Source organism: Helicoverpa zea, chromosome 29 (assembly GCF_022581195.2).
Source record: "Helicoverpa zea isolate HzStark_Cry1AcR chromosome 29, ilHelZeax1.1, whole genome shotgun sequence".
In the NCBI taxonomy this organism is placed as follows: domain Eukaryota; kingdom Metazoa; phylum Arthropoda; class Insecta; order Lepidoptera; family Noctuidae; genus Helicoverpa; species Helicoverpa zea.
The window spans coordinates 203,680-492,037 of record NC_061480.1 but is presented as its reverse complement, the minus strand read 5'-3'; the positions used below and the strand labels follow the sequence as shown (position 1 = coordinate 492,037).

General features: G+C 37.6%; 18 protein-coding genes across 38 annotated transcripts; 7 read left to right on the top strand and 11 right to left on the bottom strand.

Annotated features, from left to right (window-relative positions):
- Positions 1 to 5,620: 5,620 nt before the first annotated feature.
- Positions 5,621 to 47,128, bottom strand: LOC124644162 (zinc finger protein 260-like). 12 transcript variants are annotated; one of them, XR_006986016.1, is made up of 6 exons: positions 46,876 to 47,128; positions 44,665 to 44,809; positions 43,096 to 43,176; positions 41,844 to 41,969; positions 27,540 to 28,801; positions 27,125 to 27,482 (listed from the first exon to the last, which is right to left on the bottom strand). XR_006986016.1 is itself a non-coding variant. In XM_047183410.1 (5 exons), the coding sequence occupies exons 1-5, from the start codon at positions 47,011 to 47,013 to the stop codon at positions 5,634 to 5,636; spliced, it is 1,398 nt and encodes a 465-aa protein (XP_047039366.1). In that variant the 5' UTR covers positions 47,014 to 47,128; the 3' UTR covers positions 5,621 to 5,633. The 12 variants fall into 12 exon arrangements, 11 of the variants coding, with proteins under 11 accessions (XP_047039366.1, XP_047039363.1, XP_047039360.1 ...); XM_047183410.1 differs by lacking the exons at positions 27,125 to 27,482; positions 27,540 to 28,801 and adding an exon at positions 5,621 to 6,541; XM_047183407.1 differs by lacking the exons at positions 27,125 to 27,482; positions 27,540 to 28,801 and adding an exon at positions 11,992 to 13,811.
- Positions 47,129 to 47,222: 94 nt separating this feature from the next.
- Positions 47,223 to 55,866, top strand: LOC124644161 (zinc finger protein 615-like). Its single transcript, XM_047183397.1, has 7 exons — positions 47,223 to 47,786; positions 49,432 to 49,570; positions 50,220 to 50,288; positions 50,935 to 51,090; positions 53,199 to 53,324; positions 53,896 to 54,063; positions 54,481 to 55,866. The coding sequence occupies exons 1-7, from the start codon at positions 47,658 to 47,660 to the stop codon at positions 55,482 to 55,484; spliced, it is 1,791 nt and encodes a 596-aa protein (XP_047039353.1). The 5' UTR covers positions 47,223 to 47,657; the 3' UTR covers positions 55,485 to 55,866.
- Positions 55,867 to 59,390: 3,524 nt separating this feature from the next.
- LOC124644163 (zinc finger protein 431-like) lies at positions 59,391 to 64,779 on the bottom strand. The gene is made up of 5 exons (XM_047183411.1): positions 64,524 to 64,779; positions 63,096 to 63,231; positions 61,638 to 61,727; positions 61,022 to 61,189; positions 59,391 to 60,638 (listed from the first exon to the last, which is right to left on the bottom strand). The coding sequence occupies exons 1-5, from the start codon at positions 64,650 to 64,652 to the stop codon at positions 59,434 to 59,436; spliced, it is 1,728 nt and encodes a 575-aa protein (XP_047039367.1). The 5' UTR covers positions 64,653 to 64,779; the 3' UTR covers positions 59,391 to 59,433.
- A 6,883-nt stretch (positions 64,780 to 71,662) lies between these two features.
- LOC124644307 (zinc finger protein ZFP2-like) lies at positions 71,663 to 103,263 on the top strand. 8 transcript variants are annotated; one of them, XM_047183608.1, is made up of 5 exons: positions 71,663 to 71,938; positions 72,114 to 72,270; positions 73,159 to 73,260; positions 73,814 to 73,981; positions 102,118 to 103,263. In XM_047183608.1, the coding sequence occupies exons 1-5, from the start codon at positions 71,783 to 71,785 to the stop codon at positions 103,227 to 103,229; spliced, it is 1,695 nt and encodes a 564-aa protein (XP_047039564.1). In that variant the 5' UTR covers positions 71,663 to 71,782; the 3' UTR covers positions 103,230 to 103,263. The 8 variants fall into 8 exon arrangements, with proteins under 8 accessions (XP_047039564.1, XP_047039567.1, XP_047039563.1 ...); XM_047183611.1 differs by lacking the exon at positions 102,118 to 103,263 and adding an exon at positions 100,409 to 101,445; XM_047183607.1 differs by lacking the exon at positions 102,118 to 103,263 and adding an exon at positions 97,101 to 99,642.
- On the bottom strand, positions 87,026 to 90,752 carry LOC124644309. The gene is made up of 3 exons (XM_047183612.1): positions 89,840 to 90,752; positions 89,423 to 89,641; positions 87,026 to 89,012 (listed from the first exon to the last, which is right to left on the bottom strand). The coding sequence occupies exons 1-3, from the start codon at positions 89,993 to 89,995 to the stop codon at positions 88,047 to 88,049; spliced, it is 1,341 nt and encodes a 446-aa protein (XP_047039568.1). The 5' UTR covers positions 89,996 to 90,752; the 3' UTR covers positions 87,026 to 88,046.
- A 7,820-nt stretch (positions 103,264 to 111,083) lies between the features above and the next one.
- On the bottom strand, positions 111,084 to 114,693 carry LOC124644249 (protein TEX261). The gene is made up of 5 exons (XM_047183501.1): positions 114,539 to 114,693; positions 113,124 to 113,203; positions 112,434 to 112,655; positions 111,853 to 111,967; positions 111,084 to 111,381 (listed from the first exon to the last, which is right to left on the bottom strand). Exons 1-5 carry the CDS (start codon positions 114,606 to 114,608, stop codon positions 111,263 to 111,265), a joined length of 606 nt encoding a protein of 201 aa, XP_047039457.1. The 5' UTR covers positions 114,609 to 114,693; the 3' UTR covers positions 111,084 to 111,262.
- Positions 114,694 to 114,988: 295 nt separating this feature from the next.
- On the bottom strand, positions 114,989 to 124,232 carry LOC124644290 (hemolin-like). Its single transcript, XM_047183560.1, has 6 exons — positions 124,180 to 124,232; positions 122,940 to 122,995; positions 122,000 to 122,141; positions 117,475 to 118,077; positions 115,853 to 116,055; positions 114,989 to 115,344 (listed from the first exon to the last, which is right to left on the bottom strand). The coding sequence occupies exons 2-6, from the start codon at positions 122,986 to 122,988 to the stop codon at positions 115,079 to 115,081; spliced, it is 1,263 nt and encodes a 420-aa protein (XP_047039516.1). The 5' UTR covers positions 122,989 to 122,995; positions 124,180 to 124,232; the 3' UTR covers positions 114,989 to 115,078.
- Positions 124,233 to 133,843: 9,611 nt separating this feature from the next.
- LOC124644210 lies at positions 133,844 to 138,219 on the top strand. The gene is made up of 6 exons (XM_047183460.1): positions 133,844 to 133,919; positions 134,816 to 134,998; positions 135,434 to 135,575; positions 136,130 to 136,273; positions 136,718 to 136,931; positions 137,397 to 138,219. The coding sequence occupies exons 1-6, from the start codon at positions 133,844 to 133,846 to the stop codon at positions 138,204 to 138,206; spliced, it is 1,569 nt and encodes a 522-aa protein (XP_047039416.1). The 3' UTR covers positions 138,207 to 138,219.
- A 490-nt stretch (positions 138,220 to 138,709) lies between these two features.
- LOC124643891 lies at positions 138,710 to 143,515 on the bottom strand. Its single transcript, XM_047183017.1, has 5 exons — positions 143,504 to 143,515; positions 142,955 to 143,070; positions 141,902 to 142,083; positions 140,403 to 140,586; positions 138,710 to 138,899 (listed from the first exon to the last, which is right to left on the bottom strand). Exons 1-5 carry the CDS (start codon positions 143,513 to 143,515, stop codon positions 138,764 to 138,766), a joined length of 630 nt encoding a protein of 209 aa, XP_047038973.1. The 3' UTR covers positions 138,710 to 138,763.
- A 2,711-nt stretch (positions 143,516 to 146,226) lies between these two features.
- LOC124644232 lies at positions 146,227 to 149,839 on the bottom strand. Its single transcript, XM_047183481.1, has 5 exons — positions 149,783 to 149,839; positions 148,925 to 148,990; positions 148,455 to 148,521; positions 147,916 to 148,040; positions 146,227 to 146,813 (listed from the first exon to the last, which is right to left on the bottom strand). The coding sequence occupies exons 1-5, from the start codon at positions 149,807 to 149,809 to the stop codon at positions 146,244 to 146,246; spliced, it is 855 nt and encodes a 284-aa protein (XP_047039437.1). The 5' UTR covers positions 149,810 to 149,839; the 3' UTR covers positions 146,227 to 146,243.
- Positions 149,840 to 164,460: 14,621 nt separating this feature from the next.
- LOC124644114 (phenoloxidase-activating factor 2) lies at positions 164,461 to 187,519 on the top strand. The gene is made up of 9 exons (XM_047183335.1): positions 164,461 to 164,646; positions 172,899 to 173,103; positions 174,246 to 174,366; positions 174,887 to 174,995; positions 182,155 to 182,264; positions 184,371 to 184,600; positions 184,959 to 185,143; positions 185,881 to 186,045; positions 186,548 to 187,519. Exons 2-9 carry the CDS (start codon positions 172,899 to 172,901, stop codon positions 186,707 to 186,709), a joined length of 1,287 nt encoding a protein of 428 aa, XP_047039291.1. The 5' UTR covers positions 164,461 to 164,646; the 3' UTR covers positions 186,710 to 187,519.
- A 1,797-nt stretch (positions 187,520 to 189,316) lies between these two features.
- Positions 189,317 to 195,050, bottom strand: LOC124644027 (V-type proton ATPase subunit S1). The gene is made up of 3 exons (XM_047183202.1): positions 194,093 to 195,050; positions 191,962 to 192,119; positions 189,317 to 191,387 (listed from the first exon to the last, which is right to left on the bottom strand). The coding sequence occupies exons 1-3, from the start codon at positions 194,913 to 194,915 to the stop codon at positions 191,175 to 191,177; spliced, it is 1,194 nt and encodes a 397-aa protein (XP_047039158.1). The 5' UTR covers positions 194,916 to 195,050; the 3' UTR covers positions 189,317 to 191,174.
- A 428-nt stretch (positions 195,051 to 195,478) lies between these two features.
- Positions 195,479 to 199,308, top strand: LOC124644026. Its single transcript, XM_047183201.1, has 4 exons — positions 195,479 to 196,560; positions 197,599 to 197,760; positions 198,073 to 198,221; positions 198,611 to 199,308. Exons 1-4 carry the CDS (start codon positions 195,885 to 195,887, stop codon positions 198,839 to 198,841), a joined length of 1,218 nt encoding a protein of 405 aa, XP_047039157.1. The 5' UTR covers positions 195,479 to 195,884; the 3' UTR covers positions 198,842 to 199,308.
- A 980-nt stretch (positions 199,309 to 200,288) lies between these two features.
- Positions 200,289 to 221,588, bottom strand: LOC124644322 (heat shock 70 kDa protein cognate 5). The gene is made up of 14 exons (XM_047183623.1): positions 221,362 to 221,588; positions 221,097 to 221,152; positions 219,735 to 219,822; positions 214,869 to 215,106; positions 213,715 to 213,876; positions 213,064 to 213,154; positions 210,828 to 210,990; positions 209,415 to 209,570; positions 208,345 to 208,491; positions 206,704 to 206,944; positions 205,829 to 206,038; positions 204,785 to 204,972; positions 204,072 to 204,212; positions 200,289 to 202,665 (listed from the first exon to the last, which is right to left on the bottom strand). The coding sequence occupies exons 1-14, from the start codon at positions 221,461 to 221,463 to the stop codon at positions 202,585 to 202,587; spliced, it is 2,064 nt and encodes a 687-aa protein (XP_047039579.1). The 5' UTR covers positions 221,464 to 221,588; the 3' UTR covers positions 200,289 to 202,584.
- A 4,367-nt stretch (positions 221,589 to 225,955) lies between these two features.
- Positions 225,956 to 242,814, bottom strand: LOC124644043 (CCAAT/enhancer-binding protein delta-like). Its single transcript, XM_047183227.1, has 4 exons — positions 242,715 to 242,814; positions 230,968 to 231,066; positions 226,890 to 227,047; positions 225,956 to 226,372 (listed from the first exon to the last, which is right to left on the bottom strand). The coding sequence occupies exons 1-4, from the start codon at positions 242,812 to 242,814 to the stop codon at positions 226,220 to 226,222; spliced, it is 510 nt and encodes a 169-aa protein (XP_047039183.1). The 3' UTR covers positions 225,956 to 226,219.
- Positions 242,751 to 287,221, top strand: LOC124644041 (ATP synthase subunit beta, mitochondrial-like). Of its 3 annotated transcripts, XM_047183223.1 has the most exons (14): positions 243,686 to 246,693; positions 247,095 to 247,363; positions 248,782 to 248,947; positions 249,365 to 249,442; positions 252,430 to 252,612; positions 253,168 to 253,305; positions 257,206 to 257,303; positions 257,535 to 257,633; positions 258,265 to 258,423; positions 258,792 to 258,914; positions 259,970 to 260,182; positions 260,631 to 260,750; positions 285,975 to 286,046; positions 286,445 to 287,221. In XM_047183223.1, the coding sequence occupies exons 1-14, from the start codon at positions 246,636 to 246,638 to the stop codon at positions 286,547 to 286,549; spliced, it is 1,881 nt and encodes a 626-aa protein (XP_047039179.1). In that variant the 5' UTR covers positions 243,686 to 246,635; the 3' UTR covers positions 286,550 to 287,221. The 3 variants fall into 3 exon arrangements, with proteins under 3 accessions (XP_047039181.1, XP_047039180.1, XP_047039179.1); XM_047183225.1 differs by lacking the exons at positions 243,686 to 246,693; positions 247,095 to 247,363 and adding an exon at positions 242,751 to 242,831; XM_047183224.1 differs by lacking the exon at positions 285,975 to 286,046 and having other exon boundaries at positions 243,685 to 246,693.
- On the bottom strand, positions 276,036 to 280,047 carry LOC124644042. The gene is made up of 2 exons (XM_047183226.1): positions 279,905 to 280,047; positions 276,036 to 276,610 (listed from the first exon to the last, which is right to left on the bottom strand). Coding segments are annotated over exons 1-2 (531 nt in total). The 5' UTR covers positions 279,907 to 280,047; the 3' UTR covers positions 276,036 to 276,081.
- Positions 280,088 to 281,262, top strand: LOC124644044. Its single transcript, XM_047183229.1, has 2 exons — positions 280,088 to 280,724; positions 280,909 to 281,262. Exons 1-2 carry the CDS (start codon positions 280,719 to 280,721, stop codon positions 281,239 to 281,241), a joined length of 339 nt encoding a protein of 112 aa, XP_047039185.1. The 5' UTR covers positions 280,088 to 280,718; the 3' UTR covers positions 281,242 to 281,262.
- Positions 287,222 to 288,358: the final 1,137 nt, after the last annotated feature.

Here is a 288,358-nt window from a genome sequence, read left to right as displayed (position 1 = left end):
GGGATAACCTCTCGAGCTTGAGCGCCATCTTCTGCATCTGCCGGTTTAGCGCGGCGATCTCGGCGTGCAGACCGCTGGTGGACGACGACGGTGCAGTGGCGACGGCAGCTGTTGATGCCACCTGCGCGGGACCGGTGATGACGTGGATACGGTCCGCTAACTCGGCCAGCTCGGCCAAGTCCAGCTTGGATTGCGACGCCACTATGGTCTGCGTACCTGCTGGCAGACGGCTCGTCCACATCGTCCGCAGAAACTCCTCGGGAACACCTGGACCGGCGAGGTTGAGGAGGTGCCGGTAAAACTGCGACGGCTTCCGGTCGCCGAGCTCCTCGTGCATGAGAAGCTGCTTCACCTTCTCCTCGCGTGAAGCTGACTGCCTCTTGATGAGCTCGGCCTTGAGCTTTTCATACTTATCGCTGGCGGGCGGGTTGGCGATTATGTCTTCGACGACGTCGGCGTATTTCGGGTCGAGGTGACCCGTGACGTAGAAGTATTTCGTCTCGTCGGTTTTGATGTTCGCCAGCGCGAATTGCGCGTCCATCTGCGCGAACCAAAGCGCCGGCTTCTCAGGGTAAAACGGTGGAACTCGCACGCCCACGCGGCATGCCTCCGCAGCGTCGATGCCGACTTTGCTAGTCTCAGCACCGTCAACGTCGGCTTTGCTGATCGACATTGTTGTCGTGCTCAGACGGGGTCACCAAATGTAGGAAGAAATATAAATGGGTTTGGTATTTACATCGATATATTTACATAATATTTACAAGATAAATTGAGACAATAAAAATATACATTTTCTTCCTACCAAAGAGAAAAAAAACCGACTGCCGACTGGTTTGACAAGTCTTCATTTTTACGAACGTAGCTGCCAAACCAGCCGGCCAGTACCAATAAGTGGCGAAAGAGGTAGGTCACCACACACTCAATGAATAAATAATGTTCAAAAGTCAATAAAACATAATAATCAAAAGTCTTTAAAAAAACGCACTACTACAACGTGTCCATAAAAGTAATTACTTATTGTGACAAAAAACTATAAGTCCACAATAATAAAAATTATGTCCAAACACAATTACAACACTAAATAGTCCTGAGTCCGACGGTAATAAAAGGCACAAATAAAAGGTTTACTTCCCTTTACGGCAGCGGTGGCAGCGCGAGGTCTAAGGTGCGCGCAGTCACAATGCAGCGCAGCCGCAGCGCTCCAGCGTCGGTATCTCGACAGCAACCCAACCGCGGGCTCCGTCGATGTGGTACCGCATAACCAACACGGGTTGAACAAAGCGGCTACCACACAAGACACCAACCGAACTACTGATATGCTCACTCGTCAATAAGAGTCACGCAAATGTCACAAAACACGGGTCACAGTTATAATACGAAACACAGTCAATAGTCTATACACAAAACAATGTCTTTAATGTCCTAAACTATATTTACAATAACTTACAGTCAACAATGAACTAACGTTAAAAAGTTATAAGAATTTAAAAACACTTATTAGGTCCACACAAATGTATTTACACAGTTTACAAGACCTAAACTCAGCACTAATACTAAATAAAGTCTTACGAACAGCAACAGTCTTAGGCGTTAGGTATCCTAGGTAATACAAAACACTAGAGTGAGAATTCGGCACGCACTCTCGCGAAATAAAGCCTAATACCTACAACGGTACACTTCACTTCTAGGTTCATCTAGGTCCAACACAAATCCTAAGTACCTAATTACGTTCGGCCAGACGTTGGGCAGCCATTTTTGGCGTTATAAATAAAACTAATTGTTGATTGTAAATATAGTTAACACTGTATTTTCGTTTTAAAGCACTAAATGACAAAACTGTGACCAATTTAGGTGTTACTTTATAACAAAAGAAATATGGATGGACAAAATACAAAATTAAACGGAAAAACAACAGACTAGCGTCTGTACCGTTCGTGACTCTCTCGGTTACTCGACTAAACTTGCGCTCGCGGTCCGGCGGCGGCGGTGGCGCAGACCGAGCGGCCGCCGGCCTTGATGCGGGCGTAGAAGAGTGCGACAAGATACGTTATACATAAATGAGAGAGAGATAGGCAGATGCTACACGGAGCCGTCATGCGTAAAGCGAGCTGGCAACTTGTTTCGCGTGGTGCGATGAGGTAACCTTGACGGCGGCGGCGGCGAACCTGTACGAACCTGTTCCCGTGTTACAAGCAGATACTTTTTTGTATAGTGAACCAGCAAATAAAAGTTTTTTTTCTGGCGATATTGAGATGAGGGTCCATCCGAGAAGAAGTGTATTATCGTTGTTTGAGGGGTAATCTGCTTTATCATCTCAATAACAGGAGTCAGATGTGCCCATATCGCTGGTGGTTGATGACTTGTATTATCTGACAATGTGCAAAAAGATTGAGTGCGATCTTTCCAAAATACCATTCCGGTATGCAGGCATATTTGAAGGTTTGATGCCCCGTAATGCATAGACTGAATCTCCTCAGCAAGTTTGGTTTGGTAGTTTTCAGAGAAGTCGCATACTATCACGGCTTCGTTTTCTTTTAGCTCATTTACTGCCTTTTTATATTGTTTTTGCTGATGTGTCATGTTAAAGAAATGTTTCTTGAACATTAATAAATCATTTTCAGGTCATTGAGAGTTCCTTTTTTGTCATCCTTACTGTTCTCTTAGTTGTTATTTCCTTCATCTCTTGGTCTTCCATTTTCTAGTACGTGTGATCTTGTCTTTCCCAACGTGACCATTCTACATTTTGTTTTAATTTCTCGGCACTCATCTCTTAGTAATGTACTTGTTTGTCCTTACATTTTAGACATTTATTCCACATGCAATCATAATCATTTATGTCACATGATACTTGATTTAAAGAATCTCGTATACTGCCAGTGACCAACCCATTTATTACCATAGCCTTATGAAGAAATACAAAGTTGCTGTGCTTCACGCACAAGCATGTAGATCTTGAAGACGGGCCAGGTGATAAAACATAGAATGGTTTGTGTACATAAAATGTAGTGAAACCATAACGTCCACCTTCAGCTTTGTATTTTTTTTAAAGTATCCTGCAATTTGTCTTATAAATATCGAATTTGAACCTTTTCTTTATTTTATGTTCGAACTTCTTTTTTACCAGCAGTATTACGACTTATGTCGTCTCTTGTGTAGAATTTTGTAATTTCTGCTATGCCACTACGTCTTAATTTCTTTTTTCTTATTTCTTACTTTGCCCTTGAGTCCTAGCATTTTAGAGATAAACGATTTGTTTCCAGAATTGGTTACCAATTTTTTAAGGGTTTTCTTTTCTTTCCTATTCGAACAGCGCTGATATGTAGCTTTTAGTGTACTTTCTAAAACTTCCTCTCTTGCTTTCATTTTAATTATCGTTAAATTCAGGACTTCAATCTCTTTTTCCATTTTTTTTAACCTTTGTAAACGCTTTCTGCAACTTTCCAGATTCCTTTTAATTTTATCATTGTATCTGATGTACCGTTTACATTTATTTACAAGATTTTTTTATTTTTTCGTAGATTCTTAATTAAATTATCATAACATATATTTTCTTGTGAGTAGTTACTAGGCCCTGGCATCACATTTTCAGTTTGGGAAATAGCTAGTATTTTCTTTTTTTCTCCACTCTTCCCTCTTTTGTTTGGCTTCTTCAGCCGGTAATTCAGAAATTTTTTTCTTCTTTGCTTTAATTTTTTCCAAATTTTTTTTTCTTTGATTCTCGTATTCCTGAGGGCGTTCTAATTTGAGTTTTTCCCTATACCTTTTCGTTCTTTCGGCACCACTTAGTGGCATAGTGAGTTTTTTTTTTTAAACTGAAAATAAAATATTGCATATTGTAGGTATGTAATCCTAACTTTATGTGTCAGTTTGGTGACATTTGTAGTCAGTCCTATATGTGACGGAATACAAATGTCACCAAAGTGACGTCACATTCGCGGGTAAATATTAAAGAAAAACGTTTTCTAATCACAATTAAATATTGAGTAAGAATAAAACATGAAAAAAATATTTGTATGTTGTATCTGATTCGGTTGAAACAGTTGTAGGATGTAAAACGTTCTATATTATTATGGAAATAACATCACTAACCTGACAAAAAAACTGGAGACAGCAGCCGACACAAACAATAACACCCTTTCACTCGAGAAACTGACGCATATCTGAGGTTTAGAAATTTTGGCCGTGATCTTCTTCACTTAATGTTGCCATTTAAATTATTATGAGTTCATTTAGTAAATTGATTTTGAACAACTGGGACCGTCACTAAAGTGACATGTCCGACCGGCTTAAATTTAGAACATTTTTTGAAAACGTATTTTGGCCAGTGTTTTTAGAGTTTAAATTATATTAATATAATTTATGTGACGACATAGACATACACTTTGGATACACCAAAACTTGTAAATGTATTTGTAGTAGTATTTTAGTAATTTCGGTCAATTCAATGTTGGCAAAGGGTGGGACATGCCAAAAACAGCTACTCTGAATAATTGAAATACGCAAAAATTAATAATTTAAACGTGTTTTACATGGATTTCAGATGTATTTGTAAATTAAAATTAATAATTGACGTTTTTATTCCATAAATTAAACCATATGCCCATGATTTATCTTGTTATATAATTTTGAATAAGTGGGACATTCTCAAAACCGTGGGTACACTTAAAAGTGAAAATGCCCATCAGCGCCGCGATAACTCTTTGCCTACAGTAGAGTAAAAAGAATGTACATACTATGTTAATTATTTAATGGTGCATCATAAATTATACATTATACATACATTGTAGCAATATACATTTATTTTGTTTTAATAAATATTGTTAGACTGTACTGTGCTCTGTGTTTCATTAATTGTCACTCGTCAATACAGTCGCGGCATGTGCGGTCGGCTGTTGCAGTCGGCAGTTAGCATTCAAAACGTACTTTTACTTACCACTTTTATGTATTAAAACGCAAACTGGAGGTACTCCTGTAGTATATCCGACTTTGGTAGCGGGTCTTTATTCTTGATGCTAAAATCATCGTTGATACTATCTGCACTGGCACTGGTGTATTCTATTCTAATCATTCCATTAAAATCAAATGCAGAAAAGAGCTACCATACGAAGTAGGTATAGGTACTCTCAAGCTGCCGCCGCTGACGCCAATAAAGACTCGGTAACCTGTCTTCATATGAACTTCTTTATCCCAATATACCTACCTAATTACCTCTTCAGAATCATCCCTAGTATCTACGCTTAGAGTATATTGCACCATTTAACTGCAACGATAACCAAACCATTTTCAGTTGAAATCGCCGGTGTGACCAATGCGCGGCAAGTAAACGAGTAGTTATGTTTTAGTTGCCGTTACAATCAAATGGTACCTGGTATAATGCGAATGTAAATCAATCTTAAGGAAACGTTTTAAATCATCACCTGTCTAACTCTTTCCCGACTATGTTGGGATTGGCTTCCAGTCAACCAGATGCAGCTGAGTATTAGTGTTTTACAAGGAGTGACTGCCTATCTGACCTCCTCAACCCGGTTACCCAATAACTCCTAGGTAAGACTGCTTGTCAGACTTACTGGCTTCTGACTACCCGTAACGACTGCCAGAGATTCAATTAAAAACACGTAAATAAAAAGAAAACTTTATTTACGATTTTGTTTCTCCATCAAATGGAACGCTTTAGTATGAGCTGTCAATGACCTTTGGTTGTCAAACGTCTTGTCACAAGCTTGACATTTCAGAATTCTCGGTTTCGCGCCATGCACCGTCGTTTCATGACTGAGTTTCTTCGTGTAGTCTGCGAACTTTTCGCCACAATAAGCACATTTGTTGCGCTTCTGCATTTTTATATGCACTGCCTTCTCATGATCTCTTTTCTTAACATGGTTATCGAATTCTTTGAAGCAAAAAGAACAGTTGAATACACCCGTCTTGTGTCTATATTCGTGGTTTTGCAAGATCTTTTTGTTAACGAAACCACTGTTACAAATGCTACACACATGATTCCTGTAATGTGAATTCATGTGTTCGAGCAATACTTTGAAATTACCGTAAGAGTTGCCACAAAACAAACATTTGGGCATATCATTATCCGTGAATTTGAATGGCACAATATAGCTCTTACCTTTATGGAAAGCTTTATCGTGTTCCGTTTTCAAATGTTCAATGACATCATCAAGACTGTCTATGCTCTTTTGACAGATGTCACATTTTAAATCTGTAATATCAAGTTTGACAATGTAATTATGCATGGATTTGTCTTCCATGAATGTAGATTTATGTTCCTCGTGCTGGGATATTGTATGGAGTTTCAGTTCTGCGGGAGTTACACATTCTTGGTGGCAAAACCCGCATCCGAAACCGATCCCGCCATATTTTCCTATAGGCGTAGCGTTAGTATGATACAAAATAGTTCGGATATTCTCTTTATGTTTTACGCATTCCGTTCTCTTTTTCAACTTAATCTGTCTCTTCGGTTTGATTTCTATGATTTTCTTTTTCTTGTCGCTGGGTTTAATCTTGACAATCTTTATTTTTGGTCCGGGTTCTCCTATAACATTAAAACAGTTGTGTTAGTAGGTACATAATGGAACTTGTTAGGTATAGGTACTCAACTACATAAGTATAAGAAATTAAGATTATGACAATAACTTTACGCTGCTCAGTAGCTCTGCCATTAGGTATTCGTTCGTCGATACTCGATTTTTTTCCTATGGCAAATTTACGTACAGCGCCTCTAGCGGCAACTAGCGGTACTACAACTTATTTAACAACTGCCAACCGAAACAACTGAAATGAAATAAAATCGTAATGCTGCTATAGGAAAAATGCAGATATGTACTATACTGATATATATATTTTTTTAACGACATCAAAAGACCCCTCCCACTATGGGTTAGCAGCGATGAGGGAGTGTCAGACTCTTACTGACTAAAAACCGTCGTGTTCCGTCATAGGCCTTTTATGTACCAGGGCTGCGGTAACTCTCGCGAACAATCTCTGCAGACCTTGGCCCTGGTGGGCCCCGCTGATGTAGTATATTTTAGAAGGTAAATCAAACCAACGTTGTTTATGTTGACGACATATTTATTTCTAGTAAAATATTGGATATACATAGTTTTGTGTAGGAATGCTTATTTACACTGGTTTTTACACGTGCTAACGGTAGACAGACTGTGTCTAGGAGCACTTCCATACTAGCGAACATTTTTGCGCGATTTTATACGATTAGATATGTGTCATGTCATTGTTTGTAAAGATATTTATCAAACGTTTGATAAAGTAAGTCTGACGCCAGTCTAACCAAGGGGTATCGGGTTGCCCGGGTAACTGGGTTGAGGAGGTCAGATAGGCAATGGCTCCTTGTAAAGCACTGGTACTCAGCTGCATTTGGTTAGATTGGAAGCCGTTGGGGTCGGCATAGTTGGGAAAAGGCTCGGGAGATGATGATGATGTTGCTCGTCTACGCAAGACACCGCCCGTGCAAAACGAGCGTTGTTATTATAAGCGGATAGCAAGAGTAAAAATCCACTAGTGTTTAAGCACTCCTAGACCCAAATGCCTCGCTCAGAATAATCTACTTCAAACTACAAGATAAACATCTATCAAAATTAAGTTGAATAAGACATATTTTTCGACACAGAGCAAGTACTTGGCTGCTTGTAACTAGGTAGGTACAGGTAAAAGTGTAATTATTATTTATATTTTTCACAAAAAAAAATATCACAATTTCATACATCTGTACACAAATTCCGTAATTGGAAAAATTTCATCGTTTAATCTAAAGAAAACGATTACAAATATCACTGAATTGAGATCAAAGAGTATGAGAAAGTGTGTCCAGCGTTTTAAGTTTTTCGGCTGTGACGACATTCTACTTCTTTACTTTATAACCAAAATACTTATAACTATAAAAACTACAAAATCTAACAATGACCTTTAATTACACGAGGCGGTATACCTACTTATTATACATATTTTCGTTGCATTCCATGCAAAAATACTAAAATATCTACTGATATAATTAAGAGGAAACATTTTTTTGTACCCTAAAGGCTCCGAAACTATAGAACCGATTTGAAAAATTCTTTCACTGTTGGAAACCTACACTCTTCCCGAGCAACATAGGCTATATTTTGATGTCCTCCTAGCCGATTATCGGCTACGGCGGCTGTTCTCATGTAAGGAGATTAGCCAACTGCGCAGGACATATTATACTGCACGAGCATTTGCGCAGACACAGGTGCACTCCCTATTCCTTCACTCTCATAGCCCGATGGGACGGGAATCCGACACGACCGGAAAGAGATCAGGCGCAGGACCGACATTTACGTGCTCTCCGATGCACGGATGAATCAATCACCAACTTCCAGGCTTCGGGCTGCTTTGTGAAAGTCTTCTATATAAAACCCACAAAGCGATTTCGGCCCGACTCGGGAATCGAACCCGAGACCTCGTGCTCAGCAGCCACACTTGCGACAACAAGACCAACGAGGCAGTCGCTATATTTTATACCGGTACGGGCAGTAGTTCCCACGGGACGCGAGTGAAACCGCGGGAAAATGACTATGTACAATACTTGTAGTATCTATTCAGTAGAAGCACAATGTAACCTCTTATGAATCTTATAAGACTGTGGAGTCGTAAACATTTGACTACAAATCTGACATTTAAACTCCCTCTGAAATCCATGATCATCAAATTCATGCTCTATTAAGTTCTGAAAGTCGGTAAACTTCTGTCCACAAATAGTACAGCGGGGCCGTTTTTTCAAATACAAATGTACCATTCTTTCATGAACCTTCATCTTGATTCGCGTATCAAATACTTTAGCGCAATAACCGCAGCGAAATACTCCAATTTTGTGACGATACATATGAGCTTGGAGCATTCTTCTATTCACGAAACCGGCTTCACAAACTTCACATATATGGTTGCTGAAATGCGTATTCATGTGCTCAAGTAATATCTTGAAATTTTTGTATTGCAAAGAGCATTCTACACAATAAAGGGTTTCGGTATCGAAGCGAAACGGCACAATATGATTCCCTATATCTGTATGAAAGAATTTCTCGTGGTCTTCTGTCAAATGGTCGATGATCCCTTGTAGTTGATCAAAAGGTGTCATGCAGATCTCACAACGCAGTCCAGTGATGTCCAATTTGACGATATAATTCAGCATTGTATAGTTATTCATATAAGACGATATGTTGTTTTCATCATGCTGTTGTAGTGTATGTTTTTTCAAGTCTTTTGGCTGTAAAAAGACCTGTGGACAGTAACAGCAAGTATACCCCAGACTGGCATATCTTCCTATCGGCGTGGCGTTACTAGAAAGTAGAATGGTACGTATATTCTCTCTATGTTTGTCAACTTCGTTTAATTTGGAAGTTTCTTCGTCATCCGATAACATGAATAGTGTTGTATCAACTTCGATCTCGATCAGAACGGATTCCGGATCGGTACCTACAAAAAAATCGAGCGTTTAATTTTTAGGTTGGTCACACTACAAATGGGGTTACCCTAATTTATTCAAGCAGTGTTGCTAGTGTCAAATAATAACGTAAAGTTTATACTTATCAATTATATGTTTATTAGGTCTTTTGCGAGAATATTAGCCGGTAGGTCCACTAAGAATTTTTAAAATTGTTACTAGTGCCATAAGTTTCTGGTTTCAAATAAAAGGAACGCAGTTAAAAAGATAAATAAAACACTATTCGTATGATCATTATTTTATGAATTTATTTGATATTCCATATTAAGACTAAATTACAAATCCAACAATAATGTTGCAGTTTAATACATGTTCTTTAAGATACAAAGCCATTTATATTAGTTACAATTGCTTGAAGAATTTGCTTACCTACTTAATCTTAATTTAATGGAGTCACGACCAAATGATCGGCCACGGCAGATCGCATAAGGAGATCAGTCAGCCGCGCAGGATATATAAATAGTGCACAAGCATTTGCTTGGACACAGGTGCACTCACTATTCCTTCACTCTCATAGCGCGATGGGACGGCAATCCGACACCACCGGAGTGAGATCAAGCGCAGGACCGACATTAACGTGCTCTCTGATGCACGGGTGTATCGATCACTAACTTTTTAGACGCCGGGCTGTGTTGTTTTTTTAAAACTTCCGAATCGGCCCGTCCCAGGAATTGAACCCGAAACCCCGTGCAAACACTACTAAATTTTGGCCCAAGTTCTCCGACAACATAAAATTCAGTTTTCTTAAAACAACTGTTCTGTATAAATGTACTTTAAAAATTGAACATGAAGATTCATAGTAAACAATTGTTTTAAGAAAATTTGCACTTAATTTGGGTCCTACTAGTTTTATATCTAACCTAAGCTATTATTAATAGGAAAACGAGATTCCTGGAATTAAGAAAAGCTAAATTCCGCATTCAGTACCTAAGTAGCTAAGTATCTCATATTAGGTATTTATACTTATGTAGATGTACGTATAATACTCATCTTTTTCACTCAAAAACTTTTTAGTACCTACTAAAATGTGAGGATCCACGTAAAAAGTAACTGAATATTTAGAAACAGTGATCTTGCTATCGTATTACATATAACTACCTACTTATAAGTTATAAGCCTCCAAAGTCTACATTATGAATTTAAATTACGAGGACGTTGTTCAGAATATGACAAAAACATTTAATTTTAAGTCTAGTCACTGATACAGCAGCAATTCGAAAGAGATTTCCATACTTCAACAATAATTACAGCTTAATTATCGACTTTCAATTAACTCCATAGTTAATAACTAACCAATAATCTTATTCCAACTTAATTAATTAAAGAAATTAAACCAAATGAACTGCCTTTTTATGTTCAAGCATTTTGCTTCGAATAACGAAACCTGCATCGCAGAAACCGCAGATATAATTCCTGTAATGTTCGGACATATGGTCTTGAAAATCATTACAATCGCCTATGTCTGATGCACAGACCCCACAGAGAATCTTCCTTCCATCATATTTGAAGGGAACAATTTGGTTCTTGATTTGTTTATAAATAAGTTCATCATGTACAGATTTCAAATGATCCATTAACAAATCAAGACTGTCGATAGATTGGTCGCAAACTTTGCATTTCAAACCCGTAATATCTAAGTACACGATGTGACGAGAAAGCGATCTTGCGTTGAAAAACTCCGGCTTATCATTGGCATGAACTTGTAACGAATGGGCACGTAAATCTGTCGGGTTTTGAAACTGGTCGAGACAGTAGCTGCAAGCGAACCGAGAACCAACTCGACAGCGTACGGGAGAAGCGTTAGAACATTTTAATATTGTTTTTATGTTATCAAATTGCCAATCCAGTTCGGTTAAGCGTCGTTCTTGGGCTATTTTCTTCTGCTGATCTCGAACCCAAGGTATGGCGGTATTGCCTACGGGTCTTATAGAGACGAAAGATGTGAAGTTCAGCTTTCTGTCTAAAGTTAAGGTCTTGTCCTCGTCTTCATATGTAATTGGAGAGCTATCACGAATAGTTCTGGAACGAAGACCTGGAAATAACGAGGGTTCATGTTTTAAAGATTTTTTTGGTCACATTGTTAGTACAGTTTTGATACCTACTTGGTATTGTAAGTATTGTATAAGCAATTTTCTTCGTCTTTAATTTTAGCATGCAGCCGTATGGTAATTTCCTGTGGGGTTAAACTAGCCGTTTTCCAGTTTCACACGCGTCACGTACTACTGCCCGTACCGGGATAAAATATAGCCTATGTTATATAGTCGGGAAGAGTGTAGCTTCCAACAGTGAAAGAATTTTTCAAATCGATTCAGTAGTTTCGGAGCTCTTAGGGTACAAACAAAAAAAATATTCCTCTTCATTATATTAGTAGGAACTTATGGATTCACTTTTTTATTATAAAAAAAATATTGTAAAAAAGTCTCTATCTCTATTTGTTATTTCTAGTATTGTTTGTGTACCAATTAAAGTTGTTTCAGTAGGAACTTAAGTAAAATTAAAATAACAAATAAAATTCGAAAAACATTTTATTTAATGCAATCTACAAACAAACATTATAATATAACAATTATCTAACTTATTTCTACGCTAAGCTTATTATAAAGACGAGTTTCCACCTATCTGGAGCAATTTGTCAGTAAATAAAAGAAATGAAATAATGCGTCCATTAAACAATTTAACTTCATTATTTTATATCACTTTAAATCATCATCTGACCAGCCTTTTCGGCTTCTAAACAAACCGGATGCAGCTGAGTACCAGCATTTTACCCGGGCAACCCGATACCCCTTGGTTAGACTGGTTGTCAGACTTACTGGCTGTTGACTACCCGTAACGACTGCCAAGGACGTTCAATGACAACTGGTTCGTGGACAAATGAGCGCGAACAATTTTAGTGGATTCTCGCCATCAGAATTTTACATACATCAACTCTTAGCAAAAAACTAAATCAGCATTTTAAACATGCAAGAGACTTCGTGATTTAACATGTCTTTTATTATATTACTAGTTTCTGCCATCGATTTCACTCATGTCCTATGAGAATTGCTTCGCGTAACCGAATAAACAATAGATTATATGCCTCAATACATGGCATATTTAATTCTTTTCAAATGGGACCAACAGTTCCGGAGTTTCAAACTCTGCAGCTATCAGTATAGATAGGTACGTTCCATTCAACGCATTTTCTAATCCTGGGTTTAAAAATACGTTTACTCCCCATGCTTAGCTTTCATATGACTTTTCAACGTACATTTCTGAACGAAAGCCAACCCGCAAACGGCACAAGCAAACCTCCGATCATCCGCATGAGACCTCAAATGTTGACGTAAAGACTTTTTAGTCGCATACCTCTTAGGACATACATGACATTCGAACTTTTTAATACCAGTGTGGACTATCATATGCTCCATTAAGTGACGTTTGAGAAAGTATCTCGCATTACACTCTGTGCAGACGTGTTCTCTCTCCATTAAATGGTCCTTTTTAACGTGTCTTGTCAACGAACGGCGGTTGTTAAAAGTCCTGTCGCAGGCCGTACATTTTAGTGCTATCGGAGGAGCACCATGTTTCTGAACCATATGATTCTGCTTCGTCCAGTAATCTTCGAATTTTTCTTCGCATAATTTACATTTGTTTCTTTTTTTAATGCCTAAATGCATCCTCTGTTCGTGGTCTCTCCGTTTTTGAGCACAAAGGAATTCTTTTTCGCAATGTCCACATTTGAACTGTGATTCGCCCCCGTGTCGTCTTCTATGGCTGTCGAGCAGCCGTTTTGTGACGAACCCGGCGCTGCAAACATCACAAACATGGTTTCTGAAGTGATTATGCATATGCTCTTGCAGTATTTTAAACGTCGAGTACTCCGCTCCACATATAGAGCACAGCAGCCCTTCATTTTCGAATTTAAATGGAATAATCTCGCTTATACCCGAAGTGAGGTTTTTCTTATGTTCCTTTTTTAAATGTTCCGCTAAATCGTCTAGTTTTAGTAGGTACTTGTCACAAAGTTTGCATTTTAAGTCCGTGATGTCAGCTTTCAGTAGATGTTGCGAAGATCTTGGCATACGCAACGCTTGGACATCCGAATGTTCCTCTAAAGAATGAGCCTTTAAACTTTTGGGGTGCTCAAACTTTTTCATGCAAAAATTACAGCCGTATCCATCGCTATCTTTGTTTCTAATCAAAGTCGCGTTCGAATGAAGGAGTATCAGTTTTAAATCATTAGAACTCTTTGCTGTTTCCTGCTGTTTTTCAGCTTTCTCAACCAACGCATTAGTTTCCTGTTTTTTCGATTTATCTTCTTTTAATCGTGTGTTGCGTTGCACACCTATAACAAATAAATGTTATCAATTCTCTTTGTAGTTGTCAATTCCTCATGTCTTAAACGACAGACTACAGTTTAAAATATAGACTTCTACGGTGAGAAATCGCGTCAAAGTTGGTTCTTTCAAAAGCTTTGAGTAAACTTCAGTATGTATTTGTTTTTCAATGTAAAACTTAGTATCCGAAAGTCTCTTGCAAGTCGAAATCAAATTCTTAAAATAACAGACAAAATTAACTTCTATATCAACTAAAACAAAGTCTTAATTATATTAGAACTAACGTAGTTACACTTCTTCGCCGTGCTTAGACCGCATATGGCTCCTCCAACTACACTTCTGAACGAACGCCTGTCCGCAATGCACGCAAGCAAATCTTCTATCATTCGCGTGAATTCTCATATGCTCTCTCAACGTGGTCTTTCTCGCGTACGCCTTCAAGCAGATGTCACATCTAAACTGCCTCAACCCTGAATGCTTTGCCATGTGTTTCTTCAAACCACTCATTCCGAAGAATTTCATATCGCACTCACTGCACTTGTGTCGTCGCTCCATTAAGTGATCCTTCTTCGTATGTACGGAAAGCGACCTCTGTGTGCTAAAAGTCCGGTCACAAGCCGAGCACTTCAGTACAAGTGGAGCCACGTCATGCACTTTGACCATATGATCCATCTTCTTCCAGTAATCTTTAAATCTTTCGGAGCAGTAGGAACATTTGTTCCTCGCGCCCAAACCTTGGTGTGTCCTTTTCTTATGTTCGCGCATTCTTATTTGATTAGTAAAGGTCTTCTCACATTCGTCGCATTTATATTCGCCGCTCTCGTGGCGTCTCACATGACTGACTCTAAGCCTGTCAGTTACAAACCCTGCACCGCATAAATCGCAAAAATAATTCGCGAAATGAGAGTTCATATGTTCTTGAAGAAGTTTGAAGGAAACGAATACCTGTGAGCACATAACACATTTAAGCGAAGGCGAGTCAAATCGGAACGGCAGAATGTAGCTTTTAGCATCCAAGCAAACTGGCTTATTGTGTACATCTTTCAAATGTACCATGAACTCATCAAGTTGTTCGAAATCTTCGTCACAAAGGGCGCAGTTTAAGTAAGTAATATCTAGTTTGATAACGTATTCGAATATTTTTGCAGTCATGCGCATTATGAGTTTGTCGTTATTGTGTTCATCGAGGAAGTGTTTCTTCAATACAGTTGGGTCTTGGAATTGTTTTGGGCAGAATGAACAGCCGTATCCAAGGTCGTCTTTGCACCTTATGGGATTCGCGTTAGAATTCAGCAGTATATGCCTTAAGTTGATTCTATTCTTCACTGTTTCCGATATTGGTCCAAGAGCGAAAGTGGAGCTCTTCGTGGATAATTTCGAGTAGAACTTCAGTTCGACTGTTGATTTTGACGGCTTTTCTATTTTGATAATCCTAGATCCTCTCCCTTGACCTACAAAGAAAAATGTTATATTATTGTACAATTTTTTATGCTGGATCAGCCTTAACATGAAGTACTTTTCACTTTTTTTTTGTATTTCATGGCTGGCAGGAACTATTTTCTTAGTTTTAGTTAGATGTATCATTGTTACAACTATAACATATATATTAATGTAATTAACTACATAGATTTTAACCTAGTTTTAGGTACTTATTTCTGTATGCTTTACGAGCAGGGCATAGTGATGCTTCATATTATTAACACCTTTGTAACCTATAAACACTGAACTTTGACTTTATGTTTTTAGTAAAACTTTTTGAAAATCACAATAACACTATTTTTGTACACTAACGGCCCTTTCACACGGCAGTTCAGTTTTTTGCAGGATACCGTTTTTTGCAGGATCCCGTTTGATCGCAAAAGATATTATATGCTAGTGTTCACACGAGCAAACCGCATGCAGGATCCTGCAAAATGCTTTTCCCGTCGATTTGTGCGATTCGGTTTTGTCACTTGATACTGGATCGTTCGTCCAGTAAAAAGCGGGAATCCTGCAAAAACGGACGCTGTGTTCCCACGTAGTTCAGTTTTGCAGGATGCAGTAAAATGCCGGTCCCGCAAAACTGGACTGCCGTGTGAAAGGGCTGTTAAATTCTGTAGGTAACGCTGATCTGCATGAAGTTTGTATTTCATGAGAGTTTTTAAGTCAATAGACTAAATAGTCGTCAAATAATTTTTGGGTTATGTAAAAGGTAAAAGAAGGTCATCTAGCTTTTTTGCCAACTATGTTGGGGTCTGATTCCAATCTACAAACCGGATGCAGCTGAGTACCAGTGTTTTAGTAGGAGCGACTGCCTAACTGAGCTCCTCAACCCAGTTACCCGAGCAATCCAATACCCCTAGGTAAGACAGGCTTCTGGCTTCTAAGTAAAGACTGCCAAAGAAATTAAAATGCCAATATAGGTAAATGAAGATATTAAATAAAAATGCCAATATTATTTCCTAGTACATATATTAGGTATTTAACTACACTAAACTTTCAAATACGAACACAGCACACGTTTTGCCACTAAGAACAACAGAAAATTGACATCCAACTTTACTCTGCGCTGGACCCATGTTTCGTCTTCATATGACTCTTCATCGACCACTTTTGAGAAAACTTCTGGTCACAAATCTCACATTGAATGTGCAAATCAGTATCATGAATCTTTATATGAGCATTCAGCGTCTTCTTCCTTGCGAAAGATTTCAGACACACCGTACATTGAAAGTCCTTTGCACCCGTGTGCTTCACCGTATGATTCTTCAGCCCTGTAGTCGAAAAAAACGCCATATCGCAATCTTTACATTTATGTGGTCTATCCATTAAGTGATCCCGTTTAGTGTGAATATTTAGTCTTTTTCTACTGCTAAAGACTTTGTTGCAAGCTTGGCAAACAGTTGCACTTGATATGCCATGTACGGCTGAAACATGGGCTTCTCTTTGATGATACTCTTTAAATGTTTCTATACAATGACTGCATTTGAAAATGTAGTCAGTGTGAGCAGACCGCTCATGTAATCTTTTTCTCACTAAAGAAGGGAGGATTTTAGGACAATGATCGCACACAAAACTACCTTTTGTATGATGGACTGTATGCTGAGTTAAAGCGTTCCGGTTCACAAAACCACTGTCGCAAATTTTACAAATAAAATTCCTGAAATGTATATGCATATGATTGACGAGAGCTCTGAACTTATTGAAAGTGTTCAAGCAAATATAACATTGTAGTACATCAGTGTCGAATTTAAATGGAAATATATGACTTTTGACATCAAAATAGAATTTTCTATCGTGATCTTTATGCAGATGCTCTATAAAAAGATCGAGGGTATTTATTTCTTTATTGCAAAGTTTGCATTTAAGTCTAGTAATGTCTATCTTGACGACATATTCGGATAAGTTCATGCTTTTCATGAAATTGGCTTCTTTTACATCCTTGTGGGTATCTAGGGTATGTCTCTTTAGATCTCCTGGCTTTACATACTGGTCTTCGCAATAAGAGCAGGTGTATCCTATCCCTATATGCCGACGGATTGGTGTGGCGTTAGAGTTCATAAGAATCTCTTTTATATTGTTCCTATGTTTCGCTAAGTCTGTTCTAGATGCTGTCTTGTCCTGATCTCTTTCGATGAACATATCATTTTCAGGGATACTTTCTGAATCTGATATATTCGTATCGTTGTGTTCTGAATTCTCGAGTTTTTCATTTGGCTTACCTATAAAGAAGAAAGACGACGAATTAATCCGCGCAGTTTTTTCGACACTGAGATTGAAAGAAAGCTAAAATATTGTTTTAAAAAAATAAAATAGTTTGTTACAAATTAGTGACATATTTATGTTTGTAGGGAAAATTTTTTTTACCACATGCAAATTGTGTTTATAAATATATATTTTTTATACTAGACTAGTTAGACTGGTCGGTGTATTTGTTAAAGGTTACAGTGTAATTTACCGAATTAAAAAGCTGTAATCATTTAGCTAAACATATACATATATTCCCAAACTTAATTACATATTTATGAATATTCTATTCTTATAACATAAAACGGATAAATTTTTCATATACCTTATCTACAGGGGCCCGATTCTCCCAAGTTAATAATGTTAAAATTGAATAGAAATTGAATCGCAATAGCAGTTTTAAACCTTGGCGGGCATTCTGCCACTAATATAAGACCAATCGTATTCCAACGACATTCGATTGGTCTGCCATTTGGTCTATACGGTAGTTTAATCTACAATAATATTGCAATCGTAAATGATTTGCAGACAATATGATACATTATTGAATCAGAGAAACGGGTAAAACGTTTATTTAAAGAAAAAATATATGTGGCATACATACGCTTCAATCGTAATTGAGTCGTGATTGGATCTCAGCCGGATGTCAATCGTATGTCGCTTAAGTAAAATTAGTAGAATCGCGCCCCTGAACAAATGTACTGAGTGACATAGGTTACATTTTATTCAGGTACGGGAAGAAGTTTCCGCGGGAAACAGCTAAGTATATTAGTAGTTATAAGACTATAGTAAGTCTGGCGAATCTCTTTAGAGAGAATAGCCGCTGTGACTGACAATTGTTTTGGATACCATCATCATCATCTGCCTAGCCTTTTTCCAAGTATATAGGGGTCAGCTTAAAGTCTTATTGGAAACAGCTGAGTACCAGTGCTTCACAAGGACTGCCTATTTGACCTTCTCAACCAGTTACCCGGGCAAACCCATATCCGTAGGTAAAAGACTGGTTGTCAGATTAACAAGCTTCTGACTACCCGTAACGACTGCCAATGTTCAATGACCCAATATTTATTTATTAGGAACTAGCTTCCGCCCGCAGCTTCGCCCTCATATAGTTCGGTTATATCGCGTTTCTAAGAGAATTCTTCAAAGGTCCGGGATAAAAAACTATCCTATGTTCTTTCCCAAGGTCAACTCTATCTCTATACTAAATTTGATTGAAATCAGTTCAGTGGTTTAGACGTGAAAGCGTAACAGACAGACAGACAGAGTTACTTTCGCATTTATAATATTAGTAGGGATTTAGAGATTCTTAAGGTATTAATCACTGGGATGCTTAGACCTCATATGCCAAGTTAAACTAGGTTTCTGAACAAACGCTTGGTCACAAATTTCGCACTTAAAACGCCTATCGTTATTATGTATTCTCATATGTTGAGTCAAAGTTGACTTTTTGGCGAAACATTTTTCACAAACTTCACATTTAAAATCCCTAGCTCCAGTGTGAATTAGCAAATGTTTCTTCAAATCAGTCGCTCTGAAGAACGCTCTGTCACAGTGCGGACATTTTTTATTCTTCTCCATCATATGAAACCGTCGTATATGAACTTTGACTAAACTTGGAGAAGAAAAAGTCTTTTCGCAAGCTGAACAATTATATATCTTAGGAGTTACCCCGTGTACTTTAGTTAGATGTAACTCTTTCAGCCAGTATTCTTTAAACCCTTCATTGCAGAAATGACATATGTTAGTTTTCCCTGCATGAGTGTGCGCTCGACTTTCGTGGTTCCTTCTTTTAAAGACGTTATCAAAAACTAAGGAACAATATCGACATTTGAAATCTCCTTTCGTATGTATAACGGCATGTCTGGTCAAGCTAATGTGGTTAATAAAACCGGCATTGCAGACTTCACAGATAAAATTCCTGTAATGTTTATGCATATGTTCGTGTAGAGGTCTAAAAGTATCAAAAACGACATTATTAGGGCATATACAACAGGTGAATTGCTCAGTGTTAAATCTGAATGGAAATATTTGGTCTTTTATATCCGTATGAAACGTCTTTTCGTGTTTCTCTTTCAAATGTTCGAAAATATTTTCTAGTGTTTCCAAATCGGTGTCACATAACGTGCATTTGAGATCAGTTATGTCTAATTTCACCAAAAATCTTGAAGGTCCTAAGGTTGGTAGTTTTCCGTAAAATATCTCTTCATTGGCGTGGAATGTTAAAGTGTGTGCTTTCAACTGCGACGGTTCAGCGTATGCTGCATCACAATAACAGCAGGAAAATCCTTTGTCCCCATGTCCAAGAATCATTGTAGAATTAGTACATTCTAGAATGATCTTCAGATTATTAAGGTGCTTATAAAGGAGTCTTTTAATACGCTTTTGCGGAGCCTTATCTATGCTTATTTCTATTAAACTTTCGTTGTTAGATCTCTTGTCTTCAGTTTCCGGTTCTGTTTTGATTTTAGCTGGTGTTGCCAGTTTTTCTTCTTCATCTATAAAGAAAACGTTTAAGTTATATTCATGGTATTTGCTTATAGCATTATTTTGATGTACTTATAGACATTCATATAACATGATTCATATATATTTTGTCAAGCCCTGCCATAAGGTTAGAACATTTAAATGCCAATTTAATCTTAAAGTTATAAATAAATTCATGATTTAAGAAAACATGTCTACAACTTCTTCATGTTCCCACTTCGTAGAATACTCCCAGTTACATTTTGGCAAGAAGAACATTTCACAATTACACACTTAAATCTACGAACCCGCAACGTTCTACAATTCTACATGATTATGACCGATCGTGAAATCTCTGGCTAAAGCTATAGTAAGTATTATTAGTAGTATATATTCTTATCTTAATGTCTAATGTTCATCAAATATTTAAGAATATGAAATGTTTAAGAGTAAACCTGCATAGGCCATAGCCTAGTTTGAGGGTCGCTGCCAAAAACTGTACCTTCCTACTGTAATTCTCTTTGACAAATACCTAAATGAATTTTAATTACGTACGTAGGTACGAAATAGGTTTTGCTGCTTTAGAGATAAACGGTAAGCAAAATCGAATTTACTATAATATGAATCGAATTTATTATAGTAAGACATCTTGAATTATTTGTCAATATGGCCATGGTTAGCTTTATAAGAGGAAGTGTCTTCGGGACGCGGGTAAAACCATGTGAATCTGCTAGTGAATTAATAAGGTTTATATATTAATTGTAGACAGCGGGTGAGTTGTGTATTAGTTAATTTTGATCCTAAAAGTTATAGATCGGATCTACTAGGTATGTATTAAATATAATCTCAGCAATTGGACGAAAAAAAAATGAAAAAATAAAAAACCTTCTGAGGTCAATTTCTGCCGTATCATTAAATGAGAGTGATGCTATAAAAAAATGAACAGAAACAACGTATTTGAACACTTTAAAGTTTATTATCCATAACTAAACTAAAAACAAACATCAGAGCAGCAAAATAAGTGATTACCACAATTAAAACAAAGGAATTAATAATAACTGAATTAAAGAATTTCTCCATGCTTAGACCTCAAATGTCCTTTCAAGCTACATTTCTGAACGAACGCCATCCCACAATGTGTGCACTTGAATCTCCTATCATCGTTATGGATCCTCAAATGTTCCACAAGAGTAGACTTTCTCGCAAACGCCTTCAAGCAAACTGGACATTCAAATTCCTTTTCACCAGTATGAATGATCATATGTTTTTTGACATCATACCCGGTGAAGAAACGACTATCACAATACAGACATTTGTGTTTTCTTTCTAACAAATGGTCTCTTTTAACGTGGATCCTTAACTTTCGTTTAGAGTCAAAACCTCTGTCACAAGCATTACATTTATACTCCATTCGACTAACACCATGTACTTCGAACAAATGTTGTTCTTTTAAATGATGTTCTTTAAATCCTTCGTTGCAATAACCACATCTATTTAAGCTCTTAGAGCTGGTATGCACCCTTTCATGAACCTTTTTCTTAACATTAGTGTCGAAGACTTTGCAGCAAAAACTGCAGGGAAACACACCTTTTCTATGTATATTCGCATGGCGGGTCAAACAGCCCTTATTAATGAACCCAGCATCGCATATTTCACAAACGTAATTCCTAAAATGTTTGTGCATATGTTCTAGGAGGATTTTGAATCTGTAGAAAGGTCTAGAACATAGGCAACAGGTCAGTTCGTTGGAATCGAACTTGAAAGGCATTATATGGCTGTCTATATCCGTGTAAATTAATTCGTTATGGTCTTCTTGTAGATGTGTTGTTAAATCTTCTAGACTGTCGATCTCTGAGCCACATATGTTGCAGGTCAGATTGGTAATATCCAGTTTTATGCAGTATTCTGATATAGGAGTTGAGCGGGTGCACCCAACTGTAGAGTCCGGTTCAGAGTCATGGCAATCGAAGTAATGTTCCTTTAAGTCCTTAGGATCTGGAAATTCCTTGAAGCAGTAGCTGCACATGTACCCTACACCTCCAACACGCAGTATGGGAGTTGCATTCGAAGATTTTAATATAACTCTTAGGTTATGCTGATGTTTTTCTATGAGACCTCGAGAAACTGCCTTCGGTTTATCCGTTACCTTATTTTTGGCTGTTTTACCTTCTACGATCACTAAAACAGCCGAATCAACATTTTCCAGTTCAGTTTTCACGTGCACTTTTCCTTTGTTACCTATAAAGAAATTTTTATATGTTACTTTTACGTTCATTATTAGCTGAACAGCTGAGATGGCAGTTGTACAAACCGCGGATATATTCGATTAGGTAATTACATCATCTCGTCTGCAGAGCCTTTTCGCAACTATGTTGGGGTCGGCTTCCAGTCTAACCGGATGCAGCTGAGTACCAGTGTTTTACTAGGAGCGACTGCCTTTCTGACCTCATCAACTCAGTTAACCCGGCAATGAGTAGTGTAATAACCAACATTTTTTTATTTCGTTGCAGTGTTCAAGGAACTGCTTGACTACGGATAAATGAAGATAACAAGTTGGAGACCGGATGATATTATAAAACAAGTGAGGGTCAGGCGTTAAAAGTCATCTAGGTATAATAGGTCGTGTCAAATATTGATTTTGTACCAGCTAAGGTATCTGTATTTCTGCAGTATGGTAATGGAATTTTTAATAACTTCCCCGTCCTATGAGTCATATGTGATACACACCCATTGTGTAACTATTGTGTCTGCACCGAAAGTGAAGTAGTTAAAATATGGTACTCGAATCTCACATGTGTAATTTGGTTATGCGTTACGTATTTTTCTGATAAACCAGTAGGCATTTTAATTTGTAATGTTAATATAAATATTTCGACAAATCCGGCTTTTGGGATGGGTATCACCAAATAAGAAGTTTTAAGATTTTAAAAATTTAATAATACAAACTATTGCCGAGTTACATGGACATTTTAAGTAAAAGCCAGTACGTAGTTCTTATAATATAAATTAACAAACAAACATGTTTTATTACTAGTAGACTTGATATCTAAATGCTAGGAGTTCATGTCGAAAATGTAGTGGATGGTAGTGGAACTCTCGACGACCCGTCGATCGCAAGCCCGAGATCTTTAGAGATTAGGGTTCTTTCAAAATGAGATGTTTCGATGCGGTAACCGTGTGCCGGACGTCAGCCATACCTACACGAAACGCCCAATTTGAACGAACCCTTAGGCTTGAGGAGGTATGAGAGCAGAGAGTAAAGCTCATCATACCTCGCGGTGATGGGAGGATCCTCCGACCGGACAGGAGTTTTGTCCGGTGGGCTACTGCCCGACAGTTGTTGTCGGGGTGATCTATGTGTATTCACTGTGCGTGCGAACACTGCATGTGCGATGCAGGATAGTTGCGTCTCCGAATGTGTAGATGGCGGTGTTGTGAGTTGTAGTACCGCTACAGGCTATTGGCGGTTATATGTATCTTAATATAATACATAAACTTATTAAATAGAATAAGTAAGTTAACAGTTGAATATCTAAGATCTTCAGAACGATATAAGGCTACATCAGAACCAGTTCTCTCCGATTCGACCTGCTGTGCTTTGCAAAACTCCGGAATCAGTGGCTTTTGTATGTTGTTGATTCCTTTTTATATCCAAAGTAGCGCTTTTGTTTTCCCTGGCACACATCTTCCTGCTAATCTATTTACGCTAACTAGTTTTTTTGTTTGGTATCCATATGGCTCAAATTCATAACTTTTACCTAAGAGCCGTTGTCATGTCCTTTTTAAAAATGATCTTAGGTGTTTAAAACTAGGAGCAAAAAGTCCGATTCGATCCTGTTTTAGTTAACAATGGATCGCCTTGTTTAACATCTTTAATTTTGGAAACTTGGGCTTAGGGTTTCATTAAAAAACAAAAATGTGTCTAAATAGTCTAGTAGAAGTTGTCTATTCTTAGGTCACATTCAGCCCATGTCTATTCTTCATATGTCCTTTCCAGCTACATTTCTGCACAAATGCCTGGCCACATAATTCACATTTAAACCTCCTATCATTTAGGTGTATCCTCATATGTTCAGTCAAAGTATTTTTCCTTCCGTACGTCTTCAAGCAAATGTCACATTGGAAATTCTTTTCGCCCGTATGCTTAGTCTTATGTTTCCTTAGTTGGTGAAGACTGAAGAAGGCCATCTCGCATTCATCACATTTATTTTTCCGCTCCATCAGGTGATCTCTCCTAGTATGTATCGTTAAAGCAGGTTTACTTGAAAAAGTTTTGTCGCACGCCGTACATCTGATGGCATGAAATTTAACTTTATGCACTTTTGCTAGATGCTTGTTCTTTTTTATATTAGTTGTAAATCTTTCGTTGCAGTAACCACATGTGTGAGATGAAAAATGTTTATTATGCGCATAGTTTTCGTGTGCCTTTTTATTTCGTGCAGTATCATATACTTTGGGGCAGAAGCTACATTTAAATGTCTCCCCCTTATGTTTCGCTGAGTGGCGCACTAACCCTATTTGGGTGACATACCCTACATCGCATACGTCACAAACGAAATTCCTGTAATGTGTGTTCATATGTTCCTGTAGTCTTCGAAATTTGCCGAACACGCTCGAGCAAATGCAGCATCTGATGCTGTCAGTATCAAACTTGAAAGGCACCATTTGATCTTTGACATTTTTGTGAATGAGCTTTTTATGTTCTTCTTGGAGATGACCAAGCAACTCCTCAAGTGTATTAATGTCTTTTTTGCAAAGGTTACATTGTAACCCTGTAATGTCTAACTTTACGGTGACTGAGGGTAGGTGTTTCCTACTTCTCCGAGTGTTGCTTGCCTGCTGAGTAACCGGATTATGTTTATCGCTATGCGTTTCTATCGTATGTTTTTTTAGATCAGCAGGGTTGTGAAACCCATCTCTGCAGTAACAGCAGACATATCCCAAGTCTGACCATCTAAGTATAGGAGTGGCGTTGGAGAACTTCAACACAGTCTCTATATTACTGTACCTCTTCGATAGTTCTGTATTTACTTCCCTCTGGGCTTTAGACCATACAATTTTAATACTTTCCTTGGACACTTCAGTGTTGCCACCTACAAAGAAAACAATAATGTTATTCATTTGCCTCTGGTGAGTCACATAATCCCATGAGGACTTTCTATATTAAATTAAAATAGCTGCATACCAGGACGGTTTGCAAGTCATGGTTTGGTTATGTAAAACAATTTCAGCTTGTTTGCCTTGTCCCCTGATAGCTTTTGAAACTATGACTTTAAAAAACATGATTCCTGAACTCCTATTTAAATAAATGTTGATAACGATGAATAATAGTGGTGAAAATGATTAATTATTAGTTTGGATATCCCAAAAGGATTTTTTTTATTTCTCATCAACACTTCAATTAGAAATCAAACAACAACTTCAATAAAATCAATATAATTCATTAATTAAAAACGTCAACTACATAAATAAATAAACAGGAATGTCCAATATATTATTATTGCTTTAATATTCTGCTCAAACCAGTTCTCCGTGCCTACTCCTCATGTGGCCTTTCCAACTGCACTTTTGCACGAACGCTTGACCACAATGTTCACATTTAAAGCGCCTATCATCATTGTGAATTCTCATATGTTCTCTTAAAGTTTTATGCCGTCCATAGCTCTTGGAACAGACGGTACATTTAAACGTTCTTTCTCCCGTATGCTTCACCATATGTAGTTTCAATGCGTTAGGCAGATAGAACCCCATATCGCATTCTGTACATTTGTACTTTCTTTCCATCAAGTGATCTCTCTTCGTATGGGTACTCAGAGCACCTTTATTGTCAAAAGTCTTATCACACGCGTGACATCTTATAGTTTTCATTGTGACTCCGTGAACTTTCACTAGATGCTCATCCTTCTTCTTGTAATTTGTGAATTTCATTTGACAGTAACCGCATTTGTTGAGCAAGTTCGCGTGTATATGAACGGATTTCTCGTGACTCTTTTTCTTTCTGTGAGTATCAAAAACCTTTGGACACAGATCGCATTTAAAAGTACCAGTTTTATGTCCTTCTACATGACAAGTTAGTACGTTCTTGTTGATGAATCCAGCGTCACAAAATTCACATACAAAGTTTCTATAGTGTACATTCATATGCTGCTGCAGATTCTTAAATTTGTAGTAGACATTTTGGCAAAACATACATTTAAGTGCATCATCACCAAACTTGAAAGTCATTACATGGTTTTTGATATCAGTAAACATCTTTTTATCATGCGTTTTCATCAAATGATCACTAACAAGTTCTAGAGTATCAAACTTTCCGTTGCAAATTTTGCAAGTAAGATCAGTGATATCTAATTTGACGAGATATGAGAACATCATTTTGCCCGCCATGAATTTTAGTTTAGCTTTATCATCGTGTACTTCTAGAGTATGTTTTTTTAAATCTGCTGGGTCTGGGTACTCGTCGCCGCAAAAACTGCATGCGTACCCAATACCGCCTCGGCAACGTATGGGGGTAGCGTTGGTACATTGCAGTATAAGATGTATGTTGCTTCTATGTTTAGTTATCTCATTGACTTTGATGTCTTTAGGCTCTGCGATTCTTCTTCGAGTGCGTGTGACATTTTTGGGGTTACCCAATCGAATCGGGGCGTTCACGTTACGTGGAACACCTAAAAAGAAAAGGAAACAGTTACTGTATGTTCTGGAAGCTTCTCTTGCTTATGCTGCACTGTATGCACTATTTTCTTATATTTACATTTGAGTTTTTTCCAACCTGGTGCTGGTACTTATCACGTTTTAAATCTGAGGTCATAATATACTTTTTCTGAAGATAATCAATTTAAAATGTCGTTTAGGACTCTGAAGAGTTTAGAGATGTTAACCGGTCAAATGTTCGGTGGTTATGAAATAGCCATTAAAATGTTTAACTATGAATCATGTTTGCAGTCGCTAACGCTGACAAATGATTCGATGATATAAGTGTTCGTTAGTGTTTTCATTTATGTCAGAATATATGCAAAGCAGACATAGTAGTTAATGTAGCCGATTCTCAATTAGGGAGCAATATTTTTGGTCTAGCTAGCAGTTTGAGTTAATGCATGGAGTACTTTTTAAGGAAATGAAAAATAACCAGTAGCTAACAGACAGTTGTCAAATATTTATTCATAAAAACAAGAATACATTTGTATATAATTATTACACATATTATATTCACATAACTAACATTTGCAATATTAATTGTCAAAATTAAAATTAAATTAATTACAAATATTGAATGCCTTTATAGCAAAATAAATTCCGTCAGCGGTTTCGCTGGTGTGTCCTAAGCGAACCACTTCGTGTAATAAAAACTAGCTTGCAGCCGCCCTCGATAAACGGGCTATCTAACACTGAAGAAATTTTTCATATCGGGCCAGTAGTTCCTGAAATTATGGCGTTTAACGAAACTTCAGCTTTATAATATTAGTAAAATTTAATTGTATTGGTAAAATCTAATTGTATTAGTAAAATTTAATTGTATTGGTAAAATTTAATTGTATTGGTAAAACTTCATTATATTGGTAAAATTTCATTGTAACGACAGCTTTAATAGATAATTCTTATCAAACTATAGTCCCATGCTTCGATCTCATATGACCCCTCCAACTGCATTTTTGCACGAACGCCTGATCACAAATCTCACATTTGAACCGTTTATCATTATTATGAATCCTCATATGTTCTCTCAGGCCTTTCATTAGCGAATACGACTTACTACAAACTTTACAAGGAAACATCTTAACCCCACTATGTTTCACCATGTGGTTAGATAACAACGATTTGGTGAAAAATTCCATTTCGCATTCTGTACATTTAAATCTCCTTTCTAGTAAATGGTCTCTTCTTATATGCAACTCAAGTTTGCGTTTCGATTCGAAAATTTTGTTGCATGCTTTGCACTCTTTTGGCTTATTAAGTTCTACACCATGTACCTCAGCCATATGGGCACATTTTTGGGGATACCATAAGAACTTCTCGTCACAATACCCACACTTGTTCAAGCATAGTAAATGTACTACCTTTTCGTGGTACCTCTTCTTTTGTATCGTGTCAAATTTCTCGTCACACTTACAGCATTTGAAATGTCCTACTTTATGGGTTAGTTTGTGATTATACAACATTCTTTCGTTAACGAAACCAGTACCGCATACGTTACAAACGAAGTTGTCATAATGTGTGTACATATGTTCTTGCAGCACTTTGAATCTATCAAACGTATGAGGACAGAAGGAGCATTTAAGTTTAGCATCCTCAAACTTGAAAGGGATTATATGGCTTTTGATATCAGTAAACATTGGTTTGTCGTGTTCATTCTTTAGATGTGTTATAAGATCTTCGACAGTCAGCAAGCCCTTTTCGCATAGAGTGCATTTAAGAGCTGTTATATCAAGTTTTACTACGAAATGCTGCATGCGTTCCTTCTTCATAAATTCAGACTTCGTATTCTCATCGTGTTCCTTGATAGTATGTTCTTTTAAGTCTGCAGCTTCAGGAAAATTTTTCGTACAAAAGCAACAGACGTAGCCAATAGCATATTTACGTATAGGTGTAGCATTACTACAGAGAATAATCTCTTTAATATTATGTCTGTGTTTTTTTAATTCTTCTTCGCGTAACCTCTTCATTTTGGTATATTCGTTAACGGGCTCTGGTAGACGTTTCTTATTATTTCTGGCTAGTTGTAATTTAGTGTTTGTAACTATTTTGGCAGTAAGTTCTTCTTTGATCCCCTTCAGTATTTGGCTGGCATGATTTGTTGCATCATTTCGACCTATAAAGAAAACAGGGCTGTAGTTTCACGTATTCCTCGGTCAGTGTTAAATTACTGAAAACATGCTTACATTCATTTGTTTAGTTCGGTTGTTTAATTGGATTATGGATTTGTGCGAGTATATGTGTACTTGAATTTCGTATTGGTAGTATAATATACCCTTTGTATATCATTAATACCTTTGCCTGGATTTTGATATACATTACTGGTCTTTATTTTTTAAGATACGAGACCCAACTAAGACCCGATAACCTTAAGATATAGTCTATAGAACTGACTAGTAGCTAAGGAGACCATTGATTCAGAAAGGTCTACATATGCCATCAGACTGTGATAGACTGGTACGATTAATTGATACCTATCGCAATCGCAAATAAGCTATTTCGTAGATAGTTAATAAAACATAAGACATGTATTTAATCAGATGCTTTATTGCAGTAATATAAGTTTAGGAGCTTGATAAAGCTAAGCACCTAATATAAATAATTTACTTAATAACAATTATATTGTAACCTAGTTATATTTATTATGCATTTCTATATTAATAAAATAACAGGTTTTCTATGTATTGCTATATTTTCATAAAATTATTACTTGTAAGAGCGAAATTAACATAACTCTTCTTAGTAGTCGGGTAAGAAAAAGTTTAGTTTCATTGCCGTGGCCGGTTCTAAGGGCACTTTTCTTTTTGAGTCTTTAATATGATGCCTCTTATTGAAATTCAATGATTTAGCTTAGATTAAATCTACTTCTAGCAACTTCGCAAACGTGATTTTTCAAATATAGTATGTACGGAAGTCCGTTTTTGGCAATTTCATCCGATTTCTGCTTTCGTGATGAACCATACTGCTGCCAACATTTCATTGTCTTGTCACTCATATCTCGGTTATTTTTGCCCAACATGTTTGATTCCAAATATAATTCACCGCCGTCTTCTGGCACCAGTATTTAGCCATTTACACAGCAACATCATGTTTGGATCTCATATGATTCTTCCAGCTACACTTCTGCACGAACGCTTGCCCACATTTTTCACATTTAAATCGCCTATCATCAGCATGTATCCTCAAATGTTCTCTTAAAGTAGTCTTCCGTCCATAGGCTTTGAAACAAACATCGCACTTGTAAGGTTTAGCTCCCGTATGTTTAGCCATATGCATAACTAGCTGTTTCTTTCCGAAGAATTTCATATCACAATGCAGACACTCATGTTTGCGTTCCAATAAGTGATCTCTTTTTATATGTCTCGACAATCTATCTTTTCTACTAAAAGTTTTGTCGCAAGCCAAACATTTTAACACAAGGGGTTCAGCTCCGTGAACTTCTACCATATGCTCATTCTTCTTAGCGTAGCCTGTAAACCGTTCACCACAATGAGCACATTTGTTCCGCCTGTGATCACCGATGTGAACGAATTTCTCGTGGGTCAGTTTCTTGCCTTGAGTATCGAAGATTTTTGGACAGAAACCGCAGGAGAAATCTCCTTGCTTATGTCTGCTTAAATGACTGCGAAGGGTTCGTCTATTAACAAAAGACGAGCTACAGATATCGCAGACGAAATTCCTGTAATGCACATTCATGTGTTCTTGAAGTAGCTTGAACCGTTCATAAGATTTCGGACAAAGCACACAGTTCAACGAATCCCCATCAAACTTAAAAGGAAGAATATGATTATTGATATCCCTATGTATAACCTTCTTGTGTTCATTTTCTAAGTGGTCCATAACGGATTCTAGGCTTTCGATATGTAGTCCGCATATTTGACATTTCAAACCAGTTATATCTAGTTTGACAACATAAGTGGTGAGAGGGTAACCTTTCATGAAGTTACTTTTTGCTTTATCGTCGTGGAGTTGTAGCGTATGGGTCTTTAAATCTTCGGGTAGTGCGAAATTTTCTGAGCAAAAGCTACAAGAGTAACCTATTCCGGTATGCCTTCTAATGGGCGTTGCGTTCGAGTTTAGGAGTATAGTACTGATATTCTGCAAATGCTTGTCTATTTCTCTGTCCTCTACTTTCATAGTTAATACACGATCCTTTAGCAAAACTTCCTTATCACCAATTTTACACTTTTTCGATACGGTTACCGTCCAATCGACAGATTTGTTTTTTTCTTTTGCAGATTTCGGCTTTTTGAGTGCTTTCAACATCTTACTTACGTTAGGTTGTAATTTAATTTCTGTATGGCAGCCGAGACCTACAAAGAAAAGTTTGAGAGTTAAAATCTTCGATATTCATCTGTCTTGCTATTTGGCTAAGTAGTAAGGTACGTCAGAATTGGATGCTGTTTTGGTTTTAGAGTAACTTGAAGTTTAGAAGTTAAGATATACTATACTACAAGTATAATTCCTTTAAAAGTGTAGTAACTGTAGTTAAATCACCAATGAAGTAGCGACATCAAAAGCGTAGGTACAATTTTCTTCTGGAGTTTTTAAATATTTTTACATCCGAAAACCTCAGATCTAGAAGCTCGTTAATTACCACAAAGGTAAATTAGGACTTCTATCAGTTTAATAATTGAGACGATCAAAATAAACCATGTTTGGGAAAGCAGGAACAATAGGTCCCGGCTGGCATTTGAACATCTTTGGCAGTCGTTATGAGCAGTCAGGAGCCAGAAAGTTTAACGACCAGTCTTTAAAAGGGGTATTGGATTGCCCGGGTATTTGGTTTGAGGGGCTCAGTTAGGCAGTTGATCCTTATAAAACACTGGTACTCAGCTTCATCCAGTTAAACTGGAACTCGACCCCAATAGTTGAAAAAGGCTAGGCAGATGTTGTTTATCAAAATAAAATGTCCAGTATAAATCATCATAAATATAATAATTTAAGTCTAACATACATTGATCACCAGTACATACAATTATCACGATTAAATGCTCTACAAATACATCTTAAGCCGCTATTAAGTTTATACCTATTTGTAAAACATCCTGAGGATTTTCATAAATAGATACTTGTGATGATAACCCATGTTACAGAAAACATTTAAGGAATATACATGACGATCCTGCGCCTGATTTCTTCTGTCTTATCGACTGCCTTCATATTGGTTAATAAGAGGGTCCTTTTTAATCGGAAATTATCAAATGACCGCTCCCGCTGTGGGTGCAGCGTGAGGGAGTATCAGACTCTTCTTACTGACTAAAACTCAGCATGTTCCTTCTTAAGCCCTTCATGTACCAGGGCCGCGGTAACTCGCGCGAATAATCCCGCAGCCCAAGTGACTTCTAGTAGCGTACACAATTGTACTATTTGGCTCTATCGTCCAAATCCAAGTTTTGATTCCTTTTTTTTGTTTGCTCGCTTACAATCAATTTTTTGGCAATCAAATGCTCAAGTCAGCTTTAAAGTTCGTCTCAACACACTTGCTTTTATACTTATGAGACGAAGACAAAACATAACCCTTCGGGCAATCGAGTAAAACAGCTAATACTTTAACATCACAATCTTCTACTTTGCCATATTAGGCACCATCATATTTTTGGAGATCCCATGATTCTTCTTCATATGTTTTCTCTTACTATTCTGCGTGGCATACGCTTTACCACAAACCTCACATTTGAACTTCCTCTCATTCGTATGCGTGGCCATAAAATGACCTATCATATGCCGTTTTATGAAGAACCCCATACTACACACGGAACACTCATACGGCCGTTCTTTTAAATGTACACTCCGCATATGCAACATCAAGTTTGATTTCAAGTTAAATTTCTTATCACATAAATCGCATTTGATACCTTCGGCGTTATGCACTTGGATCATATGCCTAGTCTTTTGATAATAATTCTTGAAACGTGCTTTACAGATCTGACAAACAGAATGACCAGCTATGCCCTTATGTTCAGTATTCACGTGAGCTTTTTTCTTGGACTCAGCTGCGAAAACTTGTCCGCAATGCCTACAAGGGTAACTGGACTTTTTCTTGACATGCGTGGTTTCGTGACGGTTTAATCGAAAGGAGTTGACGAAGCCCGCACCACAGGTGGTGCAAATAAAATTCCTATAGTGCACATTCATATGCTGCATCAACAATTTCATGTTATGGAATACTTCGTTACAGAGACAACAGTTGATCTGCTGTTCATTTGTTAACTTGAAGGGTTGGAAGTAATCTGTGACTCCTAGATAGTATTTTTTATCATGTACTGTGACTAGATGCTCTGTGGCGCTTCTGATTGATTCCATATTCTGTTCACATAAAATGCATTTTAGATTTACAATGTCCAGCATTGCGACGAAGCTAGCCATTCCTGAACCAGACTTGTAAGAAGGTTTCTCTTTCGCGTGGTCGTTATGCGTGTGAGTCCTAAGTATATCGGGGTCCGGGTAAGTTTTGAAGCAGTAAGCGCATATGTAGCCTGCATCATTCCTATCTTTGAAAGGCGTAGCATTCGTGTACTTGAGCAATGTGGTAAGATTATGCCACTGTTTCTTCATTTCAGGCACTTGTTTTTCGCGAAACACTAAACGACTTAACGTCTCGTCGTCGGTTTCCTCCTTAACGGCGCGTTTGCGTAGTTTTTTTGTTGCTCCGGTATCGCCTATAAAAGAAAAATAACTCTTTCACACGCGGTTCACGTCTTCTTAGTATTAAATCTAGCAGGTATCAGGAATGGCATATATTCTTGACACTTACAGGCTATAAGGCTTAATTTTAATAACGAAGCGTAAATTATCCGCTTGACTGAACAACGTAATACTATATATTTTAACACGTCTTTTAGCCGTCCTGATGAGGCTTAGCCAACTGGTTATTTTATAAAACCTTATGATCAGGTTAGTATATAAGAGCATCTAAAACCATAGATTTGAACGTGGTCCTTCCAAATTCCAAAAATAATAAACTTAATGAATTATAAAAAGCAATTGGAGCAGTGATCACCATGCCGGTCTGCCGAAAATAATGATAGTTTTAGGTTCGATTCCCGCTACGGTAAATATTTATATGATGAGTATATTTATTGGCTATGATTTGGGTTATATATTAAGTAGTATATGAAGTTTATATCAGTTGTGTCAGCCCCCATAACACAAGCTAATCAATGCCTTCCGATGGGGCTAACCGACCATGTATGAAAGGTGTCCCTATATTAATAAAAGAAAACAATTGAAATATAATATTAGTTTATTTATAATACATCTATACCTTGCACAATGTACATGATTAGAACTTATTCATAATGTTGTTCAATAAGAACACGTGAATGCATTCTCTAAAATATACATACATATTGATAGATTGGCTCATATTTAACTCCTATTGTCATATCTCGATATTTTTTGAAGCATGTTAATAAATACTTTTCGATATTGCAGTATAAATTGCATATTAGAATTTAAGCCTTTATGTAAAACCAAAAACTGAGAACCTCCTCTTTTACGAAATCGGTTAAAAATCATATAAAGGTGATTTGTATTTTAAACAGTTTTTTTTAAGAATGTATTTTTGTTGCTATTTCCCGCAAGAATGCCTGAATAATTTCTGATGATATCCGAATAATCATCCTTTAATGCACGTGCGGTAAGTATTATGATTTAGCAAATATCGAGATAATATGACGACAGAAATTTGTCTAAAATTGTAGAAATAACAGTAAAATTAATCATCATATTAGTACTTCATTGTAAACTAAAAACAAAACAATATTTTATATAATAAAAATCAAAATCATTGGAATCGCAAATACATCTCAAATTATTTCATCTATGTGTCATTCGAATAAAATCATTCTATATTCAATAATATTTCGAAAAAAACGTGTTATATACATAATTTTTATATGTACCGTTTGTCAAGGCGCTCAGAAAAAAAAAACATATTGTGCAGTTTCTTGGTAAAACAAAACTACATATTGACAGCACATCTGCCTACCTCAATCTGTCAAATGTGTTCAATAGATGTTCAACCTTATCACAATAGTGGAAGGTAAATGTTCGATTGGTAACATTTGACAGATTCGGGTAGGTTGACCTGCTGGCGTCTGTACACTCATTTCGTGTGCAATTTTTAACATTACTACACAAAAAAGGCATTTGAATCTACTTTGTTTAAATATTAAAACCTCTTTAGAGCATTTCATGAAGTCTACTATTTGAACATTTATGGAACAATTAAACATTTAATTCGGTTTGTGAAAAAGTGGTCGCCATTTTGAAATTGACATTGACAGATATATAAAGGCGCGAAAATATTTTATTGGCTAACGCTCAAACATACTTGATCCAGCATTAGAATTCAGTGAAAAAAACATATTTATACAATGTTGTATAATCAAATTCACTTTGACTTTTAACTAATAGTTAACATAAGAACGGAAAAAAAACTGTCTTTATTACTAAGAAAAGGTCCTCGGAATGTCCTATAACCACTAATTTTATCTCTATTCAAACTCTTTCTCCTCTTTTGCCTTCTCTGCTTGCGCTTTAATCTTACTCTCTGCCGCTATCTGCTTCAAAGTGAGTTCCCTATTATCTATGAGATGCTTTACATCATCAAACTCCTTGAAAATATCCAAGTCGTCCTGGTGAAGACGCACATGACTTTTCAGGCTACATTTCTGCATGAAAGTCTTATGACAAATCTCGCATTGGAACCGTTTGTCGTCTTCATGTATCTTCATATGTTCTTTAAGAGTTCTGGCTCTTGAGAACACTTTGCCGCAGACATCACAAGAGCATGTTTCGCTTCCCGTATGCCTTGAGAGGTGGTCAGCCAAACCTCTTTTGGAAAAGAACTTGGCATTACACTTATCGCATAGGAAACTCCTTTGTTGTAAATGGTGATGTTTTATATGCCTGTTCAGCTCAAACTTCTTCTTATAGGTTTTATTGCAAGCGTTGCAGGGATAAAGTATAGGAGCTTGATTGTGAACTTTCACAAGATGCTCGCTTCTGTCATAGTAGCTGACGAAAATTTCCGGACAATGAGGACATTTGTTCCTCAACCAACCACCCGTGTGGACACCCTTTTCGTGATTCCTCTTCTTCGTTAGAGAAGTGTAGGATTTATCGCAATAGTCACAGGGGAATATGCCTTGCGCATGAGTCTTTCCGTGCTTCCTCAAAGCCGCTATGGTAATATACCCGACACCGCATTTCTTACAGCAATAATTCCTATAATGACTGCTCATATGATGGTAGAGATTCTTAAAAGATATGTGAACTACAGAACAGATGACACACGTAAAGTTGTGTCCATCTTCTAACCTGAAAGGGAGTATAATGTCTTTAATGTGCTTGTAAATAGTTTTGTTGTGAATGGCTACTAGATGATCCTTGAGATCGTTCAGGTCTCTCATGCCTAAGTTACAAACAGTGCAGTGGAGGTTGGTGATATCGACTTTAATGGGGTTGTAACTAAGTTTGTAGTCTATAATGGTGTTGATTTTGTCTTTTTCTGATTGCTGAGCCGTGTGTGCGCGGAGGGCGTGAATGTCGGGGAAGGCTTTGGCGCAATACAGGCAGGAGAAGCCGCGAATGGTTTTGTCGCGAAAGGGGCTCGCGTTGGAGTATTGCAGTATGGCAGTAAGGTTGACCCTGTGTTCTACGCGCTCAGGGGTGGCGCTTTCGTCCGATTTCTTTTTCCTTTTCCTGCGTTTGGGCCCGTCGTCGTCCGTTCCTACAACAAAGGATCACATCTCATTATCTTCGGCCATTCTATGTCTTCGCATAAAAGGGTTATCTTCTCGAGGACTTCGGGCGTTTCATATTTTGGTCACTCAATGGGTTTTCCCGTCAAAAAGTTTGGGTCATTCAGTTGGAAATTCAAGGATTTCTTATTTTTGGGTCACAAAATCGGGTTTATTTTCTTTTTTCGTATGGAATATGCATAGGTTTCGCATGGTGTACATAACTGAAGATTCTATTTTAGTAGATGTAGCTAGTGCAAATATCAGAAACCCTATTAATTCATAGCTATTTATAAAATATAACTGCAAAGGATGCAAAACGGGTGAAAAAAAATGTTCAGTGTTGAAATAAAAGAGTTCACAGAAAAAAAATCATAAGTACGTAAAGTGAGTACTTAACTTCCTCTGGACAAAAAACTTATACATTTTTCGCCCGAAAGAGTCAAAAGACGCAAAATACGTACATATAGACCAAATTAATTTCTGATATTGAGTCAATTTTAAATATACTTACACGCTAAATAGTAGAACCTAGAACTTCCAAGTCTTATTGTGACAAAAATATTTCGGTTCCTTAGTTAAGACATGCTTAAGCAACGTTTATAAGTAAGAATATTTCTTAAACAACCCTTAAGTATTATAGTAAGGCTGTAAATAAATAAATTAACTATAAGCTCCTTTTAATGTATTCATTCATCAAGCCATAGGACGTCTACTGAGCATAGGCCTCAGGCCTTACTATCGATTTCCAAAAGGACCAATTGGAAGTGGGTTGCGTCTAGCGACTAAACACGACCTTTGTCTAATTAATGGTCTGACTACCTTATTTTAACTGATCCATATTAGTGGCAAAAAGTCAATTCCGTTGAACTAGTGAGGGTAAAACAAAATCACACGCGTGCCGTCAGCGTAGCTGTGTGCGCGTTCATAAGCTGGGTACTCACTTAGAAGTGTAGCTACACTTTAACGTATCAGATACGGTATCAACCTGCAAGTGGGTACGGCTCGTCCACGGTCCTCACGAGCACACTGCGAGCCGCCTTTATGTTCGCAGTGAAACCGCCACTCGGCGGGTCACTGCGAGCTTACAGCGCTCCACGCACGAGCGGCTCGCAGCGGGGGATCGTGCCTACGTACTCACTTGATACCGTATCTGATACGTTACGTGCTACACTGCTAAGTGAGTACCCAGCTATAGACTTGCACAGATATAGCTACGTCTCAGCGACGACGGTCAGCGCTGACCGTCGGTCGAGCACTGTTTCCAGCCTAAAAAGTCCGTTTTAAAGTATGAATATCAAAATACCTTTTAAAAAATGTCCGCGTCGTAAAATATCACTTTAAAAGAATAATTATTTTATATTTTTCCACCTAATGTACATTATGGAATATCTTACGCTTTTAATAAACATAGTCTGATACAGCAAAACTGTAATTCTTATATCCTATTTATTAACTTATCGAACATATAACGAAATCTACGGTATAAGTCTTCAAATGGTTAATGTGAATAAAACGATGTTCTTACATATACATACATTAAATATTAATAAAGAAATCAATATTTGGCTATTTATATTTCAAGGTTTGTGCTTAGTGTTCACGACATTAGTTCAACAGCAGAAATAATCAGACATTTCTGATTAATTCTTACAATAACGTGTAATGTGAGATTTGACACATTTTTTATGGGAAATGATAAAAGACCCTTCCCTCTGTGGGTTAGCAGCGTGAGGGAGTGTCAGACTCTTACTGACTAAAACCCATCGTGTTCCGTCGTAGACCTTTTACATACCAGGGCCGCGGTAACTCTTTCGAACAATCCCGGAGCCCCGGCCCTGGTGGGCCCCGCTGGGCTTTGCTGACTTTAGTCGTAAATCGTCGGCTTGATTATAGTCTCATCTTCTTCTGGCGTCTTATCTTCGAATATGAGCATAACTTCATGGATGCCTTTTAATCTCGTAGTTTAGAATTCTAATTCACTCTTCTTTCATGGTTCTAAGAACGCATTCTTCATTTTTGTATCAGTCTTTGTTGCTTACTCAGCGATGTGCACCATTTGTGCTCCTTTACTTCTCATTACACGAAATGCATTACACGCACTAAGTTACTCCATCGTTATATTTTTCCCATCCCTTATATTTCTACATACTGCAGACAATTTTACTATTACGGATAATATTTACGCGAAACAGTGAAACTAGTCCTTATTCCTCTGTTGAACTAAGCCGTTTCAGACAGGTTTAATGTAAAATTCGTTAGTTATGTTTAAAGGAGTAGGTAGTATTTTGGTTAAGTAACGGCCGCATACTGAAACGATACCCAATTTTCAAAACTACTCAAAAATAATCGAATCTCTGTCACATTTATATATAAACTGCAACAGAAATACTTTTAAGTAGAACTTAATATTAAGTAACGTTTTAGTATTTTGAGATAAGTTTAAAATATGAAGTTTAAAGAGTTTACGGTGTATAATTTTTTTTAAGAGTTTCAAATATTGTAAAGAGGTCAAATATCTTAAAACTAGACATGCAGACTCAGAACAGTAGTGCAAAGTTAAAAATACTTTAATTACTTAGTTAAACTTTATAAAATCACCAACCAAACAATTTAATAGAATTTGAAAAATGTTCATATTCTTTGGTACTTACCTTTTTTCTTTACCTTTGGGTATATTTTCCTTATAACATAAATCTATTTGGAAGAAATCCTACCATATTGTCAATTTTAGACTGATTCTTTACTAGCTGTTCCACGCGGTTTCCCCCGCGTCTCGAGGACACTACTTCCCATACCCAAATAAAATATATGTATCTTACTGGCTTTCGCCGGCTGTTTCAACCTTGTAACATGAGAACTACTTCCAGCACATGGATAAAAAGTAGCCTAAAAGTTATTCTGATGTATAAGTTTTATTACTGGTTATGTTTCAAAATTCATTCACTAAGTATTTGATTTGTTCTCGCGTGAAATGGTAGCAAACATACATACATGCATCCTTAGAAACTATCATATTGATAATATGAGAAAGATTTTAAAATCACCCTATATAAGAAGAATATTTTATCAGTTTTCACCAATTTTCTGCCATATCGGTTCAGCCATCCTTGAGTTTTTAATAGTGCAACCAACAAAACTTTTTTATATGCCTTCAGAAAGAAGATTAGGACTAGGTCAGATAGGCAGTCGCTCCTTGTGGCACACTGGTACTCAACTGCATCCGGTTAGACTGGAAGCCGACCCCAACATAGTTGGGAAAAAGGCTACGCAGATGATGATTTAATAGAATATTTAAAATATCTATGTATCCGTCGTCGCAACCTGTAATATAAAACTATGAACACAAGTTTGGATGTGACAACATATTTTTAACTTTGCAACACCGTAACATTCTATAACTAGACATGGATATAAAAATGGAAGTATATTGAAAAAGCTGTAAAAATTTTACTTGACATAATAAATAATTTACTTGAAAGGATTTGTTTCTAATATCAATTAATGAAAGTTCTCGCTTAACATTTTTTCGTCAAGGAACATTGTGTGAGCCGCGGCGCAGAAACCGTTTTTAAATATCCAACAGGACAACATGTTCTGATTGTGTTCGGAATTTAGCTACGGACCGCCAATATGCTGTTTTTGGGATTGGAGTAGAACAGGCGGTCAGTTTGTTTCAGGCATTTTCTTATTTTTTCAAAGGTCTAAAAAGTAAACTAAAATTAAATCATACTAAAATACAACAAAATCAGCCATGTTTAACTAATACGTATAACGTAGATCAATTTTCAAAGTCGCGATTAAAATTCACATTCACAACAGCTTTTCCAACACATTTCATAGTGAAACAATTGATCGAGTGTGCAAACTTTTTCAATTATTAAAATAACATTACCAATTAAACATTACACTCAAAATCTGTTCTTTTGCATAATTTTCAAAGACAAAACTTCTTAATGGAATCAGAAACTCACAAGGTATAAATGTTTTATTATACTAAAGCGGTTGAACCAGACTTGTGTGTGTAAGTATTAAGGTCTCTGCACACAGCGGCGCGGCGGGACGGGACGGCGACGTGACACAATGTACTAGATCGTCGCGTCGCGTCACGTCGCGTCGAGCGGGACGGCTCTGTGTGACGTCCTCCGTAATATCTAGTACATTACAACTGCTCAGTGTCGCGTCCCGTTCCGTCCCGCCGCGCCGCGTCCGCTGTGTGCAGAGACCTTTAAGTATACATGCACAGTGTGTTTGTATGGCGCTCGCTCGCGCTCAGTAGTGGTCCAGTCGCCGAGTCACACAAACACAATGTGCATATACATTTACACACACAAGTATAGCTCACCCGCTTTCGTGAGATGGAACATTTATACTAAAGGTAATTAACTATTAATATTAAGTATGGGCACATCGGATAGCAATATTTTACTATTCTCCAGAGAAATGTGCCCATTGAAGGTGAAATTCTTATAACTGCGTGACGCTTGCGGTCGATAAACACCGATTTCCATTCTATGGTAAATAGTGACAGGAATAAATTCAAACTAAAGATTACAAGTATACTACTTGCAAGTTTTAAGGCGAGATTCTACCAGTGTGCGGTATTGTGCACACAAATGTATCTTTTGGTCTACTCGCTCTAGCAAACAGTAACACATTGCGTGCAAACATTTTTCATGTCAGCGAAATTTTAACTTTTGTGAGCGAACTTCTTTGTGGAATCTCGCCGTTATGCTTGTCAATTATGCATTTTTTTTTATACGAGCTCAAGTTGGGTATATTTTTAAGCTTCTTCTTAAAATACTTTGAGATGCCAAACCTCAAACAATGCGGTTCTTTCCGGGTTGCCTCACATGCGTCACTGATAAACATGTGAATATGTGCTTAGCGAAATATTGGGCCTCCAAAACTTAAGTCCAATTGATTCGCCAAGAAAAACTAGGTTTGAACTCCAAGCCAAGATCTTAATAATGCTTTCTTTTCTCAGACATTTCCAATCCATCTTCGTTTATTGTCGTAAAATTTTCCAATTGAGATATTAGCATCCACTTATTTTCCAATATGTAATAATTATTGATCTCCATTGTGTCTTAAAAGCCTTCAAAGGTCTTCCACATTCGTTTTTCGTTTGACTTTGAAGCTCATTTTCCAATGTCTTAATTCCTCATTGTACGTGAAGTGTATTATATACGGGACGCCATCTTTGATTACGAGTTCAAATATACTACATTGTACGCATCCATACATCGAACCTATTTTTATGTACGCAAAAACCGTTTAAGCGACATCTAAGATGATCAAAAACTCTTGTATAATAACAACACATAGAAAAAATACACAGAAAAATACCCTAAAATTCGTGTGCACACTCGACCAAAGTCACAGTACGAATTATAATTAAGAACTTACGTTTGTTAGAGGTCTCGCCGTTGTCGGTTTTGGCCTTCTTGGCGCGGGTGGTCGTGGCCGAGGCTTTGGCTCCTCGTTTCTTGGGCTTCGTCTCTTCAGTCTCCATTTTTATTGGCACTTCGAATTCTAGAAAAGAAAGGGTGTTTGGTAAAGCCATAATCAAGTATACTTATAGTTGAAATAGGTTCTGCTTTCGGTTGAGGTAAAACACTGGTAGGGTTTTAAATGGAAGCACGAAACACAGTCTCAGACAAAGTATGAATCTGGATGGAGAGGGAGAAGAAGAACGTAGGATTGCTTTTTATTTCTTGATGGGAAATCATCAAATGACCCCTCCCGCTGTGTGTGCAGCGTAAGGGAGTGTCAGACTCTTACTAACTGAAACCCATCATGTTCCTTCTGAAGCCCTTTATGTACCAGGGCCGCGGTAACTCTTTAACCATCCCGCAGCCACGGTAGGTCGGAGTATTACCCGAGATGACATGAATAAGAAGGGAGTGAATGTAAGCGTTTTTGTTAGCGACCAAAAAATGTGTGTTTCAAGCACGAACAGACCAGAAGAACATTTGTGTCAGTCAGTGCTGCACATCGGTGGAACCTCGCCTTAATAATAATTACTAGCCTTCTCCCGCGGTTTCACCCGCTTTCCGTGGAAACCTCTTCATGTACCCGGATATGATATGTCATCCCAATAGTTTCGGAGCCTTTATGGTTGTTTATTACCTATATGTTTTTTTTCATAATAATGGCGTCCAAGGCAGATTCCGGCCACGGCGGCTGTTCTCATACATTAAGGAGATCAGTCTGCCGCGCAGGACATATTATAGTGCACAAGCATTTGCTTGGACACAGGTGCACTCACTATTCCTTCACTCTCATAGCGCGATGGGACGACAATCCGACACCACCGGAGAGATGACCAAGAGATTTATTCTATATAATATTAACGCGCTTTGATTAGGTCGACCTGTGTGTAACTATGTAATGCAATCTAAGGTAACTAATTTAACACCATCTTCCAAGGATCGTAGCGACATGAAAATTGGCAGCTGTATGTAGTTCTGATGACAATACAATAATATGGTACTGTCGAACTGATCCGATGGTGGAGCCGGAAGATATGAACTGGAACATCGTATTATAGTTGTGTTTGGACTTGTACAGAAGTCTTTTAATGATTTTTTGCATGTTTTAAAAGTTTTTTTAAAACTATTAATTTATTTAATAATATAGAAAAGTAGTTATAACTTACCAGGGCCTGAGAATGCGTCGTCCCCTGAACCCAGGTCATCGGAATCTTCCCCGGCTTGCAGTTCAACTTTCACTATATTAGCTGTGTAAGCAAAAATCTATGTTATTACAGGTCATTAGATGTAAATACAAAAATTATATTTTCTAACTGTAAGCATAATTTTATAATTAGCTGTTTCCCGCGGTCGCACCCGCATCCAAAGACCACTATTTCCCACAAATTGTGGTTTTTGTGTCAACTAACATTTACTCTTCATTAAATTCTACTCTGTCAACATCTGAGCAGAGTTGAATGCTTGGTCAGCAATTCCAGAAAGCAGTCACCATGGAAAGAAGCAGAAAGAATTCCAGAGTACATATTTTTATAGTAGCAGAACTATATAAATTTACTAGTTGGTGCCCGCGACTTCGCCTGCGCAGGTTTAGTATTTCGAACAATATGTTTGCAAATTGTAGCCTATGTGTTATTCTAGTGTATAAGCTATATTATTGTAAAGTTTCATTAAAATCCATTCAGTAGTTTTTGCGTGAAAGAGTAACAAACATCCATACATCCATACATACAAACTTTCGCGTTTATAATATTATAGTTCGGCCATTCAGAGAATGCGTTCCTGACACGTCGCGATTGAACTGACGACGTAACTACATTCATTGATTATTGATATAATAATGTTGTTTTAATGCTCCTCAATTGTTAAAACGGTAAACAACCAGCAAAAATACATTATTATATCAATAATCAATGAATGTAGTTACGTCGTCAGTTCAATCGCGACGTGTCAGGAACGCATTCTCTGAATGGCCGAACTATAGTAGGATATATTTGTTAGTTTGATTCTTCATTTTGCTCCCCGCACGCTTGATGCTGAATTAATTGCTCATTTTTTACATATGAATGTGTTGGCTAATCAAGAAAGAATATTATAACAGGAGAGTTCCTTTTTATTATTTGTTAATTTATTAAATGCATCTTACATAAGCATTTTATTCTATGCTTGCCTGGCAACATGGCTCTTCCGATTAAGACTGTCAGCGTCTGTGCATATTATGCATAACGTATTGTCGGTTAGATGTGAAGGAAAATTGTGAATATGTATGGAAATACAATAATCTGCGTAATGTTCCCTCACATTTACCAGCTGACAGTCAGTTTGGTTTGAACACAGCCTAAAGGCCAGTCATGGGTTGGTCATCGTAATCAAAGGATGCAACCCACCCTTAATTCAATATTTTCAATAATAATATGATTTGACTGAAGTAGTGGTGGCCTAGTGGTTAAAGAACCAACCTCTCTAGTATGAGGGCCTGGGTTTGATTCCAGGTCAGGCGAGTACCAATGCAACTTTTCTAAGTTTGTATGGACTTTCTAAGTATATCTTGGATACCAATGGCTGATAAAAAGGTGAAGGAAAACATCTTGAGGAAACCTGGACTATATAGTCTGAAATCAGCAACCCGCATTGAGCAAGCGTGGTGATTAATGCTCAATCCTTCTCCGTGTGAGTGGAGTCCTGTGCCCAGCAGTGGGACGATAAAAAGGCTGTAACATCAAGATAATTTGACTTACGTCTAAACATAGTCTTGTTCTGCAGATGTATCTTGAACTGCTCTTCAGTGTGCAGCACCTGCTTCTTGAAGTTGATGGCGTTCCGCAGCTGCGTGATGCAAACCTCGCATATGCCTCCATCTTGGCCTTGCTCGGATACTTCTAACTGTTGATAAAAAATTTTTATCTGTAGAAATGTTTTAAAGAGAGTGTTTGGTTTGTCGGTCATGTATTATTAGGAAAATTATAAATTGTAAACTATGATTGTAATTATAAACCTCTCGAGTATGAGGGTGTGGGTTTGATTCTAGATCAAGCAAGTGCAAATGCAAAGTTTGTATGTACTTTCTAAGTATATCTTACACAACAATGACTGTGTTTCGGATGGCACGTTAAACTGTAGGTCCCAGCTGTCATTTAACATCCTTGGCATTTGTTACAGGTAGTCAGAAGCCAGTAAGTCTGACAACCTCTTAGCGAGGGGTATTGGGTTGCCCAGGCATCTGGGTTGAGGAAGTCAGATAGGCATTCGCTCCTTGTAAAGCGCTGGTACTCAGCTGCATCAATTTAGACTGGAGGCTGACAACAAAATCGTTGTGGGAAATGCTTAGGAGATGATGTCAATTTTTTTTAGAGAGAGTTGTTTTGTTGGTCTTTTTATTATAATTTAAGAAGCAGCTGTTTTTCTAGTTTTACCCATGTCCCATAGAAACTACTGCTTGTATTGGGATAAAATATAGCCTATTTTACTTCGGAAGGGTATAGCTTTCCAGCAGTGAAGGATTTTTTCAAATCAGTTAAGTAGTTTGGGAGACTTAAGAGGATAAACAAACAAAAAAATGTCCCTCTTTTTTAAATTAGTTAGTATATCGACTGCAAGCAAGAAATACCTCCTATCTGACTCCGGGTGGATTTTAAAGGGGAACAATAAAACTTAATAAAATCCTTATTCCGAGGTAGGTATAATGAGATACTGAAAATCCAAGTTTTCTTTATTTACGCATAGTATTGATTAATAAAGTTTTTTGTTTTTATTTTGAATCTTAAGCTACCTTAAACCTTTTTGGTAGATACAAGTTTTTTGAAACAAAAATGTCAGATAGGAGGTATTGTTTGCTTGCAGTCGATATGTACATTAGTAGTGTTCTTGATTCTTTGTTCAATAAGGTCAAATAAGATAGATATTAATTACATGGTGTGTTTATTACCTATTAACAGTTAAAGAGGTGGTAAACCATAAAATAAAAATTATGTACAGACAAGTCAACGAAAAATATGTACAGACTTCAATGGAAATAAGACAATAGAGACCCTTTGTTTTATTGATTTGGTCTATTTTACTAAGAATTAGGTTTCTAACTATATTAAGTCGTTGACAACATGATTTTTACGAAAGATACGCATGAAGTACTACTTATTAGTAGAGATGGGTAACTCAGGAGTGATAGATAAAAAAGATATGTATCTTTCCGTTCTTATCACTCACTCTTTGTATCAGTTCAAATCCGAATGTATTAGTGTATCTTTAACAACTCATTCAATCTGTCGTCCGTTTGTTTCTGTGTTGCACTCACACACACAGCGTTGAGCGGCTGGCGTCACGGTTTCTCATCGGAAAGTCCAGACATCTCTTTCGCACTTCCCTACTTAGAATGTTCTGTCTCACTTTCTCGATACCGAGAATAAGTGTTTGACCATTATTTTAATTTATTTATTCTATTTACACGGCTTTAACAGCCAATTACATAAATCGTAAACTTAAAATGAAAAATAGAAACTTAAAAATAAAAAAATAAACTTAAAAATATTATAAACTGATATACGAATCTATCTATCCTAAACGAATCTATCACTCTTAGTTCGTACTGATTTAGTGATACGTTGGATTGAATTGAACGAAGCGAGTCACTCTGAGCAACAGTACAATGTCACTCGCGGATTCGAAAGGATATAGAGATACAAAAGAGTGATACATATCCCAGTGATCAAAAGATACATATCAATCTTTTCTTTTCAATGATACGTTTTTCCCATGTCTACTTATTAGCCGCAAAAACCCAATTATTGGCTGCCATACTCTTTTTCTATAGCAACCGGACAAAGTAAATAAGAATCGCAGTTTATATTCTGTTATGTGATTTTAAGATGAACTTTGAATATCAGATACTGCAAAAATATGTGAGTTGAAGTGTTTGGATATCTTTTCAAAGTTTACAACGGCCTGTAACTTACGTTTATGTCGAAACAATCTCTCAACATGTCGGAATATATCTCTTCTTCGCCCATCCAATGATATGTGCTTTTAACGTCTTTGAACGCACCCTCCGAAGCACAACACCGGCACATGCCGTTATTCACTGAAGTCTCCATATTGTTTATCGTCACTTTTCTATCATTTACACATAAAAATCTTACATTTATTTGGAAAAAAGCTATAGGACGCTACGACTTCGAAGCTCCGCCATTTTCTAAAGTTTTTTGTCAATCTGATTTCGTTTGGAAATGGGTTGAAGGCAAAGGTGAAAGAAAGCAAACAGCCAAGTATGTAAAATTGTTGAGCTAATGAGCTAACAAACTATCACAAATGTCCTTATATTTTAGATGGTTAGTGTTGAAATTTTTTGTTTAAAAATACATTTATCTTAAAAAATACAAGTAATTTTAAACCAGCCATTTTTTTTACGATAAATGCCAAAAAACACGAAGGAAAAAAAAGAAAAACAATTTGACATAACAGCTGTCATTTTGCATTCCAAACATAATTTTAAGATCATGAGCCTCGCTGCTCAACAAAGACGGATACGTAAAAAAAGACGGATATTGCAATAAAGCATAGGAGTAAATAGGACAGACACAAAAATTCAAAACAAAATTACGACGCTTTACGTCTGGAACGCACTCTGTCATTAATCAACAGTCCGTTCTGTGGGTCGTACTTGTAGATAAAAATAATAATTAATTGTATTGTATATTAGTTAAAATTACGAAAAAACGTGTTAAGTGAGCCTAACGCCATGCCCTACGGTGACCTGTGCCGCTGCTGCCTGTTGCGACCTCCTGACAGAGGCTTGAAGACCCAGTATTCAATGGTGGGAAAGTCAGAAGTTTATGCTGATATGCTTAAGGAATGCTTTGAAATTCAGGTAAAAACTCCTTTAAGACCAACCTTTTTAAGTGCTGTTGATAAGCTAGAACTATTTTTATAATCTTAATCAAATACTTTTGCTTCAAAAACTATTTTAAGAATAAAAAAGCAGTCTTAACTCACTGTGTTCATAACATACAATTTCTGATGATTATGACCCCAATTTTAATAAATAAAATAGTTTAATGATTGATTTTGTCCACTCGTGACCAAAGGGCTGGCCTATACTTCGGTCAAAGGATATGCATTGCCATCCAGCGTGGCAATGCAGCCAGCCTTTTGGGCACGATCCCAGCTGACAGCGATGCGGATGAATATTTTGATACTTAGTTTCCCTATAATAAGATCATTTTGTAAAACTATTGAATAAAATAAAAACCGGTTGAAATCATTATCGTTTAATGATGTTTATTTAGTGTTCAGATTAGTAATGTTACAGTTTCTTTAATCTTGAATGTTATGCTGGTTTTTGCCTTATTCTATATTAAACTCACTACTTGTATCTACATGCAGTTAGAATTCACACTTTTTGTCCATTAATCTTGAAGGATAACTTCAACGTTTTACTTCTTCAATTTCAAAATAACACATCAAAACAATTTTTTATTTTCAAAATATAATATAATAAAGTCTAAACTAGTCTGGCTAAACTCACAGATAAGGAAAGTCTTAGAAAAGTAATTCCCCATAGATATAGTGGGTTTTTTATTTTTATTGTGATTACTAGGAGTTATTTTTTTGTGTTGTAAATATCTATGTATATAACTATGTCAATAATTAAACTGCTTGAGGCTTCTTTCTTGCTATATTTCAGAATTCAAAATAAATACAGTTAAAAATTACCCATATGACTATCTAATATATCTTTAATAATTTCAAGGCCAGAATGAATCAATTAAGTATTTGATAATCAATGTAGCAAGCAATCTGGTTATTTTAAATTTTGAAGCCATTTCCAAAAAAAGTGTTTAGATTTTTATATGTATTTTTTTTATCTGAAACCCGATAAAATAATAATAAAAACATGGATAGAGATCATATAGGTTGTACGAGATAAATATTTTTTGTATAATGTCTTTAAATATCTGACTTCATAAAGCTTGTTCACAGACGGACAAACAATACAGTATTAGTACTGGTTGTCCATTTTGTCACTTTCACAACAGTATTATAAAGTAGGAGTTTCTTGCCCGTTCTTCTCTATAGGAAGCTACTTTTGGAATGGGCAACTAGAATCAAACTTATTTATATTTTTTGATGCTCATAAGTGCTTGTAAAGGCCTAAATGAAATAAATGATTTGACTTTGACTTGAAATATTCAACAAAATACCTAAGTCTATTAAACAGCTACCGCTTTCAAAATTTAAATTTCATTTAAAAAAATATTTAATAGAAAACTGTTTTTATAATGTTAACGAATTTTTAAATAAGTAATACCAATCTAGTCTATATCTTAGTTTAATTTACTTTTCATATTTTTTAAATTATTTCATTATCTTTTATTTAACTTTTGTACGCCCTTGTGGGCAAAACATGCTAGAACTTTGATTTTTTTATGTAACACCCTGCTTTGCAAACCTGTTTGTACTGCATACTCATGTTTTGAACAAATAAACAATCTTTTATCTTTGCCTTGTTTCAGATGTCATGTACAGAAGAGAACGAGATGGGTATATGTGAGATTTGTGTCACTCGGCTGCGGGATGCCAGTGACTTCAAACTACAAGTCCAACAGTGCCAGAAACAGTTTATGACTCAATTAAAAGGTTTTACTGTTAAAGGTATGGATATTTATAAGTTTCTTACCAGTTCTCTTAGACTGTTACAGCCCTTTTTATCGTCCCACTGCTGGGCTGCGGCCTCCTCTCACACGGAGAAGGATTGCCGTCCCATCGTGCTTTGAGAGTGAAGGAATAGTGAGTGCACCTGTCCAAGCAAATGCTTGTGCACTATAATATGTCCTGTGCAGTTGGCTGATTGGGTAGGAGGACATTATCGTCGTTTGGTCCTTGAGGGCTCCGAAACTACTTTATGGATATAAAACTTTCATTGTTGGGAAGCCGCACTATCCCCTAAGACATGGATAACATTGCGTGGAACAGCTAATATTTTTAGGGTTCCGTTCCCAAAGGGTAAAACGGGACCCTATTGTTTTCGCTCCTCTGTCCGTCTGTCACCAGGCTGTATCTCATGAACCGTGATAGTTAGAGAGTTGAAATTTTCACAGATGTTTATTTCTGCCGCTATAACAACAAATACTGAAAACTAGAATATAATAAATATTTTGGGGGGCTCCCATACAACAACCGTGGTTTTTTTGCTCATATTGGCTTTGGTACGGAACCCTTCGTGCGTGAGTCCGACTCGCACTTGGCCGGTTTTTTATTATTTCGATTGAATCAAAGTAAAGCACATTATTTATTTTTTCAGATGAAACAAGTCCAAAGGTGAAGGAAGAATATTTAGATTTGGATGATGACAATGACATATATTTCTTGGGTAAGTTTTTTTTTGTCATTAAAACCTCTTTATCTATACTAATATTATAAAGAGGAAAACTTTGTTTGTTTGTTTGGTTGTAATGAATAGGCTCAAAAACTACTGGACCGTTTTTAAAAATTCTTTCACCATTCGAAAGCTACATTATCCACGAGTAACATAGGCTATATTTTGTCCCGGTGCGGGCAGTAGTTCCCACGGGACGCGGGTGTAACCAGGGGAAAACGGCTAGTAATGTATAAACATAAAAGTATAATATTTCAAATTATTTGCCTAGCCTTTTCCCAAATGTGTTGGGGTCGGCTTCCAGGCAAAAGGGATGCAGCTGACTACCAGTGTTTTATATACAGCAACTGCTTATTTGATCTCAATATCTAAGGGGTAGGACTGGTCAATAGACATTCACACGACTGCCAAGGATGTTCAATGACAGCCGGGACCTACAGTTTATCTTGCCATCCGAAACACAGTCATTGGTGTTTAAGATATACTTAGAAAGTACATACAAACTTAGAAAAGTTGCATTGGTACTTGCCTGACCTTGAATCGAACCCACGCTCTCATACTTGAGAGGTTGGCTCTTGACCCAATAGGCCACGACGACTCTTTTTAAAGAAAGTTCCATTAAAAAAAAGTCTCTCCACAGAACTTAAAGAGGAAGCCTCCGATGGTTTCGAGTTGAAGGACGACGATGACGACAAGAAGTTGGCTGAGATGTTCGGCTTCACTGACGTCACTGTGAAGAGGACCTCCGACAGGCGCCGGACTAAGAAACGACTGCTGCTTGACAACGGACGTAATGGTAAGTCATATTTGACGACCTCGATGGCGCAATGGTCACCATGCCGGACTGCCGAACCTGAGGTCCCGGGTTCGATTCCCGGCTCGGTCGTGTCCCAATACCCCTTGGTAAGACTGGTGTCAGACTTACTGGCTTCTGACTACCCGTAACGACTGCTAAGGATGTTCAATGACGGCGGCTCTTCACTCCGTAGCATAAAACGAAGTCGTTTTTTCTGTCCCTTGTATCCCCCAGTCCCTTCATCATCAGCCTATAGCAGTCCACTGCTGGACATAGGCCTCTCCAAGTGCACGCCACTAAGATCGATTTTCGGCTGCTCGCATCCAGCTCCTGCCAGCCGTCTTGCGCAAGTCATCACTCCATCGTGCCTGAGGACGTCCTACACTACGTTTGCCGAGGCGTGGTCTCCACTCTAGAACTCGTTTACCTCAACGGTTATCGGTTCTTCGGCTAATATGGCCAGCCCACTGCCACTTCAGCTTGCTGATTCGGTGGGCTATGTCGATGACTTTGGTTCTCTGACGGATTACCTCATTTCTGATGCGATCCCTCAGAGAAATGCCAAGCATAGCTCTTTCCATAGCCCGCTGAGCGTCTTTAAACTTGTGGACCAGCCGTACCGACAGTGTCCACGTTTCGGCTCCGTAAGTCATGACAGGTAGGACGCACTGATTGAAGACTTTTGTCTTTAGGCACTGTGGGATCGACGATGTTAGGACTCGACGTAGCTTCCCAAATGCAGCCCAACCCAACTGAATTCTCCTATTCACCTCGTCCTCAAAGTTGTTTCTACCTAACTGCAATGTCTGCCCGAGGTATACATATTTCCGAACAACTTCGAGAACGGCGCCGTGTATCGCAATCGGTTCCGGTAGAACATGTTCATTGAACATGACCTTGGTTTTGTCCAAGTTCATCCGTAGGCCGATGCGTAGAGAAGATTCAGCCAGGTCGTTCAGCATCTGTTGTAGGTCCTGCAGCGTTTCCGCCATGATGACGATATCGTCAGCAAATCGTAAGTGAGAGATGTGTTCGCCATTGATGTTGATGCCGCGTCCTTTCCAGTTCAGCGTCTTGAACATATCCTCCATTGCATTAGTGAACAGTTTCGGGGAAATAACATCCCCTTGTCTCACTCCTCGATGCAACGGTATGGGCCTTGTTTGCTGATTCTGTACTTGGACCGACATTGTAGTGGCTTCGTAGAGACATCTCATCACTTGGATGTATCGCCAATCTACTTGACAACGCTGCAGGGACTCCAAAACAGACCAGATTTCAACCGAGTCAAAGGCCTTCTCATAGTCCACAAATGCTAGATACAGGGGCTGATTATACTCTTCGGTCTTCTGTATAATCTGCCGCACTGTGTGGATGTGGTCTATGGTGCCGTATCCGCTCCGAAACCCAGCCTGCTCCGGTGGTTGGAATTCGTCGAGTCTCCGCGCAAGTCGGTTCGTGATCACTCTTGAGAACAGCTTATATACGTGGCTTAGGAGGGAAATGGGTCGATAGTTCTTCAGCTGGGTTTTGTCTCCCTTTTTGAAGAACAGGACGACAACACTCCTACTCCACGCCTCTAGAGTTCTCCCTTCGAAAAGAACGGCATTAAAAAGCTTCTGGAGCTCCCCCAGTACGGGCTTACCTCCCGCTTTTAATAGCTCTGTTGTAATGCCATCCTCGCCAGGGGCTTTTCCATTTTTAAGCTGTCTCAGAGCGATCTCGATTTCGCCACTGCTGACTTCTGGCAGGTCTTCGGTGAAATGGCGTGTTAATGTGGCTCTAGAATCCTCATTTCCGGGATCAGGTCGAGATGCATGCGATGCGTATAACCGGCCATAGAAATTTTCCACTTCCGAAAGGACTGCCGGTACCGAAGAAACGACTTCTCCACTTGTTGTGGTCAGCTTCGTCAAGTGGCTTCTTCCAAGAGATTGTACGAACACCTTTGACCCCCGATTCTGCTCAATTGCTCTTTCAATGAGCCCAAATCCCTTAATAATTGCCCAGTCCCTTAGTACCCTTAAATTACGCTACCGATTTTCATGATATTTTCTTCTTTTTCATTGATTTTTTACCGACTTCCAATAAAAAGTCTTTCTTCACAGAGCTGAAAGAGGAAGTCTCAGATGACTTCGGCTTTAACGATGATGATGACGACAAGAAGTTGGCGGAAATGTTCGGAATAAAGCGGAAGAATAAGAAACGGCTGCTGCTTGACAATGGACTCAATGGTAAGTTGAAAAAAAAATCTGATCGTCGATTCGTCCTCGCTTAATCTCAGTGACCGTTAGCACTATAGAGCTGAAATTAAGTACCAATGCGTATGTCAATCATGCCGAAAAAGTGCAAAAAGAAAAATTATTTATAAGGCTACGCCCCCTACATAGGGCTGCCATCTCGAATTTCACCAAACCTGGACATACGTTAAAAAACCCGAACATTTTTAACCCATTTACTATTAGCATATACTTACATTCAATGAGGTGCTTCCTTACATGAAAAGTGTTCGGGCTTTCAAATCACCGATTTGACCAATCGTTATAGTTAAATAGTGCAACTCACCTGGATGATAAAAATAATCTTCTACGAATCTAAATACTACAAACATCAAGAACATTGATGGAAGGTTCTTCTAACCTACAGACAGACATGTGTTGCTGGGGAGTTTGTTGCGCCACTTCTTCCCAGCACAAACACATAGGAAGTGGTGAAGGGGCTGTCTTTTGTATTTTTTTTGACGTTCAAAAAGTGCTGTTTTGCAGCCAAGTTTGACTAAATGATTTTTGATTTTGAACTTTCCAGACTTAAACCCGAAGTCTCGTATAAAGTTATCTCTCCATGTCGGGCAGTCGCGGTTACTAGCGAGTCCGCGACGCGACGGCGTGTCGGACGCCAAGAAGTACCGCGCTAATGTAGAAGCGCTGTTGAAGTATTCTAACTGCACGCCTTTTGGGACTAAGACTATAGCTGGTAAGAATATGTACATTATTTAATATTTTAATAGCTAAAAATAAAACGTGGTAGCCTACCTAGTGGGTAAAGAACCAATCTCTCAAGTATGAGGGCGTGGGTTCGATTCCAGGTCAGGCAAGTACGAATGCCACTTTTCTAAGTTTGTATGTACTTCCTTAGCATATTTTAGACATCAATGACTGTGTTTCGGATGGCACGTTAAATTGTTGGTCCTGGCTGTCATTGAACATCTTTGGCAGTCGTAACAGGTAGTCAGAAGCCAGAAAGTCTGACAATCAGTCTTAACAAGGGATATTGGGACCCCAACTTAGTTGAGAAAAGCTAGGCAGATGATAACTTGATAGGTTGACTTGGGCAAAAACTGTAGCTATCAAAATTTACATACCTACTTACTAAAATATATTTTCTTTCCAGGAATCCTATGTGCCTACTGCAAAACGACCTACAAAGACCTACCTCATTTACGAACACATTTACAGGAAGAGCATAAATCCGACAGCCTCATAGACAACATGAGAATGGACAAAAACAATCTATCTATCAAGATGGACATTACAGACTTAACCTGCAATCTATGCCAAGCAAATATCAACACTATAGCTAATCTAAAAGAGCATTTAATTAAAGAACATGATAAAAAATTGTATACCGATGTCAATGATTATATTTTAGAGTTTAAGCTGACAGACGGTGAGATTCTAAACTGTGCCCTCTGCAATTCAACTTATGAAACTTTCAAAATGCTGTTACAACACATGAACGGACATTACAGGAACTATATTTGTGAAATATGTGATCTAGGATTTATAAATAAACATAAATTAAAAGGTCACCAACGGACACATGAGATTGGCAATTTTAACTGTTCGTTCTGTGATAAAGTTTTTACTACTCGGGTTAGGAAGTTGTGTCATGAGAAATACACACATAATTCCGGTGCTAGGTACACTACAAACTGTCCACATTGTGATCAGTCGTTTACAAGTTACTATAGGCGAAACAGACACATGGCCGTTGAACATAACACAGCAGCCGCTACATACAAATGTAATATTTGTGTCAAATCTTTTATTTTGAAGTCTAAATTAACTTCTCATATTAAGAAAGTACATTTAATGGAGAGGAATCATATTTGTTCGGAGTGTGGTCAAGGGTTTTTTATCAAGCAATCTTTGGATGAACATATGGTCAAGCATAACGGAGAACGAGTTTTCAAATGTACCGTTTGTACTAAAGCCTACGCCAGAAAGAAAACTTTGAGGGAACATATGAGAATTCACAATAATGATAGGAGGTTCAAATGTGGGATTTGTGCGTTGGCTTTCGTTCAGAAATGTAGTCTGAAAAGTCATATGTTGTCTAATCATAGTATGACGTTAGCTGAGTATGAGAATACTAGGTCAGAAGTTAGTCCGTAGCGAAGACTAGAAAGCTCTTAATGATATATTGGTAAAAAAAAATTAAGTATAGGTACCCCATTTGAGCCCGCACTTAATTAAAGATGAACAGTCTTGAGATGAATTCTGAGTGCTGATTCCGAGTTTTGTAAGTTTACGCGCTCGATACGTAATTATAACTTGGCTGAAGTAAAGAGTTCTATACTACATCACATGATTAGAAGCACGTTCATTCATTTTTCCAGATAATGACGTTTACTATTTCGCAAGTGAGCGCGTTTATAGTACAACCAAGTACCGATGACAGCCTTTACGAAATAAACATGTCAAAAATGAATACTACGTAATTAAGTTGTATGATAATTTACGCATCGAGAAAGTTCACTTGCAAAACTCGCACTAGGTACCCTGATTAAAAACTCAGTTTAGTAAAATGCGAGAAAAAATCTATGTAAAAACGGTAATAACAATTGAATTAATATTTTTTGCAGTGGTTAATTTGTTTATATGTATTTGTGTAAAAAGTCCTTTCAAGATTGTTTACCTTTAGTTAAATACCTACTCAAATAGAGTATACATACAGACGCCAGCAGGTCAACCTACCCGAATCTGTCAAATGTTACCAATCGAACATTTACCTGCCACTATTGTGATAAGGTTGAACATCTATTGAACACATTTGACAGATTGAGGTAAGCTGATGTGCTGTCTGTATCTCTGGATAAGTTTTGCATATCATTATAGAACAAACTCCTTAGCCACGAGAAATGTCTTGTGGTGTTCCACAGGGTTCGATTTTTGGGCCACTTCTGTAGAACATCTGTATGACTGATGACTGTATTTGTGTGCCAGGACCGCAGTAACTCTTTCGAACAACCCATTAAGATAAATTTCTTCTAATTTTTCATAAATTTCGGTATGTATATGTGTTTGCAAGACTCGGCGAATCGACCACTAATGACCGCGAGCTTACCCATACAAACGCAATGTGCATGTACATTTACTCACACGAGCATGGCTCACCCGCTTTCGTGAGATAAAACATCTATGTCATATTATGTAATATACTTTTAAACATTTATACGGATGGGTAAAATAAAATGAATGCAATGAAAATTAATACATTAAACATGTAAATTATTTTACTTAGTCAATGATGTAAATATGTAAGTAATACCCATAGACATAATATTAGTAAACAGGACTGCGCATATAAACCCAAAAAACGAGCCGAGTGAAACAGTTAGTACGGAGGCTGTCTGTCCCTTTCTAATAGGGTGACTATGAGATTAAGCTAAGTGAGACAAATCCGAATTTGCTAAGATTTATTTAACGCAGATTGGTATTGAAGTTTTAACTTACACAGTTTGTGACCTTAAGATACTTATAAAGGCTTTTAATAATTAGCGGGAATTAGCAGTATAAAAGCAGGAAGATTCGAAGTGAAGACTGTTTTTTTTGTATTTCTACTTCATATATAGACTGCTGAGCCATTTATGTCGCCTTTCTTCATTGTTTGGGAAGCTATAACAATAGTACAACAGTTTTAAAATCCATCACCCATATTTTCACTCATTACAAGAATTCATGGGCACCCTAGTTGTTTGGTTTACGAAAATGTTATTATTAGCTATCCTGTGGAACGATATATTGCAACCACCATAGGATTCACTTTTACAAGTATAATCGCAACACTTTTTCACCATTTAAATAGTTTAAATTGATTTAATACAAAAAATATAAACAAAATTTTGAATGCTGATTACGCGCCAAGAATGTTCAGGGTTACCGCTAGAAAATAATAAAAAAAAAAAAACAAAATAAAAATTTATGTTGTTTATATTTTAAGAATAATAATTTATATAAATAATTTATTCGTATAATAAATTAATGCGATTTTTATTAATTTGTTGACTTACAATTGTTAAAATAAGATAAAAATATATGTGATTCAATTGATTTTTTGGGAAGACAAAACTGTTGATCACAACATTTTTTTATGCTGGCAAGGTATTAGAAAGAGACAAACGGCCTCCGTTCTAACTATCCCTCTCGGCTCGGATTTGCCTCTGTGTATTATGCAACAAATTTAGTACCTTATTGCGTTGGAATAGAGTTCAATTTCGTAAATATATATGTATTTCGAGCGTGCGCAATCTTGTTTATTATATTACATCTATGGTAATACCTAACTATTAATTAATTTCATAGTTGTTATAAGAATATGATTGTAAATTAATTTGTTCTTCCAAGAAAAAGCTTTATTGTTTAAACGGCAATAATGTGTGCAGGTTGATAATTTATTTTGTTAATTATATCTAGGAATATTGAAATGTTTTAATTAAATACTTGTCTTATTATAATAAATTGGTTTTATTTTCGCCTCAATTTTTATTATTTTGTAGATTACAGGGCAAATATCAAGGTATTAAGAACCTACCTCTCAAGTATGAGTGGGTTAGATTCCAGGTCAGACAAGTACCAATGCAACTTTTCTAAGTTTGTATGTACTTTCTAAGTATATCTTAGACACCAATGACTGTGTTTTGGATGGCACGTGAAACTGTAGGCCCTGGCTGTCATTGAACAACCTTTGCAGTCGTTAGGTACGTGTAGTCAGAAGCCAGTCTATAATGTCTTACCCAGGGGTATTGGGTAGAGGTTAGATAGGCAGTCGCTCCTTGTAAAACACTGGTAGGTTCTCAGCTGCATCCGGTTGAAATAGAAGCCGACCCCAACATAATTGGGAAAAGGCTAGACAAATGATGTTCAAACGGGACAAGTTATCAATTTTGTTTTGGACCTAAAAAAAACTTCTAAGTAAAGGTAAATAAAACTCGTATGTAATATGTTTATCAACGTGTTTATGTACAATTTACAAGAACATTTATACATAGATACAACTATAAAATAACTTTATCATAACAAATATACAGAAATAATAACTGTAAAGTGTATTTTTAACACATTTACGGTGAGTTGGAGTCCCAAATAACATAGGCTATATTTTATCCCGGACTCCCGGTACGGGCAGTAGTTGCCACGGGACGCGGGTGAAACCGCGGGAAAACAGCTGGTAACTTACAAATTGTAATGCAAACTATTTTTAATACAAATTTGAACAAAATGCAATGAAAATTAAAACAACAATAATGACAATAAACAAAGTTGTAATTGCATTTAAATAAATATCACAGTGCTTATTTAATAAAAAAAAGTATTCTTTATCTATGTACATAAAAATTAATGCCTATATTTGGTCACGCCATCACACGTGAACGGCTCGACCGATTAAGCTGAAAATTAGAGGGGAGGTAACTTGTTCTCCATGATGACAAATCATTTGAAACAGATATGTACCTACTTAAACAGATAGGTACCTACTTAAAAAAGTTAAACAACATTATTTACAGTATATATATTTTTTTCAGTAATACGACTAAAGACCGTTCCCAATATTTTATCCATCTATTGATTTTACTAGAGATAGGAATTTAATATACATACTTGTATAAGGATTATGTGTAAATTCTATCTCGGTTAGCTCTCTCTTAGCTGCCTCGTTGATCTAGCTGTTGCAAGCGCGGCTGCTGAAAATCGCTTTGTGGGTTCTAGAACCTTTCACAAAACAACCCGGAGCCTGGAAGTTGGTGATTGATACACCCGTGCATCGGAGAGCACGTAAATGTCGGTCCTGCGCCTGATCTATCTCCGGTCGTGTCGGATTGCCGTCCCATCGCGCTATGAGAGTAAAGGAATAGTGAGTGCACCTGTGTCCAAGCAAATGCTTGTGCACTATAATATATCCTGCGCAGCTGGCTGATCTCTTTATATGAGAACAGCCGCCGTTACCGATAATCAGCTAGGAGGACATCATCATCATTTCAAAATTCTATCTGTAGTAAGGAAATCAAGAGATAGATAAAATATTGGAAACGGAATTTAATTCTGATCAATATAAAAATAACAACTAAGTTTTTTGTATAATTTCAGAAGCTGCCACACTGATGCCATGATTGGACAACAAATGACTTTTCAAACTACATTTTTGTACAAAGGTCATATTACAAACTTCACACTTGAAACGTCTATCATTATTATGAATCCTCATATGTTCTCTCAAAGTATACTTCCTAGCGTAGGACTTCTGACAAACTTCGCAAGAGTATATTCTTTCACCTGTATGTTTAACCATATGTGCTTTTAAAGCCTTCTTACTGAAAAACCGATACCCACATTCCGTACACTGACAGTTCCGTTCCATCAAATGACTTTTTTTTATATGGTACATTAACAAACTCTTTAGTATATAGGCCTTATTACACACATTACACTTATACTGAGCCTCATTGTTATGCACTTTCACTAAATGCTGATTACGTTGGTAGTAACTGCGGAAGGGAACGTTGCAATACGGACAGTTTGAAATATTTCTCGCTCCTAAATGCTTCATTTTTTCATGATAATGCTTCTTTGTACGGCTCGGGAAGACTTTTTCACAATGATCACATTTAAAACTACCCTCTTCGTGGGTTGTTCTATGTGCGGTTAGTGATCGTTTTGTAGCAAACGAGGTATCACAAATAGAACAAGTATAGTTACTATAATGTTTGTTCATATGCTGTTTTAACATTTTAAACGTCTCATATGTAGACGGACACATAGCACAGTCATATACTTCACCTTTTTTCAGCTTAAACTGTAATATATGATCTTTAATATCATTGTAGATTGTTTTACTGTGTTGTTTCACTAAATGTTCCTTGAAAATGCCGACGCTGTCCATTTTTTCTTCGCACAAAGAGCAGGTTAGATCGGTAACATCAACTTTGACATTGTACTCGCTCATATCAAAATTTGCTTTAAAGTTTAATCGTTCTTTCTGATGGGATGTTTCAGTATGATGTCTGAGATCAGCCGGGTCCGGGTAGCTTAGATCACAATACCCACAGGAATAGCCTAATAAAGTTTTATTCGTAAACGGTGTAGCGTTGGAGAACTTTAGTATAGTCTGTAAGTTTTCTTTATGTTTTAGTTTTTCATGGTGAGGCTGGCCGGTCCATAGTAAGTTGATTTTAGAATCAGCTGAGGGTATGGTTAATTTTAGTCTGGTTTTCTTGGGTTTTACTTCAGTCTTCTTTGCTGGTTTTTTCATGTCTGGCATGTCACATGATTCTGAAAAAAGGAGTAAGTTTTTATATATCCATAATAACAGTATTACCAGTATTACGTAATAGTGACCTCAGGTACTACTGAGAAATTTTTAAAATATTTTACTTATAGGAAGCTTCATTAATCCTGAATTTTGAATGTAGTAAGTTATATTTTATCTCAATGGGGGAAGTAGTTTTTCCAGGATGCTGGTGGAACTTTAGGTAACAGCTAGTTTTCATATTTTTTGTATGTGTAGTTTTAATGTAGACTGATCTCTGCTGCTAAAGTTTCTAAGCGAGGTATTAAATACTGTGTACCATCTAAATTGGATCCGTAGTTTTGACAAGAAAGCATATTAACATAAGGACACTAGCATAGCATAAGGAGTAAGGTTTTCCACTTACTGATAGAAGTAGCGAGCCTAGACACAAGGGTTTTGATCTTCTCATTCTTCCACGCCTTCTCTTCTTCAGAAGATTTCTTGACTGCCTTCTGTCTAGTTCTCTTCGGTTCTGCTTTCTTCTTAACTGGCTCCTTTTCGTTTTTCACCTTTGGAGGAGTCGAATTTTGAACTGGAAAATTGAATTTTTAGCTTTTTAACAATAAGTTGTGAAGGGAGGGCGGTTTTGGGGGCTATCCTAACTAATATTATAAATGTGAAAGTAATCTGTCTGTCTTTTCTTCACGCCTAAACTACTGAACCGATTTGTGTGAAATTTGGTACAGACACAGTTTAGAACTTGAGAAAGGACATAGGATAGTTTTTATTGCAAAACCGGACATATAGCGCCATCTATTGGTCAAACCAAAAATCTGCAAGTCACTTTTCCACGCAAACGAAGTCGCGGGCAAAATCTAGTTTAAGTCCAAAAAGTGCTACATTTCAGCTTAATTTAAATAAAAGCTTATTTTTACGATAAAATGGCGTTCAGAATGTCTAAACTCTTTAAATGTATAGTTTCGGTATTGTATGTTGTAGCTGGTAAAAGACTAGAGTATTTAAAAAGAATGTTAACATACCACTTGCTGTGTCTGCCAAATAGTAATCATCAGAATCGTCTCCACTGTCCCCTCCGGGCTCTATTTTTATCTTGATCATCTTGGGGTCTTCTAAAAGCATAAATTATGTACATTTATGAAACCTGGACTAAGTTTGAAATCATATTGCTCGCAGAGCAGATGGCCGATGAGGTCGAAAAGTGCCAGTCAGTGGAGACCACGGACTAGTAAGAGCAGCGTAGGACGTCCACCAACGATGTGAACAGACGATCTTACAAAGGTCGCCGGAAGACGCTGGATGCAGGTCGCCTCCAACAGGTATCTGTGGAGATCTAAGGGGGGAGGCCTATGTTCAGCAGTGGACGTCCTATGGCTGAGATGATGATGATGATGAAAGTTTGAAATTGCCAATTGCCCTTGGGCAAGCACGATGATTGATGATTGACACTCATTCGATTTCTGCATGAGAAGAGCCAATTAATAAAGGTAGAGCATTATTTTAAATACATACTAGTTTTCATCAAAGTAGCGCCAGTTACAGAAAAGATGAGAAGTAGAAGATTGTCGTGGTATGGGCATGTAATGAGGAGGGATGATACGTATGCAACAAAGTGTGTGCTAAGTATGAATGTAGATGGATGGAGAGGAAGAGGAAGACCTAAGAAAAGATGGTTGGATTGCCTGAAGGATGACATGAATAGGAAGGGAGTAAGTGTCAGTATGACGAGTGACAGGGGAAAATGGAAGAAAATGACATATTGCGCCGACCCCAAGTGAAATTGGGAATAGGGCAGGAGAAAGAAAGAAGACTAGTTTTCATCTCAAGCAATGGAACATCTCCATGTATGTCATCAATCGGTTCAGCCGACTTATTTTGAAAACCAACCGAGTTATAACATTAGGATGCATCTACACAGTGCAAGTAGCTTGTGCATGCATTTTAAAAACGTGCGGGTCCAGCGACTCGCGCATGTACTAAAGCAAGATACCCACCCGCGTGCTCTTGTCACTTGCGCATGTTAACTTGCTCCAGCTACATGCACCATGTAGATGCACCATTATGATATTAGTAAGGAGTGTTCGTCCTCCGAGCCTTTTTCCCAACTATGTTGGGGTCAGCTTCCAGTCTAACCGAATTCAGCTGAGTACCAGTGCTTTACAAGAAGCGACTGCCTATCTGACCTCCACAACCCAGTTACCCGGGCAACCCAATACCCCTTGGTTAGACTGGACTTACTCGCTTCTGACTACCCGTAACATCTGTCAAGGATGTTAAGTGACAGCCGGGACCTACAGTTTAACGTGTCATCCGAAACACAGTCATTGATGTCTAAGATATACTTAGAAAGTACATACGAACTTTGAAAAGTTGCATTGATACTTGCCTGACCTGGAATCGAACCCGCGCCCTCATACTTGAGAGGTTGGTTCTTTACCCACTAGGCCACCACGACTTCGATTAGTAAGGAGTTATCTAACCTTTATCAACATTCTGTAATAACTTCTGGAACTCCTCGTCAGCATGGAGCACTTGCTGTTTAAATGTTACTGACGTGCGCAGAGTCTTGATGCAGTTGTCACAGATACCGGCCGCTTTGTTGCCATTTGATGTCAGCTGGAATTGATTTTATTTATTTATACTTTATGTGCAAAATAATTCTTGGTGGGCTTTCACTGGGCAAAAAATATTAGGTTCAAAAACGTTGTTAATTTCTATAGATACTTATAGTAAGTATATTATCTCTAATGTTACTTGGAAGATGAGGTAAGATATTAGGTTCCCTGTAATAATAGTTGTATTTTTTGATAAATAAATAAATATGGTTTTTTTTTTGTTTGTACTCTGGAAGCCTTTCTGAAACTACTGAGCTGATCTGAAAAATTCTTTCACTCTTGGAAAGCTCTTCCAGAGTAACATCATCGTCCTCCGAGCCTTTTCCCAATCATGTTGGGGTCGGCTTCCAGTCTAACCGGATTCAGCTGAGTACCAGTGCTTTACAAGAAGCGACTGCCTATCTGACCTCCTCAACCCAGTTGCCCGGGCAACCCGATACCCCTTGGTTAGACTGGTGTCAGACTTACTGGCTTCTGACTACCCGTAACGACTGCCAAGGATGTTCAATGACAGCCGGAACCTACAGTTTAACGTGCCATCCGAAACACAGCCAATGGTGTCTAAGATATACTTAGAAAGTACATACAAACTTAGAAAAGTTGCATTGGTACTTGCCTAATCTGGGATCGAACCCGCGCCCTCATACTTGAGAGGTTGGTCCTTTACCCACTAGGCCACCACAACTTTTCTCATTAACCACATTACTCTTCCAGAGTAACAATGGGACACAAATAAAACTGTGGGAAATGCAGATATTTAGATATAGATATACTAATATTTAGATATAGATATAATGTGGAGTAATAGTAAGTAGTATTTTTGTTCCAATATACATCTTGCAGTATGTTTTCTGATCTAATAAGAAACTTATAAGCAACATTGCAATTAAGGGCTTATTAAACTTGACTAAATTCAGTCGTTTAAATGATTCAGTTACTAAATTCAGACAAATGCAATCGCATTTAGGAAGGTAGGTTCCACTAAATTGTTTAGAAACCTAATTAGACGATTGAATTTAGTCAAGTGTAATAAGCCTTTTTGCTCTAAATGAAAATATTTACATGAATGTCCTGATATTCCAGTTTTGAATGACTATTGGGCTCTTCCTTATTAGAATAGAATGCTAAAAGGAAGTTTAAATTTATGTTGTATCAGAAAAACCCTCGGGTCTCGCGGAGACAACCGGTAATCGCTAATATTATCTTATAAATACCGGATTACTAGTTTCTGAATGTTAGTACGCTACTTAGAGGTCGTATTAACGATAAAAATGTAAAGAAATATAAACTTACAGTAATACTGAAGCATTGCTGTAACATATCAGCATAGTTTTCTTTTTTGTCCAACCAAAGATAACTGGAATGCAAGTCTTTGTTCAGCCCCTGAGCTAGGCAGCAGCGGCAGATACCGACCACTTCCATTATTTCGTCTCTTTTGACATTTAAAATAACAATTTTGGTCTAAATTATTTGTTGAAATCCGCAAAATTATGAAAACGGGATACGATACGGGAAACCTGTCTCTGACGGATTATTTTTTTTTGTCCGGAAGGGCTACCATGTATTTCTTAAAAAACACCCACAAAGAAACGTCAAGTTAGTTGCACGGTTCGTCCAAAGAGTGGGTCTCATAGAGAAGAACTGGCAAGAAACTTCACTCTTTTCTGAGTTATAATGATTTCATTTACGATTTTATCATCTTAGTAGCAACTCAATAAATTAATAAGTGAAAACCAGCAATTGTTGAAAGTGTTTTGAATTTTCTTTTTTATTAGAATGTTGATCATCTTCCATCAAAATAGGGAAGCCAATATAAATAAATGGCAACATTTTGTTTTATTTTTTAAATGTATTTGAGGAGATTGGCATTGGCACTTTTTTATGCGGATTTTATAGAATAAGTTTAGTTAATATTTTTTTCGTAAAAACAGAGCCCTTAGCCTAGTAAAAATTAATGGGCTTTTAAAGCTTCTTTATTTTCGGAATTGTTATTATTAATATTGTAGGTATTCAAACTTCTGGTATTCTTGAAAGCCTTTATTAATAGTTAAAGAAATACAATCACATTTTGTTAGGAATTATAACATTGTTCTCACTGGTTTTTACATCATGACAATTCACACCACAGTCATTCTTTTTCATAGACAAACAACCCTACATTTTTTAAATGTCATAGACTATAAATTCCTAACACCTTCTCCTATTTTTAATATATGAACATAAATTAAAAATACCTTATAATTACTTCAGAAACACATCAGTTTTCAAAACATTAACTTAAACAAGTTTTCAAAACATTAACTTAAACACTTCTAATTATAACTCTCAATTTACACAACAACTTTATCGCAATGAAATTTAAATTTTTCTTTATATAGTGGTTTCGTCAACATATCCGCTATCTGATAATTTGTAGGACAATATATAACATCTAAATATCCTTTCTTATAATTTTCGTGTATAAAATAAAATCTCACATCTATATGTTTAGATCTCTTGCTGAATGAACCTGTTTTAATCAATTGGATAGCACTCTGGTTATCAATATTCAAACTAATCTTAATACTGCTACCAATTAATTCACTTATAAAAGTCTTTAAGTATAAACACCCTTTAACGCAATCTGCTGCTGCTATATATTCCGCTTCAGTTGACGATAGACTTACTATCGGCTGTCTTTTGGAGCACCAAGCTATAGGTCCACCTGCCAATATTATTATGAACCCTGTTGTACTTCGTCTGGTCTCTGTACAACCTGCATAATCTGAGTCACAATATGCATGCAATCTTGTAATATCTTTCCCAGCATTATACAAAATCCCTTTATCTCTCGTTCCATTCAAGTACTTCAACACCTTCTTTACTGCTAATATGTCTTGCCTTGATGGATTTTCTACCTTTTTACTTGCTTCATTCACAGCTTGACTGATATCTGGTCTTGACCTGGTTGACAAATACAATAATCCACCAACTAGTTCTCTGTATGGGAAATTTGACGTAGCCACCTTAGATTCATTTTCCTTTCCCACAATGCATGGAGTATCTGCAGCTTTGGAATCATACATATTATATTTTCTAAGTAATTTTTCTGTATAATTCTGCTGATGCAACAAAATGCCTTGTTCTGATCTTTTTATTTCAAAACCTATATAGTTTTGAGGTTGTTCATATGTTTTTAAGATAAATTCTTTTTCCAATTGATGCAAGATCTGTAATAACTTTTCCTTGTCTTTTGATATGGCCAAACCGTCATCAACATATATAGCCAATATTATAGTTTTGTCTTCATTAAAAAACACACACTGATCCGACTTTGAAGCTCTCAGTCCAAGTTTCCTTAAAGTTTCTGTAAATCTTTTATTCCATGTCATTGGTGCCTGTTTTAGCCCATATAGTCCTTTCTTTAAATGACAAATTTTATTAGGCTGTCTTTCATATCCTTCAGGAATATACATAAATATGTCTTCCTTTAACTCGCCATACAAAAATGCTGTTTTCACATCAAAAGTTATCATTTCATATTCCTTTGAAGCAGCAATTGCTATTAATGATTTTATTGCTGATTGACTTACTACTGGACTATATATTTCTTGATAGTCAATGCTTTGCTGTTCGAAGCCTCTTGCTACAAGTCTTGCTTTGTAAGTACCATTTTCTTTTATACAAAATACCCATTTACTTGACAATATCTTGTGTCCTTTTGCTCTTCCTACATCAACTATTTCCCATGTATTGTTACTTTCCAATGATTCCTTCTCCGAATTTATGGCCTTCTCCCAATTATTCTTTTCAGCAGACTTCATGACTTCATCATACGTAAGTAATACATAATCTTGCAGGTAAGCTGGTTTTTTCCGTTGTCGTTTTGTATTTATAGTTTCTATAGTTTCTATCTCTGCAGTATTACTTTCTTTATTTTCATCATTTTCTACTTCATCAATAATATCTGGGATGTTATCTTCTATTACATTACTTTGTTGTTCTAACTCTTCTATTTCATAATAACTGTCATCACTTTCTTCTTCTTGATTTATTTCTTCTTCATTATTACCTGGTATTATTTCTGTTATCACCGAACTTCCTGTTTCTTCATATTTTTCTCCAATTTTCTTATTATTATTAATTATAACAATATCCCTTGCTATTTCAATTCTTCTTTCTTCTTTATTCCACAATCTATATCCATTATTAGTATATCCAATCATGATTAACTTTTTGCTTCTTGGATCTAGTTTCTTAATATTCGAATGTAATTGTTTAGCATATACTATTGAACCAAACTTGCATATATTAGATATATTAGGCCTTTTACCATGCCACATCTCATAAGGTGTCTTATTCTTCAAAGATTCACTTGGTAATCTATTTATAATATAAGTAGAACAGTATACAGCTTCACCCCACATTTCTTTATCTAACCCTGAATCAAATAGTAATGCTCTGGTTTTATCTAATAATGTTCGATTTAGTCTTTCTGCTTTACCATTTAGTTGTGGTGAGTATGGTACTGTATAATCTAGTTTTATTCCCTTTTCAGTACACCATTTTTTAAAATCATTGCTTGTGTATTCACCTCCATTATCGCATCTTATGGTAGATACCTTTTCTGTTCTCTCTCTTTCTGTTTCTTCTATATAATGTTTTAAATTTTCTTTAACTTCATTTTTATATTTAAGCAAGTATATTTTTGTAAAATGAGTATAATCATCCATGACGGTTAAAACATAACTATAGCCATCATACGTTTTGTTTTCGAACGGTCCACATACATCAGTATGTAATAATTGAAGTGGTCTACTGGCTCTGTTTCTTACTGTGTTAAATGGAAGTCTTGTTTGTTTAGCTTGTGTACAGATTTCACATTCGTCTATTTGCCTTAATCCATTTATTTTTATTCCATCTGCCACATCTGGTAATATATCTAGTATTTTCTTTCCTGGATGTCCAAGTCTTTGATGCCATTCTAAGGCAGTGCCATTTTCTTTCATTAACAGTGTTTTTTCTTGCATATTATTATCATCCAAATTAATTTTATATAAACCGTTTTCTTTTTTTCCTGTTAATATTAATTCTGACTCCTTATATATTTTTACATTATCTTTGGTAAATATAACCACTCCTTGATTGTTTGTAACTGCATTAACCGATAATAAATTTTGTGATAAGTCAGGAACAAGCAGGGTATTATTAAGAGTACATTTATTGCCAATGACTTTACCAGTCCCTTTCACCTCTATTGTTTCTTCATTTGCAGTCAAAACAGATGATGGTTTGCATTCAAAAAATTTTAGTATGTCTACATTTTTGGTCATGTGTGCAGTACACCCAGAGTCTACAACAAATTCTTTCAGTTTTGGTTCTTGAATTTCACCGTTTGTAAAAAATGCCTTTTCTATTCTTTTGTTACTTTTTTCTTCATTCTCATTCTTATTCTTATTTTTGAAAAAACAATTTTCTTCTCTGTGATTAATTTTTTTACAGATTGAGCACTGTTTATTTTTAAACTTACAGTCTTTATCTTCATGGTTGTCCCTTTTGCAGATACTACAGGCTCTACAGTCTTTCTTCATGTGCCCTGTTTTGTTACATTTGAAACATTTTATTGCATTAAACTTTTTCTTTGATGTAGATGAAGATGTAGCTTGAAATGCTAGCTGCTTGTCACTTTCTTTTGCTTTCAACATTCGATTTTCTTCAGCCAGAAGTCTGTTTGTTAAATTTTGAAGGGTTTTCTTATCGTCTGCCATGCATTCCCAAGAAGTTATAAAATAGTTTAAATTATTTGGTAAACAGCTTAGTATTTTGGATATGACCATTTCATCATCTATTTTTGTTCCTAGCTGACTTATACGAAATTGTAAATTTTCTATTTCACTTATTAATTGGGAAAGCGATTGACTCTCTTGTTTCTTATATGTGAAAAACTCTTGTAATAATGCATCTTTGTTTCTTTGCTCAGAACCTTCGAATATTTCACATAATTTTATGTACATTTCACGTGCACTGTTACAATTAATTATGTGACCTTTTAGTTTCTTATCAATACTGCTTATGATAATTCTTTGCACCTGAGCATCTTTGATACTGAAGTCACTTTTCTTGTCATCTTCTTTTATTTGTGCAATTGTTTTTGCAAGATTTGCCGCTTTTAAGTGTATATTGAATTCAAATTTCCACAATAAAAATGTTTCCGCATCTTTTAATTTTTCTATCTGTATTATCTCAGGTTTTTCCATTTTTTAGTTTTTCACCGTTTTTTATTTTCTTCCTTGTTATTACTGTTTTTTAGTTTTTTTTTCACTTGTTTTTTATGTTGGGTTTTTCCACGAAGGAGAAAAGACTAGCGGAGATGCCCTAACGCAGGTAGGTCACGCGCCTTCAGGTAGGTCAAATACGTCACGACTACGTCACGGCAGGCGTGGCTGGACACCGCCCATATACCGTCCTTTACATCAAACTGACATCTTGTCATGGTTGTATTTTTACCACAATTTCAACAGATTTTATTTGTTACTCGATTAAAACGAAGAAATGCGCTACCATTAGTTGTAGAAATTGCTCAGGATCCAAACTCAAACATACCATAGGATAACATTTCACGTGTAAGTAATATTTTAACTTTAAAACATTTTTTTGCTAGAGACATCTGTCGTCGAATAGCTGCATTTCTAGAACCTCTAAGTGAATTTGTATTATTTTCGTATCAATCTTGTATCAATGTATATTATTGGTACCAATTTTTGCCTTAAAAAGCAGCTTCATTTTTCCTTGCATCCTACAAGTTTTTTTATAGATTATTTACAAACCAAAACATATGACATATTATCATGAAAATTTAATATTATAAAAACACCATCTTTCGGTAAGTAGTCGACTTACGTATATTTGAAGTAAAATTGTGTTAATCAAGACAGAGAGACCCGTTACAAAATTAAGTGCTACCAGACATCGAAAATGCAATCACCCATTCTTAAAAAAGGTCTTATTAAAAAAGCTGCAATTATCTTAAAATTAATCATAACTCTAACTATGTAGATTTATTTATATTCATTACTAGCCGTTTTCCCGCGGTTTCACCCGCGTACCGTGGGAGCTACTGCCCGTACCGGGATAAAATATAGCCTATGTTACTTGCAGATAATATAGCTTTCTAATGGTGAAAGAATTTTTAAAATCGGTCCAGTAGTTTTTGAGTTTATCCATCACAACCAAACAAACAAACAAAGTTTTCCTCTTTATAATATTAGAATAGATCAGCAATGTTTTACATAGGTATATCTCTTGCCGTACATACTTTTTGAATGTACCTTTACTCAGAGCAACATCCGACTCACATAAAGTCTGCTACTTATTTAGTGGATGCGCCGTTATGATACAGTTGTGAAAACTCTAATTTGATAAACACTGTCCCTATAATTTTAATTCCCATTTTTCTTGGTGAATTTCGTAATGTGGCAACATCGAAAATAACAACAGTCATCGCAGCACGGTTCTAGAACAAATAGAACGAATTTTCGTGCTTGTGATGCCATAGTGGCTAGTAGACGAACTAACACAATGCCATAAGTTGATACTTAAATTACACCATGGGGGTATTTTAGACCCGTGGTGAATAAAAATGATTTTTCATCGAGTCTCCGTTTAATGGTTCCTAGATACCTATTTCATTTCTGGAGGAGTAAATAAATTGTTGTGGGGCAAGTTCTCTGCACAAAATAATACTTATATAACAATTAATTTTCTAACTTTTTTATCTCTCTCTTTTTCTTCGTTCATTTCAAATGAATGCTTCTTTAAACTTTCTAATTGAATTACTATTTTAAAAGAATTATTAATTTTGAGTATTTACTTTACTTTTGAGTATGTCACTAGTGGTCGATGTTAGTTTAGGGTTAGATTTTAATCATCCTATTCCACGCTAGATGGATTTACAAAAAATGGGTGGCTTCCCATAAAAGGCGTTTAAGGGTGTAGCACGGGTGGAGCCAGTAACGTTCCTCGTCCCCCGCTCACCCGAATTTTGGCGCGCTGCTTTGTTAGGAGATTTCTCGTTAGGGCATCTCCGCTAGTCTTTTCTCCTCCGTGGGTTTTTCATTACCCAATCCCGGTTTTTAATTTTTTCTTCTCGGGCGTTCTGGGCCCATAACCTATTGTAGGTATTCAAACTTCTGGTATTCTTGAAAGCCTTTATTAATAGTTAAAGAAATACAATCACATTTTGTTAGGAATTATAACATTGTTCTCACTGGTTTTTACATCATGACAATTCACACCACAGTCATTCTTTTTCATAGACAAACAACCCTACATTTTTTAAATGTCATAGACTATAAATTCCTAACAATTAATTGATTAGTTTTATATTTATATGTCTGTGGAATAACAAAACGCACTTTGGACAGGCAGAAAGAAATCCAAAACAATTCGAAAACAAAATGGCCGCTGGTCGTCATTGATCGTATTTCTGCTGCGGCTTTGACGCCATGTAAATTTTCACTGAAAACGTGAAAATTCAGCTCATTTAGTTTAGGATATGTCAGTGTAGTGTTACGATGATGGAGTTTGACGAGATTGTGGTGAAGGAGAGCCCCGGGCTTTGCCGGTGCTGTCTCTCCGAAGGGTGCTACAAAGACTTGGGTACTGAGTACACTTGGATGAATGAAACGGAGGTTTACGCTGATATGCTGCTAGAATGTTTCGATATTAGTGTAAGTCTATGAATAAAAATATATTACCGTGCTTCATTTACCGGTTTTAAAGCTAAAATCGGTCACAAACATCATAAAATTCCTATCGAAATATTTTGCCGGTGTCACTCATTATTGGTAGCTATAAGATCCTTTGTGCGTTCAAAACGGTTCAATAGTAATGTTTTTCAACCAGATTACTCAACACAACGATGGTCCAAATGGCCCTAACCGGCTTATTTGCGAAGTTTGCATCACCAGGCTCCGAGATGCGTGTAATTTCAAGAAACAAGTACTGGACTCGGAGAAGAAGTTCATTGATATGATGGGGAGAGGAGAATTTAGGCCTAAGAGTAAGTATTAGTACATTAAAATCCTTATCTATACCAATATAAAGAGAAAATACATTTTTTTTCATTTATTTATAATGGGTACAGTCAAAAACTACTGTGCCGATTCTAAAAATTATTTTAATGTTGGCAAGCTACTCTCTTTCCGAGTAATATATGCTACATTGTATAGCAGTAGTTCTCACGGGATACTGGTTAAACTTCGGGAAGTCGGCTAGTTAATAAATATGTGAACTACATATTTATTTCTTTATGAGTAAAGGAACACCAACAGCTTCTGTGTATAAATTAAAAAAAATAAAAGGTTAACAAGTAGGCTGGCTTACACAGTTGCCAATTATTTATTTTTATTTATTTATTTATTTATACACACAACCTTACATCTACCCTTACAGGACTTGCCTAATGCGGCAGATGGGTTCTTATTAATTTATTCAAGACTAAACTAAAAACACATACAAACAAATCAATACAATACAAATACATACATCACAAATCAATACATACAAATTTAACTAGATTCGTAGCTTACCACCCTAAAAGCGACTACAGTGAAGTCATTCAGCGAACACGTAAATAAATCCAGCCGGTTGGCTATGGCATTAAGCGTGCGAACGGCGCATTAAAAACATATTATATTACATACTGACTAGATATTATAAACAAATTATAATCCTGCTTATATTATAAATGTGTAAGTTCCTGAGAATGTATGGATGCATGTTTGTTATTCTTTCATGCTAAAACGGCTGGACTGATTTGGTTCAAATTTGATATGTAGATAGGTGATACCTTGGATTAATACATACACTACTTTTTATCAACGCACCACGCAGGCGAAGCTAGTTTGAAATACATGTTTTAAATATAACAACAATGTATCTATTGCAGTGCTAATCTACCAGGCCCAGATGAAATGTGAAGACCCAGTGGAAGCACCCATTGAGGAAGCAGACATCGAATATTTAGAAGACGACATTGATTTTACTGACGGTAAACATCATTTACTGTAAAAACTTGCAAACACTAAAAGATTGACTAAAACTACACTTGACTAAAAGATTTATTTTTTTATGTTTAATTCCTGTAAGATTCTTATAATAAAATATTAGAGATTAATTGTCCCCTAAAATTCTGACCACAGGTACATAATATGGCCTTGTGACAATAATTTTATATTGTCAACCTAATGTACATTATGGATTGCCATACACAATATGAACATGAATAAACTCGCATATCACATGCAAGTGCACTTTCCCTTGCATATCACATGCAAGTGGTGAAGGGCGGGTGTTTTGGAGCTGCCTACATCATCATCTGCCTACCCTTTTCCCAACTACATTATGTTTGGCTTCCAGTCTATCCGGATGCAGTTGAGTACCAGTGTTTTACAAGGAGCGACTGCCTATTTGACCTCCTCATTTTAGTTACCTGGGCAACCCAATACATTAGGGCTGCCAAACACATAATATAATATTTACAATACATCACATAATATTTATTTCGATTTTAGAATATTATTTAAGCCCAACATCTCTCTCAGTTCCAGAAGAATTAATCAAAGATGAAACGGAACCATCAGTGTCAGACATAACAGTCTCAACATTACCAGTGAAAGGCAAGCGGGGTCGACCCCGGAAGAACGCTGTCAAGCCGGAGAAGAGACAGAAGGTTGATGATAAGCCCAAGACTTCGAAGGCTGTTACTAAAGGTAGGTTTTAACGTGTTTTATTTTGTATGTGAAGTGTGTGTTGCGATTTTGAATTGGTTGTAAGCTGACTTAAAAAAAAGGAGGTTGTGTATTGGTCCTCGTATAGTTATATATTTTTAAATGCACTAGTAAGTAAAAATTATTTACATAGACTTTTGTTTTTATTGAGTAGTGTATTTCTTTATAATACTGGGATGTCGGCGATATTTTACGCTGGCAAAGCCGAGAAAGAAAGTTAGTAAATCTAGAAATATAAAAGTAATAATTAATTTTAAATTGATTGAAATCACAACACACATTCACTATTTCTGTTGACAACGTTTTTCATAACATTCTCAAAATTATTGATTATCTTGTTTCACACATAAACTAATCATGGTCCTCTCTCTTATGAAAAATATTGTCAAACATGTATTTTTAATATTCTGAAAGGCTAAATCATTTGGCATGCTATCATACTGTGAATTCTTTCATCAATGATAATTTAGAATGCTTACCAGTATTGTACATGCGTACTCTGTCAGTCTATCTGTCGCGTTTTTACGCTATTACTACGGAACCGATTTATATTCTTACTTTTTACCCAGTCGCGGTAAGTGGTCCTCCTTTGACGTGGGTGGAACCGCGAGAAACAGCCTGTTTAAACTATGTCGTTCTAAGATTAAATGTAATGATTTGGTCTTCCAGAAGATATGTTCGACATGGCAAGGTTTGTTATGTTATGATAATAATGTACCTCAAAATTAGAAAAAAATTGGAAACTGGTTTGCGGGGGTCAGATAGACAGTCATCATCCTCAGAGCCTTTTCCCAAACTATGTTGGGGTCGGCTTCCAGTCTAACCGGATTCAGCTGAGCACCAGAGCTTTACAAGAAGCGACTGCCTATCTGACCTCCTCAACCTAGTTACCCGGGCAACCCGATACCCCTTGGTTAGACTGGTGTCAGACTTACTGACTTCTGACTACCCGTAACGACTGCCAAGGATGTTCAATGTCAGATAGACAGTCGCTCCTTGTAAAATACTGGTACTCAGCTGCATCCGGTTAGACTGGAAGCCGATCCCAACGTAGTTAGGAAAAGGCTCGTGAGATGATCTGTCATAACAAATCTTGCCCTTTTTGCGTACAGTCACGAAAATATAGGTTGATCGTAAGTATTATCAAACATTTGTTGATAATCGATTAAAGTTCCCATAACTAATTAAAATTATTCTTACATAATCAACGTATGATTTTCGTGACAGTACATACTTTTGTAGCATATTTCTATCGTTTTAAACTTGATGGTTTCCTATGAAATTTATTCTCCGATAAACTTCAATAGCTCAAGTCTTTTTAGACTTAAAACTATAAAATATATTACTAATTACCTCTTTGGTGCATTGTACAGACGCCAGTAGGTCAACCTACCCGAATCTGTCAAATGTTACCAATCGAACATTTACCTTCCACTATTGTGATAAGGTTGAATATCTATTGAACACATTTGACAGATTGAGGTAGGTTGATGTGTCCTGTATGTAATCTGTGCAAGTACACCAATTTTTAAATTATCTTAAACTTAACAGCACTGAACATTTTTGAATAATTTACTTTTTTAACTACCATCGAATATTGATGCATATAACTTACGATTTACTGCCATTTTAACCAACAAAATAAACGGCCGATTAACTAAACCAACTATTTAATTCTCGTGAAGGTAGTGCATTGTTTCCCTATACATAAATAGTTTGTATGGGTAAGATTTCGATAGCTATATTTTTTACTTGCATAGGTACTACATTAGGACTGCTATGCTCTTTGCATTTCAAACTTCAAACTTCAAACTTCAAATATTTATTGCAATCATGAGTGTTACAAGGTGTTATAAAATGTGGAGGTACATACATGATACCCTGTTAGGGCGCAGCAATTTTAATATACAATTACTTACAAACTATTTAGTTAATCTTATATATTTAGGCACAACTTATATATTTACTTATATATATTATTATATTCGTATATACCTTTATTATTATACTATCATTATATTTATACTACCTCTATTTGCTCTAACATATTATATTTAAATTGTTTTATATTGCACACTATCTTACTGTTTAGTTCTGTCCTCGAAAAACTCTTTTAAACTGTAATAACATTTTCGGATTAAGTATTTTTTTAATTTATTCTTAAATATATTGAAACTGGAGGTTTCTTTTAATTGTTTTGGTATTTTGTTATATATCTTAATACACATTACATAGGGCCCAGAATGAAATATAGATAGATTTGATGTCGGTAGAGCAAGTGAATTTATTTTTAAATTCCTACCGAAATGACATACAGCGTTATATATTTATACACAAACCGACTAAGTTAATTTTATTAGCACTAACGGTGGGGATTTTAGGATAACCATTTTGAAAAGTGCGACAAAATAATAACTTTAAACCTAGCGGACCTCTCAAGCATCACTGCGAGCAATATCAAAAAACTAGCTAGATTTAGCCAGATACCAAAGACTTAACACTTTCATATGACCTCAACATTATCAAAATCAAGATAAACAGAATACGGACATACTCCCAAAAACTTTATTACTCGCAAAGGAGACGATTTCACGCCACAATGGACGACTCGTATCAATCAATCGATATCTGGCTTTTTCCACTAAATTTTGGACCTCTTCCATACTCCTCAACTTCTGATGGTCTTGAGTCTCCGACATTCAATGACGCTTATACTTTTCAAGAATACTCTCTCCACAAGAAGAAAAGAAGTAATATACTTGGCGCCTTTCTCATACAAAAATTTCACTTTTTAGGTAACACAGAGGCGTCGAGTAAGTCCTCAATGACGTCAACAAAACGCAACAGATTAATGAAGAGAAACGCCATTATAGTTCTAGAAACTTCCACCGTTCTACCCTTCAAATGGCATAGACAGAATTATCTTTGTTTCTATTGCCATCTCGCTTTTAAAGACACGGATATGCTCAAAGAACATACGAGAAACGAGCATAAGAATGCCAATATTAAAGCTGCCGTTTCATACTTGAGAAGGGACGAAAAAGTCAAAATTGATGTCTCGACGCTCGAGTGTAAGTCCTGCAAAAATAATTTTGATGATTTAAATGATCTTATAGAACATATAAAAGGGATACATAAGGTTAACTTCACGGAAGAATGTGGGTACGGTCTTATACCGTACTTTTTGCAGAATGAAGATTTTCACTGCGCAGTTTGTAAGCAAGAGTTCCAATACTTTATGAAATTGAACCAGCATATGAATGAACATTTCGGGAATTATATTTGTGAGTTATGCGGCAAATCTTTCTTAAGCCAAGATAGATTAAGATGCCACTCTTTAACCCACGGCTCTGGGTTCCATTGCAATCTTTGCACGGCCACCTTTGACTCGCTAACACAGAAAAATAACCACGAATCGAGAATCCATAATAAGGACAAACTTCTGAAATGCTTCTTCTGTACTGAAACTTTTCAAAATTACAATCAGAGGAAAAGACATCACAATACAGTTCACGATGTTAAATCTCCGGAGTTTAGATGTCCAGTGTGTAATAAGTCGTTTCAAATCATGAGTAAAATGAAGGTCCACTTAAAAGAAGTCCATATTCGAGAGAAGAATTTTTCCTGTTCCATGTGTGACCAAAAATTCTTCTCCAAGACTCACGTGCAAAAACATATGATTAAACATTTTGGAGAGAGGGTGCATCAATGCGAAGTCTGCAAGAAGTCGTATGCGAGGAAACAGACGTTGAGGGATCATATGAGAATACACAGTAGTGAGAAAAAGTTTGTTTGTAGCGTTTGCAGTCAAGGGTTCGTGCAGAATAATAGTTTGAGGCTGCATTTGAAAGTGCACCACCCAGAAACGGTGGCTGAGTGATGTTTAAATTTCTGGTCCTGAAAACTTTTTTTTTGTGGAAAGTTACAGAAAACATATTTGTGAGAAAATACTGATTAGATATTTCTTTAGAATTGATACACTAAATTAGAGAAGAGCTTTTGAAACTCAGTAATTCAGAGGCTTGATATTATTAACACAATAATGTCTTGAGCCCTTTTCTTAGAATAAGCAAACATTATTTAACACTTATTACTTAAGTGTATTCACTTTTTGAAAGTCAGTATTGTTAGTATATAAAAAAAACTTTTTGGTTGCAATATTGCATTTATATGTATGTATAGGTAGTTTTTCTACATTTATCTAACTTATATTCGTTAGTAAGACAAAGACTTATTAAGAAACACTGTATTTTTGTATTTCTAATGGGTATTAAAATTAAAATATGTTAATGGACAAATGATTTTCATTTATTCACAATGTGTTATCATAAAACATAATACCTCTTTTCTATGATGGATTATATTTGAAATGTACTTATAGTCTTCCTGGTTTTGAACAATATTATCTTGACATTATTCAAAGGCTGTAGAAAATGATTAGACGTTTATTAAAAAATATGTTAATTAAATTAAGCCCCTTCACGTCAAAAAAAAAACAATTGCAAATCGCCGACCTTTCTTAATTTCATGGCTGGAATGCAGAAACGCTGATGTACAAAGTTCCCAGCAATGCAGCTGTCTATTACAATTTAATTACCTACCTGGTAACAATATCTGGGTCTGTGGTAACATAACTATTTGACATTAATATTTACGCTGGTATTACAAAAAATAATTGTAAACTTCACGAACTCTGCTTTTATCTGTAAGATAATTATCTACTTTACAACTTGATTTTTTTACTATAAGTTAATCCTAAAACATAAGCTGGGTGTCTATCATTACGTTGGATAGGTCATTGATTTTGTTAGCAATCTTCAGAATCACAGGCAAAAAAAGCCTAAATTATAAGCAATTTCCCGCTCAAAAATCGCCTTGGACACAAAACAACTTTAAATGTACCCTAACTATAAATTGTAATTTCTTTTTTTATTGAATTAAGTAGAAACTTTAGAACCCGATTATTTGTTGTCACACATATGGGTACATTTATAGTGGACCAATTTCTTTACAGGTAATAAACCGAGGAAATTGACGGGATCCGAGTCTTCCTCGATGCGGAGACGTCGGAACCTCCAAATTATATTCAACAACACCTCTATAATTCCATTTAAATGGCGCGGCAAGTATCTGTGCTTTTACTGCAGCAAAGATATCGCAGAATATACAGAGTTGAGAAAACACACTAAATCTCATGGCAACTGCTCAATAAAAGACCATTCGCTAAAAGTTCTGAAAGGAGGTCAGAACATGGAGATTAAAGTCGATATCTCGAATATTTCTTGCGAGATTTGCACGGAACCTTTTCCGTCCTTCGATGAGGTTGTAACACATTTGTTCGTTAAACACAAACTTGAGTACGATAAAGGAGTAGATATGGCTATAGAAGAATATAAGCTAGTTGATCTTAGCTGTATTGGGTGTGAAGAGAAATTCACTTACTTTGGATATCTAGTCTCTCATGTTAATAATAACCATCCCAAAAACTGTCTTATATGTGACAAATGCAATCAGAAATTCAATAAAAAGAGGGACTTATTTTCTCATATGAAGAACTATCATCGAGAAGGAGGGTACCAATGCGAGTTGTGCCCTCAAACTTTCAGCTCATTGAATATACTAAGAAAACACAGAAATAACCGACATTTGACTAGATGTAACATTTGTCACTTAAAACTACCTTCAGCAGCATTGAAACAAAAGCATATCGAAATAGAACACCCAGACGACGGGTCTTTACAATGTGATACATGTTTCAAAGAATTTCACACAAAACAAGGCCTAAGGATGCACAACAGAAAGTGTAAAGGCGAAGAGATTTTCGAAATCGCAATAAAAAAAGAAGAATACGTTGCTATGGATCTCGACCAGAATTACGACGATCAAGTCAAAAGACCGAGCGTCAAGCAAATCCGAGAGAATATAGTTATAGTCATTAATATGTCTACGGCGATACCTTTTAATTTTTATAAGAATAAGTTCAATTGTTTTTATTGTTCCAAAGATTTTCCGGATTCAGATTCGATGAGGGAACATACGGTTATGGAACACCCCGTGTGTGATATCAAAGAAAAATGTATAAGAAAGTGTAGGGAGTCAGTCGCTTGCGTCAAAATCGATATTTCCTCTCTAGCTTGTAAAATCTGCTTCGAATCGATGACCGATTTGGAACACCTACTCGATCATCTAATCTCAAAACATAATGCGAATTACGATAAATCGATAACCACTTGTCTACAACCTTACAAACTTATAAAAGATCACATGGCTTGCCCACATTGTCCCGACGAAGAATTTCGATTCTTCGGAACTTTATTAAAACATATGAATAACAAGCATACGAACAATAATATAATTTGCGTGTACTGCGGTCAGACTTTCCGTAGGGACCAGAATTTGCGTGTACATATATGGCGTCACCACAGAGATGGGAGGTTTAAGTGTAATATTTGCGGCGCCGAATGCAAAATCCCTTCTCGTCTGTACATGCATATGGCTAGAGCCCACGGCGTAAAAGCCGCCAAATGCCCAAAATGTTCAGAGTCCTTCGCTACACAGTACCTAAGGCAAAAACATTTGATAGAAGCTCACGATTCGGGACATAAGTGCTCGTTTTGTGGCAAACTTTTTACTAGGAACTCCTTCATGAGAGATCATGTAAGGAGGACGCATTTGAAAGAGAAGAATGTGGAATGTTCTATCTGTAATATGAAGTTCTTCAATAATATTTTGTTAAGAAGGCATATGGTTAAACACAGCGGTGAAAAGAATTTTCACTGTGACGTTTGCGGAGAGCGATTTTTCTGGCGAAAAAGTTTGAGGACGCATATGGCTAGGCATAATAAACATTTAAATCCTGTTTAGAAAGTATTATTTTACCTTTTGAAGTTTAGGTTTTATGTCGATGACTTTATCTTAGGTGCCATAATAATTTATATTGTAAATACGTAATTATAAGTGACGTAATTGATTTTATAATGGAATTTAAGTATGGATTGAGGAGAAAAACAATTTAAAATAACAAATAAGTATAGCAACAAGATGCTTTGAATTCTGTCAAGACTCTTCTCGAATCTTCTGCTACCTTGCTTCCTCACAAGTACAGAATAGTAATTTCTTTTCAGATGTGCAATCAAGGAAGGCAAAGTACAGTGATTGTGATCAAAGGAGGAAGAATCTACAAATTTTACTCAACAATACTACGTTGATACCTTTTAAATGGCGAGGGAAATACCTGTGTTTCTATTGTGGTGACGATTTTGATAGTCAAAAAACCCTAGCGAAACATACGAAAGGTCATGGACCTTGCAATCTTAAAGACAGAGCTATAAAACTAGTAAAATCAGCAGATATAGAACTCAAAGTAGACGTTTCTGATATTTCTTGCGAAATTTGTACGGAAACCTTTAATGAAATAGACGATATTATTGAACATTTGATCTCAGCTCACAAACTGCCTTACGATAGAAGTATTGAAATCTTGATATCCGCTTACAGATTAATCGATCTCAAGTGTCGCGTTTGCGGTCAATATTTCGACTATTTGCGTAAATTGATTAGCCATATGAATAATGACCATCCGATCAATTGCTTCCCTTGTACCGATTGTACATTGAAGTTCAATAAAAAGAGAGACTTGGAGTCACATATAAGGTTCCACCACAGAGATATGCATCCTTGCACTAAATGCACGATGGAATTTTCTACGAATGCAGCTCTGCAGAAACACAGGTCTAAAGCTCACACTTCAACCTGTAATCTCTGCTTCCGTATATTCTCGTCAGACAACAAAAGACTGGCACATCTGAAGTCTGACCATGATTCCGATGAGAACCAATGTTTGTTCTGCTACGAAGTTCTGACAACGAAACAGGCTTTTATAAGGCACGCGTTAAAATGCCAACATAAGCCACAAGAAGAAATTTTAGATAATAATACGAATGATAATAAAATTACTGTTAAAGAAATAAGAACGAGTTTGGCTCGAGTTTTCAATATGACCACAGCTATGCCTTTTAAATGCTACATGAATAAGTTCAACTGTTTTTACTGCACCGAAACCTTTACTTCATGTGATGAACTTAAGGAGCATACAACAACACAACATCCCCACTGTGATATATCTTTTAAGTCTATGAAATTAAAAAACAGATATGACGGTATCAAAATCAAGGTGGATACCTATTCCTTACATTGTAAACTATGTCTTATATACTTTGAAAATCTCAATGATATCATTAACCATATAAATGCAGAACATAAAGCTAAATGTGATCCTTCTGTTGAGAGTAATTTGCAAGCTTACAAACTAGTGCAAGATAATTATTCTTGCCCCATGTGCGGGGAAGTGCATAGATATTTCTGTGTCTTGCTAAAGCATATTAGCTCTACGCATAATGATAATAACCATATATGCATGTACTGCGGCGAAGCTTTCCGTACTGACCCGAATCTTAGGGCCCATATGTCAAGGAGTCATCGACTTTCAGAAAATATTAGTTGCAATATATGCAATCGCGTTTTCGCCAACAAAGGTATGTTGAAAACCCATCTAGGCAGCGTCCACGGAACTAAGTTGTATCAATGCAAGCAGTGTACTGAAAAATTTCCTTCCCCGTACGCTATGAAACGTCATATGATCCTTTCGCACGGAACCGGACATAGATGCACTTACTGTGATAAGTTGTTCACAAAAAACTCTTTTATGGTCAACCATGTAAGAAGGTTGCATTTGAAAGAGAAAAACGTAGAATGTTCAATTTGTTACGAAAGATTTTTTGATGTCCAAAGGCTTAAAATGCATATGGTTAAGCATGTGGGCGAGAGGAATTTTCATTGTGATATATGCGGAAAAAAGTTTTTATGGAAAAAGAATTTGAGGGGCCACATGGCCTCGCATTATAAGAACGCGAACGCTAGAAATGTTACGTAATACTTTTTGATGATTTTTATATTGTATTTTTACATATTTTTGCAAGTTATATGAGTCGCGGTTTTGATTTCGCCGGTAAATGGTTTCGATTTAAAAACTGTCGGATTTGCACAAATACGCTTTCTACCTAAAATGCCGTTTAATAATGAAGATTTTCATATATAATGTGAACCTCACATTTTGACATGGTACAAGAATATTAACAGTAACATAATGCAAGCATATTAATGCAATAGGCTTTAAGAACGTGCCCCAAAGTAACAAAATACCGAAGATTGATAACAGCAGAATTATAGAGAAGAACAATTATTTTTCAGATGGTCTGTTGGGACCGTACGAGGGCTGTACCTCTGAGCGTCGAAGGAAAAACATGAAAATACTGTTCAACCACACTACAATAATACCGTTCAAATGGCGAGGCAAATATATATGCTTCTACTGCGGTAAAAACAGTACTGAGTACACAGAGTTCAGAAAACATACAAAATCACACGGACTGTGCTCAACTAAGGACTACTCCCTAAAACTTATCAAGGGCAATCATATCGAAATTAAAATCGATGTCTCTGAAATCTCTTGCGAAGTTTGCAATGAGCCCTTTAAAACATTCGATAGTATAATCGATCATTTGATCAGTAAACACAATATGGAGTATGAGAGAAATATCGATACTCCGTTCCAGGAGTATCGATTGGCAGACTGCCGATGCTTGCACTGTGAAGAACAGTTCTCGTATTTTGGATATTTAGTGAAACATGTTAACAATGTGCATCCTCAAAAATGTTTCATTTGTGATGATTGTGGACTCACTTTTAATAAAAAGAGAGATTTGGCTGTTCACCTGAGGAATTATCACAAAACGGGAGGATACCCGTGCAATCTCTGCTTGAAGACTTTCAAAAATAACCTTGTTTTGAGACGTCATCAAAATAATTCGCATTTTAGGCAGTGCATGAGCTGTGGCTTGCGTTTCGCGTCCCTTTCTCTTCTGCAAAAGCATATAGTAGTCGATCATCCACCTAATGAGGATAATATGAAATGCAGTTACTGCTCCAAGGAGTTTCACAGCTCTATAGGTTTAATGCAGCATTTGAGCAAGTGTAAGGTCAAATTATTATCTCAGGAAGACCCTAGCCCTTCTTCACTTGCGGAGGACAGTATAGAACCAAAGAAAAAGCAGAATGTACTTCAAATTAGGCAGAATATACAGTGTGTACTCAACATGTCGACAGCTGTGCCTTTCAAATTCTTTTCTAAGTTCTCTTGTTTTTACTGCTCTAAAAAGTTCGTAGAATTTGATGAATTGCGTCAACATACCGCAGTAGAACACCCTGTATGCGATCTAAAATCTAAATGCATGAAGAAATGTAAAGGCGAAAGGATTTCGGTTAAAATAGATGTTTCGGATCTAGCTTGCAAAGTATGTGGCGTACCAATGCCTAATTTAGAAGATTTGATAACCCATTTGATTGAAAGTCATAAAGCGAAGTATGATACTTCCATTACGGGCTGTTTAGAACCTTACAGGTTGATTAAAGACAACATGCCTTGTCCTATATGTCCTGACGCGGTGTTCAGATACTTTGGAATCTTACTTCGACATATGAGTTCGGTACATAGCAACAATAACCGAATCTGCGATTTCTGCGGTCGAAGTTTCCGCAACGCTGCCAATTTGAATGTCCATATAACGTACGCCCATACAGGGTCATGTGAATGCGATGTTTGCGGGGCTAAGTACAAAAACCAATGGTGCTTAGCTCGCCATAGGGCTAGAACACATAACGCGAAAGACCATAAGTGTCCAAAATGTCCAGAAAAGTTTCAATCTCAATACCACACACAGAAACACTTAATCAAAATACATAATATCGGGCATAAGTGTAGTTATTGCGGCAAAATGTTTACTAGAAACTCCTTCATGAAAGACCATGTACGCCGTACTCATTTGAAGGAGAAAAATATTCCGTGCTCCATATGTAATGAAAAGTTCTTCGATAACTACTTGTTGAAAATGCATATGGTTAAACATGAAGGTGATAGGAAGTTTACTTGTACCGTTTGTGGGAAGGCGTTCTTGAGACGAAGTAATTTGAGCTCGCACATGGAAATGCATAAAAAGTATGGTCATGTACAGATTTAGGTATATGTACAGTCAACTGCACATTAGTGGTAGCTGTCATGCACCTTAAATCAATAGTAATAAGTACGGTTTTCCTAAAAAACTGTTACCACTGACCTGAAGTTGACTGTACTAGTTTTTTTTTTTTGTACGCGGTTTCTGTAGATATATTCTGAAGTATGGATGTTCATATATTTCACTTTTTTTGATACTATATCCCTTCTTCTATGATGTCTTCCTAATTTCGTAAATGCCAATAGGACCTTTAATAATAAATGGAACAAAACTTGATGAAATTAAATCAATATTATTGGAATAAATATTCCGATTTTGATTTTGCACTTAAGGCACATACTTTCCTAGTTTAGAAATCTGATCCGACAGATAAACTGTGTATACAGTTTTGTTGGACATTTTATACTTTTTAGAATATAAAATGTACCTTCTAATAAGCAATAAATAAAATAAATAAATAATAATAATAGAAGAAAAAAAAAACACTAGGTCCACTCGAATCATCATCTTCCGAGCCTTTTTCCCAACTATGTTGGGGTCGGCTTCCAGTCTAACTGGATGTAGCTGAGTACCAGTGCTTTACAAGGAGCGACTGCCCTATCTGACCCCCTCAGCCTAGTTACCCGGGCAACACAATACTAGGTCTACTCGAATAATTCATGATTAACTTAGTTAAAAAGAATCTGACTCAAAAATTGATCTCATTAATATGGTCACTGTTTGTATTTTTTTATACTTTTCTTGCACATACATATATCGAAGTAATTCATTCTAAAGTCATTATTCACTTTCAAGAACTTGTGTAGAATGAAGTGTCACCTTAAACCTTATTGGTTCAATGTACATATATTAGATCTCACTTTACTATTGTAAATAATAGATTTTAATGTACATAATAGATTGTATTAAGATTTTATACGTCTTTGAAATTAATATTTTGTCTTATCCGCCTAAATGATGTGAATATCTATCAGTTTTAGTTTATATTTTTGTTCAATAACTATTCCTTAAAATCAACAAAAAGTAAAACTATTTAATTATATCTACCTAACTGTGAGTATCTATTTAATTATAACGATAATCAGCCGTATACTTGCCGCGCATTGCTCACATCGACGATTTGACAACTGAAAATGGTTCGGTTATCGTTATAGTTCAGTGGTTCTTAACCGGTGGTCCGCGGACCACTGGTGGTCCCTGGAGGCATTTCAAGTGGTCCGCGAAGCTTAGCTTCGCGACGTTGCTATACGTTATCTAACTTAATTATTATCGACTTATAATTGCGAGAGCGGGGGTTTTCGCATGGACGTATATCGGGTGTGTCGTACCTAGTCCCCCCCATTCATGAAAATGTATGTTTGGGTTACATTTTACGTAATTTTGGTTTTGAGTCTTAAAAAATAATTAAAATTTCGCGCTTGCTTCGCTCAGGAACTGTAAGCCCTTACTTTTGCATTTGTCAGCAAACAAAAAGTTAAGTACGTTTGGGCTAAAGGAGATTGCCCGTTTTGTAAGGGAAGTTGGGTCCCAGTGAAAAATGTTTGTGCCCTGAAGATTTTTATTTTAACTAATAGGAAAAACATTGCATTTTCATAATCAGAAACCTTTTTTCATTTATTCACCCTGGTTCAAGAGATATCATTATTTTTCTGTTTTAAGAATATAGGTTATAATTAGAAATTGACATGGACTATAGATCACTATGAGCATAGAAATATGTACTGTAAATAGCAGTACCATGGAATTATGTCTCTATTTATGCATAAAGTAATGGAATTGTTATTATGTGTTTCCCGCGGTTACACCCGCGTCCCCGGGAACACCTTTCCATACCCGGATAAATTATAGCCTACCTAATCAAATCTTTCCTCTTTATAATATTAGTATAGACTCATAATTACCGTTATTGATAGTTATTATTATTTTAGTAATAGCAAGGGAAATAAAAAAAAAAACAAAACATGAATAAACTATTTATTCTTCATAAAATATTTCGTCCAAAGATTGAGCTGGAGCACTCACATTGTTGAAGCGGCCCCAGCTTAAATACCACAATACTGTCATAGTATGAGCACAACACCCTACCGTACGGTTACCCACTAGACAGTTACAATAGTAAGCAATGATACTTTCTAAAGAATTTGCCCGATCTTCATCTCTACTTATCAACAAATAAGAGTAATATGTTTTATGGCTCACATGGCGGGACTTAATTCTAGTCCTAATTAAATAATTATTTTGACCCAATATTAAGGGCAAATCCTCTTCCAAGACATCATTGCTTACTTCAACATTATAAGTACCATTACTTCTTATGTGCTCCCCATAATAGGATCTAGCCTGTTTTAATTGGTAAGATCCCAATGCAAATCTTCTTAAATCATCTAAAGTTAATCTTGGAAAATGATCTAAATGGGGAGCATTGCTGTCTATGTTTTGGAAAACCGTACGTCTCCTATTGATGTTATCCCTTCGAATAAATTCCCCCAAATAATTACTACTGTTTAATCTCGCCTGAGCAATTTGCACATACTCTGCAGCGTCAGGTCTATCTTCAATTGTTGGGTGGAATTTATTCAAAAGGGCACAAACAATTTTAAAATCATCCATAAGGTGTGTTGATGCTCTGTTAAAATATTCTTGTCGAAACAGTTTGTAGTCTCTTTTGATGCGACCATTTACAATTTCAACTACCCATCTACACATAGTCACACACCTAGACTTGTTTGCTTGGTCAGTGGTCAATTGAAATTCACCTTCCAATAATGACTCAGGCATGTATGTTTTATAATTATAGCTTTGGAGTTCAGGGATCACGTCTCTAAATCCCCTATCCAATATAAAGACATCCCCCTGTCTAAAAAATGAGCGCATTGGACCACTTTCATTACGAAATAGATCACTCATGATTGTCGAGTCATTTTTTGTTGCTTCATATGGTCCAATGCACTCTAAAATATATCCATCACAACATGTGATTAAAAAGGGTTTAACCAAATTATTATATTTGTGTAGACTATATGTCTGCTCTGATATTTGTAGTTACTACTACTCTGTACATAAACATATGTACCATCACATATGACAATAGCAGGTTTAGAATCTGGAGCCATGCTACTGTCTCCGAATAGACCTTCAGGAATAGTCCTGTTACGTGAGGCCACATTTTGTATATTAGTGTGATTAACTCCCAAATGCATTGGTACAAAATGTTCTTTTAAACATTCCCTAACAATGTTCATTTTTTTTTCTAATGTAGATCGTGGCAATTGAAAAAGAGTTGCCAGTCTTTGGTTGCTGTCCCCTGTCCTAAGTTTAACAAGAAATGTGCTTAATGCAAGGCTAGGATTTCTAACCTTATTATGTAAAGTAGGAAGGCTATTTAATATTTCATTAAACTGCATCTCTGTAAGTCCCAGCCAATAATGGCGTAAATGTGCATCCATTGCTGCAATATTATTAAAATCTAAACTTCTTTGAGAAGCTCTTTCCAGTATGGAAAATATATCATCAACTTGAAAGCTAGTAAAGTCATTTAGGTTGGTAGTCAGTTCATCCCACTGATTGCTATATAAATGGTGATGACAGATTCTAGCATTTAAAGGTATATATATATTGTACTGCAATAACAACAGTTCCTTTATAGTCATAGGTACTAAAAGACGTTCATCATTATCACAGCCTACAAACATACAGTGACGAGAAGCTGCAGCAACTCGTTTATACTTTTGTGAGTTAATCTTAGATTGAACTCGTAATGCTTGTTGTGGTTGAGATGTTGGAGCTGGCATTGGAGGTGGTTCAGGTATCTCGGGGTCTTCTAATGAAGATAGAGCTGCATCCATGACCCTTGCAGGTCTGTTTGAATCTTGAACCTCCAAACGTCTCGTCTCCCGAGTTGCTGCTAACCAGCAAGGAATGCACACTTTTTGTAAATGTGGAACCTAAAATGAAATAGTTGGTATTAGTGAATATCAGAATAGGTACCAAACCCTATATTGTTATTGTGCAAGCATATGAATAAAAATAGCATCAATTAGAAATAAACTATGCAGCATTTTTTCTGAAACATTATTTAGAAAATGTTAAACACAATTGCAGGGTATGAGATCTCAGGTTCAGTTCCAGGATTGGGTTTCTGGGTATTTCCATTAAGATTTCATGAGTAGTAACCAGAAGAGCCTGGAATACTGGGTTTGTGCCTGGTTGATTGCATGGTCTCACCGTTATTACTTAGAACATAACTGACAAAATGTATTGTGTACTGTTAGGTACACCTCTGCCTAATCGTCGTCACGCTTGTGATTGGGGATTATAGGCGTGATGATACAGAATGTTATTAAATAATACTCACCAGATGTGCTAAAGTCCATCTTAAAATCATGCTACGTTGTGGACAGTCTAACTCAACTCTGTGGGTTCTCCGACTTGCAACAGAGATACCACATCCATAACAAACATTTAAGTGACCATATGCAGGTGATATATCCTCGTGGGATCCAGTTATATTTGACAATATCCTTTCTTGCAACAGCAAATAACATTCAATACATAGGATATCATCTGACGTTACCTGGAAAAGATTATATTCTATACTATTCTATATTTATAACTGCTTAAACTTGTAAATACATAAACTCTCATAAAGAACTAAGTTTACAGTGCTAAGTTTACTCTAATCAAATGTTATTTTGAGTTTGCATAATGCATTTAACCACTATATTTATATTGTCCACAATAATTATTATTGTTTATGCACACGATAACTTACAGGTGTAGGCGTTGTCCAAGTTCGTAGAAGAACTGTCATTTGCTCGTTCAACTCCTCAACTGTATACCGGCGTAAATTAGACGCTAGTAAAAGGGAACAGTTAATACAGCGTCGGTAAGACAGGCGGTGTGCCCGACTTCTGGCTGGGGTAGACATAGTTCTGACAAAAACAGTTCGGGAGTTCAATATCACACAAGGATTTCACTAAGAGTCAAATTGTTCTCCAAGAATAGCACTTTATCTCACAAAGAACAGCACAAACAAGAGTCAAGCACTTAGAGTCAATATCTCACAAAGAGGAGTCAATTATCTCACAAAACATAAAGTAAGTACGCGAGGAACTTATTAGCTCAACTCGGTGGTAGCAGAAAGGCACGTATCGTAAATAATAACTAAGTAAATACGGAATTCAAAACTCAACGTATTATACAAAGCAATCACGAACACACAACGAACGAACGTCAAAGTGATGTGACATGCGCAAGTAAATGTTGCCAGAGCAATTATATTTAATCATTAATAAATCGATTTAAGTTTTTAAATTACGTAAGGCTTTTATTTTAATTTAAAATCGCTCTTATCTTATCTATCTTATCTTATCTGTTCAACAATATAGACTTATCATGAATATAGTTAGAATAATAATTAAAAATAATTGTATTTTTTTATTTTTAATAACTGTTTTGTTTTGATATCGATTACTCTATTGATTAAAATACGTAATTTTCAATAGTTATTTGATATCTGGCAACTTTTTTTTGTTTACCAATCAAACGGATGTCGACGTAATGTTTAACTATTAATTAATTTTAACTTTATTCCCAGGGTGAAAGAAATTGTATAAAAAATAATTTGGAAACAAAAAAATAAACAATATTTTTAGGTTATTATTCCATTCAGGCACACGATACCACAAAAGGGACCTGCCCCGTGGCAATCTCCTTTTACGTAATTTTTGTTTTAAGTCCGATAAAAAAATCGCGCTCGCTTCGCTCGCGTATTCAGAAACTATATGCCCTTGTTTTTGCATTTGTTAACAAACAAAAAGTTAAGTACGTTTGGGCTACATTTCACGTAATATTTGGTTTAAGTCCGATAAAAATTTCGCGCTCGCTTCGCTCGCGCATTTGGAAATTGCATAAGCAAGTTTTTCTTTATTTGCATTTGCTTACCTACACAACTGCCGCCATGCGTTTAGCTTTGAGTAGAACTGACCCAAAAATTCAGATTTTTTTTTATAAATAATAAAGAAATGAGTGCTAATTTAGGTAAACCGATGAGGTGGTCCCCGGCAAGACAAACTTTAGTTAAAGTGGTCCCTTATGTCAAAAAGGTTAAGAACCACTGTTATAGTTGAATGGTGCAACTCACCTTATAAAAGGAGATAGGTAAAAAATATGTTTTTTTTTTTAATATCTTGTAACATAATCGTTGAAATTAATTATATATGGAGTGAAATAACCATGAATATAGGTGTAATATTTAGTATAATTTAATGAATTTTGGTTGTATCGTAATAAGTATGTGAATTTTGTGATATGTGTGTTTAGCTATAGGTAATGCCCGACATTTCAATTCTATAATATACTTTTAAGAATTTCAATGGCTTTGTTTTTACTTACCTCTTATTCTTCAGTAAAAAAATATAAGAAAATATGCTAGGTGATTACACTTATAAAGAAAACAGGTAAATGCAAAGTTTTTTTTTTAATTTTGTATACTTAGCAATTTTAGCATAATCTGGTCTTAAATGTCAATAAAGAATACTGTCGTAATCACAACGTGGAAACAATAGAAAAAAACCCTTGCATCATCACACAAAAAGAGCCTGAACCTGTGTCTTGTTTTCATTGGTTTAACTGTCAAAATAGTAATGTGTAGGTCATTTTGACCTATATTTAACACTGTCATGAGGATTTTTATAGAGGCAAGACAGTCGGCATACATACTATAACTATACTAAACTTTCTTAACAACGTTGATTTAATATTTGTATTTATTAAGTAACACTAACTTTTCTGTTTGCTCACTGAGACACAGCAGGTAAACCTATTTTTACCAACTTGAACTAAAAGTCTTACTTCCAACTTTGGCCACTCAACAGATGGATTCTTCCATGAACTACAACAGAACATTATAGAACCTTGAAAAGTTAAAGCTGAATTTCTTTTCAGGTTCAAAATTCAATACAGTGGAGGACAAATATAAGAAAATGGAAGTCGCACGTAAGCTATTGATAAAACGAAGGAATGTAGAATATGTGTTACAGTACAGTAATGTTACGCCCTTCATGTGGCACAAGGGAAAGTATAAATGCTTCTACTGCAACGAAACCACTAAAGACCCAGTGGTTCTCCGAGAACATACCGCAGAAGTACACCAATTCGCCAATCTAGAACTGGTTGTTTTTGATCGAACCAAAAATAATAGGAATAAAGATGCTGCCGTGAAAATTGACGTGACAGGAATAAGCTGCAAGCTTTGTCCTCAAGCTGTCACGAACTTAGAAGAATTAATCCACCATTTAATCATAGCCCATGATGCAGAATATGATGTTAGCGTCCCAAATTGTCTCCTACCCTTCAAATTGGATAAGGATCAACCGACTTGTCCCACTTGTAATACCAAATTCGTGTTCTTTGAGTACCTCTTGCGTCACGCAAACAAACACCATCTGTCTCATCACTATATCTGCGATGTTTGTGGCACCAGCTTTCAAGGCGAAAATCATTTAAAAATGCATTATAGATACTATCACAGAGAAGGCGGATATACCTGTGAATACTGTGGCATAAGTCTTGCAACCCTTTCCAAGAAGATATTACACGAAAAGAACGTGCATTTAGTCAATTTGTCGACTTGTCCTCATTGTCCGGAGACCTTCAAAAGTCCTTACTTAAAGAAGCTACATTTGGCAAATGTACACGGCGTTGAGGAACTTAAAATTAAGTGTCCGTACTGTCCGAAAGTGTATCCTCAGGAATCTATAATGTCACGGCATATGAGAAGGGTGCATTTGAGAGAGAAAAATGTCGAATGTGAAGTTTGTGGCGACAAATTCTTTGGCCCTTACGATGTTAAGTTACACATGGTCAAGCATAATGGCGAAAAGAAGTTCGTTTGTTCTGTCTGTGGGAAGAAATTTTCTAAGCGGAGTAATTTGAACTCCCATGCAGTGCTACATACTAGAGAGAAGGACTATGTATGCATGGTTTGTAACAAGGCCTTCGCACATCAAACTAATTTGTGGATGCATATCAGAAATAGACACAGTCAGATAGAAGAGCAAGAACCTATTGTGAATGAGATAGATGACAACGATATGGTGCAAATGGAGATTATTCAGGAAGAATTGGAAGGGGAAGTGACGGGACAGTATATTCAATGATATTACTATATTGTGGAGTAGATCCACAATTAAATCTTTAAACAAAAGTCCTTGAAGTTTCTGCTTTCTGAATGTCACTGTGAAGGAATAGTTTAGCTGGAAATCGGGACTCTAATGGTCTGAAACTGATCCGTCTTGAGCAAGGCTGGGCATGATATACATCGTGCATTGAGAGAAACCGTAGCTGAATAGTGTGACTGAAAAAAACGCTGATGACGCTAAAGATGATTGACAGATATTGAAAAAATATTAAGAAAGATTCATATCATCTTGCTTTAAAGGACGAATACTGTAATCCTTTTTGATGAAATTTATCTACATTGGCCTTAATGAATCAATGATTTGAAAACATTATATCGAAAGTGTATAAAAATGATGGAAATGGATTTTGGGGGATGTGAAGTGGCTCAACTTTCAGTGGCTGGACTGTGAAAGCGGGTAATATTTTTAATGGGAACTTACATAATGATATTTTATTAACTGTAAAAAACAATTGGTGCAAAAGAGTGAAAGTTACTTAAGTTGTATATAGTGGCTAAAATTGTAAGTTAGTCTGTACATAACATAGAGTAGCACAATATAACAATTGATTTGTAAACATAAAGATGTATAAAAGTGGCTAAAGTTGGGATAATATACTCAGTGGTAAAATGTTTTGTAAGACCAGGATTAAAAAAAATGTTTTAGGTATTTAAAATATATATCCATATAACAAGCACTAGTTAAACCATATATTAAATAGACCGATGGTAGTTAGGTAAACCTAACTACCATCGGTGGCTAAAGCCAGTTAGACTATTTACCATAGACCATTCAAATATTTACGTATCTTTTGGAAATATTATGATAATAATCCTACTTATGAATGTGAAAGTTTGTGAGAATGTATGGATGTATGTTTGTTATTCAATCACGCAAAAACGGCTGGACTGATTTGATTGAAAGAACAATGTCAGACGTCCATAGTAACTTAGGCTCAATAAAAATATTTCATGTACAGTGAAAATTCTTACAGTTTTTTGTGTAGTTTAATGTCAGAAGCTTTTCTATGTTTTCCACTTTTGCATTGAACTTCTCAAAACCAAATTATTCAAACGAAAAACCTGAACTTGATAAACAAAATAATTACTTATTAACATGATATTTTTTTTGGAAAAGTTCTAGATAACAATTAACTATTTTATAAGAAGTTAGTATTTTATATGTAAATTGTTGTAGTAAAGAACTTTGTGTACGTGAGAATTCAGTTTCAAAAGTTGATTGGGTGGGCCGAAACCTGACATTGTTCTTTGGTATGTAGATAGGCGGTACCCTGGATTAACACATAGGCTACTTTTTATCAACACACCACGCGGGCGAAGCCGCTGGCGGAAGCTAGTATGAAAATAACAGGAAGCTGTGCATGTAACATAATATGTATTTGGAAAGCATAAAAGTAGCTCTGATTATTAAACTTGTGTTTATAAAAACACTAGCTTTTGCCCGCAACTTCGTTCGCGTGGAATAGTGACTACCAGCAGATTTTTGATTTGACCAATAGATGGCGCTATATGTCCGGAATAATTTTATTTTTATTTTTTTTTTTTTGTAATAAAAACTATCCTATGTCCTTTCTCAAGTTTCAAACTATGTCTGTACCAAATTTCACACAAATCGGTTCAGTAGTTTAGGCGTGAAGAAAAGACAGACAGACAGACAGACAGACAGACTACTTTCACATTTATAATATTAGTTAGGATTGTAAATAGAAACCATATTATACGACATAATTATGAGCCATAGTAATTACCAAGTTTTAACTATTCTAATTATCTTAAACATATACTATATTTGAACTATTAAACCTACTTGTAAATATTATTTAACATAACCTTTTTGTAAATAAACTTTTTTTGGATTATTGCGACAGGTTTTATTTAAGACTAATTCTATGAAAAAAATAAATACTTTCCTGTAGTATAATATTCTGCAATTTACTGCCAAATATTGGAGCGAACCCAAGTGGTCTTTTAAAATCAATCTTTGGAAAAAATACCTTCTCTACTACAGTATCAACCAGGCCACAAATACTACCTACATGATATACCATAAACTATTCCATACACATTTTTTGCACTACCTTACATTGCACACCAAAACCCAAAAACGCAAAAAGGAAGCGTAAACAGTGCCTCTATTTTCAGGACCACACGAGGCACAAGATACCTACATCGGATCACTAATAAAAAAGCGAAGAAATGTTCTTCATATTCTCCAATATGGCAACGTTGTACCCTTTAACTGGCACGTCAAGGGATACCGGTGTTTCTACTGTTTAAAACCTATGAAGGATTGTGAAATATTGAAAGAACATACCTCCAAGCATTGCGTAGATTTGGCCAGTTTTATTTCGCAAAGAATCATATCTAAAGATATACCAATAAAGATTGATGTGACCAATATAGGTTGCAAAGTCTGTAAAAAACCAGTGAAAGGCTTAGAAGAACTGATTTCTCATATTACATCAGTCCATGAGCAAGATTATGATAATTCTTTGGGGGTTTGCGCATTCCCCTTCGTCCTAACCAAAGATTTAATGCAATGCGTTCTATGTGAAAATCAGTACGATAACTTTACTTCTATGATCAGCCATATGCACAAAGAACATGTGAATCATTCTTCTATCTGTCAGATTTGTGGGCTGAGTTTTATAAGCAAGATTCGGCTCAAAAGACATATTAATAACAGGCATGTGGGATATCGGTGTACCGTTTGCGGGGAAATTTTCAACGCGTCACATAGGATGGAGAAACATAAGCAAAAAATGCACGGACAAGCAAAGAATTACGAGTGTAATCTATGCAATGCAGGATTCGAAAGCCAATACCAATTGAAGGTGCACCTAGGCAAAATGCACAACGTGGAAAAATACAGGATCAAATGTGCACAGTGTCCGAAAATTTGCACGACTAAGGGTGCTATGTTGTTACATGTACAATCAAGACATTCGGAGACGAAGTTCGAGTGTGATTTATGCAATTATAAGACGGGGATCAAATGGCTGATAACTTTGCACAAGAAAAAGCATTTTGGGGACCGTGATTACGTTTGCAGTATCTGCGAAAGGTCGTTTCGGAGGTCCAGTAATTTGAGGGCTCATATGAAAGTGCATTCGGGGGTCTCTGGACGTGTGTGCAGGTTTTGCAAACGAGGTTTCGTTGATTTGGATACGTTGAACAGTCATATGGCTAAGTTGCATTATATGGAAGAGGCTTAGGTAATCACCTTTTTTTTGTGGGCACTTTCACCACTACCTATTTCATTGAGTAATGATGTGATCTGCCTAGATATAACCTATTTTCTTTTAACTTTAAAATACCCAGATTGTAGCTATCAGGAAACACAGATTCTGTCAGGGAGTTTCAATCGTTAGCTATGCTCATAATAAATGTGTACCTATCCAATTAATGGATTAACAAAATTGAATTTGGGTATAACGGTGTCAAGAGTTGATCGTAAAAATCTCAATACAACTTTGTTCGTTTCATAGATATGGTACATTTAAATGAACTCACCTACTGTTTATAAGTATATGATAATATTTTAGTAATAGGACCTTCAATAAATATAATAATTACGTTACCTGTTTGTTTTCTTATCAAACACGTAGTTATGACTTGGTTGGTTAGTTTATTCACATAAAAATCATTATGAATAAGAAAACGACTCCATGATTAACCTGATTGGACAAATTACTCCCCATTCTAAGGTATAACGCATTTTTTTCATCAATTAATATTTCACTCCAATTCTAACTACAAATTACCAATTTCATTTTCTCTCGATAAGTGCATGTCGTATTCTGGCTACCACTAAACCGTGTTTTCCTTACAGGAGAACGCAAAGGTGGCCAGGATACGACTGCTGCGCCGCTCCCCGAATCACTCGACAAAGACTATCAGACCATCACAGCTCAGTCAACTAGCAAGCCGACCCTCACAGCTAAGGATAAACGCAACATCATGAGAAACAACGTCGTCCAAGTGCTCACAAAGTCCACCGTCATGCCATTCCGATGGCTCAAAAGTTCCTACAGATGTTTCTACTGCTACGATATTTTCCAAGAAGCTTCAGAGCTTAAGAACCATCAGCAAACTCACACTGGAGATGCCATCAAAATTCAGGCTATGAAAAATTACTGGGAACCAGTTGTTTACATAGATATATCTGATTTATCCTGCAACCTTTGTCCTGATAAAATAACAGATTTATACGAGCTGGTTGATCATTTAATTCTTATTCACGGAATAGAGTATAATAAGGATGTAGGCATTTGTATGGTTGCTTTTAAGCTTGATAATTTTAATGTTAGCTGCCTTGCTTGTGGTGCCAGTTTTTACACATTTGGTCCTCTGCTCCATCATACGAACAAAGACCATAAAGGAACGTCAGCCATCCTATGTGACGTTTGCGGTCAACATTTCAAAGATGCGAACTTACTACGTCTTCACGTGAAAACGGTGCACGAAAACGCACTATACTTATGTACGGAATGTGGCGAAAAATTCGATTCAAAATCCAAGCTTAAGACCCATCAGAAAAATAACCATGATATGGAAAAGAAGTATAAGTGTCCGAATTGTTCTGAGGTGTTCCAAAGCCATTATAAGAGGTCTCGGCATATGGCTGCGGAACACAAGAATAAGCAAGAAATTAAATGCCCTCACTGTCCAAAGACCTTCGTTTTTAGGAGTATGATGATGACGCATTTACGAGACTCCCATCTCAAGTTCAGGAACCATGTCTGTGGAGTTTGTGGTTGGAAGGCATTCAATAGCAATCGCTTAAAGAACCATATGTACAAACACAGTGGGGAGAAGAATTTTAAATGTGATGCGTGTGAGAAAGCGTTTACAACGAAAAAGATAATGAAGGCACATTTCGCGAGGATGCATAAGACTCCACATCCTACTATTATGCAGTATGATAATCCTTATGTAGGACAGGTTTAGATATCTTTATGAAGGGGCTAGAAGTTGAAGCAATTTTTACAGTTCACGCCAAAATTACTTTGCATTTCTGAAGTAATACTAATACATTTGACTAATATTAATATTGAGTAGTGTTTTGTTTATATGCATTTTTTTTTACTACTGCCAAGACAAATGTCTTACTTTCGGACAAATAAATGTTCTCGACGAGATGTTTCGGAACAAATGTGCAAGGAATCAAATGGCTAACTTAACTTTAGACACGCAAAGTTATTTGCTAGAACTGTGCTATTTACAAAAGTGAAGCTGCATTTCATAGATAGATAGTATCTTATATATGAATTGTAAACTATTTAACTTTAATGATTATGTCGTACATAAAGATCTCAAAGTAATATGTTCTCATAGTTAGATTACTAGTGCACGGGATCTCGACTTTGAATGGGTCAGTATCACTTATTGGTCTAAGTTACATCATTCTGGAAATCGGTGGTGATACACCCGTTCGTAGCAGAGCACCTAAAAGTCGGTCCTACACTTTATCTCTCTCCGGCGGTGTCGGATTGTCGTCCCATCGCGCTATGAGAGTGAAGGAATAGGGAGTGCACCTGTGTCTGCGCAAATGCTTGTGCGCTATAATATGTCCTGCGCAGCTGGCTGATCTCCTTAGAAGGAATAGCCGCTTTGGCCGATAGTCGGCTTGAATGCCATTACATTATAATACGTTTGTAGAAAAATTTCGGTATCAGAAGTGACCCTTCTAGAGCCTTTTCTGATGAATGTAATATTATCTATATATACTTACATTTTTTTATGCAGCAATATAATGTGCAATAACAACTACAGTATGTATTTACCCATACAAAATAAATTATTTACTAAAATTATAAATATACAGCTTAATATGTGTGTAGTATTTAGCCTTCTTTATACCAGTGGCATAAACTTAATAAGTATTGTTTTCGAATACACAGCTGAAAATAATGTAGACCCACCGAGCTAGCGGTTCATATCAGCGTTGCTTTCTTTGATTTGGTGTTGTAGGTAATATTAAGACAATAATATCTATCTAGATAGATGGATGGATTGCCTGAAAGATTATATGAATAGAAAGGGAGTGAGTGTCAGTATGACGAGTGACAGGGGAAAATGGAAGAAAATGACATATTGCGCCGACCCCAAGTAAAATTGGGAAAATTCCTGCCCTGGCAGGAGAAAGAAAAAGAATATCTATCTAGATAAATGATAGTCGAAATAAAGGGGTTGTTTTTCAAATTAGTCTTCAATTCAACAGATTACTGACATTAAGTGACGTTTAGAATCAATTAGAAAAAAAAGTCGTGGTGGCCTAGTGGGTAAAAAACCAACCTCTCGAGTATGAGGGTGTGGGTTCGATTCCAGGTCAGGCAAGTACATTGCAACTTTTCTAAGTTTGTATGTACTTTCTAAGTATATCATAGACACCAATGACTGCGTTTCGGATGGCACTTTAAACTGTAGGTCCCGGCCATCAGTGAACATCCTTGGCAGTCGTTACGGGTAGTCAGAAGCCACTAAGTCTGACACCAGTCTAACCAAGGGGTATTGGGTTGCCCAGGTAACTGGGTTGAGGAGGTTCGATAGGCAGTCGCTCCTTGTAAAACACTAAATTGATTCTAAAATATTTATAAATTTGTAAATAAAAACTTTATAAAAATGGGTGATTGATCAAACTTCCCATTACAAGTGTTATCTACTTATGTATATGGCTGCCAAACTTTAGTTCCTATTTTGGCCAACTGCACAGCTGGCTCGGTGGGTCTATCTATATCTACACCTACGTATTTTGATGTCTCTCTCATACTATGCTATTTATAAAGATATATTTAATTTATAGATATTTAAGTAAGTTTTGTATTTAAGATTGACTTAATAAACTAAGTATACATGTGTAGACTTTAAATTGTGTTTAATTTTATATTAATTAACATGATCCCTTCTATTTAAACTTCAAAATGAATTTACTACCATTGCTACCAACTTTGGAGAGACAAAATGTTTGACGCACTGTTCTATTGCAATTAGAAGTGTAAAATGACGGATATGAAGGAGAATAATGCAAATTACATTAATTCATTTAAATCAAGAATAAAAGACCAGAAAAGTCCAAGAACTTTTCAGTTCAGAAACTTAACCAAGAGGACATCTAACACGAAAATTCTTTCGTTTCAGAACGAACGATGGAAGCTAAAATCTCTGAAGAAAGACGGAAAGACCAACTAGCGACAGTTCTCACAATTATCATTCAAAATTCTACAATCCTGCCTTTTAGGTGGCACAGGAGCAAATATATGTGCTTCTACTGTCAATCTGTTTTCGTCGACAGCTCGAAACTTAAGCAACACACAGACGACTTTCATAGAGAGATCAGAATCAAAGATATAATCATCAGAACTTTACACAGAAAAGCCAGAGTCAAGCTAGACGTGTCTACTCTATGGTGCACGAGCTGCGAAAATGATTTTCAAAATTTCCAATCTTATTTGGACCATCTTTCCGACATTCACGGATTTGATTTAGACAATGAGGCTTCGTCTTCCTTTGATTGCTTCACTTTAGCTGACAATGGAATGTCTTGTATAGAATGTGGACAGTATTTTCTATTTTTCGGACCTCTACTCCTACACACGTACAAGTACCATATTGAGCAGAATTTCTGCGAGATGTGTGGCCAAGGATATGTGGGAAAACGTAATATGGATAACCATGTTCGGCAGATACATGGGATCAAGTCTTGCAAGCATTGCCATGAAATCTTTCCTACGCAGTATGCTCTAACAAATCATATTGAAAACATGCATAGAACTGACAAACTCCAATGTCCGTTATGCCCAGAAATATTAGCCAACAGATACTTAAAAAGGCGCCATCTAGCGCTAATCCATGATTGCAAAAGTGCTCAACTTATATGCGAATATTGCTCCAAAATATTTACAAGAAACAATAAGTATGTTCAGCATAAATTAAGGGTGCATTATAAGGAGAAAAATTGTACTTGCGAAGTTTGTGGACAGAAGGCTTTTAATCTTGATTCATTGAAAAGACATATGGTTTGCCATGACGATGCTAGGCCGTTTAAGTGTGAGACCTGTGACAGAAGTTTTAGAAGGAAGAAGAATCTTGTGACGCATAGACGGGCGCATAGAGAGGGTGTTGGGAATATTAATAATTTTGTTGTTTTTTCTAAATAATAAATGTTGGTAGTCAAATGAGTTTTGTTTTATTGAGTCTACATTACCTTAGTTTAAGTAGTTATACTCCACCATTTCGAAGAAGTTTTTATACAACTGACTTATAGAAATTCTTATAGATACTACTGAGTGGGCGAAGACGAAATGCTTGAATAATGAAAAAATATCTATTTCAGACTATGTACATCACGTCTCCTCCGACATTAAAAGAAGTTTAGTCTGAATAATTGAAGAAAATTCCACAATCATGCCTTTAAGGTTTCTTCCTGGACCCTGTAAACTTAAATTCAAATGTAATCCCATACGCGCGGGTTATCTAACTGTATTTCCCTTGTATGTATATACATATTTTATTATTATTTTTGTTTATAAGTTTACTCGAATTGTATGGATCATGTTATCTGAAATAAAATGCTTTGAATTTGATAATATAATTGTACTTATAACTTTCGGAGCTGAATTTCTTCCCGGTAGAAAACACAAGGTGAAGGGAGCCGGTCTTATGTGGCTTAAGTTTTATTCCTGGAAGATTCAATTTGAATTAACTTTCCCGATTCTTCCATATACATCTCAATAGAATAACAATTTAGTAGACAAGCAGTGCAAATGGTTCGTTAACCAATTAAATACCTAACTTTACATAGTTCATTAGTTTCAATAGATTCTAAATACAAATATACTTTGTTTCAGATTACGAAGATGCAGAAGACAGACTTTCAGAGCGCCAAAGGAAAGACGACCTCACTAAACTCATCACCATAGTTCTAGAAAATTCTACCATTCTACCATTTCGATGGGCGTCTAACAAATACATGTGTTTCTACTGTTGCTGTGCTTTCGTCGACAGCGTGAAGTTAAGAGAACATACTATTGAAGAACACAGAGATGCAAAATTAAGAAATGTTTTAAGAACTTTAGTAGGCAGTAGTCGGGTAAAGTTAGATACCTCGGAAATAATTTGCAAAAAGTGCGGCAAACAGTTCAACCTCTTCGAAGATTTTTTGACTCACGTGTCTATGGCTCATGATTTCAAATTCAATAGGGATATCTCTAGCTGTATTTTCACATTTAATTTATCAGATAACGGCATGTCTTGTCATGAATGTGGACAGGAATTTAGATTTTTCGGTCCTTTACTGAAACACGCGCATAAATATCATAATAAATACAAAACTTTTCTTTGCGAAATATGTGGACAAGGGTTCGTCGCCCAAGCTAATGTTACCAGTCACATAAAAAACGTACATTCCATTACAAACGGACAGAAATGTCAGAAATGTGATAAAGTATTCCGCAATCCTTATGCTTTACAAATACATTGTGATAGAATACATAAGATGGAGTTGTTAAAATGTCCTAAATGTCCAGAGATTTTAGCGTCAAAATACTTGAAAAAACAACACTTAGCTTTAGTTCACGATGTTAAAAAACTACAATTCAACTGTGACCAATGTACAAGAGTTTTCACAATGAAAAGTAGGTTAGTTCAGCATCAACTAAGAACTCATTTGAAACAGAAAACTGTAGCGTGCGAGATCTGTGGTTTTAAAGTCTTTAACAACGATCTTTTAAAACGTCATATGGTCCGCCATGATGATTCCCGCCCTTTTGAGTGCGAAGTTTGTAGCAAGACATTTCAGAGGAAGAAAACTTTGGAAATTCATAAAAGAATACATACGAATGATAGAAGGTATGTATGTAAAGAGTGCGGGAGGGCGTTTGTTCAAGTTACTAGTTGGAAATTGCATATGAGAGTGCATCATAGCGGAGTTGAGAACTCTGTGTTCAGAGATTTTAGTTAGGTTTGATTTTTTTATTAAACGTTGTTGCTCAGTTTTTGTTGTGTTTTATTTTATCACGCTGACCACCACCAACGGCGCCGAAAATTATGAAACTCTATGAAGCCTTTTGGAATGACCCGCCTAAGTGTGAGTTTTATTTATTTATCAAATTTATTTATTTATCAAACAGCTAATTTTATCTTTACAGGTACTTAACCTAATACGATAAACTAGTTACATTATATTCGAAAACTAAACACAATATCACAAATTCAAATAACACTACCAAAGTTTGAACTTACATACTACTTATAATATAGGTGGCTCTTGTGAACTCATTCAGCGAACAAGTAAACAAATCGACCGTACTCGCCACTGTGTTGAGCGTGCGCAAGGCGCGCGTCAGTGGCGCTCGCTGCAGCAGGTTGGTGCGCGCGCTCGGCACCGCCAGCAGCTGCGGCCGCCGCCGCCTACTCACATACCCATCCGGCACGCACATGCGTAGCTCCATAAGAATTGTGGAGTTAAATAATTTACCCCGCAATACTTTAAATAAATAAACAGCCAGTGCCACTTCCCGCCTAGTCTCCAGTTTGAAGTATCCCACCATACCCAACACAAATAATGTTGGGTATAGTAGAGGATAGCCGGGGTATACCTTGTATATTTTTAAATACAAAAATCGAGTGAATTTATTTTGTATCCTCTCAACCATGAATTTGTATTTGGCTTCACTTGGTCCCCATATCACTGCACAGTACTCGAGGTGAGATCTAACCAAGGCGTCATACAAAGCCTTGAGAGCCCCCATATTATTAAAGTCATTAGCTTGTCTCAAGATAAATCCCAAATTTCTAAATGCTTTCTTACTGACTTTAATAATATGACTTCTGAATTTTAAATCGGCCGCAAAATAGACACCAAGGTCTCTAACCTCCGTCACTCTCTCCAAAGTTTCACCCTCTAACTTATAACAGTGGTGGTGTGGACTGCGCGCACGAGTGAAAGACATTACTGAACATTTGGAGACATTGAAATAAAGTCTGTTGTCATGGCTCCATTTAACAACTTTGTCTAAATCTTCCTGGAGAACATTATGGTCAGTAGTGTCTTTCATCACACGGAATAATTTTAGATCATCGGCAAAAAGCAAACAAGATGATTCTTGGACTACTGCTGGTAAATCGTCAATCATTAATATGAAAAGAAAGGGACCCAAGTTGCTGCCCTGACTAACGCCTGATCGCGTATAATATGGCTCAGAAAGGCATCCTCCACAGTCGACAAACTGACGCCTGTCCCGCAAGTAACTGGCAAAGAACCTCAACGTATGTGGCGTGCAACCCTTGCCAGCTAACTTCGAGAGCAAGACATCATTATCGACTGTGTCGAACGCCTTCCTGAAGTCAAGATACGCGACGTCTACTTGCAACCCAGCATCCACCGCTGGTACTAATGTTGACATAAGATGAAGCAAGTTTCCTGTGGTTCCACGTCCCGGACAAAAGCCATGCTGAGCGCTAGACAAGTGAGCCTTAACCTGGTCATAGAGGGAACTATGCACAGCTGCTTCAAATACTTTGGCAGGAGAAGACAGGACAGCAACAGGTCTATAATCGCTCGCCTCTGTTCCGCCACTTCCTTTTGGGACTGGCACGACGCGCGTAAGTTTCCACCTCTCTGGAAAGGTCGAAGACGAGATACAAATATTAAAAATGTGTAACAGTGGTTCACAGAATACGTCGCGACAGTCCCTCAGAATGAATGGTGGTATGCCGTCCGGTCCCACGGAGCGCTTAGATGGTAAGCGGGCGAGCGAGCGGTACACCGCTGCTTTGTCTAAACGGTCGAGTTGCGCTCGTGCTGCACACCGTGAGGCCGTGGCACTGGCTGCATTTACGTCTAACGTGGCAGGCTTGGGGCTATATACTGAGTGAAAAAATTGTGCAAACTCTTCGGCGCATTCTTTGTCAGTGAGAACTAACCCGTCTTTAACTAACTTATATTTATTAGAAGTCCCTTTTTTGGATCTCACATAATTCCAAAAAGCCTTTGGGTCTTTGGCTAAATGGTTCTGCACTCGGTCACGATAACGATCATGAGCCAACTTTGTTTCAGTCTTTACTCTCGCTCGGCACAAAGAAAACGCCTCGTAATCGGTAACTGATTTACTTGCCTTATACTTCTTATGCAGATTGTATTTTAATTGAATACTACTAATAATATCGGATGTATACCATACTGGATACGTGTACCTATTGTTATTTTTTAACTGTTTCTTTTTGAGAGGTACGCACGAATCAAATACTTCTTCTACATTCTTATAGAAAAAATTTAATGCTAAATCAATATCATTTAAAGCGTATAAGTCACTCCAGTCTATATCATTTAATAAACTATACATTTGAAAAAAATCTGCTTTATTAAAGTTCCACTGCTTAAAATATATATTATGATTTTGTATTTGATGCGTGTCGCCTGAGCGCAAGGGAGTCGCGGCAGGCGCGAGCGGCGCGAGATGCGCGGGGAGCGCGGCCGCGGCCGCGCCGATAGATACGTCGAGCGGCGGGTGATACGCATCCACGGGCTGCAAGCCCTCGTCCGCCGCGCGCACTGACACCCCCCCGCGCCCGCTCAACACTAGGTCCAACTGCCTACCGTTACAATTAGGTACTGAGTTACACTGAATGACCTCACAAAAAGCCACGAAATATTCAAAATAATTAAGAACATTATTATTACATGAGAATAAGTTGAAATCGCCTAATATTATTACATTACCTCTATACTTTATACAAACTTTTTCCAATAGACTAAACATTAACAAATATTCATTTTCTTCAGTCTTTGGCGGTATATATACAACACAACAAGTAAATAAAAATCTATTTTGTAAATGAACAGTAGCACAAATCAATTCAAATTGGTGTTTGTTTACATCTACATCGCGCGGCATAGGTACTTGCCTCAACTCGAACCGCGGTGTGGCCACTAAAAGGACGCCGCCTTGTTTGCGCCCGTCCGCTCGATCACATCTAAGTATAGGGTACCCGGGTAGAGATATTTCCGCATTGTGCATGGATTCACTGCATCCAGTTTCCGTGATGGCAAATATATCCGAACCCGATGACTCAAGTAGGGACAAAAAATTTAATGTTTTTGTTCTCAGTCCTCTTACATTTTGGTATAATATATTAAAATATTTACAGGTTTTGTGGCTTGTGTGATGTTGTTTGGGCTGTGCCACGAAACCAAATCCATTCACTATACTCAATATCTAAAGGCCATACTTCCGGATTACATATCTTATCATAGTTTCTTTCAGTTACTCCCACTTTAAAAGAAGCATAATTCCTTTCTACTTTAGACTTTACTTTTTGGACTACAATGTCCGCATCATTTCCCAATATATTCTTGACAAACTCTTTTAAACTCTCTTCAGTAGTGCTTTTTTCTAGTCTCCACACGTGGAGAAACCTCTTGCGTTCCACAGCTTTTAAAGTTCCAATAAGTGTATTACCACCTCGGTTTATTGGGGTGATTCTTTTCTTGGCTCTCACTTCAGTCCACTCAGATAGGTCTGTACTATCGCGCGTGCTCGCTGTATTAGTGGCCACACTGGCCACGGCCGCATAGCTAGCGCTCGGTTGCGACGGCGGCGGCTCGCGAGCAGGCGGGGCGGGGGAGGGCGCGCGCGCGTCCGCGGCCGGTGCGGGCGCCGGGTTTGACTGCTTGAAAACCGATGTGCTGACGCTCGGAGACATCTTAGATGATACCTTGCCCGAGGGTTGTTGATGAATGGGATTGGCGATTGCTTTTTCCTTTACTTGACCCTGATTTACTGTTTTTAACATTTTAATTTCTTCTTCTAGACTAATGCACTTCTTATTTGCAACGATTAATTCCTGGTTTAATCTACTATTTTCTAATGCTAAGTTGGTTACACTCGTCTGAATTTCTTGTAACAAATTTGCTTCCAATATTTTGAATTTATTAGAAATAACTCCTTTAACCATTTCCATTATACTTTCCATTCTACTATCAATATTATCAGATAATTTTGAAGATGAATTGTCCTTTATTAACTGTATGCCAATTTCCTCACGGTTAGCTTTCTTTACATTCTTTACATTCGTAATTCCGGTACCAGTAAACATTCCTCTCACTGGAGTATCATCAGTTACCCGCAAGCGATGGGTAACATTCGCGCAGGAACCGCACTTGAAACCCTTCTCCAATTGTTTCTCCATCGTGTTTAAACAAGCACGGTGGTATCCAGTTTTACAAGCAATGCATTCAATTAGATCACCATCCGAAATTGCGTTATTGCAGGAATCGCAAAACATTTTGTTTCCCTGGCGTACTGTGCGACAAGGACGGAGCGAGACACTTATGGGAGAGAGAAAGGGTACGTCGCGACCGCTGGCTCGTGCCGCGCGCGAATTGTTATTGTTTGTTAACACACTTAACTTATTACTTCCAAATTATGTCAAATACACTTATTATATAGCACTGAACTACACGTTCCACATATGGTACAAAGTTAACTTTACACTTTAGAAGCATTATTAGTACATAATAATCCATATTTCCCATTTTTAACAAATTTTTAACGCGGAGCTCGGTAGATAAGGTCACGCCTCGACGCGCGCACGCGTATTGTTTTGAAAACGGCTATATTATTAATTTGAAAACGGCTGAAAGGATTTAGATACATGTTGGTCGGTAGGTAAGGATCGAGTAAAACCTCAAGAAAGCTCGTTTTTAAGTTTTTTTAATATCTAATTATATATCACCCAAAATTAGAAACACTATATACATCGCTATTTACATCAATTTATACACAAACTATTGCAATCGCTGCTTAAAATTATGAATAAACACACTCGACGACAGAAACGTACAGACGGCAGGTTATCCTACCCGAATCTGTCAAATGTTACCAATCGAACATTAACCTTCCACTATTGTGATAAGGTCGAACATCTATTGAACACATTTGACAGATTGAGGTAGGCTGATGTGCTGTCATCTGTATCTAACCAACAAAATATGACAGATGTCATTACGTAGATTGAAAATGAAAAATCCCTATATTCTGTCATACAAAACAGGCGCCTACCCATACCAGGCTGGTATTTCAATCTACGTAATGACATCTGTCATATAAATTTTTGCTATTCTGGTATTACCAGGATAGCAAAAAATTACTATGCAGTTCCAATGTGCGTATAAGCATAGACGAAAGCACATCAATCTATCACATTTCTTCAATAGATTTTCAACCTAATCACAACAGCTGAAGGTAAATGTTTGATTGGTAAAATCGCTTGTCTGCGCAAATGCTCGTGCACTATAATATGTCCTGCGCAGCTGACTGATCTCCTTATATGAGAACAGCCGCCGTGACAATCGGTTTGGACGCCATTATCATGTACTAGCTTCTGCCAGCGGTTTAATTTGCTTCCTATGGAAACTTCTGTACGAACCAGAATAAAAAGTAGCCTATTGCCTTCCACGATAAATGGGCTATCGAACTAATCCAACAATGAAATATTTTTTCAAATCCGAACAGTAGTTTCTGAGATTAGCGCGTTCAAACAAACAAACTCTTCAGCTTTCCAAATATTAAGTATAGATAATTCTGATCAAGTGAAATGTTGTAGAGTATATGCAGTGTTACAACAAGAAAATATTAAGTTACTAACTTCACAATTAACTAGCAGAACTAATCTTAATACAAAACCACTTATATGTTAATGAAACTATTTTATATATCGCACACCTATATTCAAAGGGGGTCAACTCAAAAATCTAGTTTTTGAATCATGCATAATCATCTTCTGAGCTTTTTTCCCAACTATGTTGGGTTCGGCTTCCAGTCTAACCGGATTCAGCTGAGTACCAGTGCTTTACAAGAAGCGACTGCCTATCTGACCTCCTCAACCCAGTTACCCGGGCAACCCAATACCCCTTGATTAGACTGGTGTCAGACTTACTGGCTTCTGACTACCTGTAACGACTGCCCAAATGAAGAATCGCTCAATCGGTTTTCTACAAACTTCACATAAACTATCTACTGAATTGTCCGAACATTTAGTTTGGATAGACGAGCCCGTTCCTGAGTTATAAAATTACAACGTAAAGTGTCATACATTTTTACATATTAGGAACGGAGGAATCAGTATTTCTTCTTTTCTGAAAAAAGTTATTTCCTTGAGTTAACCCTCTTTAGTTTTCCCCCTATATTGACACATTTTATCTACTAAATATTGTCTTTCATTGACTAGATGTTACGAGTTTTAAGACATTCCGTAATTTACATCACTCTAGGAGCACACTGCAAACTTTTTGTCGGCCGAAAATTTGTTTGGGCTCATAAATCAGTATGGAAATGAATGGCAGTACGCACATGACAACGACCGGGTGTTTGGCCGGTATCATACTCCAAAAAGATACGAAGAATTCAACGATTTGTCTTTATCTCTTTCAGCGAAGTTTCTGTGACAATTATAATTATCGGCACGAATCTTAAGCTTGATGATACTTACAGTATTACTTTGTGCAGTTTCCGACTTTATTTGAATTTATGATTTTGTTAAAAAAAAAATACATTTTTTTTTCAAACATCGGTTCAACTGTCGACCGACTGTTTAGTCTGCAGTGTTTTTCTTACAATATCATAGAAAAAGGGTTTTAAATCAGGCATAGTCATACTGAGAAACAATTTTGTGTCTTTTTAAGTACCAGAACAAAAATGAGTAAAAAAATTTCGTTGTCAATTATTTTGTGACATAAGGACTCATAAGGAGCTCTTTCGAACAATCATAAGGTTAAGCAACGCCTGGCGCGGTCGGTTTATGGATGGGTGACCATCTTATCATGACGAGTTCCTCCGTGTTTCGGAAGGCACTGTCAATTGATCAAGTCCCGGCTGTCAATTGAACATTTTTGACACTCGTTACGGGTAGGCAGAAGACGTAGCCGTTATGACATATATGGGCACCCATCCAAGGACTGACCGCGTCAACGTTACTTACGATCGATCCATCCGGCTGTTACTTAGGGTGCATGTACACGGTGCAAGTAGCTTGCGCATATTAAGGCACATGCGCAGGTTACATGCATTTTAGAAACGTGCGGTTCCAGCGACTCGCGCATGTACCAAAGCGAAACACCCACCCGCGTGCTCTTGTCACTTGCGCATGTTAACTTACTACAGCTACATGCACCGTGTAGAAGCACCCTTAGTCACAAGCTCTTATTTTTTGGTCAACGATCAAAAAAATATTAAATTTCCGTCTTTTTCAAAAAAATAAAAATTGAAGCTTTAAATAAATTAATACCTATCTACTTATTCAAATCAATAAATTACGTATTCTAACTACAAAGTAACACCTAATGATTTATGGAAAAAAATAGGTATTAAACTATTTTGTATTTAAATAAATAAATTGAGTAGTGGTTTACATTGCAATAGTAAACCATTAGTCGATTTGTAAAAAGGCAGATTTAACAGCCTGGTATAGGTACATACTCGTAGATGACGACCTCGATGGCGCAATGGTCATCATGCCGGACCGCCGAACCTGAGGTCCCGGGTTCGATTCCCGGTTCGGTCGACATTTGTGTGATGAGCATGCTTGTTGGCCGTGGTCTGGGTGTTATGATGTATGTATTTATAAATATGTATATATGTAGCTATATGTAGTTTATGAGTTGTGTTAGCACCCATAACACAAGTTAATTAATAACTTACCATGGGGCTAACCGACCGTGTGTGAAAAGGTGTCCCGACAATATTATTATATTATATGTTTCATCTCACGAAAGCGAGTGTTTCTAAGACTCGGCGAATCGATAAACATCGACTTACGTAAAAAAATCATTTGTAAATACGCACATTAACACATAAGCCAGTAGCACTCGGGGTCAATAGCTATCTATTAACAAAACAACTGAAATCAGCGCAGCAATTTCAGAGATTAAACCACAAACTCACAAACTGGCAAACCTTTTTACAATATAAATAAATTAAGTTTGTTATTTTATGTTCAGAACGCCTTCTTGCTTCGCTGCGGCAGAATGGAATCCTTTGCGTAACTGAAGAAAGATAGCAGACTGTACCTTTTTGATTTTCTAGATAGGTAATCTGTTAAGACGTTGTTGTCACCTGAAATGATATTAACATATATATTTAAGACAATATTTTTAAGATGTCTATAGGTATTTTTAATCCTCGATGCAAAAAAAGAGGTGTTATAAGTTTGATTGCTGTCTGTCTGGATATGAAATCGTAGCTCTTAAACGGATTAACCAGATTGGATCCGGGTTTTTGAAGATGAAAAGTGGTGTTCCGGAAATGTTTCTTGGACATGACTCGTCCAAATCCGCTTAGACGGTTTCAAATTATTAGCATTTTTGCCAACAAAGCGACAGAAATATAAAATTAGTTAAAATAGTTTAAACATTAATTAAAGATAAACCCTCGCAAAAAACATTTAAAAAAGTTAAAATAATACCTTCTTTTAAGCTAGAATATACATTTTACCGTAATCTGTACAGCAGTTTTTTTATCGCAGACAAACAGAAAGACGCGGTGGAGTACTATATTATTATATAATAAGTAGTAAAGTTAACTTACCCAACAACAGTGGTTGTTTTTCCCCAGTAGTGGGCAAAACGTAGTCGTTCGCAGACAGCGACACGAACATTGCGAAAGGCACCACCCATAGGCATAGCGTGAAGTATGCTAATACCTAAAACAGTCAATAATTATGTTAATAAATTATATTTAATTTTGGAGATTTTTTTGTTTGTAAAAGTCGTGGAAGTCCTGTGGATAAAGCCAACCCCTCAAATATGGGTTCAATTCTAGGTCAGGTAAGTACCAATGCAACTTTTCTAAGTTTGTATGTACTTTCTAAGTATATCTAAGACTGATTGTGTTTCAGAAAGCACTATAAACAGAATAAACTGTAGGTCCCGACTGTCATTTGACCATATTTGGCAGTCGTTATGGGTAGTCAGAAGCCAGTAAGTCTGACACCAGTCTAACCAAGGGGTATCGGGTTGCCCGGGTAACTGGGTTGAGGAGGTCAGATAGGGCAGTCGCTCCTTGTAAAACACTGGTACTCAGCTACATCCGGTTAGACTGGAAGGCTGATGATTATCAGTCTATCTTCATTGCAATGCTTTATTTTAGTGAAAAAAAATATGGCATACCTCAGAAAAACTATAATACACAGCCCCAAAGAACTTGAAAGCCAAATAATGATGTAATATGAGAGTCAGCACCGATGTTATGAACGTCACACTGGATATTCTGACTACCGGGAAGTCTCTTAGTAGCAGACCGTGGAGTAGTTGCTGTAGAAGCCCTAGCGCGTTCAGATGGAGGGGAATGTCTTCGAAGAGTTGCAGGCCTATGTGGAAACCTGCTGTGGCCTGAAAACGAGGATTTATATAATATTAAAGGTTGGTATGGGTTAATGATAAATAATAAATAAAAAAAAAAAAAAAAAAAAAAAAAAAAAAAAAAATGGGTTAATGATGCTGTAAATAGCAATTGTAAAAGATGATTTAGTGTTTCAAAAATGTTGCTACTTTCAGGTTTTTGACCATAATAACATTACCTAGTTTGTTTTGAAAAGTAGTTTAATCTAACAGGCTAGATTTTTAATTGGATATTTAAGATATTCAAAACTTTCAGCATAATTATATTATAGCTGCTTCAAGTATTCAATATTGGAATTAGTTTCCACTGTTTGCATCGATGCATTGACAATAGACATGCATACAAGACACACAAAATACTTTTTATAGGACTTCATGAATAGACTATTTGATACAAAAGTAACAAAACTCTTTGAGTTTTATAACATTACTATAAATGTATTTATTTAATATACTTACAACAACTGTCCACGTGATTATATATTTGGCCATAACTGTGTATTCTTCTACTAATTCTGCTAGGTAGTAAAGTCCAGCCGCTGAAAACAAAAGTTTATATAGTTTTTAAACCATTTTGGTAATTGATGAAATGAGGTATAGTTAGTTAAACTCCTTTGAACATTGTTATAAACAGATTCATATATTCTACTGTAATTTTCTAAATGCAGAATATGCCAAATAACCAAGGGTAAAAGCTAGTATATATTTGTACTAAATCTACTAATACTAGCGGCCTTGTATGTGCTTAGCAAAATATAAACGAAGAACCGCTTGACCAATTTTGTGCAAACTTCACATAAACCATCTACTAAATAGTCCGAACAAAGCGTAAACACGTGGTTTGGATAGGTGAGGATAATGAAAAGTGACAAAATTGATTACATTACAAAATCAAGAGTCAAAATAATTTTTTGTTTCTATGTACCCCAAAATCCTCCAAAACTACTGCACAAGATTTAGATAAAATATTTTACAAATAGCAAACTACAATATTCTGAAGTAACAAAGGCTATATTTTATCCGGGTGTGGGAAAAAAGTCGCCAGGGATGTGGGTAACACCGCGGGGAAACCACTAGGACACTATAGTTTATATTTTTTTATCTAACTTGATTGAATAAATGGTTTTGTAATATTATTCCTTCCTTTCTGAAGCCCTAAATAATAAATAAATAATGTCGGGACACTTTTTCACACACGGTCGGTTAGCCCCATGGTAAGTTATTAATTAACTTGTGTTATGGGTGCTAACACAACTGATAAACTACATATAGCTACATATATACATATTATAACACCCAGACCACGGCCAACAAGCATGCTCATCACACAAATGTCGACCGAACCGGGAATCGAACCCGGGACCTCAGGTTCGGCAGTCCGGCATGGTGACCATTGCGCCATCGAGGTCGTCACATAATTAGGAAGTTTTTAATTACCTATTATTACATGCCTAATAGAGTTTTGTTATGCCAACTTTTTTGCTGGATCCAAGCCAGATTTTTGTCTCCAACAGAAAAGTACCAAATAATAGATTATTGGCGATTCCCGCTTTATTTGTATGCATAGTGATAAGTTTTAAGTACTTTACTTAAATGTTCGACGTAATTAACATTCAGAATTGATTAAAAACATGACGAGGCGTCTTTTTCGTACATAATTCCGGGTTTTGAATGAGGTAAAGAAAAAACCATGTTTCGTATTTTATTCCTAAATTACGACTATAATCGATTGTGAATTGGACTTTGTTACATATTGACTACAGGAAAAACATGCTAATATAAGGCTAAGCCTGGATTTTATCACATAAACTGTATGTTTTTACAAAAAAACTATTCTGTCTGTGTTTTAGGTAAAAAAAGTCTGTTTCACTTACCTATCGCCAATGTGACGAATACAGCTTGGACAGCTAATGATAAAATACTTAATAAGTAAAGGAATAACATGTTTAATTATTTTATTTTGCCTTTGTTTTGAATTTTCTGAACACAATTTTAGGTTATACGCGTTGTCATCACAATGTCAATGTCAAATGTCCTGTTCAAAGAAGTGTTGCCGTTGTAGGAAAATTTTGGGGTTTCAAGCGTTTGGTTCTTATCTTACCTTGAATGGGGTTTTATACACCTTTATGCTTTATCTTACTGTGGCAGAACGAAATAAGTATCCAATTTGATGCCTTTAGTGTAATTCATGAATTAAAATGATTTATACAAAACCTAAATAGGAAGGCCTACACGTTTTCAATAGGCTGACTGATAAGATGATGATGATTAGCAGGAAGGACTCTTCATGTGTAAATCTTACGTAAAACGAAAAGAAACCCAACTTTATTTGCAAATCATTTGTTTTTAATGCAACAATAGAAATACAATCACATGAATAAACTTAAAACTAACTAAAGTAACATTTTTTCAGTCTAAGCGACATGGACTAGGGTTTCAGCATACAAATCACCATGTTCATTTTCAGCTTTGCATCCATAGTAACCAGTGTCACCCTTCTTGGCGTTTTTAATGGTCAAAACGCCATCTTTGTAAGTGGCTCTGTCGCCCAGAGGCTTAGCGTTGTATGTAAAAGATACTTTGGGTTCTGGCAAGCCGGTCACTTGGCAAGGTATAGCCACATCTTGGCCTTCTTTCACGGTGACCACTTTTTCAGCTTTCTTTGAGAGTTTTGGTGCACCTGTAAAGAAGGAAATCAATAAGTAATTAAAAAGATGAAGACTTAATTCGTAAGAATAGACGAATAAGTAGGTTTGTTATATTTTGTTACAAATTAATTGAGTAAACGATAACGAATCTGTCTTAACCACGAACGCAAAAAGAGAGGTGTTATAAAATTTATGGCAAAGCTTTAACTGACGAACCGATTTGAAAGCAGTTTTATTTTAATGGAAGCTGGTGTCTAAGCGGAGGTTCTCAGACAATACTACTAGACTTTATTTTGTATAGACTTTATTTTGTATATATGTTAGTTTTTAGGGTATTTATCTATGGGCCATTGATGACTGAAAATAAAGCTTTAAATAAATAAATATTCATTAAAGTCCGCTCAGCTGTTTTAAAGATCTTACCTATTTTGTTAACAGAACCGTAGAACCTACTTATTTTTTATTTAGTTATAATTATTCAATAGATACAGTATCATTTTGTGAGTTTATCAAAATTACTCCATTTACCCAGATACTTACTGACTACAGTCAACCTCATTTTATGAGTCTGTTTCTTGCCGACGCCATTGTCCACGATGCAGGCGTATTCACCAGCGTCTTCGAGAAGGGTCTCCTTGATGAGCAGCCTCTTGCCACTGGTCCTGTTGTATGCTGTGACTCGGTCTCCAGGCTTGCCGTCCGCATCCTTGCCATCTTTGTACCAGCTTGGGAAGCCGAGGGGACTGTGGGAGGAGGTTTAAGATGTCACAATGTGGATGGTTAAATTGTAGTCAGAAGCAAGTAAGTCTGAAAACCGATTTTTACCAATTACCAAGATTACCAATATCCTAGTTGGGAACTGTACCTAGAATACCATAGTTGGGAGATGAATGTGGGTGGTAAACTTAAGAGATGCGTGAAAGAGCTGCGGGATTGTTAAAAAGTTACCGCGGCCCTGGTACATAAAGAGCTAAAGAAGGAACATGATGGGTTTATGACAGTAAAAATCTGACACTAGCCTTTTCCTAACTATGTTGTTGTTGGGTCGGCTTCCAGACTACCTGGATATAGCTGAGTACCAGTGCTTTATAATACAAAGATTGACTGCCTATCTGACCTCTTTATTACATCATTATGGACAATATATATCTATCAAATTAAAAGTCTTTCATTATTTGACAGCATTCAAAATTGACAGCTACCAAATATTTACGCGTAAAATCAAAACTATTTGTAATAATATTATCTAAATGAATAACCGCCCATTAAAAGTACATAAAATAATTTATAACACAACTTGAACAACTTATCTACGTACCTACTTTAGAAGGCATAAAATTGTCGTTAAACTTCAGTGTACCTAGTTTAATTTTACTACCTACCGTTAAACTATTCGTAAACACCTAAAATATTTTTAGTTTTGCAAGAAGTAAACATCCAAAATGTACTGGATATTAGTTTTGGATAGCGTGTGTAACGGTGTTGCCAAATGCGAGGCTAATTTTACCAATGTGACCAGTCTTAAAAACTCAGTTGGACAAAATCAAGAAGAAAGAATTGACGAACTCCTTGATGAACAGATAAACGAGACTTTGGATTATTCTGAAGATTCGCATTATTCACTGAAAATTAAATTAATTTCACTTATTCTACAGTTTGCCACGAAGTTAACTTTTGTAGTTTTATTGATTGTTATTTTAAATATTATTATAGAACTACTCCATGGCGAAGATGATGATTAAGTTTTTTTTTTACTCTTAGATAGCACTTGTCTTTTAGTCTACTAAAGTCCGTGCCCATAGGCTCGTGCAGGGGCTGTGGGATTGTTCGAAAGAGTTACCGCGGCCCTTGTATACAAAGGGCTTAAGAAGGGAATTTAGTCGGTAAGAGTCTGACCTCCCTCACGCTGCTAACTCACAGCGGGTAGTGTTATTTGAGGATGCGTCTACATGGTGCATGTAGCTGGATCAAGTTAACATGCGCAAGTGACAAGTGACAAGAGCACGCGGGTGGGTATTTTGCTTTGGTACATGCGCGAGTCGCTGGAACCGCACGTTTTTAAAATGCATGTAACCTGTGCATGCACCTACTTGCGCAAGCTACTTGCACCGTGTAGATAAACCCTGTAGTTGATTAGTAGAAAATATGCAATGAATACTCACGTCCCACCATAGATGCAGTAGATCATGGTAACATCACCAGCTTTGGCCATCATATCGTTGCTCACATACTGAGGCACTAACTCCCCATTCTGCGGAGTCTTATCCTGCACCATACTCTTCAGGAAATGCTCGGCCAACACCACATCTTCACCAGAAGCAGGGGTTTGGGCAAAACACACATATTTGAAGCTGGGACTGACGTCAGACTCGGTAATGTTAGAAAACCAGAGGGTACCATCGGGAGACAGCGTGATTCTACGGCTTAAGAACTCCTCAACGATAGATGGATCAGATTTGAGTTGCGTCTTCCAAACTATCTTTGGTTTGGGATAGGATTCTGGGATGGGGCACTCTAGCTTGTAAGGTTTCCCTTCAGTGGGAGTATGCTCTTTTGTTTCCACTTTTGGGGCGTTGATGAAAGCCTTTTTCAAGCTGATGATACGAGTGCTGGCCGTGCCTGATGGGGTTTCTACGAAGCACTGGTATTTGCCCTCGTCTAAGGGTTGAGGGTTGAAGAACATGATACTGCCTTCTCCGGGACGTTGGGCGATGTGACCAGCTTTCTCCCAGTCGAAGGGTTGTCCGTTTTTGTGCCATGAGTACCTGGAAAAAAAGTGTTATGTAGAAAAACAGCAGGGGAAGAGGAGTAAATGCACGTGAACATTGTGTTTGTGTGCGGGCGATCGGGAGCACTCAGCTCAGAGGATGTGCACGTGTTTTTTATTTACACAGAAGTATAGCCCACCCGCTTTTGTGATGGGTTCAAATCTATTCAAAGTTAGGTAAATCAGGCTATGCAATATTATAGTATAAGTTAAAAATAATCAGTATTCACGACAAGATGATTGAATAACGAACTCCTGGCTGGAAGCCTTAAATTCTAGGCATCCACATGGAATTGACCGGTTGAGCAGTTAAAAGCCTCCTAGGCTGAACAGAGAGATGCCAAAAAATGGCATAGCGAAATTCTATTGACTTCTTCAATCGATCATCGGGCTTAACCTGTAGGAAAGAACTAGGCAAAAACAAAACAATAACTACCTATGCTATTGTTTCCCCAGTCATATGTCTCAGGTTATTTACCAAACGTAAGGAATATGAATCATTTTGAGGAAACTACATAAAATTTCCTTGTCGAACAAAGAGATGACAAACCTATGTATGTGTTTTGAGGAGTTACCTAGTAGGCGTAACGTATTACTTTATTGAGGAAAAATTGTAAATTACTTTATTAAAGTAGGAGGTAAGTAATAGAAATTAATAATTTCAACTGCACTATGTACTTTACATTTTCCTTGTAATATTAGAAATGTGTATTTTTTAATGATTAATGGACGTTGGTTTCTCTTTCAAGCAAAAAGTGATGGTAGATCTCTCTGGTACATACAGGGCTTTTTTAACGATGGCAAAAATCAAATTACTAAGTAGGTATATCTACACCTGCCTGATACATTTACCTAACTGTATCTAGACAATAATCAATTGCAATGGTATTACTTAACTGTACATAGAAGGCAATGACCTAAGTTTTTAGCAAACATGTTTTTGCACTAAGGCATCGTTCAGACCAAACGTATTGTCGGCCGCTGACTGTGAGCGCGCGTTACGCAGTTTATTGCTTTTCCATATATATTGAAATTGTCGTTCACACCGAACCGACTATACGCTGTTACGTCGTCTGTTGTGGCTGACTCTCAGTGGCCGATTATTTTACTACGCGACTATGCACGGTGGACGCGGATTGGCTACGCGGACGCAGTTGCCGAATAGCGCCGCTCCGCCGCGTACGCACCGCCGTGCCTCGGTTCAGCACGTCGATAATTATAATTAGTGTCCCTTTTATATAAACTTAAACGTATTAAAGATAGTAACTTATCGAATGTTTTACTGTCATACGAAAATATTTCTTGAACTTATTTGGATAAAGTCTATATTCGAAATATAAAGTATGAAATTGACCAAGAAAACATCTCTTCAAAGGACAATGCTATTCTTTGTATGGAAGTTGGGATCAAGTGTTGCCCACAGTAACTGCATAGTGTATTATGTTCCATAGGCTTATATTAGGTCCCAGACCAAAGCATTTCGAAATCTATCCCGGGAGTCCTGAGAAAAACTGGTTTGACTCTTATTCAATATTACATAAAAATAAGCTTACGAACTCTTAACTATTCCACTTTTATTACCTTAATTGAAATGAATTATATTCATTGACAAATACGAGGTATTGTACACGACAACTTTTTTTTAGCCGACTTCCAAAAATGGAGGAGGCTCTTAATTCATTTGTATTCTTTTTACGTTTGTACGTGCATAACTCCGTCGTTTACCAATCGATTTCAACAATTATTTTATTGTTTGAAAGGGCTTACTTCCTCAATGGTTCATTTGTCATCCGGCCCAGGGTCTGGTGATGGAATCTCTAAAATAATCGGGAGCGACTCTCGAAAAATTGTAGACACATATCGAGTAAAACCTTGTCATTCGGGTATAGATATGTGTCAGACACCACAAAACTGTAAAGGTTAAGATCTGACCTGACAATGGAGACGACAGAGAGATGAGGGAACTCCTCAACGGTGTCTACTAACTACCTCATGTTCGAGCTTATTTTATTCGTCTTGATAAGATTTTTCTAGAAGATAGCTTATTGCGCAGGCGCCTTGTAGATTTAAACCGTAAATTCAAAAATATTGCGGTAATTGCCTTTTTTTCAGAAAATCATTGTCAGTTCTTATTAGAATCCAACGCTTTTAGAATTTATTTGAAAATCACAGTAAAAAAAAACCCATTCCAACATTTTCCAGTACTGGATCCTGACAGCGAGATCCTGAGCATTGAGATTGACAATATGCATATGAGTAAGACTTATTTGGCAGAAAAGTCTTATCAGATTAATTTCTCGGGACCCCTGGGACCGATTTCAAAAATATTTTGATTTCATGTTTAGAGTGAAGTAAAGAATCTATTTTAATCACTCCCACTACTGGGCAAATGGCACAGGCTTTGTGAAGCGACTGTTCATGTGGCATATAAGAACCGGTTTTTCACCCGGACCCCAGGGACCGATTTCAAAAATATTTTAATTTCATGTTAAAAGTGAAGTAAAGAATTTACTTTAACCACTCCCACTACTGGGCAAATGCCAAAGACTTTGTTAAGTGACTATCTAAGGAGAACATTTGAACCGGTTTTTCTCGGGACCCCTGGGACCGATTTCAAAAATATTTTAATTTCGTGTTAAGAGTGAAGTAAAGAACCTATTCCAATCACTCCTACTACTGGGCAAATGGCTCAGGCCTTGTAAAGTGACTCTTCATGGAGAATATTTGAACCGGTTTTCCTCGGGACCCCAGGGAGCGATTTAAAAAATATTTGCATTACGTGTTCAGAGTGCACTAAGGAACCCCCTGGAACTACTCCCACTGCTGGGCAAACTATGAGCCCAGACCCTGGCATTGTCCTTTAAGGGATGTACCCACAATCTCTTCTTTTTATTATTTTCGTCTTCCTCTAGACCTTCGCAAATGGCAACTATCTGAATGCGCATCATTTAATTGAAATATCAGTAAAACGTCTGATTTGAAAAAAATAAATTACGCTAGTTTTATCGTTTATAAAATACTACGAGCAACTTCAAATACTGAGCCCTTTTATGTGTAGAATAGTCAGCCGCTCAGCGTACGCATCTAGTGTGAACCTACAAGAGCCTATTCTTTTGTTCACACATGTAGCGCATCGTACGCTATAGCCTATTGTCGGCTTGGTGAGTACGCGTACTGCAGATTGAGTCGACGTTCACACTGGGGCAGACAGTGAGTATACTCACAGTCAGCGGCGGACAATACGTTTGGTGTGAACAATCCCTAAGCCCCGTTTCGTATGCAGTGAATAAAAACCACTGAACGAATTTTCGTGTCGCTTTCACCAACAGAAACTCTAACCCACCTACCAGCAGAACTTCTGAACGAATATAAATATTCGTTCAGAAACCTGCTGGTGAAAGCTGAAACCTGCTGAGCAGCAGGTTAGAATTTTTTTCTTGGATTGTACCGTAGGTTTTACCTGTTTGTATCCAAAAGGTTCGGAAACTACAGAAGTGATTTGAAAAGTTCTTTCACAGTTGGGAAGTTGAGTATGTTTTACAAGTAACTCGAAAGAAATCCATAATTCTATACAACTTAATAAAATAAAGTGGAAACATTTTATTGTTTGTTAGTAAAAACTTCGAAACTTCTGAACCTTTTTGAAATATTCTTTAACTGTCGCACAGCTACACTTTTCCCGACTAACATTGGCTATATTTTTTCCCGGTACTGGTGGTAGTTCCTTCTGGGACGTGGTTGAAACCGCAGGAAAGTTCTAAAATAAAAGTACCTACCTAGGTACGTTCAAATCTTGACAACGGTATGTCAGATAGGTACTTTAATCCTTTAGGATACTTCCCTGGTTAAGTAAGGGTAGGTAACTAGGTATGTTCGAACATCGAAGGTGAACTATTAACTGTAGGTATTTCTCAACTCACTTGACATCCTTCTCGTTCCCCTCAGTGGCGCACTCCAGCAGCGCCGTGGAATAGTTGTCAGCTCTGAACAGCACCTCAGCGGGCTGGTCTTTCAAGACCGGCAGGTTCGGCGCCTCTCTCTTCTCTAGTGGTTGAGCTGTGCCTGGTGAAGTTTGAGATGTAATGGCGTCCACGGCCGTTTTAGGCCACGGCGACTGCTCTCACTTAAGGAGATCAGCCAGCTGCGCAGGACATATTATAGTGCACGAGCATTTGCGCAGACACAAGTGCACTCTCTATTCCTTCACTCTCATAACCCGATGGGACGGCAATCCGACACGACCGGAAAGAGATCAGGCGCAGGACCGACATTTACGTGCTCTCCGATGCACGGGTGAATTCATCAATAACTTCCAGACTAAGGGCTGCTTTGTGAAAGTTTAAGAAAACCCACAAAGCGATTTCGGCCCGACCCGGGAATCGAACCCGAGACCTCGAGCACAGCAGCCGCGCTTGCGACCATTAGACCAACGAGGCAGTTTGAGATGTAAAGGTTGGTTGTGGATGGATCGTTTGGTGGTTTTTGGTGAATATTTAAAATTAGAGGCATGAGACAGTAGACGGAGCTACGTTATCTATACTAATTTGACAAAGATGAAGAGTTTGTTTAAATTAGCTAATTTTAAGAGGTACTGGTCCGTTTTGAAAAATGATTTCAGTGTTAAATAGTTCACTTATCGAGGAAGGCTTTGATGACATTCATAAGTGCTTGTAAAGGCCTAAATGAAATAAATGATTTGACTTTGACTTCGATGAAATTCTTTAAACAGATAGTCTAGTCTGAAAAGGGACACAGGCTTCTTTTACTGGGGGTGAGGCATGTAATTAGTTTCATAGGATCACGGGTTAAACCACTGGCGAAAGCTGTAGATATACGAGGATATTGTCATTTTTTACTTACATAAAACAATGCACGCAGCCAAGATCAAACCCTTCGTGACGGGAGCCATTTTTTTTCTGAAAATACCACAATAAATATTTTTATTATGTTCATATTGGATGTACCTAATTACACCAACAAAATATAAATAAGCAAATAAATAGTCCGTCATATACTTATTGTCTTTTACAATTTGAGCGTGTTATGTAAAAGTTTAAGATATTCGGCGCGAACTGTCCCTACATAGGTATACTATATTTACCTACATGAAAATGAAAATTAATCAGGGCCCCGATTCTCCTAAGTTAATAATGTCAAAATCGAATAGAAATCGAATCGCAATATGATCGCAATAGCAGTTTTAACCATATCGGGCATTCTGCTACTAATAAAAGATCAATAGTATTCGATTGACATTTGATTGGTGTGCGATTGGTCTGCTGTTTTGGTGATTTTGGTCTATACGGTAGTTTGCTCTACAATCATATTGCAATCGTAAATCATTTGCAGACAAAATGATTCATTATTGAATGACAGAAAAGGATAAAAACGTTTATTTCAAAGAAAAAATAGCGGAATGCCACATACGCTTCAATCGTAATCGAGTCGGGATTGGATCTCAGTCGAATCGAGTCGAACGTGAATCGTATGCCGCTTAAGTAAAATTAGGAGAATCGGGGCCCAGGACAACAAAAATACGTACTTATCTACCTACGTGCTAAAGTATATTTTTACGAGTACCGCAGAATATCTAGATATCAGCTATTTTTACGAGTTTGTTTGTCATACACATTTATCTATAATATAAAAATGAATCGCAAAATGTGTTGGTAAGCGCATAACTCAACAACGCCTGGACCAATTTGGCTAATTCTTTTTTTGTTGTGTTTGTTATTGTCAGGAGAAGGTTCTTATGAAAAAAAAATAGGGTAAAGTAGAGAAGTCAGTTGACGGGAGCGAAGCCGCGGGCAAAAGCTAGTTACTAATAAATAAATAACTAATACATCGGTCTGGAAGTCGAATGAATTAAATAATAAAAACTATATTTACAAAGTTAAATAACCTTCTATAACTAAAAGTCTGGAAGTTGATTTAAAGTAATACACAAAAAAAAAATGAATTTAATAATTTTTTGACTCACTTCTAAAAATAATACCTTTAAAGCGGATATTATAAATACACCTATCTTTAAACAAATTTTTTATTTCTTCAATTTATTAGTAAATAAAACTAACAATGACAACAAAAAAAGGTAACCAACCTCTTTCGCAGCGTTGGCGGGAACTGCACTATGACAATTGAAGCCGATGCCACAGCTTATATATCGGACAAAATGATTCAGATTTTTTTACAAAGCAAATGTACTTTCAAAAGGTTCATTTCGATCTTATCAGTTAAAATAACGATTATATTTTTGCCGGTCAATTTGGGATTATTTATGCGTCTCATGATCTCATCTCCCGGGTCTTTTCCCAACTATGTATATTGGGGTCGGGTTCCAGTCTAACTGGATGCAGCTGAGTACCAGTATTTTACATAGAGCGACTGCCTATCTGACTTCCACAACCCTGTTACCCGGGCAACCCTTGGCAAAACCCTTGGTAAGACTTACTGGCTTCTGACTACCCGTAAAGACTGCCAAAGATGTTCAAATGACAGTTGGGACATACAGTTTATCGTGCCCTCCGAAACACGGTGTTTGCGGAGTCTTTGCGATGAAAAAAACCGGCCAAGTGCAAGTCGGACTCACGCACGCAGAGTTCCGTACCATTATTTAAAATCACATTTGTTGTATGCCCCTCCCCTCCCTCAAATATTTATTTTATTCCAGTTTTCAGTACCCATTTGTTGTTATAGCGGCAACAGAAATACATCATCTGTGAAAATTTCAACTCTCTAACTGTCGCGGTTCATGAGATACAGCCTGATGACAGATGGACGGACGGACGGACGGACAGAGGAGCGAAAACAATAGGGTCCCATTTTACCCTTTGGGTACGGAACCCTAAAAACCACCTTATATGAAAAGTAAATAAACAACAACAACAGTAAAGTAAGTGTACTTTCTGTAAATACCTGCTATGTGGTCTTTGTTATTATTGTGCATCATATTGAGCTGATAAACCTGTGTCATACATAAGTAGCTCGGGACTTTACTTGAGCACCGGCAGAATTCCAAGTATACAGTGATGGAATAAGGATAAATCTTATATGGTGTCAATTTTAATAGAAATGGTAAGAGTTGGGACAGTCGACATGGCTAAAAAGAACGTTACTTGTGATAGAAGAGTAGATATGGAAGAAGAAAACATGCTGCGCCGACCACAAACAAAATTTATATAGGGATAACGGCAGAAGGATGATGATGATAGTAAAAGTAGGGACTTGAGAATCTTAAGTCTTAGACTCCCGCGATTTTACACGCGTGTCGATTAATCTTCTTTGCGACCATGGATAAAAAAGGAGCCTAAAGTTGTCTCGAAGAAGTTGCTTGTTAGCGATAAGACCGCCAATTGTACTTTTCTTTGTGTGTTTATTTCCAGTGTGGTAAATTTATATAATTTCTTTGTTGGTACATCTGATGTAGGTACCTATTTGCTACAATAATGCCAAGTTCTATCAAAAATCGGTGGAGGCGAGGGATGAAGTAACAAACACACTCAAAAACTTTCGCCTTTATCAGTAAGTAGTGTCAACGCATGCTACTCTATGCAGTGTTCACTCAACATGTTGGCGAACAAATGAGCGCGGAATTTATAATGTTGAGCCTACCTTTAATTTGAAAGCATACACTATCTATCTGTTATTTCTTAATATTTTTCAGATTGTCTGTATGTATCTTAGTTGGTAAGCCTTAATATTAATAAATAAATGCATTTTGGTGCGATTCGATACAAATTCCTCTTAACGTTTGCTAGACCATACACATCCATGAAATCGCTGATTTGACCTATTGGCGTCAATTTTACGGCTGGTTATGGTCTAGTTATCGTTATCGTTACGTCTGAAGATAGCCATGAAAAGCCTTGTGCAGTGTTTTGCTCGTACATTTGACTACCGTGAAGTCTCAAGTAGCTAACTTCCGAGAGGCAAAGTTATTTTATGAGAACTATTTATGTAGGTAATCTTTGATATTAAATACTCTCGTGAATATGCATTCGTGCTTTTGATTGTTTTTGAGACGGACTAGTGTGTAGTTAAAGGCAACAACCTCTCAAGAACGAGCATGTGGGTTCTATTTCAGCAGGTCAGGCAAATAATTATGTAGGTAACTTTCACAAGTCACCATAATATATGTACTTTTTTAGTTTAATCTTGGATTTGGACTCTAATGTCTGAGTAAAGGTAAAGGAAAACATCTTGAGGAAACCTGGACTTGAAAAACTGAAATCTAAAACTCACCTGGAAGAAGGGACTTAGGTATAACAATTCGTCATAGAATAAAACTTTACACTTTGAATTGCTCTTTGAGGTAAAAATACAGTCATAAGTACCTACACAATATTACTTTACGTCTTGGGATTAACAGTGACTTAAATCATGCACTAGAAAACACATATTTTCCTACTTGTTACGTTTGAATTGACCTTCAAAATATGACTCTTATTGGAGCCAAAATTGAGCCTTATTACAAGGAGCGACTGCCTGTCTGACCTCCTCAACCCAGTTACCCGGGCAACCCAATACCCCTTGGTAAGACTGGTTGTCAGACTTACTGGCTTCTGATTACTTGTAACGTCTACCATTCTCTTGAATGGCGTTGTTTATTTAAACTACTAGTTATTTAATTGAATAGCTGTCATAACCAGTTCGCTGAAACGACTGAAACGATTTGAAAAAATCTTTCTCTGTCAGGAAGCTACATTATCCCAAGTGACAAGGGCTATATTTTACCCGGATAAGGAAATTAGTTTCCACAGGACTCGAGTGAATCCGCGAGAAACAACTAGTATGCAATACAAGTGCAAAGACCGTGCGTGGGAGTTCAGGACGACAATGAATACACTTATCACTTTTTACGAATAGTAGCATAACTGAAAATTTTGATTTTATGTTTCAGGATTGAAAGATAACTTCCGTCGCTAAAACTCCGAGGAAAGTCAAAAGTTTGCTCTTCAATGTTAGGAATCATCCTCCCTCCTTGCGTCGTATTCCTCAATGCTGATGGTCGTGAAGTCCTCTTAGGATTAACTTCTCTCTGACGGTGTCCCGCCATCTATGCCTGTTCTTCGCATCATGCAGAGCGCTGTGTAGTTGGGTGTCTAGAGCGGAGCGAACCTGATCTGACCACCTTGTTGGACTGCGACCCCTAGGTCGTTTGCCATCAACCTTCCCGGTGACTATTAGCTGTTCAAGGTTGTGGCCCTCCTTCCTGGCTGTGTGTCCGAAAAACTCCAGTATCCTGCGCATACAAATGGTCGACAGTCTCGTCTTGATGTTGAGCTCACGCAGGATTGATACATTTGTGCGAAAAGCATTCCACGGAATTTGCAACATCTTCCTCCAGCACCACATCTGCAGCCTTATTTTGTTACTACGATCCACTACCATGACCTTGGTTTTACTATGATTGATCTTCAGGCCTAACTCTAGACTGATGCGTTCCATTCTGCCCAGGATTCCTACCATTTCCGCCTCACTCGCGGCCAGAAGTATGGTGTCATCTGCGTATCGGAGGTTAGTGATCTTAGTGCCACCAATGGTGATACCTCCTTCCCAATTTACGCAGGCTCTTCTTATTATGTATTCTCCATAGGCATTGAACAAAATTAGTTAGGAATCATATTTGGTGTTAATTCCGCGAGACAATAAATCGAGACAGGTTGTAGTCCTACTCTCACACTGTCATGGATTTCCGCATAGTAGGTAACGATGAACCGATTTTGATTTGATTTAGTCGGAAAAGTTAAAGATAAAGATAATTTATTTTGTAGAAACACGTTCTTAGTTATGTTTGATGAAAATCAGTCAAACCTTTACTTAATTTGTCATTTGCACCACTTCACCAGGTAACCCAAGAACTGACCTACCGTTCAAGGGTACAGGATTCAGGGTGTGTCTTCGAGAATCAAGATCGCTTCATTTTAAAACGACTACTCATTGTCAGATAGCTTTGCAAAAGTGAATTGTATGGTTATGATTTTATCTTGCAAATAAGAAATACCAGAGAGACGCTGTTAAGAATGTAGGTTTATTTGTAGGGGATAATCTATGAAATAGTAATTTCAGAACTCATTCCTATATTTTTATCCTTACCTTCCTCCGTTGGTAAAACAGAGGTCTCATTTATTGTTCCCCTCATTAAATAAATTAAAATTCGCTATAGGTACATGAAAAGAGGATTATTAAGAGCCAGAAGTAATAAGTCGTATCTAGCCATAAATGAGGAAAAAACATAAGGATGCCATTAGATATATCTTTTTTTAAAAACCCTTTTATATGGCTTTTTTCGATTTTTTTCACGCGATTCTGCCAGCTACAACTTAAGGTATTTTGAAAGACCTAATAGTATCTATAACATTTTTTTATATATTGGGTCTTTCGTAATACCACGTAATACTCCTGTCACTGGTTAATCCACGTGAAAAAAATCATAGAAGCCATTTATTATTTAAAAAAAAACTGTAAAATTTAGCCTGGGCGCATACCTTCGCTTTCCGGATTCGGTTTCCTGATCAGGAATTCAGATTCGGAAACCGAAATGCTCTTCAATCGTACAAAATGTTCACAAGAGCGCACACTTTCTTACTTTTTCCGAACGGAAAAAAATCTGACATTCGTTTTGGAATCTTCTCCGTGCGTTCAGATAGTCAGAACCGGAACATGTCGGCTAGTGTCACGGAATCCCGATCAGGAATTCCTGATCAGGAAACCGAATCTGGAAACCGAATGTGTGCGTCCAGGCTTATTAAAAGAAAAACTTAATGGCATCTTTACTATTTCAAAGTGCCTTACAGCCAGTTGTAGCTTTTAGGTTTTTATAATTCCATTTGTAGCTTACCTTTAATTATTTTTTAAGGTTTTCGGATTATTTTAAGATTTCAATATAGGTAGGTACTGTTATATTTTTTAATTTTTTGTTAATCACAAAATAATAAAAAAACACGAAACTTTTAAAAGTAAGCAAAAGCCATGTCATTTTTATTTTGTTGCCGTACTGTCAAATTCTCGTTGGCGCCGAGTTTAAAAAAGTTGACAGTTTGTTTAATATTGTTTGTTGAATATTTGTTTTTATTGCAAACAAAAACAAAATATACGTAATTAGTGCCTCGCGGTACGTGCTTTTGTTACAAAAATGTGATAAATTAACAACCGATTTTGTGCAAACTTCACATTTTAAACCGTCTACTAAATAGTCGGAACAAAGCCTAAACATTTGGTTTGGACAGGTGAGCCCGTTCTTGAGTTATAAAATTACAACGAAAAGTGGCATTATTTTTTTATAATTAGATGGGTTGAGTAGTCTAAATTCATTTCTCAGCAAATAAATGGTAACTATCTGGTTATAGGTATTTTAAGTTCACTTTTAGGATTGTGATAACATAGTTTTCGATAACATTTTCTTATTTTCGTTTTGTTTAACATTGCTGAATACACATTTATAAAATCTATACTTCCATTCTAATAAAATAAAGAGGAAACATTTTTTGTTTGTATCTTAAAGTCTGCGAAGCTACTGAGCCGATTTGAGAAATTCTTTCACTGTTGGGGCGCTACACTCTTCCCGAGCAAAATAGGCTATACTTTTTCTCAGTATGGTCAGTAGTTCCCACGGGAACCGGGTAAAACCGCGGGAAAACAGCTAGTTGTGAATAAAATAGTGTATGTCACAGTTATGATGTGGAGATATGATCCAATTAAGTATCTCATAAAACTAATTTGTAGCCTGGTCGGGCCATCTGAGAATCGGTGCTTGATACACCGGGTCGCACGTTGCTGTCTGTCCTGTTTGAGAACTCTCTCCGGCCGGTGGTGTCGGATTGTCGTCCCATCGCGCTGTGAGTGTGAAGGAATAGTGAGTGCACCTTGCACCGAATCAGGCCTCCGTCACTCCATGTACTTGCGCGCTATAAGTGCCTACCGCCCAGCCGAGCGGTCTCGGTCCGCCGGCGGATCAAATTCAGTGCGGTTTTCGCAAGCAAAGCGCGCGCACTCCGTTCAATTTTTAACCGACTTCTAATAGTGCTGTTCGTTCGTACGCGTATTACGATGCCTTAGTGGCTTAGTGCCTTATTTGAAGCCGGTTCTCTTTTTTAAGGCTTTTTTTTTCATTTCTAGTGAACATCTCCGAAGATCATCATCAAACTAAGAAGTATTATACTTATTTTAAAACGTTCTCCTAAATGTAACAAATCCTTTTCTGAAAACCGCATCGATATCGGTTTAGCCAAACGCGAGATTATCGCGCACAAACATACATACCTACAATACCATACAAGTCAAACTTCTCAGTTTGGCCTGTACCTATGTCTGATCGATCACCTCCTTTTTTTAAGTTGGTTAAATATTTTATAAATGATAAAATTTTTAACTGCCACATAAAAGTCAGAACATATTCACAGTTCTCAATAACATAGATAAAAAATTATGTTAATTTAATTTTACCGAAGAGGCAGCCCTGCGATTACTGTGGAATCGCGCGGTGCGAAGCAATCACTGCTGTACGCTTGAGCATTTAGGCGCATTTTAGCATACAGTGGTTGTTGACGCGAAGGAGTAGGCAATTATCGTAATAGGTATTGGAAATTTTCTACTTGTGAAGTATCTGTTACGTAGTAACTATTCAGTAATCTGTGACCGAATGCTGAAAGATCAGCGGAGATAGAATGCACGTAGGTCAGGCGCCTTCTTCTAGATCAAATAGGCACGGTGAACATGACCAAAAATATCAGTTACGAGTAAACTAACGAGGCTTTCGAATTATTATATACTGTATTTGAGACATCTCTCAACGATTTTTGGTATTACGGTCGGTCTCCAAAGTAGGCGTATAAGAGCGCAGACAGTAACGTTCATCGTTCCCCGCTCACCCGCATGTTATCGCGCCACTTTCTTAGGAGATTTTTCGTTATGGCACCTCCGCTAGTCATTTTAATCTCCATATTTTGTCCACTCACACATAATACTTGTGTCCTGCGCATTTAGCTAATCTCCTTACAGAGAACAACTGCCATGACCGACAGTCAGGGTGCGTCTACACGGTGCAAGTAGCTTGCGCATATTAAGGCATATGCGCAAGTTACATGCATTTTAAAAACGTGCGGATCCAGCGACTCACGCATGTACCAAAGCGAAACACCCACCCGCGTGCTCTTGTCACTTGCGCATGTTAACTCGCTCCAGCACCGTGTAGACGCACCCTTAGTCTGAATGCCACGGGCTACGGGATTGTTCGCGCAAGTTACCGCGGCCCTGGTACATAAAAGGTCTACAACGGAACACGACGGTTTTTAGTCAGTAAGAGTCTGACAGAATATACAGAATATCTGTACAGAATCAGCAAACAAGGCCCATACCGTTGCATCGAGGAGTGAGACAAGGGGATGTTATTTCCCCGAAACTGTTCACTAATGCAATGGAGGATATGTTCAAAACGCTGAACTGGAAAGGACGCGGCATCAACATCAATGGCGAACACATCTCTCACTTGCGATTTGCTGACGATATCATCATCATGGCGGAAACGCTGCAGGACCTACAACAGATGCTGAACGACCTGGCTGAATCTTCTCTACGCATCGGCCTACGGTTGAACTTGGACAAAACCAAGGTCATGTTCAATGAACATGTTCTACCGGAATCGATTGCGATACACGGCGCCGTTCTCGAAGTTGTTCGGAAATATGTATACCTCGGGCAGACATTGCAGTTAGGTAGAAACAACTTTGAGGTCGAGGTGAATAGGAGAATTCAGTTGGGTTGGGCTGCATTTGGGAAGCTACGTCGAGTCCTAACATCGTCGATCCCACAGTGCCTAAAGACAAAACTCTTTAATCAGTGCGTCCTACCTGTCATGACTTACGGAGCCGAAACGTGGACACTGACGGTACGGCTGGTCCACAAGTTTAAAGTCGCTCAGCGGGCTATGGAAAGGGCTATGCTCGGCGTTTCTCTGAGGGATCGCATCAGAAATGAGGTAATCCGTCAGAGAACCAAGGTCATCGACATAGCCTATCGAATCAGCAAGCTGAAGTGGCAGTGGGCTGGCCATATTAGCCGAAGAACCGATAACCGTTGGGGTAAACGAGTTCTAGAGTGGAGACCGCGCCTCGGCAAACGTAGTGTAGGACGTCCTCAGGCACGGTGGAGTGATGACTTGCGCAAGACGGCTGGCAGGAGCTGGATGCGAGAAGCCGAAAATCGATCTCAGTGGCGTGCACTTGGAGAGGCCTATGTCCAGCAGTTGGACTGCGACAGGCTGATGATGAAGAGTCTGACACTCCCTCACCACTGCTAACCCACAGCGGGAAGGGTCATTTGATGATTTTTGACGTCGTTAAAAAAAAGTCTGAATGCCACTATCAGAAGAAATTATGTACATTGCTCAATAATACATACTATAGATACATAAGTATGTGTCTGAAACCGTGCGGGCTGTCATAAGTGGCATACCAACATTTTGCATTCATTAAAAGCCGGGATTCACCGCCACCAGCTGACGAGGAAACAGTTTTCCTTGTTTTTTCCTTCTATTCTGCATTTTATCTGTTATGGTAAGATAAGGAATATTATTGTTAAACAGTTTAGGTATTAGATTAGATATTAGGTCGTGGGTCATTAATAATAATAGGGGACGATCGAGGTGAGGGGCGCGTGTGAGTAAAGCGAAAATGAAAGTACTTACTTAACTATAGTCTGTTTTTTAATCTCGTAGACTAAATTGTCAATTGACACTTGCAAAATGTCAAACTTGCAAATAATGTTGCTAGCTTTTTTGTGCAGTGTTGTAATTACGATACCGGTTTGTGAATCGTAACTTTTTATCTATAATAGACGAATTTAATATTCAATCAAAGTTTTATATTTACAATTCACGTACGTACACACGGCTGCACGATGTGCTACAAAGTGCCAGGGATATCTGACCACGCAACGCCATGCGTAATCATCAAGAATAAGCCCATTATTTTAGGATGACTTATTGTAAAAAAACGATACTTGACTTTATTAACACTAAGTTTCGGTCGTGCCACATCACTATTTAAGAATTTGCAACAAACTGACAACACTCGTAATGTCAGTTTAGTCTACGAGATTAAAAAACAGACTTAATTGATCCAGATTATAGACGAAATGTCTTGTGACTCGTTTCATAAAGAAAATCTGAATTTATTTTGGGAGGTAGGGCTACTGAGGTACTAAGCGAGAAAATGTTGAAGAAAGCTTGTCTTACTCATCGATTTGAATCAATTCATTTTACGTCTGTAACAATCATAATAACAACACCAAAATTATAGAATGTTTTTAAAATCTAAATCTGATTGAAATAGATTTCGAATCGGGCTTAGAGTTATTAATTCTATTCCTAGTCCGTACTGGAGTTTTTCATGTGTCAATATTTATTTATTTATTGCTTTATTTCAGACAACTACATAACTAATACAGCACCGACTGTCGAATGCACACAACGTTCGGTCGATCTCATTAACAAGTATTAATATCTGCCAAGCATACAATAATTCTACATTTTTAACTTTGTGGGAGACAATCTTTATGTAAATATCGTTGGTTCTAATGCTCTAATGATTACCTACTTTGACCAAAAAGCTCTTATTTAATTTTTATTTTTAATTTCATTCGACATCTGTCAGTGACATTGAAATGGCATGTTACACGGAAAACATTGAGCGAAAAATATATTAGGTATCTCCCATTAATATCGTAACGTAGTGAATGATTGTGAAATAAAGCAGAGGTCAAATAAAATGAGCAGGGTCCCGTTGTATCAAGAGTTGAGATTGATTGAAAGAAACGAGTCGGAAGTAAACGGAGCCTGGAAGGGTATCTAAAACTATTACTTTGTGAGAATCATCCCTTGCTCTAATTTTACCCAACTGTGTTGGGGTCGGCTTCCAGTCTAACTGTGTGCAGCTGAGTACCAGTGTTTTACAAGGAGCCACTACCTATCTGTCCTCCTCAATCCAGTTCCCCGGACAACTTTTACCCCTTAGGAAGACATTCACAGACATTCTGGCTTCTGAAAAGCCGTAACGACTGCCAAAGGTTTTTAAAATTACCCTCCAATTAAACGTGCTTTCTGAAACATGGAACTCGTCATGACAAGATGACCCATCTACCGTCCGCGCCAAGCGTTGCCTACATTTTACGATTGATCAACCCGGACTGTGTCAACCGTTTTTGCTTAATAATTTCCCTGTCACATGACATGAGTCATATGTGATTTAATGTGATACACACCGATTGTTTAACTGTTGTATCTTCTTCGAGGACAGTGAAGTGGTTAAACTTTAAGATCGACAGACCCATGTGGCTACTTAATACTTAGCCACTAGCTCCTCAATCATCGTTGCATCGTCGCAAGTGCGGCTGCTGAGCACGAGGTCTCGGGTTCGATTCCCGAGTCGGGCCGAAATCGCTTTGTGGGTTTTAGAAGACTTACACAAAGCAGCCCGGAGCCTGGAAGTTGGTGATTGATACTCCCGTGCATCGGAGAGCACGTAAATGTCGGACCAGCGCCTGATCTCTCTCCGGTCGTGTCGGATTGCCGTCTCATCGGGTTATGAGAGTGAAGGAATAGTGAGTGCACCTGTGTCTGCGCAAATTCTTGCGCACTATAATATGTCCTGCGCAGTTGGCTAATCTCCTTACATGAAACAGCCGCCGTAGCCGATAATCGGCTAGGAGGACATCATCGTCATCATTGTAAATATTTGCAGGTGCTCACGTGCTCCTCTTTTTCCTGGCGTTCGTGTTCGGTTCTTTCTGCACGTTTTGTTTTCATATGCTAATGTACCTCTTTGATGAGAAATGCGTGTTGTTTCCGAAGCTCCTGTCCCTGCCTTCGATTAAGCATAACGTTATCTACGAGTTTGTACCTTCCACCAATGACCTTGGAATCTGTAAGGATTTTCTTTTTCTTGTATTGTGTTCTTAGGCTGGCAAATTCGTACACTCCCTTGGTCCACGAGGTGTGGTTGTCATCATTCATCATCAGCATATTTGGCGTTGCACTGCCTTATTTATTTGACGTATACCTTTGTCGAGTCGTAGTAGTCCACCCAAAGGTAGACTAGTAGAAAACGCCTAAGGCGTCCCAATAAATAATTCTACAGAAACCGGTCTTAATTGTAGACCTCGCTGTTCTTTTGTCCCCGCTGCCTACGTCTTCCATCGCCCGTGGGCCAAAGGAGTGTCACGTCCCAATTAGCCAGGCTATTTTACTTATAAGTCTAACTTGTTCCCCGATTTTTTTTTTCATACAACTAGTGCAGCCTGTATTATATTTATTTAGTCACTTAAAAGAGTGTATTCTTAACAATGCAAACTTCTTCCAGTACCTATAGACCTGCTAAGTCCTCAATGGGTTGAGAAGAGCACCTGTTCGCTCCCCACCTTTGTCCCGCTGGTGTCGGGAATCTGTGGCCTCATATGGACCACCCTATTCCTTATGTGCTCAACTGGGAGAAGACTTACCGGGTAACTCTTCGACTTCCAGTCTAATCACTAGCTGATGCAGCTGAGTACCAGTGTTTTACATGAAGCGACCCAAAGTCATGGTCAATTTCAAATAGGCCTTTGCAGGCTTTGTATGAAACGTCACACTAGTTGCACGGTTCCAAAAAGTTGGTCTCATGGAGAAGAGCCGGCAAGAAACTCCATAGACACTCTTTTGAAGAAGTAGTATGTTCTCTTACTTAACTATTGTAGGCTGATAAAATTATAAACTGCCAACCTTAACATAGGAGCTCAGCTTAGTAACAGCCGCACGGGTCGCTCGATTGTATTTTGTCATAAATTCCTCAGTGATTCGGAAGGCACGTTAAACTGGTAGGTCTCGACTGTCATTTGAACATCTTTGGCAGTCGTTACGGGTAGTAGACATAAAGTATCGGATTGGCCATGGCTTGAAGATGTCAAATAGGCATCGCTTAATGTAAAACACTAGTACTCAGCTGCGTCCGGTTAGACTGGAAGTCGACCCACACATAGTTGGGAAAAGGCTCGGCAGATGATGATTTGTTCTTGTTCAGTTTGCAGAGACCTTGGCGCGTAATACCTCCGATGTTTGTGTTCTCACTGGTGATGAGCTGTGTATGCATATACTCTTCAGTTGTCACACATTACGGGTTACACGAACTCTGTACGAAGCTGGGAGAAATTACAGGCAGCCCCACGTACGTACAAAAACAGTTTCAAATAAATAAGCTGATTTTTCGGAGATCGTTTTGAGAATAGCTGTGCCCCACGGTTTTGTTGAGGGAACTACGTCTAGCACTTTGATTGACCCAAGCCAAAATTTTAAACTTTAATCATTCAGTAGTGTACATAATATGTATGGAGGATAAATGTTAATATTTTAAGCTATTTGTAAAAATGTCGTTGGTGTACCTTACTAAATAAATATGTGTCAGCAACAAACTCTTACATGGATGAACCAATTTAGATGCCGTTTGTTTTATAGTCGAGAGCTGGTTTACCAGTGCGGTTTCATCAAAATTTACCCAGCCATTTTAAGGTCATTTGCAATTTTTGCAACAGCTGCCTATTTAGATACATATTCAACTTTTTTTGGGTAGTTGATAAGTTAATGTATTTCTTTCTTCTCACTTTTTCTACAGCTGTTCCTACACTATAAACGTGGCTACCCTCCTATACGAGCGACGTATCCGCGGCGTGTACCAAGCGACGCGGCTGACGATCCTCTCGGCCTGGCTGCACACAGCATGCTGGCTGCTATCGGCTGTACTGGCTTTGGTTCGAGTGCTGCTAGCCGTGGACTTCAAGCTGGTCCGCGTTTCGGCACAGCTCCATGGGGATATCGATAATATATTGGTTGGTATTGCTGATTTTCCCCAAAGAAATAAGCTAGCAAGACTGCATAGCCGTTGGTTACGGTTATTCAGAAATAAGGTGGTAGGACAATCTGACAAAGGTCTTAGGTTGGAGCTGGATGCAGGGCGCTTCCTACTGATTCTTTTTTTGATGGCTGGGTAACCATCTTATCATGACGAGTTCTTCCGTGTTTCAGAAGGCACGTTAAATTTTTGGATCCTGGCTGTCATTTGAACATCTTTAGCAGTCGTTACGGGTAGTCAGTAGCCAGAAATGACCTTGGCATTGGGTTATGCGGGTAACTGGGTTGAGAAGGTTAGATAGGCAGTCGCTCCATGAGGCACACTGGTACTCAGCTGCATCTGGTTAAACTGGAAGCCGACCCCAATCTATATAGTTGAGAAAATGCATTGATATTGTAGATCTAGTTTTAAATTTATAAAACTCATTTTTTCTATTATCTAGCAGCGACACGAAGTTCAAATTAGAACCATATCGCCCGAAACCTTAGTTAATGAAGAAAACGAACGTACTCGTGTCTCATCCAATGACTTCATTTTCCTGGCAAAGCATGAAGTTACCATGTCTGATCAGTCGCTTGTGCCCGACAAAAGGTATGAAACCGTGGACGAAGACACAGCATTTATCGTTAAAATGCTGTACGATTTATTGAAAACCTTGCCTTTAACTGATCTCTCTATCTTACGACCCACTTCTATGGCTCCATTCTCAGAGCCTAACCTTATGGCATCGGATATATTCAGGCAGTACGGGACAGAAGTATTGAAATCTCGAGTCAACACCAGTGAATTGCAGTCAGGGTCTAAAACAAGTGAACCGGTTCTTGAAGATGACGATGTCAAAGAAGTAGTAGAGAGGATTGACAGCCTCATTTTAAGTCAACATGACAAAGTAAAGAAATCTAGAGAAGGAATTTCTTTTAGAAATGAGTCGCCCCGGGCTTCGACGTCTAGACGGTCTCGAATTGGGGACGAATCCGTTATGAATATTACTCCAGAAATGAGACGTGTTTTAGATACTGCTGAGGATGTGAAATTAAAAAATCAAGCTCGTTTATCGAGTTTGAGGACTATCTCAGTACAGACGGAAGACAAGGGCAGGACTCGACCAAGAGTACAAATATCTCAAATGAATGTGACGATGAGAGAAAGTGATTCGTCTGACACGGGTGCTGAAGATCAGAGGTCTGCAGAATCTCTTAAGAAAGAGGTTGATAAAGATACACAAACTCGTGAAAAAGAAAAACAGGATTAAGTTTTCCGTGTATTGTATTTATAGTTTGAAAGCCATAATGATATAATAAATATTTGAATGTTTTCAATTACATTTTGTTTGTCGACGATTTACTCAATACTTGTACTAGTATTCCATATGTTGCTTACATTTGGGTATACTGGAATATGGGTTGCTCGGGTAACTGTGTTCAGGAGGCCAGATAGGCAGTCGCTCCTTGTGAAACATCAGCTGCATCAGGTTAATCTGGAAGCCGACCCCAACGTAGTTGAGAAAAGGCCTTTTTACCTTTACCTACTTGTAAAGTTACTTGTTTAGTTGTGCTTGCCCAAAAGTATTCAACTCGCGCTTTCAGGCATAACTACTTATTCCGATAATTTTCTGATTCTGAGAGCGTGCCGTCTGCAAAATTATGTTCCCAATGTAAAGTATATCATAGAGCATTACAAAAGCCCATTGTTAAATATTATTATTTCTGCAGTCGTCTGACAAGAAACACCAAAATAAAACAATTTACAGCAAAATACTTTAATCAATACGTTTATTTATATTTCTTATAACTTCAACTGGTCTGAAGTCTAATCAGCTCGCAGACACCTATCAGAACACCGCTTCAGACAGTCCGGATCGTTGCGGCAGTGAGCGCGGCAAGACGCTTGACAACGCGTCAACGTGCGCACATTCGTTCGCGCTAGACGCTCGTCGAACATCACGCTGAAAATTAGGTAGATTCGTTTATAAGACACGTCAAATTAGGAAAAAATAGATTAGAACTACATATGTGTCTGAATTAATCTAGGATAGTATAGATAGTTCAACTCAGATTTGCGCGCGGCCCTATGTGTGCGTCGGCTTGTAAATATACAACTTTCATTCGTGTGACAGTGACGTCGTCCGAGCATGACGTGTTCTCATTGCTTTTTGTTATGGGTACAGTCGTTTACGAAAATGTCTAGTTCTTCACGGAGAAAATGTTTTAAGGAGTCAGGTAGCGTTTCAAAAAAATGAAACAACATTCAAAGCTTTTTATTATTACATTTTACAGTTTATCATTATTTTCTCATACGGCTTTTCAAATTGACATTGACAGTATCTAAGAAATAAATGAAGTGAAATATCTAAGATGAATTAAATACTCCTTACATATTTTCTAGCTCGGGGTACGCGGACAATAAATAAATGTGTGGACTAAGAATGTAAAAGACCTATAATTTAGTATAATAATGGAAACAAAATGTGTGGGGAATTTTAAAAAATTATATTGCTTCGCATAATGTCGACCAAAATAAGACGGAAATAATGAAACTCATAAATGAATGTTTAAGTCAAATTGATGAAGGGATGTTGGGTAATACTTGTCGACATGTACAAAAGAAAAAAGAAGAATACTATAGACATTTTGACATGGAGTCAGAATTTATAATTAACATTGGTGAAAGTAGCGAATCCGAAAATTCATCATTTGATTTTTCAAGTAGCGATACAGAATCATTCTGTATCGTATATAAATAAATAAACTAAATTACGTAATAACTGTACTTTAAACAGCCGTATACAACCCCTAAATAACTGTATTTGTACCCGACTGTACCTCTTGTCACGCACACAAAGTCACTGTATATGTACAAGGGTTACCCACACATAGGGCCGCGCGCACGACTGAGTTGAACTTACTATACCTAATGCATTTCCATACATACTACTTAAGTTGAAATACGCTGACAACATAATTAAACGTCGGTTTTCTTTAAAAAAACTGTTTATCTTCACGTTTATTTTTCGAAGCAAAACAGTTTTTTTTTTAAACAGAGAGGTGGGCTTTAGTAGCTAATATTACCTATAAATAGAGTTTGCAACTTGAAACCTCCTAACTACTAAACTGATTTGAAAAATTATTTCACTGCTGACAAGCATCACTCGTCCTGAGTAACATAAGCTATATATTATCACGTACGGGCAGTAGTTCCCACAGGACGCGAGTGAAACCGCGAGAAAACGGCTAGTAGGCAATATTTTATCACGGTACTGGCAGTATTTTCCACAGGTCACGGGTAATCGACACGACACTTTCGTTTGTTCCACTTCTTCTTCCCAGCAAAAACACGGAAGGGAAGTGATGAAGGGCGATCGTTTTGGGGGCTGTCTTCTGTAAATTTGATCTTCAAAAAGTGTTGATTTTCAGCTTACTTTTAAAAATTGACTTCTTTCTTTTCTTACCTATCAATAAAAGGCACAGAAGTGCAGGTAGCGGCGTCACAGTGCAACACGGGAGGTGCGACAGCCGCCATCAGAGAGCTATCCTCGCCCACAACGTACGGTATATGGTCTATGTAGATGCCGTCGAACAGGCAGAGTCGCTTCATATACTCTTCGGAGTGCGTGAACATCGTTGGGGGAGTTCCTGGGAAAGAGAATGTGGTGTAAGTCTAGAAAGATCTGGGGTATGTTGGTGTACAAGTGTTGAGTTCTGGTTTGCCAGTGATAGCCAGTTTTAGCAAGTGTTGCCTGAGGAGCTGGGTTAATCAAATTCTTATTGATATATTAAAGAAAATTAATTTTAATACGACTTTATAACAGTAACTTAATCAGTTGAATCGTTATTCTTAAGCTGTATTAAATTGTTTACTATGTATTTATTTGTGTAAGAATTGTCAAGATTTTACCCTTTAATACTACTACTCAAATGGAGCATAGGTCAGATAAGCAGTCGCTGCATGTGGCACAGTGGGCAGTCAATGGATGGAAGCCGACCCCAAAATAGTTATGCAGTTGACGAATTACTTTTAGGGTGCGTCCACATCTGGCGAATGCGCCGCGAATGCGCAGCACGCGAGCCGATCGCGAGCTGTCCGCGAGCTGCGCGCGTGCAGTCACTGCAATAGTTCGGTGCGCCTCTTTAGCGCAACTCACGCAAGGCTCGTATAGAGCGCGCGAGCGGCGCGCGAGCGGCGCGCGAGCGGCGCGCGAGCGGCGCGCGATCTGCGCGCAATCAGTTCTCGCCCTTGCAGTTCCGTATATTGGCTCAGTACTATCGAAGATGGCAGACGTCGCGCGCCGCCTGCGCGCCGCTCGCGTGCGGCGCTTAGGTCGCGCGCGAGCTGCGCGCGGGCCAAGCAGAAGCGGCGCACGAACAAAAATGCACGCGCGCAGCTCGCGAACAGCTCGCGATCGGCTCGCGTGCTGCGCATTCGCGGCGCATTCGCCAGATGTGGACGCACCCTTACAGATCGTAGTATTTTTGCTATTACATTTTCTGAAGGCGCGAACAAGGTACTATACTTATTCATTTTAACAAGGCTAGGTTGTTTAGGCAATTTGTTAATTACGAGACTGTATGGATTAGGGTTGATTGATATTAGGCCGGGCCGTGCCGTGCCGTGTCTGGGCTTTTACAAAATTCTAAAGACGAGCGTCATTTGTGGCCCGGACGGGCCACGGATCATGCACTGTGTAATATAAACTGCTTCATACAAAATGTATGTAACGTTTCACATCCGTGCCCCGTACGAGCCACGTACACGGCACATCCCGGACACGGCCCGGCCTAATATAAATCATCCGTTAATCGTTCCATTCCACGTCAGGCGGATGAATAAGAATTAGATTTTAGAAATCGATGGGTAATCAAACTTGTAGCCGAAGTCGGGTAAAGTAGTTGAGTACAAGCAGTACTAGATATACATAAGTATATATAAAGTCAAATACACCCAACTTACCCACAGTAAAATACCTAGTATTACACATGTGCTCCTGTATCAGATCGGTTCTGTTATGGAACCACCCGATCAGCCACTGCAGGTCCTCAAACTTGGTGATCTCATCGTTGATGACCTTCCTCGTCAGTCGGAGGTACTCCACGTCCGCTTCAATCACTGACTCGTCCTTGTCTTCTCCGTAACTGAGAAGAGGAAGATCAGTCCATCACAGAGTATCAAGGGACACCCGGATGGCACGGAGTTACTTGTCAGGTTGCATTATACTGTTATTAATATTTTTAATTATGTACAAAAACCCTGTAAACGATGAAACGAAAACAACTGGCTTGCTTTCTATGAGAGAGAAAGATAATTAGAGAGAATTTTATTTTTTTCAGTCTAAGCCCCTTTCGCAAAGCGCGATAATGAACTTCGTTCCAAAAAGTAATTGTATGCAGAAAGGCGTGAACTAAACCAAGTGTAACGACTAGATTAAGTGTAACCTGGAATAACATTAATAGGCTAACGGCCAGTTTTTTCATCAAAAGTTAAAGTTAAAGTAATGTCTAAAGTTAAAGTAACGGTCAAATTCGTTTTTTCAAGGCTAAAGTGACAGCAAAATTCATAGAAAAATTGAATTTAACCGTTACTTTAACTTTAGTCAGTCACTTTGACTTTTACTTTGGCTTTAACTTTTGATGAAGAAACTGGCTGTAAGTATTTAAACGTGGAAACTGGCTGTCATGGAAAGGGCATGTGATGTGGGGGAGTGAGAGTCATATATTGTGAGGAAGGTTTTGAGCATGAACGTTGGATGAGCCATGGATGGATATAATGGAAGAGGGCGACCAAGGAAACGATGGATGGATTGTTTGAAAGTCGATATCGTTAGAAAAAGATTTAGTTGTAAGATGACGGCAAACAGGAGAGTATGGAAGGAGAAATGCTGCGCCGACCACATATAAATTTGGGATAAGAGCAGGGGGATGCTGTTTACCTTAATTAAATAATTAACGTGAAAATTGAAAGTAAACAGCTGTTTTAATGTTTTCGGTGTACTTTACTACCACGTACTTTCGGTACTGCATTTTGAGGACAGCTTCAGACATGTGGATCCTGAAGATGACGCCAGGTCTCAGGTGCGCTTGGTACAAGTCCTTTGGCATTTCTACGTAGCCTGACTCAAAGTCCTGGAAGCACAATTAAGTCGGTTTAGACGTTATATTTACCAATTCTTAGGCTGTGTCTAAACCACACTGACTGTCAGTCGCCGAATGTGAGCGAACGTTACGCAGTTTTTTGTATTTCCATACATATTCACTTATTCGTTCACATCTAACCGACGATACGTTATGCATAATATGCATAGATAGACACTGACATTCGACGGCTGACAGTCAGTTTAGTTTGAAAGCTGCCTTAACTCAACGGCTCAACTGATTTAACGGAAAATTGATGGGAACGTAGCTTAGAACTAGGATTTATCCCGTTCCGAGTACGGTAAGTATTTCCCTTGGAACGCGGGTGAATCGTGTGTAAATAAAAAAAAATGTTATCCACCGAAATGGAGAGCTACGTCCAAGCCACTGGTTTTCAGAGCTTCAGGAGCAGAAACCTTCTCACAATACGCGCCATTTCAAGGAGAACATTCCACATGGCAACAACCTCATGTGCAATTGCAAATCTTGCCAAGCAAATATAGTACATAAAGCTATTTACTAGAGAGTTATATTTACCTTGCCCGGTGGCTCATAGATATCGTAGCTGGACTTCTTGACGTAATTTCTTTTGCTGTCTCCCTTCCGAGCTACTGGCACCTCGGTGGTGGTCCCATTCTTAGACTGGAAACCAGAGAATTGATATAAAAAGCTGCAATGACATAATTACTTAACAATCATTATAAAGACGAGAATATTATTATCATGATATAAATGGTATAAAACAAAAAAAAAAAAAAATTCGCGTTTCCATGTCCCCTTTGTGAACTTAAATCTTCAAAACTACGCAACCGATTTTCATGCGGATTTGTCAGCGGCGCGCCACTGCATGAAGAAACTCTAACAGCCTTACCAAAAAAACTTAAACATCTGTTGAACACTTGTCTAAAAAAAGTGTTGCTGCAAACGGACCTTATTTCAACGTCATAATCTGTCATTTTTTTAGAAAAGTGTTCAACAGACGTTTAAAAGTTTTTGTAGTACGACGGTATGAATTTATATTTAGGTAGGCGCTACGACACCAAAATTGCCAGGCATCGAAAAAGTCTTCGACAGCAAGCGTAGTCTACTTTCCTTACGACCATGAAGAAAAACAAATGAATTTATTAGGTACGTCATCTTCTGGTGATCCGGTTGTGGCTCGTTGACGCCCGCGTCGCTTGCCGCCGCGACCACGACGCCTCTGAAACAAACGTTATCAAAATATAACCACAAATCATCTATATAGAATTATGTTGATCAATCAGCAGTTTTTATGATAATTCTCCACCACAGAGTACTTTATTATATAGTTCTCCACACATTTTAGCATCGCTATCTAGTCCTTAAATAAACCAACGAAACGCGCTACTTAACCCCGAGATGTCAGCAACCCCCGCGGGGCCCAGTAGGGGCCCCGGCAAGCCTTGGCCCTACTGTAGGGCCAAGGCCTGCCGGGGCTGCGGGATTGTTCGAAAGCGTTACCGCGGCCCTGGTAGTTAAAAGGCTGGGCCTTTTATCTAAAATAAAATAAAATATGGGGTAAGTACATAAGGGAGTATATGACGACAGTATTTCAAATCGACATAGAAATAAGTATGTCTTCCATATGTGAAAGTTCATTAAGAGGCGTGTGTTGGCGATGTAATAATTTTAAACTCAGTTAATAGACATCTTACATTGTTTGAGATACATTCAATTATAATCTTAAGCTTGTAATAGTCTTTGGAGTCATCCTTAGGAAATACAATCGTCATCAGATTTGACAACAGTTCAAAACATTATTATTCGTCTTTTTTTAGAATAAATTCATCAATATCTCAGTAACTCGTGAGGAGCAAGATTGACTCCCAATATGTACTATGTTAACATCATCTGCGAATTTTCAGTTACTCAATGTGTTCCAAGTGTCAAGTTTGTATGTACTTTCTAAGTATATCTTAGACACCAATGGCTGATAAAAGGTGAAGGAAAACATTTTGAGGAAACCTGGACTATAAAGTCTGAAATCAGCAACCCGCATTGAGCAAGCGTGGTGATTAATGCTCAATCCTTCTCCGTGTGAGAGGAGGCCGCAGCCCAGCAGTGGGACGAAAAAAAGGCTGTAACAATGTGTTCCAAGGTCGTTTGGTCTCCAGACTTATTAATCTCAATGATAAGACTGATGCTGGTTGTTAACAATACAACACACGACAAATTACTTTACAAGTTTTATGGGTTACAGTTGGATTTAAGAATTACATCTACGTTGATGATTTATGAACATCCCACATTCTATTCGTCGTTGTCACACGAAATGGACAAGGATTTGGGACTAGTCGTCATGGTAAACATTTTTTGCCTTTCCAAGACCTACGTAATGGTACTATAATCAACACTGTTGAACAGGGTACCAAAACGCCCATCGTCCTTTGACATCGCTCGTATAGGGCTCTTAACTTCATAACGTATAGTTTTCATTAAATGTATGTGTGTTTAGTGCTATGCTTTAATTTTATATTATACTAGCTTCCGCCCGCGGCTTCGCCCGCGTCGAGTTCGGTTATATAGCGTTTCCAAGAGAACTCTTCAAAAGTCTGGAATAAAAACCATCCTATATCTTTGTATCAAATTTTATTAAGATCAGTTCAGTGTTTTGGACGTGAAAGCGTAATAGACAGACAGAGTTACTTTCGCATTTATAATATTAGTAGGAATAACTGTAGTAAGTGTAAAAAAACGAGTTAATTTTCGGCTTCCTCTTAAGTTAACACTTGCATGCTAATTTACGGCAGAATGTTCGTAAGTAAAAAAGTCTATATTGGCTTAGAATATAACTTTGTAAGTAATAAAAATATATTTCCATTCAAAGATAATTTTAACAAAGATTATTAAGATGTTTAGTGTCAAGGAGAATTCATTATATGGCCGACGACTTGTTGACTAACATTCTAACTAAATAAGGGCTTTCCCTTTGAAAAAATATACCTATATGCAAAATATGATAAGGTGTAGTAGGTACAGGTACAGTCAACTTCAGGTCAGTGGTAACAGTTTTATAGGAAAATCGTACTTATTACTATTGAGTTAAGGTGCATGACAGTTACCACTGATGTGCAGTCTACTGTACACAAGAAAGAAAAAAAACACATAAGTACACCACAACTATTTATTGAACCAACTACTTTTCACTCTTCGACATCCTTAGGCTCAGTAATAGAATCAACGAAAACAATAGAGTTGCACTCAGCCGCATCACATTGCAACATCGGGGGCACCTCTACAGGAGTGACAGAATACTCATCACCAATCACATACGGGTTCCCATCAATCCATAGAGCATCGAACAGACAGTAAATATGGACCTTTATGGTCATGTAACTGATGAATTTGTAGATCCGACCTCCGCATTCGCCCAAATGCTCCTTAATACTCTTATCCGTTTTGTACATTAGAAGGAGATTGTGAAACTTCGTAATTTCATCCATAACGACTTTCTTGATCAAATTCGTGTAGATAATATCAGCTTCTATGTGTCTTTCTGGGTCTTCATACATCCTTTGTTTTATTCTCAAAATTGCGTCGGACATTCTAACTCTAAATATCACTCCAGGGTTCATTTGATCCGGTAGAATCCCAGGTCTTTTGGTGGATGTGGAAAATTCTAGAATCCTGTCTTTCACTGGTTCGGGATACACGTAGTGGTGAGGTCTCTCCCGTAGTTGGGGTCCAAGCAATGTGTTAAACTTCCGTATGTTCTGTAGCAAAAAACAGTCTTGTCAGCTTTGGCGGCAATACAAAGTTGTCTGTAGTCTTTTCTTTAAGTTTTTGGGCACTAAATACACTTGTAAATAATCACTTATCACTTGTACTGTTAGATAGACAACAGTTTTTGGATGAACATTGAAAAAAATGTGATTTTCGAGTCTTTTATTTTAACACCCGCGTATTCTTTTGTGATTTGTTTAGTTAGGAGAATTGGTCGCGAAATCTTGAGATACTAGAACAAGACAAGATTTTCTTATGTTAAGTCTAATACCGACTTAAGTATTCATAAAATAAATCCTAAAGGCGATTAAAATCAACAAAATTGATCCCGAAGCTTATATGTGGTAGGTATTATTTCTATAATCAAGCTGGATGAAGATTTTTGGGCTTCAAAGAAACATACATTCTATTAAGCTAAGCTTGCAACACCGTGGTCATTAGATCTACCCATTGATGGTGTTATCTGCCGAGACTAACGTGCCGGATTCAGTGCTACTCTCTAATTAGCCATTTTCATTATAAACTTTTTCTAGTTTCCTCCAGCGGTTTTACTCGCATCCCTTAGGAACTAAATATTATACGTTCCTATCTAAAACTGGAAGATTTTTTCAAATCCATCTAGTGAGATTAGTGTGTTCATATACAACATCTTGTTCATGATCACCAGTATCCTTTTTGTCGTCCCACACACGCACAGGCCTCCTCTCACATAGTGAAGGATTGAACAGATTCTCCAGCTTTTTAAAAGTAGTATAGATATGTGTAAACAATGCAACTTTCCTAAGTTTCTATGTACCTTCTAAGTATATCTTAGACACCAATAACTGTTTTTCGGATGGCACGTTAAACTGTAGGTCCCGGCTGTCATTGAACATCCTTGGCAGTCGTTACGGGTAATCAGAAGCCAGTAAGTCTGACATCAGTCTAACCAAGTGGTATTGGGTTGCCCGGGTAACTGGGTTAAGGGGGTCAGATAAGGCAGTCGTTCCTTGTAAAGCACTGGTACACAGCTACCACCGGTTAGACTGGACGCCGACCCCAACATAGTTGGCAAAAGGCTCGGAGCAGGATGATATAGATATGTGTACTAACCCGAGCTCGTCTCTTAATCCTGTTATGCTCTGGTGCGGAGTCTTCCTTGTAATCGTTCATGTACTGGTCGAACTTGCTGAAGTCGAATGGTGCCCATGTGTCCACGCCGGAGTCGCCTTGGATGTCTGACGGTTCGTTCTGCGAAGAGATCAGGGTTTAGATATGTACAGTGCCGCAATAACCATATCACAAAAATAGAAAATCCCTGGTCAAAGTTGTAGGGGACGGTCATAAAATGTGATGAGGACCAAGTAGTATTGGGTTGCCCGGGTAACTGTGTTGAGAAGATCAGACAGGCTGTCGCTCCTTGTGCAACACAAGTACTCAGCTGCATCCGGTTAGACTGAAAGCCGACCCCAACATAGTGGGAAAAGGCTCGGGAAATGATGATGATGATGATGATGATGATGACGAATTGGAGGAAAAAATTAGTGTAGTAGGAATTATAGATCGACGTTGACCAATCCATTATCACATCAATCGACTGTCGATTGATAAGTCTGGTAGAAGGATAGGTTAATATTATAAGATCTTTAGGCTTACCTTAGCGTGAGGCGACTTCTTAGACATCAAGTTAACAGGCTGGTCATAGATGTCATCTTTCATCTGCAAAGGAAAATGAGTTGATACAAAATTATCAAAAACTGAAGACCTGACAGTTGGATAGAAAAACGTTGTGGGAGTGAGCTCTATCTACCATACCAGGCGTTGTAAACCTGGTCTTAAAACCATCACTGCATCATCACAAGGCATATCAGACACGGTAACATTTTTTTTTTCTGAAAATTGAATTTATTTACTGAATGACTGAGTTGAGGTCAGATAGAAAATCTCTCCATGTCCAATTAAAATACTCAACCGCTTCTAGTCAGACTGACAGACAGCCAACCCGAATATAGTAGGGAAAAGGCTCGGGAGATAAAGGTTACTGATCTTCATCCGATAAAGAGGCCGATATTTCTAGTAACCTGACTAAACTGAATAATGAAGTTACGGAAGTTAAACTTACACTTGGGTATTCAAATGCCAGGCTGGCAAGTGGATCTGAAGAGGTCGCGGCTATGAAGAACGTAACCTGAAAATAATAACTTATTATCAATATTTTAATTCTACCATGATAGGCCGTATGGGGATTTAAGGGGGCAAATCATCTTGTCCCCATTGCCATCTTCAATTGCTCGTGGTGCACCCTCTAAAAAATGGACGAGGCTCTGGCGACTGACTGGTGGCAGTATAACCACCACACAGCACCAAGTGAGATATTACATGCCTTGCTCGGAGATGGGCAGAAGCATCTCTGAAGATAAACATATCCAAACACTGCGGTCACCGACACGAATGCTCAGCGCGGTGAGTATAGGCAAATCCAGCTTGGTGCAGGCCTTTTTTATGGGAAATCATCAAATGATTCCTCCCGCTGTGGGTCAGTAGTGTCAGACTCTTACTGACTAAAACCCTTCATGTTCTTCCGTAGGCCTTTTATGTACCAGGGCCGCGGTAACTCTTACCCGCGGACTGGAAGCCGACCCCAACATAGTTAGGAAAATGGCTCGGAGGATGAGGCCGGTAACTCTTTCGAACAATCCCGCAGCCCCAGAGCTTGGTGCAGGCCTCTGTCCAGCTCTTTTTCTTCTTATCGAGTGAGCTGCAGGTTTTTATGAAAGTCCGGTTAAGCAGTACACGGCCTCCTAGGCTGAACTGCGAGATGCCATACCAAAAAAAAACTGCAGGTTTAATCACCTAAAAAGTCCTAGTATTCGTGTATTTTCAAACCCGCATGACGACCTTTGACGTAAAAATCTGTCTAGCAGTGGAAGTCTTTCGGCTGTGAAGAGAACGATAAACAAATGAGCAGTCTAAAACTTACCAGGACAACTTGGAGAAACCCCAGCATTTTCAACCCTTTCGTGTCTCCTACTGGAGAACTACTGACGAATCTACCACTAGCAGAAATAATATTTTGAATAGAAAGTTATACGTAATTGCTTGTTAGTTAGATTTTATAGGTTCTCAATTAATTGGCTGTTAGGTTTTAGTTACTCTAGAAAAAGTTTAATAAATTGGCTATTATTATGGCGGATTTATAGGTACATGATATGCATTTTTGCTGGGGAGTTTGTTCCACCACTTCTTCTCCCCAGCAAAAACACATAGGAAGTAGTGAAGGGCGGGCGTTTTGGGGGCTGTCTTTTGTAAAGAACAATGTCAGACGTCCATAGTAACTTAGGCTCAATAAAAATATTTCATGTACAGTGAAAATTCTTACAGTTTTTTGTGTAGTTTAATGTCAGAAGCTTTTCTATGTTTTCCACTTTTGCATTGAACTTCTCAAAACCAAATTATTCAAACGAAAAACCTGAACTCGATAAACAAAATAATTACTTATTAACATGATATTTTTTTTGGTAAAGTTCTAGATAACAATTAACTATTTTATAAGAAGTTAGTATTTTATATGTAAATTGTTGTAGTAAAGAATTTTGTGTACGTGAGAATTCAGTTTTAAAAGATGATTGGGTGGGCCGAAACCTGACATTGTTCTTTGACCTTCAAAATGTGCTAATTTTCAGCCTGCTTTGAATGTTTTTTTTTTTCACTTCTCAGAGGAATGCACCCTGAGTGCACTTTGAAACATACACCTAATCTCAAAATGCGATAAAAAATAGAATCATATTCATATTCATTTATTTGCATTCCATAATGTTTGATAGGTGGCACACAAGGCTTAAAGCTACAGTACAATTATGGACCCTGTCAGGGCACAGCAACATAGTTTAAAATAACATACCTAGTACAGTTTTAGTAGGATTACATTTGTAGTATTAATATATAAGTATTTTAACATTACTTGGTAGGTAGGTAGAATAAATATCTCAATTTACTTACATCTTATCCATTATGTATTCATTTATGCTATAGTATGCTTTATTTATTAAGAATATTTTGAATTTGTTAATAAAAGCATTATCTCTATGTATATTCTTAATTTCTTCTGGGAGTTTATAGTTTTATGGACATGACGTATGTACTTGAGGAGTGCATTTTTAGCCGCGAAGATGGGAGGTTCAGTCTGTTTTTGTGTCTTAAATTATATCTAGATTGTTTGTCCTCTCCTTTAGTATAGAATTCCGGATATTTACGAACAAATTTACAAATTTCGAATATGTAAAGGCAGGGTAGCGTTAATATTTTTAAATCCCTGAAGTAGGGTTTGCAACTGTCTGTGTCTTCTTACTAAAATGCGAATAAGTTTTTTCTGTAGTGTTAGCAGTGTGGATACGTCTGTGCTATTTCCCCATAGGATAACGCCGTATTTGAGCCACGCATAGGCATACGCATAATAGGTTACTAGCGCAGTTTTTAGGTCTGTGGTCTTTTTTATCTCTCTGAGAGCATATGAGAATTTGGATAGTTTCGCACTTATTTTTTGTATATGTGATTTCCAATCAATATGCTTATCAATGTCAACGCCTAGTAGGGTGAACTTGTCAACTGCTTCTAATTTTATATTATTGAAACTAAAGTTTATGTCTATTTGTTGTTTTTGGTGGGGGTGGAACATCATTATTTTGGTCTTGTTAAAATTTATTTCTAGATTATGTTCTGCCATCCAAGCTGTTGTAGTGTTTAGTACTTTTGTCAGTTTTTCATTTAAATTGGTATTAGGGACACAAGAAGAAATTATGGAGATATCATCAGCAAATAAAACGCAAGATTCATTGATATTATTAGGAAGGTCGTTAATGTACACAAGGAAGAGGAAGCAACCGATTACACTTCCTTGTGGGATAGAGGCTGTGATTGGTATGCTGTTTGACCGGAATAGTTCTATTTCGATTATTCCCAATGTCCACCACTTGTCTGGCCACCACTGGGGGACAGCGAGACAACTTTAAAACATTATTCTCGCTGTCCACCACTGGGGGACAGCATCACAACTTTGTAAATTATTTCCATTCGCCACCACTGGTGGACAGCGACACGGATTTTTTAACATTCCCTATGGCCGCCGTAGGGGATAAAGGCACCATTCTTTTGATCCAATTCCCACTGGCCATCAATGTAAATTATTTTATCTAGAGACCATTTGGTTTTTATGCTGAAATTAGTTCCACTGAACTAATGGGACATTTTGTTCTACTATACAGAAGAAGTACAGTCGACGGCCTGGGTGACATCTCGCCGGGTCCGTGGTTATTTGTAGTTGTGATTTTTTTCAGAGCTCAAAATCGATAGCAGTCAGAATAACTTAGATTTTTTTTCATAACTTTCATCAAGAATCAACTGATTTTCTTTACAAAAGTACTAGGAGAGCAGAAATGAAAAGGAACTAGTGAGTTAAACTAACCAAAAAACTAAACTATTAAATATTTCTAAATTATATGGTAGGTAAATAATAGTCATATTTTTCAATTAACTTTTATTAAATGTTTCACTTAAGTATTTAAAAAAAACTTTTTCCAAAAAAAAGAACCGACTTCCAAAAACACAAAAAAGAAATAAAATAACAATTTTTAGGTGCATCGGCCTAGAAGTCGGTGTCTAATGGATGTACCTAAGTTTATTTCGCCACGACTTTTCAGTGATAAGCGTTGTTGTCACTATCCGCATTAGTGCAAAGGTCTCGTCAATACGAATAGTATAAGCCCAAACACGAGGTAGTTTACGTATTCAGTTGTCGAGTTCCCTCGACCTTCTCTGGTCTCCGTCATCAGGTCAGCTACAAACCTTCATCGTTGAATAGTGCTATCAGGCATACACTTGAGTGTAAAATTTTTATCCTATGTATGCCTACAACTTTCGAAAGTTGCCCTCGATTTCTCTGGGTTCCCATCATCAGATCCTGACCTGATGACAATGGGACCACCTGTGAAGTATACCATATAAAACAAAAAAAAAATTTGCAAATCGGTTCAGGCGTCTTTGAATAATCGGTGAACATACATAAAAAAAAAAAAACGAATTGAGAACCTCCTCCTTTTTTTTGAAGTCGGTTAAAAATGATCCTACTGCTTAGTATAATATAATATAGCTTTGATTGCTTATTTTTTAGTGAAGTGGGTAATTAACCGACTTAATTTTCTTAATAATCTAGAAATTGGCCTTTACAGGACCCATTTGGGTTTCTTGAATTAAACGTAATGTAGGTACTACTCAAAAGCCTTAAACACCACATAGTTAAACAAAAAACAAAAAGTACCTACTTATTAGATTCTCATAATTTCTAAAAATTGGCCTACAGATATTTGGCCGTTTACAAGTTCCATTTGGATTTCTTGAATAAACTGATCGCTGTAAACATACTTTTTCTTTATACTTTTTATTTATCAATGTCTGATTTTAAACACCACCACAGATGTGTTATAAAATTATATAGATGAACAACAAAGAGTAACTAACTCACTATATAGTTCCTTTTCATTTCTGCTCTCCTAGTACTTTTGTAAAGAAAATCAGTTGATTCTTGATGAAAGTTATGAAAAAAAATCTAAGTTATTATTCTGACTGCTATCGATTTTGAGCTCTGAAAAAAATCACAACTACAAATAACCACGGACCCGGCGAGATGTCACCCAGGCCGTCGACTGTACTTCTTCTGTAGTAGAACAAAATGTCCCATTAGTTCAGTGAAACTAATTTCAGCATAAAAACCAAATGGTCTCTAGATAAAATAATTTACATTGATGGCCAGTGGGAATTGGATCAAAAGAATGGTGCCTTTATCCCCTACGGCGGCCATAGGGAATGTTAAAAAATCCGTGTCGCTGTCCACCAGTGGTGGCGAATGGAAATAATTTACAAAGTTGTGATGCTGTCCCCCAGTGGTGGACAGCGAGAATAATGTTTTAAAGTTGTCTCGCTGTCCCCCAGTGGTGGCCAGACAAGTGGTGGACATTGGGAATAATCGTTCTATTTCATTGGATTTCTCATTAAAAAACTCTATTTCGACTAATTGCTTTCTATTTTGTAGATACGAAGAAAACCAATCATGGCATTTCCCGCGGATTCCAAGGTTAGCTAATTTATTAAGTAATATTTGAAATTGGACTTTGTCGTAAGCTTTCGTCATGTCCAATAGTAAGCCTATTGCATATTTTTTCCTGTCAATGTCAATCACTTTAACGCCTACATTTTTATTCAGAGCAGAAGTACAGTTTGAGACATTGATCGTAGGTAGGTGGGTACTGAAAGTTGGATGTAATGAGAGGATTATTTTCAAAATTCGTTAACGCGGGTGAGGAAAGTTGAGGAAAAGTGGCTAACACAGGTGATGGCAGATGGATGTCTGTGACAGGACGTGTGAAAGGTTTGTGTTACCTAATTACTCGTTAACAAGTTGTGTGAAGGCTACTCAAGTCATGTCTTCAAAATTACAAAACAAAACAACATTATCATTTATTATATTTTTTATTAATTATACAGCCGAAAGTTTTCCTTCAAAATCACATAAAGAATTTACTATGCACTCAATTTCAGTACATAATATTATGTAATAAATAACTTAACCTAAGATAATATTTTTTCAATATTGAGCTATTTTAAGGAACAATATATAATCAAACATTTTCCCAATGAACTTGAGTTTCGGCTACGGGAATAAAAGATCTTATAGCAATAATATTAAAGTCGTTATTTTGGATGTTTTCAATATTCTGTGGTTGAGTTACGAAGTCTCAAATTGATTCTAGCTTCAAGGGTTCAAGTCTATTTTTCAAATAATATTAATAATCTATGTATATCGATATACAGCTCAAATATAAATAATAAGGATGCGTAAGCCTAAAAACGGCTTAATAGCGGCACCATAAACTTTCAAGTGACTTTAAAGGTGGACCCAAAATTGTGAGGCATGGTCCCCATACGATAGCTACTTTGGATCGCTCTCGCACTTGCCAATGTTAGGTGCGCGTCGCTTGTAATGTCTGGGATCCGCCTTAAAAATCCTATTTCATTATCATATTAATATGTCAACTAAGACGCCTATATGTATACCATCTATCTATGAGAAAAGTAATGAAGAATAATACAAAATTGAGAGTATCAATACGGATTTTAACTGGAAAACATTTCCAAAGAGCATTCTATCTCATTTTAACAGCAAAATCTTATTTAAAACAGCGTGAACGAGACAGTCAGTAGGCACGTTGATTAAAAATAAATAATCAGTCCGTCTTTTAGACAAGCAGAAAATAACTCGTATTCTCTTTTCTCCTAAAAACGAATAACAACAAAGATATAAAGTATTTGAACATCGAGTGACGTCACGTAAAAAATATACAAAATAACGTCATGAGCCCCAAATCTCGAACTTCAATATATCTTAGTTATTGTAGGTACTTTAAGTTCATTTAAAATATACTAGGTTACAATATTTTCTAATTGACAAAAAGATGAGGACAGCCACTTATTTTTGAATCCTGGCAACACATTCGAACCTTATTTATAGTTTTGTTCGAACTTTTTGGACAAATCTCTATTTTACGCTGCTTATTGTTTTAATTTGTAATTAAAATGAAATAAATTGTAAAAACAAATCTGTAGGTCCTAAGACTTTTAGATGCACGATATTGACAAGTGTGATATTCTTGATTCTGACTACAAAGGGTCTGGAAACAGAAAGTCTGATAACCAGAGTAACAAAGAAGTAGGTATCGGTAACTGGGTTAACATCTGATAGGCAGTCGCTCCATGCAACGCACTGGGAACTGAGCTGCATAAGATTAGACTGGAAGCCGACCCCAACACAGTCGGGAAAAGGCTCGACAGATGACGCCAGTGCTTTGATGAAAAATATGTTTACTCATACTTGCATTTGAAATTTTGAAAAAGTTGGATCAAATCCCTTTTAGTAGGATTGAAAATCTGTTAACTCTGTCTCTATTAAAGAGTGGATGACCTACATTTGTATGACAAATAACAACAAGAAAACAAATAATTTTAAAAGTTAACCTAAATATACTCCTGTCTTATTGCTCCATTGCAGATTTATACTTGTAAGACAAAAGACTAAAATACCCAAGTCTTTTCGGTTCTAAATCGGCAAGTTGGGTCCAGTTGATCAAGTACACCCATCGTTGTCTTACACTTGTAGATCTACAATCACACAAGAACTGCAGATGAACCAAGCTTGTTCAAAAGTCCGCGTAACTCAAGTTCACAAATTATGTGTTTTTTAAACGAAAAATTTAGACTAGCTCATCTTTTTCAACTCTTCACAGCAAGGACAGATTGTGGCCTTTGAAATTCTCGTCGTCCTGCTCATCAGGTGGATTGCCTAGCTGTACCTTCGTCGTGAGAGGGTCACGCCAGGTGTCCAGGATATCTGACACCTTATTCTCTTGTTCTGAAAAAAGAAAGAGTATTTTTGGAGTGTCTAGCAGCTTATGAATTCTGTTTTAAGAGTAAAGATTGACTATTGTGGCTTTATTTGCTTGAATTTCAAATACATAGTGCTAAAGGTGCGTTGTGAATTAACTGATGACTGCAACTGCTGACCGCACATGCCGCGACTGCATATTTGTATGTGAAACCGTTTTGCAGCACGTGCTGTCGCTGTCAGATGTGTTGCAGTCGGCAGCAAGAATTCAAATCATACCTCAAGTTTGTAGTACCTACTTCTATTTTCTTTTATAGTTATATAGCTGAACCCTTCACATAAGAGGTAACACGATTACTTACTCAAAATTGTAGGTACCTACATAAATACTTTAAAATCAAGGGTGGTTCCCTTGCGGCAGATAACTCTTCCCTGCCTAGGGCAGACATCATGACTAAAATCTTGTTAGCACCTTAGGGAGGCCTAAGTAGGGGGGAACGAGACCCAATCCCTATTCGTGTGACCTGGATACTCTTCTATGTCTATATATGAAAATTAATGCTACTGTTCCTTGTACTTTTATAACTCAAGAACGGTTTCACCTATCCAAACCAAATATTTAGGTTTAGGTCGGACCATTTAGTAGATGGTTTTATGTGAAGTTTGCACAATCGCTCGAGAGGTTCTTCATTTATCACATTTTTTGTAACAAAATGGTGAATCACGTATGACTGGCCACTAATACACCATTAAGGTAAAAAAAAAGAAATTCGTACGGTGAACTGGTATGTGGGTTCTTGGGGGTCTATTGCGTGCCTTTTTTACTCTCCGCCTCCTTTGTCTACCGCGGGGTCTAGCCGGGGGCAAGTGCATCGGACCCCTACACTCCTCACAGAGACCGCCTTGTGCATCATCGCCTTTAGAACATTTCATATTTTAGTACTTTTGACGTCTATCCCAAGTCGACTTTGGTTAGTCCAACTAATTTAACCACTTCACTGTCCACAATGCAGACTCAAGCTTACTACAAAAACGTAAACATCTTTTGAACAATTGTCTAAAAAAAGTGTGGCTGCAAAACCGACCTTATTTCAAAGTCATAATCTGTAATGTTTTAGACAAGTGTTCAACAGACGTTTAAAAGTTTTTGTGGTACGACGGTTAGTGTGTATCACATTTGACTCACGGGACAGGGAAGTTATTAAAGTTACCATTAGTTCTACAAAACTAGAGGAAACAGATTGGACCTTGCGCATAATTGATAAGGAAATAGTCTAAAATTCTGCAGATGTTTTATCCACCATAGTATTTTGCTCCTACAAAAATAGATTAAGCAATTCTGTTTCGTAGCGTAACCTCAGTACTTTTTTAAGGAAAATCATCAAATAACGCCACCCGCTGTGGGTGCAGCGTGAGGGAGTGTCAGACTCTTACTGACTGAATCCCACCATGTTCCTTCTTAAGCCCTTTATGTACCAGCGCCGCGATAACTCGCGCGAACAATTGTTGGTTGTTTGAAAGCTTACACTGTAAGCTAATATACATTTTTTTTTACTTACAGTCAGCTGCAAATCTCTGTCATATTGACTATAATATAATAAAAACATTACTCATTTTTAGAAATGGCATTTCACACAATCATCACAAATTCCATCCATCGTTTCTTTGATCGTCCATTTCCACTATCTATCCACATTCATACTCATCACCTTTTTTGAAATTGCTGTCCAATCTGTTTTTTGTAGAACTAAAAGTAAAACAGTTGGACTAACCGGACTCCGATAGCAAACGTTTTATCGTCACAGGATCCAAATATTCCCGCAGTTTATGGAGATTCCGCGATCGACTTCGACTTCTTCCACAAGCCACCGGCTTCGTGTTTCGACTTCGGCTGCGTCCGGTGTGAATGGGCCTCGAGTGGAGACCGGTAAAGATTGTGGCCACCCCTGCCGGCGATGGAGAGAAAGCGCTTGAGAGCGCTTGAAATCGCGCGTATTCACGGGACCTACTGAGACATTAAACTAGTGTTTGGTCAACTACAAGACACTTCATTAGTGGTCATTATTATAAGATTTATCAGGGTGCTAAAGACAATTTATCGAATGATGAAGATTTACTTATTTATTTATTCACACACACAACCTTTAATCTACCATCAGGACGTGCCCAATGCGGCAGATAGGTTCTTATTAATTATGTATTTATATTTCTAAACTACTCTTTCATTAAAGTACTTCTTACCACGAATGAGTCAATACATAGATACCTAAAACGATATCCCTAAGTCTTGCACAAAGCAAGATCCCACAGGTTGCATAACAATGTTTCTTCTGATCTAAGTAAAGTTATAGCAAAATAACAAATTGAGTGTGAACATTTCTAAAATGTCAGCGAAACATGCAACCTTCGTGCTCGAGCACATTCTAGCGGATTGGGTCTGATTTCCCTCATTGGCCTCATTGGCTTGGTCATTCAAGAACCAACAGGACTTTTGGGTACTGTTATCACCCCCCTAGGACTTGATCGTCAAACCCCTGGGGATCCATTATTACCAACTTGATCTTCAAATCATGTTTTGAGCATTCGTGTCTCTCTCCCCATACTTTAGGCGTTCAGGGGCCCGATTCTCCTAAGTTAATAATGTCAAAATCGAATAGAAATCGAATCGCAATATGATCGCAATAGCAGTTTTAACCATATCGGGCATTCTGCTACTAATAAAAGACCAATCGTATTCGATTGACATTTGATTGGTGTGCGATTGGTCTGCTATTTTGGTAATTTTGGTCCATACGGTAGTTTGCTGTACAATCATTTTGCAATCGTAAATCATTTGCAGACAAAATGATTCATTATTGAATGACAGAAAGGGATAAAAACGTTTATTTCAAAGAAAAAATAGCGGAATGCCACATACGCTTCAATCGTAATCGAGTCGGGATCGGATCTCAGTCGAATCGAGTCGAACGTGAATCGTATGTCGCTTAAGTAAAATTAGGAGAATCGGGCCCCAGTTATTTACAAGTAGATCTACTGTACGTTGGTATACTCAAAGCGTTCACGCTAATTTAGCTTTACAATTCTGACTTGTCTTGTTAAAACCATCGGACAAGCAACGCGACAAGACCTGTATCTCAAAAAATGCGCAAAGAGTCAAAGGGCTAACTTCAGAAATGCAGTGGTTGGCATGTTCCCAAATGCCCAAATGCTTTTTACCTTCTGAAACTGACAAAACTATGCGCTGAATTTTCATACCAGTTTTACAAATATCAAATGACTATCTAAAGGAGATTTTTGTGCACCAACTTACCGTAAGTGGTTAAATTATCCGACGTGTTCTCCCATTCAGGTTTGTCATCGCTTAGATTACGTCTGGCGGGAATTCGCCTTGCCATCCCAGGCATGGCGGTCAGAAGGTACTGATTGTCGCAAACTGCTCCATAGAGGTTGTTCAACATCTTCACCTGTTTGGTCATTATACGTTTAGTAAGAGGCGCAAAACCGCTGCCTAACATTGTTAAAATTAACAAAACTACACTTCACCAAAGAAATTGCAGAAAAATACGAAAAATATTTGACGTTTTCTAAAAAGAACTATCAAATTTTCCGTGACAGATCTTTTGAAATTTTTGTGCTTACTTCTAATTTCTTAACGGCCTGTGCGATAATGCATACTTTTTGCTTTATTTTTCATAGATTTTGTAACTTACCTGTTGTAATCGTTGCATTTTGTCAAAATTTTGAAGGTTTCCTTTGCCGAAGAAATTCGGAGGGCCACAGAATTCCTATATCAAAGAGTTTCCAAAGACAGCATATTTCGAACTGAATGCAAAACTATGTACTAAGAAAGTCGTTCTAAAATATCTTCAAACATTTTCATGGATATGCCAGTGCTAACTTATGAGACCAATGAGTTTCTATGTCCTGCCACCCTTTTCATGATTACGAGTTATGAAACTCAAAAGGTTCAGTATGTACTTAAATGAAATTGGGAATTCTTTCAACGTTCAATCGTAGGCTGCATCGTCCAGCACTTGGCCTGGGAGTGCTGTTTGCGGTCATTTGCTGGTGACCAAAAAATGTGTACCTGAGTCGTCGCGCTCAGAAGTTGCAGTTTCGCGGACATTTTTGAAATTTCTGCACCCTGTTTGCTAATTGATATCCATCATCATCCTCCAAGCCTTTTTCCTAACTATGTTGGAGTCGGCTTCCAGTCTAACCGGATCCAGCTGAGTACCAGTGCTTTACAAGAAGCGACTGCCTATCTGACCGCTGATGTTCAATGACATCCGGGACCTACAGCTTAACGTGCCATCCGAAACACAGTCATTGGTGTCTAAGATATACTTAGAAAGTACATACAAACTTAGAAAAGTTGCATTGGTACTTGCCAGACCTGGGATCGAACCCGCGCCCTCATACTTGAGAGGTTGGTCCTTTACCCGCTAGGCGACCACGACAATTGATATACAATTGATACATTATTAAATAAACGGAATTGAGCCTCAGAAGAAATGTATATGTGCGTCACAGTGTGGAATCTCGCTTGCGTTGTATTTCCTTTCCCTCATTATACTGTTTTTCCTTGCATTTAGTATTCTGAAACCGTCTTGGACCTTATTTTACGGTAATTGTAAACTAGGTAATCATGTCCATTTTATCTTAAGTTCTGAATGCACGACTGCTTACTCAGTTAAGTAGCTACTTTCCATACAAATATTTTAAAACTAGCTTCTGCCAGCGGTTTCACCCACATCCCGTGGGAACTACTTCCCGTACCGGGATAAAAAGTAGCCTATAGCCTAACACTAACACTGAAAGAATTTTTCAAATCGGACCAGTAGTTCCTGAGATTAGCGCGTTCAAACAAACAAACAAACAAACTCTTCAGCTTTATAATATTAGTATAGATGTGCAATTACTGAACTAATTTAAATTTCATTTGTTAATTCAAAAAGATAGTGTAGGTAGCTACTATAAGAGTCTGTAGAAGGATATATGGTTCTTTTTGTCCCGGTGCGGGACGCAGGTTTTAGGATCTTGATTCCAATCAACTTTTTCAGTCACTCTAAAACCGACTCAATACCCTGATCTTTGTAACGTGCATCTTGAAAGTGATTTATGAGCAGAAACAAACTATCCGTTGACTATAAGTTTGCAGTGTGTTTGTGTTTAAGGTGAATGCTCGGGAAATTCAAAATAATATGGCTTTTTGATGTTTTATATCTATGTGGGGATCAGGTTTCGTGGAATACTTGCTCAATAATAGTCGTTGGGTTTCAAGCTAAAACTATTTATTACTATTTTTTTTCTTAAAATCGTTAGGTTAGGTACATCGTCTAATCTGCTAACTCCTCCATCTTTAAATTAAAATTCTCAAACCAATCTCTCACCCTCATTCATTCATTCTCTCTTACTCCCACTCATTCGTTTAGAAACGTCCATCATCTTACACACATCTCAATCGTTCAGAAACATTCAATCCCACACCTATGTAAATTTTCATTATGAAGCGTGATCTTACCGTTCGCGGTTATAAATATTTTTTTATGTCTTTGTTTAGCACCAAAACTTACAATTTAAATTTAATTCAATAAACTTTTTATGCAAATTTTATATTTAAGTTTCCCATTACCAGTGGAATCATTCACTTTAATTTGTAGTTAAGCTAATATAATAAAGAAAGAGGAAACATTTTTTTGTTTGTTTTGTTTGTACTACGCTAAAGGCTCCGAAAGCACTGAATCGATATGACAAATTCTTTCACTGTTGGAAAGCTACACTCTTCCCGAGCAACATAGGCGTCGTCCTAATTGGGAGCGATCGTACGATGGCGCGATGCGTTTTTCATCTAAGGCGTCGTCCTAATTGACAGCGATCGTACGATGACACGATGCGTTCTCGTCGTGCGATGAGTTCAAACATACAGATTTCATCAGAGTGTCCTATTTGAACCTCGCAAGTGAGATCGTGAGATGAAAAACGCATCGCGCCATCGTACGATCGCTGCCAATTAGGACGACGCCATAGGCTATATTTTATCCCGGTACGGGCAGTCATAGAACTGACGAAGTAGAAACTGCAGGGAAACGGCTAGTACGAAATACCTTTATTCATAAACTAGCTGATCCCGCGAACTTCGTATCGTTCAAACCTTCCCAGACCTCTACAAACATTTTAAAATCAAAATCAGCTCAATCGGCCCAGCCGTTCTCGAGTTTTAGTCAGACTAACGAACAACAATTCATTTTTATATATAAGATAGTGTTCAAGGACTTGGTTTGAGAGATGATGTCATCAATTGTTTGTTTTGCTTGCTGTATGAATTGTGTAATTTGCAATGCGTTATAACTTATAACCGGTATTAGGAAAGGATTTACGCTCCACAAACTCATTTGGCTGGTGACTCAAACCCTCATCAGAGCAGAGTCAAATCAGAAAGAAATATGTAGAAAGAAAATTTATTGACGACACAAGACAAAAATGGCAGTAGCCAGTAAGCTAGCCCGGGTAACCGGGTAGAGGAGGTTAGATAGGCAGTCGCTCCTTGTAAAACACTGGTACTCAGCTTGCTCCGCTTAGACTGGAAGTCGACCTAGACATAGTTGGGAAAAGGCTGCACAAGAGAAATGGATGCACGAGACAAAAATAAGTTCTTACGCGAGTTACCAGGTACAAACGCCAGCAGGTTCTATCAAAATCTACGCGAATCTGTCAAATTCTACCAATCGAACACCAAATTTCCACTATGTGATAAGGTTGCAAATCTACAGAAGAAATTTGAGAGATTGAGGTAGGATGATGTGCTGTGTTGCCTGTACATAAGAAAATCTAGAAATGGTGTGCCTGATAGGTCCAGCCGTTGCCCACCGGTCATTAGGTATCATTCTAGAAAGCAAGAAATGACGACTGTTTGTCTATTTTCTTCTTATGATGAGTCTGTTTTAAATATTGTCACAGCTTCCTTCCCGTTTTCATAGTGGAAATCCCAGTAAGTTAAACATCTTGGTACTTTATTATCAGCAAACAAACAATAGCTATTTACCTACTTTTTGAATTAAAGTTCGTCTGACGGCTTGACATTATTGGACCGATTCCAAAATAGTATTCACTTATCTCCTCCTTTTACAAACAAACAGGTTTAACTGTACGATCGTTACCTAATTAACAAATAAAGACTGGTTATTTTATTATGATTAATTATGGTCAAATGTTGATTGTTATTAGTTCCAGTAACAGGTCCACAGTGGGGCACACCAGGGCCAGAGCCTGCCGGGGCTGCGGGATTGTTCGAAAGCGTCGCCACTGCTCTGATACATAAGGGCTTAAGAAGGAACATGATGGGTTTTAGTCAGTAAGAGTCTGACACTCCTTCACGCTGCACCCACAGCGGGAGGAGTCATTTGATGATTTCCCATAAAAAAGGGCCAGTAACAGATAAAGTGCCAGTTCTCTCAATGATGGAAAAAATATTAAAAGATAGTCAGAGAGGATCCACGTAATCCACTGGTACTCAGTTGCATCCGGCTAGACTGGAACCCAACTCCAAATATTGGGAAAAGGCAAATGATAGAAACAAGCCTTTTTCCTGTTAGATAATATAATAACAAGTGACCTGAGAGACTTTTAAGCTTAACTATAAACAACTAGAACTAGCTTCCACCCGCGGTTTAACCCGCGTCCCGAGGGATGTACCTACTTTCTGCACAAGAATATAAAATATCCTATATGTTATTCTGACATAATAGTATGCTTTATCACTAACAAGTTTCATCAAAATCATTCCAGTACTTTTTGCGTGATCTTTCATGAAACAAACATACTCACAAACTATACATAATTTAAGTACCTAGTAGGATAGGATTGTAGTAACACTTATTTTGAGATGGGGAATCATTAAATGATCCCCCGCTATCCCCTATCCCCATCCGCTATTTAAATTAACTAGACCCGTCTTTGTTATTTCTCAAGCCCTCTGTGTACCAGGACCGTGGTTACTTTTTCGAAAGATTGAAGGACAGTTTTAAATACTTCTGCGTTCATATCTACGTATGCTATCTACGCTTTGCCTTCAAAATCATTATTTACTCTTCAAAACCAAAATACACAAACATTTCATACACACTAGCTTACTTAGCGAAGCTAAATGATTATCACATAACAATACCCAGCCTTTTGACATGTCATTAATTTTCAAAATGGCCGCGTCTTATATTGAACATGCATTGGCCGGCCGAGCCAGTTCGTCCCGTGCCCGCGCCATACAACGAACGACCTTGCCGGACAAGGAAAATAAACTTGATAAATACAAAAACCGGCTTCTAAGAACATCTTGTGGTTTTGTTTTGTTAATATAACATGTTATAATAGTGCAACTTTTGGTTCTGAATTTTAAATTGCGGACGCCATTAAAGGTTGGTGATTTTTTTCGTTTTTAATTTTCGTTTTTTTGGTAGTTTAAAATAACTTTTTTTGTGTCCTTTTGCAAACTATTTTCTGTGTTACATGTTTAGTTTTTTGATTGATGAAGAACTTAATAATTTGCATGAATATCAGTTTAAAATTACATTGAGTTATTAAAGAACGTTAAACGGTGCAAAAAATGTGCCCATTCTACCCTAATTCTGGGAGAACTGCTTAAAAATAATTTGAAGAAGAAGTATCCGCTTATCTAGTTGTTTAAAATTAAGTATTTAAGTATGCTTTTGCTTAAGTAAATTAGTTATATTCAAATTGGCTTAGAATAAATACAAAATACCTTAGCTGGTTTTAATATATCTACCTGCTTACATAGTTACCGCTGCGTAAAAAATACAAAAAAATATTGATGAGCATTTTACTCAGAATACCTACTTCAAGTTTTGCTGTCTTTTCTTTGGTCTTAAGTTAAATACGAAAGTAACTCTGTATGTCTGTCTGTTCGGCTTTTACGCCAAAACTACTGAACCGATTTAAATGGACACACATAGGGTATGAGCCAAGGCATAGGCTCCTTTTTACCAGGATGCAGATGTAAAAACTTGTATGCTTGTTCTAACTGGGTATCTTAAATGCTATTCAAATGCAAATATGATATTATTTAAATTCTTTCGAGCAAAAAATGCATCACATTTTTTACCTCACTACCAACCAAGGTTATGTTTTTAATGAAAACGTATGAGTAACTGTAGGATATTTTTAACACGCTTTTTTATCCGGGTCTTTCAAGGTAGATCTTATCAAATAACTTTGCCTGTCTGAAGTACTTACCTAAATAATTTGACACCTCTCGCATACCCAGTATAATCCAAAGTCGTTTGCTAAGAATTTCGGAATTCGAGACACCCAGCCGAATATTTGTAAAAACTTGTATTTTGACATTTTAAAAGTTGTTTAAATATCCACATTTTATGAGAGTTCGCATCTTTTACAACTTGAGGTCAAAGGCCCCAATTTCTTTGCAAATATCTCATGTTATCTGGGATTTTTCGGTAATAAAATAATCATAGGTATTTTCCAAAATTTATATGCAAACCTACATAGTTATTTAATATTATAAAGAGGCGGAAATATTTTGTTTGATATGGCCACGAAAGTATCGAACCAATTTGGAAAATTCTTTCACTGTTGGGGCGCTACACTCTTTCCGAGTAACATAGGCTATATTTTATCCCGGTACGAGCAGTTGTTTACACGGGACGCGGGTGAAACCGCGGGAAAAAGGCTAGTTTAGTAGAAAAATAAAATAACATAGCAAGTTGAACGTCGTTATTCTGATAAGAATAATATAATCATTATTCCACGGTTCAGAGGTTATCGTTCTGATATTATTATTATGAAGTAAATAAAAATATACTTTCTAAAATAATGTATTCTCGCAATGCTGTTAAGAACTTAATTTATTTTTATTGCTAGCCAGAAGTATATTATAAAATAATTACGATTATATTTTTTTTTTTACTATTGACTTGTATCTGAAAACTACTGAATCGATATGAAAAATTCTTTCACTGTTGGGGCGCTACACTCTTCCCGAGTAACATAGGCTATATTTTATCCCGATACGGGCAGTAGTTCCCACGGGACGCGAGTGAAACCGCGGCAAAACGGCTAGTGCTGAAAATAAAAATATCGAAGACCCGTTGTCACCAGTTGACAACATAAAACCAGTTTGTATGAAATTCTCGATCAGTTACCAACAACAACCAAAGGACTTTTTTTTGTATTACCATACTTTTATGTATTTGTCAAAAATAACAACAAAATGTAAAGAGGCCCAGTTTCCGAAACTTCCTTTTCGTTTGTGTTAGATTCTTCATCAATGGTAGCCAGAACCGCAACCAAAAACATATTTGTAATCATTTTTTGTTAACTAGGTATTTGAATCTTGTTGTCATCAGTCGGTCTGATATCGGCCAAATACCCGATCGTTGTTTTTTGCTTACATTCATCTTCATACTGGTTTATGAGCCCAAACAAGATATTGGCCGACTAACAGTTTGGCGTGTGTTTACGCTTAATTCTCATCATCATCTCCCGAGCCTTTTCCCAGCTATATCGGAGTCGGCTTCCAGTCTAACCGGATTCAGCTGAGTACCAGTGCTTTACAAGGAGCGACTGCCTATCTGACCTCCTCGACCCAGTTACCCGGGCAACCCAATACCCCTTAGTTAGACTGGTGTCAGAATTACTGGACTCTGACTACCCGTATCGACTGCCAAGGCTTAATTGTCGACATGTGTAATTAATGTTTTTTTAAGACGTAAATAATTGGACAATGTGTAAACATTAAAACATTTTACAAAGACGTTAATGGCTAATGTCATAATTTCTGAATACATTTTCAATTATTGTAATTTCTTAACGCATGAATTCACTTTCATGTTTGCATTAAGCATTAAGCCTTTTTCTGTCGTTACGTCACAGTATTCTTTAATTTATTTTAGTTTTAAGTAGATCTAACTCCATTTGAGTAGGCACTTAACTGGACATTATTATTCGCTGTGTTTTGTGTCATGGTGATGTGTGCGATCAAACTTGATTAAAGAACTTCCACTTAGTATTTTGTTCCACATTTTATTACCAAAAACTTGACAGCTGCTAGTGTTGGGTCCGTTACGCATGAAAGAATGAATGACGGGACTAGTGACGTCTCTCAACAAACATAAACAATCTTGATATTACTTTTTACCTATACTCTATAATATACTAAGTAGGAATATATATAAATATATCAAATAGGAAATATTTTTACTAACGAAACTACTGAAGCGATTTGAAAAACTGTTTGAAGGCTACACTCTTCCCCAGTAACATAGGCTATATTTTATCCCCGTACGGGCAGTATAGTTGCTACGGGACACGGGTGAAATCGCTGTTCTTTTTTTTGTATCGCATCTCGCAGTTCAGCCTAGGAGGCCGTGTACTGCTTAACCGGACTTTTCCCTGTGGATGCCTAGAATTCAAGGCCTCCAGCCAGGGGCGTAAACCGCTGGTAGATGCTAGTTACTTATAATGTATACTGCAAAGTAATTGCTGATGTCTTTATTTTACTCAAAAAATCTTACAATAATTCAAATGTAATTAAACTTTATTATCAAAACGGTTCTATAGTTTCGGAGCCTTTAGGGTAGGGTACAAGCAACCAAACAAAATAATGTTTTCCCTTTATTATAAACTAGCTTCCGCCAGCGGCTTCGCCCGCGTGGTGTGTTGATAAAAAGTAGCCCATGTGTTAATCCAGGGTAACACCTATCTACATACCAAATTTCAATCAAATCGGTCCAGCCGTTTTTGCGTGATTGAATAACAAACATACATCCATACATTCTCACAAACTTTCACATCTATATCTATACATATAATAAATCTGTAAAAAAACTGTGTCTGTACATTGAATATATTAAAAAAATAATAATTGGGTGGGGTTTAGAAACAGTAATGGAGCACAAATCCAAAAAAAAAATTCTGTCTGTATGTCTGTATGTCTGCATGTCTGTATGTCTGTATGTCTGTTTGTTTGTACACGCTAATCTTCGGAACTACTGGACGGATTTCAATGATTTTTTCTTTGTTGTATCAGTATTAAGCCTGGTCAACATATAGGCTATAATTTATCTTCGAAACTTGAAGACCTGGTGCAGAACACCAACAGACCAACAAAACTATAAGAGATACCAAAATGGTGCCATAGCAAAAATTGTTTCATGTGATAAGCATTTTCAGCTGAGATAATAAATTTGAAGATCTGGAACACCTGATGTGGAACCCCAAGAGCCCAGCTTCTCTGTACCATATACAGGTATGACGTTTTAGCAAAAGTTGTTCAACTTGATAAGCACTTTCTATTGACTTATAAAAATTGAAGATGTAAAACACCTGATGTGGAACCCCAGGAGCCCAGCTAGACTATAGCATATAAAGATATGACGTTTTTGCAAAAGTGGTTCAATCTAATAAGCACTCTTTATTGACGTATATACATCGAAGATCTGGAACACCTGATGTGGAACTTCAAGAGCAATACTACACTTAAAATGTATAGAAACGAATGTTATGAAATAGGTATGGTGACACAAAACCGACGATTATCCCTTTATACACTATAGAAATATGAACTCAAGGACAATCCCCGGTGGACGTCGTTAAAAAAAAGACAATCCCTATACCATACCGCTAACTGTGGATGAAAATTACTTGGGCTATTGTGATGGGATGCTAATGGACTAGGAATGGGGAAACTACGGGAACTATGGCACCTGCCGATGACAATGTAACATGTAAAAATTGCTGGTGGAGACTTCGCCAGCTCACTTACTGGGCCCCCGGGAATCAGTCACTGAATAGCAACAAGAGGACAACAGGGACATGAGCGGCTGAAGTGTGAGAATACCTCGGCGGATTTTAAACGCAGATTACGCGCTCCCTGTGGGTCACTTACCACGAGGCATCCTCCGAGCAGGGCTACTAACCCTGCTCTAGCGACTCCACTCTGGACGGCCAAGCCAAGCCAGAGGCTTGAGACCTACCCCCGTCATGGTTCACTCTGACCTGCCGGAGATGGGGGCAGTATACTCTCCCTGGAGAACTCAGTATATACAGCCCCGCGGGGTAGCTACTCCCCGTCATCAGCCTCAGATGTCCTGCGGTGCTTATATCTCATTATTATTGTCGTTATTATCTCAAGAGCCTTTGTCCCAATTATGTTAGAGTCGACTTCCAGTCACGATGCAACTGAGTACCAGTGTTTTACAAGGAGCGACTGCCTATCTGACCTCCACAACCCGGTTACCCGCTCAACCCAACACCCCTTGGTAAAACTGGTCAGACTTACTGGTCTGACTACCCATAACGACTGCCAAGAATGTTCAATGACAGCCGGAACCTACAGTTTAACCTAAACCTACAGTTTAAGCCTTCCAAATAACGGTCATTGGTATCCAAAATATACGTAGAAAGTACCTACATACGAACTTAGAAAAGTTGCATTGGCAGGTACTTGCAAGACCTGGAATCAAAGACGCACGTTCATACTTGAGAGATTGGTTCTCTACCCACTAAACCACCACGACTTCCACTAAGTCACCACGACTTTGTCATCTATTTAACGTTTTTTACGTAATACGTGTAATATTTTTGCCACACACAACTTAAATGCGGACTAATTAGAATCACTACATTTATCCCTATGGTCGCGTCTATTGCGGTTCAGTTCTCAGCGTTTTGTTTAGTCTGCTGTGCTTTTGCCGTTGAAGTACAAAAATTAAATATATGGAACGTTTCTAATGCGTATCCCGTTGTTTTCAAGTCAACGGGCTCTTAAAATTCAATATCAGACGATTAAGATCTTTGATTTTGCTGACCCCGTAGTCGCTGGCATAAGGGACAGGATCCACGTACGAAGTCGCGGGCAGAAGCTAGTTTATAATATGTATAAGTAGGATACAAGTATTTGTAAAAGAAGGTACTTATGGATAACCGCAATTCTTAAGATGACATGTCTTCTGTGAGCTAAAGCATGGTTAAGTTTATGAGGTAAAACATCAAAAAACCTTTTAGTTTGAATTTCCCGCACCCAGTCGGAGCGTTCACCTGCCTTCTCAAAATGAGTAGCTATTTATATGTAAAGTATAAAATACGAAGGTAATTCTTACGGTACTTGTATTATGATATCCCTTTAACCGGTTTTCCCATTACGAAGGTATTACCTACCTGGTTTATTTATTTTTATATTAAAACTTAGGTAAGTATTTCGATTAAGTTGGCTTAGTTAAAAAGTACAGGTTTAAGTTTTGTAAAAGTAGATGGCAGTCGTTTCGGGTAGACAGAAGCCAGAAAATCTGACAACCAGTCTACTAAGCAGTATTGGGTTGCCCGGGTAACTGGGTTGAGGAGGTCAAATAGGGCAGTCGCTCCTTGTAAAGCACTGGGACTCAGCTGCATCCGGTTGAAACTGCTGAAACAGCGAGTATTGTTAAACACTAGCTTCCGCCCGCGGTTTCACTCGCGTTCCGAGATAACTGCTATCCGTAGAGGAATAGTGACAAAAACTGTGCCCTTCTCCCGGGTCTACCTTCCAAATTTTTTGCTTAATCGGTCCAGCCGTTCACGCGTGATGGCGTGACCAAGGGATACATTTTTTATGTAAAACAATGATTTTGTACCACAATATTTATACCGGCACATAATAATAACATTGTAGGTACAGGAAAAGAGGCCGAAAAATACATCAATTTTATAAACATAGCAACTGCAGTGCCCAGAGGTCAACCAAGTTTACCAAAGATATCTCAAGTTTATACATTTACAGTAAATTTCTCAGTTTCTGATTTATTATGGATGATAAAAAAACCAGCTCTCGGGGAATTCCGATTACTTAATTAATTATTATTCATCTGTAGAATTGTAATAAACAAATAATGAGAATCAACTGTCATATCACAGACTATTGACATCTCGTAGAACTGAGGGCAAATTCAAACTGTCGTACTATTACCGACTTTGAATAAAGATAATAGAGGAGTTTTAATTGGATGTGTTTGGTGTGATTTGACGAAGACTGAAGTTTTTCAGACTAAGGGTCTAAAAAGAAAAAAAATATTTAGGCCTTGAGTAACATAATAAATAACTTTTACATTTCCTGGGTAACTGGGTTGAAGACGTCAGATAGGCAGTCGCTCCATGTAGGTATAGCACTGGTACTCAACTGCTTGCAGTTAGATTGGAAGCCGACCCCAACATAGTTGGTAAAAGGCTCGGGAGATGATGAATTTATAAGTAAGTAGGTCTTATTAGAATATAGGTTATGCCATAAAAACCACAAAATAAAGAAAAGTATTGAAGCATGTAGTGTGATGTCACAGTACAAAAAATGCCTCATTTTATACAATGACGGAACTAAAAACGTGACTTATTGCATTGACTTAGAATGCATAGATATTAGATACATATCTGTGGTTTTTCTACACTGTCCATAGTTTTTTAGTTCAAAAAATCTTAGTAATGGACTCTGATTAAAAATCTGCTGCCAAACACGTAGTCAAAGTCAAAATCGTCAAATCAAAATCAAATCAAAAGTCATTTATTCAAACTTGGCTGCAAATGGCAAAACAGCACTTTTCGAACGTCAGAAATTTATAAAAGACGCCCGCCCTTCACCACTTCCTATGTGTTTTTGGTGGGAAGAAGAGGTGGCGCAACAAACTCTCCAGCAACACATGTCTCTCTGTAGGTTTCGTCGGGTCAACTATTTTTTTTTTTTTTTATTAGCCTATGCTGTCCCACTGCTGGGCAAACTATTGAAAGTTAATTATTTAATTTCGTACTATTAAATTAGCACTTTTCCCCCTTAAAATTGAAAAAGCACAGCACCTCCAAAAACGCCCCTTCTATCAATTTATTTATAGTGTGCAAATGACAGCCGAACGAATACTCCCTTGTTTACGATTATTACTATTACTTTTGTGCATCGGAGAGCACGTTAATGTCGGTCGTGCTTGTGATCTCTCTCCGGTCGTGTCAGATTGCCGTCCCATCGCGCTATGAGAGTAAAGGAATAGTGAGTGCACCTGTGTCTGCGCAAATGCTCGTGCACTATAATATGTCTGCTGCCGTGGTCGAAATCGACCGTGGACGCCATTATTACTATTACGTGAACGAACGCACCAAGCGGTCACTTAAGTTGATTGCAATACCTAACACATACAAATAATATATTTCCTAATAGCAAAGATAGAATTAACGACTTATGATCTCATCAGCAGCAGATAACCAATTAGTACTGTCCGAACAACAAAAATATAAAGTTTTATCTGCGAAGGCTGTGTGAACTGACGTTTATTATTATTTTTGTAAATATAAGAGGACAAAGTTATTCAAAAAATTAAGTTTAAGTTCTACTGTTACAAAATTTTGCGTTTTTTCTTGTGTGTCGACGTAGGCAATGCAACACCTTTTGGCGAGTTCATATGAACCCATTAATAAAAAAATCTTTATTAAAATATTATTTAATATAGATTTTTTATGTAACCTACATTAAAAAAAATGATACATAATAGTAATCTGTTCATCGTTCTGATCAAACTATTCTCCGGTTTTATGCATTTAACATCATAGGCGAATAATCTCAAAATTAATAAAAAGCCTTAAAGTTAACCTTCCTAAACTGAAACCTTATGTTCTCTTCCAGATGATAAAAGCCGTTCAAATCCTGCTGCTGGTGGCCGCAGCTCACTGCCAGAAGAACAATGGAGACCTGGACTCAGTTCTCAGCGAGATCTTCGGGCCCCCACCAGGCAGTACCACTAGGAACCCGAGCGTACTGTCAACAGTAAGTCCCATTGGGGACAAGACTCAAGCGTCTACAATCGTACCACCGATAAACAATAATGCAGGTACTGCCATTTTTACGTGTATTTATTACATTGTTATCGGCAGGTGCCATAGTTCCCGTAGTTTCCCCATTCCTAGTCCATTAGCATCCCATCACAATAGCCCAAGTAGTTTTCATCCATAGTTAGCAATAGTTTAGCACAGAACCGGGGATTGTCCTTGGGTACATTTCTATAGTGTATACAGGGATAATCGTCGGTTTTGTGTCACCATTTCATTAAAGTTGTCTCAAAAGGGCTTCAGCGTGTTGGCTTCGGCCCCACGTTCGCCTCCCAAAAATCCGGGACTCTGTAGTCCCGAGGTCTGGTAGAGACACAAAATAATGCAGGTACTTATACCACTCACTCATCATCATCATCCTCCGAGCCCTTTCCCAGCTATGTTGGGGTCGGCTTCCAATCTAACCGGATGTAGCTGAGTACCAGTGCTTTACAAGAAGCGACTGCCCTATCTGACCTCCTCAACCCAGTTACCCGGGCAACTCAATACCCCCTGGTTAGACTGGGTCAGACTAACACTTGTTAATAATAGCGTCCCGGGGCTTAATTCTGATAATTTAATAATGTGTCAATTGGATATCAACTGAATTTCAATAGCAGTTTTAACCACCAATTTTTCGATGCCTTTATTAGTTTTGTTTCTTTTTGTGTAAATATAGATAGATGTACAATAACTGCCTCGTTGGTCTAGCTGTCGTAAGTGCGGCTGCGGAGCTCGAGGTCTGGGGTTCGATTCCCGAGTCGGGCCGAAATCGCTTTGTGGGTTTTAGAAGACTTTCACAAAGCAGCCCGGAGCCTGCAAGTTCGTGATTGATACACCCGTGCATCGGAGAGCACGTAAATGTCGGTTCTGCGCCTGATCTCTCTCCGGTGGTGTCGGATTGCCGTCCCATCGGGTTATGAGAGTGAAGGATTAGTGAGTGCACCTGTGTCTGCGCAAATGCTTGTGCACTATAATATATCCTGCGCAGTTGGCTAATATCCTTACATGAGAACAGCCACCGAAGCCGATAATCGGCTAGGAAGACTTCATCAGATGTACAATGTACATAGTTCATTTTAAAAAACCGATTACGTGTTACGCAAGTAAAGGAGAAACTTACTGTCATTGATAAATATATTTAACAAACTACCATTGTCCACAGGTGAAGTGGACCTGTCGTGCACCATGCCTGATGGCCAGGAGGGCGAGTGCGTGAGCTACTATCTCTGCAACGTGAACAACAATACGGTCATTGTTGATGGAGCGGGCGTCATCGACATTCGGTAAGTCTTTACAATCTACAGCATCATCAGCCTATCATTCTCCTCCTCTCTTTGTCCGCGACGGTAAGAATAGCTGTCACTCCTCACCGATCCCCTCGAAATACAAAAGAGAGATATTACCTAATTGCTAACAGCTACCATTGGTTGCTACCAATTGCTACTCTCGTGGTTTTGAAAATAATCAGCATATAAAGGTGATATCAGGATGGCTGACCTCCTCTCTTTGTTCTCTCACGGCCTCAAAAATATATAGAGGTATTTGCCGCGCCTATACTGCCACCAAAGAAATGGCATTGCCATCAGACATGGCAACGAGGCCAGCCTTTTGGGTACGACTCCCGCTGACAGATGCTAATTTTAATTTCTGTTCTTGTTTTTAGTCTTTTAATTGTTTATAAAATTAAATACTATGCGTTTCGGACCAGTTGCACCCTCAGAACGTTAGCTTAGGTCGCTGTTTTTTACGCTTTTAACAACATACTTTGTAATCTATTGTAACACTGTGTGCTTATCTCCACAGTGTCCGTGACGGCCCCTGTGAGTCCTACATTGACACCTGCTGTCTGGTGCCTGACAAGAGACCCAAAGACCAGCCTATCAAACCAAAACCTAAGCCTGATGAGCCACAGGTATGTACACGGAATTATTTATTTTCAATTCTACAATCATTTACTTATGTAGTGAAAAGTGAAAAAAGTGCACATATAAGGCCTATGACGGAACATGACAGTTTTTAGTCAGTAAGAGTCTGACACTCCCTCACCGCTGCTAACCCACAGCGGGAGGGGTCATTTGATGATTTTTGACGTCGTTAAAAAAAAAAAAAAAAAAATGGGTTTAGGCTCCCAGTATTCGAAACACTCGTGGCTGAAGCCCCCGAAAATTGCTTTTAATTAACCGAATCGGGGGAATCTAACATTTGTAAAATGTCCGCAAAATTGCAACAGGTGTGAACTAGCACTACGACTGAAGGTTTTCGCAAGCAATTTTAGTAGAATCTGACCACAAATAACTTGGTCAATAGAAAAAGCCTTACACAGATTTACAAAAAAAAAAACAAATGCAAAGAAATATTTTATACTTTATATTTTATACTTTAAAATATAGGTATACAACAACGTCACGCATGAGTGGGAGCCCTCAAATGTATGTTATTTTTATCATTCGTGTGTCAGAGTGTCTATCAACTTTTATTTTATTGGATCATCCATCTTATTTCTGCACTGATTTCTATTTTTAAACATGTTTATCTCTATTTCCCTGGTTATATGTATAAAACCCAAAAAAACACACACTCAAACTCAACTCTTAATCATTTAATAAAACTTGGCTGCAAAACAGCAACTTTTGAACGTCAAAATTTACAAAAGACAGTCCCCAAAACGCCCACCCTTCACCACTTCCCTATGTGTTTGTGCTGGGAAGAAGTGGCGCAACAAACTCCCCAGCAACAGATGTCTGTCTGTAGGTTAGAAGAACCTTTCAACAATTAATTTATAATTATATTGCTGTTAACAATATGCAATACATTGACATAATAAAATAAATAAAGCCTGGGTATATAGTGGGTACTCTAATGCTCGCAAATTTTCGTTTAATTAACTTAAAAACTCCACCGGGCGGTATGTGTTTAATAAAATCGCGATTAATTCAAAACTACTGCACGGATTTTCATGCAGTTATCGCCAATAGATAGAGTGGTTCATGAGCAAGGTTACGGTGTTTATAAATACCTCGATAAATACTAAAATAATTTGTAGTAGAGTATCATACGGCTATATTCTCCTTTCGGGTAGACATTTAACTAAAGGTGTAAACAATCTTGATACTTAGGAATAAGAATAAGAATCTTTATTTGCAGACACGGTATTAGGTACAGGAGTTTTTGTTAAGTTACATAAAGTACATGCATATCATCATCATCATCATCATCATCAGCCTATCGCAGTCCACTGCTGGACATAGGCCTCTCCAAGTGCACATATCACCGCTCAATCGGTATGCATCTATACCTTAAATTAGGACATAAGGACTTTTTCATATAAAACAATTAACTACTGCTTAAAATAATGATTCAACTGATTACTTAATTAAGTTTCCTTTGTATTTACACAGATTAAAACTACGATTTATTTTTAAACTGAGTTTTTAAATAAAAACTTATGTATCAAGATTGCCTACTACTTACCAAGGGGTATTGGGTTGCCCGGGTAACTGGGTTGAGAAGGTCAGATAGGGCAGTCGCTCCTTGTAAAGCACTGGTACACAGCTACATCCGGTTAGACTGGAAGCCGACCCCAACATAGTTGGAGAAAAGGCTAGAAGAGGATGGAATATAGACAGACAAGTTTCGCGCAATCCGGTAGTTCCCTGAACACATTAAATGGGTTTTCTATTATCATACGTCATTAGTACTAAAAAAATGTCTGAGCAACAATGTAGCAGCAACGGCCAATTTGTACATTCAAATAAGCGGAACAAAGCGTCACTTATTGTTTTTTTTTTATTAGTATGACTTTAATGAGGTTTTATTAAGCATGATATTATCTATAGATAATAACATCCAAGGCCACGGCGGCTGTTCTCTTATAAGGATATATCAGCCAGCTGCCCATGTCATAGTGCACAGACATTTGCTTGGACACAGGTGCACTCACTATTCCTTCACTCTCATAGCCTGATGGGACGGCAATCCGACACGACCGGAGACAGATCACAAGCAGGACCGAAGTGTTCTTCGATGCACGGGTGAATCAATCACCAACTTCCAGACTACGGACTGCTTTGTGAAAGTTTCTAAAACCCCCAAAGCGATTTTACCTACTAAGAAATGTAATTAAGAGGAAACTTTGTATCTCAAACTGAAGGAATTTGAAAAATTCAGTTTTTTATCCGCAAAAAGCCCTTTGGATATCAACAACAATGACCTTAAAGTACTGAAAACCTGCTTTGCAAAACCGGTCAAATGTCACTCGGATGGTCAGACACACGACACACCCGCTCAGAAACATGTTTCTTTATAAGAAAAAAGTGTATATTAACTATAAATCACACTTTTTTCTGCCGATCGAAAATAATGTTCGTAATTGCCTAAAAATTTGCAAAATAATAATGTTTTGTTTGTACCTTAAAGGCTCTGAAGCTGCTGTTACAGCCTTTTTATCGTCCCACTGCTGGGCACAGGCCTCCTCTCACACGGAGAACGATTGAGCATTAATCACCACGCTTGCTCAATGCGGGTTTGTGATTTCAGACTTTATAGTCCAGGTTTCCTCAAGATGTTTTCCTTCACCTTTTTATCAGCCATTGGTGTCCAAGATATCTTAGAAAGTGCTAAACTGATAAAACAAATATTTCACTGTTAGGAGGCTACATTGTAACATAGGCTATATTTTATCCGGATATGGGCAGTAGTTCCCACGGGGCGCGAGTGAAACCGTTTGAAAACAGCTAGTGAATTATAAACACATTGTTTTATCAGCATACTTAATAGAATTGCTCGTTCAAAACCAGTAGGTCATGGCCGAAATAATTCAAATAAACATTTTGTGGTTAATAATGACCTTTGGAAACCGCATTTGGCTTTGAAAACGACTTAAATACGATTTTAATGCATAACAATAATCGATATCACTATATGTTCATCATCTGCTTAGCCTTTTCCCAACTATGGGATCGGCTTCCAGTCTAACCGGATGCAGCTGAGTACCAGTGTTTTACAAGGAGCGACTGCCTATCTGACCTCCTCATTAGCCAGTTACCCGGGCAACCCAATACCCCTAAGACTGGTTGTCAGACTAACTGGCTTCTGATTACCTGTAACGACTGCCAAAGATGTTCAATGACAGTTTATCGTGCTCCAAAACACGGTAAAATCAGTATGTTTTATGGACTGTTTTTTTTTAGATTCATAGTTTTAAAATTACACGGTTACGTAATACATTGTATTGTATTGTATGTCAATCGGTCAAAGATTATGCAAAAAACATGCAGAGGGTATATTTCTTACTAACTTTTATCAGTTATTTTATACATTTATGCTTAAAGTAAAGAATTATGGTTATTATTAATTTATATTTTTTATATGTTCACTAATAAAATGGCATAGATGATGAATTAAAATGTGTTGGTGATGCTCCGGTTTCAAAAGTTAGTTTCCGTTTTTTTACAATGTGTTATCAAATCAATTGGAGTTTACGCATTTTTTTTGCGTTCGAACCTACTTTTATATAACCAAATAGAAAACTACCACTACCTACATACCCCAAGGAGTTTTAATAACTACTTCTTATTTTTTCACAAACACTAGACACCATCTTTGATTCTTTCATATCTTGTTTTTCTTTTTTTGCGATACTTGGGGAGTGCCTTATTGAAATTTTTTTAAGGAAACTAAGTATGCTTATTTTCAGCTATGCTTACGGATATTTTGCTTATTCACATCTACATTATGTTTTTTCTCTTTGATATTAGAAGGGGGTGCAAATAATTCAGTCTATTAGGTAATTATTAAGTCGTAATCATATTTTTTTAACAGGTCGGTTGCCGATCGGACCTTTGTATAGAGGTTGAGTTTTTTTTTTTAATTTAATCTACTTTTCTTAATCTTTACCTGTCACTTAAAAACTTGAAAGGACGATGGGCGTTTTGGTACCCTGTCCAACAGTGTTGAATCTAGTACCATTGCGTAGGTCTTGGCAAGGCAAAAAATGTTTACTATGACGACTAGTCCGAAATCCTTGTCCATTTCCCGTGACATCGACTAATAGAATGTGTAATGTTCATAAATCATCAACGTAGATGAAGTTCTTAAATCCAACTGTTTTGAATAAAAACTGGTAAAGTAAGAAAAAAATAGGAATTTGGCCTTTTTAGAATGTTTGCCTGCCGATTGATTTAAAAAAAGACTGTGCAAACCTTTGCAGTTCACGCAGAACCAGCTTATGTATTTGATGAAAGTCTTTCAGTATTTACAATCAATTGAGGTTAAAAAGTCAGGAGACGATGTTTACATAGTCCATATTACGACTCAATCTTGCTCCTCAAGAGGTGCTGAGATAATGGTGAATTTCTTCTTAAAAAAAGATGAATAGAAATGTTTTGAACTTTGTCAAATCAGATGACGATTGTGTTTCCGTAGTATGACTCCATAGACTATTACAACCTTTAGATTATAATAGAGTGTATCAATCAAGGTAAGATGTCTGTTAACTGAGTTTAAAATTATTACACTGACGACATAAATGCCTCTTAATGAATTTGCATATCGCTCACCTAGCAGTATAATGACACATCTACTTTTTTCTTATTTTACAGAAATGAGGGTCAAAGATTTTACAAACGTTTGAAACGAGGTTATGACTTCATTTTATATTTTATCTTAGATTTTATGGTTTTAACAACTAACGCCGTGCCGTTTTACCACTTTATAAATTATACACTTTAAAACACTTAGGCCGTGAAAACCCAATTTCGCTTTTTTTGTAAATGTGCCATTATACTGCTAGGTGAGCGATATATGGATGACATATTTGTTTCTATGTCGATTCAATTTTTATCGTTCTTGGATCGGACAGCTAATTGAGGCAAGCTCCATAGTTTTTATTATTCTCCACGGAAATACCTTTCTAATGATATATAATACGTTGCTGTTGGAGCGGATACCAAATCCCATACAAAGTGCCCATTGTCCTTTGCTAGATGGTATACCGTGATATTCGGTAGCCACTTATAGGACAGCCTGGCGAAGCTGTGTGATTGTTTAAGTTTTGTTAAAGAGACCGCGGCCCTGGTACGCAAAAGACTCCAGAAGGTACATATATGGAATGGTTTTACTCAGTAAACTCTGACGCTCCTTTCCGCTCCAACCACAGCAAGAGAAGTTGATTTAAAGCCAGGCCTACACTAAGACCCTAATTTGCATGCATGCATCCTCCTGCCCTTATCCCAATTTTATTTGGGGTCGGTCACTAAGACCCTAATTTGCCGACTACTAATTCATCAGTTTCCCTTTCCATAAAGCAACTGTTTACTACGTATTTTTACGTTCATGGTAAACAGCAGAGCAGAACTGAACAGAGAAGATATAGAACAGAGGAATAACAAAACTATTTACTTAGCTATTTAAAATCTTCTCTGGTTCGATCTTATCAAAAACTACATCCTATCTGTATCAAGCAAAAGATGAAGTGTGAATGACGTATGATAAAACAATTCATTGCTGACGGTACCTATTTCTTGTTATTACCAAGTCATTAATAACCATCAATGTTCACTGTTTTTCCAATATGTTTGATCAATAATCTACAATTCTAGGAACACACTATGTTAGCGTCAGTAAATATATCTTTAATGCTATTTTAACAACCTTGTGTTACCAGTCGCGTGCACGGTCAAGCGAGACTAAACCTGTCTCATCTAGAAGTTCATTGCTATTGACATTTACCTATAAATCTATATACGTTTATATACTTACCTACAAATTAATGTAGATGTCTGCATGTAGCTACGAAAATAGACATGTCAACCTGGTTACTACGGATACCTACCTATATGTGACGAAAATACTTATTTATTCTTATGTCAGTTTGACCCGGCTTATCTCTGAAACGACTGAGTAGATTGACAATACGACGGATAACTTGGAATTACTTTTGACCAAAAATATTTGACTTTTTTGTCTTATTGCTATTGGTATGTCTTACTGATGAATCAATTCCCTATAGGGTAAACCTGGCAATTGTGCCCCACCATTCGAAAAATTGAAATAATAAACAGGGTTATTTAAAATATGTTTATTAAAGTAATTAGTCTTAACCTCTGACTCAATAGGTATAACAATAACAAAAAAAAAACTTCTTAAAAGTAATTAAAATAGCTGAGATCAACGATTTCTTAAAGTCTAGGGTGGGGCACATTCCACGGATACATCAGTCATATGTGCCTTAGTAAAGCCTCTCATTTTTTAGTCTTCTTTCGTTTCCTTCGATTTCAGTTTTATGGTTAATTTGAATGCCACTTTCGTCCATGTTGAAAATTATTTCAGGCTTACCAATTAAATCATTTTCACTCAACACTTTCAACAACATCTCAAAATACTTATCAATATGACATCAATATACATGCTTATGACATCTTCTACAGCTTTTTTCATATTTTCTTCTGTTCATTTTCTTGGATCTGTAGCTTTCTCCTTCCCCTTTCCTAAAATAAAATAACCGATCAGAAATACTTAAAAATAAAAATATAAAATCAATACAGACGTGGGGCACATTACACGAAAGAAATCGGGGCGCATTAGCCAATGTTCAGTATAACGTGCCCCATTTGATTTCAAAAAAGAAGTTTAAGAAAAACGAAACGCAATTGTAGGTACACAATTGTTCAAAGAGGTTAGCTTTAGAATAAAACTTAAAAAACGGAAAAAAACATGAACCAAATACTTTAACTCAATGTTACAACAAACACAAAACATTTTCAGACTATGATACATACCTTGTGACCACTTTTTCTTCGTTAAAACAAATAAATAAAGGCACTGAGTTTTTTACATCGACACCATACTTCTGTCACTAACCCGCACGGACCAAATTAGCGCCAAATTCAAAATGTATCTCTCAGTTCTGCGAGTGGGGCACATTATCGACTGGGGCACGTATGCCTGATTTACCCTAATTTTCATCCTTTCTGAAATGTGTGAACATCTCCAATTTAATCACCAAAACTCTTCAATTTTATAAATAACTAGGTATTCGTTACTTTACTCAGTATTTATTTTTACTGTTCCAGCGTAAAGGATGTGGTTGGGCCAACCCAGATGGTGCTGATCTCCGCACGACCGGTGAAGTGAATGGAGAGACCAAATTCGGAGAGTTCCCATGGATGGTTGCTATCCTGAAGTAAGTCTAATCTTGCTATATATCCAAAGACAAATGTCTTTATTTCAAATAGGCCTTTGCAGGCTCCTATGAAACGTCACACTAGTTGCACGGCTCCAAAAAGTTCGTCTCAAGGAGAAGAGCCGGCAAGAAACTCCATAGACACTCTTACCAACAAGCATGGTGGTGATGGTCTAACGAAAGGGTGTCAGGTTGCCCTGGTAACTGGGTTGAGGAGGTCTGATAGGCAGTCATCATCAGACTTTATCATCCCACTGCTAGACTCAGGCCTCTTCTCACACAGATGATTTGAGCGTTAATCATCACACGTGCTCAATGAGGGCAGGCAGTCGATCCGTGTAAAATACTGGTGTATCCGGTAAGGTAAGGTCTGGAAGCTGACCCCAAAATAGAAGGGTAAAATCTAGGCAGATGACATGATGGTGATGTGGTCAGCTTTCCCGATTTCTCTTCTCGACTTCGACTCTTGGACACCTGACATTACTGCTTCACCACTACATCCGTACATCTCGTTTTGTTTTCGACCTGGGATGTATATATGTATAGGTAGGTGAGTAACTAATACGCGCAGTGATTGGCGGCCATGACAGTTTAATCAGCTTATTTCAAAATGGCCTCCCACTGACCAAGAAGATTCACATTAGTTTCCATTAAAGTGTTGAAAAATTTTTCGACGTTTTATTTCAGTGTTGATCCAGATAGTGATGGGTAAGTATTTTTATTATTTTTCAACCTGGGTGACCTCTGAAAAGTTGTTTGAATTCTTGCCAAGTTTCAAAACTCCGAAATCATAGATCAAAGACAGGTCTTTATTTCCAATGGCCTTTACGGGCTCTTAAGAAAGATGACACATTGCACGGTTCCAAAAAGTTTCAGTTTTCGATTCCATGCAGAAGAACCGGCAAGAAACTCCATCGTCATCTGCCTAGCCTTTTCCAGACTATCTTGCATAGTATAGTACTTTTCCCAACTAATTAAGTTTGTACATATGTAGGTAGGTTCTTTCTAAGTATATTTTGGCCATCAATAACTGTGTTTCGGAGGACACGTTAAACTGTAGGTCCAGGCATAGTCTGAAGATCTTTGGCAGTCGTACGGGTAGTCAGAAGCCATAAACTCTGACAACCAGTCTTACCTAGGGGTCTTGGGTGGCCCGGCTAACTGGGTTGAGGAGGTCAGATAGTCAGTCGCTCCTTATAAAATACTGGTACTCATCTGCATCCAGTTAGACTGGAAGCCGATCCCAACATAGTTGGGAAAAGGCTAGGCAGATGATGACTTTTGAAACTTCTAAAAGCTACTGTTTTTTGAAGACTTTTCTCTCAGTTTTTCCTTTAGCTTTGAGTTTTTTTTTTCTTTCATTTCTAAACTTGGCTTATGCGGTTCCACCTGGGGCCCTGACTGCGAAGCTTAATCGCCACCTTTAAGCTTTCCGTTTTTTTTTTTATTGACAGTTTAATTTTGCGTACGATACATTTTTTATAGGTCAGCTTTAATCGACATGCGGAAGATAGAAAATATAAGCTTTTATCCGTAAGCAAAGAGTTTTTAATTTATTTCTTTTAGCGAAAAGCCCCTGAGAGTGCGGGTAATAATGTTATTTGCTGTATCTATATGTATAATTTGTATTATGCGGGGTACGTTTGCTCACTTGACAAGCTTTAATGTTAGAATTTTCTCAACTACAAAGGTTACTGCGCAATGTTCAAAATGTATGAATAAAACACTATTCTACAAACACAAAGCACAAAAACTTACACAAAGAAGCCCGGATATCAGAACCTGGTGATTACACTACACTACACTTTGATTGATACACCCGTGCATCGGGGAGCACATGAATGTCAGTCCTGCGCCTGATCTCTCTTCGGTCGTGTTGGATTGCCGTCCCATCGGGCTATGAGAGTAAAGGAATAAAGAGTGCACCTGTGTCTGCGCAAATGCTTAATAGCCGCCGTAGCCGATAATTGGCTAGGAGGACCTCATCATCATTCTACAAACAAACAAATTTATTCCTTACTTTAAAGTTATTTGAAGCTTCTATATTCTCGTCAAAGACCTGTCAAAGCCTCTCAACTAACCCTTACCTAACTGTTTGCTTCACAGGATCGAACCAGTCAACGAAAATGACCCTGACGGTCAGAAGCTGAACGTGTACGTCGGAGGAGGCTCTCTCATCCACCCCAGCGTGGTGTTGACAGCAGCCCACTATGTGGCCAGTGCCAAAGCCTTGAGGATCAGAGCCGGCGAGTGGGACACGCAGAACACTAAGGAGATCTACCCCTTCCAAGATAGGGATGTCGCGTCAGTAATTACTCATCAAGATTTTAACAAAGGTAAAGTCTTTTTTTGAGGATTTTATACTTTTCCCATAGATATAAATAAAATCATAGGTGAAACCAACAAAGTTTTATAAAGCTAGTAGAAGAAGAAGAGTTTGTTTGCTTGAACATACTAATTTCCAGACTACTGGTCCGATTTGAGAAATTCTTTCAGTGTTAGATAACCTATTTATCGAGGAACGCTATAGGCTACTTTTTTATCCGAGTGCGAGAAGCAGTGCGAGTGGGTAAAACACCTGGCTTAAGCCAGAAAATGACACCTCAAGAAAGGCCGAGCTATTTTTAAAGCTCGTTATTAAAAATGTATTGAAATCTCTGATTCACCACCATATCTACATACCACCTCTTCCAGGAAACCTCTTCTACGACGTAGCAGTACTCTTCCTCGCACAGCCAGTAGACCTGGCTCCCAACGTAGGAGTGGCGTGTCTCCCACCACCCAGGGTGCGCCAGGAGGATGGCACCAGGTGCTTCGCTACTGGTTGGGGCAAAGACAAGTTCGGCAAGGAAGGACGGTACCAGGTCATTTTGAAGAAGGTGAGTTTGTAACACGACGTAAAACAAAGTTTGTAGGTCTGAGGCCGAAATACACCGATAAAATGAATTTTCTTAAAACAACTGTTTAATTATGAATTTACATGTTCAATTTTCATAAACACTTGTTTTAACAAATTAAGTTTATGTTGTCTGTGAACTCGACAATTCATTTGCATGAATTTTTAGAAAAATATCTGACTAGAATTAAAATAACTTGCGGAGCTAAAGACAAAAAAATATTAGGAGGTATATTATTACTGCGACTTATGAGATGTTTCGTCATGCATACCTACTCTAGTCTAGGGTAACATCATTATGTATCTGTATATGACGCAAAATCAAACAAATAAAAAAACATAAAACGTCAATATGTAGATAGATGATCGAACAAAAAAAAAACATCAAAAACCCATATTATATTTGAAACCCGTTCCAGAGCTTAAACATGACTGTCCCCATTTTCTATTTTCTCTCCTCTTGTTAAGAGGCTGACAGCACCCAAAACAAAATACGCACAAAAGAGACGCCTGATGACGGGACGTTCGTAACGTAATAAGATTACAAATTTTTTGTATCGAGAAAACTTTTGGGGAACGTGTTTTGAATTTAACAGATGCATATATATTTTTTTCGTATACATTTGGCAAAAAAATTGTTTGGGACTAGTCAATTTGGGTGTTGTCAGCGCCTTAATCTTACTAGAAGAAACCACTCTAACTTCATAATACTTCTTTCAGATCGAGCTACCCGTAGTGAAGCATGACAAATGTCAGACAGCTCTCCGTAAGACCCGACTGGGCAGGTTCTTCCAACTGCACTCCACTTTCATGTGCGCTGGCGGCGAGCCCGGCAAGGACACCTGCAAGGGAGACGGCGGATCACCCCTGTCTTGTCCTATTGAGGTAACTTAGTGGATTTTATGACTATGTAAAATACTGTGAAAGGATTATGGAGTTCTGGTTTCCGATCGCTGCTACGCTACTGTAATTTTGAAATAGTTTGGGTGAATCAAGGTTGACAGTAACCTTCGAAGAAAAAGTTTATTAAAATTGGTCAACTCTTAAAAGAGTTAAAGTAGTTAGTTTCGTTAAAACGTCAGAAAGTAAGAAATAAAAATTCGTTGATCTGACCACCCATCCACGGTGTATCGGTAGTCACGTTAAATTGGTGGATCTTGGCTGTCATTTGTACATTTTTGACAGTCGCTGAGGGCTAGCTTACCTAGGCTATATAGTCCACCACCAACCTTACCAAGGCGAACTGGGTTGCCCGGATAACTGGGTTGAGCAGGTCAGATAAACAGTCGCTCCATGCAAAACGTGAAAGCCGACCTCAATATACATAGTATCCCCCAACATACGTAATTGATAACTTCAAAACTAACAACCATTTTTCCTTTCCCAGTACGAAAAAGACCGCTACGTTCAAAGCGGTATCGTAGCGTGGGGCATCGGCTGCGGAGAAGACGGTACTCCTGGAGTCTACGTCGACGTGTCAGTCGTGAGAGACTGGATCGACGACAAAGTGGCTGGCAAGGGCTACGACCCTAAGACTTACACGTATTAAGGGAGCGAGCGAGCTCATGCCCTTTTATCGACATCCCTCGTCTTAGTTACAAGCTATTATAGCTCGAACCCGACATAACTTATAGATATTACCACCTATTCCACCTCAAAACCTCTAAAACTGGCACTTGATAAAAGTAATTGAAAATATTGTGTGTGTTTCGAAGTGTAACTCAGTATACTGGCAACGTTAAACTGTAGGTCCCGGCTGTAATTGAACATCTTTGGCAGTCGTTACGGGTAGTCAGAAGCCAGTAAGTCTGACACCAGTCTTACGAAGGGGTATTGGGTTGCTCGGGTATTGGGTTGCCATAGCAACTGGGTTGAGCTTAATTATCAAACTGGGATGTTGGTGAAAACTGGCTAAAGAGACTAGTGGTTTGAAATGTTACCGGCACACGTACATAATAAACTTTTTATTATATTCTTAAAATCATTTACTACGATTAAATATAAAGTCATGATTCAATTACCACGTTTCTTGAATTACAATTTTAAACAATTTGTTTTTTCGACTGAGGCTTGGTTACATAATATTCCGCCCTGACTTCGTGCATTAGATATGGAAAAGGGTGGTAGAAAAAGACTCATTTTCAAACCACTGTCTTATTTTAACTTTTAAATAAGAATTTTATGCTCAATTATCTTTAAACGCTGAATTTTGACCTACAATATCAAAATTATGATTTTGTACTATCGAGAAAAAAACTTTACATATCGATGAACGATCGACACAAAAATTACATACCTACCTTATGAGATTTTTACTCGCTACTCAATGTTTTTAAGAAAAATATAAACTTTAACAATTGTAATGTGTTTTTATTTCTAAAGATACCTTACCTAGTATTTTTTTGTAGGTCCAGTATTTTTGCAACCCCAGAAACTGTCATTTTCATGTCACTCAGGCCCGCCGCTAGCTGTTTGTTCGCCCGCGTGCAAAACTGATTATGCCGCCCTACGACTACATACGTTTTGACAAAAAATATATAAGGGGGAGGGAGCGGATCCAGGGGGTCCGGACCCCCCCCCCGCCAATTCATATCCATCTTACTTGTCCAACAGACATGCACCGCTCTGATTGCAGAAAACCCACCTACTTTTGGATAAATAACTATTGCAATACATTACATACATTACACATAACTTTTTATTTACTTGAAATGTTCAGAGTAACCTAAGCAGTCCTGGGTTAGCCCATAAGAAAACTAAGCAATTGCTTAGGGCATCAATGCAGTGCAATCATTACCCAAGTGTATTACCCCTATGTATTGAAATATTGTGATTAACTTAAACTAACGCACTTAAATATCTATAACAATGTTTAAAGTCAGTAAAATATGTTATTTGGTGGGTTTCCCGTTGAAAACTTATAAGGCACATGTCATATGTAAGGAAGCGCGAGCGGAGCGAGCGCGAAAATTTTTTAGTCTAAGGACACAAAACAAATAAAAACCACTGTAAATTAACAAAGCAAAGTCAAAAAGTAAGATATGCACAGAAGTGAAGTGCAAAAGCCGCGAGCGAAGCGAGCGCGATTTTTTCCTTAGAGTTTTCATGAAGTAAACATATTATCATAAAAAGCCATAACGGACGTGCGCGAAAAATGTTTTTTCGGAATTGAATGCCTCAACAATTAAACAAAGACAAAATGCGACATCTGACATGGAGCCGCGAGCGCAGCGAGCGCGAATTTTTTTGGGGATGCAAAGGGTGAAACAGTCAAAATTGATAGGAGACGACCAAAGCTAGGGCGGCTTTTTCTGAAATTTTATTGGTTTAATTTTGCCGCCCCCTAAATAGCATTTGCCCCACGCTACGCCACTGGTTGATCTTAAATCGTTTTTAAGAATCTTTAATTTTGAAAATGTCCTTTCAACAGATGTACCTAACTGAAACCGGCAGTGTAAGTAATATTCTTAGCGCTATTGCTGTGTTCGGAAATATTGAAATCAAATCATTAGTAAAAAGATATTGTATTTTTTAAATATTACGTGATAACTCGCTAGATTTGCCGCCCCCTAGGACGTGCCGCCCGCGTGCTGTGCACGCGCTGCACGCCCGCTTACGGCGGGCCTGATGTCACTGTCATGCACGAGGTCTCGGGTTGAATTCCCAGGACGGGCCGAAATAGCTTTGTGGGTTTTATAAACTTTCACAAAGCAGTCTGGAGGTTGTCGGTGTTACACCCCCATTTCTGGGCGTAGGTGCATCTTTGGGCAGTCGTTACGGGTAGTCAGAAGCCAGAAAGTCTGACAACCAGTTACCAAAGGGTATTAGGTATACCGGGTTACTGGATTGTAGAAGTCATGTAGGCAGTCGCTCTATGTAAAGCACGGATTCTCAGCTGCAGTTAAGACTGGAAGCCGACCCCAACATAGTTGGGAAAAGGCTAGGCATATTATGATACTGAGCATGAAATAACTAACTTCAGAAATGAAAACTTATTTGGTGCAAATTGTAATCCAGTACCTACTTATGTATAAAAATAATTAAACTCGACAATATAAGCTTTATTTCGCATGTCAATAACCAACATTAATTTACTTATCACTTATTAACAATAGGCACTAGAAACTAAAACAAAAAGAAAAATAAAAGAAAAAAATATGGTCTCACGATTTAATACTTCAAACAACAATAAAATAATTCCGAAAACAAAACTATTTACAAATGAAATTAAAGAAAAAATGTGTAATTACTCTTAGAGCTAAGAAAACCATGGATCAAAAATCTGCAAACTAAAATATTTAGTAAAATTGCGCTCAAATTACTAAAAACATACAATCACAAAATTGAAATACTTGAAAATTGACTTAAAAAGAGGTTTGCAACACTTATAAATACTTTGTTTATATAATTTATTTATAACTTTCTATATATTTACCAACTTGGAATGGACCGTCACACAATTGGCACTATATGGAGGGATCCTTTTTACTTCCAATACCAAACACTCATTTTTACTATATACCTATTATATCCAGCCCCAATGTTCAAACCATCTGTTCATTTGCTTACAAGAGATAGTAAGCTCTTGTAAGCGAAATAACATAGACAGGAAATTGGGAATAGCTTTTACACACGGAGGAAGGACAAAACGGAGATGCCATAAGGCTGGTAGGTCCGGCCTTCATCTAGGTCAAATACTGTGGTCATGACCAAACGATCAGTTACGAGTGAACTAATGAGGCGTTCGGCTTTTACTTGACAAATCTGTCGAACATTTTTGGTTTTACAATAAAAAATGGGCGGGTTTCAAAGAATGCGTATGACGTTAGTATCGTTCCTCGTCCCCCTCACACCCGCATGTTGTCGCGCTACTTTCTTAGGAGATTTTCCGTTATGACATCTCCGCTAGTCATTTTATTCTCCATGGATTTGATCCAATTAATGAACTCGACTTTCGCAAGGTTATATTTAAATACTAAATACTATGCGTGTAATACATCAGAATTTTTTAATCGTTGTTTTTTTTTTAAGTTGTATTGCATTTAAAAGTTAAGGCCATGGTCCTATTTAGGCTATGTATAGACAAAAAATACATATTGAGTTTTTTTTTAGAAAGTATGTAATAAGGCCTTTTTGCCGTGTGGCCATAGAGTTTATTTTTGGAATATAATAAAACTCAATATACATTCTTTTAGTAAGTTTTATCTATTTAATTATTTATAAATATATTCATCACCCACTTTTTATTAGTTTCTTTGTATCGTAGGCACATAATCGGTACTCAATCTTAAAACTATTTATCTACATATTTTTATAATATAGTATACATAAGCAATTTTGTTTATATAAGCAAATACGAGGTAAGAGTATATAGTAGCGTTTTCAACATCGAATAAAAATTAGTCGAGTTTAAATTTAGTGTCGAATGTTTAGTCGATTTGAAAATAGTCGACTAATTTTTAGAATTGATCGTGTAAGTCTTTTGTCTATTGTCTATGCGTAGAGGCACCGTTGTTCTAATCGTATTAAATACATCGAAAACATTTTCTTAGTTTAATCGACTAAAGGTCTACCCACATTTAATCGAGCAGAGTCAATGCGAACTGTATTAGTAACACTCTTATTACGTAGACATAAAGGCGTGTTTGTAGTTAACCGAGTCCGCGTCGACAAATGTGGGGAGACCCTAAGTACTATTATTAATAATAAATAGTTTTGGAATCGATTTGAGCTCAGAAGACGAACTATAACTTTTCTACGGCACCAGTTGCGACGTTTTCAAACGTCTGTTATTTTAATTTAAACACGGTGTTCCAGTTTTGGCAGTAAACTTACTATTTAGTGAGAAAAATCAACTAAATTGACAAAAAAATATGCAATTAAGTATCAAAAACAAAATAAATAAAAAAAAGCAGAAATAACGGTTATTTCTAAAAGACAAAAAATAACATGGTTTTTAAATACAGATTTTAGCCGATACTAGAACACCGCAGGTCAAATTGAACAAAAAAAAATTACTCAGCATTAATAGTTATAGTTTTTCCCTTGGGATCATCGAACCGGTCCATGGTTCTAATGTCCAGCATCATCATGATGCCGTAGAAGGTTATGGCGAGGAGTATGAAGACCACGAACAGACCTGCCCAGATGGGGGCTGAAAAGAAGCCCACGCAGTTGAAAGCGTCCCCGAACTCCTGGGTTGTGTTGGTCTCGAAGAAGGGTTGTACCTGGGAAGAGAAAATAAATTGTTTACAATATTTTTTTTGTGAAATATCCTTCTTATTATGCATGGCTAAGTTTGAGAAATAATTTATAAGTTACTAGGCAAGAACAATCCCTTTTGAAAAAAAATATAATTTATAGTAGGATGAACCCCCCATAGCAAATGGAAAGAAATACGACAAAAATTATATCAGAAACAATTTAAGGACGATCAGAGGTAGGAATGTGGGGCAGAGGGATTTTGCATTTTCTGACCCAGTCGTCACCATGTAATTGTATATCTACGCGGCCACCAAGGGGTTCCCGCCATGACGAGTACCTCCGTATTTCAGAAGGCACATTAAATTGGTGGGTACCAACTGTTTATTGAATATCTTTGGCAGTCGTTAGGGTAGTCACCTGCCAGAAAGTCTGACAACCAGCCTTTCCAATGGATCGGGATGCCCAAGTAACTGGGTTGAATAGATCAGATAGGTAGTCGCTCCATGTAGCACACTGGTACTCAGCAGCATCCGGTTAGTCCAGAAGCTGACCCCAACAGATTTGCGAAAAGGCTAACCAGAAGTTTTCTCAACTCACCTTCAGATCTTCGAAGCTGACAGTGTAAGTTTTAGTCTCATTCCTGGTGGAGAAGGTGACTTGTTGGGCACAGCGGTAGCAGAAGCCAAGGATAGCGAACAACTCCTCATCAGGGTATAGAGTGTCAGTCAGATCGCCGATGGTCAGGACTACAGTGTCTGTGGATATACAAAATGGCGGAGTTAGTATAGATGTTCAAGGCCAGTCAATTAGTGTCAGTTTTTCCATAAAACTGATGTCTTCCTAGCCGATTATCGGCTACGGCGGCTGTTCTCATGTAAGGAGATCAGCCAACTGCGCAGGACATATTATAGTGCACAAGCATTTGCGCAGACACAGGTGCACTCACTATTCCTTCACTCTCATAGCCCGATGGGACGGCAATCCGACACGACCGGAAAGAGATCAGGCGCAGGACCGACATTGAAATGCTCTCCGATGCACGGGTGAATCAATCACCAACTTCCAGGCTTCGGGCTGCTTTGTGAAAGTCTTCTAAAACCCACAAAGCGATTTCGGCCCGACTCGGGAATCGAACCCGAGACCTCGTGCTCAGCAGCCACACTTGCGACAACTAGACCAACGAGGCAGTTAAAATACCATAAAACTACTATTACATTGGATATTGAACATGGAAATTCATATTTAACTGTTTTTTTTTTTTTTTAAGAAATCTGTTTGACTGTTTTTCAGGCATAGGAATAGCTTGTTTTCAGTTATGTTTTGGGTAGAATACTTCAAGCTCCAATTAAAAAAAAAGACTGGCCAAGTGCATGTTGGACTCGTATAGCATTGTTCCTGCGCTGCGGTACCATTTTCTATAAAACGGCTTAAATACCAGGTTCTTTGTAAATGTATGTATATTTTGGCACTCCCATTCTCCTAAAACATATACTTTATAAAAAAAAAAATAACAGCATCCTACAGGAGTGTTATGTACATTTACATAGCTGTAGCTCCCATTTATATTTTTCTAGGTTTGTGTTGAAATACTTCAGCGCTGTATCAACATACATATACAGTTTCTATAAAAACATAAAGCACCCTGTGTGGTGACCTATAAAAGTATTGGCAAATGGTTAAATGGTGACATCATAGGAGAATAATGTTATGTCATACTCTTTTGTCAAATATCTTTGTCCCCCTTAAGCACTGTACAGGAAAAAACCTGGTCTAAGCCCATTATTTGAAACTATTGACTTAACATGCAATGTTAGCAAGTTTAGTCATTTTAATGCAGATCTATTCCATTCAGAAAAAAGACACAGGAAAGTAAAAATAATAATATGGTCCGCGGATAGATGACTATCTCGTCATGAAGAGTTCTTTCATGTTTCAGAAGGCAGTATAAATTCGTGAGGCCCTGGCAACTGGATTGAGGAGGTTATATAGGCAGTTGCTCCTCATAAAACGAAGTTCACTCAGTTGCAACCAGTTAGACTTAAAACCAACTCCAATATAATTTGGAAAAGGCTAGCCAGATAATAAAGCTGGTAAATAGTACTCCGGCAAAAATATCATAAAATGCTGAAAAAGCTATGTAAAAGCCTGCTAGTTCTAGTACATTTGTTTTAGGCTCTAAATTGATCTTGGAAGCATGCCAAACTAATACTTGAGTTCTATCAAAGAATGTGAAGTAGGCATTGATTTTAACAGCCTTTTGTATTACAAACATGGGCAACTTTTGCTGAAAGATTTTTATTTCTAGGTCAAATATTGATACTTGAAAATTGAAAATATGGGACTGATTTTCTAGCTTCTGTGTATTTTCAGAAATACTTTAAGTTACATTTAATTTATATTGATATAATGTAGATGGTTCTTTAGAAATACGTATTACTTAACTAGCTTCTACCAGTAGGTTCTCCTGCGTCTTGTGAGAACTAATAAACGCATCCAGATAAAAGTTTACTATACCCTGCCTCGTTATCTAACACAGAAAGATTTTTTGTTCCTGATATTAGCATATTCACAGAAACAAAACAAGAAATACTCAACAAATTTTTAATATCACCATAGTTGTTGAGCTACTATCTAAAGTGAATAATAGTTTTTCCTATAGACCAGATTTGACTTGCCATAAAATAATTACCAACTAAGTATCAATTACATAAAAAATATCTCAACTTACCAAAGAACCAGTAACCAGCCTTGGAGTTGAAGTTCAGTACGAGGGTAGTATTGTCGAAAGTGAGCGTAGCGTTCACATACGTATCATTCAGGACAGAGCTCTGGGCGGTCACATCTCCCAAGGTCCTCGAATCATTACCGCTGGATAAGTGGATGCTCTTCGCAACCAAACGGAGTCCATCCACGGTGTACATGCGGGTATTACCAGCTTCGACTGCACGACGGACCCTGGATTTGGAAGATGGGATGGTCCATGATGGGTAGTTAGCAGTGTAGATACCGACTATGGGCACATCTCCAGCCATATCCTCAACAGCCTTCTGCATGAACGCATCGTGGCGGCGTAGAAGGTCAGCCCTCGATTCACCCTCGCGCGCGTCTTTCAAGTGAATGAAGACGAAACGACCAGCGTTATTCTTGCCAGGAGTCAACACCAGCTCAGACTCTTCACCTAGTATGATGTTCTCAGAATTGTAAGGAGACGACGTCCTGTTCAGCACCTCTAAGGCATCTTTAACAGTCGGTAAGTAAATAGCTTCCTCAATATTGTCGTGCAGGTACGGGAAAGAAGTCTCACCATTGGCGTTTTTCAGTGAAAAATCTTCGACAGACAAGTTTTCTTCGATGAATACGAGGGTTAGGGGGTCTTCAACTAGTATCTGCTTGAGGGTCTCCGAGAATTCGTCCGTGGAAAAAGGCGTAAACGGGTCTGATCTTACCGGAGACTTGATCGAGTCCGTCCATAGGTACACTGGGACAATCGATGCATAACAGCTAATTACACTTAGAACTAATAACGGGAACACCACACGGCAAAACGCCATATTTAAGGCTTATTGTATTGGACGTTAAACGGACTAAAAGTTATTATTTTAGCCCAAATTTGTCATAAAAAGACGATGTTAGGGCGATGACGACTGACCATGGGTCATGTGAAAAGTGATCATATGATAACTTTGACGCCTTGTCTATGGTTAAGTAATGTTACCAGCGTATTTTTTTGAAATGCCCACATTTAGGCAAAATTCCTATATGAGTTTTAGAGAAAGACTCATTCGTAGAGATTATTTAGAGGTTTATGTAAATCATTTGTTTTAGTTTATTTAATTTAGGTTTTCTGGATATAATAGTCATATCTTCTTTCATATTTAACGATGGAAAAGTTGATCTGTCGTCTTAAAACATAATATTCTTATCCCAATATACCGTTAATTATGGGTGATCAAGCAAAGAAAGTCTACAATGTCTATGGTCAAAATTCATAGACACAAAAGAATAAACACAAACTTTTTACAAAAATAATTGTCATTTTTTTATTTATTGTTTCCGAATAATTAGAATTTATTAGGTATTTATAGTTCTCTGTGAATAATGAGATGAGAGTAAGTAGATAAGACTAAAAAATATCAAAACATTTAATTAATTCTCATCGCGTTTACCCTTAGCGCGAGCGTTTGCCGACTGTAACATAGATAATAATATAGATGGGCGTAAACACGGTAGAAAAAGTTTCTTCCATGGGCGTACCAGACTTTTACCAGTAATACCAACCCGGTATCTCTCCTCTCGACGATCCTTCGCGCGCATGTATAAATTCATGTTTTTAGCTCAGCACTGGTGCTAACTCGTCACATGCTCGTCACTCACGAGCTTTGACTCTTGCACGAGTTAGTGAGATCACAAAATAAATTACTAAAACCTCTTTACATTTAACCAAAAACAACTTCCTATGTCAAAAATCTATTCTCTAACTTTATCACTTTTCTTCTACTGTCGAAAATATAGAAGAAAATATGAATTTGTTAACTTTAATTACGTTCTTCTCCGTTTTACAAACAAGTTTTGCGGACAAAAACACAGTTCCTGTGTTCATGCTGGACTTTAATCGAGCAATGAGTCATGTTCAAATAGATCCCAATCCGTTCACGAAAGTTTCAGCAGCCAGCTTGGCCCATATAGTTCACGATTCTATAAAACGGAGTGATGGCATGGTCATATTCGTCGAAGACACATTTTGCACCGAAGATATTAGCACTAAGGACAAATACGGCACACCTTACATACATTTACGCGCCGCTCTGCTCGATAAAAAAGTAAAATACTTCCCGTCCGTTATAGATCCATTCAAAATTTTGAACAACATTTTCAAGCCGCAACAACACAACATATTTTATTTATCAAGTCAGACGAAGTTGCAAATAACGGATACGTTTGATCATATTTATATTTTCTTCCAAGATGGGGTGAATGAGACTAGGTCCCAGATTTTGAGGAGACATGATTCTATAATAAGAGAAGTGATGTTTGTCGTTCGTCAGTTGAAGAGGGGGCCGGTTGTGGCGTTTTATACGGGTAAAATGAACCCAGTGGTCGTGAAGAAGATAGAACAGGAGAAGAAGCCACAAGCTTTATCTTCAATGAAGAAGGGGGTCATGGTTGTGTCTTCTATTGGACTTTTTCGGCTTCATGGTTAGTAATATTTGGTTAAGTCTAAGGCACTACCTAGGCGATCAATTAAACTGCGCAATATCTATCATCATCATCGAACTCCCTATGCTATTTTACAATAGTGCCAAAAAACTTTCTCGGCCTAGAAGTCGGTGTCTAATGGATGTCCCTAAGTTAATTTTGCCACCGACTTCTAGGCCGATGCACCTAAAATTAGTTTTTTTTTTTGCTTTTTAGTGTTTTTGGAAGTCGGTTATATTTTTTTGTAAAAAAGTTTTTTATTTTCAGCTTTTTAGTGATACGATTAGGTCACTATCCACAAAACTGGCAACTTCCCGTTAATACGAATAATATAAGCCCAAACACGAGGTAGTTTTCATTTTCAGTTATCGAACACTCTCGACCTTCTCTGGTCTCCATCATCAGGTCAGCTCCAAACCTTCACTGTTGCAAAGGTCTCGTCAATACGAATAATATAAGCCCAAACACGAGGTAGTTCACAGATTCAGCTGTCGAGTTCCCTCGACCTTCCTTGGTCTCCATCATCAGGTCAGCTCCAAACCTTCACTGTTGAATAGCTATTAGACATACATATGAGTGTCAAGGTTTAACCCTATGTATGCCTACAACTTTCGAAAGTTTCCCTCGATTTCTCAGAGTTTCCATCATCAAATTCTGACCTGATGACTATGGGACCAACTGGCAGCTATTCCGCGTCGAACAAAAAAAGAATCACGTAAATCGGTCTATAAACCTCGGCGTAATCGATGTACATACATAGAAGAAAAAAAAAAGTACCGGCCGAATTGAGAACCTCCTCCTTTTTGGGAAGTCGGTTAAAAACAAATAAAATATCTTCAATATTATATCATTATTTCAATATTCGTATCCCGAATATGAAATATGGCGAACTTAAAATATTGTGCAATGTAATTGATCGTACAGGTTGCCCCTAAGGCTTTAGAAACGAACTATCGTTGATAGTCCTTACGTCTACGAATGCGCTAGGCTAGGTCGTGTGTTTTATCTCTTCAATAACTGTTGAAATGTTGTCCGCAGGTGTGTACGCAGCCACACAAACCAGGCGCTCGGTATTTGACCAAGTACCAGGGGTATCTAAAGAGACGCGGAACGGAAAACAGGGATCATCGATAAGGATAGCCTATCCAGTGTTTGACATCGAGTTCGCTTTCACTTTTAACGAGGAAGGATGGACCTTTGGTTATTATTCTATTATTTACTAGCCTTTTTCCCGCGGTTTCACCCGCGTACTGCGGGAACTACTGCTCGTACTGGGATTAAATGTAGCCTATGTTACTTCGGAAGAGTGTAGCTTTCCGACAGTGAAAGAATTGTTCAAATTGATTCAATAGTTTCAGAGCCTTCAGTTTAGTACGAAAATACAAACAAAAGAATGTTTCCCTTCTTTTAGTGTAGATAATTTTGTTACAATATCTATCTATACACTGCCTATTTAACAGACTTCCATAATAAGAGGTTCTGCTAATGTTTATATTTTATCTACTCTTTTAGATTACGTGTCAATCTATGAAGTTGATGAAGAGGTCGGAAGGACAAATATAGGTATATGGGTGCCGTGGAACCACTCGCTTTACTGCCCGGAACCAATACATATCATTAACCAAAGAGATTTGAGCTTTATCGTCATTACTCAGTACCAGGTAAATAAGACTATTTTTTATTATCTTCTGAACATTTGGTGTATGTACTCGGGATGACACGGATAGCCTTCCTTGATAAATGGGATAAGGGGCAGCCAGTCACCCTGGACCATGAATTAAATTGCGCTTATGAATTTTTCAAATTTTATTTTAATATTGTAGACAGCGCAATAATATGTCAACAACTAAAAAAACATTGTAAGTCAATATTTTTGTTGTAAAATTGCGCAATTTAATGGATCATCTATGCTGCCCCTAACAATGTTTGTTTTAAATCCGATCGTTACTTACCCACCAAGGGGTTTTACATTTGCTTCAACATACGTTAATTATACGTGAGTAAAACTTACATTCTTTTTAAGATTTGAATGTGAAATTTAATTTCGCAGGTCCAACCCAAGGACGTTGGCGTGCCTCTAAGCCTGGAAGACGGTACAGTATTCAGTGACCCTATCCACTGCGGCCCTTACTTCACATCGCCCATATTAGCCTGTTTGTTCGTCTCCCTTCTATGTCTAGCTATAACTTTGTATGGTATCATGACGCTCTTCGATTGTGTATCTGGAGATCGGTTTGAAGATCCCAACGCTAAGCCTCTTACGCATGAGGTTATGCATTGAACGCGAGTGATAAATAGGTAAAGATGTTATATGTCAAAAAAGTTAGGGGCTGTCTCCACGAGCGAGAGAATCGCGACGAGTCCCCCCTTATATCGTCGGATAATCTCCACGAACGAACGATAATTCCGCTGCGTTTGACAGCGCGCGTCGCGTTGCTATATAGTCGCGGCGGGCTAGCGACGATGTAGTGACGTTTTGCGCGCTCGTTGCCACTCGTCGCATCGCGGCGATAATATCGCCGTGTGGAGACGGTTCCATAGAGAGTGTATAGAAAAACGTGGCTCGTGGAGACAGCGCCTTAGTGAGCTATACTGTATTGTATTGAGCATGTACCTACATTTATACACCCAAGTTTGGCCCATTCGCTTTCGTGGATAAAACATTTGAAATAGCTTAGGTTCGTTAATTAGGTTCTTTTGTAAGATTTGTCATTTTATGTTAATAAATAAATAAGCTTCGTAAGCAAATGATCTCTTTTTCTGATATGAGCAATTTGAAGCTCTCTGGATCTACTATATATAATAAGATCTTTATTTATACAAAAACCTTTGACTATGACCTTGTCCAGAAGAAGCGAATTCGTCGCGAAACGTTTCGCGCGCTATTGCGATACTAGGCACACAAGCATCGCGTGAATTCAAAATACGCGCGTAAATCGCGTGCATAACGATAGACGCGCGCGTGATTCGCGCGTATTGCGCCCATTCTGGACAAGCCCTAAACCTATTATAAAAAAAACCTTTCCAATAGGAAGCCACGTTATTTACGTAAAGCCAAGTGTTTGTTCACTTGAACGTGTCAATCTCTGGAACCGCTAAACCGATTATAAGACGGACTAAGGCACTTGTCTCACCGGCAACGATTAACGAGTAACGAGTAGAGCTAGAACTAGAAACGAGTTAGCGAGACACGGGGAGCGAGTGCGTAGTTCCGATATTTGTGTAGCTCGGCTATAAGCGAGTGTGCGAGTGAGGCGGGCGATTACTCGCAGAATTCATCATCATCGTCGTCTGAACTAGATAACAATGATAATTCAAATGATTTTTCGATATTCATAGAAAATAAAAAAACCGTGTACTTTTAGAATGGCACTGTAGAGAAATGACCACTGGTTGCTCACTCGGCGTGAGTTCGCTTGGCGACTGTCGCCGAGCGAGTGTTATCTTTCATAGCTTTTGTCGCTCAGCGACAAACTAGTGAAGCGAGTGCTCGCCGGCAGTGTGAACAGTCAGCGATCAACTATTTGTATATGCATCTCTTTTGTTCACTTGGAAAGTATATCTATTGTACGTTTCTTGAGCGAGGAAATAGCCGATAGTTAGTCGTTTTCTCGTCGTTGGTGGGACAACTGCCTAAAAGAGAATTTATCAAGGAGAGTAGTGCTATCCAGGTGCACGGAATAGTTCTCAACAGACGCAGGCTTACTAGTCTAAAATAAAACACAAAATTAACTCTTAGCTGTGTATTTGGTAAAGCTGAACTACCTACATATCAAACTATGTAGAAATTATAAAATAATAACATTAATAAGAACAAAATTGGCCCGATGTGACAACTCCGAAACAAATTGTAGGGTAACCGAATCTATTGTGTATTTGACAGCTGGACAGTCTTTGAAAACTGACAGCTGTCAACTGCACGAAAAAACGGTCGGCGTATATGTATTTACATTTTTCCTATATTGTATTCTAAATCTATATTTATTTTTAACATTTGAGAAGTGTGTAGTTTTCGTTATGTCGGGGGCACATTTTTCTAGTTTATTTTAAACTTAAATGCAATTTCACTCCAAAGATCATGACAAAATGTGCGTAAGACATTCGTTTATATTCAGCGTTCTTTTTTCAAAAATAATGTAGGTACTTATTTAGCGTACGCTACTTGAATTCTTGTAAAATTGAAATAATGACAAATGATGGATGAAGTCATATATTTAAATACTGTTATCGATGGGAGAAAAAATATATTTTTTTTAATGTCTGTCCTGCTTTTCTTCAATTATTTATTTTCAAGTAGCGTATGCTAAAGATATTTTATAATAACAGTCGTTAAACAATGACAGACTTGCAAACTTTATTCGTATTTTCGAATTAACAATCATCGGAATTCAGGATCAAACCGGATTTAGGCGGAGTAATTCAGTTTACGCTTTCACCTGAAAAAGATTGGAAAATTTTTGATAGGAACGACAGTAAGTCTCAGGAAGGATGATCAATAATTCAAAAAAATTGGATTTCAATTAAAATTATAATTTAATAAAAATAGAGGCTGCAAGTCTCATTTAACACTAAAACCACCAGCCGGTACACTAAATAACAATTTAATATTAATTTCTAACTTCTAAATTAAAAATGGCGACTAACGTGTGATTGGAAAATGCGATATTTAAAACTACTGGAATTTTATGTAGTTTTATTTAACGTATTTTCTTTGAAAATGGTGTTTTTAACGCGGTATCATGACAAAATAATATATTTTATCATTTTGTAGCGTTATGGATATTACAAAGGGCCCAATATGGTGCAAATATACTTTAAATTATTATATTATACTCATCCAGTGAGTTACATTGAATCATAGCTGAGTCATCAAGGCTCCTTGTAAAACACAGTTGCGTCTAGCTAGACTGTGAGCCGACTTTATAGGAAACGGCTAGGCAAATGAAGATAGGTTCGAAATTCTACCAAATTGGGCCACAGTGTAAGTTACCATTTTGTATGGAATACTACATTGAGAATGCAAAAATAGGTATATCCTACTTGCAAATGAATTGATGAGGATGAAATTCATACATACATACTTATTCAATTTAATAAAGTTGTTAAATTTGGTCAGAGTTGAGACAAGGTCGACAATTTTTCGAAAATAATTATTAATATCATAAATAAATACAAATATTGCACATTTTAAGTTTTATTGTCAGTTCAGAATAAGCTTATTTTTTAAGCTAAAAAAATTTGCTTTGTAGACATATAAATACGGACTATAGTTTCGTAATACAGTTGTTGTCGACCCGGTCTAAAATCCTACCAATTATAACGAGAATTCCTACCGAAACGTTCTTCTAAATCAGGCATACAATTTGAGAGAAAGTATAAAGTGATATACCGAACTGTAGCGCCCAATCACAGACCGGCTTTGTCACGCGACACCAACAAGACATCAAATTAGCCAATCAGAGATCGGCTTTATCACCCAACACCACCAATACATAACATTAGTCAATCAGAAACCAGCCTTATTAAGCGGTTGCACCAAGGCCTAGCATTGGCCAATCACAGACCAGTTTTATCACGCGACACCAATGCTCGTATTTGTGTACCTTTGTATGGCTTACTGGTGATGAAAAAAAAATTGAAATTGAGGCCGATTTATCACTCTATACTCTACTCAGACATACATAAAGTAGCATTGTTAGGTGCAAAAACCAATTGAGAAAATACCCTTTTGTTCTAGTTATAAAAATAACATGTATAGTGTGGAATTTAAGTCCAAAATTCCTTGAATGAGTTTCCTAACACATAAAATTATAGGCTTATATTCAGCAGTGAAAAATATAGCTCATCACATAACTTTACCGCTCTGAAATCAGCCATCAGCAAACTTCACACCGGTGAAATTATATTAGGAGGCAACTCTTTGAAGATTTGCACATAACAATTGTATCGTTCAAACCATTCGGCTAGACATTTCTGTACAGCAACACGAGCGAGTCCTCGGTACTAGTATCCGTTGCTTATAGTTTAGTTTTTCTCTTCCTTCTTCTCTTGGGTTGGCTGTTCAGCTTGAGACTGCTGTTGTTGACCTTCGCGTTCGGCTGCCATCTGTGAAATAGACAAAAGTTTTAGTTTTTCATACTAATATTAAAACACCTTTATATCAGTCCTGCTTGTGATCTCTCTCCGGTGGTGTCGCATTGCCGTCTCATCGCGCTATGAGCGTGAAGGAATAGTGAGTGCACCTGTGTCCAAGCAAATGCTTGTGCACTATAATATGTCCTGCGCAGTTGGCTGATCTCCTTGTAAAATACAGGCATCACCGTGGCCGACTATCAGCTAGGAGGACGCGAAAGTTTATATGCAAATTCCTTCTTTCACGGATACGCTACCATATGAATCTTGATGAAACTTGGCCATAAAAGAGCTCATACATTAGTATAACAAATAGGATATTTATTTTATACGTATGCGGGAAGTTCTCTTGGAACAAGTAAACTTTGTAGCACTCGTGTGCCCTGGCGCCTCGAGTGAAAGAGATGCGCTAGAATTTGTAGAGTGCATTCATATTGCACGCTTGCTTGACCAACTCGCTTTTAATACGGCGAGCTGGCTCAAAAGGGTGCATTCATTAGGCCCTGATATTATTGCTAATAGAATAAACTTTATTTAAGAATTTTTTAATCTCAGAAACTACTAGTCTGATTTGAAAAATTCGAAGTATTAAATAGCCAATCCCTCTCCATGTGAGAGGAGGCCTGTTCCCGGTAATGGGACGATAAAAAAGGCTGTAACAGTAAATAGCCAATATTGAGGAAAATTATAGGCTAGTTTTTATCAAGAACACCAAGGAAGAGTGTATTTTGGGTGTTTGAATGGAACGCTGACTCATTCTTGAGAGGCAGGTGAATTAACTACTAGGCCACCACAACTTCTACTATCAGTTTTCTGGTCACAATGAAGAGTCTTATGAATCCACCAGCTTTACAATGTACCTTCTAGGTTATTTATAGCCAGTTTCACCAGTAACTGATAAAATCTGTGATAGCCTATCAGAAACTTATCTGCCCGATAAACTATATGATTTCACATGTCTTTGATATAAATATCTGGCATAAATTATGAGCAGCCTCTCTAGTAGATAGCATTCTCCAGTGAAACTGGGTTCTTTAGTGTATTTTTGGTTTACATATGTAAAACTAAAAAAGTCGTGGTGGCCTAGTGGGTAAAGAACCAACCTCTCGAGTATGAGGGTGTGGGTTCGATTGCAGGTCAGGCAAGTACCAATGCAATTTTTCTAATGTTGTATGTACTTTCTAAGTAATCTTAGACGTCAATGGCTGATAAAAAGGTGAAGGAAAACATCTTGAGGAAACCTGGACTATAAAGTCTGAAATCACCAACCCGCATTGAGCAAGCGTGGTGATTAATGCTCAATCCTTTTCCGTGTGAGAGGAGGTCGCAGCCCAGCAGTGGGACGATAAAAAGGCTGTAAAATATGTAAAACCACATACCTTCTTGTAAGCCTGCTCGAAGAGCTTGAGGCTGGCCTGCTGCAGCGTGCTGGTGGCGGTGCGGATCTCCTCGGGGTCGGCGGTGTCCTTCTTGGCGAGGAGTTCGCGGAGCTTGGCGATCTCTTCACGGAGCTTGTCGCACTGGGGGAAGATGTGAGTGTTAGCATGACGGCTGATGGAGAGGACACTTCTTGCCGCATTTGAAGTGTCCTGCAGCTATTGGCTTATTCAGCCACAAAAGAAAGTGCTTGCGGCACTAATAACCGCATAGCACTGCCACAATCATCTGTCCTAGATGCTCTGTGGCCAATTATGGAGAGAAATGGAAGACTACGGATTTACTACATTTTTAATGACGGACAGTGCTGAAGAATTTCTATCTTTGAGACAAAAAATCTGTTGTAGTAAGGTGTGAACAAAAAACATCTAAATTAATAATTGATAGCATTTTCCATGCCGAATTCCGACCAAGGCGGCTCTTTTTGAGTACAAAGTGATCACCCAATTATCCTATAGTTACAGGTGTACTCTCTATCCTACGTGTAGTCCCATAGTTCAGCCAAAAAGCTATTTCAACCCGAATCGGGGTTCGAAACCATGCCGCGCTGTATTAGTTTTCCTATAAAAAAATTCACGCAGAAACTACCAAAACACAGCACTTGGGCAAAAGGTAGAATTTTCTGGTTTTTGGTGGAATTTGATAACCCCCTTACCTCGTCCTGCGGCAACTGGCTCTTGTACTCATCCATCTTGGTCTCGGTGTCGTGCAGAACGCCCTCGGCCTGGTTGGACACTTCCACTCGCTCGCGTCTCTGCTTGTCCGTCGCCGCGAATTGCTCCGCAGCCTTCACCATGTTCTCAATCTCGTCCTTGGAGAGGCCGCCAGAAGACTGGATTACGACTGTTGACGAAGAAATTGGGTTTAGTTAAAAAATATATTCAAACAACCTCGATAACTTCCTCATTTTTTGAGATAAAAATTCAATTTTTTATGTTTTGTTCTTATTCTCCATTCAGCACATAGTAAACGCATGTATTTATGAGATCATTACGCATGGATAAGAAAAAAAAATATAAAGGTAGACAAAAAAAGTCAGGAAAAATACAATTTCTCATAGAAGAAATAATGAAAAATATGAGTCACATACAAGTAAAACGACGCAAACTAATAGAAGATAGGATGAAGAAGAATATAGGATGATCATTCGAAAAAAAAAAAATCGTGCTTTTTTTGGAGATTGCTAAGAGAAACTGATATCTACATATATTTGTACACAAATAAATTAAGTATTTCAATAGAAAATTGTGTGCCGCGGTTTCTAGGAAAGCAGCGCGCATGTTGCACACAACTAGCTGGTACCGCGACTGCTCTCGCACCGCTGCAAACGTGTTCCAAGCATAGGCACGGACACTGATCGACGGTGCTCACACATGTACTAATTTGTCAATGTTTTTTTTTTTTTAATTCTGTTATAAGTACAAAAAATCTTGACTTAGTATGTATCTCGCCAAACATGATGGCGACTATCACCTAACTTCAAAGCACAAGCTTTTTTCTACCAGCTGATGCCTAAAAACGGTGAGATACCCGAGAGCTTCAAAATAAGTTCAAAAATGGACGAGTAAAAATATCACATTGCTGGCTTAAGGGTCAAAGTCATATGATTTATACAACCAGGAAGACATCGGAGAACTACAAAATGGTCGAAAAATACGTCAAATTGGTAACTTAAAAGGAAAAATTATATATAACTCACTCTGTTGTTCCTTGCCGGTGCCCTTGTCGCGAGCAGACACGTGCACGATGCCGTTGGCGTCGATATCGAACGTCACCTCGATCTGAGGCACTCCTCGAGGCGCGGGCGGAATGCCCACGAGGGAGAACTGACCCAGGAGTTTGTTGTCGGCAGCCATTTCACGTTCGCCTTGGTGGACTTTGATTTCGACTTGGGTTTGGCCGTCAGCAGCTGGGGATTAGAAAGTTACGTTAAGTTATTTAGGACTAGAAAAATATCTTATACTATACTCTACTTAAGTAGTTATCTAAAGGTATTTCGTTATCTCGATGGGACTTAACACAAAAAAATAGTGAAAAAATAGTGGGTCCTGGTTCTCATTTAGTATATCTCTAGAAACCGCAATGGGTTGATAATAGTCAGCAAGTCTGACAACCTGCTTTACCAAAGAATGTCAGAGTAACTTTGTTGAGATCATATACGTAGTTTCTCCTTGTTATATTTATCTCCGTATATATATTTTATTCAAACAGCTGCAAAACAGTTATTTGTGAATGTCAAAATTCACCACTTCGCTTGAATGGGCTAGACTAGGCTGGTGTGACGTCGAGCAGCAAAATATCAATCCACATTCATACTCATCACCTTCCTCTCAACATGATCATCATACCATGACAACCAGACAGTTACTCAATTCATCATCTGCCTAGCCTTTTCCCAACTATGTTAGGGTCGGCTTCCAGTCTAACCGCATGCAGCTGAGTACCAGTGTTTTACAAGGAGCGACTGCCTATCTGACCTCCTCAACACAGTTACCCCTAGGTAAGACTGGTGTCAGACTTACTGGCTTCCGACTACCCCCAAAGATGTTCAATTATGGTACAAAAAACACTCACCGGTAGAGAACACCTGGCTCTTCTTCGTAGGGATAGTAGTGTTCCTCGTGATGAGCTTAGTAAACACTCCTCCAAGGGTCTCAATACCCAGGGACAGTGGTGTGACGTCGAGCAGCAGGATGTCCGTCACGTCGCCCGCTAGGACTCCGCCCTGGACGGCGGCGCCGACGGCGACGGCCTCGTCGGGGTTGACGGCGCGAGAGGGGGCGCGGCCGAAGATTTCCTGGACTGTTGATTGTACCTAGAAAGTGTTTGGGGTTTAGTAGAATTCGCCGTACCGTTTGTAAAGTTAATTTTGTACCGACAGTTGACAATTAAGACCAGCTTTGTCTGATGATATGAGAAAGCGCTTTTATAGTTCATTTTGATATTTCTGGTTTTTTCTTTCTGTTAATTTTTTTATGTTTTTCATTTATTTATCACAGTACACATTTACTTTTCCATTGAAGATATAACTTAACCAAATCCGACATAACTTAAAAATATGTTTCTTTGTTGTAGGGCGCGTAAATAGCCTCTAGGCTACATTTTTGTACAATATGTGCCTGCAACATTGCAAGCATTTGCAGGAATATTGCAACACATGACTCAGCAATAGATTGCTTCGATGTGTCTATAAAAAAATATTGTAACAGTCAGGCAATTTTTTCCAATATTCCAGCCACAAATTGCATAAAAATGTAACACATCCAGACGCGTCCTTTCCATTCACATATTTTAGTTATGAGAAAATAACAATCCATCCAGTAATATCGAGAAAAAAACTAGGAGCAACATAAGCTTTTATATTTATTTGTAAAAATGTCTGTGAGCGTATAACCCGACCGCATACGGACACGGTCGGGGAATATAACCCCAGTTCACTCTGGCACCTGTCCGTAGGACTGCCTAGACAGACATTGGCGACTGACATCGGCTTGTGCTGTTAGGTGCGAACTTTTGCCTATTTATACTACATATATTTGCCTATTTAGATAAATGTTTTTAAAGAACCTGCCCACTACTGAGGTTTTTGGATTCTCGTGTACATTCTTGACTTACGTATATATTTCTAATAGCCGTTTTCCCGCGGTTTCACCCGCGTCCCGTGGGAGCTACTGCCCGCACCGGGATAAAATATAGTCTATGTTACGCGCAGATAATATAGCTTTCTAATGGTGAAAGAATATTTAAAATCGGTCCAGTAGTTTTTGAGTTTATCCATTACAACCAAACAAACAAAGTTTTCCTCTTTATAATATTAGTATACATTGCGCGATGTAGGATATTGATATATTAATTATTCATTTGATTCACAGATGGCGTTATTGCACCCATAATTATAAAGCTGAAGGCTCGCTTAAATCTTAGGAATTGGACCGATTTGACAAAAGTTTTCAGTGTTTGATAGCTAGCATATTAATAGAGGAAGCCATATACTTTTCCGTGGGAACACACTGGAAAATTGCTGGTGAAAGGCAGTGCTTTTTTATGTTACAGGACGTTCCTGTTTAATTTCAAATATCCCCTTTTTGGGGTCAATCATCAGATGACCCTTTGAGTGAGTGACAGATTGACTGAAATCCACCTCGGAGTTCCTTCTGGAGCCCTTCTCAAATACCCCTGCAGTTATGATCTGACTGATCATCATGATATAGTTACCTTAGGCATCCTGGTCATGCCGCCGACGAGCAGCACCTCGCCGATGTCTGAGCGCTGAACCTCGGCGTCCTGCAGCGCGCGCTGGCACGGCGCCACCGTGCGCTTGATCAGATCACCTACTAGCGACTCCAGCTTCGAACGGCTCATCTGGTTGGAAATAATATCATTTTAAAATAAATTATCAGGCTTTACTTTGCGGATATCCATGACTGAAAATGTCAGGAAAAATCATATTCGGAACTATGCTCGGGTCGGCTTTCAGATGTAGCTGAGCACCAGAGTTTTACAAGGAGCAACTGCCTACGTGACCTAATCTATCCAGTTACCCGGGCAACCCAATACCCCTTGGGTAGATTGGTTATCAGACTCACTGGCTTCTGACTATATTCAATGACAGCAAAAATGTTAGGAAAAATATGTAGGGTTAATTTTCGCTAAACAGCTGAGTGCAAATTAATTCCCGCAAGACCGCTCGAGCGGTCGACTAGTCAATATACAGTATACAAAATTCGATTAACTGACTACATATTTTTCCTCAATTTTTTATTTTTGTGTAATATTAAAGGAATAAGTAAGTATTATTTGTATCGGAAATGTTTCAAATTCTATGTGAAAGCAAAAGTAATTGACGTCTAACTTTCGATTGCCAAATTCAGATGTAAAATTAGCCTGGCAAAGGGCCAGAATATTAGTGTTATTTCAATTTAGAAAATCATGCACGCAATACTTTCACTTAAGAGCCAATGAGCCAAATATAGTAATTTGATTTCAACGTTAGATAGAATATTCAAATTCTGTCTAAGTATGTTCAATAATGCTGTTTTTATATTTTTTTGACGTGATAACGTCATATTTCGATACCACCGGGAGTCGTTCACGAAAAGTTTTTGTAATTTTGCCCTGGAATGTTCTAATTTGATCTTTTTATTTTGATTTCCACTCAAAACTACCAGAAGTTACAGAACTGTGTGAATAGTGAGTGTGTAACTCTGCCATCGCAGTTACCTAACTATGAACAGTTTTTTTTTTGTTTAAAATGAATTTGGGTATTGAAAGACATGCCTTCTTACCTTCAAGTTCATGTGCTTAGGACCGGACGCGTCCATGGTGAGGTACGGTAAGTTGATGTCGGTCTGCAGGGAGCCGGAGAGCTCGATCTTGGCCTTCTCAGCGGCTTCCTTCAGGCGCTGCATCGCCATCGCGTCTTTACGGATGTCAATACCTTGCTGTTGAGAGAAATAATGTGATTAGAATATGGTTTTTACAAGTTGTATGGAATATCATGAAAGGTATGAATCTAAAAGACTTGAGCTGTATCATACATTAAAACTTCCGTTATTAGAAGGTAAACATTATTTGCGACTTGTGTTTTTAAAACGATTCTTTGCTAAAAACATTGATTACCAAAGCTAGGTTGGACGGAAATTCAAACTTCATTGTATTAAAAATTATAGTTTAATCGACTCTATATGTAATCGAATGTGCGTCAAATTAGCCCTTAGAAGATTCGAGATTCATTTTGAAAAAAAAAAAAAAAGTAAATTAATGTGCCGCGGTTTCTAGGAAAGCAGCGCGCATGTTGCACACAACTAGCTGGTACCGCGACTACTCTCGCACCGCTGCAAACGTGTTCCAAGCATAGGCATGGACACTGATCGACGGTGCTTATATGAATTCTATGGCCCCAAGTACACCGACAAAATAAACGTCGGAAAACTGTTTGCTAAAAATTTTCATAATGAACGAATATTTCTTCTTAAAAGTTCTTAAAAACTACTAGGCGTCGAAAAGTTGGTCTTCATCGCTGTCACTCGGTAGTGTACCCAATAGACTAGCGGCATTGCCACGGCAACGGTTAAATGATGGGTGAAATAAAAGCCAGCCTTTGGGTAGCTTGAAAAGTGTCAACAAGGCGCTTAGAAATTCGAATTTTCACGTTCAGTTTTCAAAGTAAACAGTTATTTTAAGAAAACATTAACATTTAACATTTATGTTGTCTGTGAACTTGAGTTGTAAGTTTTATCATACATACAAACTTAGAAAGTTGCAATGGTACTTGCTTGACTTGGAATCTCGAACTCGCACTCATACTTGCAAGGTTGGTTCTCTACTCATTTGGCCACCACTTTTAATTTTTGTATCATCATCATCATCATCAGCCTATCGTAGTCCACTGCTGGACATAGGCCTCTCCAAGTGCACGCCACTGAGATCGATTTTCGGCTTCTCGCATCCAGCTCCTGCCAGCCGTCTTGCGCAAGTCATCACCTCACCGTGCCTGAGGACGTCCTACACTACGTTTGCCGAGACGTGGTCTCCACTCTAGAACTCGTTTACCCCAACGGTTATCGGTTCTTCGGCCATATGGCCAGCCCACTGCCACTTCAGCTTGCTGATTCGGTTTGCTATGTCGATTACCTAGGTTTTCTGACTTGGTTCTGAATTTTTGTATACTGCAATAATTATTGTCAAATTTTACTTACGTCACGTTTAAACTCATCGACCAGGAAGTTAACGATGACATTGTCGAAGTCTTCACCGCCCAGCAGCGTGTCTCCGTTGGTACTCTTCACTTCAAACACTCCCTTCTGAATCTCGAGAACTGAGATATCGAACGTACCGCCACCCAAGTCGTATACGGCAATACTGGGGAACGAAATTTGTTGTTATAATGTGGCTTATTTATCAAAGAAATAATGCGAAAAAGGCTTTTTTTGAACAGAACTTTTTAATTGGAAAATGTCAGTTTTGAAAATAGATTTAGGTGATATAATGAAAGGTAATTAGTGGCTGATACTTGAAAACGTGATTCTACACTTTATTACAAAAAACTTTCTCAAAGAAATTATTTTTTATTCTTATCAATCTAATCACAATAACAAAACAAGTTCAAAATTTGAAACTGCTTTTATTTTTATGATACAAAACTAATGAGAATAAAAAAAAGTTTCATGTTGAGAAATTGTATTTTTGTTTCCATATACCTACGTCACAATACGTAAGTCATACTTGTCTCAATATGTGACGTCATGAGCACTAGCCATGACAAAGTTATATTGCGGACAAAACATAATATTGGGATTGAAAAACATTTTTCGAGATGATTTTTTTGTATGTACTTAACACAATTTTCGGTAAAATTGACGTCATTTTGGATTAAAAAGTCTTATTTCTAATAAAAAATGTGCCACGGTTTCTAGGAAAGCAGCGCGCATGGTGCACACAACTAGCTGGTACCGCGACTGCTCTCGCACCGCTGCAAACGTGTTCCGCGCACAAGCACGGACACTGATCGACGGTGCATACATTTTAATAAATTCTGTCTGACTTGGGAATCGAACCCAAGACCTCGTGAACAGCAGTTACGCTGTGCGACGACTAGGCCAACGAGACAGTTATTGGCTATGAAAATTTTACGGTCAGTTACCACCATTTAACTATAACAATAACCGAACAATTTTCAGAAGTCAAATTGCCAATTTGAGCAATGGGCGGCAAGTTACACTTTGAATACTAGCAACCGACTGCCGAAAGTCGGTCGCAGCTGCACTACTGCTTTGTATGTAATTACATGAGACCGTTTTGAACCGAAGCGGCAGCGTCAGATATCTGTCATCAAACATCGGTATCTGACAGTGACTTTGGTTATCGTTAAATTTGAATGGTGTCAAAGTCAAATCATTAATTTCTTTTAGGCCTTTACAAGCACTTATGAACCCAACGAGGTCTTTATACTTCGGCCGTTCAGAGAATGCGTTCCTGACACCTATCAGTTAGTCACGACTAGTGATGGGCACAACATAACACTGAGTTCGTTACCGTTCCTTCAAAATGAACCGCCGCATTATTTTAAGATTATTTTCGTTTTAAATTGGCGGAATCATTTGTTTTATATTTTAGTTATTTAAGTGGAAACCAAAAAAAGGTAATATTCATATAATAAAATTGTTTTATTTATTCTTTGTTACAAGTACATTGAATTGAATGTGCGAACAGAATATTAATCAGACTCCGATTTGCTTGAGGAGGTGGTGTCTTCATCATCATCTTCGCCTACATGTATAATTATATTATTATCAATAACAGAATCAATCCTGATATCTCGGTCTAACAAAAGCCGGGTAATCAAATAAAAACAGATCGAAAACACTTGAAAAACGTGGTCTATGCGCACGAAACGACAACGGACGACTGTTTTAGCGTCACAAAATGGCGGCCCATAACGCCATTTGGGGTTACCATTTTTAATCTAAGTATAAAAATGCGGTTTGGTCATAGTTTTATTTTTATATTTCATAAACGTTATAATTAAGTCTTATAGTCCATTATTTTCCAATTCTTAAAAAGAAAATCAAAACGTATTATTTTATATTATAACTGTATAAGAACAGATTACGATACTTGCCTGTTATTTTTAGCACAGCACTACAAAATATAAACCGCTGACATAACCTTGTAATAGCGCAGTATAGATTTAGAAAAATATTGTTTACCAAGTTATTTGACACTCAGTTTGGCACAAAATTATAACATTCATTGATTATTGATATAATAATGTTGTTTTAATGCTCCTCAATTGTTAAAACGGTAAACAACCAGCAAAAATATTTTTATCGTAACTGCAACGCCATTGCAAAGTTACGTCGTCAGTTCAATCGCGACGTGTCAGGAACGCATTCTCTGAATGGCCGAACTATAGTATACATAGTTTATACTTACATTTTATCGTCAGTCTTGTCCATACCGTAGGCGAGGGCCGCAGCCGTGGGTTCGTTGATCACACGCAAAACGTTCAGACCAGAGATTTGTCCTGACAAAAGAAATATTTTATGTTAAAAATGTTCATTTTTGCTTAAAACTTTTACAATTTGAATCTTTTTGACTAATGATATTTGTATATATTTTTATTGTCGCCCTATTGCATAACATAGTGCAATCCCTGTTGAGAATTTTGTACCTAGCTTTGTTAAACAAATGAATAATAATTGATTTATGACTACAATGAGAATTTTTTGATAACCGGTAACTGTATGACAAACTAGCTAGCCGTTTTCCCGCGGTTTCATCCGCATCCCGTGGGATCTACTGCCCTGGGGCGCATCTCTACACGGAGCATGTAGCTGTAGCAAGTTAACATGCGCAAGTGACAAGAGTGGGTATTTTACTTTGGTATATGCGCGAGTCGCTGGACCCGCAAGTTTTTAAAATGTATATAACCTGCGTATGTGTCTCAACATGCGCAAGCTACTTGCACCGTGTAGTAGATGGACCCTTACCGAGGTAAAATATAATAGATAATTTACGAGCTGTTGCTATTTTATGTAAGACCTGAATTAACTGAAACAAAACAATAAAGATAAAAGTACAAACCTGCATCCTTAGTGGCCTGTCTCTGCGAGTCGTTGAAATAAGCCGGCACAGTGATGACGGCATTCTTGACCGAGGTGTTCAGGTATGCCTCGGCCGTCTCCTTCATCTTGATCAGCACGAAGGCACCGATCTGAGATGGGGAGTACACTTTGCCGTCGCTGCCTGTGTGACAAGAAAAATGTATTTGTTATTACTGCAGTACATATTTTGTACGTATATGTAGGTCCTGCGACTGATCTCTCTCCGGTGGTGTCGGATTGCCGTCCCATCGGGCTATGACAGTGAATGAATAATGAGTTCACCTGTGTCTGCGCAAATGCTCGTGCATTATACCATGTCCTGCGCAATTGACTGATCTCCTTACCTGAGAACAGCCGCCGTAGCCGATTATCGGCTAGGAGGACATCATCACATATTTAGAATATCATCAAAATTATTTTAGACCAAGGACATCCACTGATTAAGACTGAACATGGGCCATGTGGTCATAAATATCTTTACATGCCGATGCTCAGCACAAATAAACTTTGACTTTGAAAGTCGAACCTCAAAATTCATAATAAATAGTTTTTTTAGAGAATTTATTTATGTTGTCGGTAAACTTGGGCTTATAAGCTCATGGTAAGTATTGACCATTTGATTCCAGTAATGAAATTGTAAAGAAAGTAATGTGCCGCGGTTTCTAGGAAAGCAGCGCGCATGGAGCACACAACTAGCTGGTACCGCGACTGCTCTCGCACCGCTGCAAACGTGTTCCGCGCACAAGCACGGACACTGATCGACGGTGCTTACCTACATAAATAACTCCCAGAATTGAAAGATAAAAAAAAAAAACAAAAAGTACTAAAATATTAAAAAAATAATTTTCACACTTTGTAAGCTTCTAAATTAAAAATCCTATGTTCACAGTCAATATAAACAACTTTGGAAATTGAACATTATATACAAACTTACAACTCATAGAATAGGAGTACCGACTTTTTTGTACAGTTGACAGCTGTAAACTTTCATGAGAAGAAAATAGCAAATGCCTGACAGGAATTGTCAACTGCACCAAAACGGTCATACCAGACCATAAACCGTTGTTTTAAGAAAACCGACATCTATGTTATCAATGAACTTGAACCACATCTTCCAGAACCGTCTTTCCTTACCTTGCACCCAAGCGTCTCCATTCGAAGCCCTGACGACCTTGTAGGACAGGTTCTTCATATCCTTCTGGACCTCGGGGTCATCAAACCTTCTGCCGATCAGCCTCTTGGTGGCATAGAATGTGTTGCCACTGTTGGTGACGGCTTGGCGCTTGGCTGGCATGCCGACGAGACGCTCGCCCTCCTTGCTGAAAGCCACGTGGGAGGGAGTCGTGCGGGAGCCTTCGGTGTTTTCCACTACCTGTGCATAATGAAAGTTAGGTTGAGTTAGGCTTGTTGTAAATTAGTAGGCAGAAGAAGTTATATATTATGAGCTTAGTCTGCTACTTGATTCTCAATTTCGGTTGTCATGGACTTGCGAAGAAATGTCTCTCAACTCCACCCAAAGTCAAAGTTTTTTATTTTAAACTATCCGATAAGTAGCCAGCAGTTTCCATGGCCCATGGAAACTACTACGGGGATAAAATATAGCCATTCAGGACAGTGTAGCTTCACAACAGTTAGAGAGTTTTTCAAATAGGTTCAATAGTTTCGGAGCATTTGGTACATTTTTCTTCTTAAATATAATATGTATAACTAAGTGGCTAGTTAAGAACAGAAGTGATCCAAGTAACATTTTTGACAAAATGGAGCTAAGTCGATTTTTGGAACTTTTGAGTATGAAGTGAGGTTGTGCAAAAGTAATCCAAGTGCTATTCAGGGGCCCGATTCTCCTAATTTTACTTAAGCGACCTTCGATTGACGTTCGACTCGATTCGACTGAGATCCAATCCCGACTCGATTACTATTGAAGCGTATGTGGCATTCCGCTATTTTTTCTTTGAAATAAACGTTTTTATTCTTTTCTGTCATTCAATAATGAATCATTTTGTCTGCAAATGTTTTACGATTGCAAAATGATTGCACGGCAAACTACCGTATAGACCAAAATTACCAAAATAGCATACCAATCGCACACCAATCAAATGTCAATCGAATACGATTGGTCTTTTATTAGTAGCAGAATGCTCGATATGGTTAAAACTGCTATTACGATCGTATTGCGATTCGATTACTATTCGATTTTGACATTATTAACTTAGGAGAATCGGGCCCCAGTACTTTTTCAAACAAACTCTTTTATGTTACGTTTCTGTATTTCAACAAATATTGCTATTTTCTACAATTAAATCAATATTTTTATCAAAATTGCATTTACTAAAGAAAAAAAGCTATGAAAGTTTGAGTTATGTTTATATCTATCAAATAACAAACATATTTTAAATCATGTGCTCAACATAATTATGATATTCATAAAAACGCATTTCTATGAATATCTCAACTTTTAAAAAATGCTACTTGGATTACTTCTGTTCTTACCTAGCCAAGTATAGATATACGTACATCCTACTTATATTATAAATGTGAAAGTTTGTGAGAATGTATGGATGTATGTTTGTTATTCAATCACGCAAAAACGGCTGGACCGATTTGATTGAAATTTGGTATGTAGATAGGTGATACCCTGGATTAACACATAGGCTACTTTTTATCAACACACCACGCGGGCGAAGCCGCTGGCGGAAGCTAGTTTTTATCTATTTATAGATGACATAGATTATGCCAAAGATAGTAGGTACAATAGGTACTCGGCTTACTATTTCTGTATTCTTAGCGAAGTTTTGACGTCAATCATTGGTTTATTGATATATGAGTAGGTTTATTTTACTCGGTTGTGGGAGGTTGTTATCCTGGAGCGTGGGTAAAACCGCGAGAAACAGGAAATCTATGCTAATCAAGCCAAAAACTGTACCAAACAGCTAGTCTATACTAATCAAAACTATTACAATAAAGAGGAAACATTTTTGTTTATTTTTACACCCTAAAGGCTCCGAAACTACTGAACCGATTTCACAAATTCTTTCATTGTTGGACAGCAATTCTCCTCCTGAGTAACATAGGCTATATTTTATCTCGATGCGAGCAGTAGTTCCCACTGGACGTGGGTAAAACCGTGCGAAACACCTAGTTCTTCATAATAAGAAAGATTATTTATGATAAATTGTACTTTATTAAGTCATACATAGTGATAAAAGGTGCCCCACATTTCAGAGGGGCGGAAACATGATAGAATCTGAATTGATAAAACATATCTTTTGAAATACTGACTTAATTACTCATAGCGTACTGCGGTATTATCACGTCAGAGTGAACGATAGCCGAAACTTTATCAAAATAAAAGATGCGAGATATGTGTTACGTAATATTCTTTAAAGATAAGACGGACGTGTGTTGCTGGGGACTTTGTTGCGCCACTTCTTATAAAAAAAAAATCATTTGGGAAGTGGTAGGTACATGGAGGACGTTCTGGGGGTTTTCTTTTCAATTTTCAACGTCCAAAAAGTCTTTATATTCAGAATTTAAGCCATTTTAACATGTATTTAATACATTGTCATCGGCAGGTGCCATAGTTCCCGTAGTTTCCCCATTCCTAGTCCATTAGCAGCCCATCACAATAGCCCAAGTAGTTTTCATCCATAGCAATAGTTTAGCACAGAACCGGGGATTGTCCTTGGGTACATTTCTATAGTGTATACAGGGATAATCGTCGGTTTTGTGTCACCATTTCATTAAAGTTGTCTCAAAAGGGCTTCAGCGTGTTGGCTTCGGCCCCACGTTCGCCTCCCAAAAATCCGGGACTCTATAGTCCCGAGGTCTGGAAGAGACATACATTTATAAAAATAATGTGCCGTGCCGCGGTTTCTAGGAAAGCAGCGCGCATGGAGCACACAACTAGCTGGTACCGCGACTGCTCTCGCACCGCTGCAACCGTGTTCCGCGGACAAGCACGGACACTGATCGACGGTGCTTAGTACTCAAGTTCACAAGATTGAAAAAAAAAAAAAAACTGTTGAATGCTAGCTACCGACTGCAACTGTCGACCGCACATGCCGCGACTGCATGAAGTCGGTCGCAGCTGCACTACTGGTTTGTATGTATTTACATGAGACCGTTTTGTATCGAAGCGGCAGCTAGAACTCAAAACGTAGCCGATTTTTTGCAACTGAAAATAATTCTTGTTTCTAAAAGCCCTTAGATTTAAGAGTACATTAGAACAAAACTTGTTCCCACGAATTAAATAAAATTACTTCAGTAGGTCCAGTCAGAATATTGGGTTGCCCGGGTAACTGGGTTGAGGGGGTCAGATAGGGCAGTCGCTCCTTGTAAAACACTGATATAATACTTGTATATTTATACAAACTTTATGCAAATTAAACATGCACAAAGAGAAAATTAAATTGATTTAATATCTTTTAGCAAGTAACATCTGAGCACAAACAATAGGAATAAATCTTTTAAATTAACTTTATAAATTGAGTGGAACAGAACTACCATATCGACTGCAAGCAAGCAATACCTCCTATCTGACATTTTTGTTTCAAAAAACCAAAAAAACTGTATCTACCATAAACTACCTTTAGATTCAAAATAAAAACAAAAAACTTTATTAATCAATACTATGCTTAGAAAAAGAAAACTTGGATTTTCAGTATCTCATTATACCTTCCTCGGAATAAGGATTTTATTAAGTTTTATTGTTCCCCTTTAAAATCCACCCGGAGTCAGATAGGAGGTATTGCTTGCTTGCAGTCGATATGAATTTTAATAAAACTTGGCAGTAATATAGCTTTTTATAATAGAACTATGTGTTTTCCCGCACCCCAGGGTAACTACTGCCCGTACCGGGATAAATATAGCCTATGTTACTCGGGAAGAGTCTAGCTTTCCAACTGTGAAATATTTTTTAAGTTCTGTAGTTCCAGAGCCTATTCGGATGCAGAAAGAAGTTCCTTGGTGAAGTGGGTGAACGCTGAAGAAAGCTAGTATTGATATAAATATTGTACATCGACCTTTGGACTATCAATCACCCAACTTTAGGCTCAAAGTGCGTTATCTCTTATCAGTACCAACTGAGACAGTCCAAAGTTTTATTACCCGGCTGCCAAGAGGCGTGTCATGTGTTTGTAATTTTTAAACGACTTCCCAAAAAGGAGGAGGTTCTCAATTCGGCCGGTATTTTTTTTTTTCTATTTATAACTTCGTGTCTGCCAAACGGCTGGACAGTTTTCTACAATAAAGGCGTCGTTGGAATCCTTTCCCAAACCTAAAAAAATCCCGAAATCACATGTCTCAGGTCATCAGGCGTCAAGTTTACCAAACAAAATCAGCATACTTTATAATCGTTTTCAAGCCGAGCCCCCAATAAAATCATCCGATTTGCCGTCACTCTAAAGAGATAGATAATACATTTCTTTCTGACGTCTTATATGACGTATATTATTTAAGTACATAAATGAATAAGATTTCCGTTAGAGATTCAAGGTCTGCCACATCGCCTTGAAAGCAGCTATTACGTATTCAATTCTTATAAGAACTGTCAGCTGTATGATTGCTGAAAAAATTCTTGAAATTGTATGTAGATGTAATCAAAATAGATTGAATCCATCAGTGATAGTTCTCCTGCTAATATTATAACAGCGAAATTTTTAAAGAATATATGGAGGTTTGTTACAAAAAGTACTCAATAGCCTTGAAAAATTTAACATACAAGGATTTAAGAATGGATTTTGTCTAGAACCTAGCTTATATATACATATATCAAAATTAAATAAAGGCTATTTTTAACCATGTGAAGGAATATTTTCTCTGTAGGCTGATGTAAATTTTTTCTCAAGTTACTCATATCCACATTTTCTTGCTATTCAAATTGTCAATGATTTTTTTTTTATTTCAAGTAGACCTAACACAGGTGCTTGTGAAAAGCTAGTTTTAGGTAACCATGGAGACAAATTCCACGAGGCTAGGTTTAAAAAGACTAATAAAGCTTACCTTAGGGGTCTTGCCCTCCATGACAGCCACACAGGAGTTGGTGGTACCCAAGTCGATACCAATGACTGCACCGCGCACACCCTCAGATCTAGCAAGAACAAAACATACTTGATATAGTTCCTGCCCCCTAACTTTTCATTGTAATAGAACATGGCACGAGTCGCTGTTTGGTAAACAAGGTATCAGCAAGGAGAAGAGATGTACCACATGTACCTAATATGGTCCTCTGGCTGTCATTGGAATGTCATTGGTAGTTGAAAAAACGCAGGAAGTCTGACAACCAGTCTTACTGAGGGGTATTGGGTTGCCCGGATAATTGGATTCAGGGTGTCAGATAGGCAGTGACAAACTCATCTAAATCTAGTTAGACTGCTAGCCAACAACAAAATAGTTGGGAAAAGGCTAGGCAGATGACAGCTAGTGAAACATTTATTGTTATGGAACTTTAACATAAAAAATATCATTGCTTGCATATTGCATCACATAAACTTTGTTGACATAAAACAGATGTCAGCAGGATACAATTTTCAATATCTCAAAGTTTTTGAATATATAATCCAAACTAATATTATAAATGCGAAAGTAACTCTGTCTGTCTGTCTGTCTGTCTTTTCTTCACGCCTAAACTACTGAACCGATTTGTGTGAAATTTGGTACAGACATAGTTTGAAACTTGAGAAAGGACATAGGATAGTTTTTATTACAAAAAAAAAATAAAAATTATTCCGGACATATAGCGCCATCTATTGGTCAAATCAAAAATCTGCTGGTAGTCACTATTCCACGCGAACGAAGTTGCGGGCAAAAGCTAGTTTCCTATAAAAAGGCTAGGTAGATGATGTATTCATGAGAGAATTGCCATACAAATACCATGATCTGTGTAGCTTTTAGCTTGTCAGCTCCCAGTTTTACTGGATGCAGTTAAGTACCAGTGTTTTAAAGCAAGCAACTGCCTATCCGACCTCCTCAACCCAGTTTAACTAATCCCCCCCTGCTAAGATGGGTTGTCAGGCTGTCATCTGACTATTTGTAACTGCCAAAGTTTACTCAAGTTTTTAAGATACGTAGTTAATCATAACTTATAATTGGTTCTGGGATATTCAGATACTTATAGCTTAAAATAAGTGAACTTGTAACGATGGGACTGACATTAAAATGATTACCTATGTATGTACCATAAGTGTGAGAGACAAGTTATGTTCAAAAATGGAATCTTAGAAGCATTCTAGACATTTTACGAGCATATAGGTTATGTCCCATAGAAGCAAGTGCCTAATTTATACCACTTTCAAAGGTCACTTATGATATGCAATAAGTTAGGTTATGATGAAATATTATTGATTTTGGTAAAATAACACTTACTTGTTCCTGTATTGGACAGCATGTTGCTGGTAAATGGGCACTGTGGGGGCTGCGGTCTGAAAAGCACGACAATATGACGAAATATTAACTCGAACAATTTTATGAAGAGGCCCATGCGTCTTACGGACCGGCACGAATAATTAAAAGAAACACAAAGAAATAACAGTAATTGTTACAGGAAATTAGAATTTAATAAGTTTTTGACATTTTCAGACAATGTGACATACGATTTTCATTCGTTTTAAGAAATAAAATGGTCACTCACGTTTCTGATAATTGAGGAGAAATTCCTGTGTGTGTAAATGTCTGAACTAAGGCCGGAACACTCCAGAGCCTTGCGGCCGATCACCCGCGTAGCGGTCAACATTTTTGCGACAATATTATCAACTGTTTAATTTATTTGCTAGCTTTATTTCACTTCAAACAGAACATGTGGGTGACGCAACTTCATGAAAGAACGATTTTTACTTTTTTTTCTAGCACACCTCAAAGAATAAAACTTGCCACGCCAAAAAATATATGCCGTGCGACCTAGAATGTTCTCCTTTTTACGCTGTCTCAGGAGCGTTTTCATTGGCACAGATTCAAACTTCCTTTTTTTGTATTGGTCCATATCTCGTGACCGGCATTTAGTAGCCAATCAAAAAAACGGAATAGATTGATTTACAAAGTAGCCTCAAGTAAAAACGAACTCGTTATGTAATACTAAAAAATAATCTATGCTCTCTTTTAGGTAATAAATAGTACACATTTCAGTTTTTCTTACAAGACTTGTAATTGTGATTTCAATACAATTCATCCTCAGGCTGGATAATTTCTATATTATTTCTATATAAAACTTTAGCGACATCTAGTGTTTGGAATCTGAAATGTAACATCATATTTCACATTTTTATCAAAAGATGGCGCTGTAACACAATGCAAGTTTTTATTTTTATTTTAATAAGTTTAATAAAATAAGGTTTTACCACTCCAGAACTCCTAGTATGTCATGATATCAGCCATCTAAAGATAAAATTCTCTGAATTAAAACATAACATACAATATTGATTTGGTAACTAGCTGTTACCAGCGGCTTGGCCCGCGTTCTGTGGGAACTACCGCTTCTAGCGGGATAAAATATGCCTATGCTCGGGAAGTGTGTAGCTTACCAACAGTGAAACAATTTTTCAAAATTGTACCTAGTTTGTATAATTGTTTGATGAAACTTGGCAGAACTTTTTACCTGAGTGCTTGAAGTAATTCCTCCGTAACACATGTGAAACCGTGAGGAAATCCTTACTAATATTATAAATCGGAAAGTGAGTTTGTTTGTTTGTTTGTTTGTTTGTTCCGCTTTCACGCCGTAACTACTGAACCGATTGCTTTGAAATTTTGCAGACGTAAAGTTAGAAGTCCGGATTAAATAATAGGGTACTTTTTATCCCGAAAAAAATAGATATTCCCGAGGGAAAACAAAAATATTGTTTGCTTGATGGATGGATTGTAGATGGCGCTGTGTGTCGTTTAAAACAAGGTAATATATTGCAAACGAATATAAACATGTAAATTTAGAAGCTGAATGATACGATAATGAATCCTCGAAAATGAGGAATTCCCGAGGGATGATGTACAATTTGTTTAATCGTCTAAACTGTTTTTTTTTACATCTACTTATATATTGCAAACGAATATGAACATATAAATTTAGAAGCTAAATGATACGATAATGAATCCTCGAAAATGAGGAATTCCCGAGGGATGACGTACGATTTGTTTTATCGTCTTAACTGTTTTTTTTACATCTACTTATCCTGAATTAACTATAATTCAACGAATTACTAATTGGTATAAGTATTAGTTATTTCGTTCTTGAGGTATGCGATAGATGGCGCTGGGTGTTTTTAAAACGTGGTAACGATGTGTTTTTAAAATACATAAGAAGTGGAATGATAGCTTTTTAAAACGTGGTGACGTTGTTTTTTTTAAGATACGTAAGAAGTGCAATGATATCTCGCGCTTTAACCTGTAGCTGAGCTTTTTTTTTTATTTGTGTAAAGTGCGTTTTTTGCTTGTCCCCCGGATTTGACCTAATTTCATTGTTAAACCCATTAACTATTTGAGTTTTTAAAGATTCTGGACCAAAGAATATACATTTAATTTTAATTTATTATATTAGTTTCTGTTCCAATTATTCATTATTTTGTTTTAACAGCATTTAAATAAACAGGAGTAGGCTTTTTTTGCTTGTCCCCAGCTGAATTCGTATGATTGGATCAAGAATATTTCGCGATTTTTCTACGGACGATATACTTTTTTTAAGGGGTTTAGTTTCTAAATGTCATCATTTAATAATATTCATCAATTCATTTGTAATATTTTGGCTTATTTACATAAAAAAACGTATAAAACTACGATGATGAAATTTTGATCCATCCTGAACATTCAGTATTGTGACCGCATTTTATAGTACTTTAAGCCACAATTTTTGGGTCCTAATACTTTGAAACAGGCACTACTTAGACATACTACTGGCTTTTACTTTACTTTACTATTAAAGTCAAGAGGATTTTGAGGAACGTAGACGTTTTGTTGCTGGCTCCATACAAGAACGGAATTTATGTTCAGATTTGTGTTTGAATTTTACTACAGCGTAACCAAATATTAGGATTGCTGTTTATTTCTAGAAACCGCCATTTCTTTAAGTTACTGTTTAAAATGACATCAAATGGAAAAGAACTACAAATAATTATTTATAATTTTTTTTTAATCGGCAAGTATGAAAATGTGACTTCCGTTTTGTGACCAAATCTATGGTCACATACGGGCTGAGCTCAAAGTCACAACATGACTGATCCTATAAAATTAAGTTTACATGGAAACAGTGATGTTGTTTCAGAAATTCAGAATAATAGTTTTCTGTGGGGATCAATTTTATTTTATTCATGTTTACAATCTTTATGTAAACGAGGTACAATATTTTTTTGTTATTATTTGTTCCATTATTGAAAAGATATAGTATTTCTTGATTATTATTAAATTTTGATCTGGAATATTACATAATTATAATAATAGCGTCCATGTAGATGAAGCTTTATACTTTTCAGACGTTCAGTTGCGTGACTGTCCCTGTTTTCTATTTGAAACAAAAAAATATTTAAAATTCTTTATAAAATACTGTTTTGTTCTGTTTTCGCTCGATGGACAGGAATTTAATTTTGATTCGTAACTAGGGATCACTGCAGAAATATATTTTTATTATAGCTTAATATTTTAAAAAATAATATCCGATGTGCATCAAAAGTCACATAATTGAAATTGATGTTTGATTTTTGTTATAAAACGTTCAAAGAATTGTCGTGTATTGTGTTTTTTCCTTTTGACAAGATTGTTTTCTTTAATTAGTAATAAAAATATTAATAATATTTTGTGTAGTTTTTTGTTAATATCATACTCAATAGAGTCACATTCTGGAAGTGATCACGTAGCTTTTTCCATTATGTATTCGGATATTTATTATTCTAGCTATATTTTTGGCGTTCCAACTTAATTTTCGTTAATTTCAATCTATACACTATTTAAAAATAAAAAAAAGTTGCCATAAATTAGACTTAAAAAAAAAAACTAAGTTTTATACATGTTGACAGAAATAAAAAAAAAAGCTCAGCTCATTGTTCAATCGCGAGCTTCCCGATAGCTCGATAGATGGCGTTGTGCTTTTCTGTATCGTGGTGTTAAGGTTCGCCGCGAATTAGTCTGTTTTGAAATCAGTGGGGCCCAGTAGCGCCAGGGCCAGCCGCGGCTGCGGGTTGTTCGAAAGAGGTACCGCGGCCCTGGTATATAAAAGGCCTAGGACGGAACACGACGATTTTAGTCAGTAAGAGTCTGACACTCCCTCACCGCTGCTAACCCACAGCGGGAGGGGTGAACCGAATTCCACGCGGGCGAAGCCGCGGGCGGAAAGCTAGTAATAAATAAGCGCAGTTTGAAAAATAAGGTTTTATTTTTAATTTTGTATACAGTACAAGTGAATCTGAGGACAATCAAATCACAGGGTGCATAAAGTCAGCTAAGCCTATCTAGAACCATTTAATTAATGCCTTACAGCTAAAAAAGCACAACTTTTATTAATATCTAGTAGGTAATTACATAGTTACTTAATTATTTACACATTCATCATCATCATCTCAGCCATAGGACGTCCACTCCTGAACATTTACACATTAAACATAAATAATTGCACTATGATCACTTTATCGACATCACTTATTATTTTTAATTTAATTCCTAAAACCTAGGCGTAATCACAAAAGTGGACGGATTTATTAAAGTACCTATCTTATAGATATATATCTCACGAGAGCGGGTGAGCAAAACCCGTGTGGGTAAATATCTTTGTGTCTTGGCGAATTGACCTCTTACTGTCCTTAAGCATTTTAAGACATACACGTATGGCTCATCCGCTTTCATGAAATAAAACTTCTATAACTAAAGGGTAGGTGCTACCCTACTACTACTAACTGTTTTTCATTGCTTCCCTTTTTAAAAACTTTTCCGTTACCCTTTAGTGGAGTTTGGGCTTTATATCTCTTCTAAATAGCGTCTTAGAGCACTAGCTTTTTTAATCGTGTGTTTATTCATATCGCTGACCAATTCATTTTGTTCTGATCAGAATACGCTTATGCTCTTAACCGTATTTGATTCGCGTTAAAAATTAATTTTCATCTAAAACATGAGCGTCCTCTTCGCTTATACGGTCATTTCTGCATACGCACTGAGAAATATTAACCAATAGGATTGAGGAGCGGAGATTTTGTGCAATCCTATTGGTTAATATTTCTCAGTTTCTCCACTCCGCAGCCTAGCTCCGCTCCGGTGGACAGGCAGCCTAAGCCCATGCTAGGTACATTTTGCTTCAAATGACCAGTTTCACGTACTTTAGCTTTCACGGGCAAGTTCGCTCGAACCAGTGGTAATGATTTGTGCAGGCTCGTGCTTACACTCCTGTCAGCGCCCGTACAAGCTGCAAATCCGCTATTTTGAACCCTTTAGCACTAATTACCGAATTCTGATCAAAACTTGAAAAATACGACTAGATATGCTAGTAGGTATTCTATCTTTAATCTAGTATCCTCTTTCTATATCTAATCCGGTGTAGTAGAAGAAGGCGCGGGTGCCGGTGGCTCGTCCCTGGCCGCCAGCAGTGACCGGAGCGCTAGGGCTTCTTGTCTGAGGGCTGCTACGTGAGCTCGGAGCGACGCATTCTCTTGTTCTAGTAGACATGCCCGCCACGCTATCTGGGGGTGAAGAATGATGGTTGAAATTGAACTGTAGGGACGTTGAGTTAAGAATTGAGTGCGTGCAACTGGAGTACCTAGGTACCTACTCATGTACTTTTTTACAGACTTAAGTTGTTCCGATCCGTAAAAGATGCCGCTCAGTGCAGACTAAAGTGCTAGCCCGATTGTTGACTTAGTTTATTTCGGAGGTAATGTCATGAAGCCAATCAAAACTATGTACTTGGTCGTGCCATCTTATTCTTGATCATTATCACCGTTCTGCCCTTATCCCAATTATTTTTCAGCATGTTTTCTCTCATTCATCATTTTCTTTCATAGCCATACTTATTTATGAGCCCGACACTTCCACTTCAGCATTCAAACGCCAAATGCTCGTAACCTCTTGTACCGCTAATAAAGAACAATTGAAAATCTATTGTGTCTCGCGTAGATCTGCGCACCGACATACAAGGGGTTAATCAGTGTTGAAGTGGAAGTGTAGAAGAATAATTTTCCAAAACTCTGGGCCATTTACCTGGTCTTCTCTGATTCGCCTGGCATCCCTGGATTTCTTAGCAGCCTGGTTGTTCCGGCGTCGTCGCTCGAAGTACTTCTCATCCTTCAGCTCCTGAGGGATGGGTCGCTTCTCACCGCGACGTCGGATTTCCAGCTCGCTCGTCGGTGATGGAAGAACTAAATAAAAAAATATACAAAATTTTTACAACCGTTTGGGGTTGAAACCCTCGGGTCGTGGGGTCCGAATGCGCACACCCTATTTAAAGATCTGTCTAGGCGGCTGGTTGACGCTTCTCGTGACCAAAAGGCTGGCTATTACCTCGGACAAAGGATCAGCATGGCCATCCAACGAGGTAATGTTGCCAGCCTCTTGGGTACGCTCCCAGTTGACAGCGATGAGGATGAATTTTTGACGCCTTTTAGATATAGTGTATATGTTATGGACCATGTGATTAATTCGGGCATTATAAATAATGCCCGAGCATTATGAATAATGTCTAGCTTTATCGGGCCACATGATTAATAACTATCTTAACTTCATTATTTATCACATTGCACGGGCATTATTATATTGCTACATGACAGTTGGGCAATTTGATAAAAAAGCTATATTTTACGCGGTGATATTTTCATTTGACTTTTATTAAGAGAAGATATTAATTATGCCAAATAATAAGTCTATTGCTTAAACTTTAGTTTATTTTGTTTTGTAATAATAATAAGTAATTTCTATAAAACAAAGATTTGTTGTAAAATTTTTGTTTTTTTAATAATATTTTTTGTTATATTTTTAATATGACTTTCCTTAACTTTTAAATGCAAAAACTAGTACATTTTTAAGGCAGAAGTCCTTCATAATTAATCCAAATCATGAGGCTGATTATTTAAGTGGTTTGATATTTCATCATCTCAGGCATAGGACGTCCACTGCTGAACATAGGCCTCCCCCTTAGATCTCCACAGATACCTGTTGGAGGCGACCTGCATCCAGCGTCTTCCGGCGACCTTTATAAGGTCGTCTGTCCACCTCGTTGGTGGACGTCCTACGCTGCGCTTGCTAGTCCGTGGTCTCCACTCCAGCACTTTACGACCCCAACGGCCATCTGCTCTGCGAGCAATATGGCCTGCCCATTGCCACTTCAACTTGCTAATCCGGTGGGCTATATCGGTGACTTTAGTTCGTCTACGGATCTCCTCATTTCGGATTCGATCACGTAGAGAAACACCGAGCATAGCCGTCTCCATAGCTCGTTGAGCGACTTTGAGCTTTGAGATGAGGCCGATAGTGAGAGACCACGTTTCGGTGCCGTAAGTCATCACTGGTAGCACACATTGATTGAAGACTTTCGTCTTGAGGCACATACCTCATGTCGGACGAAATGATATTAGTTTCCCGAACTCTGTCCAGCCGAGTTGGATTCGGCGGTCGACCTCTTTCTCGAAGTTGGACCTGCCTAATTGGACTACTTGTCCTAGCATAGCGTTTGATACTTAGTTTATTTTAAACTAGCTTTCCGCCCGCGGCTTCGCCCGCGTGGAATTCGGTTATATTGCGGTATAAATCACAACTATAAGAAAACTTCTCATTCCCACGGAAAAATCTAAGAAGCGCGATGTAACGCTGGATACGATGAGCTACAGGTTAAAGCGCGAGATATCATTGCACTTCTTACGTATCTTAAAAAAAACAACGTCACCACGTTTTAAAAAGCTATCATTCCACTTCTTACGTATTTAAAAACACATCGTTACCACGTTTTAAAAACACCCAGCGCCATCTATCGCATACCTCAAGAACTAAATAACTTAACTAATACTTATACCAATTAGTAATTCGTTGAATTATAGTTATTTCAGGATAAGTAGATGTAAAAAAAACAGTTAAGACGATAAAACAAATTGTACGTCATCCCTCGGGAATTCCTCATTTTCGAGGATTCATTATCGTATCATTTAGCTTCTAAATTTATATGTTCATATTCGTTTGCAATATATAAGTAGATGTAAAAAAAAAACAGTTTAGACGATTAAACAAATTGTACATCATCCCTCGGGAATTCCTCATTTTCGGGGATTCATTATCGTATCATTTAGCTTCTAAATTTACATGTTTATATTCGTTTGCAATATATTACCTTGTTTTAAACGACACACAGCGCCATCTACAATCCATCCATCAAGCAAACAATATTTTTGTTTTCCCTCGGGAATATCTATTTTTTTCGGGATAAAAAGTACCCTATTATTTAATCCGGACTTCTAACTTTACGTCTGCAAAATTTCAAAGCAATCGGTTCAGTAGTTACGGCGTGAAAGCGGAACAAACAAACAAACAAACAAACAAACTCACTTTCCGATTTATAATATTAGTAAGGATTAAATGGCAATAACAATAAAAAAAAATTGAAATTAAATATGTTTGTACTACTTTGCCCAAAAGGTCACGGGCAATATGTATAGTGCCCGGTCAATTTGACTATTTAAATAATTATTATCAAATTGCACTCTCATATTGGGCATTTTTCATAATGACCGGGCATTATGTATACTGCCCAATTTATCACTTGGTCCATAACATATATATACATATATATGTTTTTTATAATTGTTTTACTAGGATAGTTTTCTTTTTTGTGTTGTAAATATCTATGTATATAACTATGTAAATACAAAATTGGGACTTAATCGCAAATCAATATCATTTGTAAGTAGAAAGATTTTTCGGTAAGACATCTTTTTCTTTTCGCCTTTCTGCTTTTTCTACTGGGAACATTTTTCCATGTAGTTTAGATTACTGGTGGTAGTTCCTTGACGTTTGCTCTAGGTACGAGGCTTATGTCAAAAACCTATGGTCTGTAAGCAAAACAAATGGTTTTATGTAAGATCCGGGCTATATACCAGATACATACATTACGTTATCAGAGGTGCTTTTTTTATTATTTATTCAGACAAACAAAAAGACACCGCAAAGATACACAATAAGAAAAAAAACAAAATACCCGACTGCACACTAAAAAAAGAGTAAAACAAGCCCCACAATAATATTTAATTTATAAATATTGATGGAAAGCATCGCAGGCGGGGACCAACAGAGGCTTATTTATAGTCATTTCGGTTGTGCACCATTTAGCAGAATTTTCGTTGGTGGCGGTCAAGGTGGTCCCCGCCTGCGATGCTTTCCATCAATATTTATAAATTAAATATTATTGTGGGGCTTGTTTTACTCTTTTTTTAGTGTGCAGTCGGGTATTTTGTTTTTTTAATAATAATTCTTTTATTTATAACTTTTTAGCTGTTTTTATTTAACGAAAATGTTGTAGATGTAGAAGACTATGTATATGTAAGTACCATTTTAAATTATTTCGACGACATTTGGCTTTAGATTACGAGTGATGTTACTCCGCAACATAAATTTACCGCCAATCTGGACTGTTGGTAGTGAAGAAGAAAAAGAATTAGGTGAGTCATTACTGCTGAAGACCGTCAACGACGTGTGCCCTTATGCGTGTGCCCGCATTCGGGCTGTATACTCGAGCATATCCCCCTCCGCACCGCGCCGCGCGCCGCATGCCAGGCCACGCCCTATCTTTTTGCTTGCTAACGCATGAGTTGCTTTGCGTTGACGCAGAATTAACATGTTCCCGTGGGAATTTTGAGAAAAAACGTATCCTATATTCATTATTACTCCCGTGATTGAAATGAATCTAATGATACCGCATACATATTTTTTTAAAGGGAAATTTAGAAAAAATATCCCGTGGGACTTTTAGGATAAAATGTATCCTATGACACTCCCGTAATCAAGACAAATCTAACGATACCTCATACATCAAAATCCATCAAGCCGTTTAGGCTACAGGAGGTCACAAAGGAACAGACATACATACATACTTACATACACTCGAAAAACATTACCCTCCTTCTTTGGCAGTCGGGTAAAAATAAAACAAAACAAGAAGTGGGTAGAAAGAGAAACATGAAATGAAATACAAACAGAGATTAACTATGAAAAAATTAAAAACAAACCAACATCTGAATTGGAATGTCGGTTAAAAAAACAAAATAGTAGATTGCGTGGTAAAAAGACCATTACATACGTGTAGTATTTCTCGGAGGAATATGATGACAATATGGCGGCAAGCAGTGCAGCTGCGGCGGCAACGCAGCCAGCAATGGATTCACCACGCTATGCACATCTGAAAACAAGGAGGTTTTAGTATGCAGTTTAAGTTTCAGATTCTCTGTGAAAGGTTTTATAGACATAGTAGCTATATATAGCCCCGAGGTTTTACTGGGAGAACCACTTCCTGTGACCATAGACATAGTAGCTATTCCCATGATTGCACTGGGAGGACCACTTCCCGTGACCGAATACAAAGTGCCTATGATCCAAGCCAATGACCTTTCTCAGGCCATAATAAGCTACTAATCTGTCTACCGAATTTCATTAGAATCGGTTAAGATTTTGCGAAAAAACCCAATACCTAGACAATAGCTTTTCTGCTGGTTAACATATTGATTTCTGACACTTACGCGAATATTAGACATTTAAATAAAACTACTTTTACGGATTTTATCGCGGTTATATTAACCACCCAAAACAAAAATGTGAAAGACTACCAAGTTCGATAATATGGGAATGCTTCGCCTATAAAAGAAGTGAGATCTGAATAAGTACCAAGTTCCATACACATACCTCAGTTAAAAATAGTTACTTTTTAATGATGTTACTTGGCAAGTTTTCATACACCGTTATAAACTTAGTAGGTTTCCATGGATCCATGGTCACGGGCAGACTAAGGTGTTGGTCGTCTTGATATATTAGTTACAAACAGCTACCCTACATTTTGTTGATTATTATTGACAATCCGATTCACGCAAAACGAGCTCACTGTATCCTTAGGTCGAGCAGTTGTAGGCTTGGATTTTGATTTAATAATTTCTATGATGGGATTCCAAGCAGGTGGTATGCACCAGCCATCTTCTCTATTGAAATTTGGATGTTTTTTAATTTCAATAGCCTCGCGAATCATCCTAGGTAGGAATCGGTTTTCTTTTGCAAGGACTTGTGGTTTATCAAATCTGATGTAATGCTGGGCCTTGTCTAGTGTGTGTTCACAAACTGCTGACTGTCTGAAACGGCGGTGTTTGACATCGGCGATGTGTTCTTTTACGCGGGTCCCTATGCTTCTTTTAGTTTGGCCTATGTAAGAGAGACCACAATCACATTCAAGCTTGTATACACCCGCATCTTGTAGAGGTATGTGACACTCAAAATCTACTTCAAGCCGCTGAAGAAGATCAGTCAATTCTTACCACCTGTCAAGTGTCTATACCTCTACAAGATGCGGGTGTATACAAGCTTGAATGTGATTGTGGTCTCCGCCGTTCCAGACAGTCAGCAGTTTGTGAACACACACTAGACAAGGCCCAGCATTACATCAGATTTGATAAACCACAAGTCCTTGCAAAAGAAAACCGATTCCTACCTAGGATGATTCGCGAGGCTATTGAAATTAAAAAACATCCAAATTTCAATAGAGAAGATGGCTGGTGCATACCACCTGCTTGGAATCCCATCATAGAAATTATTAAATCAAAATCCAAGCCTACAACTGCTCGACCTAAGGATACAGTGAGCTCGTTTTGCGTGAATCGGATTGTCAATAATAATCAACAAAATGTAGGGTAGCTGTTTGTAACTAATATATCAAGACGACCAACACCTTAGTCTGCCCGTGACCATGGATGCTGTAAAGGATCCGAAACGTCGGGATTAAATAATATTAATATAACCGCGATAAAATCCGTAAAAGTAGTTTTATTTAAATAGCTTCTGCTAGCTATTTTCTGAGGAAACTACTTTTTGCACCCGAATATTTATTATTCTGCTACATCTATCATATAAAGAGGAAACGTTTTTTTGTACGCTATAGGCTCCAAAACTACTGAACTGAATTGTAAAATTCTTTCACATTCTGTTGGAAAGCTACACTCTTCCTGAGTATGTAATACTAGCTTCTGCCAGCGGTTTCACCCGCATCCCGTGGGAACCTCTGCACGAACCCGGATAAAAAGCTTATAGCCTTCCTCGATAAATGGGCTATCTAACACCGAAAGAATTGTTCAAATCGGACCAGTAGTTCCTGAGATTAGCGCGTTCAAACAAACAAACAAACTCTTCAGCTTTATAATATTAGTATATAGATACGGGCAACAGCTCCCACGCGATGCGGATGAAACCGCGGGCTACTAAGCTAAAGATATTGCTGCTAAGTTTCACTGAAATCCATCTAGTAGTTTTTCCGTTCTTTCGCATTTATAATCGCAGAAGGAACAACATCACCCAGACGCCATCACTCCCACAGACTTTCAAACCATCCCGTGCTACATCCCGTAGGTATACATACTATCCCATACACAATAAATATTTGTCATGCGTTTAACCCCTGACCGTCCACTGACATGACATCCCCTGCTAAATAATTAACGCCCTCAACCCCTAACATTGTTGTAATAATGTCGTGTAGAGGTTGATCGACGCCACGCGACATGTAAGTGGTATCTGTTATTGGGCAGCTTGATCAAATATTAGCATGTTTCGTATGTGTTAGAAGGTTATTTAACTTTGTAAAGCAACCATAAATATTGAACATTACGACCATATCGGTAAAAAGCGGCGAAAGAACTATTTGAAGAGAAGAACTTCTAATTTAATGGGCCTAATTTCAATGAACTTATTTTATGTTATATTCTATGTGTTTGATGTTCAGCTGATTCTTAAAGATTAGCTAATTAGTTAGAAAAGTCAAATTGCGGTCCACCTGCATCTTTGTTCCGCGCTATGAGAGTGAAGGAATAGTGAGTGCACCTGTGTCTGCGCAAATCCTTGTGCACTATCATATGAACAGGTGGCGTAGCCGTTTGACAAAACGGCTTAATCGATTTCGATGAAACTTGTCTAAGAAACACTGCTGGGTGGGAGAACCTTCTCATCCGGATTGGATCAATCTTTAAATAGTTACTGTGCCTCCAACACTCATAGCTCTTTGAGCACCCCTCTTCTTGCAGGCAGGGTTAAAAAATTACAAAATATCACAGTACCTACAAGCACCTACTAGTTACAAAATCCGCCTCCTCAATAGCCCTTTCCCTTAATGACGTAACAGGTCGTGAACGCACCTGCGGCCGTGGGACTCCACACCTGTGCCAGTCTGCTAATTATTGCAAGGGGCTCACTTAATGACGGTGAAATTAAAACGAAATATTACAAAAATCGTCTTTTGTTTATTGCTTTTTATTTGGTATACTAGGTTAGGTAAAGTCGTGGTGGCCTAGTGGGTTAAGAACCGACCTCTCAAGTATGAGTGACAAGGCTCGGAATATGAGTAGGTATGCTAGGTGTCTCGGCTTATTTTGCGTTACTGTCGTCTAACATCATCTGCATTTTCCCAACTATGCTGGGGTCGCTTTCCAGTCTTACTAGATGCAGCTGAGCCAGTGCTTTACAAGAAGCGACTGCCTATTTGACCTCCTCAACCCAGTTACCTGGGTGGGTTGCCTATACCACTAGATAAGACTGGTTGTCAGACTTACTGGCTTCTGGCTACCCGCAACGACTGTGACTGTCGTCTAATATTTTAGATTAAATTATAGGTAAGTTGGTTCATCAGTTGTTCGCAGTGGTCGCAAGCATCTCTCTGGTTCGGTTCCTACTTCTGAATCGATCCAGGCTGAAAATGCTTTGTAGCTTTTAGCAACTTTTATAGGGGAGCCCGTAGTCTAGAAGATGGTGATTGATTCACCCGGGCATCGGAGAGCACGTAAATATCGGTCCTGTGCTTGATCTCTCTCCGGTCGTGTCGGATTTGCATCCTCTCGTGCTATGAGAGCGAACTTGTGTCTGCACAAACGCTTGTGCACTATAATATGTCCTGCGCAGCTGGCTGATCTCCTTACATGAGAACAGCGTCTGTAGCCAAAATTGGCCTTGGACATCATATAAAATGAAAACTAAACTCTGCCTGTTTGTCAAGTTTTCACGCCATCGAACGATTTTCTTTATTCTTCAGCCAAAATATTAACAGAAAGTTATCTATTGTTACAAGCCTATTTAATAACACGAACCGCAAACAGAATTAACCCTAAAATATGGGGTTGAGCAGTATAGTTCGCGAGAGGGGGTGTGTTCAGCTAATTAAGTTTTGCTTGATAGGGCTGCCTTCTTCACCTACTACGACGATAGACTAAGGTATAAGGAGATCCAGAGGAACCCACCAGGGCCCAGGCTTACTGTAGCTGCGGGATTGTTCGAAAGTGGTACCGGTACCTTTTACATAATGGGCTTAGGAAGGAACATGACGGGTTTTAGTTAGTCAGAGCCTGACACCCCCTCACGCTGCAACCACAGCGGGAGAGGTCATCTGATAATTTACATAAAAAAGTATAAGCAGAAACTTAGCTTAAGGTCTGGAATACATGAGGCGCCCGGGTGTCACCGAGGCGCCCGGGTGTCACCATTGTGCGGACAGCCCCGAGGACACGGTGGACCACACAGTCCAGGTGTGCCCCGCATGGGAGGGGCACCGCCGGGTCCTCGTCGAGGCTTTGGGCGGCGGCGACCTCTCGCGTCCGGCCCTGGTTCAGGCCATGGTCCGGGGCGAGAGGGAGTGGGATGCCGTCGCCTCCTTCTGCGAAGCGGTCATGCTCGAAAAGGAGGAGGCGGAACGCCAGAGAGTTCGCACCTCTCATCCCGGCCGCCGCGCTGGACCAGGTAGAAACCATGGGCGCCGGGTGTCGCAAGATGACTCCCGGCCACCGTAGGCGTGGGTCTGTGGGCGGTGAGTTCGGGTGGCTCATCGTCCCTCTGTCTGCTTAGACGACAGACCCGTGTCGACGGCGCGCGTTGTTCCACGCGCTCCTCAAAGAGATATCAGCAACCCCAGCGGGGCCCAGCAGGGCCAAGGCTTGCCGGGGCTGCGGGTTGTTCGAAAGAGATACCGCGGCCCTGGTACATAAAAGGCCTATGACGGAACACGACGGTTTTTAGTCAGTAAGACTCTGACACTCCCTCACCGCTGCTAACCCACAGCGGGAGGGGTCATTTGATGATTTTTAACGTCGGAAAAAAAAAAAAAAAAGGTCTGGAATACATCGAATCAGTGCCGGACTGTAGGTAAAGCAAACTTGGGGCGTCTAGCAAGAATAGAGTTCCTCCTATTTTTGCTAGAGGCCCTAAGTTTGCTGGCCTTAAGTCATTTAAGAGCATTTTAACTGAACAGGAAAAATGACAAATTGTCAACCCTATTTGGTACCATCACATCGTAACCGACAAATTACGCGATCATGGCACACGGCTAAATGTTTGCCTGCCTAATTATAAAGGGGTCAAAGCATGACAATTATGCGATTTTTAAACGCCGTGGCGTGGCTGGAGACAAATATGCACATGAAATTAGTTAATTCTAAGTATACTAATATTACAATGAGCACTGGTACTCAGCTACATCCGGTTAGACTGGAAGCCGACCCCAACATAGTTGGGAAAAAGGCTCGGAGGATGACTAATATTACAATGAGGAATCACTTTTAATTTAGTAAGTATATCAACCTTAGCAGCAGCTTAAATTGAGACTCCGACATGCCCCAAAGACAACGTTGAACCTGCCGGTTCTGCTTGTGATTTCTCTCCGGACTCCGGTCGTGTCGGATTGCCGTCCCATCGGGCTATGAGAGTGAAGGAATAGTGAGTGCACCTGTGTCCAAGCAAATGCTGTGCACCGGCGCATCTGGCTGATTTTAAAATGAGAGAGAACGATTGCCGACAATAGGCCTCTACGTCTTTATTACAATATAACTTATACCTAACTTATTCTGGTGGCTTATGATCCATACGAGAAGAGCCGCTGTAGCCGAAAATTGAAATCAAGACTCACTTTCAGAAGGAGAAGAGGTGAATTAGAGGGGAAATAATAGAAAAATGACACTACCACCATGTGAGATACATAGCAGGAAAGGCAGACTTAGTTCTTTTAAATATAAGTTAGTATAGATTTGGCTATAGTTGGTAAAATTAGGTACTTCGGACAAAAAAAGAGCCGTCGATTTATAAATTCTGACAAATAGTCGATGTTATAACAAAAATAAATATTGATTTATAAAGCAATTAGCTCACGACCTTATGACCGGTAACACCTGCTTGCTCACATAACCTATAGATTTTAGCAAAGAAATTTATACTTAATCCTTATAGTAGTAAGGTTGAGAATAAGGTTGACATCTACTTGCTCAAATAACCTTTAGGTAACACTGTAACATTGGAACTTATACTTTATTTTCTTAAGTATAAGGTTGAGAATTAAGGAGCAGTTTGTAAATTGATGACACCATAGTTTTGAGGGGTAAAGAAAATATTTATTATGTGTCTAAAAATGTGTTGAGTGTTATTTTTATTGTGTACTTTGTTAATGTAGAAGGGTTTTTATCGTTTTATGAGGATTTTGGAAACTTGAGTATTTTCTGAGTAGGCTTTTCCTAATGGCCATGTTGTTTTTTCGCTCTTTTCGCTCTCAATTTAATCAAGCGAAATAAGGCCTTCATATACATACGTACAAGTACTAGGTCCACTGAAACATAGTTATTAATGCTTTATTTCGCTTGATTAAATTCAGATGAGCACATCTACATAACTCAGTAACAAATTCATTTACAAATTAAACTAATTAGTCCAATGAAATAGTGTTCAGGGCAAATCAGGAAGATAAAAATTTCAATTTAAAAAGATCGAAATTTTTTTTGCTTCTGACTCTTTTGACTAACTTAATCCAATTCCATTAAACTGAGTGCAATAAGGTTTTATTTATCTAAACAAACTCTTCAGCTTTATAATAATAAAGCTGAAGAGTTTGTTTGTTTGAACGCGCTAATCTAAGGAACTACTGGTCCGATTTGAAAATTTCTTCAGTCTTAGATAGCCCATTTATCGAGGAAGGCTAAGTATAGGCTACTTTTTATCCCGGAACGGGAAGTAGTTCCCACGGGATGCGTGTGAAACCGCTTGCATAAGCTAGTTTTATATAAAAATTCAGGAGCAGATTCTCAGTTTCTTGACCGTTCTAGGATGAGAGACACCATCCATGAAGCCGCTCTTTTACAGCTATTTCCTATTAATATTATAAACGCGAAGTTTATATGTATGGATAGATGAGTTGTTTGTTTCTCTTTCAAGATAATTTTTTTACTATTTTTATTCAACCTACCGATTTCTACGGGGATTTACTGAAACTTGGCACAGGCAGTAATCAGGCTAAATAGTACACATATATCTTTTTTATGTGCCGGTAGAAGGAAAGTACCTAGATAATGTATCGTTTATTAAAATGTTTTTCAGACTCTCAACAGTCAAATCTAGTCAAAATTCCCGTCAAAGAAATTGTCTACTTACGATATTTTAAACCTCTAAAAAGTGTAATGTTTGCTTAAGATTTTTATTTGCCTGAAAGCCTGAAAATGCGTTAGGCGCTGACGGACGGCAGCTTTTTAAATTGTGGCGCTATCAGAAACTTCTTTTCTGCGTTACAAATAAATAGGTAATAATAAACAAACAAACCCATTGGAAACAAAGCTCTACTGGCATTCCTTTAAAACTTCCTGAATTATAATCTTATCTGTTGGTGAAAGCAGAGCGAAAGCCGTCGTTGGTGTTGTTTATTGCCCCCCCTCTGTCGACTACTTCACTGATTTGGAATCGGTTTTAGAATCGTTAGGTTCTGAGTATGCTCATTACATCATCATGGGTGATTTTAATACAAATCTCCTTGCTCCCAACTCTCCTCGTACCCGTAAACTCTTGCACGTTTTGGAGTCATCCAGCTTGCATATTTTACCTCTTCAGGCTACTCACCGGTCTACGATTGGTGATGATTCCTGGCTGGACTTAATTCTGACGTCTAACCTCTCCCTTATTTCCTGTCACGGTCAATATACTGCACCTGGTTTTTCTCACCACGACCTCATTTTCCTCTCCTATATCCTTAAACCACCTAAGCCCAAGCCTAAGATTTTGCATAGGCGTTGCTTTGCAAGGATGGATGCTGAGCGGTTGTTCAAGGATGCGCTAGACATTGATTGGACTCCATTAATGACTTCTGATGATGTGGATCATAAAATTTTGATTTTTAATAACATGGTGAACATTTTATATGATCGCCATGCACCAGTCAAAAGAGTCAGAGTGAAACGGCCGCCAGCACCATGGATGACTGAACTCATACGTATAGCAATGCGTAGGCGGGACCGTTCGTACCGTAAATTTAAAAAAGACCGTAGTGATGAAAACTGGGCTCTGTTTAAGACTGCGAGGAATCGGTGTAATATGATGATACGTAATGCTAAACGCCGCCATATATTGAATAATATATCATCTTCGTCTTCTGCTGACATCTGGAAGTTTCTTGGAACTCTGGGTATTGGCAAGTCGCGACATTTGGACCTGCCGAACACAATTAGTTTTGATGCTTTAAATAGTTATTTCTGCACTTCTTCTTCCTCTCGTTTGGACTATTTAATGAAGCAAGATACTCTCAATTATATAAATGGTCTAACGCGTCCCGATATCAAATCTTTTGATTTTATGCCAGTCGACGAGGAAGAGGTCAAAAAGATTATCCTGTCCATAAAATCTAAGGCGGTGGGGTGTGATAACATCAGCCGTCAGATGATCGTCCATATCCTAGTCCCGATCCTTCCTGTTATCACTCATATCGTAAACTTTTCGTTCTACTCTGGAGTTTTCCCTTCACTCTGGCGGAAAGCTTACGTGCGTCCTCTTCCCAAAATTTCCAGCCCTACCCTCCCCAGTCACTTTCGTCCAATTTCTATCCTACCTTTCTTATCCAAAGTGCTTGAGGCTTGTGCTCATAAGCAATTTGCTCGTTTTATCTACGGCAATGAGCTACTGAGCCCTTTCCAATCCGGATTTAGGCCGGGCCACAGCACTTCTTCTGCCCTCCTCAAAGTGACTGGCGATATTAGATTTGCTATGGAAGACGCTAATCTCACAGTGTTGGTACTCGTGGATTTTTCAAATGCGTTCAATACCGTCAGTCACGACATCCTTTTATCTATTCTATCACATCTTATGGTCTCTTCTAAGGCGTCAGACTGGTTTTCCTCTTATCTTCATGATCGCCAGCAGTCGGTTCGGGTGGATGAGGATTCATCTGCGTGGTGTTCTTTGAATGCTGGCGTTCCTCAAGGCGGCATACTCTCACCTCTGTTATTCTCCATATTTATAAATTTCCTTACTCCTGAGCTTCAGTGTTCATATCATCTCTATGCCGATGACTTGCAGTTGTATCGTCACACAAAAGTGAATGAGTTGGCAGCTGCGCTTGTTAAAATTAACAAAGACTTGGAGGTAGTCAAAAGTTGGTCTGACAGGTTCGGAGTGGCAGTCAATCCTGTTAAATGCCAAGCTATTATCATTGGTAGCTCAAGAAATTTAGGTAAAGTAGACGCACTTGGGTTACCAACTTTGGTATTTGACGGGATAAATATACCGTTCAGCTGCTCAGTGAAGAATTTGGGCCTTCATCTTGACTCTTCACTCAATTGGCAAGCACAAGTTGCAGCTGTCAGCCAAAAAATCACTAGTACACTGCGGTTTCTTTATCGCTTCAAAAACTTGCTCCCGTTCCATGTAAAAGCAATGCTTATGCAAACCTTAATCTTTCCTATAATCGACTATGGTGATGTTTGCTACTATGACCTGAATGCAGATCTGCTCAATAAACTCGACCGGCTTCTCAACAATTGCATTCGATTCGTTTTTAATCTTCGCAAGTACGATCATGTGTCAGCGTATCGAGCGCAACTTAAATGGATACCGATAAGACAACGACGTGTGATGAGGGCATTAACTACTCTTTTTTCTATACTTTATACCCCGTCTTCACCTTCCTATTTAACCTCTCACTTTCAGTATGTGTGTTCTCAGCATAACAAAAATCTCCGCTCCTCTAATAATCGTCTTCTTCACTGCCCTGCTCACCGTTCAGACATTATTCACTCTTCCTTCTTTGTGAAATCTATTCTTCTCTGGAATGAGCTACCTCTGGAGGTCAGGATGGTAAATAGTCGACACACTTTTAAAATGAAACTGCGAAATCACATCCATGGCAAGTTGGCCGAATCATTACAGTAGTTCATTTTTCTTACCATCTTCTCCTACATTCTCCTGGATACAGTTGTACATATATATAGTTATATATATATATATTATATTTATATATGCATAAATATATATTTTTATTATCTTCCACTGATGCTCAAATTGTGTTGCACCTACCACTTCTATTTCACCACCACCCTAAGGTAGACTGGCAGAGAACGCCTAAGGCGTTAAGTCCGCCGTTGTACAATGTGCAAAAAGTATTTTAAATTAAAAAAAAAATAAATAAAATAAAACTGCATAATAAACTTTCAAGTCACTTTGAGTTTACCTATTGCGAACAGACATACTCGGCAGTATATTATTATTTTCTTCCCTATTGGCAGGAAGAAGAAGAAGAGAAAAGGTATTGTGTTATTTATTTAAAACACTTTATGCACATTTTGCACAATGGGGGACTTAATGCCTTAGGCGTTTTCTCCCAGTCTACCTTTGTGGTGGAGAAATAGCAGTGGTAGGTGCAGTTTTTGATATTATTTACAAAGAAGAATATATATAGAAAATATGGATAATAATACATAAACATAAATATACATACATATTACATTTGCCATGAGAGATAAAGAAATAAAAAAGAAAAGAAAACAAGCTATGGTAGCGATTCTGCTAATTTCTTGTTAAGTATGTTCCCCGCTTCCATTTCTCTCTGTCAGCCGTCATCTGACATCCATTCTCTATTTGTTATGTCAACTTTCAGATATTATAAATTATGTTGTTTGTTCTTTCTCTCCCCCTCAAATTTACAGAAAATAATTGTGAAAAATGGTTAAACACCATCCCGAACAAATTGAGTGGTCTGAACCTAGAACTAAGTCAGTAAGAGTCTGACACTCCCTCACCGCTGCTAACCCACAGCGGGAGGGGTCATTTGATGATTTTTAACGTCGGAAAAAAAAAAGAAAAAAAAAGGCCGGTACTTTTTAAGACCACATTTTATAATGAGGTTGATTGTGTTTTCAAGGAGTTAAAATGATTGGTAGGCAAGAGTTAGGTAGGTACTTTCTTGCTGACTGAAAAGTTTATTGTAAATCTCAGGAACCTCAACGCCGATAAAAAAAAAAACTGTTAGATCAGTTAAGTACCAATGCAACTCTTCTAAGTTTGTATGTCATGTACTTTCTAAGTATATCTTAGACACCAATGACTGTGTTTCGGATGGCACCTTAAACTGTAGGTCCCGGCTGTCATTGAACATCCTTTACAGTCGTTACTGGTAGTCAGAAGCCAGTAAGTCTGACACCAGTCTAACCAAGGGGTATCGGGTTGCCCGGGTAACTGGGTTGAGGAGGTCAGATAGGCAGTCGCTCCTTGTAAAGCACTGGTACTCCGCTGAATCCGGTTAGACTGGAAGCCGACCCCAACATACTTGGGAAAAGGCTCGGAGGATGATGAGATAGCTCATTTATCGAGGAAGGTTATACCTATATACCCTTTTTAATGGGTAGGTACGTGGAGAAGTTCCAGTAAAACAGCTGGCAGAAGTGCGTTATTGTGACATAAATACCTAAGCTATATCACTGGTAAGTTTCATCAAAATCCATGCAGTAAATGTGAAAGGAGAACAAACGTCCACACATACCAACTTTTGTATTTAAAATGTTTTTCTAAACTTACCAGGAGCTGGCGCGGCGGCAGTTGGAGCGAGCAGATGGTTGTAACTCCTGAGCAGACACGCTACAGACTCCAACGAATACAGTGGCAGTCCCGGCTCCATTGTCTATGTCCACTGTGGTATCACATCAAACCTTTTTTGTCACTTCACTTGTTAACTTAGAGATTTGTTCATGGTAACGCGGTTTATTAGCACTTTTTACCTCAAAAGGATTATGTTTTTTGCACTTTTTTAAGGAATATCAATATACCTCATATATATTTTTTAATTAACTTTATCTTTGGTATTTAAGTCCGTTTTAGCGTATTTTTTGAGCATATAAGGCGTCCGTTAATATTTTGGGTTTTGATTTGATCCAATTTTGAACAATGTTGTTAGTTTTTTTATCGGGGAATCATCTTCAGCGTCATAAGGGGACTTTATTTTATTCAAATTAAGACAGTGAAATCGTATTCAGATTATTTAATTAAACTTTACTGCTGTTACAGCCTTTTTATCGTCCCACTGCTGGGCACAGGCCTCCTCTCACACGGAGAAGGATTGAGCATTAATCACCACGCTTGCTCAATGCGGGTTTGTGATTTCAGACTATATAGTCCAGGTTTCCTCAAGATGTTTTCCTTCACCTTTTTATCAGCCATTGGTGTCTAAGATATACTTAGAAAGTACATACAAACTTAGAAAAGATGCATTGGTACTTGCCTGACCTGGAATCGAACCCACACCCTCACACTCGAGAGGTTGGTTCTTTACCCACTAACTTTTAACTTTACTGCAATAATACTAATTTTGAGAAGATCTACTAAAACGTGTTTAATGCATCATGATCAGTTGCTGAGAAGGAAAAAACATAATAACTTTTCCTAGCCCTCTTTAAAATAAATTAAGAAGGAGATAGTTTGATCTTCACTTCGTAATACTTTAGCTTACTAAAATTGCTTGAATTTATACATCGTTATTAATTAATTTTACTTCGATTTATTTCATTAAGTATTAAAAAAGTCTTTAGACTTTATCGACTTACTATTCCATTTATAAAAAAAAAAGTTATTTTTTTTTATATTTTTTATAAATATTAATCTATTTATCTATGTTCAAACACTACACACCAATTCGAAATTCAAACAACTAACGAACTAAAACATTACATTACACACGGAAAATGCTACATCACCTTCGAGTAATTTCGCGCGCTTTCTTCTATTGGGTCATTGACTAATTACACAGCAGCGTTCTCAACTCTGATTGGTTGGTTGCGTAATTACCGGGCTGTTTGGTGGCGTCTGATTGGCTGGGTGCGGAGGGCACGCCCCCTATTTTCCCGCGGTAACCTGGCTTGGCTTATGACACGGCGTGTAACGATCAACGATGAATAGTTGATGAAGTGGCATTAACTTTTCAGGTGGTTCAGAAAGCTTTTTATGAGGTCTCCTTTCAGGATTTGACAAAATAAAATTCTTATTTATTTTTCCCCTTTTGAAATCTCTTCATTTCCCTAGCTTTTTTCCAACTATGTTGGGGTCGGCTTCCAGCTTAACAGGATGCAGCTGAGTAGGTACCAATTTTTTGCTCCATGAATATTAATATCCGTTTTTCATGCATAAAATTTTGTTCCTGTTCTTTCGAAGTTAGGTTGATCTGAATAGATTTTTTGGTAGTCCTTTAATCTTCTTCGTCCTCCTACCATGTTCCCAATTTTATTTGGGGTCGGCGCAATATGTCTTCCTGTTTAATTTTCCCCTGTCACTCGTCATACCTACTGATACTCACTCCCTTCCTATAGTAGTCCTTTAATAACAATAGATATTTTCAATATCTTCAAGTACATATTAATAAAATAAACAAATAATTCGTAGTGTCTCCTATAAAGAGCTCTTTAAAAGCAACATGGCGCCGCGTGGCGTTATAATTGCCGCTTACGGCGGCCACCACGCGTTATGAACGCCCGGGTAACTCGCATAGAGAAATTTGTGGAGATTACCTACTACGTTTTACCTATGTAATAATATTTAAAAGAAAATTAAACATGCTAAGTATTCCGTTATACTCATTTCACTGTCTACAGAGAGCGTGCTCAAGAAGTTGTCAGCGTCAATGCATAGGTAGGTATTCATTTTAATACATAAAGATATGCTTTGCCAGGTAATTTTCCAAAACCTCAGACAAGTCAGCCTTGATTCCATCGAAGCATTTAAAAAAATAGAATTTATTAATTATTCAAAATCTCGTCTTCGTATACTCAGTGGTATCAACACAGCCAGGATATTCTATTAATTGCATAAAAACTTCTCTGCTCTGCTCTTCCTTGGTGAATTCTGGGCATTGATAATCACACACACCTTGAGACCAGCGGTCAAAAGGTCAATGAAAGCGCTACTCCACTCATCGCGCTGTCCTTTGAAGGTCTAAAATCAAATAACCAACGAAGGTAATGTAGCCCTACCACTCCAGTTCCAGCACTCGAACATTATTTTGTTTATAAAACTTTAAATAATGTGTTTTTTATTTTGTATGGCATCTCGCAGTTCAGCCTAGGAGGCGGAGGTACTGCTTAATTGGACTTTTCCCTGTGGATGCCTAGAATTTAAAGCCTCCAGCCAGGGGCAAATATTGTATTGGAAACTGACTGGTGCGTCATAGGACTACTGTTGTACGGGGTCTCGGGTATGATTCTCAAATTGTGCAGAAATCAATTTGAGGATCCTAAGAAACTTTCTCAAAGCAGCCCGGAGTCTGTAAGTTGGTGACTGAGTCACGAAAATGTTGGTCCCGTGGACTCTTCCGCTTATCACTTTTTGTTCGTGCCGGATTGCAGTTACTTTGGGCTATGAGAGTGAATAGCGATTTTCTTCCATCTCGCGGAAGAAAACTACAGGGTTTTAAAGATGACATTTGAAAATGCTCGACAGATTTCTTGCCACGCGAAAAGTGTCTCGCGTAGAAAAGCCAGGCTTATACCTATAACTACCTATTGCATGTGTTGTGTTCTCCAGAAAATCCCATGTACCACTAACAGATTTTCTCGTGTGTAGGTAGATGGGTACATGCTCGGCTCTGAGAGTCAAAAATCAACGTAGCCGAACCATTGTTATTCCAAGAAAGATTTTTTATCCATTCTAAAACCTCGAGGGCCCAATAAAATGCAGCCAACTTACACAAGTGAGGCAATACAAACATGAACAGCGTCCGTGGGAACTGACGGCTGTAGCAGCAATTAACCCCTTCGCCCCTTTACATAAACGCCCTGTCAGCGAATACTGACGCCGGTGTACTGAGGTCGGGTAACGTGAAGATTTTTATATGAAACTAACTCGGAATGAGTACGAAAGGTATTACTTTAGGACTGAATATTGAGCTGGTAGTCATTCCACGTTTATTCGGAAGGAAAAATAGGAAAAAAACTTGTAAAAAAAGATTAAGAGCAAAAAATTAAGTGGGCGAAAAGTGTAGGCGTTTATTTAAGTTAGGTTGATAAATCAGCACTTTTTTACGTCCCTAAACGCCCATCCTTCACCACTTCCTACGTGTTTAGGGAGGGCAGAAGAAGTAGCGCAACAAACTCATAAAAGTAGTTCCCGGGACATTTGCAATCTTTGAACTTAAAACTGAACTCGTAATCTAGATGATTTCACATTTATTCAAAACTCTTATTTACCAGGATCCATTTACACGCCATCATCCTATCATCTTTCTAAACTACTCAAAAGAATGTTAATTCAATCTACATAATTTAAAAACTATTTGAAACAGGGCTAATAAAACCTCATTTACATCCCAATCTAAGACCATATACCAAACAAAAAAAAAATATACATTTTGGAGTTTCATCAATTCAAAATACAAGTTCTACGTCAAAATGAAAATCACAAACACGACCATTGGTCGAATGTCAATGAAATAATTGCGGAACAGTCCTGTGGACTATGATGAAGGCATTTACGCGAATACCTTGTGAAATCTGTCGATTATGTGGCTATAACCGTAAGTATTTTTGAAGCTATTACGACGGTAATTTTTGTGGATGGGTGACCACTGCTGTTATTAGTCGTTGCCCGCAGTTTCATCCGCGTTCCTTGGGCATCACTTTCGGAAACAAGGGGAAAAGTAGCCTATCTATGCCCTTTAAACTATCTATATGAAATTTGATTTAAATCGATTCAGTAGCGTTACTCAAAGGTATGCTGTAAGATAACCCATAAAACTGGGTTAAGCTCGCCTTTGAACAACAACTTTCTTATATATGTACACTCGTATGAAAATGCATCTTAGTGCAAGATTTGTTAGAGAAGTTTTGATTGCAACTGAAAACTTTAGAAGCATTAGGTACTTCCAGCCATAAAGACTCAACAAGCAATCACTAAAACCACGCTATTTTTTCCCAGTCCATATCAGTCGGGCATCATCTTCTACTCTGCCCAACCAAGAATTCTCGAAGACACAGTCACAACAGCCTCCTTCACAACCAGGGGTACTTACTCCAAGGGCGGGTTTCTGTCCCCCTTTAAGAAGGCCGAACACATACTTCCAAAGACCTCGCATAGGGGAAATAGAAAAGAGGATACACTTGGACCCCTGGTTTAGTGCTTCTAGGAGTACCCAATCTCTGTTTAGAGTTGGTGCCTATCTGAACTTCCAACATACCAGAAGACAGGTTTGTTTTAGATTTTTTTGACCTACGTCCGGTTTTCCTCAATGCAAATTCAGCAAGAATTTGAATGTGAAAATTAATAGTCAAGACAACAGTTATTTTAAGAAAACTGACGTTTATGTTTTCAGTATAATTGGGTTTTTATGCATTTAGAAACTCCCCCATATATAACTTCACCTTTGCTCTCTCTAGTGAAACATATTTGCTCTTTACCTATGAAATTGCCGTTCTGCGGTAATGGCCATTTCAAATCATAATATTTTTGTTTGGAATTGTAATTTCAAATTAATTTTATTAAAAAAACATGGAATCCACCTTCCAAAAGTAGTCATTAGTTTATTGATTAGTGCTACATTGTCATCGCATTTCAATCTTCTTCTTCATCATGGATACGTTAAAAAATCAAGTTATTATGGAATATGAGTACCGTGGTGCAGCAACGCGGCACAAGCGGCACGTAACATCAACGACGTTTACGGAGCTAACACTGCTAACTAACGCACCACCTGTTATTGGTGTGCTCGCTTCCGTTTTGGAAATTTCGACCTGAAAGTTGAACCGAAGACTTTGGTCGACAACGATGAATTAAAGGCGATTGTGGAAGTTGATGATACACAATCTACGGCTAAAGCTTTCGACGTTAGCGTCAAAACAATATTAATCCATTTGCGTCAAATTGGCAAGGTAAAAAAGCTTAACAAATGGGTGTCCCACGAACTCAATGAACACTAGCGCAAAGTACGCGTCGAGACGTGCCTTGCACTGCTCAATAGACACACAAATGAATGATTTTTTCCGTCCTTCGCCAGTCACCAGACCTTGCGGCCCACACACTACAACTTTTTTCCAGAATTTGGATAAGTTTTTGTCGGGTAAAAAATTTAGTACCCGAGAGGCAGTAAAAAATGCCTTTGAGCAAATGGTTGCCTCCCTGCATCCCATCTAGCAAATTTCTTTAAGAAGGGCATCAATTCACTGCCACTGCGTTGGCAAAGAAGCATTAATTGCATGGGTAATTACTTTGATAAATACAAATAAAAAATACATGAGAAATAAAAAAAAACGTTAAAATTTTTTCATACAAAACGGGAATTTCATAGGTAAAGACCTATTATTATTAAACTGCTGCTACAGGAATAACTGGACTTCAGATTTATATACTGTATGTTGTCGTAGCAAACCTACTGATTGCCTTATGCCTATTTTCACCAACCAATACCTAAATGTAGGGATCCCCTAAGAGCATTTAGGGAACACTTAATACGAATTTAGTTTTCACCAAAGTTTAGGTGTTCCTTATAACCTCTATTATTGGGGGAGCCCTTAAGTGACACTTAGTTAAAAGATTGTTGGTGAAAACGGGCAATAGTCTCTCACTGTACCTATTAGCATACCTTTTAAATAGTCGTTTCTTTCCTCAGTTTTCAACTTCGCCGATCCTCAATATAGACGAATGTGATGATGAGCCCCCGAAGAAGAAGCGCCGGGGTAAGCCCGAGGCGGCAGGAGAAAGCCCGAAGCCATCCAAGGGTACAGGAGGAGCCACTAAAATCGCTTCCGGGGCTGTCAAGGGGAGGATTATAGCTGGTTAGTCTCCATAACATATTCAGTTTATATATAAGTGTGTAGGTATGTAATGTGCGCATTTTAGAAGTTTGTTTGACCCCTATTTCCAAGCTTACAAGTAAAAAAGAGTTTTTCAGTGTTTGAAGTGCCATTAAAACTGAATGGACTGAAATCGGACGCTCGTCCTACTAAGTCCTAGTTCAAGTCCAGAGTTAGGCCATAGGGTCGCTTATGGTTTCGTGCACCTGAATGTGAAGCAGCCTAGTTATGCATAATGTAGCCTATTGTATGTAGCCTAATGTAGTACAATATTAAAAAAATAAAAGGACGATCCATCATCATCAGCATCTGTCCGTCATCATTCGTCTCACTACCTTCTGATCTTGATTCTTGAGACAATTATTCAAAGGCTTAAAGAACACCTGTTTATCATCGCAGTGATCGGAGCGGTGGTGGATGTGCAGTTTGACGCTCACCTGCCTCCAATCCTCAACGCGCTCGAGGTACCTGGACGAAGTAAGTAGCATTTCGTGTTCATTAAAGCTACCTCCGGAGCTAAGCTACCTCTTGGAGCCGACCTCAACATAGTTGCAGTAGCGGCTTTAGGGTAGGGCGCGGTTGGGCGACGGCCCAGGGCGCCGGACATAAGGGGCGCCGCAGGCGCCCCCAACCAATCGTTGATCAGAATTTTACTCCTATTTTTGTTTTAAATTTCATCAAAGATCGCAGCTTACAAGAACTGTATCCAAATGTATGGATAGCATCAGGGCCGCCTTAACCTATGGTGCAGGGTGTGCGAATAACCCGGGCGCCGCGGGCTCAGGGGCGCCGCGGTACGCTCCTGGACCAGAAATTTCAATTAATGTATTGTCATACAATGCTGGGCGCGTTAGATACACTACTTTTATGTCCCAAAACTCAAAAATTTTCGCGCTCGCTTCGCTCGCTGTTTCTTTACTATACACTTACATTTTTTTTCACTTATAGCTACTTTTAATGTAATGTCCCAATACTCAAAAAATTCGCGCTCCCTTCGCTCGTGGCTTCTTCACTTCACAGTCGCCTTTTATTATATATGTTAAGGACTTTTAGTGATCCAAATCTCAAAAAAGCTTTTTCGGGCTTGCTTCACTTTATAGTTGTTTTTATTTTTCAACATTTTTTTGTTTACCCTAGCAAAAAGGTAGCGTCGTTTTAAAGTCCTTTTATTAATAAGAAAGTAACTTCTACTTTCTATTTATGGTACTTCTTTAAGTCCCAAAATTTTAATTCATAGGCGCCAACACCAACAAAGAGTTATCTACGTTTGGGCTACATTTTAAGTCATTTTTGTTTTGAGTTCTAAAATATGGCAAAAAATTTCGCGCTCGCTTCGCTCGCGCAGTCAGAACCTGTGATCCCGTGTTTTTGCATTCACCAACCAGCAATAAATTATGTACGATTGGGCTACATTTTAGGTAATTTTTGCTTTGACTTGTTAACTATAAAAAAAAAATTCGCGCTCGCTTCGCTCGCGCAATCGGTAACTGCATATGTCTCTGTTTTTCGTATGGGTTTGAATTGCAGTTGGGGGCGCCGTAGAAATCTCGCCCAGGGCGCTATACTTCGGCCGTTCAGAGAATGCGTTCCTGACACCTATCAGTTAGTCACGACTAGTGATGGGCACAACATAACACTGAGTTCGTTACCGTTCCTTCAAAATGAACCGCCGCATTATTTTAAGATTATTTTCGTTTTAAATTGGCGGAATCATTTGTTTTATATTTTAGTTATTTAAGTGGAAACCAAAAAAAGGTAATATTCATATAATAAAATTGTTTTATTTATTCTTTGTTACAAGTACATTGAATTGAATGTGCGAACAGAATATTAATCAGACTCCGATTTGCTTGAGGAGGTGGTGTCTTCATCATCATCTTCGCCTACATGTATAATTATATTATTATCAATAACAGAATCAATCCTGATATCTCGGTCTAACAAAAGCCGGGTAATCAAATAAAAACAGATCGAAAACACTTGAAAAACGTGGTCTATGCGCACGAAACGACAACGGACGACTGTTTTAGCGTCACAAAATGGCGGCCCATAACGCCATTTGGGGTTACCATTTTTAATCTAAGTATAAAAATGCGGTTTGGTCATAGTTTTATTTTTATATTTCATAAAAGTTATAATTAAGTCTTATAGTCCATTATTTTCCAATTCTTAAAAAGAAAATCAAAACGTATTATTTTATATTATAACTGTATAAGAACAGATTACGATACTTGCCTGTTATTTTTAGCACAGCACTACAAAATATAAACCGCTGACATAACCTTGTAATAGCGCAGTATAGATTTAGAAAAATATTGTTTACCAAGTTATTTGACACTCAGTTTGGCACAAAATTATAACATTCATTGATTATTGATATAATAATGTTGTTTTAATGCTCCTCAATTGTTAAAACGGTAAACAACCAGCAAAAATATTTTTATCGTAACTGCAACGCCATTGCAAAGTTACGTCGTCAGTTCAATCGCGACGTGTCAGGAACGCATTCTCTGAATGGCCGAACTATAGTAGAGTTAAAGCCGGTACTGCTTAGTTGCTTAAGACTATTAAGCAACTATGTTGAGGTCGGCTCCCAGTCTAACCGCATGCTGATTTAGTGCCAGGGTTTTACATTGGTCAACTATCTATCTGAACCCCTCAACCCAGTTGCCTAAAACAAGGGGCAAGACTAGCTGTAGCGTCTCCCGTAACGAGTGCCAAAGATGTTTGACAGCCGGAGCTGACCAATTTAACGTGACTTCCGAAACACGGAGAAGCCTGGAACCCGACCCCATATGTTTATTATATATTACCCCATATGTATTACACTATACAGTATACAACATGTAACTTAATTAACGCACATCCTGGAATTAGTTTGTTCAGAATCGTTTACTGAATCGATTTATATCATTTTTAATATAGGTAATTTTTTATTCCAAAAATAATTAAAACTACGTAAATTATTGTCATATTAACCCTGTACAGTCAAAACAAATTCAAATAGACCGTAACTCAAAGTAATAAGACTTCGTGTTCGGCTTTTTCCGTAGTTTCGTTATGTTGTTTCGGGTCGAGCGGCGCGCGGCGCGATATTTGCGTGCGTAGTAGTATGACCAAAAAGTTCTCCAAGAATTGGTATAACTAATTTAGTAAATAACAATGCATATACACGTTAAATTAAAAATTCAGTGCATGTATTATGATTATAACATAATATTCTAATTGGGGTGTTTGAGGGTGTGCGTTAATTACGTTACATGTTGTGTACCTATAGTTTTCACCCACGCCCCTTGAGAACTACTGCCCGCACCGGAATAAAGTACAGCCTAAGAGTGTAGCTTTCCAACAGTAAAATAATTTTTCATAGTCGTCCGTAGTTTCTATGTCTTTCTATGTACAAAAAAAGTTAATCTTTATAACATTAGTATAGATTAGACAGATCAGATATATTTTTTCCACAGAACCAAGACTAATCTTGGAAGTAGCCCAGCATTTGGGCGAGAGCGCCTGCCGTACCATCGCTATGGACGGTACCGAGGGCCTGGTGAGAGGTCAACCCATTGTAGACACCGGAGCTCCCATCACTATACCTGTCGGAGAAAGGACGCTGGGCAGGATCATCAATGTCATTGGAGAGCCTATTGGTAAGTTATCTGACTGCATTAAACTCAGTTCTGCTTGACGTTTACTTCGAAACTTGAACGTGAAAATTCATAGAACACAGTTGTTTTTAGAAATCTGATCTCTTATAAGTGTTGTCTTGTCAGTAAATTTGGCCTATTACCGGCATCCGGGCCGATTAATATCTTAAGGCGATTCTTCGCGTTAGGGAGACAGCTGTGCAGGAAGTATTATATCTATCTAGTATACATGCATTTGTTTAGACACAGGTGCACTCACTATTCATTCAATCTCATAGCTCGAAGGGACGGAAATCCGACACGACCGGAGAGAGGGCAGGCGCAGGATCGACATTAACATGCTCTCCGATGCACGGGTGTATCAATCACCAACTTGTACAATTCATATGGAGTATCTATATCTTCAAAATTACGGAATCGATTGGCAATGATTTCCACTGTTGGAAAGCTAGACTTTCCCTGAGTAAAATAGGTTATATTTTGGTATAAGTTGCCCGTAACGCGGGAAACAGCTAGTACGGAATAACGGAATATATGAACCACTCATGTCTTCCACAGATGAGCGTGGCCCAATAGAGACAGATGAGTACGCAGCCATACACGCCGACGCGCCTCCCTTCGTGGAAATGTCTGTGGAGCAGGAGATCCTCGTCACTGGCATCAAGGTCGTGGACCTGCTCGCTCCCTATGTCAAAGGTAAGGAGGAAAGTGGTGAAGGTATGCAGGGACTTAGTGTGATCTCTCCATGAATCATTCTAGTCTGATCAGTCTACCTAACTGGACCAAAATGGAGAGGCTTCTAAATAACTATAGAATTTCGTTATTCACAGTTCAAGTCGTTATATACACCGTGATTTTTAGTCGTCTTACAAAGGTGGTCCACTCGAATCTATCCGACATAAAATACCACTAGACACGATTATTAATTTTATAGCCTTACTTAATTAAGATGATAGGTGCAAAGAAAAATACTGAAAAAAAAAATGTTTACGTATCAAACGGTAGAAAGTAGGTACTGTAGCGCGTGGCGCGCTAGGAACCGGGGATCTTCAGGATATTCAATTAAAACATTAAAAGGAACTTTAACTTTGGTTTATTTTCTGACTCGGGGGTGAAGTGACACACTTCAATATCAAAACTTATTCTATTTCAATTCGAATCTATTTACATTATTGTCCAGCGAGGTATAAAATATAAAACACCAAAGAGTATCTAACTAACTACTACATCTCTACATCAGCTACGCCCTTAGGATAAAGTTGAACTTTATCTCAAAAGCGCAGCTTTAGGCGGACAATCATATAAATGTTACCTGCCTGAACCTATCCGAAAACTGACCTATGCGTGGAAATTAAAAACACGTCCCTCACAACGGGATAGTTTACAATAACCTGTTTGTGAGTTATTTAATCTGTGCCAAATTGCACTTCGAGAACACAGGTTATCGTGAACTTTTTCGTGGCAAAACCACGCAAAAAGCCCCGAAACGTGCCTCTAATAGCAAAGGATATTCAAAGTGAACACCCGTCCTGAAGGGATTACCTTTCAAGCGAAGAAAAACTCTGTATTGACAACTTATAACTTCGCCGGACGCTAACGTGTCAGATGAAGGGATAAGTCACCGTTATCAAAGTTTCTCACCTATCGTGTAATTAAACATCTTACCCAATAATTATTTTTTACAATTTTGGAATATTAAATAATAAATAAATCAAATATAGGGATCATAAATCTTCGGCAGAAACCATTGTGTCAAGCAAACACTCTTCGCGAGGCTATGCCCCTTATTGCGAAGTTGATCTCAACCTCAATTCACCATCCAAATATATTTTTTTTTTCAAAACCAAATCAGATAATAATTTTGGGATCAGATTTACAGAGCAATGTAAAAAAAAAAACTTATAAAAATAACACAGGCTTGACCACATTGGTTATCTTCATCTTCCTTCGTGCTGAAGATGAAGTAACTCTGCCGTGGACATCATCTTCGCACGAAGATAGAGTAGCTCACCTTCTTATCCCTTCACTGGCAATGCTCGTACAACTCGTTCCAGGTAACATGTAATTATAAAATATGCATTAGAAAAACTATAAATCAATCACAACGTTTCCTATATTTAAATTTATTTACATTTTGTTTATTTAGAAATTCTAAGTTATTGTTAATATTACGCAGCTGTATTCGTTTTTTATACTGCGTGTCTATCCTCCCCTCTGTAGGACAATAACGATTATCGTTATTATGTTTTCTAATTTTTGATTTCTTGTAGTCCTTCGACCTTGTTTGCCTACGTTGCACTATCTCTGAAGATGCTAAATTATAATTCTTTTTATGCTTCGGAACATACCGTTTGCTTCCTTTTCGCGAAACTTTATTCCGAACATTATTTACATTCATTACATTTCGAGAATTATTATTATAATTAATTTTATTTCCGTTATTGTCAATATCTGTTATTTTGACATTATTTTTGTCACTATGGTGATTGTCTGTCATTATATTTGACTCTGACCTATCATTTTCTAAAATGCCAGTATTAATAAACTTGACAATAAACCTCGTTTTCAAAATTAAATGATTTTTGGAAAAATCTATCAAACAATTATTTTTACAAAGAAAATCTCTACCAAGAATTAAATTTTGATTAATGTTTTTGATAATTAGAAATTTGTGGCTGAAAAAACACGAATTTATCAAAAAATGTAACGATGCTTCTCCTAAAATGTTTAAATCAGCTCCAGAGACTGTAGTAGCAGAATGCTTCGTGCTCTCTTTGATGCTTTGAATGTTGAGTTTTGTTGCAAACTCCTCAGATACACAAGAAATCGAAGCTCCTGTGTCCACTAACGCCCTGAACTCCTGTTGAGCAATCAGAACATTAATAAATGGACCGGTCTCACCAGACTTATACTCTACTTCCGATCCAATCGCCAGCAGTTCCACAGGCTGCTCCGCATGCTGCTCTACGTGCAGCTCCTTCTCATGCTGTTCCATCTCCTCATCTTTGCGAGGCGTTGCTTCTTTCTTTACGCTAAAAATATTTTGTGCATTAAAAGGTGTACATGGAGAATTTTCATATTTCTCAGGGTATTTCTTATCATCACTCCTCTGCGGAATGATTGGCAAATTCATAATATTTCTCTGTACTTTTCCAAATAAATCTCTCATTTGAAAAAGTGTATCACGCAGCTCATATTTTGATGCAAAGAGCTGTGAGCCTAATGCGGCTTTATATTTAAAAATAAGCCCTTCTAAGTACACTTTAATAAAAATGTTATCGTCTTCAATGTCTGCTTTGGTCTGTAACCCACACAGACGGTAATAGAATGACAGTAATTCTTCTTCTTGCTCCTGTCGAGCGTTGTAGAATTTTTCTACATAATTTATATTATCTGGGAACTCTGCCCTGTTTATCGCATAGCGTCTTATACTCAATGCCCTCTACGTAAATATATTTGAAAAACGTCAGAGCAGGGCCTTGTAAATATGCACCTAGTAACAGTGCTAGATCCTTTTCCTTCCATTTATTAATTGCAGCAATGATGCGAAATTGGAAAAGGAAATCTTCAAAAGAAACGTCATTGACGCCAGAAAACAACTATGTCCTGGGACATCTTTCACACACTAAATTAATTAAAATTTCACTTAGCTGCTTTCATGCGTGTTCCAATATCTCATTAGAACTTATTACAATGCCCAGGAATACTTCATCCAGGCTTTTCTTCTTCCCGACTTCGAAATGTCACCAAGCGACTTTTTAGCGTGACCTGAAAAATACTTGGGGCTTTGGCGTCGGCGCCTCCACCAAATTGTAGCGCGTGGTGCGCTAGGAACCGGGGATCTTCAGGATATTCAATTAAAACATTAAAAGGAACTTTAACTTTGGTTTATTTTCTGACTCGGGGGTGAAGTGACACACTTCAATATCAAAACTTATTCTATTTCAATTCGAATCTATTTACATTATTGTCCAGCCAGGTATAAAATATAAAACACCAAAGAGTATCTAACTAACTACTACATCTCTACAGTACCTTCCCAACGCGCCGCGCTCCATTGCTACAAGATTCGGGCAGCGCTCACAACAGGTTGTTCTTATAATCTACGTCATGCATCATAACAATTAATTAATTTTTATTTTTAAATTATTCAAATCTCATTTATATTTTTTTTTATATGAACGTTTACTAGACATTGGATACATGAAGTGGGCTGCCGTTGTAAGACGACTAAAAAGTCACGGTATATGAAGTGATAGTTAGATAGATAGTTTCTTGTTTCGTTTTTCCTAGTCAAAATTCTCTAGGTTCTTAATATAAAAAAATATTTTTTGTTTGTTTGTTTGTACCCTAAAGTCTTCAAAACTTAATCGATTTGAAAATTCTTTCACTGTTATAAAGCTTCATTCTCCCCGAGTAACATAGGTTATATTTTATCCTACTACGGACAGTAGATTCCACAGGATGCGGATAAAACCGCGGAAAATCGTCTAGTTATCAATATACCTACATCGCCTCCCGCAGTAATTGCTATCTCCAGCTCATTGTAAAATATTGGCAAAGTTATTGGCAAACTTAGTTTTCTTTGTAACTCAGGCGGTAAGATCGGCTTATTCGGCGGCGCTGGCGTCGGCAAGACTGTGCTGATCATGGAACTTATTAACAACGTTGCTAAGGCCCACGGTGGATTCTCTGTGAGTATCTTACCATATCTACAGTAATTGGATTAGCAAAAAAGAAAAATACCTCAAAATTCACAAAAGACAGCCCCCAAAACGGACAAAAAAGAAACACGCCCCCCTACCATTTCTTTCCTTGACGTCGCGTCTGAGAAGCGTCAGCGCTCGTAAAATGTCAGTGGGATAGAGTATAGGATACCCTATTAATCAACAGTTCTTCATCATGCTTTTTTGGTGATTTTTCAGGTGTTCGCGGGCGTAGGAGAGCGCACGCGAGAGGGCAATGATCTGTACCACGAGATGAAAGTAGGAGGCGTCATCACCGATGATTATAAGACTTCTAAGGTAATGCATATGTCGTAACCATAATTTCAGGTAAATAATCATTTGCAACGTTTTAGCTAACTTGAAGAATTAAAATATGGCGGAAAATTGTGCGTTATATTTAAAGGCGTGGTTCCACCAGTGCGCGACTCTGTACGGCACTAATGCACACATAAGTTACACTGGGTAGGTACGTATAGAATGTTTTTTTCTGGTCTAGTCTAGTAATTGCGTGCGAGTATTTCTAAAATTTCCGAAAAATTGAAACTTTTATGCGCAAGCATGCTAGCAGGGCTCGCGTTGATGCGTAAATTTTTTATAGCGAACATTTGTGCGCGAAAAATGTTGGTGAAATCTGCATACGTTGACTTAGGGGTGAATCTACGCGGTGCAAATGGTTTGCGCAAGTCGAGGCACATGCGCAGGTTACGTGCATTATAAAAATGTGCGGGTCCAGCGACTCGCGCCTGTACCAAAGCCAGATACCCACCCGCGTGCTCTTGTCACTTGTCAGTCTTGTCACGTGCGCTTGTTAACTTGCTCCAGCTACAAGCTCCGTGTAGATGCACGCTTACAATCTCACTAGGGAGATTCTAATTTGTGCTAACATTATTTACAATGTTATCTAACATCTTCCTCCATTTCTCTTTAGGTGGCATTAGTATACGGGCAAATGAACGAGCCCCCGGGCGCCCGAGCCCGCGTGGCGCTCACCGGCCTCACCGTGGCCGAGCACTTCCGAGACAAGGAGGGACAGGATGTGTTGCTGTTCATTGATAATATCTTCCGGTTTACGCAGGCTGGCTCTGAGGTACGGATCTTATAGATATATAGAGTTCTATAGGTACAATAGGGACTTAATCGTGGATATTTATACCTACTTCTGGTCCTGCTATCTATTCTAATGGCGTCCAAGGGAGAATTCGGCCACGCCTGCCACACCAACTTCCAGATTCCGGGCTGCTTTGAAAAAGTTATTTAAATTCGTAGACTCCATTATAAATAGTTACATACCGGTCGACCTAATAAAAACGTGTATACACATTTATATTTATAAACATCATAATTATCATTAAAATCTCTTCTAACTATCTGGCTGTGCCCATCAGGATCATTTTATATTTTCCCATTTCGATTTCATTTTATCATTTGATATGATATGAATAAAAATGTGTGTAGGTATCAGCGTTGCTAGGGCGCATCCCGTCCGCCGTGGGCTACCAGCCGACCCTGGCGACGGACATGGGCACCATGCAGGAGAGGATCACCACCACCAAGACTGGCTCCATCACCAGTGTGCAGGTGAGATAGATAAGCATTAAATCTCTAACTGTGTTGCACCTACCACTTCTTCTTTTTCACCACCCTAAAGCCTCATTTACGGAGACGCGGGGCGTCGCGCGTTGCGTTGAGCGGCACGGCCCGCACTGAATTCAAATATATGGCGTTGTAGGAGTGCGTTTACGTAGAAGCGATTTTAGACGCGTTTGTTTGAATTAGGGCGTTTTTTGCGGCCGAGTCCGCGGATGGCACCGACGCGTCCCACGCGGCGTTTACCGCGGCGGCGCACGCAGCAGCAATTCTCGATGAGCCTATGTCCGAGGCGGAATCTTCTGTCAGTCTTATTTATTTAGATTTGATTGAAGCGAGCGTGCGCCGCCGCGATGCCCGCCGCGTGCTTTGCTACACGCTAGAGGACTCGCCGCGGGCGCCGCGGCGGGTACCGCCACGCTTCCCGTCTCGCTTCTCTATGAACATAGTCGTATATTGCTATAAGTTTGTGTTTACGCGTGCGATGATGCGTGCCGCTTCCCGCGCCGCCCCACCGTAAACAAAAAAAACGTCCAACGCGCCGCGAGACGCCTCGCCACACGCGACGCCAGACGCACCGCGTCTCCGTAAATGAGGCCTAAGGTAGACGGCAGAGAACGCCTAAAGAGTTATGTCCGCCGTCATATATTGTGCAAGTTTAATATAAATAAACTTTAATACGAAGAATATTACGAATCAGATTTTCTTTTGACCCTAAACATGAAGAAAATAAAATAACAATACAAACTTCACCAAGTCGCTGTCTCTTTTGCCAATGTAGTGAAAAGTTTTATGTTTCCCTTTTTTGTGTTTTAGAATTCGGATTGTTCTCCTCAAAATCATCTTTCGTGTATTTAACCATTATCAGTCCACTCTTCAACATTTTCATATCTGCTAGACCTCAGCTTGAAGCTCAAGACAAGTTTTCACTACAAAATATCTTGCAAAAACATATTTCCTAATCAGTTCCATAATATTAAACCTTTTTTTTATATAAAATTCTAAAGCCACTTCCCCTTCAAAAACTGTTTATTTCCTTCTTCCAGGCAGTATACGTGCCAGCAGATGATCTCACAGACCCCGCTCCGGCCACAACGTTCGCCCACTTGGACGCGACCACCGTGCTGTCTCGAGCCATCGCCGAGCTCGGCGTGTATCCCGCAGTGGACCCGCTGGACTCAACGTCCAGAGTCATGGACCCGAATATTATTGGAACAGAGCACTATGGAGTTGCTAGAGGCGTGCAGAAGATTTTGCAAGTAAGACATCTTCCGGGATTTAGAACAGTTTGACATTAGGTCACGTTAAGCGAGTCTCTGCAGCTCAGATGAAAAGATGTTTTGGTATGATAGATTGACGGAATATCTTAATTTTTTTGTTATTTGTCAAGAATACATAGAAAGTTAATTCACCTTCAAATAAAACTGTGATCACAGTAAGGGATTGAATTATTTGGATTGTTGCCCAAAGTGCTCTAGAAGAAATATGGATTATCACATTTTTTCCGAGAGTCTGAATAAAGACTTTCACTTTCACCCACCCGCGCTGGATTTACTTTATAGGACCTAAAAATTGAAATACGAAATTTCTGTTTCTTTCTCGAAAATGTGCGCAAACGTGCTTTCATAAGCTGTATTCTTTTTCTTTTAGAACTTACATATAAACAGGATTTTATACATAAATGATTTTTCAACTTCTTCCATCCAGGACTACAAGTCGCTCCAAGACATTATCGCTATCCTGGGCATGGACGAGTTGTCAGAGGACGACAAGCTGACGGTGGCCCGAGCTCGCAAGATACAGCGGTTCCTCTCGCAACCCTTCCAGGTAAGACCAGGGGCCCGATTCTCTAAGTGAATAATGTCAAAATCGAATCGCAATATGATCGCAATAGCAGTTTTAACCATATCGGGCATTCTGCTACTAATAAAAGACCAATCGTATTCGATTGACATTTGATTGGTGTGCGATTGGTCTGCCATTTTGGTGATTTTGGCCTATACGGTAGTTGTGTCCATTTCGACCGCGCGGCCACCTCATAATTTTTGATGAAACTTTGCCAGGAATTAGTAGTAATTTGTTACTTTTCACTCCTCTTTTCCTGAATTTGTTACAAAAAAAACCAAGACGCTATGACAAAGAACAGTTGGCCGCTAGAACCGCCACTTGCCGTAGTCATCGCCCGTGATTACTCAGAAACTATACAATGCAGATAGACGAATGATACATCAAAAGAAAGGTCTTAATTTGTTAAATTTGTTACAAAAATAAAAAAGGTCAAAACGTAGATAAACAAAAAGTTATGCAATGTTAAGTTTTCAGGTTATGAGTAGGTAAGTATATCACCGTAGGTACCAAATTAATAGAGGCTAATGTGTATAGAAAATTAGTCTTTAATTTGTTACAGCGAAAAAAGACAAAAAATTACTAGAAAGTAGGTTCAATAATATGTTAGAGTCGATTTTAGTTGGCCGCGCGGACGGCAATATGCCTAAAATACAATTTCGTTTTTCTCGTTATCAAAAGTAGGTTTAAGCTTAATTAGAGTACTAATCAGTAGTGTAGAATTGGGGTTCCTGGATCAAAAAAATCCAGGAACCCCAATTCCACACATGAATTATACCTACTAGACTACCTATCAATCAATCTAACCTGATCTGATATCTGGTGTGTGTGAGGGTGTGTGTGTGTGTGTGTAATTCTGATCTTATCTGTTTCTGGAGCTTAATATTTAGCAGGTGTTTAATGAAATACGTTGGGTCTTATTTTTACGATATCTTTATTTAAATTAACAGTATCGAGAAACAATTACAAAATCCACACCCGAACAAATATCAACTCTTGTTCGTGTGGGAATCGAACCCACGACACTCGGTTTAGATGGATAAAGAACGTGTTATATTGCACTCAGTTGTGACCGGGGGTCTTAACCATTAAGCCAAACGTGTCGTCGAATATGTAACAAAATAGCGAATTGCTTCATGCACTTTGTTTACAATAATGAGACATGTATTGTATGACATCATTCATTAGATGCTCTTCCATATATAGTTTTCATTGCAACATGAAAGATTTCTCCCTAACACAATTATTTACGATGTTTTGACACTTATTGACATATTCTCCCCCTTTCACAGCGTTCAAATAAAAACACTGTGGAAAATTTATAGCATGCTGCATCCAAGGATCATCATAAATTTCCCAATCTTCTATAACACCTCCGCATGAAAAACATGCTGCTTTATCATATGGATTATTTCCGTAATAAAAGAATCCCGCATCAGCCATTTCCATCACTAATCTTTTCCTTGAGTTACTCGTCCCCCAATAATAATTAAAGGATAATTCACGTATTTTGTATGTATTATACATATCATATCGAGGTTTATATTCAGTTTGAAACATATTTTATTTATTTAGTACTAGTTCTTGATGCTAATAATTATAAACGAAGAATGACACTGCTTTAATGCTGCAAGCAATTTATAAACGTGATTGTATAGGATTGGGAGAGATAGTAAACATATTATAAAAAAATGAAACAAGTTTTTTTTATTGCATAAAAAATTTATTATCATGGCACCATTTATTTAAACACAATATATTTTTTAAAGCACATACAGAGTTATGATAAATACAATTATACAAATCTTCAGAATGTTTATATTGATCATATAAATGTACTAAACTAGAACAACCCTTATCTTCTAAATTAAATATATTACTATTACTATTTTCTAAAATATGCTTTAACCATAAAACTTTTTCTGAACCTTTAACATAAACACATTTATCTCTTAATATATCGAAAACCAAAGTCTGGTAATAGGAATAAGGTACAAATCCTTCACTCCAATATATCTTTTTGTTACGTTGAATCCAAAGAACTGTCTTCTTTTCAGAGTCCGTTAAATTTTTAAATGGAAATGGCGGCTTAACTAAAAACACTTGTAATTTTTTGTTACACAAGATAGCGATTTCTTTTAATATAAATTCATTTGCTTCTGTTCTAAATCCCTGAATATCAACAACAGCAATCATGATAACCTGCGCACTATGTTGCTGAGAGGTTTGTATTCCACAAGTCGATCGTTTATAATTAAACAATACGCAGTTGTTTTATCTGGTATTGGTGTGGAACATTCCACTTCTAACCGCACGTCCACTGGACCGGTTTTTAAACTATCGTTTTGTCTTGAGCAATCCAAGATGAAAAGGGGGGCCTTTTCTTTAAAATCTGTTAGATCTAGCAATGGGTCTACAGGACTGTTGTAGTACGACTGACGAAATTTCACATACATATCATATAATATACTGTACTTGTTCTCAGAAAACTTTAAACTCAAAGGTTCGTAGGGATAATATTGCGAATTCAAAAAGAGTGTTACGTTGGTCACTTCACAATGATCGAATAGTGAACTGTCTTTAGTCCTATTATTTCTCCTATTAGTTTGCAAGCAAAATATAACATATCTAGGCTTTTCCAATTGTGAAGCTGTTTTAACTGACCAAGAATGCTTTGTAGTTTTAGGTAGCAAGGGATACTCATATAAATCCCAATTTCTAAAAGCCATCTGAATAGGTCTATCTCTTTCTAAATGTTTTAAAAGCGTTAGTCGTTCTCGATCTGACACTTTTATATGTGGCACCCTCCACTGAACTCTTTGTATATCTATTTGAAAATTAACAACATCATCAGTAAGGATAACACTATTTAAGTTAGAGTTACTTCTACTCAAAATAAGTTCATGTTTACAATTTATCACAATTTTATTGTAATCTTCTGCAAACCCTAAAACCTTATTCAATGGTATCACAGCACTAAAATGTCCATCACTTTGAAATCCTGCTAATTTCCAACCCCATAAAGCCGCAACTTTATTTTCTGCTTCATTTAATGAAATGTATGATTTTATTGTTGACGTAATTCCCGAATTTTTAATACGGTCTATTTCGATACCATTCATTTCGTATCTGATGTCTTGAAACAAAGACATAACAGGGTTATTAGTGAACGTAACAGTTTTCTTGATCGGATTCCCATCTTTACCGAACAGCCTTGTCTGTCCTTCGATGTAAATTGAACTGGCTGATGGTAGCACGTATATGTCTTGCTGATGTATGGGGATTCTGATTTCATCGTTTTCTCTAAAGCTGTTATTGTAGGGATTGTATGTATGGATTTCATAACTTTCAATCGAACTGTCGAAATGCGGTAATTCAGTTATCTGTAGCATATTCATACTTTAAACCCAAGGGCTTTAAGAAAGTCTTTATTTGCTTTAGTCAGTTTCTTAATTTTTGTATTACGTCCTTGCACCTTAGCGGTCGCAGAAGAAATAAACCTATTTATTTTCATTCCAGTGTTTTTATAATATACTATCATTTTGATTTTCTTAAGTGCAGACGTAACTGAATATATTCTTCTTTGAAGTTAATACAGTGACCAAATTGATCAACAATCTTAACAGATATGGATGAAATTATATTTTTGTTCACTGGAAAGTAAATAACGTTTTGTGGTATCTCTATATAATCATGACTTAGCGAAGTATCTGATACAAATTCATGAATAAAATGTGTTGGTAATCCGTTGCAGTATGAACCGTACACAAGATCACATTCAATTTTGATCACAGACAGAGTGCTAGTTTTAATCGGAATATCTGGTCTTGAATTCAATACTGAAAAGTATAGTAAACCGCACTCGTATTGATCAGATAAATGAAGAGGTGGTTGAAAATACGAGACCAGTTCTGATGTATTTCCAGAGATGGTAACCGTAGTAGACATGCTTATATACTGGACTGTTATGAAAGATCCCGTTTATTTTATTGCTTTGTTGACCAAAAATTGTTTAAGAAGTGTATACAAAGATGCCCGCAATTAAAGGGATGGTCACGTTGTATATTTTCATAATTGTAGTTCACTTTAGAACCCACATATTTTATAAATTCCTTTGGCGGCTTAAGATTTCCGTAACTATCAAAATACTCAATGTAATCGTCGTATTTTGCATAGGCTACCCAATGAGAGCCAGAGTTTTTAGAGCTATCTAAATTAATAACACCACATTCTTTTTTGAAGGGGTATTTAGGGAGCTCATCTCTCATAAAGACACCTCTAAAATATGGGATGCTATTTCCATACTTTAAAATGTCCAAGTTAGTTAAAGCGCGATTGGGTAGCCGAAGTCTTAGTTTTTTTCTTTTGATATGAATATTCCAAACCCATCTTTATGTGGCTTAAGGTGTAGCCCTTTTCCTATGCAAAGAGCCTCCATTTTTTCATTATGTCTCTTTGACTCAGCTAACAGTTTTTTAGCCATCTTGAATTCATTTATGGTTTTAGCAATGCCAGCTGCACCTTAAGCCACTGCTAGAGCTCCAGCAGCAGATAATCCCGCAAATATAGGAATTAAAGGTAGCACTCCACCTGTTCGTGGTATAGGAATGACTCGAGGAAGTTTGATGGATGAACTATCAGCTAATTCTCTGGCAGCAGCCATAGCTAATTCTATCGCTGCTTTTTTGCATTTTGGTTTTAATTTTTTGATTTGTTTTTTCGTTTTGGTAATAACGCTTTTAAACTTATTTTTTAATCCTTTTCCAGTTGTATCTTTTTGAGAACACTTGTTGCTACATTTCTTTAGACCAGAACCAGTTTTTTTTTTTCACCTGGACTTGCATCCAAGGCAGCTGCTCGTTCTTTCGCCATATTTAACAAAGTTAAATCTGCCTTGTGACGATCCTCTAAGTTTGATGACTTGTGATAAGCGATGTCGTGCTCCTTGCAATACTCGTCTAATTTATTAATACCTTTATCTCCACGTCTAAGTCTTTTAATTATTTTTGTGCCAGGCCCACAATATTTATAGCCTGGTAAATGTAACTCAAACGGTAAATTATTTATTATCCAATTGAGAAGACTGCTCTCTCCAATACACATCATAAGACTGATAAGTTATGAATTGAACACTTAATAAATAGTGTTGTTAAGTGAATTAATTTGTTACAATTTATTCGACTTTTCAATCCAGCTATTCTCAGAAGAAGGTAGACCTAACCATTTCACTAAAACTTTATTTCCTTTACTTCTTAGAACTTTCTCTACTAGATATACATTGGAATGTTTCGTTTTTTGAAGCTCTTGTGCATAAAATGCACCTAAAATAGGTTGACCTCTAATTGTATCTTCAATTAAATATGTAACAGGAGTTGTATTTTGTATTTTTTTTATTTTAAATATTTCTGTTGACCAGTTGGGTGTATATCCTTTTTCAAAAGTTCCCTTATATTTACTTATACGCACATAATCGTCTACTTTAAACTTACTTTTTGTATTTTCATTTTTTACTAAACTTATATATCTTTCCAATATATGTTTTTTATTTTTACTATTTACACTTGCAGGAATTTCATCAATTGTGCGATGATGAGTGTGATTATATTTATAAACAACATTATCAAGAGTGTTATCTACCCATTTATAGTTACCTTTTAAATTAAATTCTTTATACAGATTAGATTTTAGTGTTCGGATAAATCTCTCAACAATTGAAGCTTTTTTTGTTGAAAATGTTGAATAATGATTAATATGATAAGATTTCATAAGTGCTTTAAATGTATTGTTATAAAACTCAGTCCCATTATCAGTTTGCAGATTTTTAGGCACACGTCCTTGGTTTAATAACGTCTTGAAAGTATTACTAACAACATCTTTGGTCTTACATTTCAAAGGAAAGGCCCATGCGTATTTCGAAAATGTATCAATAACGGCGAGAATAAATCTAAATTTTTTATTTTCCTTAGAAATTGATTGCATATCTATTAAATCCGCTTGCCATAGATCATCTATATCTTTCATGATAACGTGTCTTCGTGAAAAGTTTACTCTAGCATTTTTATGAATTTCGTTGACCACATCGGCTTTACTCATGTTTATTTTTTTCTAGTTTTAATATCTCTCTCTTAACAAGTTTAATATGATACTGAATAAAAGGCACCTTACTTTTACTATTTATTCTTTAATAATGTCTGCTTCCTTTAATTCTTCAATTATTGAAAAAATTTCATTATCATGGTTTGTGTTGCCAGCATCTCTTGATGCAACTAATAACTGCAATCTCTCAACCAGTTCATTTGGGTCATCCCAATAAACTAAATCAGTGTTCTTTTTGTATTTCTTGAGCTTTGGCAACTTTCCTCCTTGTTTAATGGGAGTTTTATCATTTGATATGACGGAAAGCAGTGGTTTGATGATTGCACGATATTTTGTTCCTTTATCTCCTCTTATTTGACCATTAGGATTAAAATCTCTTTTGTGTGCATTTGTAAAATGCAACATATCCTTATAGACAAGCTTATCTCTCTCAGATATTAATTTTAAATCCGGTTTTCTTCGAAGTAAAAGTTCTTTTAGACCAGGGGTTAAATTATAGGCTCTGTCGTCGATTTTAACCATAATTACATTATCGTTATTCAAGTTTTCCGTTTTAGAAAAGGATACTATTGAATTGCCCATCCATAATTTTTTATTTTCACTTCTTATCCCGAAAGGTATATTTACACCATCATAAATATCATGGATATCATGCCCTTCTAATGAAATTTCTAGGTCATCTGGTGCCCCCATTTTAGGCGACTTTTCAAATAATAGTTCAGAATCTTGTTTAGGATCGTAACAGTCTTCAAACTTTGCAAATGAGCTAGTATTATTGTCATTAGATTCAATGCTGTCATTATTACTGAAAGTTGTATTTTCCACATTCCTATTTTTTATTATAGATAGATTCGAATCAACAAGGGTTTTAAGAGGATCTGCAATAGGTTTCAGCATTTTATCGAGTGACAAATTCATAGCGTATTCCTGGGTCTTCATTTGTTTTATTTTATTCTTAATGGAGTCTACTGACTTCATTAATTCTATTCTAATATTTTTCTCCATCTTACGTTAAACGACTGCATTCACTCATGGAAGAAATAATACTAGTTTTCATTTATATGGTATTCATAATTATATATTGTATCAGTTTCCACCACCAACATTCATCAAATTTCCAAAATATATCAAAATTATTTCTATACCTTCCATGATTCATTACTCATACAAAGTACAAACGTCCCTTGACCATATATTTTCTACATGCACTTCCTATGTAATTGTGAAGCAATCATTAGGTATATGGTAGATAAAGATAAATTTATTTATTATTCAAAATTAATGAAATTATCAAATGATTTTCTATATCTGCCATGTTTCAAATCACAGTCTTTATTGATAGTCAAAAAATCGTATGGACCCCGCCATACTTCTGAACAGAGATTTTTGAATTTAGACCATTCCATATCTGAACTTACATGTTCATCATAAATATGTTTTAAGTTTATATCATCTTGTTTGAAGATAATCAGAAAGTTAACATTGTCGCGTAACAACTGCTTTGGTACTTTTGAATATGTCTGAGATAAGTAAAAACAATCTATTGCTCTGTGCCTTCCCATTGTAAAATAATTACGTATGTTTATTTGTTTTTCACCAACCACATCATCAAATATTATTATAGAATTAGGTAATGCATCATTAGGATGAATCACATCTTCATCGAATGTAAAAATAAATAGTTTCACACTTGGAACTCTATCCAGGATTTCTTTGAGAAAGCGATATTTTGATTGTGAGCTTGTTTTGGAATACAAATATACGTTTTGAAATTTTAGCCCATTTTCATGAATTAATAAGCTTAACATGACGTTAGTTTTTCCACAATTCGAAGGACCACATATTATACTGCGGATGTTATTCGGGAGAAGTACGCTATGTTTCGAGTGCAGCGTATTCTCCTTCACATCAATATTTTTAACTGCTAAGGATACCGGGTGTTTAGTCCACTTCATTTTTGTGTCTGACATAAATAATATTTGTTCTGGTATTTATATAGTTACAAGAGATCAGGGATTTCTTTTCCTTTCATTACAACTAAGACTTTATTTTATATAAGAATAAAATCAACTGATAAAAAAATATTAGCCAGTCAATCAAGATAATATCGAAATTAACCACCCTGGATGCGCCGAATATACTCGATACCGAATATACTAATTTACTCGAGGAGGCTATTTTCACGCAACGCTTATACATGAGAAAATCACTTTAAATATCGTAAATGACAAAACCTCAGTAGGTAATTAAATAAAACACATATAATTATGATTCATATAACAATCATTTATTTCCATTTGTATTTTATTACATATATTACAACACACAATAATTTGCACTTTGCAATTACACAATAATTTTTTATTATTAAAGTTAAAAAAGTCGTTAACATTAGTTAGCATACGTGATTACAATGACCCCAAGGTACAGTGTCAATTTGGTTTCTTAAAATTTGCCTTTTATCGTCTATTCTATTCAGGACTACTTTATTTACTGTTTCTGAGAATAGCACATGTTTCATTGATCTGATCATATTCATCTTTCGCTTTAAAGATAAATTTTTAAATAAAGCGTGCTTATAGTTACGTGATTTTAAACTACTGGTTATAGATTTTGATACACCTTTAGCTTTATTAATTTGCATTTTTAGTGATTTTATACAGTACAGTTTCGCTCTTAAGCCTATAAATTCAATAATTGGGTCACCTCCTAATTCATCCTTAAATAAACCAGGTATTCTTTCATTGACCTTTGGAATACAGTAATTATTGTTAGATTCAAAATTACTTGTGTCAAATTCTGTTAAATTCTGTCGTATATCTTTATATATGTCGTTAGTGTTAATTAAATACAATAAACTGTCTGTATCGGTGTAACACAATTTAGCTTTATCACCATATTTATTCTTAATAAAATTATAATGAAAATTGTACAAATGTTGTTTAGAGTATTCTAATACCGCAAATCCAACATATATTGGTCTATCTAATATAAGTTTTTCTAGACTGAGTTGTATAGCTAAAAAGTTTTCATTAAATACGGAAATACTTTTTAAATTAGGTTTTGCGATTAATTTCTCAGCACCTACTGTTTTGTTGGTTTTGTTCGAATAATCACTCCATTTACTTATTAATTTCACTTCAACATGCTTTCGTTTATTTTCTATTGTTTTTCCAAAAATTGAATTATTGAACAATTTAAAAAAATCTCTTTCAAATGAAGTTAAAGCTGCTTGCCGTAGTCTAGTATTCAAATCTATATATTTTTTTAAAAAACTTTCTTGTCTAAAACAAAGGATTCTATGAATTTTTTTCAAAAGCAAACCATTTTTGAGACATTCTTTTAAATGAACATAATGAATGATGTAATTATATTTATCATACAAATTTGCGATTAGTTTTTGCGTTTTCCCTCCAATAGGAGTGAATTTCTCTGGAGCAAAAGGCAAGTCACTATGTAAATTATGTAAATGATCTGGATACGTTATATCTACTTCTAAAATGTAACCGAACTCTGAATTATCGGGAATATTAAGCACATTAAAATATTTCATATCATTGTCGGTCATGAACTTAAATTCTGAAACGGGTAATTTTTTCGTCATAGCATATCCGTAAAGATTATTACAGTCTAAGTAAATTAAATAAGTTGATGGCTTTGAATTATCGAAATGAGGTAAATAAACATTATTCGCTTTGGCATATCGTAGAGAACATTGAGCTAACCCACCTCGTATTCCTTTTTCCAACATTTCGTAAATTTCTAAGACATGAATCATTTCTAACTGAACACCTGTGTAAAGGAGCATAGCGTCCCAACTCAATCCAGGTGAACTTACATAATATGCAGGATCAAGTTTATAATGCTGGAGACAAATGTTTCTGAAGCTTTCAAATATATCACACAATAATAGTACATCACACTTTAAATACAAGTCAGTATATTCACCAAGAGAAGTAATATTAAAAAGATTCCACACATTTTGAGCATGTTTATATTCATCATCAGTTATGTGTTTCATTTGTAAAGAGTTATAAAATTTATCCTTGTCAGGTAGTTGTGTTTCATTGTATTTAGCCCATGTACAAATATATTCATATGGGTAAATACCTTTCTTTCGCATTAAATTAAATTGATTTTTTCTCGGAAAATGTGTGAATAAATGAACAAAATCATTCTCCGTTAAACTTTTACTCAGGTTATCAAGACTTGAACTAAGAAATTTAAACGAGTCTATAAATTTAATTTGTGCTGGTTTGCATCCTTTACCAGTATTTATTATTTTTGTTATGGTTAAATATTTTTCTTTAGTTTCTGCTATAATTCTTATCTCACCTTCATATTTTGATAATTCAGTTATAAATATATGAGAATCGTAGCCAACTAAATTGTGAAATATAACGGGTATAAAGGGACAAACTCTATAATTTAAATTGCATTGCGAGTGTGCCGCACCTCTATACTCAGATGTTATATGATCATGATCGCAAACTTTATCATCAAATAATAAATCATTACAAATATGGCATGTAGTTGCATTATTATAATTATCAGTCTGATCTCTTGTCATTGGTCTCATAGGTTTCTTTGTTAATAACATTTTATGAATTAATTTCACTTCTTCAATCAAGCTTTTAATAAATACTTCCACACAGTCAGATCCTCTATATGATACAAATTTATTTAAGCTGCTATCATGAGAACAACACACATAGAAAGCAAAACAGGACGGTTGATGTACTTTATTCTTTACTGTATTTTTATCATTCTGTTCCATTTTACAGTTTAACAATATACTTTCAAAGTCAGCGTATATTACAAAATTAATTTTTTGCTTTCGCTCATAATTTTTGAATTTTAATGTACTGTTCTTATCAGGTAGTACGGTTAAAATTTGAGAGCAACTATGACAATTATACTTTATTTCAGAAGTAAAAAATTGTAAACATGTCTCACATAAATACATTCGTCCCTTATGACATGAAACTTGTCTTCGTACTAAACGTAGCAGATTTTTTATCAAACAGTAATGACCTTTATTATGTTTTTCAAAGTACAGTAAGTTTATATGTTTATCTTTCCTGCAATTCGTCACATAAATAGGTCCAGTTATAGTACCATGTTTATCAAATCCATAAATCTATACATATAATAAATCTGTAGAAAAGTAATTTTTGTACATTGAAGAAATTGGCAAAAAAAATAGCCAGCATGTTAAAGGATAACTAACAGAACCCATTTCCATCATTTTTGTCATTTTTGTCTGTTTGTCTGTTTGTCTGTTTGTCTGTTTATCTGTTTATCTGTTTGTTCGTTCGGGATTCACGTAAAACCTACGAATTCAATGCAGACAATGCTTATATAAAAAAATTCTACGTAACTTGGGGTATTACTTAGTTTTTGTTTCATCGAAATCGATTCACTCTATCAAAAGATATGATTAATTTTGTGAATTCAAGATGTAAATTATTACGACACGCAATCTGTTTGTCAAAACTGTACATTTGAATGTTGTACTTATATTAGTTGATCGGCCTATTATTAACCTTTACACAGAAAATCACACCTTCATAAGTAACTTCGGAAGAAAAAAAAAATTAAAATTGTGTTTAGCCAAGGTTAAAGTAGCTCCATCTGTGGTAATCTGTGTTAAATAAAATACATAAAATTTGTCAAAGGAGCGAGGTGGTAAATGACAATAAATTACCATACATTCTTTATAGAGGATTATTATTTCAACAGATGGAGTTGTGTATTTTCCGTAATTCACCATATTTTAACACGTAGTGTAATTTTTCTATAGACATTTCAATAGTGTTTGTCAGTTTGCCGTGCCACATCAAAATCCAATTATAATTATCACCTTGATGAAAGGAAAATAATAGTTCTCAGCCAAATATAAAACGGTGCCATCTAAATTATTTTTTGAATATTATGTCAAAAATGATGACTTTAGTATAACAATTAATTATCATTTAAAGTTACAGATGGAGTTTATATCAGGATGTTTTCATAAACATAGTTTAGCTTCTCTTCCACTAATGTGGTGGCCTTAAAACAAATTACTTTGAGTGAATAGTATTAAGTAGACCTTCATTATTTTTTTTGATGCAAAGTATGTAAACTTAATCCTAGAAGAAAGGAGGATCTGTCTCTCGCAAGTGCTGCTAAGCGTGAGGTAGGTAGGTAATGTAGGATTCTGTAGCTTTAAGAACAAGCCCAGATACAAAGTGCAGATAAGAAATGGGAGCTTTCTCGATTTAATACCATACACACGTAAAATGCTTTATGCGTCTGAAAACGTACAAATTGCGCGTCGCATACCAGACACATGCTTACTTTCAACTTCTGATCGCAAATGCACTGGTCACGATTACGAACAGTCTCAGTAAGACCCGAGCCAAGTCTAAAAAAACACCTTTTATATAAAACTACGTTTGATGTCATTCAATCACAAAGACAGAATTGTTTTCTGTTGCAAATCCTATCCACCTGTATCCTATCCTAATCCAGCATGCGTTGCAGGTGTGCATTGCACAAAAACCAATGGTATCCTATTCGAGAAGTCAAAAGAGTCGACCTGCCAACGTCAGCTTCTGCGCTAAGCAAGTGTTCTTAATAGTACCATCAGAATTACATTCATCGTTGAATGAGGTGAATAAATTTTCAGAAACCACAATAACAGTAGGAGCCAAAGCATATGATCGCTTCATAGAGCTCTGATTGGCCCCAGTTGACCAAGTCAGGTCTGATTTGTTCGTTCATCAGATCTTTGAAAGTTTTTCGGTGGACTTTTTTTACTTACTGTCGTCCTGTTTACGTGTGACACAAAATATGGTATATAAACGCAAGAGCGAAATTTTCCTGGTGTGCGGTAGTGACTCCCAGTATACAACACTTTTGTTTCTTTTGATTTGCTGGCTCCACCAAGAAATGACAAATTGAGAGCGTACATTTTGAAAATCTTGGCAAAACTGCAGGTTTCAAGTACGAACACATGAAGTGGACTCTCACAGATACGTACATTTTGCCTATTCGTGAACTAATGCAAACATTTCGGTGGAGTCCCGGCTTAGGCCTCCCCCACATTAGGCGTGCGCGATCCTCGGGCGTGTGAGTAGCGCGGGCGTCGCGAGCACGCTTCATGAACGTCGCGTTTTGCTGCCCTGCGGCATTTACCTACAGCGAGGTCGCGGCGCGCACGCGCCGCTCTCCTTGACGTTTAACTGCTAAGGCGTTTAGCGGGTGGCGGGGATAGCAGGCGAAGGGGTAAGAACGCAACTCGAGCGCCGCGTCGCTTGCACTCTTCACACATGCCGCAGGGCAGCAAAACGCGACGTTCATGCAGCGTGCTCGCGACGCCCGCGCTACTCACACGCCCGAGGATCGCGCACGCCTAATGTGGGGTCAGCCTTACCATAGTGAGTAAGTGCACAGAAAATCCCCGTCATACAAGTGTTTCTCCCCAGTAGTGAAACTATCCTACCCTATGCGCCTGCTGATGATGATGACTCATTTTATCATCCATCCGGCTATTCCCCAACTATGTTGGTGTTGGCTTCCAGTCACCGAATCTGTTTGAGTACCAATATTTTGCTTGGAGCGACTACCTATCTACCTATCTTCAATCCAGTCAACTACACAAGCCGATATCCATGGTAAGACTGACAGACTTTCTGGCTTCTGATTAGTCGCAGCAGCTGCAGAAAATGTACAAATGACAGCTTTGTCAGACTCAAAGCATATCATCATCATCATCAGCCTATCGCAGTCCACTGCTGGACATAGGCCTCTCTAAGTGCATGCCACTGACATCAAAGCATATAGACATAGATTATAACTGTTTCCTGTGAAAATTACTTACGCACCATACGTAATAATTTTCCAAATTGGCTGACTAGATCCAGAGATATTCACAACGTCACAAACTTTACTTCTTTTGTTTAGATAAATGGTCACATCCACAACACAACCTTGATCAATGAATCTATGCGACTGCTAAGTGCTAATCCTAATTATACTGTCACGTGAAAGAATGCACCTACGGGATAAGTAGTATTTTGACTATTCTATATTGCCCACGCAGACGAAGTTGCGGGCAACAGCTAGTATTATATAATACTCAAGTCACAATTATTTTTTTCAAATAATTTTATATCTTTATGTGAAGGTGGAAATGAAATTCCTCGTGTATTAAGTACTGTACTAAAATGTGGATAGGAGTTGACCCTGCAAACATTATTTTTAGCTGGAAATAATGCTGCAACTACGCACCACAAAAAACAGTATTCATCATTATTATGTATATTCAAACAGCTCTTTGTATTTTTAATAACATCTGGTAGCTCTAAATAAGTACCACCCCGCATAGGGCAATATTTATTTATATTAATTTCTAAATGATTTATTGAAACAAATGACCATCCGGATTGACAATGTTCAAATTCGGTAAATTTTCTTTTGAATGTTTCTATTACATTCAAATATATGTCATCAAAATCAGTATTATTATATATAATTTCATATTTAGTATTAAATGATTTAAGCTGTTGCTCACCTAACGTAGGCAGTAAAAAGTAAGCAAACAGCTCGAAATTAACTTTAATGCAGTTATGTCTCATTAATAACATTTTAATTATATTAGAAACATCTTTTCGCTTTTCATCTAAGAACGCCTCTGGTGTGAGGTACTCATTTTCTATAGATGGATTTAAGCGATAAGTCAGAATCCTGTTTTTAAATGCAGTTGCTATAATATCAACATTTTCAAAATTTGACTTTATTAAACAATTTGATTTATGGATATTCGTTCTTTTATGGTATCTGTATTTATGTTCGGGGATCTCAATTTTACATTTCTCGCAATATCTTTTTAATAAACAATTAGTCTCAATAACATTCGTTTCATATTCATGTTCGGGGATCTTAGTTTCGTATAAATCATTATAAGTATCTGAACTTGCTGGTATCGCATTACTCGCTTGTGTAACTGGAAACAAAATAAATATAACACATTTTAATCGTACTGAATACTTTAATTAAGAAATAGTGGGTTACAAAAAAAAAAACTTAAAAACTAATTCACTGAATATAATGTAGGTTATAAGGTAGATTATAATAATGTAATATTATGATTATAGGTTACATATGTTATAAAATAACTGATTATAATATAATATCTCATACCAATAATTGAGTATAATACATTGGTACTTAATTATTGGTATGAACTTATAAACGTTGGAGTACAGCGTTTGAACTCCCGCCTAGTACTTATAATGAATTCATTCAAGTGCCTCCACGATTCAGAATCTTCGTCAGTTTTATTTTTTATTGTTATCACCGAGTGACGCCACCTATTCACGGGTTGAATCCGCTCTATCTCGTCACACTTGTATACTTTAAGTTCTATGTAGAACGCACCTTTTTTATTCTCATCTATTTGACGAGAAAAACCGTTGGCCAGCCTCCGTGTGACATAGGAGTAAATCATCGGAGGCTTCTTCTCCGCGGGTGCGTCTACCGCGTCGTCGTCGCTGTCACTCCCGAACACCTCGCGAGCCGTAGACTTGGTAATAGGAGGGATGGGGCGAATAACTGTCTTGCCTTTCTTACTGGTAGACGGCTGGGGGCTGCGCGTTGGCGACGATTTACGTTTCTTGTTCTCCTTTGTCTTGACCTTCATCTGCACCCCGTCCGACGATTCGTCCTCCGAAGGGAAAATATGGTCAGCAGTGTGTTTGGACCTAGAAAATAAAGATAAAAAATATTAGATAACATTCATATAAATTGTGAATTGAATGATTGAAGAAAATGAATGAAAGTAACTTTAATGATTGAATAATAAGAAAATGAAACATGAGGAACACGAATGAATATATTGAGTAAGCATGATTGACAGAATCTATACATATAATAAATCTGTAGAAAAGTAATTTTTGTACATTGAAGAAATTGGCAAAAAAAATAGCCAGCATGTTAAAGGATAACTAACAGAACCCATTTCCATCATTTTTGTCATTTTTGTCTGTTTGTCTGTTTGTCTGTTTGTCTGTTTATCTGTTTATCTGTTTGTTCGTTCGGGATTCACGTAAAACCTACGAATTCAATGCAGACAATGCTTATATAAAAAAATTCTACGTAACTTGGGGTATTACTTAGTTTTTGTTTCATCGAAATCGATTCACTCTATCAAAAGATATGATTAATTTTGTGAATTCAAGATGTAAATTATTACGACACGCAATCTGTTTGTCAAAACTGTACATTTGAATGTTGTACTTATATTAGTTGATCGGCCTATTATTAACCTTTACACAGAAAATCACACCTTCATAAGTAACTTCGGAAGAAAAAAAAAATTAAAATTGTGTTTAGCCAAGGTTAAAGTAGCTCCATCTGTGGTAATCTGTGTTAAATAAAATACATAAAATTTGTCAAAGGAGCGAGGTGGTAAATGACAATAAATTACCATACATTCTTTATAGAGGATTATTATTTCAACAGATGGAGTTGTGTATTTTCCGTAATTCACCATATTTTAACACGTAGTGTAATTTTTCTATAGACATTTCAATAGTGTTTGTCAGTTTGCCGTGCCACATCAAAATCCAATTATAATTATCACCTTGATGAAAGGAAAATAATAGTTCTCAGCCAAATATAAAACGGTGCCATCTAAATTATTTTTTGAATATTATGTCAAAAATGATGACTTTAGTATAACAATTAATTATCATTTAAAGTTACAGATGGAGTTTATATCAGGATGTTTTCATAAACATAGTTTAGCTTCTCTTCCACTAATGTGGTGGCCTTAAAACAAATTACTTTGAGTGAATAGTATTAAGTAGACCTTCATTATTTTTTTTGATGCAAAGTATGTAAACTTAATCCTAGAAGAAAGGAGGATCTGTCTCTCGCAAGTGCTGCTAAGCGTGAGGTAGGTAGGTAATGTAGGATTCTGTAGCTTTAAGAACAAGCCCAGATACAAAGTGCAGATAAGAAATGGGAGCTTTCTCGATTTAATACCATACACACGTAAAATGCTTTATGCGTCTGAAAACGTACAAATTGCGCGTCGCATACCAGACACATGCTTACTTTCAACTTCTGATCGCAAATGCACTGGTCACGATTACGAACAGTCTCAGTAAGACCCGAGCCAAGTCTAAAAAAACACCTTTTATATAAAACTACGTTTGATGTCATTCAATCACAAAGACAGAATTGTTTTCTGTTGCAAATCCTATCCACCTGTATCCTATCCTAATCCAGCATGCGTTGCAGGTGTGCATTGCACAAAAACCAATGGTATCCTATTCGAGAAGTCAAAAGAGTCGACCTGCCAACGTCAGCTTCTGCGCTAAGCAAGTGTTCTTAATAGTACCATCAGAATTACATTCATCGTTGAATGAGGTGAATAAATTTTCAGAAACCACAATAACAGTAGGAGCCAAAGCATATGATCGCTTCATAGAGCTCTGATTGGCCCCAGTTGACCAAGTCAGGTCTGATTTGTTCGTTCATCAGATCTTTGAAAGTTTTTCGGTGGACTTTTTTTACTTACTGTCGTCCTGTTTACGTGTGACACAAAATATGGTATATAAACGCAAGAGCGAAATTTTCCTGGTGTGCGGTAGTGACTCCCAGTATACAACACTTTTGTTTCTTTTGATTTGCTGGCTCCACCAAGAAATGACAAATTGAGAGCGTACATTTTGAAAATCTTGGCAAAACTGCAGGTTTCAAGTACGAACACATGAAGTGGACTCTCACAGATACGTACATTTTGCCTATTCGTGAACTAATGCAAACATTTCGGTGGAGTCCCGGCTTAGGCCTCCCCCACATTAGGCGTGCGCGATCCTCGGGCGTGTGAGTAGCGCGGGCGTCGCGAGCACGCTTCATGAACGTCGCGTTTTGCTGCCCTGCGGCATTTACCTACAGCGAGGTCGCGGCGCGCACGCGCCGCTCTCCTTGACGTTTAACTGCTAAGGCGTTTAGCGGGTGGCGGGGATAGCAGGCGAAGGGGTAAGAACGCAACTCGAGCGCCGCGTCGCTTGCACTCTTCACACATGCCGCAGGGCAGCAAAACGCGACGTTCATGCAGCGTGCTCGCGACGCCCGCGCTACTCACACGCCCGAGGATCGCGCACGCCTAATGTGGGGTCAGCCTTACCATAGTGAGTAAGTGCACAGAAAATCCCCGTCATACAAGTGTTTCTCCCCAGTAGTGAAACTATCCTACCCTATGCGCCTGCTGATGATGATGACTCATTTTATCATCCATCCGGCTATTCCCCAACTATGTTGGTGTTGGCTTCCAGTCACCGAATCTGTTTGAGTACCAATATTTTGCTTGGAGCGACTACCTATCTACCTATCTTCAATCCAGTCAACTACACAAGCCGATATCCATGGTAAGACTGACAGACTTTCTGGCTTCTGATTAGTCGCAGCAGCTGCAGAAAATGTACAAATGACAGCTTTGTCAGACTCAAAGCATATCATCATCATCATCAGCCTATCGCAGTCCACTGCTGGACATAGGCCTCTCTAAGTGCATGCCACTGACATCAAAGCATATAGACATAGATTATAACTGTTTCCTGTGAAAATTACTTACGCACCATACGTAATAATTTTCCAAATTGGCTGACTAGATCCAGAGATATTCACAACGTCACAAACTTTACTTCTTTTGTTTAGATAAATGGTCACATCCACAACACAACCTTGATCAATGAATCTATGCGACTGCTAAGTGCTAATCCTAATTATACTGTCACGTGAAAGAATGCACCTACGGGATAAGTAGTATTTTGACTATTCTATATTGCCCACGCAGACGAAGTTGCGGGCAACAGCTAGTACTAAATAAAACAAATAAATGTAGTGTTTGGACATAGCAAATAAAAAATATTGGGTAACATTTACATAAAATAAGAATGGAGTGATTGAAGAAATTAATAAAACTAGCTTGAATGATTTAATACTAAAAAATGAAACACCGAATGAAGTATACGAGTAATACTTACATTTTAGAAGATTGGTGGTTCTTTGGTATGTACTTCCAAATTTGGATGTGACTGCTTCTAGCTGAAGAATTGTTGTGATCCAGTCCCTGCAGATGATCTCTTAAATAGCACTACATCCACGTGACGGTATACCAATTAGGGAATAGGGCACGGGTTTGCTCAAATGCTTTGTCAGATCTACCACCCAGGTTGCTGGAAAAATAACTTAGCAACATACCGAGATCACGCAATATCAACTTTATCTACTTCATATAAGATATAATGTAGTAAAATTTAATAACACTGAAATGTAGATCTTATTCAGATTAAATAATACATACTTATTACACCTGGGTTTGCCTCCTCCTTTACGTTGGTAAGCAAATGTAATAGTATGTGCACAAATCTCTTACCATTTACCTACCTCATAAAGCTCGAACGATTGCTTTTTTTTATTTTTAACAGTCTTCAAAGAGGAGGTTATACCTATGTTATGTATACTCTAATAAAACTATTAAATACACGAGTGAAGTGGTGGGGCAACCTAGTTTATTAGTATGGATGAACAAACTTACACAAAACCGATTTCGATATATATAAAAAGTTATGTTTAATTGCAATCCGAAGCGGTGTAGCGCCGTGTTGTCTAGAGTGTAGAATTACATTTACACGTTTTAAAGTACCGATAATATCGATGCTAATTTGAACTTTATGTTCCTTTACAAAGTATTTTCTAAATTCTATATAAAGGATATAATCATGCGAAAAAATAAAAATAATTTAGTTTAATTCCATCAGCGAGCGGGGGCGCAAAGACTCTATCCTAAAATAAAATATGTCGGTGAGTTATTTTCTTTAAATAGTATCTATATATAATAACTTAATTAATTGAATGCAACTTAATAATTGTTACACATTTATATTCAATACAACACAGTTCTAATATCGATTATTTGAATTTATAAATAAAATATACCTATAATATAAGTTACAAAATTGATATTGATTATTATTATTATTTTTAGGACTATGAAAATGACCTGTTCAACTTCATTCCCATGAACAGGGCAGCTGCGGAACAAAATAACGATAAACAGTTGAACCTAGAAGGTCCTAGCAGCAAGCAACTGAAAAAATCTTCAACGGCTGCATTTACCTCTGTAAAAAAACTTACACGAGGTGCTAAAATTATAAGAATCGAGATTTATGATACCGAAAACTTCCCCGATCATATAAGTTCATTATGCAATTGTGATGCTGAGTTATGTGTGCAGCATGTGGTTAAAAATGTTTTTATGGACGATGTTTATAAATCTGTTAAAGAAATTGCTTTAAAAGTGTCAGATATAATGCCATAAATAAAGTTCAATCAATTATTATTGAATAGCATTTTTTTTTTCTACTGAAATTATGATTTTTACAACCTCTTACGATACATTTTATTTATCATCCAGTAGTTTTGATTCCTAAATTCCAATAAAAAGTGTAGAGTGAGCCCGGATCGTGTTACGAACGTGAACGGATGTTATCACGAAGTTATCACGGAGGTAAGGTAAAGGTGTATGGATTTGCGATTGGTAACTTGGTAATGGTTGTTTGTAAGTATAAATAATCCATGTCACTACATCCTCTAGGGGTTTGTAGGCTAGTGACCTATAATTGGCTAGTTATAGACAAAAGCTTAATTATTCTTCTTTTTTTGAGGGATAAGGGCTTCTCAGCTGAAATGAGCCAGTAAAAAGGTTGATAATCAATCAATTCACATAAAGTGCTGTAAGTATGTCGACAGTCCTATATAAGGCGACTATGAAAGTCATCTGAGCGCATTATAATTTCAGGGCTGCTATGTGCTAAATAAAGGATGCAGTGGAATATAGATTACACGTATAAAATAAATAGTAATGGAAATAATGATGAATGATTACTAAGTTGTTATATCATCAGTATATTTCTTATTTATTTATTTAACAGTTTATGTACACATAAAAACACAGACAAGAATAAATAATAGAAAAAAAATTGTACAAGGGCACAGTTTACTTATCTCAAAAGTATTTTTTTTTCTTCATTGAAATCATATAAAGGTTGTCCTAGTTTATTAAACTTATTTAAAGAATATGAAAACTCTCATGATCTGTATAGTTGTACTTATCATGATTCTGTATGTGCTTTGAAAAACGTTTTTTTCACGCAGATGTTCGAATCAATGTAAGTGCAAGCAAAGTAAATACAATGAAAACCATATAAGGCAGTGCATCGAATGAATGATGAATGATGTCATACAACATGCATATCGTTAAAATAAACAAAGGGCATGAAGTAGTCCGCTATTTTGTTACATATTTGACGACACGTTTGGCTTAATGGTTAAGACCTGATCACACAATCAAATACTAAATTTCACATTCCTTAATCACAAAGCCGAAGTGTCGTGGGTTCGATTCCCACACGGACAAGTTAATATTTGTTCCGGTCTGGTTTTTTGTTTTAGTTTAAATGAAGATTTCGCGCTAACATTTCATTTAACCGCTAAATATTATGATCAAGAACAGATCAAAGAAACAGATGAACGCATAATATTGATACATTTTTGTACGGCCGGTCACCATCACACCGATGACATCCACTCGTGAGTCCGCAAAAGTAGAATGTTTCAACTTTGAGAGAACGAAATGTTTGGTTATGTTGAAAGTAGCTGTCAACTATTATTCCTAATAAAGAAAAGATTCTTAAATACTTATGTATTCCGCGGTGATAAAATGATTAAAATAATATGAGATTTTAAAAGCAAATTGGTACATTTGAAATTATGTAACAGTATTCGAATAAGATGGTACTTATACTAGTTTTTGAAGTATCGATGTATTTAAATAGATGATTTATTTGAAATGATGTAACAGTATTCGAATAGATGGTATAATAGTTTTTGAATTATCAAATTGTAGTAAGTAGTGGTATTTGAATAAATGAAATTAAATTATTTGAATAGATATCATATTTGAACTAATGTATAATTGGGGTTGATGGATCTCTTTTGATCCAGAAACCCCAATTATACACTACTCTAATCGATGGGTAACGTAACCTAGTTTGAATAAATATAGCGAATTTAACTGCAGCATTCATATTTTAGGAGATATTTACAAAAACACAGTGGTATGAAACTGTATGAGAGTAGGGTGTCCATGCATTTTCACATATTCGAAATTTTCGTTATTCACGTCTTATTTTTTTAGGGAGAGTGCATACTAGTAGAGTACCATGATTACATTAGTACAAAGGCATGTTGTTAATTTTGTATTCTGAACAAATATGCGGTTCGTTTTGCGGTCATATTGATGTCCATTGTTCTTAATTCTTTAAAGTACCCGTTTACTGATAAAAAAATAGTTTCATTGACTTTCCGCAGGTGTTTTATGATGGGAACGATTCCAGAAAAATAATCTCTTTTGTTTTCAATCTATTGTTAAAAATATTTGTCGCAAGCGGTTTAAAAAACGATATTTTTTGTTGCAAATAAATTCCTGTGCTGAATTTTGAAGTGTATAGGTACTCGTACGTATTTAATTCCCGTGATTTTCATACTACTAAGTTACTGAGACAATTATCATTATAAATCCAGAAGTGTCTAAAAGTGCTTAGTTATCAGTTGTGCCCACTGTTTGTTGGAACTCACCACCAAAAAGTGTATTGCAGAGGGATCCAAATCGACTGCGGTAAGTTTATTTTTTTTCAATTTTATGATGACTTGTATAAAGTAATAAACTGCGTCCTTATAACTATTAAGTATATATAAAATTACATGAAATTCATGAAGTCTCTGCCACATTTTAAAGTGATTTCATTTCACTTCAAAAGTGGTCATCTCTTAAAAATATTCTTAGCTTAATAACTTACATTAGCTTTTAATTTAGCTGCAAAATATAATTGCACACTTCTTTCATAGAAGTGCTGACCGTTAGTGACCGAAATCTTTTTAAAATAAGTCGCTGCATCTTTGTCTGTCAAATAACGACGACTTTTCTTCGTTATAAAATTATTAATTAAGAAAAGTTCTTGCCCTTAATATGTACCTACTTACATAGCAATAATTTGTAGTACCTCAGTATGTATATTTTGTTTGTGATGCAGGCAACGGATGTTTAACCTTTGTATTATATTATCAATTGCTTTTATTGCAGCAAAAATGGGTAAAGCTGGACGAAAATCTTTTGTTGAGAAATCAAAACAGAGATAAGTTTTTATGAAATATGCCGACAAACTACTGGATGTTAAACTGAATGACCCTTTATTTGATAAAATTGCAAGTGATTTGGATAATCTTATGACACCAGCAGCTCTTTACATGTCACTGAAAAGAAATTTCAGGGAGTTTCTAAACACTGAATGCAAGCAGCGAACTGTATGTCCGTCCTCGTCATCCTCATCATCATCCTCAAGCAATAGCCCGAGAACTGCATCCAAAATATCACATTCTCATGTCGAGTCTAATCAGCATCATAGTGAAAACGATACAAAAAACTTCAAGTTCGAATTAGATATCTATGACTGGAAAAAAATGCAACCATTAAATGTCCTGTATAAAAGAAATGACTTGAGAACATGCACTCCATTTAAAAAATATAAAATACTGCCTAAGTACAAATGGGTGGATATTTTAAGAGAAAAGATTTGGTTCATTACTGGATTACCTTGTACATGGAATTTCAAAAGTTACAAAGTGGAGTCTGAGCATCATATTTTCTATCTATTTGTGACTATGATTTTTATAAAGTATGCACTCTCCCTAAAAAAATAAGACGTGAATAACGAAAATTTCGAATATGTGAAAATGCATGGACACCCTACTCTCATACAGTTTCATACCACTGTGTTTTTGTAAATATCTCCTAAAATATGAATGCTGCAGTTAAATTCGCTATATTTATTCAAACTAGGTTACGTTACCCATCGATTAGTACTCTAATTAAGCTTAAACCTACTTTTAATAACGAGAAAAACAAAATTGTATTTTAGGCATATTGCCGTCCGCGCGGCCAACTAAAATCGACTCTAACATATTATTGAACCTACTTTCTAGTATTTTTTTGTCTTTTTTCGCTGTAACAAATTAAAGACTAATTTTCTATACACATTAGCCTCTATTAATTTGGTACCTACGGTGATATACTTACCTATTCATAACCTGAAAACTTAACATTGCATAACTTTTTGTTTATCTTCGTTTTGACCTTTTTTTATTTTTGTAACAAATTTAACAAATTAAGACCTTTCTTTTGATGTATCATTCGTCTATCTGCATTGTATAGTTTCTGAGTAATCACGGGCGATGACTACGGCAAGTGGCGGTTCTAGCGGCCAACTGTTCTTTGTCATAGCGTCTTGGTTTTTTTTGTAACAAATTCAGGAAAAGAGGAGTGAAAAGTAACAAATTACTACTAATTCCTGGCAAAGTTTCATCAAAAATTATGAGGTGGCCGCGCGGTCGAAATGGACACCGGTAGTTTGCTCTACAATCATATTGCAATCGACAATCATTTGCAGACAAAATGATTCATTATTGAATGACAGAAAAGGATAAAGACGTTTATTTCTAAGAAAAAATTGCGGAATGCCACATACGCTTCATTCGTAATCGAGTCATGTTTGGATCTCAGTCGAATCGAATCGTATGTCGCTTAAGTAAAATTAGGAGAATCGGGCGGGCCCCAGTTTGTTTCACCTGCTGGGGCTGCGGGAATGTCCGAAAGAGTTACCGCGGCCTCGACCGAATGTGGGTTTTATAAAATACTCACCCTATTTGCGTCTGTCATCAAACTGGAGGGTTTTCAGATTTATATAGGTGCTGCCTTCTGAACTTTAATAACATCATCTTTTTGCCCTTATCCCATTTTTGTTTGGCGTCTTCTTTGTGAACATCTCTTTTTTTTAACATTTGGCAGTCATTACGGATAGACAAAAGCCATTAAGTTTGGCAAATGTCTTACCAAGAGTTAACTGGGTTGAGGAGGTCAGATATGCAGTCGCTCCATATAAAACTGGAACTCAGCTGAATTTTTGAAATGCATTGACTATTGACTTAATTTCACAGGTTGCTGAAGTCTTCACTGGACACATTGGCAAGCTGGTCAAGTTGGAGCAAACCATTAAAGGGTTTAAGAGGGTAAGCTGCCTTACCAACCCTTTGTAAACATGAATGAGAGAACGTAGGTACCTTTTTAAAAGACCAGCCACGTAGTTGGGGCTTGCGTTGCTCTGCGATAATCGCTCCGATCCATATGTCGAGATTCCACTAAGATGCCATTTCTTTGGGCATTTTGGCCCACAACTGGCATGTATTCGTGAAGTTGCACGAAGGTTGCATTTGTTATAGAAATGCTCGCACGCAATTTGTTACTGTTTGCTAGCGCGAGTAGACCAGAGATACCTACATGTGTGCGTTGCATTGGTGGAATATCACCTATATGTTCGTTTGTAATTGTAACACATAAAAATACAAGCATCAGAACTGAGAACCTGCTTTTTGGGTAGTCGGTTAAAAGGATTCTGTTTCTCTTCTAGATTCTCATGGGTGAGCTGGACCACATTCCCGAAGCAGCTTTCTACATGGTGGGGACTATCGAAGACGTCATCACCAAGTCACAGGAACTCGCTAAGGGCGTGTAAAATATGAAGAAATATCTATGGATATAACGCTTAAATATGTGGACATAGCGTTCAAATAATATAGATATAGTAGTTTAGATATATTCTCTTGTAAACAGTTGTGAAGTTACGTACTAACGTTCGTAAAAAAATCACTCACATACGCATATGTGCATAGACGAGCTTTTAGGTAAGCGTCCACAGGCCCGCATCGCACGTATCGGACGTATCGCATTATAGCATAGTAAGGCCACGTTCACACGGCGATTATTTTCTCGTATGAATCGAATAGTCGCCGTGTGAACGTGACCTTATGTATCGGAGTCGTCATACGATGCGGATCAGTGGACGCCGTTGTAAAATCCGTTACGTGCGATGCGTGTTGTCAGTACTGAGTGTCGTGTATCGAGCACATGCGTGTGAGAGTGACATTGTTACGAACGTTAGTATGTAGCTTCACAACTGTTTACTAGAGAATGTATTTAAACTATCAATATAGTTTTGTTACTTGTGAATAATTTGTTCTTAGAATTTTGTAAAGTAGTGTGAAAATGGTATTATTTTTTTCTCATCGAGTTGTTTTTATTTTGTGAAAATATTAATTGTTATAGCAGATTTTATTTTGTGAGTGGATACCAGTATAGAGACGATTATTAACTTATTGTTTTTTCATGAATAAAGTTATTTAATTTATACGCTTCATTTTATTACAACCTTTATCTATCTGTACTATACCATAGTAAAAAGGCAACATTTTTTGCTTATTTGTACCCTGACAGCTCCGACGATTTGAAAAATTCTTTACTGTTGGAAAGCTAGGTACTCTTCCCGAGTAACATAGGCTATATTTTATCCCAGTACGGGCAGTAGTTTTGCAAGACGCGGGTGAAACCGCGGGAAAACAGCTATCTTCCGAGCTTTTTTCCAACTATGTTGGGATCGGCTTCCAGTCTAACCGGATGCAGCTGAGTACTAGTGCTTTACAAGGAGAAAATGCCTCTCTGACCTTCTCAACCCAGTCACTCAGACAACCCAATACTCTTTCGTAAGACCGGTTGTCAGACTTACTGGCTTCTAACGAAAAATGAGGGAATATCAATAAAAAAAAAAACACGAAAATCGCTTTGTACAAATCACAATTTATTGTATTTACAATAGCATAGCGCTGCGTACAAACTTAAAACAGTAACTATATAAATATTTCCACTTCACAACTACATACAGAACGGTCGGCAGAACTACTGCTACTCAGGACAAACATCATTTAACACAAAGAAAAAAAACTAAAAAACTTATTAATAAGAATTATCCTGAATACTCAAATGTTTATTTTAAGTCATTTCCCAAAAAAAAAAAAATGAAAAATATATTTTTCATGCGCTTTACACTATTATCTAAACTGCATCAGTTTTCATGTTATTTTATTACAAACATAGATTAAAATCTAGGAATACAAAAGACAACCGAAGTATAAAAATACCAATCCAGGATTTAATTCATCTGATAACTTTGCAACTCTGAAATCAGCCACTAGGAACGTCGCGAAAACAGTGTTCTGTTCATACATTATTGAAGAATGCGCAGTTACTTAATACCAATTTCATAGTGGTAAAGATACTTGAAAATAACTGTAGTTTGCAGCCACGGCGGCTGGTCTCATATAAGGAGATCAGCCAGCTGCGCAGGACATATTATAGTGCACGAGCATTTGCTTGGACACAGGTGCACTCCCTATCTCTCTCATAGCCCGATGGGACGGCAATCCGACACCACCGGAGAGAGATATTTTTTTAGAGATGTTTTTCCTACAGTAGTTCAGTAGTTCACACC

Bases quoted from the DNA above. Each gene is read 5' to 3' on its own strand.
- LOC124644162 (XM_047183399.1), bottom strand. From the start codon at position 47,013: ATGGAGACTTCAGTGAATAACGGCATGTGCCGGTGTTGTGCTTCGGAG. The intron at 43,177-44,664 runs GTAAGTCAAATT...TTGCTTACACAG, and splicing joins GAACAAGACTATGTTTAGAC to CTAATATAGTGAAAGTTGAA. The intron at 41,970-43,095 runs GTAAGTTATAAC...TTTCTTTTCTAG, and splicing joins CGACGCATTCTCAGGCCCTG to AATTCGAAGTGCCAATAAAA.
- LOC124644161 (XM_047183397.1), top strand. From the start codon at position 47,658: ATGCCCTACGGTGACCTGTGCCGCTGCTGCCTGTTGCGACCTCCTGAC. The intron at 50,289-50,934 runs GTAAGTTTTTTT...GTCTCTCCACAG, and splicing joins CAATGACATATATTTCTTGG to AACTTAAAGAGGAAGCCTCC. The intron at 51,091-53,198 runs GTAAGTCATATT...CTTTCTTCACAG, and splicing joins GCTTGACAACGGACGTAATG to AGCTGAAAGAGGAAGTCTCA.
- LOC124644163 (XM_047183411.1), bottom strand. From the start codon at position 64,652: ATGGAAGTGGTCGGTATCTGCCGCTGCTGCCTAGCTCAGGGGCTGAAC. The intron at 63,232-64,523 runs GTAAGTTTATAT...AATCAATTCCAG, and splicing joins AGCAATGCTTCAGTATTACT to CTGACATCAAATGGCAACAA. The intron at 61,190-61,637 runs GTATGTTAACAT...TCAATTTTCCAG, and splicing joins TTTGGCAGACACAGCAAGTG to TTCAAAATTCGACTCCTCCA.
- LOC124644307 (XM_047183604.1), top strand. From the start codon at position 71,783: ATGATGGAGTTTGACGAGATTGTGGTGAAGGAGAGCCCCGGGCTTTGC. The intron at 72,271-73,158 runs GTAAGTATTAGT...TATCTATTGCAG, and splicing joins AGGAGAATTTAGGCCTAAGA to TGCTAATCTACCAGGCCCAG. The intron at 73,982-79,013 runs GTAGGTTTTAAC...ATTTCTTTACAG, and splicing joins TTCGAAGGCTGTTACTAAAG to GTAATAAACCGAGGAAATTG.
- LOC124644309 (XM_047183612.1), bottom strand. From the start codon at position 89,995: ATGTCTACCCCAGCCAGAAGTCGGGCACACCGCCTGTCTTACCGACGC. The intron at 89,642-89,839 runs GTAAGTTATCGT...AATCTTTTCCAG, and splicing joins CTTGGACAACGCCTACACCT to GTAACGTCAGATGATATCCT. The intron at 89,013-89,422 runs GTGAGTATTATT...ATTTCATTTTAG, and splicing joins GATGGACTTTAGCACATCTG to GTTCCACATTTACAAAAAGT.
- LOC124644249 (XM_047183501.1), bottom strand. From the start codon at position 114,608: ATGTTATTCCTTTACTTATTAAGTATTTTATCATTAGCTGTCCAAGCT. The intron at 113,204-114,538 runs GTAAGTGAAACA...TTTTGTTTTCAG, and splicing joins ATTCGTCACATTGGCGATAG to CGGCTGGACTTTACTACCTA. The intron at 111,968-112,433 runs GTATGCCATATT...TGACTGTTTTAG, and splicing joins TGTATTATAGTTTTTCTGAG to GTATTAGCATACTTCACGCT.
- LOC124644290 (XM_047183560.1), bottom strand. From the start codon at position 122,988: ATGGCTCCCGTCACGAAGGGTTTGATCTTGGCTGCGTGCATTGTTTTA. The intron at 118,078-121,999 runs GTGAGTTGAGAA...CTTTTTTTCCAG, and splicing joins GGGAACGAGAAGGATGTCAA to GTACTCATGGCACAAAAACG. The intron at 116,056-117,474 runs GTGAGTATTCAT...CTCCTCCCACAG, and splicing joins TACTGCATCTATGGTGGGAC to TCCCCTCGGCTTCCCAAGCT.
- LOC124644210 (XM_047183460.1), top strand. From the start codon at position 133,844: ATGAGCAGGGTCCCGTTGTATCAAGAGTTGAGATTGATTGAAAGAAAC. The intron at 133,920-134,815 runs GTATCTAAAACT...AAATATTTGCAG, and splicing joins AGTAAACGGAGCCTGGAAGG to GTGCTCACGTGCTCCTCTTT. The intron at 134,999-135,433 runs GTAAGGATTTTC...AACTTCTTCCAG, and splicing joins CACCAATGACCTTGGAATCT to TACCTATAGACCTGCTAAGT.
- LOC124643891 (XM_047183017.1), bottom strand. The intron at 142,084-142,954 runs GTACGTGGTAGT...TCCTCTTCTCAG, and splicing joins CTCAAAATGCAGTACCGAAA to TTACGGAGAAGACAAGGACG. The intron at 138,900-140,402 runs GTAAGAAAAGAA...CCTAATTTTCAG, and splicing joins TCTGTGCCTTTTATTGATAG to CGTGATGTTCGACGAGCGTC.
- LOC124644232 (XM_047183481.1), bottom strand. From the start codon at position 149,809: ATGCTGGGGTTTCTCCAAGTTGTCCTG. The intron at 148,991-149,782 runs GTAAGTTTTAGA...TATTATTTTCAG, and splicing joins GGTTTCTCCAAGTTGTCCTG to GTTACGTTCTTCATAGCCGC. The intron at 146,814-147,915 runs GTTAGTACACAT...TTTTTGCTACAG, and splicing joins GGATTAAGAGACGAGCTCGG to AACATACGGAAGTTTAACAC.
- LOC124644114 (XM_047183335.1), top strand. From the start codon at position 172,899: ATGATAAAAGCCGTTCAAATCCTGCTGCTGGTGGCCGCAGCTCACTGC. The intron at 182,265-184,370 runs GTAAGTCTAATC...TTTGCTTCACAG, and splicing joins TGGATGGTTGCTATCCTGAA to GATCGAACCAGTCAACGAAA. The intron at 186,046-186,547 runs GTAACTTAGTGG...TTCCTTTCCCAG, and splicing joins CCCTGTCTTGTCCTATTGAG to TACGAAAAAGACCGCTACGT.
- LOC124644027 (XM_047183202.1), bottom strand. From the start codon at position 194,915: ATGGCGTTTTGCCGTGTGGTGTTCCCGTTATTAGTTCTAAGTGTAATT. The intron at 192,120-194,092 runs GTAAGTTGAGAT...GTATATCCACAG, and splicing joins GGCTGGTTACTGGTTCTTTG to ACACTGTAGTCCTGACCATC. The intron at 191,388-191,961 runs GTGAGTTGAGAA...TTCTCTTCCCAG, and splicing joins TCAGCTTCGAAGATCTGAAG to GTACAACCCTTCTTCGAGAC.
- LOC124644026 (XM_047183201.1), top strand. From the start codon at position 195,885: ATGAATTTGTTAACTTTAATTACGTTCTTCTCCGTTTTACAAACAAGT. The intron at 196,561-197,598 runs GTTAGTAATATT...TGTTGTCCGCAG, and splicing joins TGGACTTTTTCGGCTTCATG to GTGTGTACGCAGCCACACAA. The intron at 198,222-198,610 runs GTAAATAAGACT...TTAATTTCGCAG, and splicing joins TCGTCATTACTCAGTACCAG to GTCCAACCCAAGGACGTTGG.
- LOC124644322 (XM_047183623.1), bottom strand. From the start codon at position 221,463: ATGTTGACCGCTACGCGGGTGATCGGCCGCAAGGCTCTGGAGTGTTCC. The intron at 219,823-221,096 runs GTAAGTGTTATT...TGTTCTTGCTAG, and splicing joins GCTGTCCAATACAGGAACAA to ATCTGAGGGTGTGCGCGGTG. The intron at 206,039-206,703 runs GTGAGTGTTTTT...TCTAATCCCCAG, and splicing joins GAGCCAGGTGTTCTCTACCG to CTGCTGACGGCCAAACCCAA.
- LOC124644043 (XM_047183227.1), bottom strand. From the start codon at position 242,814: ATGGAGCCGGGACTGCCACTGTATTCGTTGGAGTCTGTAGCGTGTCTG. The intron at 227,048-230,967 runs GTATGTAATGGT...TTTTTTATTTAG, and splicing joins TCCTCCGAGAAATACTACAC to TTCTTCCATCACCGACGAGC. The intron at 226,373-226,889 runs GTAAATGGCCCA...CTTCACCCCCAG, and splicing joins GGCGAATCAGAGAAGACCAG to ATAGCGTGGCGGGCATGTCT.
- LOC124644041 (XM_047183223.1), top strand. From the start codon at position 246,636: ATGATGAAGGCATTTACGCGAATACCTTGTGAAATCTGTCGATTATGT. The intron at 247,364-248,781 runs GTTTGTTTTAGA...TTCTTTCCTCAG, and splicing joins TCCAACATACCAGAAGACAG to TTTTCAACTTCGCCGATCCT. The intron at 260,183-260,630 runs GTAAGACATCTT...TCTTCCATCCAG, and splicing joins GCGTGCAGAAGATTTTGCAA to GACTACAAGTCGCTCCAAGA.